Raw genomic sequence first — 261,118 nt, forward strand, 5'->3', positions numbered from 1 at the left:
AAAAAGGACAGGACATAGGCGGACATAGACGGACATGACACCCCCCCCTATAGTATAGTATACACTGTCACTATAAACTCCAAGTTATAAGCTCAAATTATTTCTACTTTATATTAAGTTACTAGTGTAACCCGGCCTTCGGCCGGGATTTCACTGCCGCAGTTAAAAAGGGTAGGAGTAATTACCCGCTGAGTCAAAACCCGCATTAGGTGAGCAATTCTATTCGGAGTTCCCTCACGTATCCAATAGTTTCTGTACCACGACTATTACACCTCATCACTCCCGTCTTAAACCGCTTTAAATCGTTTTAGAAATTAACCCTTATTAACTCCGCACCACACCCGCCTTATATTTGAAAACATGCATTACATTGTCGTATGAAAGTAAACAAACCGACCGCAATGAGTGCCTCCCCCCCCCCCCTAATAAACTTATAGTATTATATGCATAAACATTGTCGTATGAAAGTATGAACTCTCTCTACAGTTAAACAGACCACAATCAGTGCCCAAGTACACTCCTAATATCACTTGCGGAGCTAACCTAATTACCAACGCTACAAAGTGAAAGAGAGCGAATAGGAAGAAAAAGTGAGCCATTTTAGTGGCTCACTCCATAATGTTGCATTAATAGTACAAAACCATCAATTAATCCACTTACCACCGGCCGATTTTTATAAAATTTGCTTATTGGCTTCGTCAGAGTTTTGTCGGCACTATACCGAAAAAACCAGTCCCGTAACTCTTACCGTTTTTTTTGTATAACCGTTCGGAAATTTCAAACATACACACACACACACACACACACACACACACACGGATTTCTTGGTATTATTAAGGTGATATAACTTCAGGTAGTAGAGTGTATCGGCGAGTCTCTCTCAATCCTACAAACTCCTCCTACTGTCAAGGTAAGATTAACAGCTTAGTAAAGCTTAGTAAAGCTTAGTAAAGCTTAGTAAAGCTTAGTAAAGCTTAGTAAAGCTTAGTAAAGCTTAGTAAAGCTTAGTAAAGCTTGGTAAAATGCTCTGATGGACTCAAGAGTCAAGGTTTCTGTTTAGTTGTTTAGACCTCATTTGAGTAATACTCCAAGAGTAACTGATAAATCAGTTTCTGTAAGTCTAAACTCTAAACCAGAGATATCGTCTTCTTTTCCATACCGTAAATCAAAAGAATGAAACAAGTATTAATAAAATCACAACTTATTGCAAATGTTTATCTAAACGCTGCGGCTTGATGTTAAAATCAGTTATCTTTTAAAACTAATCAAGACAGTATCGTATATATATAAGACAGCATCGTCTGCCCTATTATATTGAATTATTGAATTATTTGACGACTTACTATTACATCAAATTGTAATGTCAACTTCATATTTAGTTAATATCATAGAATAAATTCTTTTATTATAGTCATTTGATTTTAATTAAGAGCCTATATCCACTAATTGAGAAACTAAACGATCAACTATACAAATTATCCAACAAAGAATCATAATTGTAACCCAATTATAAGCTAATTATTGTTACTATGGTAACTAATTATAAATTATAAGCTAATTATTGGTAACTAATTATAAGCTAATTATTGTTACTATGGTAACTGTTACTAACTGTAATCACATGTTAACTAGGCTGCCAGGTTGTTCCTCCTCAATGACTTGCTCTATAATAGTTGTGCTGAAGTACAGAACGCCTCCTCTTACAGAACCAAGTGAGTAACACTTAACTACACTGTTACTATGGTAACTACACTGTTACTATGGTAACTACACTGTTACTATGGTAACTACACTGTTACTATGGTAACTACACTGTTACTATGGTAACTACACTGTTACTATGGTAACTACACTGTTACTATGGTAACTACACTGTTACTATGGTAACTACACTGTTACTATGGTAACTACACTGTTACTATGGTAACTACACTGTTACTATGGTAACTACACTGTTACTATGGTAACTACACTGTTGCTATGGTAACTACACTGTTGCTATGGTAACTACACTGTTGCTATGGTAACTACACTGTTGCTATGGTAACTACACTGTTGCTATGGTAACTACACTGTTGCTATGGTAACTACACTGTTACTATGGTAACTACACTGTTACTATGGTAACTACACTGTTACCATGGTAACTACACTGTTACCATGGTAACTACACTGTTACCATGGTAACTACACTGTTACCATGGTAACTACACTGTTACTATGGTAACTACACTGTTACCATGGTAACTACACTGTTACCATGGTAACTACACTGTTACCATGGTAACTACACTGTTACTATGGTAACTACACTGTTACTATGGTAACTACACTGTTACTATGGTAACTACACTGTTACTATGGTAACTAAACTGTTACTATGGTAACTACACTGTTACTATGGTAACTAAACTGTTACTATGGTAACTAAACTGTTACTATGGTAACTAAACTGTTACTATGGTAACTAAACTGTTACTATGGTAACTACACACAGTGTTTAATAACATTGCAGGACCCTCTACTCTCATCAACAGGTAACATGTAATAGAAGTAATACTGTGTACTATACACATAGCAGTAATAGTAATACTAGTTATACTTTACAACAGTTGTAATACTATGCTGACAGCTGAATGGACAGTACTAGCTAGTAAATATTACTATCTAATATAATGAATATCTTATAAAACATGTTAGATTGCAGGCACTATCTAATGTAATGAATATCTCATTAAACATGTTAGATTGTAGGCACTATCTAATGTAATGAATATCTCATTAAACATGTTAGATTGCAGGCACTAACATGTTACTATCTAATATAATGAATATCTCATTAAACATGTTAGATTGCAGGCTATCTAATATAATGAATATCTCATTAAACATGTTAGATTACAGATAAAACATGTTAGATTACAGGCATGGTAACTACACTGTTACTATGGTAACTACAGGCACTAACACCAAATGTCACAGATTAGAAACTAAGCTAGCGGATATTGTAATAAACCTAAAGGCAACACTAGACGAGATAAAAACGCACACTGCGCGCGAGAAGTACAAGTCCCAGGTGCTGGGCTGCTTGCGCGCGTGGCGGGAATGGAACGTGTATAGTCCTGATTATCTCGCACAACTGGACATTATCTTCGCTGGAGGCAAGAGTAAAGAGGTAAATAGAAAGAGACATTTCTAAACAGGAATTAGGTCTGATTATAACGTCACTCCCCTTCTGGCTCCCCACTAAAGTTAACCTCTTTATATCTGCTGCACCCTTAACCCCCACCTCTTTATATCTGCTGCACCCTTAACCCCCACCTCTTTATATCTGCTGCACCCTTAACCCCCACCTCTTTATATCTGCTGCACCCTTAACCCCCACCTCTTTATATCTGCTGCACCCTTAACCCCCACCTCTTTATATCTGCTGCACCCTTAACCCCCACCTCTTTATATCTGCTGCACCCTTAACCCCCACCTCTTTATATCTGCTGCACCCTTAACCCCCACCTCTTTATATCTGCTGCACCCTTAACCCCCACCTCTTTATATCTGCTGCACCCTTAACCCCCACCTCTTTATATCTGCTGCACCCTTAACCCCCACCTCTTTATATCTGCTGCACCCTTAACCCCCACCTCTTTCTATCTGCTGCACCCTTAACCCCCACCTCTTTATATCTGCTGCACCCTTAACCCCCACCTCTTTCTATCTGCTGCACCCTTAACCCCCACCTCTTTATATCTGCTGCACCCTTAACCCCCACCTCTTTATATCTGCTGCACCCTTAACCCCCACCTCTTTACATCTGCTGCACCCTTAACCCCCACCTCTTTATATCTGCTGCACCCTTAACCCCCACCTCTTTATATCTGCTGCACCCTTAACCCCCACCTCTTTATATCTGCTGCACCCTTAACCCCCACCTCTTTCTATCTGCTGCACCCTTAACCCCCACCTCTTTATATCTGCTGCACCCTTAACCCCCACCTCTTTATATCTGCTGCACCCTTAACCCCCACCTCTTTATATCTGCTGCACCCTTAACCCCCACCTCTTTATATCTGCTGCACCCTTAACCCCCACCTCTTTATATCTGCTGCACCCTTAACCCCCACCTCTTTATATCTGCTGCACCCTTAACCCCCACCTCTTTATATCTGCTGCACCCTTAACCCCCACCTCTTTCTATCTGCTGCACCCTTAACCCCCACCTCTTTATATCTGCTGCACCCTTAACCCCCACCTCTTTATATCTGCTGCACCCTTAACCCCCACCTCTTTATATCTGCTGCACCCTTAACCCCCACCTCTTTATATCTGCTGCACCCTTAACCCCCACCTCTTTCTATCTGCTGCACCCTTAACCCCCACCTCTTTATATCTGCTGCACCCTTAACCCCCACCTCTTTATATCTGCTGCACCCTTAACCCCCACCTCTTTCTATCTGCTGCACCCTTAACCCCCACCTCTTTATATCTGCTGCACCCTTAACCCCCACCTCTTTCTATCTGCTGCACCCTTAACCCCCACCTCTTTATATCTGCTGCACCCTTAACCCCCACCTCTTTATATCTGCTGCACCCTTAACCCCCACCTCTTTCTATCTGCTGCACCCTTAACCCCCACCTCTTTATATCTGCTGCACCCTTAACCCCCACCTCTTTATATCTGCTGCACCCTTAACCCCCACCTTGCTACCAGGTAGATGTAGATGAGGTAGATGGGGTCCCACTAGATGTAGATGGTGTGCCCCTAGCTAAGTTAACCTCTTTATATCTGCTGCACCCTTAACCCCCACCTCTTTATATCTGCTGCACCCTTAACCCCCACCTCTTTATATCTGCTGCACCCTTAACCCCCACCTCTTTATATCTGCTGCACCCTTAACCCCCACCTCTTTCTATCTGCTGCACCCTTAACCCCCACCTCTTTATATCTGCTGCACCCTTAACCCCCACCTCTTTATATCTGCTGCACCCTTAACCCCCACCTCGCTACCAGGTAGATGTAGATGAGGTAGATGGGGTCCCGCTAGATGTAGATGGTGTGCCCCTAGCTAAGGATGTGGACGGGGAACCACTGGCTGATCCTGAGGAAGAAGATGAGGACATGTTTGATATGACTCCCAAGAAAAAGTAAGTTTTGTGTTTACTCGTGATGCCCATAATTTGTTATATACTGATTACATGTGACGCCCATATTTGGTAATATTTTGTTGGCACGTGATGCCCATATATGGTAACATTGTTGTGTTTAGTGTGTCGAAGGCGCCCCCGATAAAGTCTAAATGGGAAGATGCGGGCCCCTCGCTGGGTTCTAAATGGGAAGAAAGTAGCACAGCCCCTTCTCTGGGGTCCAAGTGGGAGAGCAATGAACCGGCTAAGAAGAACTTGGAGAGTAGCTCTAAATCTAGTGACGAGAAGAGGAAAAAGAAGAGGGAAATTGAGGTAAGAATATTTTATATGGGTAATCTTATTCATAATTTTAAAAGTGATAATTCTAAGTTATAAATGTAAGAAAGTTTAGCTTTTTATTTATCTGGTAAGTAATTAGGAGTTTGTAACTTACTGAATATGTACACAAACAGTTTGTGTGCATATTCAGTAAGTTAATAACAGTAAGGTAAGTGTACTGTTATTTGATACTATCAATTTATTCCCATGCTACATACTATATATATATAGTTTATATATAGTTTTAATACTTTCAACACTACTATATAACAAATAATTTGAGAATGAGACATGTAAAGATTACACAATCGATAGCTTAATGTGAATTTCGTGTTTTACTGTTTCACTGAATGTCTCAAATATATATATATAATACTATATAATAATACACTTGCACTATACTTAAAAACTATATAATACCCTTCTCCAGGTGAAAGTAGCAGAGTATATCGACAAGTTAGAATCAGGGAAATGCACCAGAATAAAACAGATAACAACAAATGAGCAGGCTGAAATATACAGATATCTCCTTTGTAAGGTAACCATAACAACACAGCATTATAGATTTTATATTCAATAAAATCATTAACACTCGATATTAAACGTTAGTTACGTTAGACTTGTTAATGTTTATACATGTTAAGTTACTTACTATTTATACATGTTAAGTTACTAACTATTTATACATGTTAAGTTACTTACTATTTATACATGTTAAGTTACTAACTATTTATACATGTTAAGTTACTAACTATTTATACATGTTAAGTTACTTACTATTTATACATGTTAAGTTACTTACTATTTATACATGTTAAGTTACTTACTATTTATACATGTTAAGTTACTTACTATTTGTACATGTTAAGATACTTACTATTTATACATGTTAAGTTACTTACTATTTATACATGTTAAGTTACTTACTATTTATACATGTTAAGTTACTTACTATTTATACATGTTAAGTTACTTACTATTTATACATGTTAAGTTACTAGTACTATTTATACATGTTAAGTTACTTACTATTTATACATGTTAAGTTACTTACTATTTACACATGTTAAGTTACTTACTATTTATACATGTTAAGTTACTTACTATTTATACATGTTAAGTTACTAACTATTTATACATGTTAAGTTACTCACTATTTATACATGTTAAGTTACTCACTATTTATACAATAATATATGTTAAGTTACTTACTATTTATACATGTTAAGTTACTTACTATTTATACATGTTAAGTTACTAACTATTTATACATGTTAAGTTACTTACTATTTATACACGTTAAGATATCAATCTTACTGTAAATCTAACATATCATGAAATGTTTGTGTGTTCAGGGAAAGGACGCTAAGAAGACGATAAAGCACATAGCAACAGGTAGAGAGAGTCTAACAGACCTACAAAGTGAGATGAAAAGTAAGCCTCTCAGTTCTCCTATTATCAGTGGTAAACTAGCCGGGTTAGGAGGTCTGGTTAGTTACGGCTCCTCCCCCACTTCCTCCCCCTCTCCTGAACTAAAGAGAAGACGAGAACATTCCGACAAGAAGAAACGATCAGCCAGCCCAAAACACGAGAGAAAGAAGAAGTCGAGACACTGAACTATTTAATTTCTTGTTTTATCACATTTTTACTGCCCACTCGCGCACGTGACAAAGTTACTAAGTTACTCGCACGTGACAAAGTTACTAAGTTACTCGCACGTGACTAAGTTACTAAGTTACTCGCACGTGACTAAGTTACTAAGTCAGAAATAATCAAAGTATTGAGAACTAAGTCCCTTTTTTACTTCCAATTTTAGAGTACAGCAGTCAGAAGACCTCATATTATTTAATGAACATCAACAGAGTTGTTACCATAGTAACAGAGTTGTTATGGTAGGAGTAAGAAAGTATCTAGTTATTGAAGAGCACCAGGTTTAATGTTTATACTGAACACAACTACTTGTTACCATAGTAACCAGGTTTAATGTTTTAAACACCACTACTCCTTTTATTTTTATCACCCAAGTACCAGGGTGTCTTTTCAACCCTTTTAGCTTCATACTTTACACTGTTACGGGAGAAGGAGACATTTTGTTAACGTGTATAATTTAAATTTACTAATTTTAACGAAACAATAGTATTACTGTCTGCTTCTGTTTAATATGCAAGAGCTGAGATTTTACTAAAAATTTGTTCAACCCTAAAACTGCATTAAATATTGAATCTTGTAACCGTCGTAATTCATATTATAGAATATTTAGTAATTCATTTTACTAATACTTTCTATATTAACTGATACCCTGTACATAGTGTAAGGAGATGGTGTCCCACAAGGCTGGGCCTCTCAAGCAGACTAAGAAGGCGCACAAACACGGTAAACACAGATCTAAAGGCTCCCTGTCAGCTAAAGGTAAAGCTGGTGTATTATCTGGTAATGGCAAGTCTGGGGTGTCTACTCTCAACAAGAAGGACAGGTTGGTTTTTAGTTAATTACAATTTACATTAGTTAATTAGTATTTACAGAAGTTAATTACTATTTACAGTAGTTAATTACTATTTACAGTATTTATATAGTTGATAGTATTTACACAAGTTTAAAACAATGTTCTACCCCGTGACTGTGCAACGGACAGATTAAAACAGTTTCTAGAATTTACCCATATAAGGTAATACTTAGTGCACACGTGATGCCCATATAAGGTAATACTTAGTGCACACGTGATGCCCATATAAGGTAATATTGTGTAGGAAGAACATGGAGAAGCAGCTAAAGAAAGTGAAAGTAGTGAGCAATGCAGCGGAGAAGAGAGGGTTAGGGGGGTCAGGACACCCTCCTATATGTGTAGTGTTGTTACCTGCCCACTCAGGGGTAGACCTGACAGAGGCACTACAGTTACTGAGACAACAGGGCGAGGTCCACTCTCAATCTAGTAACTCCTTCTACTTACTCAATACTAAACTAAAGAAACGGTTAGTTTTATAATGATGTTCGTGATTTGTAAAGCATCTTTTTGATCCACTATACCACAAATCCCACTTAAAAACAAGCCCAGTGTACAGTGTTACCATGACAACAGTGTGTTACCATGGCAACAGTGTACACTCTGTTACTAGAGAAAGTGTTTTTTTAATTAATTGTATTTTCAGGTTACAAGTTGTGTGTCCAGGAGAGGGTATATTAGATCAGTTAGACACTGTGAAATGTGCTGATCTGGTGGTGCTGGTGTGGGACTCCTCGTTTAGCATAGACCCTCTATTGCGCACCTGTCTGTTTGCACAAGGTAACGTTTAGCATAGACCCTCTATTGCGCACCTGGGGTTTGCGCAAGGTAACGTTTAGCATAGACCCTCTATTGCGCACCTGTCTGTTTGCGCAAGGTAACGTTTAGCATAGACCCTCTATTGCGCACCTGTCTGTTTGCGCAAGGTAACAGTTAGCATAGACCCTCTATTGCGCACCTGTCTGTTTGCGCAAGGTAACAGTTAGCATAGACCCTCTATTGCGCACTTGTCTGTTTGCGCAAGGTAACGTTTAGCATAGACCCTCTATTGCGCACCTGTCTGTTTGCGCAAGGTAACGTTTAACATAGACCCTCTATTGCGCACCTGTCTGTTTGCGCAAGGTAACGTTTAGCATAGACCCTCTATTGCGCACCTGTCTGTTTGCGCAAGGTAACGTTTAGCATAGACCCTCTATTGCGCACCTGTCTGTTTGCGCAAGGTAACGTTTAGCATAGACCCTCTATTGCGCACCTGTCTGTTTGCGCAAGGTAACGTTTAGCATAGACCCTCTATTGCGCACCTTCTGTTTGAGCAAGGTAACGTTTAGCATAGACCCTCTAATCTCTATTGCGCACCTGTCTGTTTGCGCAAGGTAACGTTTAACATAGACCCTCTATTGCGCACCTGTCTGTTTGCACAAGGTAACGTTTAGCATAGACCCTCTATTGCGCACCTGTCTGTTTGCGCAAGGTAACGTTTAACATAGACCCTCTATTGCGCACTTGTCTGTTTGCACAAGGTAACGTTTAGCATAGACCCTCTATTGCGCACCTGCCTGTTTGTGCAAGGTAACGTTTAGCATAGACCCTCTATTGCGCACCTGTCTGTTTGCGCAAGGTAACGTTTAACATAGACCCTCTATTGCGCACCTGTCTGTTTGCACAAGGTAACATTTAGCATAGACCCTCTATTGCGCACCTGTCTGTTTGCACAAGGTAACGTTTAGCATAGACCCTCTATTGCGCACCTGTCTGTTTGCGCAAGGTAACGTTTAACATAGACCCTCTATTGCGCACCTGTCTGTTTGCACAAGGTAACGTTTAGCATAGACCCTCTATTGCGCACCTGCCTGTTTGTGCAAGGTAACGTTTAGCATAGACCCTCTATTGCGCACCTGTCTGTTTGCGCAAGGTAACGTTTAACATAGACCCTCTATTGCGCACCTGTCTGTTTGCGCAAGGTAACGTTTAACATAGACCTCTATTGCGCACCTGTCTGTTTGCACAAGGTAACGTTTAGCATAGACCCTCTATTGCGCACCTGCCTGTTTGTGCAAGGTAACGTTTAGCATAGACCCTCTATTGCGCACCTGTCTGTTTTGCGCAAGGTAACGTTTAACATAGACCCTCTATTGCGCACCTGTCTGTTTGCACAAGGTAACATTTAGCATAGACCCTCTATTGCGCACCTGTCTGTTTGCACAAGGTAACGTTTAGCACATCTTTCACTCCACGGAAGGTTACTTCCCTCTCACGTTGATTCGTTTTGTTCCTTTTTATAACATACTTTTTCACTGTATTGTAATATTTCACAGGGTTACCACCAGTACAGCATATAGTTATGCAGCTCGGACAGAGTTTCAGTGATAAAGAGTTCAATATCCAGAAGAAACAGTTCAGTGAAATTCTACAAAAGAACAATTTTAGTATAAATAATTCTAAGGTAAGTAGTAGTAGTAGTAGTAAGGTAATTTCGCTAATTTTCATTAAACGTTTCAAGCTCAGTTACCTCTCATTGCTCAGTAATGATTTATAGCTTAAAACGAGGAGCATACCTTAACATCCTAGAAATGGTAGCTTGTATAATGGTTACGTTACTACGGTTACTATCGCGCAGGTACAGTACATGAGACAGGCCAGTGATTTTGACAATGTGCTCTGGGGACTAGTGAACTTTAAACACCACACTCTGGGATTCCTGAAGGACCGGGGTTATCTAATAACTAGCAGTGTGGAGATGCAGGATACTGGACCGGAGACAGGAACTCTAGTGGTCCGGGGGTTCCTCAGGGGTCAGGGCTTGGACCCAGATCAGCTTCTTCATATACCCGGACAAGGGCACTTCAGAATAAGCAGGATTGTTACCTCTCCTGACCCCTTCTCTGAGAACTCAAATACTGTGAGTACATATTGGGGCCGGGGGGGGGGGGGTTCTTTAACTGTTTTAACAATGAATGCTTATTCTCCTCTAATAATCCTCTTAATAAGATATGTTAAACTCATCTGTGTAATTACTATGTAGTACACTGTACAACACCTCGCAGGGAATAGTGTACGAGCCTAAGAACCCCGCCTCACTTGATATGGAGTGCGAAGTTAACGAGATGGACGCCGAGCAGACCTGGCCTACAGAGGAGGACTACGAGCAGGCAGAGGAGGCTAAAAAACACACTAAACGAGTACCTAAAGGTAAGTTATAAAGTAAAAACACACTAAACGAGTACCTAAAGGTAAGTTATAAAGTAAAAACACACTAAACGAGTACCTAAAGGTAAGTTATAAAGTAAAAACACACTAAACGAGTACCTAAAGGTAAGTTATAAAGTAAAAACACACTAAACGAGTACCTAAAGGTAAGTTATAAAGTAAAAACACACTAAACGAGTACCTAAAGGTAAGTTATAAAGTAAAAACACACTAAACGAGTACCTAAAGGTAAGTTATAAAGTAAAAACACACTAAACGAGTACCTAAAGGTAAGTTATAAAGTAAAAACACACTAAACGAGTACCTAAAGGTAAGTTATAAAGTAAAAACACACTAAACGAGTACCTAAAGGTAAGTTATAAAGTAAAAACACACTAAACGAGTACCTAAAGGTAAGTTATAAAGTAAAAACACACTAAACGAGTACCTAAAGGTAAGTTATAAAGTAAAAACACACTAAACGAGTACCTAAAGGTAAGTTATAAAGTAAAAACACACTAAACGAGTACCTAAAGGTAAGTTATAAAGTAAAAACACACTAAACGAGTACCTAAAGGTAAGTTATAAAGTAAAAACCTAACTGGTAAAGAGGTATAATATCATTTCTGTATATATATGTATTATGTGAGGTGTGAAGGAGTTAACCGTAGTGTTACTATTCAGGAACGTCAGCCTACCAAGCAGTGTGGATGTTATCAGATGACGAAGAAGAAGAAGAGAGTGGGATGGAAGATGAGGAAGACAGCGAGGAAGAGAGTGATGAGGAGGTAGAGGAGGAAGAAGAGACGGATTATTACAAGGTTTCTGTTGTTATTCACATTATTTTAAAAGATTTGGTTTGAAACTTTTTAAATTGTGGAAGAAGTATTATGGTGATACATCTGCTGGGTCCTCCAAATAAGTATGTTAGACTCCAACAGTAAGGGTTAATACATTTAACGCTACTTCAGGATAGTGATAACTACGACGTGCACTTTGATGCAGAGGAAGAAGCAGAAGAGATGAGGAAGTTCAGAGAGGCATGTGAAGACGAACAGTTTCCCTGATGAGATGGATACACCTATTGACATGGCTGCTAGAATCAGATTCCAAAAGTAAGTCATCCTCATTATCCACTTAATTACCCACTTAATTACCCACTTAATTACCTACTTATAAAAATCATGTACTTCGTATGAAAGTTCGGTCCGGCAAGCATAGAAAACACAGATGTCATTTCATATAATATTATGATACAAGAGAAACGCAACCTCAGAAGGAGGATTAGGACTCCTCGGACAACATATTATATAATATCTTTTGTATCGTCCTGGTTAAATATAATTACAAATAGAAATATCAAAAATATCTTTTCAAACGTTTTAGCTCCAGGTCCCACGACCCTAGTCACTGAAAATATTAATGTCCCATCCTATACATTTAAAATTCTCACATCATAGGACCGGGACCTGCCCCTCGGTACTATCCAAAGTTTCGTTGACTGTTGATTGTTAAAGTATGAATTTGAATTAGGATCTTTAACAGTGCAACTTGACCAGAGAAAGTGATCTGACTTAAAACGAAACCATGAAAACTCTACCTCTTGTGGGTCACACCTGTATCCTAAATGATAAAACCACTCAGGCATGTCTTCGTACTTGAAGGCGATTATGAGTGGTTCAGGTTCCTCCTGATCTCCCAATCTTTAAAGTTGTAGGTAAAGTTTAGCTGATTTCAAAGGACAGAAAAATATCGAAAGCATATGATGAGATACTAGTAGATAGCAGCAATAAACAGTGTGAAAACAACAGGGGAAATGCTGTTTTTACCTCAAGTTGGGTATTTGAAATCTGGTTCTTGATTTTAGGGTATAAGTAGAAGATACTCCTTTGGAATGTGTGGCTCCTTTATCAACACAGGCTGTATTCAGTCGTTACACATCTCCTGAGAAAAACAGTGCGCGGCGTGATTTAATTTGATGCCCCTATTCTACGGTCAACATGTAAAACGTTCGTTTATGTAACGCGCTGATACTTATTATTGATAAAACGAAATTGGCTTTTCACATCTTCACGACAGGAGCCAGGCGCTTCGTGTAGATTTTACAATTCTCAAAATCTTGTATTTTTATCAATGCCTATGCTACTGTAATCAAATATAATACAATGTCAGTGTTACTGGTAATACATTAATTAGTGCAGAATGACAAGTTTATTTTCCGAAGTTATATATTAGTTCAACCTTTAACTCACAACTACCACAGGTACCGTGGACTGGCTAGTTTCCGCACGTCAGCATGGGATCCCCAAGAGAATCTACCCAGAGACTACGCCCGCATCTCTCAGATCAGGAACTTTAGACATGTCAGAAAGTCCCTGCTACGTCAAAGCAACACCGAGAAACCAGTCCAAGCGGGCGCCCACGTGGACATCTACATCTCCGAGGTACCTCTCTCTCTACGGGACAGCACCAGCAGTACCTATAACTCTCTTCTCTCTCCTCCCCCACGAGCAGAGACTCAGTGTACAGCACGTAGCACAAGCTAGACACCCCCTCTCTACAGGTACAGTGAAAGGTAAAGAACAGCTGCTGGCTCAGGTGGGATTCAGGAGATATGTGGTGAAGCCCATCTTCTCTCAACACACTAAATCTAACAAGCATAAGATGGAGAGGTTTATGCCAGTAGCAGGGAACTTTGTGGCTAGTTTCTACGCTCCAATCACTCTGACAGAGAGCCCTGCCGTTCTCTTCAAAGTAGAAGAGGACGGCTCAGTTACCCTGCTTTCTACAGGCACGCTGTTGTCATGTGACCCAGACAGAGTGGTCTGTAAACGGGTTGTGTTATCTGGGCACCCTGCCAAAGTTAACAAAAGATCAGCAGTGGTTAGATATCTGTTTTACAACAGAGAGGATATTGCATATTTCAAACCTGTGCAAGTGAGGACTAAACATGGGAGACGAGGTCACATAAAGGAAGCCCTGGGGACCCACGGACACTGTAAAATCACATTTGACAAACCGATCCAACAATCTGATACAGTTTTAATTCCTCTTTATAAACGAGTCTTTCCTAAGTGGCATTTTGAATACTTTTAATCGTCTTTTTGTGGAGTTTTTAAGGCTATTTAACGTATGTTCACTCGAGTAACACTTTACAAATTGACTTCTGAGGAGCTTTAATAATTTGGATCTGAATTCTTTTAATTTATTAGAGTTTTACGATATCTTGTTTCAATGACTTATCCTAATTCCTAGGTAAAAGCAGTAACAACAATTGAACTTGATTCCAAAAGTCGAACATGATACAAAATTAACAAAAACTAGCATTATTAATGGTTAGAAAAACACAATATAAATACTTTTTCTATAAGCAATAAACCTAACTAAAGAAATAGATTGGTAAACAGAGCAGATATCATATAATATATAAATAAGGTAAAAAATGTCGTCAGATTTCCCAATAATGGCACAAATGAGGCCAGGCGTCCAGCGTGAGTTGGCAACATGTTTTGGTAGATAAAGAAGTGGACAAAATTTCAGTGGGTGCAGGTGGGGGGTTCTTTTAATTTACCCTGGCCCTGGATTCATTTCGTTCACTTTAGCAGTGATGCTCTCCAACAACAGTTACAATGTCCACGGCAATTAAATAGGCCAGATTTCGTCATCAGCCCCAATTATCATCTAGACTAGGTCTTCTTCAATAAAACCCTGGTTCAACAAAACGCTGCAGAGCTGTAGATCCTAACTAAAAGCAGGTGAAACTCAGGTCGCCACGACAGGGAGCTGCTTCTTAGCCGAGGTAGAGAAAGGGTTGTAAGCGTGCCGGTGGAAACACACTTTCTCCAGGATCCACTCGTGGTTCCCGTACAAGTCAATGTTCCTGTCTAATGTAATCCACTCCGCGTGCAGTGACTCCCCTTCAACGCTGGCTCTTAGAGGGAACTTGGAGAAGGAGGTGCCGAGTCCGTCGTGATAGTTTATAGCGTGACTCTCAACCCAGGCGTTATCTGTGTTCCTGGGGTCGTCTACGTAACCTTTGTATACCTGAGTGAGGGGCATTGTTTTGAACTCTTCAAACCAATATACAATGCTTGCAGCAAGCTCCATAGCTTGCGAAGGAGTGTGGTTTTTGGTCTGGTCTTAATCAGGATGTTTTTTATCTGAGGTTATTCAAATTAAGTTTAAACTTACTGCTATTCCTAAAGAGAGATGCTCCTTGAGCATGAGTCGGACATGTTCCCTCTCCTCCGATTCCATGTCCATACCTCCCAGAGCGTCCTCACTAAACTCCCTCTTCAGTGCTGTAGTTAACATCTCACCATGCCTTATAAAGCCCTGACAGGTAGTGTACCGGTTAAAAATACTGTAGGGGGGTGTAGCGACTGTAGGGGGGGGGGGGGGGGGGGGTGTAGCGACTGTAGGGGGGGGGGGTGTACCAACTGTAGGGGGGGGGTGTAGCGACTGTAGGGGGAGGGGGGTGTAGCGATCCCCCCACTGCAGCTATCAGTACCAGAGGGTCCCACTTTAAAATATAGTTATAATATCTGATAAACACTTCTTCCTGCTATAGACTGTAGGTTATCTTACCCCAGGTAAAGCCCATTTCCGGGACTCCTTTAGAAATACCCCCACGAACTCCATCACGGGATGCCCGTTCAGTTTAATCTCCTCGTTGTGAATGTCCCTAGCCCACCTTGTAACTATCGGCTCGGCTGAATGGTTAGGTCCCCACCTATTGAGTTGCCCCCTACCACTGATTCCTGTCCTGCCCCGCGGGTTCAGCGGCACTCCTTCCACTATCTGGTAGTTACCACAGAAACTAACTCGGTCCACCTTATCTCCGTCTATATCTATTATCTGGTTAAATGCTCCGATTATATTGTTACTGTTGCTGGGGTCCACAGAGAACTTGTCCACATTCTTCAGAACGTCAGGCTCGGTGAAGTCAGGTGGGTTGTAAGGGAAGGCTACCTCCCACGCCACGTTCCGGTCAGCTAATAGACTCCTCTGTATATCAGTACCAATGTAGGGAGACTTCCTGGAGTCTCTGTGGATTGAGTGGTGTTTTATATCTCTTATCTGGGCCTCTGATTGGTCCACTGACATGGACCTCATCATGCTCAGATCAGCCTGAGCTGTGTTCAGCTGACTGATCATCAACTGAAACAGGGAATATTAGGTTACTTGGTATCCACTAAAACAAGATATCAACATCTGTATTTTGTGTAGATGGTTTGTTTTGTCCCCCCCCTCCCAGTCCCCTCAGTCCCCTCCCCCGGCCCCCACTCACCTTATCCTTGATGAACTTGAGACTCCTCCTAATGTCCCCCTCCCAGTCCCCCGGCCCCCACTCACCTTATCCTTGATGAACTTGAGACTCCTCCTAATGTCCCCCTCCCAGTCCCCCGGCCCCCACTCACCTTATCCTTGATGAACTTAAGACTCCTCCTAATGTCCCCCTCCCAGTCCCCCGGCCCCCACTCACCTTATCCTTGATGAACTTGAGACTCCTCCTAATGTCCCCCTCCCAGTCCCCCGGCCCCCACTCACCTTATCCTTGATGAACTTGAGACTCCTCCTAATGTCCCCCTCCCAGTCCCCCGGCCCCCACTCACCTTATCCTTGATGAACTTAAGACTCCTCCTAATGTCCCCCTCCCAGTCCCCCGGCCCCCACTCACCTTATCCTTGATGAACTTGAGACTCCTCCTAATGTCCCCCTCCCAGTCCCCCGGCCCCCACTCACCTTATCCTTGATGAACTTGAGACTCCTCCTAATGTCCCCCTCCCAGTCCCCCGGCCCCCACTCACCTTATCCTTGATGAACTTGAGACTCCTCCTAATGTCCCCCTCCCAGTCCCCGGCCCCCACTCACCTTATCCTTGATGAACTTGAGACTCCTCCTAATGTCCCCCTCCCAGTCCCCGGCCCCCACTCACCTTATCCTTGATGAACTTGAGACTCCTCCTAATGTCCCCCTCCCAGTCCCCGGCCCCCACTCACCTTATCCTTGATGAACTTGAGACTCCTCCTAATGTCCCCCTCCCAGTCCCCGGCCCCCACTCACCTTATCCTTGATGAACTTGAGACTCCTCCTAATGTCCCCCTCCCAGTCCCCGGCCCCCACTCACCTTATCCTTGATGAACTTGAGACTCCTCCTAATGTCCCCCTCCCAGTCCCCCGGCCCCCACTCACCTTATCCTTGATGAACTTGAGACTCCTCCTAATGTCCCCCTCCCAGTCCCCCGGCCCCCACTCACCTTATCCTTGATGAACTTGAGACTCCTCCTAATGTCCCCCTCCCAGTCCCCGGCCCCCACTCACCTTATCCTTGATGAACTTGAGACTCCTCCTAATGTCCCCCTCCCAGTCCCCCGGCCCCCACTCACCTTATCCTTGATGAACTTGAGACTCCTCCTAATGCCCCCCTCCCAGTCCCCGGCCCCCACTCACCTTATCCTTGATGAACTTGAGACTCCTCCTAATGTCCCCCTCCCAGTCCCCGGCCCCCACTCACCTTATCCTTGATGAACTTGAGACTCCTCCTAATGTCCCCCTCCCAGTCCCCCGGCCCCCACTCACCTTATCCTTGATGAACTTGAGACTCCTCCTAGTGTCCCCCTCCCAGTCCCCGGCCCCCACTCACCTTATCCTTGATGAACTTGAGACTCCTCCTAATGTCCCCCTCCCAGTCCCCCGGCCCCCACTCACCTTATCCTTGATGAACTTGAGACTCCTCCTAATGTCCCCCTCCCAGTCCCCGGCCCCCACTCACCTTATCCTTGATGAACTTGAGACTCCTCCTAATGTCCCCCTCCCAGTCCCCCGGCCCCCACTCACCTTATCCTTGATGAACTTGAGACTCCTCCTAATGTCCCCCTCCCAGTCCCCCGGCCCCCACTCACCTTATCCTTGATGAACTTGAGACTCCTCCTAATGTCCCCCTCCCAGTCCCCCGGCCCCCACTCACCTTATCCTTGATGAACTTGAGACTCCTCCTAATGTCCCCCTCCCAGTCCCCCGGCCCCCACTCACCTTATCCTTGATGAACTTGAGACTCCTCCTAATGTCCCCCTCCCAGTCCCCCGGCCCCCACTCACCTTATCCTTGATGAACTTGAGACTCCTCCTAATGTCCCCCTCCCAGTCCCCCGGCCCCCACTCACCTTATCCTTGATGAACTTGAGACTCCTCCTAATGTCCCCCTCCCAGTCCCCCGGCCCCCACTCACCTTATCCTTGATGAACTTGAGACTCCTCCTAATGTCCCCCTCCCAGTCCCCGGCCCCCACTCACCTTATCCTTGATGAACTTGAGACTCCTCCTAATGTCCCCCTCCCAGTCCCCCGGCCCCCACTCACCTTATCCTTGATGAACTTGAGACTCCTCCTAATGTCCCAGTCCCCGGCCCCCACTCACCTTATCCTTGATGAACTTGAGACTCCTCCTAATGTCCCCCTCCCAGTCCCCCGGCCCCCACTCACCTTATCCTTGATGAACTTGAGACTCCTCCTAATGTCCCCCCTCCCAGTCCCCGGCCCCCACTCACCTTATCCTTGATGAACTTGAGACTCCTCCTAATGTCCCCCTCCCAGTCCCCCGGCCCCCACTCACCTTATCCTTGATGAACTTGAGACTCCTCCTAATGTCCCCCTCCCAGTCCCCCGGCCCCCACTCACCTTATCCTTGATGAACTTGAGACTCCTCCTAATGTCCCCCTCCCAGTCCCCCGGCCCCCACTCACCTTATCCTTGATGAACTTGAGACTCCTCCTAATGTCCCCCTCCCAGTCCCCCGGCCCCCACTCACCTTATCCTTGATGAACTTGAGACTCCTCCTAATGTCCCCCCTCCCAGTCCCCCGGCCCCCACTCACCTTATCCTTGATGAACTTGAGACTCCTCCTAATGCCCCCCTCCCAGTCCCCCGGCCCCCACTCACCTTATCCTTGATGAACTTGAGACTCCTCCTAATGTCCCCCTCCCAGTCCCCGGCCCCCACTCACCTTATCCTTGATGAACTTGAGACTCCTCCTAATGTCCCCCTCCCAGTCCCCCACTCACCTTATACTTGATGAACTTGAGACTCCTCCTAATGTCCCCCTCCCAGTCCCCCGGCCCCCACTCACCTTATCCTTGATGAACTTGAGACTCCTCCTAATGTCCCCCTCCCAGTCCCCCGGCCCCCACTCACCTTATCCTTGATGAACTTGAGACTCCTCCTAATGTCCCCCTCCCAGTCCCCCGGCCCCCACTCACCTTATCCTTGATGAACTTGAGACTCCTCCTAATGTCCCCCTCCCAGTCCCCCGGCCCCCCACTCACCTTATCCTTGATGAACTTGAGACTCCTCCTAATGTCCCCCTCCCAGTCCCCCGGCCCCCACTCACCTTATCCTTGATGAACTTGAGACTCCTCCTAATGTCCCCCTCCCAGTCCCCGGCCCCCACTCACCTTATCCTTGATGAACTTGAGACTCCTCCTAATGTCCCCCCTCCCAGTCCCCCGGCCCCCACTCACCTTATCCTTGATGAACTTGAGACTCCTCCTAATGTCCCCCTCCCAGTCCCCCGGCCCCCACTCACCTTATCCTTGATGAACTTGAGACTCCTCCTAATGTCCCCCCTCCCAGTCCCCCGGCCCCCACTCACCTTATCCTTGATGAACTTGAGACTCCTCCTAATGTCCCCCTCCAGTCCCCGGCCCCCACTCACCTTATCCTTGATGAACTTGAGACTCCTCCTAATGTCCCCCTCCCAGTCCCCCGGCCCCCACTCACCTTATCCTTGATGAACTTGAGACTCCTCCTAATGTCCCCCTCCCAGTCCCCGGCCCCCACTCACCTTATCCTTGATGAACTTGAGACTCCTCCTAATGTCCCCCCTCCCAGTCCCCCGGCCCCCACTCACCTTATCCTTGATGAACTTGAGACTCCTCCTAATGTCCCCCCTCCCAGTCCCCCGGCCCCCACTCACCTTATCCTTGATGAACTTGAGACTCCTCCTAATGTCCCCCTCCCAGTCCCCCGGCCCCCACTCACCTTATCCTTGATGAACTTGAGACTCCTCCTAATGTCCCCCTCCCAGTCCCCCGGCCCCCACTCACCTTATCCTTGATGAACTTGAGACTCCTCCTAATGTCCCCCTCCCAGTCCCCCGGCCCCCACTCACCTTATCCTTGATGAACTTGAGACTCCTCCTAATGTCCCCCTCCCAGTCCCCCGGCCCCCACTCACCTTATCCTTGATGAACTTGAGACTCCTCCTAATGTCCCCCTCCCAGTCCCCCGGCCCCCACTCACCTTATCCTTGATGAACTTGAGACTCCTCCTAATGTCCCCCTCCCAGTCCCCCGGCCCCCACTCACCTTATCCTTGATGAACTTGAGACTCCTCCTAATGTCCCCCTCCCAGTCCCCTGGCCCCCACTCACCTTATCCTTGATGAACTTGAGACTCCTCCTAATGTCCCCCCCTCCCAGTCCCCGGCCCCCACTCACCTTATCCTTGATGAACTTGAGACTCCTCCTAATGTCCCCCTCCCAGTCCCCCGGCCCCCACTCACCTTATCCTTGATGAACTTGAGACTCCTCCTAATGTCCCCCTCCCTAGTCCCCCGGCCCCCACTCACCTTATCCTTGATGAACTTGAGACTCCTCCTAATGTCCCCCTCCCAGTCCCCGGCCCCCACTCACCTTATCCTTGATGAACTTGAGACTCCTCCTAATGTCCCCCTCCTAGTCCCCCGGCCCCCACTCACCTTATCCTTGATGAACTTGAGACTCCTCCTAATGTCCCCCTCCCAGTCCCCGGCCCCCACTCACCTTATCCTTGATGAACTTGAGACTCCTCCTAATGTCCCCCTCCCAGTCCCCGGCCCCCACTCACCTTATCCTTGATGAACTTGAGACTCCTCCTAATGTCCCCCTCCCAGTCCCCCGGCCCCCACTCACCTTATCCTTGATGAACTTGAGACTCCTCCTAATGTCCCCCCTCCCAGTCCCCGGCCCCCACTCACCTTATCCTTGATGAACTTGAGACTCCTCCTAATGTCCCCCTCCCAGTCCCCGGCCCCCACTCACCTTATCCTTGATGAACTTGAGACTCCTCCTAATGTCCCCCTCCCAGTCCCCCGGCCCCCACTCACCTTATCCTTGATGAACTTGAGACTCCTCCTAATGTCCCCCTCCCAGTCCCCCGGCCCCCACTCACCTTATCCTTGATGAACTTGAGACTCCTCCTAATGTCCCCCTCCCAGTCCCCCGGCCCCCACTCACCTTATCCTTGATGAACTTGAGACTCCTCCTAATGTCCCCCTCCCAGTCCCCTCACCCCAGCCCCCACTCACCTTATCCTTGATGAACTTGAGACTCCTCCTAATGTCCCCCTCCCAGTCCCCCGGCCCCCACTCACCTTATCCTTGATGAACTTGAGACTCCTCCTAATGTCCCCCTCCTAGTCCCCCGGCCCCCACTCACCTTATCCTTGATGAACTTGAGACTCCTCCTAATGTCCCCTCCCAGTCCCCCGGCCCCCACTCACCTTATCCTTGATGAACTTGAGACTCCTCCTAATGTCCCCCTCCCAGTCCCCGGCCCCCACTCACCTTATCCTTGATGAACTTGAGACTCCTCCTAATGTCCCCCCTCCCAGTCCCCGGCCCCCACTCACCTTATCCTTGATGAACTTGAGACTCCTCCTAATGTCCCCCTCCCAGTCCCCGGCCCCCACTCACCTTATCCTTGATGAACTTGAGACTCCTCCTAATGTCCCCCTCCCAGTCCCCGGCCCCCACTCACCTTATCCTTGATGAACTTGAGACTCCTCCTAATGTCCCCCTCCCAGTCCCCGGCCCCCACTCACCTTATCCTTGATGAACTTGAGACTCCTCCTAATGTCCCCCTCCCAGTCCCCCGGCCCCCACTCACCTTATCCTTGATGAACTTGAGACTCCTCCTAATGTCCCCCCTCCCAGTCCCCCGGCCCCCACTCACCTTATCCTTGATGAACTTGAGACTCCTCCTAATGTCCCCCTCCCAGTCCCCCGGCCCCCACTCACCTTATCCTTGATGAACTTGAGACTCCTCCTAATGTCCCCCCTCCCAGTCCCCGGCCCCCACTCACCTTATCCTTGATGAACTTGAGACTCCTCCTAATGTCCCCCCTCCCAGTCCCCCGGCCCCCACTCACCTTATCCTTGATGAACTTGAGACTCCTCCTAATGTCCCCCTCCCAGTCCCCGGCCCCCCACTCACCTTATCCTTGATGAACTTGAGACTCCTCCTAATGTCCCCCTCCCAGTCCCCCGGCCCCCACTCACCTTATCCTTGATGAACTTGAGACTCCTCCTAATGTCCCCCTCCCAGTCCCCCGGCCCCCACTCACCTTATCCTTGATGAACTTGAGACTCCTCCTAATGTCCCCCTCCCAGTCCCCCGGCCCCCACTCACCTTATCCTTGATGAACTTGAGACTCCTCCTAATGTCCCCCTCCCAGTCCCCCGGCCCCCACTCACCTTATCCTTGATGAACTTGAGACTCCTCCTAATGTCCCCCCTCCCAGTCCCCGGCCCCCACTCACCTTATCCTTGATGAACTTGAGACTCCTCCTAATGTCCCCCTCCCAGTCCCCCGGCCCCCACTCACCTTATCCTTGATGAACTTGAGACTCCTCCTAATGTCCCCCTCCCAGTCCCCCGGCCCCCACTCACCTTATCCTTGATGAACTTGAGACTCCTCCTAATGTCCCCCTCCCAGTCCCCCGGCCCCCACTCACCTTATCCTTGATGAACTTGAGACTCCTCCTAATGTCCCCCTCCCAGTCCCCGCCCCCACTCACCTTATCCTTGATGAACTTGAGACTCCTCCTAATGTCCCCCTCCCAGTCCCCGGCCCCCACTCACCTTATCCTTGATGAACTTGAGACTCCTCCTAATGTCCCCCCTCCCAGTCCCCCGGCCCCCACTCACCTTATCCTTGATGAACTTGAGACTCCTCCTAATGTCCCCCTCCCAGTCCCCGGCCCCCACTCACCTTATCCTTGATGAACTTGAGACTCCTCCTAATGTCCCCCTCCCAGTCCCCCGGCCCCCACTCACCTTATCCTTGATGAACTTGAGACTCCTCCTAATGTCCCCCTCCCAGTCCCCCGGCCCCCACTCACCTTATCCTTGATGAACTTGAGACTCCTCCTAATGTCCCCCTCCCAGTCCCCCGGCCCCCCACTCACCTTATCCTTGATGAACTTGAGACTCCTCCTAATGTCCCCCCTCCCAGTCCCCGGCCCCCACTCACCTTATCCTTGATGAACTTGAGACTCCTCCTAATGTCCCCCTCCCAGTCCCCGGCCCCCACTCACCTTATCCTTGATGAACTTGAGACTCCTCCTAATGTCCCCCTCCCAGTCCCCCGGCCCCCACTCACCTTATCCTTGATGAACTTGAGACTCCTCCTAATGTCCCCCTCCTAGTCCCCGGCCCCCACTCACCTTATCCTTGATGAACTTGAGACTCCTCCTAATGTCCCCCCTCCCAGTCCCCGGCCCCCACTCACCTTATCCTTGATGAACTTGAGACTCCTCCTAATGTCCCCCTCCCAGTCCCCGGCCCCCACTCACCTTATCCTTGATGAACTTGAGACTCCTCCTAATGTCCCCCTCCCAGTCCCCCGGCCCCCACTCACCTTATCCTTGATGAACTTGAGACTCCTCCTAATGTCCCCCTCCCAGTCCCCGGCCCCCACTCACCTTATCCTTGATGAACTTGAGACTCCTCCTAATGTCCCCCTCCCAGTCCCCCGGCCCCCACTCACCTTATCCTTGATGAACTTGAGACTCCTCCTAATGTCCCCCTCCCAGTCCCCCGGCCCCCACTCACCTTATCCTTGATGAACTTGAGACTCCTCCTAATGTCCCCCTCCCAGTCCCCCGGCCCCCCACTCACCTTATCCTTGATGAACTTGAGACTCCTCCTAATGTCCCCCTCCCCAGTCCCCCGGCCCCCACTCACCTTATCCTTGATGAACTTGAGACTCCTCCTAATGTCCCCTTCCCAGTCCCCCGGCCCCCCCTCACCTTATCCTTGATGAACTTGAGACTCCTCCTAATGTCCCCCTCCCAGTCCCCCGGCCCCCACTCACCTTATCCTTGATGAACTTGAGACTCCTCCTAATGTCCCCCTCCCAGTCCCCCGGCCCCCACTCACCTTATCCTTGATGAACTTGAGACTCCTCCTAATGTCCCCCTCCCAGTCCCCCGGCCCCCACTCACCTTATCCTTGATGAACTTGAGACTCCTCCTAATGTCCCCCTCCCAGTCCCCCGGCCCCCACTCACCTTATCCTTGATGAACTTGAGACTCCTCCTAATGTCCCCCTCCCAGTCCCCCGGCCCCCACTCACCTTATCCTTGATGAACTTGAGACTCCTCCTAATGTCCCCCCCCCCCCAGTCCCCCGGCCCCCACTCACCTTATCCTTGATGAACTTGAGACTCCTCCTAATGCCCCCCTCCCAGTCCCCCGGCCCCCACTCACCTTATCCTTGATGAACTTGAGACTCCTCCTAATGTCCCCCTCCCAGTCCCCCGGCCCCCACTCACCTTATCCTTGATGAACTTGAGACTCCTCCTAATGTCCCCCTCCCAGTCCCCCGGCCCCCACTCACCTTATCCTTGATGAACTTGAGACTCCTCCTAATGTCCCCCCCCCAGTCCCCCGGCCCCCACTCACCTTATCCTTGATGAACTTGAGACTCCTCCTAATGTCCCCCTCCCAGTCCCCGGCCCCCACTCACCTTATCCTTGATGAACTTGAGACTCCTCCTAATGTCCCCCCCCCCAGTCCCCCGGCCCCCACTCACCTTATCCTTGATGAACTTGAGACTCCTCCTAATGCCCCCCTCCCAGTCCCCCGGCCCCCACTCACCTTATCCTTGATGAACTTGAGACTCCTCCTAATGCCCCCCTCCCAGTCCCCCGGCCCCCACTCACCTTATCCTTGATGAACTTGAGACTCCTCCTAATGTCCCCCCCCCCAGTCCCCCGGCCCCCACTCACCTTATCCTTGATGAACTTGAGACTCCTCCTAATGTCCCCCTCCCAGTCCCCGGCCCCCACTCACCTTATCCTTGATGAACTTGAGACTCCTCCTAATGTCCCCCCCCCAGTCCCCCGGCCCCCACTCACCTTATCCTTGATGAACTTGAGACTCCTCCTAATGCCCCCCTCCCAGTCCCCCGGCCCCCACTCACCTTATCCTTGATGAACTTGAGACTCCTCCTAATGTCCCCCTCCCAGTCCCCGGCCCCCACTCACCTTATCCTTGATGAACTTGAGACTCCTCCTAATGTCCCCCTCCTAGTCCCCCGGCCCCCCCTCACCTTATCCTTGATGAACTTGAGACTCCTCCTAATGTCCCCCTCCCAGTCCCCCGGCCCCCACTCACCTTATCCTTGATGAACTTGAGACTCCTCCTAATGTCCCCCTCCCAGTCCCCCGGCCCCCACTCACCTTATCCTTGATGAACTTGAGACTCCTCCTAATGTCCCCCTCCCAGTCCCCCGGCCCCCACTCACCTTATCCTTGATGAACTTGAGACTCCTCCTAATGTCCCCCTCCCAGTCCCCCGGCCCCCACTCACCTTATCCTTGATGAACTTGAGACTCCTCCTAATGTCCCCCCCCCCAGTCCCCCGGCCCCCACTCACCTTATCCTTGATGAACTTGAGACTCCTCCTAATGTCCCCCTCCCAGTCCCCCGGCCCCCACTCACCTTATCCTTGATGAACTTGAGACTCCTCCTAATGTCCCCCTCCCAGTCCCCGGCCCCCACTCACCTTATCCTTGATGAACTTGAGACTCCTCCTAATGTCCCCCTCCTCATCCTCCTCGTCTTTCTGTTGGGTGTAGTTCTCTCTCGCTTCTGACACCTTCATGTGCAGCTCGTAGAAGTCAATATCGGGAGCCGCTGGAGGAGGGAGGTAACACGTTATAGAGTATAATATAGATTATAGGGAGTATATAGTGTAATAGTGACTGTTCGGGGACTGTTCGGTTACTCTAGTCTTATTGATCTATAGGGAGTAGTTCACCATATAATTACTTAACTCATCCCATCAACACTACTCTTCGAGCGCTGTTGCCTACAAAACTACACTCATCGAGCAATGGTACCCTATGCAAATGGCGATATAACAAAGTTTATCAAATAAAAGATTTAATATAGTAAAATTCTATTTATATTTGTGAACATTAGTATTACCATTATGGAGAGGAGTGAGTTATAATACTTTTATATTTATTATCTTGAAAATTGCTGTTGTAACTTAAGATTTAAAATTTGTATTCCTTGTAATTCCCATCCCTCGGTCCCTATTCCCTAGAAAACTCCTTGTTCAGACTCACCTTCTTCCTCCTGGATACAAGGAGCACAAACTTTACACTGTAGCTGAGTAACCACCCATCTCACACTGAATATCATGTACCAAATCAGGGAGAAAGGGTTTGGTAGAGGTTGCTTGTGTTTAAACTCAACTACCACCGCGCACCACTGTACTTTCCAGATCTTAGCTGCCTCCGACTCTACCGTCTCATATCTGCAAAATATTACCTGGTTTAAAAATGTCCTTCAAAACAACAGTTTCTAGAAATAGTTAGTTCTAATAAACTGTGAGAGCAATAAGGAATACGCACGTGTAAGGAGTAAGGAATGTGTGAATACGCACGTGTAAGGAGTAAGGAATGTGTGAATACGCACGTGTAAGGAGTAAGGAATGTGTGAATACGCACGTGTAAGGAGTAAGGAATGTGTGAATACGCACGTGTAAGGAGTAAGGAATGTGTGAATACGCACGTGTAAGGAGTAAGGAATGTGTGAATACGCACGTGTAAGGAGTAAGGAATGTGTGAATACGCACGTGTAAGGAGTAAGGAATGTACTCACGTGCTAGAGAAGATAGCAATGAGTAGGTTGAGAAGAAGCACGTTAACAAAGAGGAGATAGCAGAACATGAGGAGCTGCAGGAAGTAGTAATGTGTAGAGGCGATACTGTCATGCTCCAGAAACTCTCCGATACCTACATCCTCACACCCGTCATCTTGTGTACAGTGTCCTGCACAAAGTTCACTTGTTATGTAACAGAAACCTGGGCTGTAGCTCAGTAGCTACAAAATATGTCCTCTATAACGTTTTTTTAATATCAACAATGCAACCAAACCCCCACAGTTGTACATAGCCTCCCCCTACAGTTGAACATAGTACGTACCATCAATAAGACTGGCCTGCATGTAAATAGTACGTACCATCAATAAGACTGGCCTGCATATAAATAGTACGTACCATCAATAAGACTGGCCTGCATGTAAATAGTACGTACCATCAATAAGACTGGCCTGCATGTACATAGTACGTACCATCAATAAGACTGGCCTGCATGTAAATAGTACGTACCATCAATAAGACTGGCCTGCATGTAAATAGTACGTACCATCAATAAGACTGGCCTGCATGTAAATAGTACGTACCATCAATAAGACTGGCCTGCATAGTACGTACCATCAATAAGACTGGCCTGCATGTAAATAGTACGTACCATCAATAAGACTGGCCTGCATGTAAATAGTACGTACCATCAATAAGACTGGCCTGCATGTCCTCCAGTCCGATCTCCCCAAACACGTTTAGGGCAGGTAGCAGTATTACATTGTATAACCTGAACCCGGTCAACACATCATCATTAGGAGCTTGAAGTGCCTGGGATTACATTATTATGCATTATTATAGAATATCATTTTTGTGTTTTATAGTATGTTACAGTTTTTAGTTTTAAAAAAATAGTATGTTACAGTGTTTTAGTGTTTTATAGTATCTTTACAGTATGTTAAAGTAAAATATTACATGTTAAAGTATATTCTTACACTTCATTATCAGGCACTTAAACAGTTCAATATTTACCTCCTGTATTACGTGAACAACACCTTGAGAGTCTACACTAAGATCACTATAGTTTGTCATAACAACTAAGTACCTGTAACCATAACAACTAAGTAAACTAAGATCACTATGGTTTGTCTGTTGTCATAACAACTAAGTACACTAAGAACACTATGGTTTGTCTGTTGTCATAACAACTAAGTACCTGTAACCATAACAACTAAGTAAACTAAGATCACTATGGTTTGTCTGTTGTCATAACAACTAAGTACACTAAGATCTCTATGGTTTGTCTGTTGTCATAACAACTAAGTACCTGTAACCATAACAACTAGGTACCTGAGAGCAGATGCCGTATGTGATGAGGAAGATGGCGATTAAGAAGAGGAAGAGAACAAAGTCCACCATCATCTTCCCTATCATAATGATCTTAGGTCCAGTCTTCATGCTCACCTCCAATACCTGAAGTAGTTATTTAGAAATACATGTGTATTCTCCTGAAAGAGCATAACACAAGGAATACTACGTGTAGTCTATTTTCTCATGTGATCTACAAAACTTTGTCTGCAAATTATTGTATTTATTATAAAATAAATTTGAGATTTTATTAAATTATTAACCTGAATTATTCTCAACCCGAGTAGCAAGAAAGCGATGATGCTGACGATGTGAGCCACGTTGTGGAGCGTCAGGTCACCAGTTACTGGCAGATCATCCTTCCTGTTAGCCACCGACTAAATGAAAACAGATGTTACCCAACAACAATCACCATGCTAACACTACACAATATATTTCATATAAATACTAGAATCATTAGATAAGCTGTAATCAGTACCTTGAGTATGAATGAAGCTAGATAGGTTGCTATTCCAACTATGTCCAACACATTGAACACGTCTCTAAAGTGAACTCTCAGTTTCTCACCTAGAGTAACTGGGTTTTGTTGCATCAGCTGAAATGGTTTGTTTTTATCATGTACACGTGACACAAATAGGATTTGCACTGCTGACAGTGCGCGCGCAAACTTGCGTCATCTTTTAAACATGCGGAGTTTGCGCGCGACAATGTAGCAATGTTTATCAGTTCTACTCGATGATATAGTAATTGTTTTGATAATTTCTAGAGCTAAGATGTGAGGTTTATGTCTTGGCTACTGTAGTTCAATTAGCAATATGATCTATGTAGATAGATAAATCGATAAAATATCAAGTTGTACGAACAATATATCTCCAACGTATTAGGATTACTTGTCAAGTAATTTGAGCTAATATATCCTAAATCTAGACTGACAGTCAAACTTGCAATTTTTAATCAAAATAAATCTCATATTTTGAACGTCCAAGTTAAGGTAAACAGTGACAGACGTGAAAGAGAAAGAGAAAGATCAAAGAAACCTGATGCCACTCTGAAGGGATTTGGCCGAGTATCCAAAGACACAGGATGATATCGTAGTAAGTAATATTACACCTGTTCGATACCAACCCCTGTTTTACGGGCCTAACTAACAATGTGTACCCGTAGAACGCCAGAAACACGAAATATGTGATCTGAAATGAGTCTGTGTTAATAGGGAATGAAGGTAGCTGCAATATTTACACATTAATTTGATTGAAGATGTTTAGTTATAACCGTCTGAGAAGATTAGCATAATTACTTAGTTACCTAATTACTTAGTTATATACCCTAGTATCCTAGTTATTAATCTAGTGTTAAAGGAGTTACAGACACGTGAACATAGGAAAAATAGAAAACACTGAACATATAGTGATAATAAAAGTAACCCACGAAGTGTAAAGTAAACTTGGTAGCAGGAGAAGTGTAGTAAGCTATAACTGCCTCGTTCCAGTACACCTTCCTTCTATTAGGAGCTGGAACTAGGGACAAATTGTCCATTTCTTCCGTATCCTCACCTCTATTTAGTTCAGTCTGTATTATTAGTGACTTTATACCTCCACCTAGAGGGTAAGGGGTTTAGTTCAGTCTGTATTATTAGTGACTTTATACCTCCACCTAGAGGGTAAGGAGTTTAGTTCAGTCTGTATTATTAGTGACTTTATACCTCCACCTAGAGGGTAAGGAGTTTAGTTCAGTCTGTATTATTAGTGACTTTATACCTCCACCTAGAGGGTAAGGAGTTTAGTTCAGTCTGTATTATTAGTGACTTTATACCTCCACCTAGAGGGTAAGGGGTTTAGTTCAGTCTGTATTATTAGTGACTTTATACCTCCACCTAGAGGGTAAGGAGTTTAGTTCAGTCTGTATTATTAGTGACTTTATACCTCCACCTAGAGGGTAAGGAGTTTAGTTCAGTCTGTATTATTAGTGACTTTATACCTCCACCAAGAGGGTAAGGAGTTTAGTTCAGTCTGTATTATTAGTGACTTTATACCTCCACCTAGAGGGTAAGGAGTTTAGTTCAGTCTGTATTATAAGTGACTTTATACCTCCACCTAGAGGGTAAGGAGTTTAGTTCAGTCTGTATTATAAGTGACTTTATACCTCCACCTAGAGGGTAAGGGGTTTAGTTCCGTCTGTATTATTAGTGACTTTATACCTCCACCTAGAGGGTAAGGAGTTTAGTTCAGTCTGTATTATTAGTGACTTTATACCTCCACCTAGAGGGTAAGGGGTTAGATAATATCTAGACTTTAAGAACAAATAATCAACAAAATGTGGGAGTGGTAACATTACATAAACAAAGCTTGTAACCATAGCAACTAACCTTTATTCATCATCTTCCTCTGTTGCACTGTTTCCCAAGCTTGTTTCTCCTCTGATGTCATGGTCCGTTTATTGTACCTCAGTAACAAGAAGAGAGGGGGTATGAAACACAGCAATATCTTCAACATACTCGTGCTGTGGTGTATCTGTCCCATCCAGGTGTGGTTCAAGTAACTCTGTATCGGACTCTGGAGGGGGTCACGCGTTAGAGGGGGGGGGGGGGGGTCACGCGTTAGAGGGGGGTCACGCGTTAGAGGGGGGTCACGCGTTAGAGGGGGGTCACGCGTTAGAGGGGGGTCACGCGTTAGAGGGGGGTCACGCGTTAGAGGGGGGTCACGCGTTAGAAACACATTATATATTACACAGACTCGAGAGAGAGTAGAACTAAATTAGAACCCACCTCTGCTATAAAGTTGTCAGCACTAATATTCTTAGCTAGCTGTATGAGGTTCATCTTGTTAACCATCGGTCTTGGAGCTGTGAGTATTTTAGTCCAATCCTTCCTGTCAAACCTCCTGAGGAATGTATTAACCAATCAGAGCACAGTATTTCAACCACCTGACATATATTAACCAATCAGAGCACAGTATTTCAACCACCTGACATATATTAACCAATCAGAGCACAGTATTCCAACCACCGGACATATATTAACCAATCAGAGCACAGTATTCCAACCACCTGACATATATTAACCAATCAGAGCACAGTATTTCAACCACCGGACATATATTAACCAATCAGAGCACAGTATTCCAACCACCTGACATATATTAACCAATCAGAGCACAGTATTTCAACCACCGGACATATATTAACCAATCAGAGCACAGTATTTCAACCACCGGACATATATTAACCAATCAGAGCACAGTATTCCAACCACCTGACATATATTAACCAATCAGAGCATAGTATATATAAAACTAACCGGTAACACTCGGACATGACGCTACAAGCCATCAGTTCGAACTGGAAGCCTTGTTTAGAGAGCATCTCAGCGTTATCTTCATCACACGCTAACTTGTTGGACTCAAACTCTGACAGGTGCCTGTAAAGTTTACAGTTAACAAAATATACTAAATCTATAATCTATATATATGTATATATAATACTCAATATTTTAGTAGGTTTTTAGATTTTAGTGATCTGTAGAATATAAAACTTGTAACCATAGCAACTAAAAAGTAACACTCACCAGTTGATCTTAGCAGCGATAAGTCCGGTAACTATCGGCTCTTTACACCTCCCCCAGAATAAGAGAGCCATGTCGTGGAACTGCATTATACAAGCAAACACGACCATTATGTCGTACGGACAGTCTATAACTTCGTCACATATTGACTCGTAGTCAAACTCTGCCTTAGCCCATGGGCTCCTGGCAATAACAATAGCGTAATTTCAACAAGTTGAATTAGATAAGTCCTTGTGTGAACCATTTATTTTTATTCAAAATGTTGTACAGTTCCGAGTCTCTCAACTTTCGGATTTTTCAACTGCCTGATGGAACAGTACTTGAACTGACCTGCAGAATATTTCCTTGTGTTTGAACTGACCTGCAGAATATTTCCTTGTGTTTGAACTGACCTGCAGAATATTTCCTTGTGTTTGAACTGACCTGTAGAAGCCCTCAATGATCTCTTCCAGGAAGCTGCCAATGAGTTGTAAGGTAATTACTCCGTCGTGTTTGGTTTCTGCTCGAGTTAACAGTACTTTACCTATAGTCTGAACCTTCAAGTCCATTGTATTGTATAGACTCTGTAGTTCTCTGAGGACAGAAGGTATATTATTATTATTAGATGCAGCCAACATACGGACTCTATACGGATCCTGTACACCGCAAGGCTCCCGTACAAGGCAAACTAGGTCATATACAAATTATGAAGACGAAAAACTACAATCATTGTAGCACTTATCATAAGTTTGTCCCCCCCCCCCCCCGCACTAATATTAACACTCACTTGTAAGTGAGGTAATGTTTCATGTCAGCCCCCCTCCCGAACTAACATAAACACTCACTTGTAAGTGAGGTAATGTTTCATGTCAGCCCCCCCCCCCGCACTAATATAAACACTCACTTGTAAGTGAGGTAATGTTTCATGTCAGCCCCCGCACTAATATAAACACTCACTTGTAAGTGAGATAATGTTTCATGTCAGCCCCCCCCGCACTAATATAAACACTCACTTGTAAGTGAGGTAATGTTTCATGTCAGCCTCTGTGTCCAACAGTTTCTTAACGAACCCAGTCCTATTCTGAATAATAGCCACTCTCAGGAACTGTTCTAACTCGTGGTCTTGGTACGAGTGCCGAGTTAGAATCATGTCTTTTGCTATCTGTAACCTGGGAGTGCCGAGTTAGAATCATGTCTTTTGCTATCTGTAACCTGGGAGTGCCGAGTTAGAATCATGTCTTTTGCTATCTGTAACCTGGGAGTGTCGAGTTAGAATCATGTCTTTTGCTATCTGTAACCTGGGAGTGCCGAGTTAGAATCATGTCTTTTGCTATCTGTAACCTGGGAGTGTCGAGTTAGAATCATGTCTTTTGCTATCTGTAACCTGGGAGTGCCGAGTTAGAATCATGTCTTTTGCTATCTGTAACCTGGGAGTGTCGAGTTAGAATCATGTCTTTTGCCATCTGTAACCTGGGAGTGCCGAGTTAGAATCATGTCTTTTGCTATCTGTAACCTGGGAGTGTCGAGTTAGAATCATGTCTTTTGCTATCTGTAACCTGGGAGTGCCGAGTTAGAATCATGTCTTTTGCTATCTGTAACCTGGGAGTGCCGAGTTAGAATCATGTCTTTTGCTATCTGTAACCTGGGAGTGTCGAGTTAGAATCATGTCTTTTGCTATCTGTAACCTGGGAGTGTCGAGTTAGAATCATGTCTTTTGCTATCTGTAACCTGGGAGTGTCGAGTTAGAATCATGTCTTTTGCTATCTGTAACCTGGGAGTGCCGAGTTAGAATCATGTCTTTTGCTATCTGTAACCTGGGAGTGTCGAGTTAGAATCATGTCTTTTGCTATCTGTAACCTGGGAGTGCCGAGTTAGAATCATGTCTTTTGCTATCTGTAACCTGGGAGTGCCGAGTTAGAATCATGTCTTTTGCTATCTGTAACCTTGGAGTGCCGAGTTAGAATCATGTCTTTTGCTATCTGTAACCTGGGAGTGCCGAGTTAGAATCATGTCTTTTGCTATCTGTAACCTGGGAGTGTCGAGTTAGAATCATGTCTTTTGCTATCTGTAACCTGGGAGTGCCGAGTTAGAATCATGTCTTTTGCTATCTGTAACCTGGGAGTGCCGAGTTAGAATCATGTCTTTTGCTATCTGTAACCTGGGAGTGCCGAGTTAGAATCATGTCTTTTGCTATCTGTAACCTGGGAGTGCCGAGTTAGAATCATGTCTTTTGCTATCTGTAACCTGGGAGTGCCGAGTTAGAATCATGTCTTTTGCTATCTGTAACCTGGGAGTGCCGAGTTAGAATCATGTCTTTTGCTATCTGTAACCTGGGAGTGCCGAGTTAGAATCATGTCTTTTGCTATCTGTAACCTGGGAGTGCCGAGTTAGAATCATGTCTTTTGCTATCTGTAACCTGGGAGTGCCGAGTTAGAATCATGTCTTTTGCTATCTGTAACCTGGGAGTGCCGAGTTAGAATCATGTCTTTTGCTATCTGTAACCTGGGAGTGTCGAGTTAGAATCATGTCTTTTGCTATCTGTAACCTGATGATAGCTTACATAAACAAATAAGAAAAATTTTCTAATTGTTATAAATAATACATTGTTATAAATAATACATTCCACTCCACTATTCGAATTCCCGGTTATTTCACATTCCTTATATGGGCATCACGTGGTTCTATTACCTGTCCCACGTGATAGCGAGCATCATCTGAGACATCTTAGCTCTGTGGTCGGACACTGACCGGATCATGGCTATCAGGATAGCGTTATCAAAGTCATTGTTCTTGTCTCCTTGTAGTCGGTACACTGTTAGCTGAGATAGCGTGTATGATTTTATAAGGTGGTTTCTACAAAATTATGCTAAATCATCATTGTCAAATACTAACTGTAATCTAATGATGATAATAATAATGTAAAGCTTTAAACTGTAATCTAATAATATAATGTCCCTTACCAGATTGTCGTACTTTAGTAGTTCCAGGAGACCTTTAAAGATGTTCTCTCTAGCCTCCTCCTTCATATTCAGGAAATGTTTGTTTATCTCCATTTTAACGTCGTCCTAGAAACACACTGTGTTAACACACATAACTTACCATGAACTTGTAATGCTATCTTTAATTACTATAACATGTGACGAGGTAAATAAGAATGTTAAATAAGAAAGTGAAAGAAGAAAGTGAGACTGACCCAGTACTCATCAGGAAGAGTACGCTGTTTAGTTTCTCTGTTTCCCTCGTATATTACAGCACATGTTGAGTAACTGTAAGCTTTAGCTATAATATCAGCACTCCTACCTGACCCTTGTAGCACTAACACAGGGTTACCTGAACACACAATATGTCAGCAATGTGGGGCAGAACGTAGAAAGGAAAGTGAAAGTGAAACATGATGAAAAGTAAACTCTTCCTGAACTTCTACAATTCTAACTTTCTAAATACCAGGCACAAGGACAGGGACCAGGCAGGAGGGTAGGGACCTTGGTTCAGGAGGTAGAGGGTGAGGCAGGGTGGGGCAGGAGGGTAGGGACCTTGGTTCAGGGGGTAGAGGGTGGGGCATGATACTTTAATTACCGTTTCTGATAGTAGCTACACAGGTAGAGATGGAGTTGGGACCTCCCTCAACAAGGATGCATATCATGGGTAGTCTGCACATGTCCCCATCTGGTATGTTGTAGTTATCTTGGTAGTGCTCGCATATAGCTGCCTCTATAGCCCCTCTCATTGATATCTCCGTACCGTACTTCTTCTGGGAACCTAGCACAAGGGAAAGTGAAACAATATATAACCTGGCACAAGGGAAAGTGAAAGTGAAACAAGATGTAAACTGGCACAAGGGAAAGTGAAACAAGATGTAAACTAATCCTGTTATTCCGTGATTCCGTTATTACGTTCTGAGCGCCTAGTAAAGGCGAATAGTAGAGAGTGGTATTTGTGAAGAAAGGAATATGAGAGGACCACCTGATGCCCATATAAGGAATGTTAGAGAACTTACCATCATCCACGAGGAGGAAGTGAGAGTGGTTAGGGTCCATGTAAGCTTCAAATGCAGCTGGACTAGCTTTAGTGGGGTAATCGAACACAAGCTTCTTTTTCTGCAGAGTTATATCATCATAACCAGGCAACCAGGTAACCAGGTAACCAGGTAACCAGGTAACCAGGTAACCAGGTAACCTGATAACCTGGTAACGTTCCCACGTGATGCTTATATAAGGTAGTAATACTACTTATTTACATATACTACTGTTTACTTACAATACTACCGTAGTATTGCAAGTAAACAGACAAATAATCACCTCTTTCCTCTTAGTAGGCTTGAGTAACTGCTCCTTGTTCTTTATAATCCCCCAGCTAGCAATACCAATAGAAGTAATGTTACTCCCTGAATAACCTCTCACAGCTTCACCCACCAGCTTCATAACTCCCTGAGGTCATGTTAGTACACTGAGTATCTTCCAAACATTTCACTGTTCTTCTCGGAGTGTTGCCGATATAATTAGGTAATATGTTCTGTGTAAAGTAACCACGTGGTACCCATATAAGGTAATAATAAAACTAACCGTGTTGGTGCCCATATTAGGTAATGATAAAACTAACCGTGTTGGTGCCCATATTAGGTAATGATAAAACTAACCGTGTTGGTGCCCATATTAGGTAATGATAAAACTAACCGTGTTGGTGCCCATATTAGGTAATGATAAAACTAACCGTGTTGGTGCCCATATTAGGTAATGATAAAACTAACCGTGTTGGTGCCCATATTAGGTAATGATAAAACTAACCGTGTTGGTGCCCATATTAGGTAATGACAAAACTAACCGTGTTGGTGCCCATATTAGGTAATGATAAAACTAACCGTGTTGGTGCCCATATTAGGTAATGTTAAAACTAACCGTGTTGGTGCCCATATTAGGTAATGTTAAAACTAACCGTGTTGGTGCCCATATTAGGTAATGATAAAACTAACCGTGTTGGTGCCCATATTAGGTAACGATAAAACTAACCGTGTTGGTGCCCATATTAGGTAATGACAAAACTAACCGTGTTGGTGCCCATATTAGGTAATGACAAAACTAACCGTGTTGGTGCCCATATTAGGTAATGATAAAACTAACCGTGTTGGTGCCCATATTAGGTAATGATAAAACTAACCGTGTTGGTGCCCATATTAGGTAATGATAAAACTAACCGTGTTGGTGCCCATATTAGGTAATAATAAAACTAACCGTGTTGGTGCCCATATTAGGTAATGATAAAACTAACCGTGTTGGTGCCCATATAAGGTAATGATAAAACTAACCGTGTTGGTGCCCATATAAGGTAATAATAAAACTAACCGTGTTGGTGCCCATATTAGGTAATGATAAAACTAACCGTGTTGGTGCCCATATTAGGTAATGATAAAACTAACCGTGTTGGTGCCCATATTAGGTAATGACAAAACTAACCGTGTTGGTGCCCATATTAGGTAATGATAAAACTAACCGTGTTGGTGCCCATATTAGGTAATGTTAAAACTAACCGTGTTGGTGCCCATATTAGGTAATGACAAAACTAACCGTGTTGGTTCCCATATAAGGTAATGATAAAACTAACCGTGTTGGTGCCCATAATAGGTAATGATAAAACTAACCGTGTTGGTGCCCATATTAGGTAATGATAAAACTAACCGTGTTGGTGCCCATATTAGGTAATGACAAAACTAACCGTGTTGGTGCCCATATTAGGTAATGATAAAACTAACCGTGTTGGTGCCCATATTAGGTAATGTTAAAACTAACCGTGTTGGTGCCCATATTAGGTAATGACAAAACTAACCGTGTTGGTTCCCATATAAGGTAATGATAAAACTAACCGTGTTGGTGCCCATAATAGGTAATGATAAAACTAACCGTGTTGGTGCCCATATTAGGTAATGATAAAACTAACCGTGTTGGTGCCCCCAGTGATCACCCAAGCATCAGTACTTTTAACTGCTTTCATGAGCCCCTTCTTAAACTCTGACAGTAGATCTGGTAACACGTGGAAATCTTTAGCTCCCCCGGTAACTGATATGAGGAGTTTAGGGGCAGGGAGGGACCACCTGCTCTCAAACAGCTTGATTACTGTCTTTACTTTCTCTGTGTCTTCGTACTCTGCACCTACTTTCACAAACTGGGGAGTTATTGTTTATATTACGAATCAGCTTCCATCAGTTAGATCACTGATCATTGTCACGTGTTAGAATAATGTGGTTACCTCCGCATTACCATGGTAACACATACCAGTGTCACGTGTTACCATGGTAACACATACCAGTGTCACGTGTAACCATGGTAACACATACCAGTGTCACGTGTTACCATGGTAACACATACCAGTGTCACGTGTTACCATGGTAACACATACCAGTGTCACGTGTTACCATGGTAACACATACCAGTGTCACGTGTTACCATGGTAACACATACCAGTGTCTTATCAGCACTATCCGTTAAAAAATTATCAAATTAATAAATTATTAAATTAATAAACGAACTGACTAATAAATAAATAAATTAATCAAAATGAACCTGAGGCTGCTGGTTTCCGTCCTCGTCTACGAAGTTCAGTCTCCCGTACGAGTTGCAGTCCACTATTTTAGTGTGATAGTTGTAGTCCCACTTTTTACTGGAGTCAGCGGGGGTGTCGGCTCCATGCTCTGACCTTGCATACCCGCAACCACACCTGTAGTATTGGATAATTAGTTAATCGGTTAATAATTGAGCTCTCGGTACCTACAGCATTTTGTTTCATCGGACCAAGCCTAGGTGGCCTAGAATAGCATCCGCCTTCTGCGTTTAATACTATTACTATTACTATTAAGCCTCCCGTGTTTACACGTGATGCCCATATAAGGTAATATTTTGCACTCACGTGGGATCCTCTGATTCCTGGTTGGCGGGTGTCTTTACGAACACATTACATTCTCTGCACTTCAGATGCTCTTCTATCCACGTCTTAACTGGTTTCTGAAGCAGTAGCTTAGTAAGCGATGAGATAGCTTAGTTAGTAATAATATAACTTAACACTACTAGATAACCTAAAAGCAGATACTGGGCTGAAGTCAGTAGATCAGAAATCAGTAGATGAGATAGCTAGACTGATGGAGGACAGAAAGCTGTGGAGAACTGTTGTCAATGGATCTTGGGAACACTACCCGTCTTAAGTAAGTAAGTCAAGTCATATTGAGAATTACATTGAGAAACTTAGCCAATGTATGGATGTGAGCTCTACCACACTTATAGACATATATTATATATAGTAGTGTTGAAAGTATCAACAATATAAGAGCGGGATTATTGTAGGTACTCCAGTCACAACGACAGTAGTTCGAGCCTGGAGGTACTGTTGATATTGAAACTACTGTTGATATTGAAACTACTGTTGATATGTATACTATTGCAAACTACTGATGTATTTATGTATAGTATACTATTGCAATTGAGTATTTAACAAAAGTGTGATTAACAACCCACACATTATCTTATCAACGTGCTGTGAAATAGCGCTGTACTCACAAGCATTGCTCCCTGAGCCATTCTCCCTCACACATTCAGTGATCACACCTTGATCACACCTTGATCACACCTTATTCACACCTTGATCACACCTTGGTCACACCTTGGTCACACCTTGGTCACACCTTGGTCACACTCTTCACACGCAGTCACTACACCACACTTAGTCACACACTAATACTTTAATACAGTAAACACGGTGTTGGTAGGTTGAAGGTTGAAGGTATTGTATAGCAGTATCTATAAGTACTGCTATACTGCTATAAGTATAGCAGAAGTTACAGGGAAATATTTGACGGATGTAAAGGGGCATGGTTATTAGGGGTAATACAGAGACTTATTTGTCATTTTAACTTTTATAAAAATCAATCGTTATATTAATAATATCCAAATTACTGAACGGAACGAAGGGGAAAAAAGTTCTCGTCCATGTATACACCGTGTTGTTATGGATACACTTTGAAAACTACAACTATAAACTGATAAAGCTCACTTGATATTACAACGAAACAACTTTTATAAAACTAGAAACTTAGAAAGCACGTAACTCAATTAGTACCGACAACTTAGCAGCGCACAATAACAGCACCTGTACAGTGCTGCACTACACATGTAAATGTAATAACGCTGCAATAATACAACTGGAAACTGGGGGAAACCAGCGAATTCTCTAATTAACTTTATTTGCTGATTTGTGAATATAATATCGGAGATGTAATAGTATTCATTACGCTGAGAATTATTAGCTGTATTATTGGTAACAGCGAGAAACTTGCAGAAACTACTAACGTTACCATGGTAACACTAACAGCTACTAACTACTAGATCGGGGTCACGTACACACTATCTAATGAGAAAGCGAAATTGTATTTATACAGTTTCGCTTTCGTTTATAAAAGAAAGCGAAACTGTATAAACTGTATAAAAGTTTAACAGTTTGACAGAGAAATAAAGAGAGTACTATACACACAAGCATTAGTTCAGCAGGTCACTACTAGTGTTGACGGGAATGTGAGCTCTATTAGTTAACAGGGAATACACAGGAATTAGTGAGCCGCTAGTTGGAGACAGGCAATGCACAAACCACTAGTCACACCACAGCGCATACATTGTCATACTTTAGTCTATAGTTATATCATACAGTGCATACTCGTCACTACTAACTACGTGTCAGTCTTATATTATACTTAGTAACCTTAGTAACCTTAGTAACCTTAGTAACCTTAGTAACCTTAGTAACCTTAGTAACCTTAGTAACATTGCACTTTCTGACAAAAGAGGTCAATACAGACTAATAAAAAGCACACGTTGCCATGGATACACGTGTTGTTATAGCAACACTCGTTAACAGCTAATAGAATTTTAGAATGTATTCTAAATTGTAGTATACATAATATATATATATATATTGTAGTCTGTAATCTGTATTGCAGTCTATATTTTTGTTTATATTGTTTATTATAGGTAACATGGTGCCTTATCATATCTTAATAAGATTTCCTTCATAGAAGTGCCCTAACCATTGTATAACCAGATAATAATAAGTGTATAATATTTTAACAATAATAACATGAACAGAAGTAGGATACTGTAGGATAATAACATGAACAGAAGTAGGATACTGTAGGATAAGTAGGATACCTGGTGAACTCTGTTTATTTTAGGTATCCTCATCTTGACATGCTCAGTTTTAGTAGTTTTAACAGGAGGGACCTTCTTTACTGTACTGGGAGCAACTTTAGCCATGACAGTATAACGATTAGAAGTTGTAGATAGCAGTAGTAAGGTTAACTACGTGGTGATGACGTCACGTGTGGTGATGGTGTCACGTGGTGTGACAGTATAACGATTAGAAGAAGTAGATAACAGTAGTAAGGTTAACTATCTCATCTCACCAGACAAACAGAGAAACAGTACATCAGGAACAAATAGACAACAGATAAAATGGACTATATTTTGTGAGCACAACAACGGTCCCTTTGAAAGGAGAGCGAGCTGTGATGCAAGTTACCATGGTTACGGGCTAGCTAATGATCCTATAATATATTGTGAAGGTAACCAGGTAGTGAGGTATAGAGTTTCAATTAAGCGTCATTTAGCACTGATACTTCGTAGCAATTACTAATAGGCACAGAGCAGAACGATAGTAAATAGCAAACAGGCTGATTTACATAAACTCTAACTATAAACTCTACTTTAACAAAACGTGAACTATTTGAACTGTACAATAAGAGAGCCTACTACAATAGAGTTGTGATCCTTATATACGCTGTACACAATATACGTTGTGCAATCTGCAATCAGTACATGCTACATGCTTGACAAATCTCTAGAGCTAAAATCACAGTGCAGTATACAAGGTGTATCTATTCTGATTACTATGCTATGTGCTGTTCCCCTGGCACAAGCAGGTCTAGACTATATATTATTATATATAGTGTATCTTTAGTATAACATTTAACTGAAACATTGTTCTAGGGGGAGGGGGCAACCCCATTGATTCCCCAATTATTTGTCAAATGGGCATCAATTAGGTTGCCCCCCCCCCCCCCCCACCAGTAGTTGTTGCCATAGCAACAGTCAACACCAGTATAAGTAGTTATAGCAACCTCGACACTACACTCAGCAACAACAGACAAGATTACAGAACTGCAGTTCACCTCATCACGGGTCACTGCGGCTTAAACAAACACCTTCACACCATTTGCAAATCAAACACCAGTGCTTGTCCTATGTGCGGCGACGGAGAGGAAACTGTCTCACACTTCCTTGGACAGTGTCCGGCTATTGCCCAAATTAGAGGTCAATATTTCCAGGACTACTACCTCTCAGTCAATGACATATTCGACAACCAACACATTACCACGATTGTCAATTTCGCAAACCGCACCAAACGCTTAATTGTGCGGGAAGAGCTGGATCAGACCGGGGTGACTTAAAGTATCAACTCATATGCTGTCTCGTCTCGTTTTACTTTTCCAAACCCAGCTGGCACCAGTATAAGGATTTATAGCAACACCAGTAGTTACAAGGTTACATAGCTACACCAGTAGTTACAAGGTTACATAGCTACACCAGTAGTTACAAGGTTACATAGCTACACCAGTAGTTACAAGGTTACATAGCTACACCAGTAGTTACAAGGTTACATAGCTACAAGAGTGAGCAACCCATCGGTGAGCAATTACAGCTGCCCTAATGCAATGGAAATTCTTCGCTGGACTGGAGTATGAATATTGCAGCAGCGATGCTGTAAGGACGGTCGAACTATTCGATGACCCAGTAGAGGTATCTACGAATCTCTCCAAAGTATTAAAAGTAAGTAAGTTGTTTTAGATTTGTGCACAAAATAGCTTACTCACGTGATGACTAAAGATCCTGCTCAGCAGATCCTCTGTAACCATGGTAACACTACTCTGATCTCACTCTTTCCATTTCTCTAGTCTTCACTCTCAATCTTACTCTCAATCATTAATCAAAACACGAAACTTACGTACGAAATCACAACAACTATTCGAGATTAAAGATACTCCGAAACTAAACTACAGTGGTTACTGGTTAATCAGAATTGAATTCCGGAGTTTGTGAGGAAAGGCTGAATCTGTTAACACCACTTTATACTTCATATCACGTGCTCGGCTACTGTAATAGTAGGCATTTCAATACTAAGATTACTTTAATGTAATCCTATATGAGTGTAAGGTAACAGCCGTGTCATGAGCTCTTACTTTCCCTTTCACTCTGATCAGGTAAACCTACCTTCGCTTTCACTTTCACTTTCACTACTCACACTGTGCCAAGGAGCGTGATGGTGGTTTTGTAGCGATATCCTCCCTTTCCTCCCTCCCTCACTCTTAGTAGAGAGTCTATCCCCCCCTCTACTGGGCACCCTCAGAGGTCCCAAACTGGAGCTCCTGTGTAACATACGGGAGGTAGCTTTGGTAGGAGGAGCAGGGTTCTCTGATAGATTAGAGAGACTGCCCCGATAAGGGGGCAGGGAGAACGATACAGTACTCTCCTCTCTCGTCATCAGCAGCTTCCCACGTTCTTACTAGGCAAAATAGAGGCCTCATTTTAGAAACTATAAATAGAGGCCTCATTTTACAAACTTTATCGTTCGGTTTCACAAACTATTGATAGGAAATATTATACACAATCTGATATCAAAGAAATAAAAGAAGGCAAATAGCAATGTCAATAAAGTAAACAAGGAAAAGTAAATGACTAAGTCATATCAGCAGATTCAGCAAGATTTCAGGATTAGCTGAGACACATTTAGAAAGTTAGAAAGTTGAAAAGTTACATAATTTCAAAACAATTCTCTATTTAAAGCTATTGAAGAGCTGTAAACTGATAGCTTATAATGCTGTAAACTATTAGCTGATAGTCCGGTAAACTATTAGCCGGTTGCATTATCTGTCATCATCTACAAGCGAGGGATGATATAATATCTACAAGCTCCTAAGTTAATGTCAGGGCCAGGCAGGTCCAGCATTGAAAACGGAATTCCAATCTTCTTACAAACTGAACAGATTCTACATAAAATAACAACGCAAGTTCAAACTGAACAACTTCTACACCGTCAAAATAAAAGATACATAGTAAAAGTCCGAGCCACTTTGCAGTATAATTACAGAATTGAATCGACTAATTGCGCGGCGTACTTCTCCAGTCTCACAGCTGATTCACTGTTAGTGTACTAGTAGGTTACTACAGTCTCTGACAGGCAAACACACGGATGTATTAAAATTCTCACAAGATAACAACAAAAGAAAGACTTATTGCAATTAAACAAAGCGGGTCTGGGAGGAGGAGGAGAATGTGCAGTATTTAAACCATAAAGATACCAATTACTTACCAGTACACACAAGTTCACCTCACATTAATTAGTGCATTTAAAATATCAGCTCTCCACATTTATTATTACTGCAGAATAACATTAACAATTAAATGTGGATGATTTTGTGTAATTAGGCTATTAGGGAGGGAAATCATGTGGTGCCGACCGAGAAAAGCTACTTGTATATGTCACTGAAAGAAGTTGGGGCTAACTCTGGAGAGTTTGCTAATATTGCCTAAATAAGAGGTCAATATTTCCAGGACTATTACCTCTCCGTCAATGACATATTCGACAACCAACACATCTCCACTATTGCCAACTTCGTAAACCGCACCAAACGCTTAATTGTGCCAGAGGAGCTGGACCAGACCGGTGTAACATAGCGACTACTCACAGTCACACGTCGTCTTAGTTCACCTTTCTCTTCCACACCCAGCTGCAACTTAAGCGTTCACTTATGACACATCTCACAACACTACCATCACCCTACACTACACATTCTGATTCCCCCGGCATCCTCCAACAGGACTGCCATACCCCAGAGGTAGGCAAAGCATCCACATGCTATCCTCTCGTGGCCCAGCCAGGCCTAGCCTCTCTTAAACAAAAGGGAAATATGGAGAGGGTTATCTGCAGTTAGTTTCTAGTAATAAAAATACGGAACTTACCCTTCTACTAACTCGTCTGAGACGTTGGTGCTGGTTTCCCTCCATCTCACTCCTTATACGGTAGTCACGTGTTGTTGTGATGACGTCACTACACTCCTTATACGGTAGTCACGTGTTGTTGTGATGACGTCACTACACTCCTTATACGGTCGTCACGTGTTGTTGTGATGACGTCACACCACTCCTTATACGGTCGTCACGTGTTGTTGTGATGACGTCACTACACTCCTTATACGGTCGTCACGTGTTGTTGTGATGACGTCACTACACTCCTTATACGGTCGTCACATGTTGTTGTGATGACGTCACACCACTCCTTATACGGTAGTCACGTGGTGTTGTGATGTTACTTTAAATCTGGATAGAATTTATTCACAGCGTCAATACCACTTAAACAGTAAACACTGAAGAAACAATATGTGCGGAGTAAGAAGAAATCCTAATATAACATAACAGATTTGAACAGTTAGCATTTCAATTAAAAATGCCTGCAGGTAAATGAACAATATCCGACCAGAATGTAGCTGTAAATCTGTTACACTAACTGCAACACTGCAACACGGCTAAACATGGTGATTCGGAAGATACAGCACAATATATACTTAATAATATTAACCATTTCGTCTGTGCGGAAATGACTGCCAAAATACTGGAAGCAGAATAATAGACTTAAAATGACAGTAAAATAAAGTCTAACCTGACAAACAGTGTAGTAGCTGGAGATCAGGTAGGAGTAGCCACTAGTTCAAGACCACGTGATGCCCTTATTAGGAAATATAGACAGTTTATTACTTGTTCTAATTAGCAGTTTCCAGTCAACCACGTGACAACCTTGCCTTGCTGCATGACCAGTATCCTGACCAGTATCCTGACCAGTATCCTGACCAGTATCCTGACCAGTATCCTGACCAGTATCCTGACCAGTATCCTGACCAGTATCCTGACCAGTATCCTGACCAGTATCCTGACCAGCATCCTGACCAGTATCCTGACCAGTATCCTGACCAGTATCCTGACCAGTATCCTGACCAGTATCCTGACCAGTATCCTGACCAGTATCCTGACCAGTATCCTGACCAGTATCCTGACCAGTATCCTGACCAGTATCCTGCCCAGTATCCTGACCAGTATCCTGACCAGTATCCTGACCAGTATCCTGACCAGTATCCTGACCAGTATCCTGACCAGTATCCTGACCAGTATCCTGACCAGTATCCTGACCAGTATCCTGCCCAGTATCCTGACCAGTATCCTGACCAGTATCCTGACCAGTATCCTGACCAGTATCCTGACCAGTATCCTGACCAGTATCCTGACCAGTATCCTGACCAGTATCCTGACCAGTATCCTGACCAGTATCCTGACCAGTATCCTGACCAGTATCCTGACCAGTATCCTGACCAGTATCCTGACCAGTATCCTGACCAGTATCCTGACCAGTATCCTGACCAGTATCCTGACCAGTATCCTGACCAGTATCCTGACCAGTATCCTGACCAGTATCCTGACCAGTATCCTGACCAGTATCCTGACCAGTATCCTGACCAGTATCCTGACCAGTATCCTGACCAGTATCCTGACCAGTATCCTGACCAGTATCCTGACCAGTATCCTGACCAGTATACTGACCAGTATCCTGACCAGTATCCTGACCAGTATCCTGACCAGTATCCTGACCAGTATCCTGACCAGTATCCTGACCAGTATCCTGACCAGTATCCTGACCAGTATCCTGACCAGTATCCTGACCAGTATCCTGACCAGTATCCTGACCAGTATCCTGACCAGTATCCAGACCAGTATCCTGACCAGTATCCTGACCAGTATCCTGACCAGTATCCTGACCAGTATCCTGACCAGTATCCTGACCAGTATCCTGACCAGTATCCTGACCAGTATCCTGACCAGTATCCTGACCAGTATCCTGACCAGTATCCTGACCAGTATCCTGACCAGTATCCTGACCAGTATCCTGCCCAGTATCCTGACCAGTATCCTGACCAGTATCCTGACCAGTATCCTGACCAGTATCCTGACCAGTATCCTGACCAGTATCCTGACCAGTATCCTGACCAGTATCCTGACCAGTATCCTGACCAGTATCCTGACCAGTATCCTGACCAGTATCCTGACCAGTTTCCTGACCAGTATCCTGACCAGTTTCCTGACCAGTATCCTGACCAGTATCCTGACCAGTATCCTGACCAGTATCCTGACCAGTATCCTGACCAGTATCCTGACCAGTATCCTGACCAGTATTCTGACCAGTATCCTGACCAGTATCCTGACCAGTATCCTGACCAGTATCCTGACCAGTATCCTGACCAGTATCCTGACCAGTATCCTGACCAGTATCCTGACCAGTATCCTGACCAGTATCCTGACCAGTATCCTGACCAGTATCCTGACCAGTATCCTGACCAGTATCCTGACCAGTATACTGACCAGTATCCTGACCAGTATCCTGACCAGTATCCTGACCAGTATCCTGACCAGTATCCTGACCAGTATCCTGACCAGTATCCTGACCAGCATCCTGACCAGTATCCTGACCAGTATCCTGACCAGTATCCTGACCAGTATCCTGACCAGTATCCTGACCAGTATCCTGACCAGTATCCTGACCAGTATCCTGACCAGTATCCTGACCAGTATCCTGACCAGTATCCTGACCAGCATCCTGACCAGTATCCTGACCAGTTTCCTGACCAGTATCCTGACCAGTATTCTGACCAGTATCCTGACCAGTATCCAGACCAGTATCCTGACCAGTATCCTGACCAGTATCCTGACCAGTATCCTGACCAGTATCCTGACCAGTATCCAGACCAGTATCCTGACCAGTATCCTGACCAGTATCCTGACCAGTATCCTGACCAGTATCCTGACCAGTATCCTGACCAGTATCCTGACCAGCATCCTGACCAGTATCCTGACCAGTATCCTGACCAGTATCCTGACCAGTATCCTGACCAGTATCCTGACCAGTATCCTGACCAGTATCCTGACCAGTATCCTGACCAGTATCCTGACCAGTATCCTGACCAGTATCCTGACCAGTATCCTGACCAGTATCCTGACCAGTATCCTGACCAGTATCCTGACCAGTATCCTGACCAGCATCCTGACCAGTATCCTGACCAGTATCCTGACCAGCATCCTGACCAGTATCCTGACCAGTTTCCTGACCAGTATCCTGACCAGTATTCTGACCAGTATCCTGACCAGCATCCTGACCAGTATCCTGACCAGTATCCAGACCAGTATCCTGACCAGTATCCTGACCAGTATCCTGACCAGTATCCTGACCAGTATCCTGACCAGTATCCTGACCAGCATCCTGACCAGTATCCTGACCAGTATCCAGACCAGTATCCTGACCAGTATCCTGACCAGTATCCTGACCAGTATCCTGACCAGTATCCTGACCAGTATCCTGACCAGTATCCTGACCAGTATACTGACCAGTATCCTGACCAGTATCCTGACCAGTATCCTGACCAGTATACTGACCAGTATTCTGACCAGTATCCTGACCAGTATCCTGACCAGTATCCTGACCAGTATCCTGACCAGCATCCTGACCAGTATCCTGGCCAGCATCCTGACCAGTACCCTGACCAGTATCCTGACCAGTATCCTGACCAGTATCCTGACCAGTATACTGACCAGTATCCTGACCAGTATCCTGACCAGCATCCTGACCAGTATCCTGACCAGTATCCTGACCAGCATCCTGACCAGTATCCTGACCAGTATCCTGACCAGTATCCTGACCAGTATCCTGACCAGTATCCTGACCAGTATCCTGACCAGTATCCTGACCAGTATCCTGACCAGTATCCTGACCAGTATCCTGACCAGTATCCTGACCAGTATCCTGACCAGTATCCTGACCAGTATCCTGACCAGTATCCTGACCAGTATCCTGACCAGTATCCTGACCAGTATCCTGACCAGTATCCTGACCAGTATCCTGACCAGTATACTGACCAGTATCCTGACCAGTATCCTGCCCAGTATCCTGCCCAGTATTCTGACCAGCATCCTGACCAGTATCCAGACCAGTATCCAGACCAGTATCCTGACCAGTATCCTGACCAGTATCCTGACCAGCATCCTGACCAGTATCCTGACCAGTATCCTGACCAGTATCCTGACCAGTATCCTGACCAGTATCCTGACCAGTATCCTGGTGATCGTATTTTTTGTTTTTTGTTTTCTGTCTGGTACAATAATTGAATCTTACCAAGATGTACCCTGTTTGTAATTTATATGTAAGCCGCGCATTGTCAAGGACCTTAACAGTGTTACATCTTGTTAAGGACCTTAACAGTGTTACATCTTGGTGACAGTTAAGTAACACGTGTACAAATAACCACACGTATATCTAGTTGACACGTGACACGTGACACGTGACAAAGTTAAACCAAAGTTGAGTCAGAAATCGAATACTATCCCATGATATACAATACAACAAGGTTTTAAAAACAGTAAAAACATTCAAAAATAAACTTTACTTCAGATTTATTTATTATTTCTCAAGCGATCTATATGTTGTATAAGAAGAGCACTAAAAAATCATCACATTTATTATTAACCTATTACAAACTTGCACAATGCACATCAATTAAAATTATAGTAAGTGAAATAATCATTCTAGGAACATAAGAAATCTGCTAATAATGATAATACAATGTCTTCAGTTAAGTTCACATATCACGGCTGAAATAAGATTTAGCTAATACAATTCTCAAAAGTAATTAACACTATAAACATTAATTGTCAGAGCTATAAGTATAAACCCTGTGTGTTTAGTGAGGCATGATCTTCCTGCACTTCACAGAGGACACTACACAGTGACACACTTGGTACCCTCTATCAGCGAGGCATGATCTTCCTGCACTTCACAGAGGACACTGTACACTTGGTGCCCTCTATTAGCGAGGCATGATCTTCCTGCACTTCACAGAGGACACTACACACTTGGTACCCTCTATCAGCGAGGCATGATCTTCCTGCACTTCACAGAGGACACTGCACACTTGGTGCCCTCTATCAGCGAGGCATGATCTTCCTGCACTTCACAGAGGACACTGTACACTTGGTACCCTCTATCAGTGAGGCATGATCTTCCTGCACTTCACAGAGGACACTACACACTTGGTGCCCTCTATCAGCGAGGCATGATCTTCCTGCACTTCACAGAGGACACTACACAGTGACACACTTGGTACCCTCTATCAGCGAGGCATGATCTTCCTGCACTTCACAGAGGACACTGTACACTTGGTGCCCTCTATTAGCGAGGCATGATCTTCCTGCACTTCACAGAGGACACTACACACTTGGTACCCTCTATCAGCGAGGCATGATCTTCCTGCACTTCACAGAGGACACTGCACACTTGGTGCCCTCTATCAGCGAGGCATGATCTTCCTGCACTTCACAGAGGACACTGTACACTTGGTACCCTCTATCAGTGAGGCATGATCTTCCTGCACTTCACAGAGGACACTACACACTTGGTGCCCTCTATCAGCGAGGCATGGTCTTCCTGCACTTCACAGAGGACACTACACACTTGGTGCCCTCTATCAGCGAGGCATGATCTTCCTGCACTTCACAGAGGACACTACACACTTGGTACCCTCTATCAGTGAGGCATGATCTTCCTGCACTTCACAGAGGACACTACACACTTGGTGCCCTCTATTAGCGAGGCATGATCTTCCTGCACTTCACAGAGGACACTACACACTTAGTGCCCTCTACCCCCTCCTCCTCCTTATAGTTAACCACTATGTTCTTCAGTGTCTCCCCCCAACTAGTACTCTTCTTCTTCTTTAGAGTGTAGTACTTGCACTGGAGCGCTACCTGGGCGATATCTTAGTGAGTACTTACTTATAATAACTATACTCATAACAAATATAAATAACTTATTATTATTAAGTAACTTATTATAACTTATTATACTCTGTTTAAGTGAAAGTGTAGTACTGACCAGTAAAGAGTATTGTAGCGGTATCTGTAGCGCTACTACGTCTCTCTTGGCTTTCTTTGTTTTGTCCACCTTGTCAGTACTGAACCTCCCCTCGTATACCTGAGCACGTGTTATATCACGTGTTAAATTAAACATTGTCACGTCGCACGTGTTATATCACGTGTTATATCACGTGTTATATCACGTGTTATATCACGTGCTAAATTAGAGTAACCTTGAGTGAAGGGTTTGAGTCTGGGGCAGGAGGTTTAGTCTAACCTTGAGTGAAGGGTCTGAGTCTGGGGCAGGAGGTTTAGTCTAACCTTGAGTGAAGGGTCTGAGTCTGGGGCGGGAGGTTTAGTCTAACCTTGAGTGAAGGGTCTGAGTCTGGGGCGGGAGGTTTAGTCCAACCTTGAGTGAAGGGTCTGAGTCTGGGGCGGGAGGTTTAGTCTAACCTTGAGTGAAGGGTCTGAGTCTGGGGCGGGAGGTTTAGTCTAACCTTGAGTGAAGGGTTTGAGTCTGGGGCAGGAGGTTTAGTCTAACCTTGAGTGAAGGGTCTGAGTCTGGGGCGGGAGGTTTAGTCTAACCTTGAGTGAAGGGTCTGAGTCTGGGGCGGGAGGTTTAGTCTAACCTTGAGTGAAGGGTCTGAGTCTGGGGCGGGAGGTTTAGTCCAACCTTGAGTGAAGGGTCTGAGTCTGGGGCGGGAGGTTTAGTCTAACCTTGAGTGAAGGGTCTGAGTCTGGGGCGGGAGGTTTAGTCTAACCTTGAGTGAAGGGTCTGAGTCTGGGGCGGGAGGTTTAGTCTAACCTTGAGTGAAGGGTCTGAGTCTGGGGCGGGAGGTTTAGTCTAACCTTGAGTGAAGGGTTTGAGTCTGGGGCAGGAGGTTTAGTCTAACCTTGAGTGAAGGGTCTGAGTCTGGGGCAGGAGGTTTAGTCTAACCTTGAGTGAAGGGTCTGAGTCTGGGGCGGGAGGTTTAGTCTAACCTTGAGTGAAGGGTCTGAGTCTGGGGCGGGAGGTTTAGTCTAACCTTGAGTGAAGGGTTTGAGTCTGGGGCGGGAGGTTTAGTCTAACCTTGAGTGAAGGGTCTGAGTCTGGGGCGGGAGGTTTAGTCTAACCTTGAGTGAAGGGTCTGAGTCTGGGGCGGGAGGTTTAGTCTAACCTTGAGTGAAGGGTCTGAGTCTGGGGCGGGAGGTTTAGTCTAACCTTGAGTGAAGGGTCTGAGTCTGGGGCGGGAGGTTTAGTCTAACCTTGAGTGAAGGGTCTGAGTCTGGGGCGGGAGGTTTAGTCTAACCTTGAGTGAAGGGTCTGAGTCTGGGGCAGGAGGTTTAGTCTAACCTTGAGTGAAGGGTCTGAGTCTGGGGCGGGAGGTTTAGTCTAACCTTGAGTGAAGGGTCTGAGTCTGGGGCGGGAGGTTTAGTTTCCATGTAGATAGCCTCTCCGTTAAGTAACATGTCCTGCGTCTTCAGCTCCTCTTTACTGAAACATTCTAGTGTTCATTTCCACTACAATACACAATACACCTGGCTAATCCACCAAACTAAAGTACCGATACAGTTATAGATACATCGGATCATCAAACTAGGACTGAGAATTTATAAACAATATCTAATAGAGGATCATTAGCTCTTGTAACTCTTAATATCTCGCTAACTGCTTGCAAAATATAGATTAAGTATAATAATTGTATATAATATATATTATATTATAACAGTTACCATGATATTCTGACAGAGTACTTAGTATCCACACTTAGTTTTATAGTCTGTGTTTCAGCGAACCTCCCTCCGTCCTCCTTGTAGCTGACTGCGGAGTTCCCTCCGTCCTCCTCTACTGATATCTCTATAAACAACACATTACTCATCCTATAAACAACACATTATAAACAACACATTACTCATCCTATAAACAACACTTTATAAACAACACATTATAAACAACACATTACTCATCCTATAAACAACACATTACTCATCCTATAAACAACATATTACTCATCCTATAAACAACACATTATGAACAACACATTACCCATCCTATAATGTAACTCAGCAACAAACTTGCGATTATAATGAAAATTTAAACAAACACTTTTCTAACTGCTACTATTTGATTACTGCTCAACATACAAATACAGTCCTATTAAAACACACTAACAGGTCACGCTAGGTTTTAATAACTGTGTAAATCGGAGAACTTCATTATATTATTATATACAATATACATGTATTATATACAATATACATTATACATGTATTATATACAATATACAATATACATGTATTATATACAATATACAATTTACATGTGTTATATACAATATACATGTATCATATTATATGAAAGTTATAACAGGGAAATTTAGTCATAGAATCGACACAGTACTGGGTATACGAGACAACGCTTGTATCACAATGCAGCTTAAAGACTGAAGAGCGTGCGTTAATCTTAATGAGGCGTAGTAACAATACCACACAACACACACAACACACAGTACACGTGGCAACTAAGCACCTAACTAGCAACTAATTAGCTAATTAACTCCAATTAGTAAGAGGTTATTAGCAGGAAATAAAAGTTAGAGCACTGTTAGATACCCGCTTCTAATCAAAGAAAGTCTTGACTCATCAGTTATACGGTAGACAGAAAGCATTCTAATTATCAATGTGCTAACATCAGTCACTACTTCGCACAGAATATGCACTATTTGTATTGGATTACCACTGACCAGTCATTCAGCACTTTCACATGGAAATACTGTGTAACTCATTACAGTATAGGTAGAACTTCTGCTCAGCTCAGCTGGATGCAGAGCAGCAATGAAGACGTGGCCCCGATACTTAATCGCGTGACACGTTATATTGTAATTATTCTGTTTTTGAGAGTAGTAGCAAGAAGGTATCGTATACATTTTAATTTGTTATCTTGATCATTTATTAATGATTTTATGTAGGGTCGGCACCAATGTAATTATGGTTTTACCACCGTGTTTTGGTTCAGCCGAAATAAATTTTACTATGATGTTTACATAATGTTTCTCACTCCAGCTGCAGTCTGGTAGTGTTGAGTCTAATGAATATTTTTCTAGCTTTCTTTTTCCATGTTTTTGCCTCACAGGAGATATTGTGGTCTTTTCTAAATATAACTGTAATACATTGATGTAAAGTTTATTTGGATTTTGAAATAATAAAAAAACACCCTGTACAACCTGTTTAAGTGTAGATCCAGTTTTTTGAAGACTTTTATCTAAAAAATAAAACACTCACCATCACAAAATACTGAAGAAAAAGACGTAAAATTCTATTTGTGAAAGTTTCAAATCAAATCAAAATCATCAAATTTAAAATTGGACCCAATTTAAGAAATATACCAAGTTGTCAATAAATCATAGAAAAAAGAAAAACGTTCTGAAATACTAATATGTAGTAAAAAGCAAAACCCGAGAATCACCACAAATCAAACTGAAGTAATAAATTATGTTAATTATGTAAATATGACTACCCAAACAACCCTTTCTCATTTTATCTTAACTTGGAACGGCTACTAGTGTCCCGAAATTGCACCGCAAAACCCCTGCCCGGCAACCAGCACCAGACACACGTGCTGTTGCCCGGCAACCAGCACCAGACACACGTGCTGTTGCCCGGCAACCAGCACCAGACACACGTGCTGTTGCCCGGCAACCAGCACCAGACACACGTGCTGTTGCCCGGCAACCAGCACCAGACTGTTGCCCGGCAACCAGCACCAGACACACGTGCTGTTGCCCGGCAACCAGCACCAGACTGTTGCCCGGCAACCAGCACCAGACTGTTGCCCGGCAACCAGCACCAGACACACGTGCTGTTGCCCGGTAACCAGCACCAGACACACGTGCTGTTGCCCGGCAACCAGCACCAGACACACGTGCAACAGTTTATCTGTCCATGATATTAGCTGGTATTTTGGAGAGATAAAAGTCAAAGTCCCTCATTGTGGCAAGTACTCCCGTCTTGTTGGGATACGGCACATCTGCGTGGTAGAGAAGATCTTTACCAAACACGTCCGTCATTTTACCGCCCAGAGACTTTATTATAGCGTCACCAGCGCAGGTGTCCCACTTCTTAGTTCCTGTTATAGTGGCATTATAGTGGCATTATAGTGACATTATAGTGGCATTATAGTGGCATTATAGTGGCATTTAGTGGCATTATAGTGGCATTTAGTGGCATTATGGCGGCATTATAGTGGCATTATAGTGGCAGTATAGTGGCATTATAGTGGAATTTAGTGGCATTATAGTGGCATTTAGTGGCATTTAGTGGCATTATAGTGGCATTATAGTGGCATTTAGTGGCATTATAGTGGCATTATAGTGGCATTATAATGGCATTTAGTGGCATTATAGTGGCATTTAGTGGCATTATAGTGGCATTATAGTGGCATTTAGTGGCATTATAGTGGCATTATGGTGGCATTATGGTGGCATTATGGTGACATTATAGTGGAATTATAGTGGCATAGAAAAAAAATAAAAAAAGTACTATACAAAACATTATCAAGTTGTTATAACTATTTTTATAACTAAATGTGCAACTAACCAGGTGAAGCGAAGAGGTACGCGTCAGCAGTCCCCTCAATAACGAGAATACACTTGCTACCCGCCCCCCCTATCTGTATCAGCTTGTCGGGCTTACAGCTGTCTATTGCATCCTGAGAGGGTATTAGTTACACATGTATAATAGTGACTTATCAGGATGTCAGTTTGTGAGGACTTTACAGGTAAACTACTATTCTAAATGTAGTTAGTTATTTGTTCTAACAAGCTAAAAAGAATGAACAATAAGGGGTCGTTCACATATTACGTAATCAAAATTGCTAAAATATTGATTACGTAATATGTGAACGACTCCTAGCAGTACTTTAACGGGAGATAAGCTCCGCTTTACAGATAACAATATAACAATTATTAGTAAGTAACCTGCACTGATTTCTGCATGTGACTGCGTGTAGTTGTTATTATCTTACGTCCCTCCGGTACTGGAACTCTCTTGAAACCAAATGCTCCTAAACCAACCACGCCCCACAACGTGCGTCCTGTTTCTTTACCTAGCAACAATGTTATCAATAGTAGTGTTATCTACTGTTACCTAGCAACAATGTTATCAGTAGTAGTGTTATCTACTGTTACCTAGCAACAATGTTATCAATAGTAGTGTTATCTACTGTTACCTAGCAACAATGTTATCAATAGTAGTGTTATCTACTGTTACCTAGCAACAATGTTATCAATAGTAGTGTTATCTACTGTTGCCTAGCAACAATGTTATCAATAGTAGTGTTATCTACTGTTACCTAGCAACAATGTTATCAATAGTAGTGTTATCTACTGTTACCTAGCAACAATGTTATCAATAGAAGTGTTATCTACTGTTACCTAGCAACAATGTTATCAATAGTAGTGTTATCTACTGTTACCTAGCAACAATGTTATCAATAGAAGTAGTAGTAGTAGTAGTACAATAGACACAATGTTATTAAGTCTTGAGTGAACCTCAGATTGTTTATAAGTTTGTATTTATTAATTATCTGTGACAACACTCTACATAAAACACGGTTGCTATAGTAACACTCTACATAAAACACGGTTGCTATAGTAACTATAAACCCGGTTGCTATAGTAACACTCTACATAAAACACGGTTGCTATAGTAACTATAAACACGGTTGCTATAGTAACTATAGACACGGTTGCTATAGTGACTATAAACAGTAACTTACCATCCACTTCATACCAGGGTTGCTATAGTAATATAACATGGTTGCTATAGTAACTATAAACAGTAACTTACCCTCCACTTCATACCAGGGCTGGTAGATAACTCCAGCTACCGCCTCCCCGTGAGCAGCTATCCCTATCAGCACTGTAACATCCTGCTTCCTTCCCTCAACATACTCCTTAGTGCCGTCTAGTGGGTCTACCTGTTATTGTACTTGTTATTTTGCAATACATACTGTGATGTTCAGCAAGCTAACATATTATAAGTTTGTGCTTTTTATAAAAGCAACGTTTGACCTGTAAACAGTATTCCTACGAGGGGAGTAGGAGACACTTACATTCCTCTATAAGATGGAATGTAAGTGCCCCCCCCCCCCCCCCCCCCTGTAGTGAACTAACCCAAATAACAAGATCCTCCTCATTAATACCGGCTAGTTTATCAGGACAGGAGTGTTCCATAACTTCACTGCTGGTATCCATGGTGATCAGACTCCTCGCCTCGTCTGTATCGTAGTCTATATCGTCCTCTTCTCCTATTATAGTAGCCTGAATGTACCGTCATTTCACATTTTAATCAATCTAGTTTGAAAACCAAACTGCTAGGAATCAGAGAATTATAGTGGCCGTATCGTGGCCGTATATTGGCTGTATAAAGGCCGTAAGTGTTGTTATGGTAACAGTAGTGTTGTCATGGTAATAGTAGTGTTGTCATGGTAACAGTAGTGTTGTCATGGTAACAGTAGTGTTGTCATGGGTATACTCACCTTAGGGGAGTGTTTCATAAGACTAGTAACGATCAGGAGCTGAGCCTTCTTATCTGCCAAGGTCTGCAGATTGTTAATACCTCCCTTATCTACTATACCTAGATTACCTGCAAATCAACACTTTCAGTACTTAAAGTAACACAACTTTAACACAACTTTACTCCTTATACTATCAGTAAGAAATGTGGTCGAGTTAAAAACGTTATAATGCTATTCAAATTCTAATTTGAATCTACACGATTTACCAACATAAATATCCATCTTACTGTTGCTGTTCCATACAAACAACAAACAAACAAGCTAAATAACACCACAGTATATATACAGCTGACAGTAGTGTTGTCATGGTAACAGTAGTGTTGTCATGGTAACAGTAGTATTATATACAGCTGACCTGAAGCCATGATGTCTCTAAGCACTACTCCTGCTTTCTCCGCTACAGACACACAAGCGCTCAGAGTTCTCATTAGCGCCATCTCTACCTGTTATCAGAACTTACTGTTATCTTTATCTTTACTGTGTACTTACTATAAGTTATATAATTATATAGTGGAGGTATTAGAGGAACAATAATATTATACTTTTACCATTAACTACTAACTATAACTTTTACAATACTTGTTCAGTGTATAATTAAGTTTTATGGAGTTCAGAGTTCAATTTTTACAAGGGTTAATAAGTAAACTAAAATCAGTTCACTTTTCTCTACGCAGTAATAGTAAAATATATAACAAAATGTTGGATACAAATATATATAAAATAAAGAATACAAACCACGGCTAAAAACTCACTCATAAAACTGTAATCTGCACAGTTTACCAAATTCAAATATAAAACGTATACAAAGTGTACCATATAATAGCCCCATGAAGAAGAATGTCTGAGCTACAAGAAGTATTTACATAAGTAACAATACAATACTGTGTGGGTTACTTCCTATCTACTTCCTAACAAAAACGCTAACTGACCACGCAAATTAAACAGTTTCTCTGCAGCAGGTACATACCAAATATTCAGATAACCCTTCACATATTTAGATATTTAATATAATATAAAACAGTAGTGTTTTCATGGTAACAATATAAAACCAGGTGATATATCTGAAACAACAGTTGTTCGCGAACAGGGCCAGGGGTCGGGCTATCTGGATACTGCCCGACCTTCCTCCTGATGATTTTATTAAAGTTTGATAAATACACTAGAGATAAACAGTGCTACATATCAGCAATGTTAGGTTTAGAAGAGACAGAGCTGGAACAAGGGAAGAGCCAGAACAACTTGTTTCCTCTCCCAAATATGCGGAGCAGAGTCACGTGCACTCCCTCCTCTGCTCTAGTGACGAACATCACCTGCAGATACAGAGATATTTATGTTGTCATGGTAACAGTAGTGTTATCATGGTAACAGTAGTGTTGTCATGGTAACAGTAGTGTTGTCATGGTAACAGTAGTGTTGTCATGGTAACATAGTATTTAGATTTAATTTGATTGATTGCTGGTTGGGGACCAGCTTTGCTTACTGGCCAATGTTTACTTCAAATATATACTATTATAGAAACAAAATTAATGTAAAAAAGTAGCACAAAATACTTAATAACTCCCAATCTCTATATGACTGATAAATGATAAATGTGATTATTAATTAGGCAATATGTTAAAAGATAAAATATAAGTTATATAGAAATATAGAGATATTTGCTATATGGGACATAGACTTTTAGTTTTATATAAAACTAGGAGTATGTTTGCTATAATATAACTTAAAATACTTAATGTTAAAGAGTAAACCTCTTTATAGAGAAAGTAAGCTAGGATAAGGAGAGAACTGAGACTCAGACCACAGCAGATAACACTGAAACAATTTAATTAGTTTACATAATATTATCATAATCTATCAATTTAATCTTATATTTGATCCTTCGAACAGCTGTTGAGCAATGAAACGCAAACATAATCTTAGCAAAATGAATATATTTCTTTTATCTTCAGCATTTAATCAGTCACATAATCTGAGAATATCAATGGTTAGTTTGAAAATGTCAAAAATTCTCATCAAAAATGTAGTAAAGTCTCAAAAAATTAATTTAGCATCTCGTAAAAATGGAATAGTTTAAAATCGGAACAAAATTAATCGCATATACTATAATAATGTGGAGTCTGCAGTAGTTCATTAACCCATTAGGGACGATAGGGTCGTTTTTATGACCCACCTTTTCTAGACGAAAAACCAAATTACTAAACGCTATAACGAATCTATAGCACATATACTCAAAATTTATTGGGCTTCATTATATGTAGCCCAATAAATTTTGAGCATATATGCTATAGATTCGTTATAGCGTTTAGTAATTTGGTTTTTCGTCTAGAAAAGGTGGGTCATAAAAACGACCCTATCGTCCCTAATGGGTTAAATCAAAAAGACGCAATTCAAAAATTGATAGACTGCATATATAAACAAAAAATGGACGATTTAAAAATAAAAATAAAAATAAAATTCGGGACACCATGAAAAATTAGCTTCCAGAAACGGAATTCACATTGTTCAGGCCAAACGGATAAAGTGTCTTCAATTTGTTAATATAAAACTGTTCTGACTTTCTAATATTATCTGGGGATGTAGAACACAAAATATCAAAATGGAAACTTTCATTGAAAACAGATCTCTCCCTCAAATTATGAACTGAAAAAAGATGTGCCCCTAAAACATTCTCGTCATCAAAATCTCTGTGGCTCTCAACATTCCCCTTACTACTCGCCTCTAAAATCTCATAATATTTACTGCGATGACCATTCACACGTTGGCTGAGGCTGGTGACTGTTTTTCCCACGTATACGTTATTAACAGTACAAAGTTTGCATGTCGCGCCGTACACAATGTTGCGTGTCTTACAGTTACCACCTTGAGTTCTGACTGAGTGTCCATTATTGGAGACCATGGACTTGCCACTAACAAGGTGACAAGTTTGGCAGGGTCTGCCTTTCTTCTTCTCACCAGGTTTGGTGCATGGGTCAGTTGTTCTTGACTCTGAACCTAAGGCAAGCTTCTTTCTCTTGAATAAAGTGTCCTTTAAGTTAGGGGCTCGCCTGGTCACCACTTGGAGTTTAGGGATCCTCTCAGGGTTCTCACTGCTCCATGTACGGCTATTTGAGATGATGTTACTGGCCTCTTTAGCCTTTTCCTTGGTTTCCTCATAGCCCGCACCGAATGTAACAATCCATGGTGTGAAAGAAGGGGGACCCTGATCCTTTGCCTTGTACTGTAAAGTTCTTGGTATCGATCTGACATCACTGATGACCTCTCTCACCATATCAGTAGGATATGAAGACCGTTCAAAAAACAACTGAAGCTCTGCCAATCTCTCATCCAGCAAGACGTCATCATTGATTATCCTTCTGTATCGAAGTGCCTGTGAGAAGACTATACTCCGGAAGGTATGTCGTGGATGGAAACTTGAGAATTCTAGATACCTGTTGGCGTCAGTAGGTTTCCTAAACAGATCTGTTGTGAGTCTCCCTCCAACAAACTTGTACTGAATGTCCAGGAACTGAGTGAACTCCGTGATTGGTTTCACTTCGTATGTAATATCTAAGCCATAGTTATCAACCATCTTACTGCGTAATGACCCTACCCATTCTTCAAAACCAATCATAGAACCTCTCCACATACCTTGGCCCGAAATATCATCCACAAACCGATCAAGGTTCTTGAGCTCCTCTGGACTAACAACCGGGTCGTAAACCAGACTCTTTAGGACAAAGAACAAAGCAATGTTACCGCAATCCACTGAATTGATACCTCCAGTGGGTACACCGTTAACGACCTCATACCAGTTGTCTGCATTCTTCAAGACTGCCGAATCAAAACTAAGCTGTATCAGTCCCTTCAGCCAAGTCCTGAACTCCTCAGACCAATCTGGTCTACACGACTCCATAGCATCATCTAAGGCTGACATCACAAAGCTATGTTGCAGAGAATCGTATAGAGAAACAATATCAATACTGAAGCTGATCCAAGTATCGACTACTTGTCCGGAAGCTGCCAATTCCTCGAGTTTTATGAGAGCTGCAGTTGAATCTTTAACAAGATCTATACAGTAATCCCTGGCAAGAGGTCCCAACCACTTCCAAACAACAAACTTATCTGATCTTGCAGTTACTCCTCTAGAGAGATCAGTCACGAATCGACTGGGTGGAATCTTTTTCTCTCTAATTTCAGTCTCAGTCAGCTTGTGAATTTTCAGTAATGGGTAACCATACGGAATATCGGGCTTGACTAGATCTGAAGTGCTCTGTGAAAGAGTGTCCCGATCAGACTTCTGAATCAAACCAACCACACACTTAGACTGTTCACCACTTACATACTTCCGCTCCAAACCAGATGACCACAGCTCTAACAACCTCCCTCTCAAAGATCCAGTATATCAATTTAATATATCATTATAATACTTAGTCGACCCCACAAAATCAAAAGTCATACCTCAAAATGGTTCAACAAGTCATGTAAATTAAAGATAGATAATATTTGGAACCTAGCACAGTTAGTAGTGAGTTTCAAGCCGACACACAGTGTGTAGGTAGAGAAGACCACGCCCCAGAATAGTAGCTGGATAAGGAACTTGTGGTTCAGTACCCCTACACAAGTACACATTGCAGACCAGTGTCCTCTAGAACGCACCAAACACCTGCAAACACATTGTTAGCTATCAGTAGTGTTGTCATGGTAACAGTAGTGTTGTCATTGTAACAGTAGTGTTGTCATGGTAACAGTAGTGTTGTCATGGTAACAGTAGTGTTGTCATGGTAACAGCAGTGTTGTCATGGTAACAGTAGTGTTGTCATGGTAACAGTAGTGTTGTCATAGTAACAGCAGTGTTGTCATGGTAACAGTAGTGTTGTCATGGTAACAGTAGTGTTGTCATGGTAACAGTAGTGTTGTCATAGTAACGGTAGTGTTGTCATGGTAACAGTAGTGTTGTCATGGTAACAGTAGTGTTGTCATGGTAACAGTAGTGTTGTCATGGTAACAGTAGTGTTGTCATGGTAACAGTAGTGTTGTCATGGTAACAGTAGTGTTGTCATGGTAACAGTAGTGTTGTCATGGTAACAGTAGTGTTGTCATGGTAACAGCAGTGTTGTCATGGTAACAGCAGTGTTGTCATGGTAACAGCAGTGTTGTCATGGTAACAGTAGTGTTGTTATGGTAACAGTAGTGTTGTTATGGTAACAGTAGTGTTGTCATGGTAACAGTAGTGCTGTTATGGTAACAGTAGTGTTATCATGGTAACAGTAGTGTTGTCATGGTAACCGCAGTGTTATCATGGTAACAGTAGTGTTGTCATGGTAACAGTAGTGTTGTCATGGTAACAGTAGTGTTGTCATGGTAACCGCAGTGTTATCATGGTATCAGTAGTGTTGTCATGGTATTAGTAGTGTTGTCATGGTAACCGCAGTGTTATCATGGTAACAGTAGTGTTGTCATGGTAACAGTAGTGTTGTCATGGTAACAGTAGTGTTGTCATGGTAACCGCAGTGTTATCATGGTATCAGTAGTGTTGTCATGGTAACAGTAGTGTTGTCATGGTAACCGCAGTGTTATCATGGTATCAGTAGTGTTGTCATGGTATTAGTAGTGTTGTCATGGTAACCGCAGTGTTATCATGGTAACAGTAGTGTTGTTATGGTAACAGTAGTGTTATCATGGTAACAGTAGTGTTCTCATGGTAACAGTAGTGTTGTCATGGTAACCGCAGTGTTATCATGGTAACAGTAGTGTTGTCATGGTAACCGCAGTGTTATCATGGTAACAGTAGTGTTGTTATGGTAACAGTAGTGTTATCATGGTAACAGTAGTGTTCTCATGGTAACAGTAGTGTTGTCATGGTAACCGCAGTGTTATCATGGTAACAGTAGTGTTGTCATGGTAACCGCAGTGTTGTCATGGTATTAGTAGTGTTGTCATGGTAACCGCAGTGTTATCATGGTAACAGTAGTGTTGTTATGGTAACAGTGGTGTTATCATGGTAACAGTAGTGTTCTCATGGTAACAGTAGTGTTGTCATGGTAACCGCAGTGTTATCATGGTAACAGTAGTGTTGTCATGGTAACCGCAGTGTTATCATGGTAACAGTAGTGTTGTCATGGTAACCGCAGTGTTATCATGGTAACAGTAGTGTTGTCATGGTAACCGCAGTGTTATCATGGTAACAGTAGTGTTGTCATGGTAACAGTAGTGTTGTCATGGTAACAGTAGTGTTGTCATGGTAACCGTAGTGTTGTCATGGTATTAGTAGAACGCACCAAACACCTGACAACACATTGTTAGTTACACTGAAATCTGCCATCAGGTATCATCAAACCTGGGCAACTTAAATCAGTATTCAGTACAAACTCACTCAAACTGTTTGGAATGTTTTATTTAACCTGATCATACATTATATGTATTGATAAAGTAGGTTTTACCCATTACAAGTTGTGCAGTGTCTCGCTGTCGGAGAAGTGAATATTGAGCAAGATTTGCACACAACCCATGAGGACTTTGTACTTAAATTCTTTGAGAGATCTGAAATGTAAGTTACATTAATTAACAGTGTAACCATGGTAACATAATGCTGCAAAACATCCTAAAACTCTTTTGAGCCTGAACAGTAAATAATGATATATATAACTTTCATGTTCATGCAATTGAAAACACTGTAACATTCAGATGGATTAATTCTATTAATTGTTTCACAAACTCTCTTCCTACCTGAAAAGTCAACTGAGATTGTGGGTTTGGGAAGAAAACCAGGTCTGATGGTAATTAATCGAAGGAAAGATGATGCAGTCAATAGAAGAAACACATTAACAAAACTGGCATGCAGTGATAATTCCAGTTCTTTTCCCTAAAAAAACCAGCATTGAAATATAAATCAGTTTTTACAACATTTCAATTTCAATAATTAATGTTTAATGTTATTTAATGTAAACCTCAATCTGACAAGGTTTTCACTGTCCCATTACTTTATTATTTGTGCATTATTTTAACTACAGTCTAGTTACACCAGTGTTTCCAATGTTTAATGAAACTGACAAAAAGGATTCATCTCAATTATGTACCATAGTTGTGTTATAATTATTCATAGGTAAAGCGAATTATGTTACCTGTTATTCAACTAAATATTTTTTGAAAATTTAAAATGAGCTCACATCCTAGCTAAGATCTGGAATTGTTACAGCAATTTTCAGTGTTCGAAATTAGAAACAACTTATGCTGAAATTAAGGCTCAGGTGTAAGATACTAAGATGAGCACCTCCAAAAGTTTAACTATAAAACTAGAACAATCTGTTAATCTTACCTCATTGTTAACAGCAGTTAGTAATAGCACATCGATTGATAAGAAGGCACTACACCAGTAGATTATGATAAGTAGAGCTCTTTTCATACTAAGACACAAACAAAATCATTAGATCATTGAAAGTCATAAATATGACCACATATAATGTGTATGATGCATTCCCTTGGTTAGGAAGCTTATTTTATTTAAATAATAACAATGCCAGCTGGTAAACTGAAAAGAACAATTGGGGTAGGTAGCCCTTTACGGTCTGCTCTCTCCAAGATCAGCCTGCTTCTCCATTTTACCGTGAAGCTTAATTTCTAGCTTTTGGAAATACGATGCAAGCACATGTTTACTAATCTTAATCTACTTTACAACTCAATAGTCCAAGTCACCATACCAATTGTACATTCCTGAGTGATGGAATAACTTTTAAGTATTTCAAATTGTTGCTATAATTCATTTGAATAAAAATTTGTTGTTTTCTTGAAAAAAAATTGTTGTTTTCTTTAACCAGGCCTTTTGGAGTTGAAAATGAGGCTGAGAATGTAGAGGAAGAGGTTTCAGAAGAGTGAGCTGAAAAGAAAACAAGTTTCTATTCTAATTTATTGATTATTATATTTATTGCAATAAACATATATTGCAAAGAACCATGACAAGGGTATCAGACCTATATTAATCTAAGAGACGAAACAAAACGAATCATCATACAACAAATTTTAAAAATCCTGCGGCACAGGATCCTGTTGTTTTCCTACTCTGCCTCTCCCAAACCCCTCTCTCCTTCTCCTTTCTTCAGGTTTATTCATCAATTTTTTAAATTAGATAGCAGATATATTTTCTTTCGAACGCGAATGTAGTAATGGCATTATACATTATTTGGTATCCTATGTATGTTGTGTTTAGTGTTTGCTAACTAGGTATGTGCTATATATTTTGGAGAATTTTGAGGCTCACGACGTCTCGTCCCATGGGTTGAGTTGTAAGCTGAGTATATGTTCAAATCGCCTTACTTCGTATGGTGAAACATCGACAGGTATGCCTTAACCTTTGGGACGAGTGTTTGCCCACCGGGGATCCAAAAATTTGATCACCATGAACATTACTTTGACACGTGAACTTATCAAACGACTGTAATGATTCCATTAAATTTTCTTAGTACATTTAGCTAGTTTATAGTAGATACACACGATCACAGAATAGAAGAGCACAATTGGGCTCTTTGTTCTGCGACCGTGTTTCCTCGGTGGGCCGACAGGTTTTTGTTGTGTAGTAGTGCTGGGGAAAAACACGCTTTAAATATCAATGAATGTAAATATTGTTAATTGACATTAGTGCCACAGTTTCTGTGGTAAAAACAAATTTATGGTTAAACATTATATATCGTAGAAGGGCATGATTTACGCACATCACCAAGCATCTGGATGGATAATTAACACACAAGGATAAACTGACCTTTAAACATGACCACCAGCAATATCATATAACCATAGCTCCGAAATAAATAAATTGCTCTACATAGAAACATCTGGCCTGATCTTATCACATTGTGGTCCCCAGGGGTTCGGTAAAGCCCTTACAGGCAACTGGGTCCTTTTACCAGCCACAATTAAACTAGTCATGCCAGTACTGTCATAAACTGTAACCAACTATTTAAAAATAAGATATCTTTTGCTAGAATTTTAAATTGTAAGCCATAGAGCAATCTTCTCAATTTTAAAATTTAAAAATAACATTTTACCCTAACTATGATGTGGTGGCATTTCATACTTAACTAAAATTCAACTTTGAAAGTCAATAGATTATTAGTCACAACAAAATTATAGTTTAAGACATCCATTTTGCATTGTGTTTCCAATATTAGAATTTATGATATGTATTGATTGAATAATTGGTAATAAATTTAACTTTTCTTTTATTAACTTTTGTTTTATTATCCATTACTCCAGGAGTGATGACAGGATGTTTAAAAAAAAGTTTAGTTGAATAAATTGTAACTATTGAAATACATCGCAAATTGAGGTGCTATAAACACTCGTATATAAAAATGTTTCACCTAACCATGTGTTTCCGCGCCACCGCGGGCGCGCTTGTTTCACAACAGTGAACAGCCTAGTGCGCGCGCGCGCCACTGCAAGCGCAAGCGCTCTGGATAGAGCATGTTGACATCTTTAATCAATATATCATAGATATGCAAAATAAAAAATTTTACTACGTTTTGAGTAGCATCATAATTTTAAATGAAAACACTGTCCATCAAAGCTTTAAAAATGCAAAAAAATGTGTCGTAACTAAATTTTTATATACGATACAAATAAATTTTTTTTGACGTGGCACGTGTTGCTCTAACCAAAGCCCTAATTTCGCTTGCAGTAGCGTGCGACCGCCGAAGGTGGCATGGGAAACTTGTGAAACAAGCGCGTTACGCAGTACGCGTATACACATGGCTATGTGAATGGCACGTGTATTGGCGCGTAAGGGATTAACGGGTGATACTCGTAAAATATCTGTTCCATATATTGGACCGTCGACGAGTCCAACTCGGCGCGCGTCCTGGTAGGTTGTAAACCTACAAGTAAGGGATAGCATGCAGATTAATTGACGATGTCAATTCATCGCAGCTCGGCGCGGCACAGTAGCTGTGAGAAGCCTCATTGAGTGCGCGGCGCGGCACAGTAATGCATCGCGCTACAACATGCAGATAGCACGTTGGGTAACGCCGCGCACTCCGCCATTAAAAAGAAGTTACGAATCGAGCGCTATCAAAATTTTATCCGCAGTAACGCTCTTGTTTAATACATTATTAATACACTTGCTTCTTATCTTTGGCCTTTCAAACATATATTATTCTTAGCAATGGCATATTTGACCGTATGTAAAAATAATGAGATAGCAAGTTTTAAGTTTTTTGGGAAAACAAACATGCATGTTAAAATTATAATATGTAATATACTTTACATATAGTATATTATATATATGCACAAAATGTAGGCAAACAATTGTATTTTTTACTATAATTTAGGAAGCTTATACCATTAGTTTTCTTAACGTCTTGTGGAATGGGTGGTGAAGCCGAAAGACTGGTGAAGAAGCTGGCCAGTAAGATATAATATCACACAGGTCAAAGATATTCAGATGCCGTTGGATAGAGAGATGAAAAGTGGTAGTGCAGTTAAAATAGCAGATTTAGATATAAATTTAGAGCCAGTCCATTGAATTGGCTACTTTTACTACTTAAAGGGTTTTTATATAATTTGCTCAGATTTTTTTATTTAATTTTTATTAGGGTCATTGTCACATTATGTGTATATTGTTTGAATTTCATTTTTCTCTTTCTGATGCTGTTCGATATATAAAATTGTATTTTACTTTGATTTGAAATCCTTAGAACAGCAGTGATTTCTCTCCGGGGAGACAGAAGGGCGAGAAAGAACTTTGTGGATGTAGAGAGTCTCTATTTGAACTTGGAGCCATAAGGCCAAGGGTGAATTTCAAATGTTTCTGCCATGTTTGTATAAAGAGAGAATACTTTAGTCAGAGGAAGGATCCTTTGTCCCTCTAGTCTTCACAACCTCCAGAGGTATGAGACTGCTCTGTACCGTGTTTGTGTCTTTGAGATGATAGCTGACCACAATAAAGAAGCTAAGAGCCAAGTCAACAAGAATTGTGCCGGTTAGCGGACGCTAGATTTCCATCAACCGTACTGGGCATTGCCTTTAAAATTTTAAAAATCACAATTAACGATCGTTTCATGTTGGTCAAAATATCAAATAATGGTTTCACTATTCTTGGGGCGCTACGGAGCGCAATTAATGGAGGGGTTGCCATTGTCGATTATTCAAATTCAAAATGTTAAATGACCGGACACCGTAGCCTGCGCCTGTGTGGTGATATGCAGTTAAAAGTTTGAAGAACTTGAAAAGCCATGTGAAGGAACGATTGTTTACAAGTTTACATAAGTTGTTCGATTAAATGAAATGGTAGTCGTGAAATTCGTAGTACTAGTAGGTAATGTAACTCATAATAACATTTATGGTCCATTTCGTATAAAAAATCAATCACTGAACAATCATGTCCAACATAATATCAGCATCATAATTTGTCAACAATATAACTAAACGGATTACTAATATCATTATTGGGAGCCAAGTCGGTGGTTGCACCAAGCACTCACAACAAAACAAGATGTTTGTATGATCAATGATCAAGTAAAGAAAAGCTTGAACTACTTAACAAATGTATAAGATCCGGGAAATCGCTTATTATTCAAATCAATTACCATAGAATTCAAATTGTATGATTGGCGCCGCGCATTTTAAAGTGTAATTCAATCAATCGTCAAATCGTGCAAACGTATGCGGAGGGTAACTATGGCAACTACACCATTACTGCTCTGCGCGCGGAGAAGATACATTAAAATGGCGTATGCGGTGGGTAATGCATGTTTTCCTTTGTGACACGACTCACGTGACACGAAAAACCTACCTACCTTCTATACCCACTCTCAATTTCTACCACTTCTAACCATCTTATACTTTTTTTAGAAAAAAAAAGTTGATGGAAAAAATCATATCAGGACACGGTTCAGATTTGTTCTGATCAGAAGATCAACGGCCCAACATCTTAAACTGCAAGACGTTTCCTTCAACCTCATCCCTCAGAATAAATTATACTAGATTTTTGAAGGTTTCATTTTATATAGGAGTACAAATTTTAGGAATACAAATTTGAATTTTGATCTTTATTACAGATTAAACATATCATATATAACCATAAAAGCTGCCCGTCGGCTGATTGCCTCAACTTTGATTAGTAGCAATTTCAGTTGACAGAAGCTGAAGGACGGCAGCTCAAAAGGCCCAGTGAACCATCGGAAAGATCAAGGACTCGAGTGCCAATAGTGGCTTTTCCGAACCTATTTTCGCCGATTTGCTGTGGCCCAGATGAGCCGCGCCCTGCTGCTCAACGGCACATGATGGTTTTTGTTTTGATACTTATTTAAATTTAAGCGATAATTCAGTTGGTGGTTTACAGTTTTTAAATTATAAATCATGTTTATCATTTATTTTTCGTTTAATAATCACGGGTTGACAATATAGGGCAACTAGATCTCCTTAGTGAAAAAGGAGCATCCATCTGGCTATCCACACTCCCTCTCAAAGCATGTGGGTATGTATTCAACAAACAAGAATTGTTTACCTTCTCACCTGCAAGCTGAGAGGTATGTCATGATGTGAAAGTTGAACCTCCGCTACTGAAGGTAAACAAGGGTGACTGTTTCAACCCCAAGACCATAACAGGTGACCAAGCTCGGCTTGATGTATCTGCTAGAGGAGTTTGGACTCCATTTGATAAAACCTTTTTTAACATTAGGGTATCACACCCAATTGCTTATCAAACAGGACAAAGACTCTTCAAGAAGTTTACAAAATGAATGAGAACGAGAAGAAGGATGAGTACATGGAGAGAGTGTTGAATGTGGAGAAGGCTACCTGGCTGTATTCCTCACATCTGGAGGAATATCTAAAGAGTGTAAGCAGTTCGTCAACAGAGTAGCAGACAGACCTCATAGCAAGAAAAAGGAAGGAGAGATATTGTGATGTAGTAAGGCATGTGAGAATGAAGATAAGATTTGCAATGTTGAGAACAACTTATTGCTCTACGAGGGTACGTGTACCGAGGAAAGAAGGTGGACACCAAACATGAGATCAACCTATCAGAAATCTCTGGGCGACTACAAATCGCAATGGGTATTTTTTTGTGAAACTTGGTTTCACAAAGAAAACCCAGGTTTTAGGTGCTCTACTTGTAGCTAGTGGTCTCCTGAACTAGTATATGAAATTTCATCAAGATTGGACAACAAATGACTGAGTTATGAGCCAAAAACCATATGTCCATATTTGGGCATATGGTTATGAGACTTTATACGAAAGGTAATCCTAAACTACATATTTTCTGTAAGTTATAGGTTTATATCTGTTTAAATGTGGATACTAAGGCAAAAATACCCCTTAAAATGAACAAAAGTGCCTGTATCTTTGTTCATGATATTCGCGGAATTGATCTCATTAAATTTAAAATAACTGAATCAGTTTTCAAAATTTTTGCATTTTTAGCCGGTATTGATTTAGGCCTCCACAAAAATGTCACTCTGTGCCGTATTTCATTCATGTCTTAATTTTAATTTTTTCATGTGTTAATTTTAATTTTTTTACAAATTTTGTGTCACTCTCACCTACTTCACTGATTGGTCACTGTTCAAAGTTTCAGTCAATTTCAGATTTAATTTGATTTATGTTCTGATGAGTTTCTGAAGTAGTAAAGTAGTAAGTACAATAAATTTGGTTCACAATAAATTTGGTTACCATAATTTTAGTAACAAATTTCGCAAATTTTTAGTCTACAACAATTTTAGTCACATTTTTCGACTTTTCGAGACCATTTTCTATTCCATTTATTTGATTTTTCCATTATTTAGCTAGTTTTTTTCCCGATTTCGCACACAAAGTCATACTAGAAGTATATAAAGGGGCCAGTTCATATAATTACTTCAATGAGTTAAACTAGATACAGATATAACTGCCTGATGGGAAAAGGAAGTAAGATAATGTGAAAGCAGAAAAGCAATGGATTACACATGTAATAGTCAAAGTAGTTCGGCAGTAGGAACGGTGATGTCATTATATTATTTATTTAATATTATTAATTATAAACAATGTAAGCTCAATAATATTCATGTCATATATATGCTCTACTGAAATTTTGGTGTGCTTTTAAATTAGTCGCTGAAAAATGTAGTCCCAATAAATTTGGTTTACAACAATTTTAGTCAAAATGTTGACTAAATTTATGGTAGACTAAATTTGTCGTTCTTAAGGTACCTCAATTGTGTCTTGTGCCATCCTCAGTGACCATGGAAGATGGTCATTTAAGAAAAAAGTCAAAACAGTGGAATTTGGGTTGCGGAAAGCTGAAATTCGAATAGCTTGATAAGTTGAAACATGAATTTAATATCAATGAAACAATAAGTTTAAACACACATTATATACATTATACATGGTTCACACACAAATTTTCAAAACGAATCATCTATCCCATTATAGGGGCTGGGATGAGGTTGTAGGAGACTTCTGATAGATGGGTCTCATGTTTGATGCTGAAATTCAAATATGTCCTACCGGTAGGATATATTCAAAATTTTCATTGCATCAAAGTTTTCTCAGAATATACTGTTTCCAGTACCTTGATGGCGACTTGTGTCACTCTCACCGACCTCACTGATTGGTCACTGGTCAAAATTTCAGTCAAAACCGCAAAATTTCGCCGAAATTTTGTGTAAAAACGACCATCAAAAACGCCATAGGCGACCATTTCAAACACATATTCTCAATTTTCCTTTTATCGAAGTTTTCTCCGGATATTTTGCCCCCAGTACTTCTCTGATATGCAGGAGTTAGTATAGTTAACAAATTAACAGTATTTGTTGTTATTGTTTCGTTGAGTATATACTATATGTGAGCAGTAATTATTTGTTCATATTTTACATCACTATACTTCTGTAGATTATGTTTCTCAACAAGAGACAGGTTTAGAGAGATTGTACACTATACTTTACACTTATCTGTAGATTATGTTCTCAACAAGAGACAGGTTTAGAGAGATTGTACACTATACTTTACACTTATCTGTAGATTATGTTCTCAACAAGAGACAGGTTTAGAGAGATTGTACACTATACTTTACACTTATCTGTAGATTATGTTCTCAACAAGAGACAGGTTTAGAGAGATTGTACACTATACTTTACACTTATCTGTAGATTATGTTCTCAACAAGAGACAGGTTTAGAGAGATTGTACACTATACTTTACACTTATCTGTAGATTATGTTCTCAACAAGAGACAGGTTTAGAGAGATTGTACACTATACTTTACACTTATCTGTAGATTATGTTCTCAACAAGAGACAGGTTTAGAGAGATTGTACACTATACTTTACACTCATCTGTAGATTATGTTCTCAACAAGAGACAGGTTTAGAGAGATTGTACACTATACTTTACACTTATCTGTAGATTATGTTCTCAACAAGAGACAGGTTTAGAGAGATTGTACACTATACTTTACACTTATCTGTAGATTATGTTCTCAACAAGAGACAGGTTTAGAGAGATTGTACACTTTACTTTACACTTATCTGTAGATTATGTTCTCAACAAGAGACAGGTTTAGAGAGATTGTACACTATACTTTACACTTATCTGTAGATTATGTTCTCAACAAGAGACAGGTTTAGAGAGATTGTACACTATACTTTACACTTATCTGTAGATTATGTTCTCAACAAGAGACAGGTTTAGAGAGATTGTACACTATACTTTACACTTATCTGTAGATTATGTTCTCAACAAGAGACAGGTTTAGAGAGATTGTACACTATACTTTACACTTATCTGTAGATTATGTTCTCAACAAGAGACAGGTTTAGAGAGATTGTACACTATACTTTACACTTATCTGTAGATTATGTTCTCAACAAGAGACAGGTTTAGAGAGATTGTACACTATACTTTACACTTATCTGTAGATTATGTTCTCAACAAGAGATAGGTTTAGAGAGATTGTAGCAGCCGCGCCCTCCGGGGCGGCTCGCAAGAAACACCCTGGCAAAGCAGTTATGGCTGGTTAGTATATTTAGCATGTTACCATGACAACAGTATATTGTTATTTATTTGTGATATCTTAATGATTTAGCTGGGTTTTGAGTTATTAGGTAATAATATTTGATTGATATACAAAGTTCTAGTTTTATTATACTTTATATAGGGTGTCCTGTACGTGTACATTTTCCAGTTAACTAATAATTTGTTGTAAACATTCTTAGGACTGATCCATTTAGTGGCCACACAGTAAATTGCCCACTACACAAGCTGGAGAATTTGATAAACTTTAGAAGGCCCTGTTCTGGACAACATTTACCGCTCCCCACACGCACACCTCTTAAAACCGTACTATATTAATAAAAATATGAATTGCTGTTTTTTGGGACATCTTGTAACTACTTAAGTAAACCTCTACTAATTAACTCAGGTGGATTTGCTGGAGGTTTAGAGATCCTGTGCACGTTCCCTACAGAATATGTAAAGACACAGTTACAGTTGGACTCCAGGGCGGTAACACCACGCTATACAGGGATTGGAGACTGCATTAAGAAGACGTTCGCTCAACACGGATTCTTTGGTTTCTATAGGGGATTATCCTCCTTGTTATATGGTTCAATTCCTAAAGCTTCTGTCAGGTGCGTTTATAATAGTTTTAAATGTCTTGTGTGTCCGGTGTGTTCTCAATATTTGTGGCAAGCCCCCATGTCATAACCCCCCAGAAGGGTCTACTTGGTGAGGTTAACGTAAAACGCGGACATTGTATTATAGAAACGTCCGCGCGCGCATGCACTGCAACGTGCGTACCTGATAATGCGATCATGAGATGTGGCGCGACGGAGAATCGAATGGCGTGATAAATCTCTAGAAAGTGACAAAACGGGTGAGCTGTTTGTCGCCAGATTACAAGCTCCTTTCGTGCAAACACCTTAGCAGTAGAGTTACTGTGGCCTAATTGAGGATCAGGCACGATTAGTAAACCTGGAACATGAACATGTAGATCAGTGGACTGAAGTATTACTTCCGGCTCTTGACATTACCTGTGCAATGCGTGCAGAAATCTGTTATCTCAACACTTCTTTTAGTAATTTGATTATCATGTCAGGTTTATGGGATACGAAGCACTGAGGAACAAGCTGGTAGATAAGGATGGGAAACTTACTCAGATTAGAACTGTGCTGTGTGGACTAGGTAACGATAATATTTCCTACACATCCTACATATCCTACATATTCTCTGATACATAAATTATCTCAGACTAAAATGGTTTTTCCTATTCCTGATATCACCATTATATCGAAATTGCAGTTCCGTTAACCTCAAATCACCCAGGTGCTGGTGTAACTGAGGCTATTGTTATCGTGTGTCCTATGGAAACTGTAAAAGTGAAGTTTATTCACGACCAGAACCAGGCTAAACCTAAGTATAAGGGATTTGTTCACGGAGTCAGAGAAATAGTGAAACAGGAAGGTTTGTAGTTTCAGCACTATTTGTAACAATAAAGGAGGGCTGTTATGCTGGCAATGTTGGAGGAATCTAATTTGTAGTTTCTTGCACAGTTTACAGTTTACCACGGTAGATTCGTTCGTTAGATTTGTTCTGCATGATCCTGCTAGTTATTATTATTATAACAATAATTATAATCATATCTCATTTAATCGATCTTAAACCTGGTCTCCTGACAACATACTACAAATAGCAATATTATAATTTCAAATCCTACCCAGGTTTCAGGGGTACATACCAAGGTCTCACAGCTACAATCCCCAGGTTTCAGGGGTACATACCAAGGTCTCACAGCTACAATCCCCAGGTTTCAGGGGTACATACCAAGGTCTCACAGCTACAATCCCCAGGTTTCAGGGGTACATACCAAGGTCTCACAGCTACAATCCCCAGGTTTCAGGGGTACATACCAAGGTCTCACAGCTACAATCCCCAGGTTTCAGGGGTACATACCAAGGTCTCACAGCTACAATCCCCAGGTTTCAGGGGTACATACCAAGGTCTCACAGCTACAATCCCCAGGTTTCAGGGGTACATACCAAGGTCTCACAGCTACAATCTCCAGGTTTCAGGGGTACATACCAAGGTCTCACAGCTACAATCCCCAGGTTTCAGGGGTACATACCAAGGTCTCACAGCTACAATCCTCAGGTTTCAGGGGTACATACCAAGGTCTCACAGCTACAATCCCCAGGTTTCAGGGGTACATACCAAGGTCTCACAGCTACAATCCCCAGGTTTCAGGGGTACATACCAAGGTCTCACAGCTACAATCCCCAGGTTTCAGGGGTACATACCAAGGTCTCACAGCTACAATCCCCAGGTTTCAGGGGTACATACCAAGGTCTCACAGCTACAATCCCCAGGTTTCAGGGGTACATACCAAGGTCTCACAGCTACAATCCCCAGGTTTCAGGGGTACATACCAAGGTCTCACAGCTACAATCCCCAGGTTTCAGGGGTACATACCAAGGTCTCACAGCTACAATCTCCAGGTTTCAGGGGTACATACCAAGGTCTCACAGCTACAATCCCCAGGTTTCAGGGGTACATACCAAGGTCTCACAGCTACAATCCCCAGGTTTCAGGGGTACATACCAAGGTCTCACAGCTACAATCCCCAGGTTTCAGGGGTACATACCAAGGTCTCACAGCTACAATCCCCAGGTTTCAGGGGTACATACCAAGGTCTCACAGCTACAATCCCCAGGTTTCAGGGGTACATACCAAGGTCTCACAGCTACAATCCCCAGGTTTCAGGGGTACATACCAAGGTCTCACAGCTACAATCCCCAGGTTTCAGGGGTACATACCAAGGTCTCACAGCTACAATCCCCAGGGTTCAGGGGTACATACCAAGGTCTCACAGCTACAATCCCCAGGTTTCAGGGGTACATACCAAGGTCTCACAGCTACAATCCCCAGGTTTCAGGGGTACATACCAAGGTCTCACAGCTACAATCCCCAGGTTTCAGGGGTACATACCAAGGTCTCACAGCTACAATCCCCAGGTTTCAGGGGTACATACCAAGGTCTCACAGCTACAATCCCCAGGTTTCAGGGGTACATACCAAGGTCTCACAGCTACAATCCCCAGGTTTCAGGGGTACATACCAAGGTCTCACAGCTACAATCCCCAGGTTTCAGGGGTACATACCAAGGTCTCACAGCTACAATCCCCAGGTTTCAGGGGTACATACCAAGGTCTCACAGCTACAATCCCCAGGTTTCAGGGGTACATACCAAGGTCTCACAGCTACAATCCCCAGGTTTCAGGGGTACATACCAAGGTCTCACAGCTACAATCCCCAGGTTTCAGGGGTACATACCAAGGTCTCACAGCTACAATCCCCAGGTTTCAGGGGTACATACCAAGGTCTCACAGCTACAATCCCCAGGTTTCAGGGGTACATACCAAGGTCTCACAGCTACAATCCCCAGGTTTCAGGGGTACATACCAAGGTCTCACAGCTACAATCCCCAGGTTTCAGGGGTACATACCAAGGTCTCACAGCTACAATCCCCAGGTTTCAGGGGTACATACCAAGGTCTCACAGCTACAATCCTGAAACAGGGTTCCAACCAAGCTATCAGATTCTTCGTCTTCAACAACTTAAAATCTTCTTTCCAGGTTATTATATTTGATATATTATTTTCACCTTCACCTGCCCTTACATTAATCTGTGTACCAAAGAAAACTCAATGAATACTTTTACTATAATTTACAGCTTTTTAATACCCTTCTACTACTTTATTACTAATTACTACGCTACTTAAAAGGGTGGAGATAACACGGTGGAAATAGGAATTGCGCGCACATTTTTGTGTGGTGGAATTGCTGGAGCAGCCAGTGTATTCGGTGAGATCACTTATTTCTCTGTTTCATCCAACAATATTTCATTTTCGTCATGTAAAACAACATTATTTTGGCATGTACAAAAAACTCATTTATTCAAGAAGAACTCTTAAATCATAGATTATATGGTTGTTGTGAGCCGTCAATTAAGTGATGAATAGTCCATCACAATCGAAAGAAAAGCAGCCGCAAATAACTATGGAAATATTTAACCTCGCAACCATAAACCTTACTAACAATTGCTATGGCAAAAAACAAATGTTTGCTAGGTTACAAGTCAACAAATAATTGCTATTTAACATGACAAATGGTTGCTAGGTAACAAATGATTGTTAATTGCTATTTAACATGACAAATGGTTGCAGGTAGCTGTTAATTGCTATTTAACATGACAAATGGTTGCTAGGTAGCAAATGATTGTTAATTGCTATTTAACATGACAAATGGTTGCTAGGTAGCAAATGATTGTTAATTGCTATTTAACATGACAAATGGTTGCCAGGTAACACCCCTCTGGACGTTGTAAAGACAAGAATGCAAGGTTTGGACAGGCACCTGTACAGAAACACACTCCACTGCGCGCAGGAGGTCCTCAAACACGACGGTCTCAAAGGGTGCGGTATTTTTAATTTGTAACATTGTGTTTCTAGATGTAACATTGTGTTTCTAGATGTAACATTGTGTTTCTAGATGTAACATTATGTTTCTAGATGTGACACTGTGTTTCTAGATGTAACACTCTGTTTCTAGATGTAACATTGTGTTTTTAGATGTGACACTGTGTTTCTAGACGTGACATTGTTTTTATAGATGTAACATTGTGTTTCTAGATGTAACACTGTGTTTCTAGATGTAGCAATGTGTTTCTAGATGTAACAATGTGTTTCTAGATGTAACACTGTGTTTCTAGATGTTACACTGTGTTTTCTAGATGTAAAACTGTGTTTCTAGATGTAACACTGTGTTTTATAGATGTAACACTGTGTTTCTAGATGTTACACTGTGCTTCTAGATGTAACACTATGTTTTCTAGATGTAACTCTGTGCTTCTAGTTGTAACACTGTTACACTGTGTTTCTAGATGTAACACTGTGTTTTTTAGATGTAACACTGTGTTTCTAGATGTTACACTGTGTTTTCTAGATGTAAAACTGTGTTTCTAGATGTAACACTGTGTTTTCTAGATGTAACACTGTGCTTCTAGATGTTACACTGTGTTTCTAGATGTTACACTGTTTTCTAGATGTGACACTGTGTTTTCTAGATGTAACACTGTGCTTCTAGATGTTACACTGTGTTTCTAGATGTTACACTGTTTTCTAGATGTAACACTCTGTTTCTAGATGTAACATTGTGTTTTTAGATGTGACACTGTGTTTCTAGACGTGACATTGTTTTTATAGATGTAACATTGTGTTTCTAGATGTAACACTGTGTTTCTAGATGTAACAATGTGTTTCTAGATGTAACAATGGTTTCTAGATGTAACACTGTGTTTCTAGATGTTACACTGTGTTTTCTAGATGTAAAACTGTGTTTCTAGATGTAACACTGTGTTTTATAGATGTAACACTGTTACACTGTGTTTCTAGATGTAACACTGTGTTTTATAGATGTAACACTGTTACACTGTGTTTCTAGATGTAACACTGTGTTTTATAGATGTAACACTGTTACACTGTGTTTCTAGATGTAACACTGTGTTTTATAGATGTAACACTGTTACACTGTGTTTCTAGATGTAACACTGTGTTTTATAGATGTAACACTGTTACACTGTGTTTCTAGATGTAACACTGTGTTTTATAGATGTAACACTGTTACACTGTGTTTCTAGATGTAACACTGTGTTTTATAGATGTAACACTGTTACACTGTGTTTCTAGATGTAACACTGTGTTTTATAGATGTAACACTGTTACACTGTGTTTCTAGATGTAAAACTGTGTTTCTAGATGTAACACTGTGTTTTATAGATGTAACACTGTTACACTGTTTTCTAGATGTTACACTGTGTTTCTAGATGTAAAACTGTGCTTCTAGATGTAACACTGTGTTTCTAGATGTAACACTGTTACAATGTGTTTCTAGATGTAACACTGTGTTTTCTAGATGTAACACTGTGTTTCTAGATGTTACACTGTGTTTCTAGATGTAACACTGTGTTTTCTAGATGTAACACTGTGTTTTCTAGATGTGACACTGTGTTTCTAGATGTTACACTGTGTTTTCTAGATGTTACACTGTATTTTTACACTATATATATTTAGATGTTACACTGTTACACTATAACACTGTAACACTGTGTTTTCTAGATGTTACACTGTGTTTCTAGATGTAACACTGTTACACTGTATATAGTGAGATAGTGTATAGTATATAATACAATATATTTTCAGGTTTTATAAAGGCACAGTGCCCAGGCTGGGGAGGGTTGTGTTCGACGTTGCGTTTGTTTTCACAATTTACGAGCAAACTATGAAAGTGCTGGATCTCGTCTGGAAAACTGACTAAACACTGAACCTGGTGGTGTGATGTTACTACTGTTACGTGACGTCATCATTGTGACGTCATCAATGTGACGTGACGTCATCATTGTGACGTGACGTCATCATTGTGACGTGACTTTGTAACAATAGCATGCGTACTTTTGATGAATAATTTACATGTTTTAGATTGAAATACTTAACCTAGAAATCTTAAAAAGCTATTTTTACGACATTAGTTTATAGTTTTAACAAGGATGTTTTTTTTCAATTAAATATAATTAAACGACTTTTGAATTATCTCACATTTATATTTAAAGTATTTCTCTATTCAACTGACTCAGTGTTATTAGAACAAAAAGTTTCATATTTTTTGACAAAATGTTTAGTCTTTTTAATGATCTGTGGAATCTTGTTGTTTATTAACCTAATTCTAATAATATGTGTGTGTTTTGGGATTTTACCATGTTAGGTATGTGACTATGTGGGTAATTTATTGACTATGTCAGATCAGTTCTCGTTATACTTACCAATAAATATGAATTATATGATATTGTTTGAAGTTTCCTATGCGACGATATTTATCATTTGTTTCTTAACTTTTTTGGATAAGGAGTAAGGACTGTATTCCTGAGCAATTTAACTTACTTCCTATATTTACATCTAAATTTAAGAGACGTCTCTAACCGCTGTGTCGAATATTTGCTTAAAGCGTAATGAGCCGTTACACTGGCATGCCAGGATTCAGTGTTCCTACATCTCCTTAGTCATTGAACTTGTCTCGTGATGAGCCCAGCGTGAGGCGCGCGCGCGCACCCAGCGTGAGGCTCGCGCGAAAATAATTGTACTTTCATTACATAAATATCGCCGCCGCGTACTGCATTACGACGCGCTTCAGCTCCTTAAATTCCTTAGAACCGGCCACGAAATACTTTTAACGAGGAATGTCATGTTAATTGTTACACAAACTTAGATCAAATAAAAATACCATGAGTGATGGTTGTCACACTGATCCCTTCAAACCATCACATCCTCAAATTACATGTTGTTATGTTTTGTAAGCGTAGGAAGCACTTTCTAAATGCGAAATTATACATTCTGACTAGCAAATAGTTGATTGAGTAGAATCTGTCACAGACAAAGCTACACACAATACGGCTTCTAGAAATTTCCTTTATCAATTGTATAGCGCCAACGAATTTGTGGAGAGCCTTGAGAGTCGAGGTAATTGGTGCTGTTACAATTATAAATATTGATAAACGATAATAGAATTTGAGAATCAATGCTAATTGCTTCCTAATTGCTTACTAATTGGAACAGATTTAAACATTTATATTGAATAACCCATAATTTCTCAAATGAGTGAACAGTAACTACAAATCACATTACTTTCAAATATTTTCACATTGTAAATAATATTTCGCCCCCACTTGGGGAATGCGCTACAGTTAAAAGTAACTTTCTAAATTAGAAACAATGCAACTTAATGTTAAAATCAGTTAAAACAATGATAATGTGCGCTGAATGGGGTTCAGAGTTTTAACAATGTCTTTAAATTTTACATTTCGACGATGAAAATATGAAAAATCGTTTGTTTTTCTTGAGACTTCAAAGCATTTTGTTCGTTTCTTAACTTAAAACATATCATTGCAATAATAAACCCTCGACATTTAAATCGTGTTATACCTATCATTACTCATTAATATTAACGTTATTAATATTAATAATAACATTAATATTAATGCAATTACTTATACTCATTAATATTAATGCAAAGGTCTATCAAAATTCTTGAAGTTGTCATACATTTTACAAAACGCTATCAATACCATAAACACTGGAGCTGTTTCTAAAATCTAAATTCTAAAATTCTCAATTTTCAAAATGTTGCGATTTTAAAATATCGTCATTACCACGGCAGGTAAAATCATTGGAAAGTGGAAATGAAGCGGGTCGTAAGTAAAAGTGGTATCAAATTATAAGATATTTAGAAATTAGAGTGGGACGATAAGAAATGTAAAATATTGGTGTTTTAACAGTGAGGCAGGTGTCATGTCCACTATTACTACTAGTACAGGTATTACTGGTGTATAATACTAGTACAGTATATACTATTAGTACAGTGTATACTATGTAGTATGTACTAGTATAGTGTATATATAAATACATCTCTTTTACTGAGGACAAGGTATTGTTATTGTTAAGTTACCCAGATCCTAGTGGGTTATTCTGCAAGTTCTACCAATCTAACAATTTGTATATTGTTCAGATAAACCACATCGCAGTAAACAATAACCCTGTCATATTGCTGTACCCTGTAACTGTTACAGGGTACAGCAATACCACACCTGCTTACATTGCACCACATTATTAGTTCCGGCATCTGCCCCTAACTTTACTAAACTAGTCACGGTAGTTCTACTACACTTACAGTTTAAATGCAAAAGTTAGAGCATATTTGTCGCAGGAATCCCTAATTTCGACCAGCAATAATTTGAAGAGTTATTCAGTAGTATATTATATAGGTATATATTATGTATATTATTCGCATATATCAGGAACCTTATACGAGGCACATAACATGATATTATCCAGTGAAATAATCGTGTGGGAAAGTTTTCTAAAAGTAACATTCTTACAGTTTACATTATATCATCTCAGTAATACAGATTAAAGGTACTTGCGGTATTTTGTACAAATAGAGATACAGTTTTACGTCATCAATAACCATGGTAACAATGGTAACCTTGATAACGTTCATTGATTAAGCTCGCAAAACTCATCATAACAATCACCGACACTGTGTACGCCAAATAGTGACGTCACAATTCGGACAATTGCTAGGATAGTTGCATCACTATTGCGTCACTACTAGGATAATGGTGCCACTATTCAAATAACGGCGTCAGTATATTCATTTCTTCAGGTTTTCTGAGAACTTTTCTGAAATTCTTCTCACTGCACCACGGGCACGGTTCACCTGAAACGAGTTGTTACGTGACAGTGTTGCTATTGTAACTGCAGAGTTGCTATGGTAACTGCAGTGTTGCTATGGTAACTGCAGTGTTGCTATGGTAACATAATGGTAACTGCAGTGTTGCTATGGTAACTGCAGTGTTGCTATGGTAACATAATGGGTGAGTCTATGAGTAAACTATTATAAAGGGAAATAATATGAGAAAAGCCTATTTTAATTCAAATTTGTCCATTTTAGAATAGTAGTTAACACTTAGTAGCATGAGATTGTAAAAACTACTGTTACTTTAGTTATTTAGTTATGTTACTTTAGTTTGACTTAACTAACTTCTTATTTGGGTTCCTTGTTGATGAGCTTGTCAATGAGGTCTTTAAGTGGAGCATACTGTTTCTCTTCGATCAGGCGGAACTCGTTACAAAAGTAAACAAAGTGCTTCAGTGAAGTGTTCAGATGAGGCTCTTCTCCCAAATCTAAAATATAATTTTATAAAATATCTGAAATTGAATGTTAATTATTATCAAATTTTAACTTTTTAAACAGAAACATTTCTGTCAAATAGATTACAATGCATCAGACAAGTAACGTTAGTGAAATGGCAGTGGTAAGTGTGACTCACCTATAACGTTATTGAAATGGCAGTGGTAAATGTGAGCATATACTCTGAAAAGCTTCTTCAGGATGTTCTTACAAATTGAGAGGAAATTCTGAAAATATTCACTGTAAGTTATGCGGAGTAAGCTCGAGTTGTAAACACTAAAGAAATTAATTTTGTGATCTGACACTGATAACAATAAATTTATCATTGACTAATTCTAACATTGCCCAGTTTATGAGATACACAAATGTAATGATGGCAGATATGTTACCATGATGTTACCATGACAACTAACCTTGGTGTTACCATGATGTTACCATGACAACTAACCTTGGTGTTACCATGATGTTACCATGACAACTTACCTTGGTGTTACCATGATGTTACCATGACAACTTACCTTGGTGTTACCATGATGTTACCATGACAACTTACCTTGGTGTTACCATGATGTTACCATGACAACTTACCTTGGTGTTACCATGATGTTACCATGACAACTAACCTTGGTGTTACCATGATGTTACCATGACAACTAACCTTGGTGTTACCATGATGTTACCATGCCAACTTACCTTGGTGTTACCATGATGTTACCATGACAACTTACCTTGGTGTTACCATGATGTTACCATGACAACTTACCTTGGTGTTACCATGATGTTACCATGACAACTTACCTTGGGAAAGGCGACACCGATCTTATCAGGGAACATTTTATCATCCTCCAACTGGTCTTGTACCCAGGTCATCAACAAATCTATATACTGGAAATTAAACCAGGTCATCAACAAATCTATATACTGGAAATTAAACCAGGTCATCAACAAATCTATATACTGAAAATTAAACCAGGTCATCAACAAATCTATATACTGGAAATTAAATGTTTTCTTATTTTGTGGAGTCACAAGAATACCAAGTTGTATACTAAACAATGTATAATACAATGTATAATGTACTGTTATACAATGTATAATGTAATATAATACAGTGTATAATACTGTTATACAATATACTGTTATACAATGTATAATGTACTGTACAATGTACTATAAAATGTATAATGTACTGTTATACAATGTACTATACGATGTATAATATAATGTATAATGTACTGTTATACAATGTATAATGTAATATAATACAGTGTATAATACTGTTATACAATATACTGTTATACAATGTATAATGTACTGTACAATGTACTATAGAATGTATAATGTACTGTTATATAATGTACTATACAATGTATAATGTACTGTTATATACAATGTACTATACAATGTACTGTTATACAATGTACAGTTATACAATGTATAATGTACTGTAATGATAATATCTCTCAGTGTAATGATAATATCTCTCAGTGTAATGATAATATCTCTCAGTGTAATGATAATATCTCTCAGTGTAATGATAATATCTCTCAGTGTAATGATAATATCTCTCAGTGTAATGATAATCTTTCTCAGTGTAATGATAATATATTATCTTTTTACCCTAGGAGCAGAACACTTGATAGGTTTTGAGGTACCGTCAGACCAATGGTACTCGTATTTAGGACCCGCTGTCATTATCGAGCAGGACTCCTCAGTACAGTAGTCTTGTATAGTTCCGTACAGCATACTGAAGTTATATCAGTACTAGAGTTGTATTTTTGTGTGTTATTTTGTTATATAAATATGGAAAATAGCAACATCACTTAATATTCTCAATTATTCAATCCACCTATATTGTGCCTCATATTTGTTGTAACCAGGAGATGCTACTATTACTGAAGTGTGTTATGTGTGAGAGAGATGACTAACTTGATTTGGTTGTAGAAATCTACAGTGTTAACTGCCACCCACTCGCACAGATCCTCTCCGTCAGGTAATTTAACTGCGAGTCCCAGGTTACCCGACCCTGCAAACACAGTTAGTTAGTTATAATACACATAAACATTGAACACAGTTAGTTAGTTATAATACACATAAACACAGTTAGTTAGTTATAATACACATAAACACAGTTAGTTAGTTATAATACACATAAACACAGTTAGTTAGTTATATTACACATAAACACAGTTAGTTAGTTATAATACACATTACCACAGTTAGTTAGTTATATTACACATAAACACAGTTAGTTAGTTATAATACACATAAACATTAAACACAGTTAGTTAGTTATAATACACATAAACACAGTTAGTTAGTTATAATACACATAAACACAGTTAGTTAGTTATAATACACATAAACACAGTTAGTTAGTTATAATACACATAAACACAGTTAGTTAGTTATAATACACATAAACACAGTTAGTTAGTTATATTACACATAAACACAGTTAGTTAGTTATAATACACATAAACACAGTTAGTTAGTTATAATACACATAAACACAGTTAGTTAGTTATAATACACATAAACACAGTTAGTTAGTTATATTACACATAAACACAGTTAGTTAGTTATAATACACATAAACACAGTTAGTTAGTTATAATACACATAAACACAGTTAGTCAGTTATATTACACATAAACACAGTTAGTTAGTTATAATACACATAAACACAGTTAGTTAGTTATAATACACATAAACATTAAACACAGTTAGTTAGTTATAATACACATAAACACAGTTAGTTAGTTATAATACACATAAACACAGTTAGTTAGTTATAATACACATAAACACAGTTAGTTAGTTATAATACACATAAACACAGTTAGTTAGTTATATTACACATAAACACAGTTAGTTAGTTATAATACACATAAACATTAAACACAGTTAGTTAGTTATAATACACATAAACATTAAACACAGTTAGTTAGTTATAATACACATAAACATTAAACACAGTTAGTTAGTTATAATACACATAAACATTAAACACAGTTAGTTAGTTATAATACACATAAACATTAAACACAGTTAGTTAGTTATAATACACATAAACACAGTTAGTTAGTTATAATACACATAAACACAGTTAGTTAGTTATAATACACATAAACATTAAACACACTCAGTTATAATACACATAAACACAGTTAGTTAGTTATAATACACATTAACACAGTTAGTTAGTTATATTACACATTACCACAGTTAGTTAGTTATAATACACATAAACACAGTTAGTTAGTTATAATACACATAAACACAGTTAGTTAGTTATAATACACATAAACATTAAACACAGTTAGTTAGTTATATTACACATAAACACAGTTAGTTAGTTATAATACACATAAACACAGTTAGTTAGTTATAATACACATAAACACAGTTAGTTAGTTATAATACACATAAACACAGTTAGTTAGTTATAATACACATAAACACAGTTAGTTAGTTATAATACACATAAACACAGTTAGTTAGTTATAATACACATAAACACAGTTAGTTAGTTATAATACACATAAACACAGTTAGTTAGTTATATTACACATAAACACAGTTAGTTAGTTATAATACACATAAACACAGTTAGTTAGTTATATTACACATAAACACAGTTAGTTAGTTATATTACACATAAACACAGTTAGTTAGTTATATTACACATAAACATTAAACACAGTTAGTTAGTTATAATACACATAAACACAGTTAATTAGTTATAATACACATAAACACAGTTAGTTAGTTATATTACACATAAACATTAAACACAGTTAGTTAGTTATATTACACATAAACACAGTTAGTTAGTTATAATACACATAAACACAGTTAGTTAGTTATAATACACATAAACACAGTCAGTTAGTTATATTACACATAAACACAGTTAGTTAGTTATAATACACATAAAACACAGTTAGTTAGTTATATTACACATAAACACAGTTAGTTAGTTATATTACACATAAACACAGTTAGTTAGTTATAATACACATAAACACAGTTAGTTAGTTATAATACACATAAACACAGTTAGTTAGTTATAATACACATAAACACAGTTAGTTAGTTATAATACACATAAACACAGTTAGTTAGTTATAATACACATAAACACAGTTAGTTAGTTATAATACACATAAACACAGTTAGTTAGTTATAATACACATAAACACAGTTAGTTAGTTATAATACACATAAACACAGTTAGTTAGTTATAATACACATAAACACAGTTAGTTAGTTATATTACACATAAACACAGTTAGTTAGTTATATTACACATAAACACAGTTAGTTAGTTATAATACACATAAACACAGTTAGTTAGTTATATTACACATAAACATTAAACACAGTTAGTTAGTTATAATACACATAAACACAGTTAATTAGTTATAATACACATAAACACAGTTAGTTAGTTATATTACACATAAACATTAAACACAGTTAGTTAGTTATATTACACATAAACACAGTTAGTTAGTTATAATACACATAAACACAGTTAGTTAGTTATAATACACATAAACACAGTCAGTTAGTTATATTACACATAAACACAGTTAGTTAGTTATAATACACATAAAACACAGTTAGTTAGTTATAATACACATAAACACAGTTAATTAGTTATAATACACATAAACACAGTTAGTTAGTTATATTACACATAAACACAGTTAGTTAGTTATAATACACATAAACATTAAACACAGTTAGTTAGTTATAATACACATAAACACAGTTAGTTAGTTATAATACACATAAACACAGTTAGTTAGTTATAATACACATAAACACAGTTAGTTAGTTATAATACACATAAACACAGTTAGTTAGTTATATTACACATAAACATTAAACACAGTTAGTTAGTTATAATACACATAAACACAGTTAATTAGTTATAATACACATAAACACAGTTAGTTAGTTATATTACACATAAACATTAAACACAGTTAGTTAGTTATATTACACATAAACACAGTTAGTTAGTTATAATACACATAAACACAGTTAGTTAGTTATAATACACATAAACACAGTTAGTTAGTTATATTACACATAAACACAGTTAGTTAGTTATAATACACATAAACACAGTTAGTTAGTTATAATACACATAAACACAGTTAGTTAGTTATAATACACATAAACACAGTTAGTTAGTTATAATACACATAAACACAGTTAGTTAGTTATAATACACATAAACACAGTTAGTTAGTTATATTACACATAAACATTAAACACAGTTAGTTAGTTATAATACACATAAACACAGTTAATTAGTTATAATACACATAAACACAGTTAGTTAGTTATATTACACATAAACATTAAACACAGTTAGTTAGTTATATTACACATAAACACAGTTAGTTAGTTATAATACACATAAACACAGTTAGTTAGTTATAATACACATAAACACAGTTAGTTAGTTATATTACACATAAACACAGTTAGTTAGTTATAATACACATAAACACAGTTAGTTAGTTATATTACACATAAACACAGTTAGTTAGTTATAATACACATAAACACAGTTAGTTAGTTATAATACACATAAACACAGTTAGTTAGTAATAATACACATAAACACAGTTAGTTAGTTATATTACACATAAACACAGTTAGTTAGTTATAATACACATAAACATTAAACACAGTTAGTTAGTTATAATACACATAAACACAGTTAGTTAGTTATATTACACATAAACATTAAACACAGTTAGTTAGTTATAATACACATAAACACAGTTAATTAGTTATAATACACATAAACACAGTTAGTTAGTTATATTACACATAAACATTAAACACAGTTAGTTAGTTATATTACACATAAACACAGTTAGCTATAACCAACATTTTACATTTTCAGGTAGTCCCCCAGCATAGCTGAACTGTGTTTTATTTGTTAATGTTCTAAGAAGTTCAGTATTTTAAGCTAAAGAAGATTCTGCAAAATGTTAATGTAGTTTTACTCGCCTAATGTAGCCTCAGCATAATCTTTTAGATGTTGGGCTCCGTCCGGTAGGTTCTTTTTGGGTTTAAATGTTTTCTGATAGGAGGACTTACCAAAAAGGAAATTCATGACTACCTGGAAATTGAAGATAATATCTGTTTTGAGTTTTTCTTCATTATAATATATAATAATAACAATAATATAACTAAAGATTTATAACAGTGGGGGTAGCAGGTCGTTTCAAAATTGTATTTTACTTAAATTGTATTTTACTTATATTTAGCTCAGCCACGATCTGTTGAGCTTGCAGGACTGAAAGTCCTTGCAAAGCAGGTCTGGCTTTAATTGTAAGGTGCAGGTCGACTTAACCCCAGGGATAGCACCAAACCAATATTCTAGCCATACAACATCTCTATACATATATATATAACTCCAGTTAGTCACTGTAACTGCCTGATTTCTAGCTATACAAAATCTCTATACATACCACAGTTACCTCGAGCTCTACAAGATAATGAAATTCCGTGCTCCAATATCCCTACATGAGGGTTACACATGTTCGTCAAGGAAACCCTGCCTTCTAATCTGTCAGGCAGACCCACCTGACAATCACAACACTAGATCAACCAATATTTTCAACATTTTAACCCCAAAGTTCAGAATGACTGACTTTACTACTAGTGTAATGTGCTTGCGAGGTAAGCTAAAACGTGCTCTATTAGCTAATCAACATAACCACGCCCTGCTTGATTGGACCATAAAAGATTTTGACTGCGCAAATGTTACTTTCCAAACATTATAACTGGCTGGTCACACACATCTCAATTAAATTACCCTAGGCTACTGTTTTCCAAGTCTTGTCCTATGAGTAAAGTATGTGTGAGAAAGTTTTAATAAAATGAATGTATATTTTTGAATTTTTTAAATTTAATTTGAGAATGAAGTATAAAGAAATTTTTAATTAGCACTGTATAGTTTAAGATATTTATAGCTTATTATAACCATTGATACAAAGGCCATAATCTCTCGCCAGCTCTCCAATATCCACATTGAAGCTGCATCTTATATCCTTGAACTACACAATCTTACTATATATAAAGCGAGACGATATATATATATTTATCTGTGCCATTTTACTGACACCACGGCATCAACTTTAACGCGAATTTCTTCAAAAACCGTCAAAGATATACAACTGAATCTTTTTTGACTGGGTCAAATGCTTTAATGGCCTCCAAATCAGCATGAAAAAATAAAAAATAGGCCAAGAAATAGGAGCTTTAGAGCCCAAAATTTGGTACCCAAAGTGGTGTCAAAAACGCGAATTAAATAGGTAATAATTGTTTTAGTCTCTTCAGTCTTGACACCATTTTAGGGTTAGACGGGTTCCTGCTAGTATAAACTAAAGCATGTTATAGTGTAGACTTTTTGTCACAACATTATTATTATTAAATCTAAAATAGCTAATAATTTAATAAATTATTAACAGGCCCCTTAACGTGGGCAATAATATACGCTTTATGTCACAACAAGACTGCAACCTATAGTAAAAACTATAAACTGAACCCCTAATGTCTGCTAACAATTTTTCTTCTAGTCCTAATGTGAGCCTTGTCTCTAAAGTAAAGTAAAGTAAAGTAAAATTTATGACATCACATCATCACACATGTCTACAAACTATCATCGCACTGTGTGAAAAAATATATAATAAATATTTCCCCACCAACATTAATTAATTATCAAATACAATATTTAAAAACAATTTCATCAAAAACATTATCCTATTTTAAAAACTTCCCAGTGGAATAAAGATTTATAAAACGCTTCTTTGCCACATAAGGATGGAACCAAAGATAATTGTTATGTTTCTCTTTATTACTGACATAACTGGCTCCCTCAATTCTTACTAAAACTTCATTAGAACACATTCTCTAGCGTTTCGGTGTGTGCAAAAGCTTCCAGGCATGCGCATTCCTTGCCCCGTTAGTTACCTGTCCTTCCAAAACCAAAGCAGTCAAGGACAAAAAGCCATACACCAAACAATATACACATAATATAACAATTACCCTATATAAAAATTCAATATAAATTCAATAGAAAACTAAATAAAATTTATAAACACCCTTTAAGTAGTATAAGTAAGCCAGTTTAAAGAATGGGCATTAGTGAAACAAATTTAGTAAAACAAATTTAAAATTTTATCCTTTATTTTACAATCATAATATAATAATATTTATAAGCCTCCGTTTTGAAAGTTTTAAATTTTAATATATTCACATTTCTATTTAAAATTCAATTTAATGTATAAGTCAATAACTGGCCGCCAAAGCCGCGCATTCTTAAAAACATGATTAAATTGTTTATGATTATACGACAAATAGAAATAAATTTAAAATTATCCGTGGTTTTTTTAAAAAAATAAATTATAATCTTACCTAAATCCAAAGCCAGCTTTGTAAAATTTACTTTTAGATCAAAATATATCGTCAATTCTAAATATTTACAATGCAACATTTCATTAATTTACATACAAGCGTACTCCAGCCCCTGCACGCATCCGTTCTTATGCGGCGCGGCTCAAGCCGCGCACGCACGTATTATTTTATACTTTTTGCTTTCTAATAAATATCGTGTCAATGTGTACGTCTAAATGTTCATGCTTTGTGTAAACCGAATCCAATTGAGATTAGTGACAAGGATAAGGACCCAAGTGCCTGTACGGCTTTTTCGGACCCCTGTGGACCACTACTCTTGAAGTCGCTCTACAACTATTGAACATTTATAACTGTTATATAATATATAACGACATTTGACAATTATTATCATTAATCTATAATCTAGCTGTCTTGCTGAGGGGGAGGAGTAAACGCTTCACAAACTAAAGTGCTTACAACATACAAAATTTAAAACCATCAACACGGTTATAGTTCATATCAAGGGCCAATTTGGTATACCTCTATTTCGTTGTAATATCTAGTATATCTTCACATCTTAATACTATAATGAAATACAATAGGATACATGTTTCGAGAAAGAAAGGCTGGTCCGATTATTAACAAAAGTAAACAAAAGTCCATCAGGGACTCCACGGAGTCGAAAAAGGTACACGGCTGCTGTCTGGTGCTGCTAGGCATTTATTGATCAAGATGTTTTATTGTATTGGTTTTTGATGATTCTATTGTTCGTGACTAATCAAGTTCTAAGTGGGGGTATAAAGTGCTGCTTAAGATACTTCGTCATCTCATGTCCAGTATAATGAATAAGATAGTAAACAATATAGTTTCAGTAGTTGACCCATACAGTTAAGTCCGTCATAACTCACAATTGTTTAGTCATCTGTCAATTGTCAAAGTCGTTGTGTGTTTAGTCGCTGAGATGTGACAATGAAAACGCTACAGAATTATTGTTTTCGCGCGTTACGTAGAATTTACTAGTGTGTAATACTGGTTAACACTGGGTGTACACTGAGTGTAAGTCGCTAAGTTTCATATACGAGCCGAATATTTCTAATTTTGAGTGTATCGTGAGCATGTTTTACAGTGCAATTGTTCGGTACTAGTGTGTTTGTGTGTATATATAAATATATCATCTGTGGAGTATGGTGTGTGGACTGTGGTAAATAATGTGTTTAGTTGGAGTGCAGTGGTTGCATGTATGAGGAAAGATAAGTGGTTATTTTAGTAACTCACATTAATCAAAACTTGAGCTTATTCGTGGCAAAATTAAGCTCACACCAATCAAGTGTATCATGCTTGAATTGCAATTCTTGTAAAGCAATTTTCAATGTATTCTTAAACCCGTTTGTCGGAGTATTGATGATGATGAAAATCTAAATATTATAGGCTACAATGAGCATTTTAGTAACAAATAGTATGAAAGATCTGAAATTTAAAAAATAAAAACCCTAAAAATATTTACACCCCAAGTTAAAAATATAGTGAAACAAATTTTAGTGAAACAAATTTAAAATTTTATCCTTTATTTTACAATCATAATATAATAATATTTATAAGCCTCCGTTTTGAAAGTTTTAAATTTTAATACATTCACATTTCTATTTAAAATTCAATTTTATGTACAAGTCAATAACTGGCCGCCAAAGCCGCGCATTCTTGAAAACAGGATTAACTTGATTATAGTTATACGACTATGTAAATTAAAAACTATCCGTGGTTTTTTCTTTTAAGTAAATAAATTATAATTTTACCTAAGTCCAAAGCCAGCTTTGAAAAATTTACTATTAAATCATAATATATCGTCAACTTTAAATATTCACAATGCAACAATTCATTAATCTGTAAACACGCGTACTCCAGCCCCTAAACGCATAAATTGTTATGCGGCGCGGCTCAAGCCGCGCACGCACGTATTATTTTATACTGTTTGCTTTCTAATAAATATCGTGCCAATGTGTACGTCTAAATTGTAAACGTTCATGTTTTGTGTAAAGTGAATCCAATTGGGACTAGTGACAAGGATAAGGACCCAAGTGCCTGTACGGCTTTTTCGGGCCCCTGTGGACCACTACTCTTGAAATCACTCTACAACATTGAACATCTATATCTACTACGTCATTTGGCAATTATTGTCATTAATCTAACTTTCTAATTAATTTCCGAGGGGGAAGAGTAAACGCTTCACATTAAAAAATAAAGTATAAATACTTTATTTTTAAAAACACTATCAAATAAGGTGGTTGATCAGTCACTTGTGTCATTACGACGACGTCGTTATATCAAGTCAAAATATTCCCCAAAATAATTTAAAGACGATTCCCGATCAAAAACGTTTTTGGTAGAAAAAGTTTTTCGAGTTACATAAATATCAATGGAGATGCAATTTTATAGATAAAATCAATAAAGCTTAAAAGTGAAGCCCAAAACAAAGTAACACACCCAAAAATGGTTGAGATGTGATACATCCAAGCAGTCTAAGTCGACAATAATATCATGTGAGTTAATATCATTCTCTCTTTGAATCACACCTAGGTTATGCTATTTCTGTCTGGGGAGGTATTCCCAATAATCAGTTAAAACCACTATTTATTACTCAAAAGAAGTGTATCAGGATTCTATTTGGAGACTATGAAACTTATGTAGACAAATTCAAGACATGTGCTAGAGCAAGACCAATTAATTCTCAACGTCTAGGATCTGAATTCTATGTTAAAGAGTCCACTAAGCCTCTATTCACAAAACATGAATTACTTGTTACAGAGAACCTGTACCGATACCGTTGTTTAATGGAACTTTTTAAGATCATTAAGTCACGAGTACCAATTTCGTTATACTACTTATTCAACATATCAAATAGGAAAGATAATCTGTTCATTACACCCTCTCCAACTAATCAATTTATTTATAAATCTGCATGGCTGTGGAACGAATTCCGTAAAGTTGGCCCGTTAAATTTCACCTCCACATGCGGATCTGTCAAGAATTTACTTAAACAGTCACTTCTAAGAGCTCAAAACCGGTATGGAACTGAGTGGTGTGACAGAAATTTCACTGAATTCTGATTATGAAGTGATATTCATTTGCCTGTTATTCCCACTTAAGCACTTACTGACTGACAAGCTTATCTATGAATACCATGCTTGAATTTAGGTAAACAACATACAACTCATTTCCAAGTTACGCTGAGCGCAACCGCCGAATGACTCAGCAATATTGAAACGCGCGCGCATAGCATTGCGCGCCGATGCTATGCGCGCGCGTTGTCGGCCGAAACTTGGGAAGTTCCCGCTCTAATATTCAGACGACAGTGATGACTCATTAAGAGCACTAATTTCGACCACTTTCCCGGTCGAACCATACCAAATCAAACTAATTGACCCACGTGTATAGCCAATGTCCTGGCGGTGCTGAGCCGATGTAAAACTCTTCTGTAAACTCTTTTGTCTCTTGTAACTTGTTTATATTTCATATTTTAGTTATACTGTGTACTGTGTACAATAGTTATAGCGTATAGTGTGTGTAGTGTGTAGTGGTTATTTTGTTGTGACGTGTCACTTTATACTTTGCTACCAACGTCAGCCTTGACTTACCATTTATTGTAATTGGTACAGCATATATCAAAACTAAAACACTGTTTTCGATCTGACGGGTGATGGGCTCTCTCTGATGGGACACAGTTCTAGGGGGTACCCGGGGTACGAGTTAACGAATAGTGTTCGTGTCCTTCCACAATCCCCTCTCATTGTGTTTTTGACGGAGGAGAAGCCTAGTTCATCCGTCTGCATCGCTTAATCGAGTTGAAAATTTAGCCAATAACAAACTAAATTACATGTTAGACTGATAGCAGGTGTAGAGTTTATAACATACAAATTCTAAATTTTTGACGGCTGACGATGGTAAGTCGCTACGTTTAATTCGGGACTTTTATAGTCTTAAGTCTTGGAGCTCAAAATGTCTCGTGCTGTGGCATGTGGGCCGTATAAACGGCGCACACCACCGCCCCGCCTTACTTCACGGTTGCGGGGCGGAGCTGGTGCCGTTTGTCTCGGCCTCAAGTGGCGAGTGCTTGCCCATCGAATACACGATTGAAACACTAATTATTTATTGGAATTCTACAGTTTCCAAAACGAAGTACGAAGATATATTAACTTTGAGCTTTGTTTTGGCGACTGCTTCATCGATGGGCGAGTAGGTATTTGTTGTTTAGCAGTGTTGAATATTGGAGCAATTATATAATGTATATCTCCATCATAATATAGGCTAGTGTAAAGATATATAATCAAGAATACAAACAAACGCGAACGGTACTAGTAACTCGCTAGATTATAGATGTTATTTAAACACATATGTTTACGTCAATTATTATTAAAATTAATATTCTTTTTGCTTTAATATAATTACATTGTACATGTCACATGGATTAATGGATTAGTTGAATGAAACGTGTGCTACAAATGTCTACGCCTTACGCAGAACTGCGTACCGCTCAGTACTAATTCATGCTTGAGCGGTACTGCTGTTCACAGTGGCGCGCACTCAATTTAATCACAATAAATAACGAGCGCGCGGTTTTTTGGAATCTCTCCATTATTATATTAATTAGATCGCAGTGCTCACGGCCTGTACTGAGTAAACGACAGAAATATCTTTTAAATTATTTTGCTTATGAAATTTTGGCTCTAGTAATTAAGAAATGTGACATGTAATTGTAAGTTAACAATTAAATAGATCCTGTGCGCGGCGCCTACAGCTGACCTACGAATTTCTGAACAATTTTAAATTGTGGCTGTGTGCGCGGCGTACTGTATATGTGTTTGAAATTGAAATTTGAATTTATTTATGAATATAACATTATGTATTGATTATTTGTGGTAAATAAAAATTTTTCTTTCCTAAAATTTTTCTTTCCTAATATAAAACTAACTGTGTCGGAGTATTAAAACTTATCTTACTTGATGTTTGTCGACAGCTGTTCCACATGTAGGATGATTGGTAGATGAATTGTGAGGATGGTTGTGATGTGATGAAATAATCCTCTCGTCGTGGTGACCTGTTAAATGATGAGTACAGTGATAATGGTTCCTCTAACTTATTAATTTTGAATAGTTCTAAGAGACAAGTGTACTTATACAGGTTGTGAACAGTTAACAATTTCTGATTCTTAAACAAGGGCTTAGAGTGTTCTTTTTTGTAAAAGTCCACACCTAGTCTTTGCTCACCAAATGGTCGTGTCCGGGCACAAGTTCTAAATTTTTCTAAGTAAGCTTAGCTCTGTTTTTGTGCGTGAACCACCTGGCCCTCTCCCTAAAACTGAGAATTTAAGACCTGACAATGAGAGTATTGATGATATTGATGATATGGAAGTCAACAGTTCTGATATAAAAAAGCAACTTTTAAAGCTTAACATTTTTAAGAGTTCTGGTCCGGATGGTGTTCATCCGAAGTTGTTGAAATCGCTAGCTTATGACAACAATTTTGTTGAAGCAATAACTAAATTATTTCAAAAGTGTTCAGATACAGGATCTTTACCTGCAGTGTGGAAATCTGCATCTGTTGTAGCATTGTTTAAAAAGGGTATTAAATCAGACCCCTTAAATTATAGACCAGTTTCATTAACTTGTATTTTGTGCAAAGTGTATGAAAAGTTGGTGAGAGCACATGTTTTAAATTTTCTAGAACATCGAATTTCGAAGCATCAGCATGGATTTGTTAAGGGTAAATCGTGTTTATCTAATCTTTTAGAGACATTTGATGACATTCTTGACATTTTAGATGAAGGTGCCCCGGTTGATCTTCTATACTTTGATTTTAGTAAGGCGTTCGACACAGTCCCCCACTTTAGACTTCTGTCTAAATTGGAAGGCTTTGGTGTCAAAGGAAAGGTTTTAGATGTTATTAAAGATTTTCTGACAGACAGGACTATGAGGGTTTCTGTAGAAGGACAATGGTCCGAGGTTAAACATGTTTTATCTGGTGTTCCTCAGGGGTCAGTTCTAGGCCCTCTCCTATTCATTCTGTATATTAATGATTTGCCTGACCTTGTAAAAAATAAGATAAAGTTATTTGCTGATGATACCAACAGCTATTGCTCTGTAGTTGTCCGGGCTGAAAGGGTTGCCAGACTTGTAAATAGGAGTAATGATGCTGGTGTGCCATGGATAGTAACCAGAGACCAGTGAGTGGTTGAAGTTTTTGAGGATGGCTTTGAGACAAAGCGGAGTTACGCTCTGAAGCATCTCGTTGGATATCAAGTCGTTTGAGCAACTTTTACCTTTTTTGAGATTTTTGATGGCAGAGGTCACTTCAGATTCTGACATGAGCTTATTTAGGATATCCAGATCTGGTGGTTCAGGGTAATGTTTGTGATTGTGGTGAGTGAGATCTGGCTCCTGGTCTGGTTTTTTATAAAGGGATGCAAAGAAGTCATGGAAGCTAGCTAAATCAAATTTGTCAAGTAAGGGGCTAGTGTCATGTTCTTGTTTAAGCCGTTTAAATTTTTTCCAGTCGAGTATGTGACCTTCTTCTATAGCTTCATTTAACTTCTTAAGGAAAGCTACTTTCTTACTGTTTACAAAATTGCTATGCTTGTTGCGTTGCTTAAAGTATTCTCGTCTGAGGATACAGTTACAGTGCTTACTACCAAGCCGGTTTGCTAGCCTATTTAGGTTCCGCCGTGAGGAGTTGACTTGTGGGTCGAACCATTTCTTACGGGCAGAATTTTTGGGAGGCTTTTTCACTTTTAAGGCTATATCAGCAGCACTGTGGAGACATTTTATGACTGCATCGTTCAGTTCGTGATTGCCCTCCAGAGTACTGCTAAATTCATTTGTCACAATGCTTTCCAGATTGTTGATAATTTCGGGCGAGGTAAGGGCTTTTTTAAATAGTGAATGGGAGGTGTTGCTATCCCACTTATAGCCACAAGGAAAGTTAGAAAAGTCTGGGAGCTGGAAGTTTGCGACAAATGGTTCAAATGTAGTGAGTTTCAAGACTAATGGACAATGATCAGAGTATGATGTAAACTCTTTTACTTGGAGAGAGTTTACATGATCTCTTGCCCATGAGGTGATTACAAAATAGTCAACCACACTGCTTCCATTGTATTTGTGACAGGTCATTTTTCCAGTGGTGTCCCCAAGGGTACGACCATTAAGAATTTTGAGTTGGTTATTGATAACCATGTCAAGAAAGTGTTGGCAGTGGGGTTCAGATATTGTAAGGTCAGAATTATTTCTTGGTTCTTCTATGTCGTGCTCGAGTCCAATGTCGTTATAGATGTCATGGATGGCAGGTGCATTACAGGAAAGGATATAGTCTGGGAGTTTTCCAGTTCTTGCATTTGCATCGCCACACATAATAACTTCTCCCTTTTGACGTAGTCTGATACAGATAGAGTCAAGAGCAGAGAAGGTATTAGCAGTATAATCTGGATTCTTCTTGACATAGGACGAGTATGCAGGGCTAATATAATAACATACCAAAAATAGGTCAAAATCAAGTTTAAAAAAGTTCTTGTCCCTTATTAAGTGCGCGGCGCGGCACAGTAACGCATCGCGCTACAATGCATTTTGATAATCTAGCGATGTCGTTGCGAGAAGCATAATTGTGTTGTATCACGTTGCGACCCCCACGGTCGTTTCACTATGTATCGTCCTGACGATACAGGGGAAGCCGCGCACTTCGTGCGCGGCGGGTCATACAACGTATGACAATAATTGTGTGCTTGGCGCGGGACAGTAACGCATCGCGCTACAACGGAATAACAGGCTAGGAGCGCCGCCTGACCTTACCTGGGGACCTCAGGCTATCATGTTCATTAATAGAAATTCGGCGGAATGACAGGTTGAGCGCGGCCCAGTAACGCCTGGCCCAGTAAACAGTAAACCTATTTTGCTCGCCCAAAAATTATTGCGTGTTTTGGGTTTTTACGGTTTTGCAGCCGAACAAAACGGTTTTTACATAAAACCTAATTTAATCCCAACCATAACCATAATACCCTCAGGGCTTTTTCACAAGAAAACAATCATGGAATATCGATTTATGAAATTTAAACATGACATTTAGAAAACAAGTCGGTTAATGAAATATTTTGAAAATAACGTTCACTTCTGTTTTAGAATTTTTATTTAATTGACGATGTCAATTCATCTCAGCTCGGCGCGGCACAGTAGCGCATCTCGCCGATCTAGAGAAGCCTCATTGAGTGCGCGGCGCGGCACAGTAACGCATCGCGCTACAAAATTTTATTTAATTTTGAATTACGCTGATAAAAATTTATGATTGAGACGAATTTTCGAGTAGTTTATAGTAAAAAGCGTATTTTACATCTCATGAGCATATCTAATATCCACGAGTTTACTATTATATCGGATGTTCAAGTTTAACTATGTTTATTTAGAAAACAAGTCGGTTAATGAAATATTTTGAAAATAACGTTCACTTCTGTTTTAGAATTTTTATTTAATTGACGATGTCAATTCATCTCAGCTTGGCGCGGCACAGTAGCGCATCTCGCCGATCTAGAGAAGCCTCATTGAGTGCGCGGCGCGGCACAGTAACGCATCGCGCTACAAAATTTTTATTTAATTTTGAATTACGCTGATAAAAATTTATGATTGAGACAAATTTATGATTGAGACGAATAATTTGAGTGTTCAGGAATGGTATGTTACAACTCCCCCGAAGGGGCGTACTAAGCTAAGGGTCATCTACACTCTATTAGGGTCATCTACACTTTACTAGGGTCATCAACTCTGAAGTCCTAATCCCCTCCAAAACAAAACACTTAACGGGAGCCGACCCCAAGTCGGATCTATTTGGTCAGTATTACTTATATTTGACTTGAGAATGGCGACAAATACTAGGAAGAATTCAGGTACTCCTAAAACATCTAATAGCTTGTCTCGCAACATTTTAGCTGAATCTACAGTGGACAATGAAGATCAGGAAAACAGGAAACATAGGGACAAGAAGAAATGTCCATGTCAACGCTCTTTTAACGGTAAAGTTTACCTCATTGACTGTTCTAAGTGTCATCAAGAGTGGCATGTGGACTGCCTGTCTATGAAGGGTATAACGAGGTCAGCTATCAACTCCATGGTAGAATGGCTGTGCCCATACTGCTTCGTGGCACCAGTATCAACACTGAAGAAACAGAGAGGTGAATTTTGTTACAGCTGCAGGAACACAAGGGCTTTGCAACAGGCCAACTCAGATTTTGAAGCATCTACAGCTGTTAAGAATCTTGAAACTGTCAGTGCACTCGTGGCATCAGCAAGCTCAGCAGGCTCAGCTCTTGAAAAATTTGACTTCGAACAGTTCTCTAGGAACCTTGACACTCTCTCCCAGTTCGACGTTCACCTTCAACACCTGCTTCTTAAAGAGAACTCCCTTAATGGGCTAAATAATGAAATAAAGCTTCATGACAAATCATTAGAATCAATCAATACTAATATTGCCGAACTTCAGAAGGACCTGAAACTTCTGTCATCCAGACCATCTACAGAACCATCCTCACCCTCAGCTTCATCTGAGCAGTTTCTGAAGGACATCTCTGAACAGCTCACTGTACTCTGTGCCAATGAGCACACTGCAGCTGCAGGCATAAGTGAATTGAAACAATCCTTAGACTCATTACAGCCATTGCATAATCCTGGCCCCTGCATTCCTCCCACCCCATTGCATCCAGGACCTCCTACTCAGCACCTTCGTTCTCCAGTCCCTACAGTCCCTGTGCAGCTACCCAATCATGAGCAGAAACCTGTGGAAATGTTCAAAGATGACTACATTGATCAGCAAACAGCAAATGATTTAGGAGAACTTTTTGTTAAGGACAGCAGTCACTTCAAAGTTGAGAACGACCGCTCCTGCCTAACATATGGGGAAAGGTATGATTACCCAGGTTCCAAGTCATCTGAAAAGCCACAGGCAATACCATCGGTTCTCAAGGAACTCATTGACAAAATCAATAATGAGTTCTGCCAGGGTGATCTACCTCAGATCAACAGCTGCTTAGTAAATCGGTTTGAAGGAACAGACAGCAAGCTACCTAGACACTCTGATGACGAGGCTACCATCCATCCAGAGTCTAAAATATTCACTGTCTCGCTTGGTTCTGCATGTCAGGTTTCTTTCTCTGACTCTCACACAGGCACTGATAAGCACAAGCAGCAATGTGACCCACGGTCCTTGTATGTTATGACACGTCATAGCCAAGCACTGTTCGACCATCGTATTGATGCAGGTGATATAGAAGGGCTACGTTACAGCATCACACTTAGATCCGTGAATTCGTTGAACAGAAATGCCACATGCATCATCAGGGATTCAAACACTGGAGGCTTGAAATTTGGTACTGATCCTGCTAAGTCATTCGGCAAGTGGTTACCTGGCAAACGCATCTTCGCTCCGGTCATTGATAATATAGATCCTTATGTCACGTTGGGGTATAGAAACTGTGTAATATTGTGCGGGGTCAACGACCTCAAAAACGAAGACGTCAAGAACCAACATGACATTGAAATTATTTATAACGCATTAGCTTCAAAGATTGCACAGATACAATCTGTCAATCCGTGTATACATGTTTTTGTTTGTCCAGCAATTCCCTCTAAACGTGCTGACTTAAATAGAAAACTTATATATTTTAACAGTTTGATTCGACGCAGGCTGCTCCCGTCCAATTTTGGTGTCAGTTATGTGGATGGATTTGATGAGTTCTGTGATAGAGATGGTCTACTTGACCGCTCTCTCTCTCGCGACCTCAACAAACACCAAAAACCAGACTTCCTTCACCTCAACTGGAGGGGACTAGCAAAGTTAGGTCAATTTATTCGTAACACTGTTCTTCTCAGGATTAACGGTGGTATCGACAGGGATGTGACTGCTGGAAGAGAAACTGGTCCTGTTGTTCCTGCTGCTGCTAGTCAGGGTCACGTGGATGGCTACCAACCACATGACTCCCCTCATTAAGGAGGTATGTCTTGTCTGTTCTAAGAACATAGTCATCGGCCAAACAATAGTTGAATGTTTCCACTGTGACTGCATAATGCACCATAAATGCTATCGCAAATCCAATACAAATAGCCAATCTAATGAGTTTTACTGTACTCGTTGTATCCATTTAGACAAGGTTAAATACAACCCATTTAAACTACTCACTGACAATGACAACGACGACAACAACCTAGACGAATACACAACCAAAATCTCGAATACTTTAAATAATTGTAACTCATACACTGCATCTGACCTTACCAATATTCTCTGCAACCAAGTAAAGAAACAATCATCTATTCTCTTTCAAAATATTGATGGAAATAAATCAAATTTTGACAACCTTGCCATTGAAACCTGTAGGTACAAAACAAAATTCTCCGTAATAGGCCTAGCTGAAACCAACACTGGGAAAGAATTAAGCAACCTATTTCAGCTCGACGGTTATAATAGTTACTATCAGGACACAGCACCTAACAAACAAAAGGGCACTGGAGTAGCCCTTTATGTTGACGATAGATTAAATGCTACAGTAATTGAAAATATATCACAAGTCACAGAACATCTAGAAATACTTGTCTTATCATTAAGTAACGAAGATCAACCTGTTAATGTAGGTGTTTTGTATCGTCCACCAAGTGGCTGTATTTCCCAAGCTCTAGTTGAACTTTCTAACCTTCTTGATCACATGCCGAAGTTTAGTTATCTAGCTGGAGACTTTAATATCGATCTTCATGATAAAGATAACAAAAATGTACAAAAATATGAAGAAATATTGTTCAGTAAAGGATTTTGTCCGTTAATATCTATTGCTACTCACGAAAAACCAGGCTGTAAAGCATCTTGCATAGACAACATAATTACCAACGACATTGAGAATGTTATTACTTCAGGCACCCTAAAAGAACGAATAACTCACCACTCGCCTATTTTTAACATATTTAACTGGAATGTTGAAGTCAACTCTGGAAAAACTTCTATGAAACAGTATTACGATTTCTGTCAATCAAATGTTAACGGCTTCCTAGTGGATCTTGAAGATGAGCTTAAAACTAAAATAATCCATAACTTTACTGAATTCCATGACACTTACAAAAACTGCATCGAAAAATCGTTTAAACTAGAAACCCCGAAAACCTCTAAGAGAACTGTTAAGGTTAACCCTTGGATAACTCCCGGTCTCATTTGCTCAATTAATAATCAGCATAAACTGTACGAAAATTGGGTTGAGATAAGAAATAGAAAATGTAAACTCGGGGAAACTGATAACAAGGGCGGGATTTGCCAGTGCCCTGAATGCTCACTAAAACGTAGTCGCTACCTTATCTACAAAGAATACAGAAAAGTCCTAAAGAAAACACGTCAAACAGTGAAAACAGATTACTTCTCTGGTAAATTTGCAGAAAATAGCGGGAATAGTAAAAAGACCTGGGAACTAATTAATAGTATAAGAGGAAAACGGCGGCGTGAAATAAAGCCGCTGTTCACCATAGACAACGTTAAGATAACGAACAGGAGGATCATAGCAAACGAATTCAATAAGTATTTCGTATCATTGGCCTCTGACCTAAATACTGCTTACAATGAACTTGGTCAAATGAACATAAACAATCTACCTAGTTTCTATGACTATTTACCGCTCTCAAACACCTCCAGCATTTACATGCATGACTGCACAACAGACGAGGTTAGCAAAATCATATCTGAACTTAAGAACGGTAAGGCAAGTGATATTCCTATTCATGTTGTAAAACAGTCCTCAAAAATAGTCACTCCTCTACTTACTGTACTGTACAATAAATGTATGAAAGATGGCATATTCCCTGATGACCTTAAGATTGGAAGGATTAGTCCAATTTACAAGAAAGATAACCAGGAACTCCTTGAAAATTATAGACCTGTGTCGACACTTGCAGTATTTGGTAAAATATTTGAAAAAATTATATTCAACAGATTATATAGCTTCTTTCATTCACAGAATTCCTTGTATGAAAACCAGTACGGATTCCGTAAAAATCATTCGACTAGTTATGCTTTAAATTACTCAGTTAACCACATAGAATCACGTCTCAAGAAAAAACAACACGTACTTGGAATATTTATTGATCTTAGCAAAGCTTTTGATACAATCTCACATGAAAAGTTACTGCATAAGTTAGAAAATTATGGGATCCGTGGAAATGCAAACAACCTTATAGCAAGTTACCTGTCGAATAGATACCAGTATGTCTCAGTATTAGGTGAAGACTCTGAGAAGCTGCCCGTTGTCTACGGAGTGCCCCAAGGGTCCTGTTTAGGTCCCCTGCTGTTTATCATCTACATAAATGACATCCGAAACTCATCAATTATAGGAACGTTTATACTATTTGCCGATGACACTAACATATTTATTGAAGAAACATGTGTCAGAAGACTGTACGAAAAGGGAAATGAAGTTTTAGCATCTGTTTATAAGTATATGAAACTAAACTTATTACATATTAACATTAAGAAATGCTGTTTTATCCACTTTAGACCGTCACGTGCCAAAGAGGAAGTAGAAAATGACGAGAACATATTAACTTTGAACAATGTTGTCATTAAAAAAGTCCAAGAAGCTAAATTTCTAGGTGTCATTATCGATGATCAACTTAATTGGAAAACTCACACACGGTCACTTAACTCAAAACTTAAATGTGAAGTAGGTAAGTTATGCAGAATACGACACATTGTCCCTAAACAGTATTATAAGGATTTATACCATACTTTATTCGAATCACATTTGGGATTTGGAATATCTGTATGGGGTGGTATTAGCAACAACCGACTCGAACCTCTCTTTAAAACACAGAAAAAGTGTATAAGAATTCTATTTGGGGATAAAGAAGCTTACTTAGAAAAATTTAGAACTTGTGCCCGGACACGACCATTTGGTGAGCAAAGACTAGGTGTGGACTTTTACAAAAAAGAACACTCTAAGCCCTTGTTTAAGAATCAGAAATTGTTAACTGTTCACAACCTGTATAAGTACACTTGTCTCTTAGAACTATTCAAAATTAATAAGTTAGAGGAACCATTATCACTGTACTCATCATTTAACAGGTCACCACGACGAGAGGATTATTTCATCACATCACAACCATCCTCACAATTCATCTACCAATCATCCTACATGTGGAACAGCTGTCGACAAACATCAAGTAAGATAAGTTTTAATACTCCGACAAACGGGTTTAAGAATACATTGAAAATTGCTTTACAAGAATTGCAATTCAAGCATGATACACTTGATTGGTGTGAGCTTAATTTTGCCACGAATAAGCTCAAGTTTTGATTAATGTGAGTTACTAAAATAACCACTTATCTTTCCTCATACATGCAACCACTGCACTCCAACTAAACACATTATTTACCACAGTCCACACACCATACTCCACAGATGATATATTTATATATACACACAAACACACTAGTACCGAACAATTGCACTGTAAAACATGCTCACGATACACTCAAAATTAGAAATATTCGGCTCGTATATGAAACTTAGCGACTTACACTCAGTGTACACCTTGTAGCGCGATGCACTACTGGGTCGCGCGCGCATCAAATAATGCTTCTCGCAACCACAGTAGTGTGCAAACCAACATTCGAACCACCAGCAGCTGGTGGTCAATTTCCTACGAACGCGACTTAATTTTGGTTCAGACTGGAGTCGAGCGCTACGTTATAGCTGTATATATAGCTCGTTTCACGACGAAATCTTCATTTATTGAGTTTGTCTGTCGATTATGTTGGAGTTTGTATTTTTAATTTTGTACTCGAATACTGTTAATTTATTTTTATTAAATAGTTGTTTTTCGTAACAGCACACTAGTACGTGATTCCTTTTGTTATTCTTACATAATTAGGAAGATTTTAAACTTCAATACTATAAATAATCAAATATTTACGAACACCGATCATCGGTATGTACCCATTATGCATTATTGGTATCGAAGTCTTATGTTGAGCTGGATATCGAAAAATTTCAAAATGTAAGGCTGTAATTTTGTACTTGTTTAGGTGTAGAACTAGGATTAACAACTTGATTGCTAGGAGCTAGGAAGAGATTTTAGTAATGATGACCCTTTAAACTTAAACTATATCTCTAGTGCACTTCGATCGGTTTTCTTTTCAATTTTGATAAAACCTAGTCGTGATCTTTGTTTCAGAACTTCACTAATTTATTAAGTTTTGTAGTTTATATAGACGGAACATGAGCAGATACCATTTGATTAATTATAATATATCCGATTTGAAATATTATTCTGTCGGAGTTTGAGTTCAACATGGACACATTTATTAACATCCCGCATGAATTTGTGTCGTCTTTACAATTTTTTGCGCTGAATTTGTATGCTTATTAATACTGCCGCATGATATCAGTAGCTGCTATAAAACTAGAGTGTATAGCATGTGTATTATACGATGTTTCCCACGTAAAAATCGCAGGTTGTTTTGGTGCGGCTGGGCACTCTACTGGTGATTGACACCAGAGACTGAGAAAAACTTTGACATAATTTTCAAGTTTGATATGACCTAATAACTACCACATTTACAGGAAGTATGGTAATACATTCTTGTCAGCTGTCTGGGCAAATCTTCTCTCGCAGAATTGGATTAAAATTTAATGTATTTTATTTCTCACTTCCAACGATGTCGCAATTATTAGGTAAAATTTGAAGTTATTTTGAGATTCAATTAATAAATTTTAGATTGCAGCTTGATATCACTTAGTATGTACATTGTACTCGGTTGCAAGGGTAGAACTTATGAGAATACTATCATAGTATTATTGCACTATACTATTATGGGTTCATCAAAGTTCGTATCATGATTTGTCACAATTAAACCATCGAGTCACTTGAGGAAACCCGTTAAAGCTCGCAATTGGCGACGAGATAAAGTTTGTGGTACCTCTAGATGTTAAGTTAACTCTTAGGCTCCAATCTTCCTTACTATACCTACCACTCCTTCTTACTTGATAAGAAGTAGATCCATCTGGAACAGTGAGCTGCTTCTTCCCTTCTATCCCGTACTAGCCTACTCAGCTCTCTCCAAACCGTGAACAACTACTCCCGGTGCTAGAACTTTAACCGCATAATTATAACAGCACAATTCTTTCGCTTGAATCTCAGTCTGCTGTAAGACTGCTGTACCGGTAGAGTTTTTACTTGTATGATTCAGCAATCTGCTCTTTAGATGGTACCGTTACCTCCCGCCATAAGACTGTGCCGTCTTGGTGACCTTGAGAATATCATAAGGTCCGATATATAAAAGCACTATCCAATATCGAGACCCACTCAGGATCCCAAACCACGACTCCTTTCGGTCGTCTGTACTTGCTTTTTTCCTCCCAGCATGGACTAAGTCAATGATACTGTCTTACATCGCTGGCCTTGTTCTTATAAGTGTTCACTCGGCGCTCACAAGATAACATGTTCAGAGATCTGTTGCAGAACCTTGTCGTGCCGTCATTTATATACTCCTTGACTAAGAGCTACTTTACACCTACAGCAAAAATGTGCTAAATGATACCCATCCTCTCCTCACATTACTGTACTTGCACTTACCATCCTCATCTTCGCCATAGAGGCGGTTAAGAGGGTGACGTACACAGCATCTAGCACGAATCCAATAAGTGAGTCTACAGTGCGTGTCGAAATACATTGCATGTACCCTTATATATTAATTGAGACAGAATTTTAATAAATCAACAAATTCTTAAAATTTAAAAAGGTAGAATTTAATTCTATGGCATTTATTGAAACCTGCTTTTTTAAAGTTGAGAATTGGTTTCAATTTCTAGAATATCACGATAATGTTGACTCAAAACTGTTTCAGGCAGCTATCAAGTCTCAAGATATGACATAATTTGATAGAATGTTAGTACCAACGCTATCAGTGCATTGAAGTCGAGTTCTCGATACAGGTATTATAATTAGGTTCTATCGACCGTTTTTGTAGTCTTAACTCATTTTTATTTGTTATTATACGACCAATTAAAACCTAGCAAACCAGACTTCTTTATGTGCTAAATGTTACTTTAACCTTAATAATAGCAGCATTGTGGCAGATATCCAGTTACATTTTTTCCAGCCGTATATTATAAATATACAGGGTGGGCCAAAAGTCAGTGTGCAAACGTTGGCATTAATAGCTCAGTCACTGAGTGCCCAATTGAAATAATTGGTTCTGGTATGACTTACTACCACCACTGGTTCGAGAAATTTGTCAAATCGAAACATATTTGTGTTCATTGTTTTCAAAAGAAGGTTCATTTTCGCATTTATTTGATAGTTTGGATAATCGGATCGAGCCAGATTTTATTGAATTGTGTTTAGCCATTTAAATTACGTTTGCTCTAAAAAAATGAGAGTATATATATATTACTCATGCAACTAAGATAAATTGAGTATAAATACTCAATTTATCTTAGTTTAAGTTCCAAGTTATATAACTCATTTTCTAAAGGTCTCGTAAACTTTAATCAATTACAGAGGGTGTGGCCTCTTTTTCACTGAAAAGACGCCATTAGATTTCATTGCATTCTGGGACCAATTTTGGTGTGATTTAAAGTATCCTACAAATTGGTGTTTACTGTTTCGACTTTTGTAAAATCACTGTAACAATATAATCTGTATTCTTATAGTTTCAACCATAATAGTGAAATAGAGGGGCTGGCCAATAGCCACACCCTCTGTAATTGATTTAATTCTACGAAACTTTCAGAAATTTGTGTGTAATTCGGAGATAAATTAAACAAGTTGTTATCGGCCACCATGTGTAAACGGAATGTTCTAGCAGACTGTATAATACTATAACATACATTTTCTTACACACACATAATCTAATCTCTGGAATGTTGCTATGATATCAATGGCAATGTTTTGATACTGTGTATTATCATGATTATGCCTTACAGGCCGATCTTCCGATGGAGTTTCGGTTGCCATGGCAACACATCAATATGATAAAGAATTTGTAAACGCAGTCACAACTCTGTCGTGTACACTGTACGGTGCGAGCGGTTATTTTATGATAGGTAACATCTACTTTTTCAGCATTTGCGGGATGACCAGTTCACACGTATATTTTCGCAGACACAACTTCGCATAAAATTATATCCAATTATTCTATAACCAATTATCTACACGGACTTCTGTCTAAATATGAATGAAATCGAGAAAACCAAATATTATATGTTTCATCCTGAAGTGCTGAGTTCTCAGGCAGTAAAATCATGATCCTGATAGATATCGAAGTCTCCTTAAATGATTGTCTCTGCTGCTTAATATATCTGGATTGTCGTTGGGAGGCGATGCAGATTTGTTTACTTTTAAGGGGGAGGTTCTGCTCAGCAGGAGAAAGAGGTGATGCACATTTTGTATTTGTCTGACATGTAGGACTTGAACCACGTTTCCGTAAGTGCAATAAACGGTAACGAGTGGTTTTTGGATTTCTCCTGAATAAGAGCTGAGATTTTTGGCACTTCCCATATACTCGCACTTGATGCACAGGATTCATGGACTGGACATTTAAGACGAGGCATGAGGAATAACGGGCACGTGCAGTGTATCCTCTGAGGCGGTAGGAACTGCTGGTAGTGGTATAGTGGGTAGTATATATATATTACTCATGCAACTAAGATAAATTGAGTATAAATACTCAATTTATCTTAGTTTAAGTTGCAAGTTATATAACTCATTTTCTAAAGGTCTCGTAAACTTTAATCAATTACAGAGAGTGTGGCCTCTTTTTCACTGAAAAGACGCCATCAGATTTCATTGCATTCTGGGACCAATTTTGGTGTGATTTAAAGTACCTATCCTACAAATTGGTGTTTACTGTTTCGACTTTTGTAAAATCACTGTACAACAATATAATCTGTATTCTTATAGTTTCAACCATAATAGTGAAATAGAGGGGCTGGCCAATAGCCACACCCTCTGTAATTGATTTAAGTCTACGAAACTTTCAGAAATTTGTGTGTAATTCGGAGATAAATTAAACAAGTTGTTATCGGCCACCATGTGTAAACGGAATGTTCTAGCAGACTGTATAATACTATAACATACATTTTCTTACACACACATAATCTAATCTCTGGAATGTTGCTATGATATCAATGGCAATGTTTTGATACTGTGTATTATCATGATTATGCCTTACAGGCCGATCTTCCAATGGAGTTTCGGTTGCCATGGCAACACATCAATATGATAAAGAATTTGTAAACGCAGTCACAACTCTGTCGTGTACACTGTACGGTGCGAGCGGTTATTTTATGATAGGTAACATCTACTTTTTCAGCATTTGCGGGATGACCAGTTCACACGTATATTTTCGCAGACACAACTTCGCATAAAATTATATCCAATTATTCTATAACCAATTATCTACACGGACTTCTGTCTAAATATGAATGAAATCGAGAAAACCAAATATTATATGTTTCATCCTGAAGTGCTGAGTTCTCAGGCAGTAAAATCATGATCCTGATAGATATCGAAGTCTCCTTAAATGATTGTCTCTGCTGCTTAATATATCTGGATTGTCGTTGGGAGGCGATGCAGATTTGTTTACTTTTAAGGGGGAGGTTCTGCTCAGCAGGAGAAAGAGGTGATGCACATTTTGTATTTGTCTGACATGTAGGACTTGAGCCACGTTTCCGTAAGTGCAATAAACGGTAACGAGTGGTTTTTGGATTTCTCCTGAATAAGAGCTGAGATTTTTGGCACTTCCCATATACTCGCACTTGATGCACTAGGATTCATGGACTGGACATTTAAGACGAGGCATGAGGAATAACGGGCACGTGCAGTGTATCCTCTGAGGCGGTAGGAACTGCTGGTAGTGGTATAGTGGGAGCGCTGTTCCTGGCTGAAGAGGTGGATGTGGTCTGGGGTAGTGGTAGGGCATTTGAGTTTGAGGGAGGCTGGACCGGTGGTCGACTATTTCTGATAGGAGTCCGATCCTGGTTTGCATCGTTTCCAACAGTCTCCGTAACTATAACAATCCTGTGATCTGGTATTGGTTACTTAAACTTATTTAATTGAACATGGTGTTTGACGTTGGAGCTTATCACTTTACAGTTTACATCACCTTAACTGAATAATTGAATAGGATGAATACTGAATAGCATTTATTAATGCTTTCTTTACCCGGAGAACTCTGTTTTACTTGTCCCTCGGTAACACAAGACCGTGAGCCGTGACACTTAGTCACAATAATTAAGTCATAAGTCAGAAAGAAGTCCATAATTCGTACACCCATGATTATGTTAGATATAGATTGACTCCAGTCTCCATTGTTCAATGACTTCGTCAAAATGTTTTAGGAAAATGTTCACAGATTTGTTAATTTTGGACTCAAATTAACGTTGAGAAAAACTGAATTTATTTTGGAAAAATCCCGGCTAAAACCAAAAATCCCGGCCGGTACCGGTACAAAATCGCCAAATACCAGCCGGTATTCCGGCTGCGCCGGTTATATCCCGGTCGAGTTCTGTCTGAGACCTAATTTTCTCTATTTCTCGTGCAATTTTAGATCAGACACAGTCATCTAAATTATTTAATAAGAAGGTTTAAATTATAAGCAATTAAAAACAGTTGGGACTATCATTGTTTGTGAGTACATATTATACGAATATAAGGTGGTTAATATAATTATAACACATTTAATATAAAACATTTAAGACACATTTTTTTATTCCTGCATTGTACTCATTAATTTAACTAGTAATATTATATAAAAACCACATTTCTATTTGTACAGGGAGCTGCTGGTAAACTACCGTCGCTATACATCGACTATGACTACAATCCTACTTTTAAAAACAAACTACATACATATCTCACATTTGCGAGGACTACTTCATCACAAGCAAAAAATCGACATTGGTAAATAAAGGTAGGTTCTTTTCACTGACTTCGTTAAATGAGTTACATATTTTCACACAAATTACGTGCGTGATCATTAAAGGGTTGCTTGTGTGCAGTTACTTCTGGGCCAGCGCCACCCTGTTGGGAGTTTTCACATAAGTAAATTTGCCGATAATACAATTTTACTCATTCTGGACATGTTACCTATATTATCATTATACTAGTATTTCTTCAGGTCTGTCTTCTATAACCACGATGAAAAGAAAAGCTGGGCGAAAACATTTGAGACTGCAGATTGCAGAACTGGAACACTCTATTTGAAGACAGTGGCTGCTGAGTGCTGAGCTGCATCAAATCTATCAGCATCATGTAACTTCGATCAGGAACAGACTCCATTTCATTTCCGACAACTAGCACCTGTTTTCCCTAGACTTACCAAGTATTAAGTAACTGCATTAGTATTAGGTTAAATTAAAGGCCCTACATCGAACAAGTCTAACAATTAAAACTTAAATGCAAGAGTGCACAATTTATCACTAAATATCTTCCTCTTTTAATTCTAATCAACACACGGTTTCGTCTTTGTTTCACCCAATCGTGCTGATAATCAGTAATCATGCACTCTGCACTCTAACTTCGAGATGTTTCAAAAGGGCTCCCGACGAGTTGAATTAGATCAATATTTTCTTTTGATACATAGATACTGATTGGGAGGTTCATCATACTATTCTTGTCACATGGTAACGATTAACGATTAGCTGATCAGCTTCCAGCATCGACAGGCCGAAATCCATAAATATAATCAGTTGTAATTTAATATTTATCATCGTCCGGATCATCATAATATTTTAATTTAAAGTTACAATTGAACGGTGTTAAGAAAGATAATTTAAGAGAAATGTTTTGAAAGTGCCTGATTTCGAGTATAAGATCTGTACTGATACATTAATTTTCAGATTGTTATTATAGTTTATTTGTATTTTTTATATTATCTTATCCGCACAAGTTCGGAAGCCATCTGAACGCTATTGCCAGACACAGGCATATATTTATTTTGGGGTATCATGCTCTCAGAAATTTCAACTCAGTCCGATATTATAGTTATACTAACCTGCATTGCATAAGGTTAATTGTCTCGCAGTCTAGTGCATAAACCTTTTATTTTGTATAAACCCTTTATTTTGATTGGGAAAACTTTAGTTTAATGTGGTTACCGTCTCTAAAGTTGGCATGATAGTTCATAAACTCTTATCTATTATGTCACTGAAGATGACGCCTTGCAACATGTTTGACGATAGCCTGTAGATTGATAGTTTGATCTAAGTATTTACAACAATTCATCTAGTTTGATTGATTCAAAGGGAAAGAAATTTCTCTCTTATCTATTATGACTATATTTAAATTCAATCCTGTAAAGTGATACTCCTTTTTTAGTAATTTAAACATGTGTTTTCTCCTTCTGATTTTTAAACGATTACCGGTCACGCTGAATAATAATGACATCAGTGAATTTAAAGCTATCGTTAACATCACTCAGAAAATGCGCGTCTTTAGCGCGTGTCTTGTTGTTATGCATCAATCCTTCGGTAGATCGGCGAGATGCACCACTGTGCCTCACCGAGCTGCGAAGGATTGACATCGTGAATCAATGTACACCCAGTGTTAACCAGTATTACACACTAGTAAATTCTACGTAACGCGCGAAAACAATAATTCTGTAGCGTTTTCATTGTCACATCTCACGTCGACGGGATTAAACGCGCGCGCGCGTAACAACTTATCTTACTGCTAACTCAGCGACTAAACACACAACGACTTTGACAATTGACAGATGACTAAACAATTGTGAGTTATGACGGACTTAACTGTATGGGTCAACTACTGAAACTATATTGTTTACTATCTTATTCATTATACTGGACATGAGATGACGAAGTATCTTAAGCAGTACTTTATACCCCCACTTAGAACTTGATTAGTCACGAACAATAGAATCATCAAAAACCAATACAATAAAACATCTTGATCAATAAATGCCTAGCAGCACCAGACAGCAGCCGTGTACCTTTTTCGACTCCGTGGAGTCCCTGATGGACTTTTGTTTACTTTTGTTAATAATCGGACCAACCTTTCTTTCTCGAAACATGTATCCTATTGTATTTCATTATAGTATTAAGATGTGAAGATATACTAGATATTACAACGAAATAGAGGTATACCAAATTGGCCCTTGATATGAACTATAACCGTGTTGATGGTTTTAAATTTTGTATGTTGTAAGCACTTTAGTTTGTGAAGCGTTTTACTCCTCCCCCTCAGCAAGACAGCTAGATTATAGATTAATGATAATAATTGTCAAATGTCGTTATATATTATATAACAGTTATAAATGTTCAATAGTTGTAGAGCGACTTCAAGAGTAGTGGTCCACAGGGGTCCGAAAAAGCCGTACAGGCACTTGGGTCCTTATCCTTGTCACTAATCTCAATTGGATTCGGTTTACACAAAGCATGAACATTTAGACGTACACATTGACACGATATTTATTAGAAAGCAAAAAGTATAAAATAATACGTGCGTGCGCGGCTTGAGCCGCGCCGCATAAGAACGGATGCGTGCAGGGGCTGGAGTACGCTTGTATGTAAATTAATGAAATGTTGCATTGTAAATATTTAGAATTGACGATATATTTTGATCTAAAAGTAAATTTTACAAAGCTGGCTTTGGATTTAGGTAAGATTATAATTTATTTTTTTTTTTAAAACCACGGATAATTTTAAATTTATTTCTATTTGTCGTATAATCATAAACAATTTAATCATGTTTTTAAGAATGCGCGGCTTTGGCGGCCAGTTATTGACTTATACATTAAATTGAATTTTAAATAGAAATGTGAATATATTAAAATTTAAAACTTTCAAAACGGAGGCTTATAAATATTATTATATTATGATTGTAAAATAAAGGATAAAATTTTAAATTTGTTTCACTAATAAAATTTGTTTCACTTATTATGATATTATTATTACATATTATCACTTCGAGATGGCAGGGCCTACTCTCAAGTAAAATACAATTTTTAAGTAAAATACAATTTTTATTTTCCACAGAAGAATCAATACATATTGATATTGAATTATAAATATCCGATAATTCCATTAATAATCATTAAAAGTTGCTTTGTCATTTGTAAAATCAAAAACGAAAAGCCGTACGCTGAACGCGCGCGGCATTTTTTCTGCAGCTGCCTAGCTTGATTCACGATGTCAATCCTTCGCATCTCGCCGATCTGCATACGGTTGCGAGAAGCATTATTGGATGCGCGCGCGCGACCCAGTCGTGCATCGCGCTACAACTGCCTAGCTTGTAGCCGCTAACATCAAAGCCGCCGCGCGCGCCTAGTGCTGGGGTGCATTATCATTGACAATTAAACTTGGTCAAAGATATTTATATACAATTCCTAAATTAAATCAATAATCATATTAATATGAGTATTCAACACTACTCGACAACAAATATTTGCCGGCCCATCGACGATTCAGTCGCCGAAACAAAAATCAAATGTTTGCTTTTTCGTTTCGGGAACTGTTTGAACTCAGTACTATATCTGACTAATCATACTTTTTAATGCTGTCTATAGGTGATGATTAATTCTGAAAAACTAGGGACAACTGGGGAATGATCCCAGAACCTCGACATTTCGCGTGCCTTGCTCTACCAATTGAGCTACTGACCCTGATTCTCAGAGCGAAATCACCACTCATATACAGCACAATTTCATGCTTTGTATGGAATATCATTTATCAGTTATTTAGAATATATATTCGCAATATATTTATTCGTAATGTAAATATAGTGTGGATACATGCGAATATATATTCTAAATAACTGATATCATTATTCATTGTAATATGGCAATAAAATTTAAATTTTTAAAACTTACATTTTGTTTTACTTAATAGATTCCAATCGTGGGTTTACTACTACTGTTTACTACTAACGAAAATGAGTATATTACAGCGAAGCTGTTAGGACTTTAGGAGATTGATCAATTCAGCTATTTGTATTCCTTAAACTAACGTTGTCCGTCATAGGAGCTTAGGAGGGAGAAACAGGAGTACCAACACTCAAACCATATGATGTATGACATCTTTTAACCTAATGTCCGGAACCTAGCTTTTGGGTGTCATGCCTTTGCTGTACCTCGTTGAATGAGACGTGACTACTGACCAGCACAAGCTGATTCGAGAACTACTCATTAGAATATACCCCCGTGCACGTGTTTCATCTTCATTTTTGAAAATTTTACAGGTACCCTGGGGATAGTTCGGATCTTTATCTGTACAAATAAAGTGCCTAGTTAAAATGTACTGCATTTGGATGCTGATTATCAGAAACCTATCAGGACATCCAGATTGCTTTTGTTTACAGTTTGACAAATTATTTTAAACCTGAAATGTTGTCTGTAAATTGCATTGAGATGATTAATTTCTATAGTGATTTTAAGACATGATTCCGAAGCCAGCGTATGTGGTAACTCCACCAAATCTCTCATCGCCTACTTACAAACACTTCAAGTCCTCACAACCCCTCACGGCACAGAACAGGAGGAAGAAGTTAGTGCAGTCTTTTTTAACCCAAAAAGAAGAAAAAGTAAAGTAAGTAAAGTACAAATTGTGACATCACACCATCACACATGTCTACAAAGTGCCATCACATGATAACCAAGTAAAAATCATTAAGATAATTATAAGATAGATAATATTGAAATTATAGCTCCAATAGTTTAATTCATTATTACTAATTTGCAAATTATACCCACCTAACACAGGTTATTTTCAGAAGAGTTCTATTATACGGTGAGATGCCGGCTAGAGAAGTCAGTTCTCACAGTCACCACTACCAACACAAATACCACTCCCCTCCTACGCCACCTGGCAAACGAGTATCACAAACAAGTGAGCATTTCAATAACTTACTAACTTAACAAGTTGTTAAATAACTTACTAACTTAACAAGTTGTTAAATAACTTACTAACTTAACAAGTTGTTAAATAACTTACTAACTTAACAAGTTGTTAAATAACTTACTAACTTAACAAGTTGTTAAATAACTTACTAACTTAAATGTGGTTAAATGTTATTGGTGGTTATTATAGTTATAGTGGTTCGTTCACCAAACTTATCATATATATTAAACCAATATTAAAGCAGATCATTATAGGATTTCTTAGAGTATTAACGAATGAAACACAAGTTTGCTATGCTGGGGGACTACAAACCCCCCTGGGGGACTACAAACCCCCTTCATGGAGCTCCAGCCAGTTTTAAGCTTGTGGCCCTGCTTATGTAGCGAGCTGTAAAATACATCAATTAAGAAATGTCATCAACTAGCCCTCTATTTTCACCATGTTCAAATAAAATATGTCAAATGTTTTGGCTCTCTCTTTTCGATTTGACTAAATTATTCGAGCTTTAAAAATTCGATGACGATATATACTTTTTTCACTCAACTAATACACCCCCCGCGCGTGAGGGCACGTTTTTGCTAGTAATTTGCGACATTACTTTATGGATATCGAATCTCGCGACTTCAACGAAGTGCCGGGGACAAGTTTTCAATAATTCATAAACTTTTCAGTTCCTATCGTTTTAAGCATCGTTAGGGCTTTCCCATAAACTAACTCTCATCATCCTAGGATAATCATGTGTCGCACAGCACTTGTTTCAGTAGAGAGTGTACTCGCCTTTACGAAAGAATGACGTGTACGTTTCGGTCACCTGCGGAAAAAGGAAGTGAGATATCGAAAATCTGAGATAAACCCGATCGATAAAATCCTTTCAGGTAGGTGCTAGTCAAGGTTTCATCTCTTTAGACATTAAGATGGCTTCAAACACCTCACAAAAAGTTTTCAAAAGTAAAATTTACTCGCGACTTTCAAAAACCACCATAAACGTGCCCTCATAGATTTTTGAGGGCAAGTTTTTGAGCGCGCTGCGTGACTTTGTCTGAGCAACAGCAAAACGTATAGTTACAATCTCGCAACTATGAACAGACAAGGAAAATATTGTATTAATATCTGTCAAAGGAATTTAATGTATTTTAACAACTTGTTCTAATAATGCTAATAACTAATCGATGAACCTCATAAATGGTCGGCCCGGTGTGAGTGTATAGTATGGATTGTGCTCTGAAATGGGGCGCTGTTATTGGTTAATACAGCGGCCAATCAGGATCGAGCTGGTTTGTGGCTGCAGTCCAAATTTAGGATCATATCTGATTAGGTACCTAATTAGTGATTATGCACTTTAAAGTAAGATTAACTCGGTATTCACAATCCACATTAACAATTGTCTGCAACCAACCAAGGTCAAGCTGACTACTTAACGAGAAAATCATATTATTATATACTATATAGTGTTTGTATCATTATAAGACGACTCATGTTTCTGACATGTCACTTGTCAGTTAAGAGGTGAAATGAAAAGACAGTTAGACTCTCATTTGATGTACACATTTTTCTGAATTGTACATGTAACAATCTTTATCAGTAATCTGTAATCAGCATATAAATCACATACCAATGTATCAGCAAGGGGCTTAAGCCTATTGAGGACGAAATTCATGTTCTAACTGACTGTTTACTCTACTCCTCAGTTAGAGAAAAATTTAACTTCCATCCCAAAAATATTACTGACCTAGCCGGTTTGCTATCCGATAAAACACTAGACCCTACAAAATTTACTGCCACAGCAAGAGCAATCCATTCAATTCTCTCTGTGAACGAAAATTTTACAGCCTACTATAAGAGCCCAGATTTCCACTCAAATACTGGCCAATGCATAATGCTATAGGACCTCAAAAATAGTATTATAAAACATTTCTATTTTATCCCTACACATTTGTAAATAACTAGAATTGTGTAACCTTAAATTATTTCAGAATTATAACTATTGTGAATTCAATAAAATAATTATCACTTTTGTATCCTTGTATCCTTGTATCCTCAAAGTGAAAACTGAAATCTTACCTGACAACACAAATTATAATAGTACCATTTTAACTCTCATGCAAGTTTACTCTTCTACTGCACTGGTTTTAATTGAACTTCCAAGAACTGTCCGGAAAATAAATCAGTCAAAAGCAAAGCCCCCGAATGCACTGTACACAATCTTCGTAATTACCCAATGTATTTTATCGTGTACACTGTACAGACAGTTCCAATTAAATGCAGAAGAGTTGTTTAATGTTCCCACTTCCCAATTACAATCATAACAAACTCAAAATTGAGGATTGTATACTGTACTAATTTCTGCCAAATAAGCACTATATATACATCACAATTTTGATTAGTGTATGTCCCGAGTGGCGTGACGGCTAGAGCGCCGATCTACTCGCGGAGTGGTCGCACGTTCGATTCCCCGTGATGTTCGCATTAATTTTTTGCCCAGATCACTCCGAGCACAATCATTTTTCATGATAAATAGAACATAAACAAAACTGACATGGGCCTGGCTATATCTAATTTTAAAACATAACCCAGGCTTGAATAACTGTTGAGTATCAGAAACCATTGCAGAAAAAGAAAAGATATTTATCTCACTCCACTCTTTCTGCTGTTCTTACTGTTCTCCACCTCTGTTTTAGTGTCATTAACCGCTGCTGGTTCTTCTATCCTGAATGCTTGTTAAACCGGGGACCTGTATAAATATATAAGTTACAACTATTTTTTAAAGTTACAAATATCAGCTGATTTGCAAAATGTAGCGATTTAATCATGTGGATTGTGAATACCGAGTTAATCTTACTTTAAAGTGCATAATCACTAATTAGGTACCTAATCAGATATGATCCTAAATTTGGACTGCAGCCACAAACCAGCTCGATCCTGATTGGCCGCTGTATTAACCAATAAGTATAACAGCGCCCCATTTCAGAGCACAATCCATACTATACACTCACACCGGGCCGACCATTTATGAGGTTCATCGATTAGTTATTAACATTATTAGAACAAGTTGTTAAAATACATTAAATTCCTTTGACAGATATTAATACAATATTTTCCTTGTCTGTTCATAGTTGCGAGATTGTAACTATACGTCTTGCTGTTGCTCAGACAAAGTCACGCAGCGCGCTCAAAAACTTGCCCTCAAAAATCTATGAGGGCACGTTTATGGTGGTTTTTGAAAGTCGCGAGTAAATTTTACTTTTGAAAACTTTTTGTGAGGTGTTTGAAGCCATCTTAATGTCTAAAGAGATGAAACCTTGACTAGCACCTACCTGAAAGGATTTTATCGATCGGGTTTATCTCAGATTTTCGATATCTCACTTCCTTTTTCCGCAGGTGACCGAAACGTACACGTCATTCTCTCGTAAAGGCGAGTACACTCTCTACTGAAACAAGTGCTGTGCGACACATGATTATCCTAGGATGATGAGAGTTAGTTTCTGGGAAAGCCCTAACGATGCTTAAAACGATAGGAACTGAAAAGTTTATGAATTATTGAAAACTTGTCCCCGGCACTTCGTTGAAGTCGCGAGATTCGATATCCATAAAGTAATGTCGCAAATTACTAGCAAAAACGTGCCCTCACGCGCGGGGGGTGTAATAGAGTCGCTGCGGTTGTAATTGATAATATTATTGTATTTTGTCGTGCAGGACTCAATCGTAATGTGTTTACTGTTTAGTTTTGAGTGGTTGGTCCTCCTGCTGACCAGACACCACCAATACGTGTATCAATTACTGTGTGCATAATATAGACACTTATGCAACTGCTGCATAGCTTGCCAATGTAATGCTAAACACTATAAAACTCATCGTAATAGATGTGGTAAACAATTAACTGTGGACATGCACGAACGCTAAATTATAGCTAAACAAACAGTGAGGACCTGTTCTATTATTTATAATTTCAGTTTACAGGTGCAGGCATGTGGGACATTTTCTCGGAGTATTTAAATTAAACTTATTAGTTATTTCTTACAATCTTCTGAGGACTAATGTTTTAAACTGCGACAGAGCATCGGTTCTAGATTCAAATTTTTCTCTGAAATAAATGTTCTAGATCTAAATAGAGTCTAGTTTGTATCAATGGTAAGGTTTTGTGAATGAGAATTTCGTTGTGGTTGCTGCTTTAAACTGCCAGCTATGACTAGATAACTGGAAATGTTAAATAATGTTAACCATCTCTCTGCTGCTTATCGGTATTCCAACAATTTGCATATGATAAAGTAAGTGGTCAGTTGATGGTGGTAAAATAAAGTGATCAGTTAATAGTGATAAAGTGTTGAAATGGATGGTGGTAGAGTGCATTTGTCAACTGGTGCAGATCATTCTGGTAGAGTGGGGCGAGGAGAGGGGGGGGGGGGGTTGTAGAGTGTAGAGTGTAGCTGAGTTATGCTTTTCAATAATAGCAAATCAAAACAACCTCGCACTACACAGTATCGACATTGTGCCCGCTGCTTGATAACCATTAACCACTGCTGATCAACAGTGTTAGAATATTTGTTAAATTTTTTTCCCTGCTCTTGCCGAAGGCAAAAAGATCGTAGGGAATAAGTAATCGGGTTTGGATATATGAGGTGGCCCGACGGTCCTACGTTGACGACAAAAGTCTGCTCCTTCGTAATATAGACCACTAACCTATAATTATGTGTATAGGAAGCATCTGTTATGCTGCGCGCGACGCTAGCCATGTGTTAATTAATTACAGTGAAGTTCCTCCTTCGCAAAGTTATTTTCCACAATTTTCTAGATTCATTTATTGTTGATGCGCGGCGCTACATTGGTCAAATAAATCGTCATTTTTTACCATGCACGAATCCCACTCAGTTATAAAAAACATAATGTGTAAATATGTTGCACTTTTTTTCCAGTCACACTTTTCACTCAAAAGAATTAATGGTACAAGTACATCGTAGGGCCGGGAAAATTGATCGTGCGTGGTTTAACCGCGGCGAAATTCTTGTTAAAACAGCCTGCACTACTACTAGTAACAGCCTGCATTCTGCAAGCAGTGCTCCTTTATAAAACATATTAATTAGGAATATTCTAGAACATGTTTAATTAGGAACTTCACATTGCGAATAAGCTTGTTAAATTCAAGATGCAAGATGGAGTGGACACCAGCAATTGTTGAACTAGACAGGGGCCGGGGGGGGGGGGGGGGGGGGCAGTGTATACCGAACCAAATTTAGACCTCTTCATTGTAAAGCAGCTATACTACTTCATAAGACACAGTATATCATAATATATACCGTGATGAACTGTCTACACAGCCAGAGATATTTTATGATATATAAATCTTCGATTGTAATTTTAAATCATGGAATTGAATTGTCTGAGTTTTTTGTTGTATGAATAACAATAAATGAATAAAGTTATTATTATTTTGGCTATACGTGTTTCTCTCTAATTCTTGTGCAGCACGCTAGCATAATATTATTATTTATGAGATGACAATAAGAACATCTGAAACACATTCGAAACTCATTATGACTATTAATTATGATATTTAAATATGACATTATAGTGATGATGATAAAAACGTTTAAACACCTGTGTACTACGATATGACGTATTGAGAGTAATGAGTATATCACTGCACAGCGAGGGTATTAAAATACACATAAGCTGAGTCAAGTGTGCTAACAAGGTAACAAGCAAGTAACAAGTTATATTATGAAGGAGCACACACAAGCAGTGTATTAAACGTGTTATAAGTAGATAAGCAGTGTTCAGTCACAGCTGCACGCTACAGAGCGAAATTAATAGGTTCGGAACTTATATAATAACACTATGCTAATTGTACCGTCAAAACTTTCAACTTTATTATTTCGGAACCAAAGTTTTACTAAATCATCTTTAATGAAACAAATTTTAAATTTTACAGCCATTTTCGAATATAACTGTACTTGGATCGAAATTTTGCCAGTTACCAATAAATGAGTTCAATGTGGATGGCACATGACACAATTGGGGTATAGAAAGTCAGAATCACGGAGAGAAATGGGAAATCACCAAAATTAGTGAGGCAGCTGTGGAGTGTGGAATGGGGGGGGGGGGGGGGGGGGGGGGGGGGGGCGGGGTTTACTGTTTAGCTGTGAGGAAAAAGTCTGATAATACTTAGTAGTATATAATTTATAAGAGAGCACCGGATTGTGCATGAGGAGGAGATCAAGATCCAGAGTTTTGAGAAGGGTGTGCACCTGGTGACCACACCTGCTTGGAGAAACACCCGACAAGCTGCTACTGGTGGAGTTGGGTTTATGCTGACCAAGCAGGCCTACAAAGCAGTGAGTCTCATGAAATCGTTTGGGAAGCGAATTTTTCTCATATCCTTTGATGGAAACCCACGGCTTACAGTAATAACGGTGTACAGTCCCACTGAAGCAGCATCAAATGAAGAGGCAGAGGACTTTCACGAGGGACTAAGATCTGCATTAGGAGAGGTACCAGCCCATCATCTGCTAATGGTTGTTGGTGATCTTAACGCCCATCTTAGCAGATTAAATGAGGAGGATTCAGGTTGGTACTGGCATCGAGTATCCAACAGAAACGGATCGCTTCTCAGGGATACTTTGTTGGAGGGAAACCTTGAGGCAACTAACCACCGATTCCAGAAACGTCCCGGTAAACTATGGACGTATCTCTCTGACGGAACACTGAGCAAGAGTCAGATTGATTACATCCTGATAAGGAAGAAGTGGCGTAACTCAGTCAAGGACACTGTTGTCTCCAATTCTTTTAACTCTCTTGGGTCGGACCACCGTCTAGTAGTTAGTTCAGTCAAACTCAGCCTGCGAAAGTGCCAGAATGCACCTAGAGTAGTAAGATATGACTACAGACTGCTCAAAGAGAATAAGGAGTTGCAAGCCTTGTATTCTGTGGAGGTGAAAAACAGATTCTCTATGCTACTGGAGGAAGAATCTAGTGAGCAGAACGATCCCACGATTCAGTACGGAAAGCTTATGGATGCCGTGAAAGCAACCAATCATAAGTTGCTTAAGCCCATCCCAAGAAGACAACGTAACAACCCCTCCCAAGATCCTAGGGTATCGGAGAGGAGGAGAACTCTGTTTCAGGCCAAAGACGCATATCATGAGAATCCTTCAGAGGAGAGTAGAGAGGTAGTTAAGGAGTGTAAGGATGCACTTGCAGTGAGCTACAAAGAGGTTGAGGAGGAGACTCTTGTTTCTCGGATCAGGCGGGCTGAGGATGCTGCTGACAGGTGCAAGAATAAGGAAAGTTGGGACCTTATTAATGACATAAATGGCAGGAAAAGCAAGCCATGCAGCCTGGTTGATGGAGGTAGTGCAGAGGGGAGATTGAAGAGCTGGAAAGACCACTTCACTAAGCTCCTGGGTCAACCACCATCTGTACCTGACCAGGAAATAGTTATCCAAACCATCCACCCCCAGCAGGATTGTATAGAGACTGGTCTGTTTTGCAGGGAGGAGTTAGCGGAGGCGAGGAAGCAGATCAAGGAGGGTAAGGCCTATGGTGATGATGGCATAGCTCCAGAGATTCTCAAAAGAGTGGACATGGACGACCTGATTCTAGAGTTCTGTAACAGCGCTTTGGTTGATGGAAAAATCCCTGATCAATGGCGGCAACTCAACATCGTGCCTGTGCCAAAGAAAGGAAATCTAACTAAAGTGGATAACTACAGAGGAATCGCTCTTACGTCCATTGTTAGTAAGACCCTGAATCGTATGATCCTTAACAGAATCAAACCAGCGATGGAGAAAATCCTGAGGATCAACCAAAACGGATTTCGGGAGGGACGCAGTACCACCAGCCACATTCTGTGTCTAAGGAGGATCTTGGAGGGGGCTAGAGACAAAAACCTGACCGCCCTTCTCTTGTTCATCGATTTTAAGAAGGCCTTTGATAGCATTCATAGGGGTATATTGATGAAGATACTCCTGGCATATGGGATACCAGAGCCCATTGTTAGGCTGATAGATGCTATGTACAAGGACACCATGGCACGAGTCATCACGGAGGATGGTCTGACTGAAGCTTTCCTTATACTTGCTGGAGTTATGCAGGGAGATACACTGGCGCCCTACCTCTTCGTGATTGTCATTGACTATGTGATGACAACAGCACTTAGAGGCAAAGATCTGGGCTTCACTGTCAACCCCAGAAGAAGCAGGAGATACCCAGCAGTTAAGATGACAGATGTCGACTTTGCTGACGATCTTGCACTGACAACAGACACCGCAGAGCAAGCGCAAGATCTTCTCCTCAGTGTGGAGCTGGCTGCTAACTCCGTTGGACTTCACCTCAACGAGAGTAAGACGAAGTACATCAGAGTCAATCTCTCTGAGTCTGACTCTACCGTCATTAAAGCAGCAAGTGGGCAGGAGATAGAGCAAGTAGATGACTTTGTCTACCTTGGAAGCAGAATAATGAGTGCGGAGAAGGACTTTGATGTTAGGAAAGCAAAGGCATGGGGGGCCTGTCATCAGTTAAAGACAACCTGGAAGTCTGGAATGCGCAGGGACTTAAAGATCCGTGTCTTTCGAGCAACGGTTGAGCCCGTACTCCTGTACGGCTCTGAAGCTTGGACGATAAGCCAATCCATGACTAAGCGGATCAATGGATGCTACACTAGAATGCTCCGGATGGCCTTGAACATACGTTGGCCGCAAATCATCAACAACAGTGATTTATACGGCAACATCCCCAAGCCATCAGCGATGATAGCCTCCAGAAGAATGAGACTGGCTGGACATGTAGCCAGGCATGACGACCTTCTGGCAAACCAACTTCTGTTCTGGGACCCTCAGCATGGATACAGGAGACCGGGGAGGCCCCACCTTACGTTTCTGGACATGCTAAAGAAGGACACCAGCCTTTCCTGTGTTGAAGAGATAAGATCTGTTATGCTTGACCGCGACGTGTGGCGAGGAATTGTAGTTGCTCGGACCAAGAAGCCGACTTAAGTCAGTAAGTCAATTTATATAATTTATATAATATAAGTGAATAAACAGGTTTTTGTAAATTCTAAGATATAATCCTTTATTATTTTGTAACCAATTTTTCTTTTCAGTAAAGGACCCCTCACCTCGTCCAGCCCCTGACCAGTATTTCTATTTCAGTAAACACGCCCCGGTTTACAGAAAGGACCCCCTCACCTCGTCCAGCCCCTGATCAGTATTTCTATTTCAGTAAACACGCCCCGGTTTGCAGAAAGGACCCCCTCACCTCGTCCAGCCCCTGACCAGTATTTCTATTTCAGTAAACACGCCCCGGTTTGCAGAAAGGACCCCCTCACCTCGTCCAGCCCCTGATCAGTATTTCTATTTCAGTAAACACGCCCCGGTTTGCAGAAAGGACCCCCTCACCTCGTCCAGCCCCTGACCAGTATTTCTATTTCAGTAAACACGCCCCGGTTTGCAGAAAGGACCCCCTCACCTCGTCCAGCCCCTGACCAGTATTTCTATTTCAGTAAACACGCCCCGGTTTGCAGAAAGGACCCCCTCACCTCGTCCAGCCCCTGACCAGTATTTCTATTTCAGTAAACACGCCCCGGTTTGCAGAAAGGACCCCCTCACCTCGTCCAGCCCCTGACCAGTATTTCTATTTCAGTAAACACGCCCCGGTTTGCAGAAAGGACCCCCTCACCTCGTCCAGCCCCTGACCAGTATTTCTATTTCAGTAAACACGCCCCGGTTTGCAGAAAGGACCCCCTCACCTCGTCCAGCCCCTGACCAGTATTTCTATTTCAGTAAACACGCCCCGGTTTGCAGAAAGGACCCCCTCACCTCGTCCAGCCCCTGACCAGTATTTCTATTTCAGTAAACACGCCCCGGTTTGCAGAAAGGACCCCCTCACCTCGTCCAGCCCCTGATCAGTATTTCTATTTCAGTAAACACGCCCCGGTTTGCAGAAAGGATCCCCTCACCTCGTCCAGCCCCTGACCAGTATTTCTATTTCAGTAAACACGCCCCGGTTTGCAGAAAGGACCCCCTCACCTCGTCCAGCCCCTGACCAGTATTTCTATTTCAGTAAACACGCCCCGGTTTGCAGAAAGGACCCCCTCACCTCGTCCAGCCCCTGACCAGTATTTCTATTTCAGTAAACACGCCCCGGTTTGCAGAAAGGACCCCCTCACCTCGTCCAGCCCCTGACCAGTATTTCTAATTCAGTAAACACGCCCCGGTTTGCAGAAAGGACCCCCTTACCTCGTCCAGCCCCTGACCAGTATTTCTATTTCAGTAAACACGCCCCGGTTTGCAGAAAGGACCCCCTCACCTCGTCCAGCCCCTGACCAGTATTTCTATTTCAGTAAACACGCCCCGGTTTACAGAAAGGACCCCCTCACCTCGTCCAGCCCCTGACCAGTATTTCTATTTCAGTAAACACGCCCCGGTTTGCAGAAAGGACCCCCTCACCTCGTCCAGCCCCTGACCAGTATTTCTATTTCAGTAAACACGCCCCGGTTTGCAGAAAGGACCCCCTTACCTCGTCCAGCCCCTGACCAGTATTTCTATTTCAGTAAACACGCCCCGGTTTGCAGAAAGGACCCCCTTACCTCGTCCAGCCCCTGACCAGTATTTCTATTTCAGTAAACACGCCCCGGTTTGCAGAAAGGACCCCCTCACCTCGTCCAGCCCCTGACCAGTATTTCTATTTCAGTAAACACGCCCCGGTTTGCAGAAAGGACCCCCTCACCTCGTCCAGCCCCTGACCAGTATTTCTATTTCAGTAAACACGCCCCGGTTTGCAGAAAGGACCCCTCACCTCGTCCAGCCCCTGACCAGTATTTCTATTTCAGTAAACACGCCCCGGTTTGCAGAAAGGACCCCCTCACCTCGTCCAGCCCCTGACCAGTATTTCTATTTCAGTAAACACGCCCCGGTTTGCAGAAAGACCCCCTCACCTCGTCCAGCCCCTGACCAGTATTTCTATTTCAGTAAACACGCCCCGGTTTGCAGAAAGGACCCCCTCACCTCGTCCAGCCCCTGACCAGTATTTCTATTTCAGTAAACACGCCCCGGTTTGCAGAAAGGACCCCCTCACCTCGTCCAGCCCCTGACCAGTATTTCTATTTCAGTAAACACGCCCCGGTTTGCAGAAAGGACCCCCTCACCTCGTCCAGCCCCTGACCAGTATTTCTATTTCAGTAAACACGCCCCGGTTTGCAGAAAGGACCCCCTCACCTCGTCCTGCCCCTGACCAGTATTTCTATTTCAGTAAACACGCCCCGGTTTGCAGAAAGGACCCCCTCACCTCGTCCAGCCCCTGACCAGTATTTCTATTTCAGTAAACACGCCCCGGTTTGCAGAAAGGACCCCCTCACCTCGTCCAGCCCCTGACCAGTATTTCTATTTCAGTAAACACGCCCCGGTTTGCAGAAAGGACCCCCTCACCTCGTCCAGCCCCTGACCAGTATTTCTATTTCAGTAAACACGCCCCGGTTTGCAGAAAGGACCCCCTCACCTCGTCCAGGCCCTGACCAGTATTTCTATTTCAGTAAACACGCCCCGGTTTGCAGAAAGGACCCCCTCACCTCGTCCAGCCCCTGACCAGTATTTCTATTTCAGTAAACACGCCCCGGTTTGCAGAAAGGACCCCCTCACCTCGTCCAGCCCCTGACCAGTATTTCTATTTCAGTAAACACGCCCCGGTTTGCAGAAAGGACCCCCTCACCTCGTCCAGCCCCTGACCAGTATTTCTATTTCAGTAAACACGCCCCGGTTTGCAGAAAGGACCCCCTCACCTCGTCCTGCCCCTGACCAGTATTTCTATTTCAGTAAACACGCCCCGGTTTGCAGAAAGGACCCCCTCACCTCGTCCAGGCCCTGACCAGTATTTCTATTTCAGTAAACACGCCCCGGTTTGCAGAAAGGACCCCCTCACCTCGTCCAGCCCCTGCCCAGTATTTCTATTTCAGTAAACACGCCCCGGTTTGCAGAAAGGACCCCCTCACCTCGTCCAGGCCCTGACCAGTATTTCTATTTCAGTAAACACGCCCCGGTTTGCAGAAAGGACCCCCTCACCTCGTCCTGCCCCTGACCAGTATTTCTATTTCAGTAAACACGCCCCGGTTTGCAGAAAGGACCCCCTCACCTCGTCCAGCCCCTGACCAGTATTTCTATTTCAGTAAACACGCCCCGGTTTGCAGAAAGGACCCCCTCACCTCGTCCAGCCCCTGACCAGTATTTCTATTTCAGTAAACACGCCCCGGTTTGCAGAAAGGACCCCCTCACCTCGTCCAGCCCCTGACCAGTATTTCTATTTCAGTAAACACGCCCCGGTTTGCAGAAAGGACCCCCTCACCTCGTCCAGCCCCTGACCAGTATTTCTATTTCAGTAAACACGCCCCGGTTTGCAGAAAGGACCCCCTCACCTCGTCCAGCCCCTGACCAGTATTTCTATTTCAGTAAACACGTCCCGGTTTGCAGAAAGGACCCCCTCACCTCGTCCAGCCCCTGACCAGTATTTCTATTTCAGTAAACACGTCCCGGTTTGCAGAAAGGACCCCTCACCTCGTCCAGCCCCTGACCAGTATTTCTATTTCAGTAAACACGCACCGGTTTGCAGAAAGGACCCCCTCACCTCGTCCAGCCCCTGACCAGTATTTCTATTTCAGTAAACACGCCCCGGTTTGCAGAAAGGACCCCCTCACCTCGTCCAGGCCCTGACCAGTATTTCTATTTCAGTAAACACGCCCCGGTTTGCAGAAAGGACCCCCTCACCTCGTCCAGCCCCTGACCAGTATTTCTATTTCAGTAAACACGCCCCGGTTTGCAGAAAGGACCCCCTCACCTCGTCCAGCCCCTGACCAGTATTTCTATTTCAGTAAACACGCCCCGGTTTGCAGAAAGGACCCCCTCACCTCGTCCAGCCCCTGACCAGTATTTATATTTCAGTAAACACGCCCCGGTTTGCAGAAAGGACCCCCTCACCTCGTCCAGCCCCTGATCAGTATTTCTATTTCAGTAAACACGCCCTGGTTTGCAGAAAGGACACCCTCACCTCGTCCTGCCCCTGACCAGTATTTCTAATTCAGTAAACACGCCCCAGTTTGCAGAAAGGACCCCCTCACCTCGTCCAGCCCCTGACCAGTATTTCTATTTCAGTAAACACGCTCCGGTGTAGTTTTGTAGTCCTCAGTATAGGTTTTATTTCACTTTGTAATATTTTAATTCATCGTTTTTTTGCCACTTTTATTTTAATGTTATCTCACGTTTCTATTTCATATTCGTACATTTACTTTCTTATCTTTAGTTCGTTCGGCCGTTTGTTTATTTATCACATTTTTACGAGCCCTTTTTTAGAGATAAGGGAGAGATTTTGGGAGATAGACACTTCTGTAAAGGTAACCGAACATTCGTCGGGTTTTGAGTTATAAAGTTTCGACCGTTATACGAGAGCGTTTTATTTGGTACAGTACACTAAATTTAAGTCTTGTTTAAAATACAGACTCCGGCAGCCTTCCACCTTTCTTGTTTTTAAACAGACTGAGTCATCGCATCGCAGTTCACCGGGGTTCACTGTCAGATCTACGTGCAGCCACTACCGCGAGTTGCTGAGTCCTCATCTCCTCGTTTACCGGGAGTTTAAATATTAGGTTTGTATCTTGTTTCAGACAGGTGCATCCGTAGCTCGTTTTATACAGTTGCGTTTATTTGACTCCTCGTTCATCGGGAGCAGTATATTTTAGCTTTTAGTGTTAATTCCTCGTTTACCGGGAGTTTAAATATTAGGTTTGTATCTTGTTTTAGACATGTGCATCCGTAGCTCGTTTTATACAGTTGCGTTTATTTAACTCCTCGTTCATCGGGAGCAGTACATTTTAGCTTTAGTTTTAATTCCTCGTTCATCGGGAATTGTCACTATATTACCAGCACATATCTCGTTTAAAACAGATATATCGTTCCTTACTCCTCGTTTATCGGGAGCAGTTTATTAGGTTTTAGACCTTGTTTAATACAGGTTCAGTTAGTTCTAGTCGCCCTATCCTTTGACCAGGGAGCGCCCCGTTAAGGCCAGTCAAGCCGGTTGCCGTGTAATAGCCGTTTCGTTTTTACACCATCTGGAGGCCGTAATAAGTGGTCGATATGGAAAGTCAGGGTAGTACGCTAGAGCTGCAGGCGGATATTACAAGCTTGAAGAAACAAAGAGCTGATGTGAAAGAACAAATCAGCAGGGCTGAGGCCAGTCTTAATGAACTGGAAACAGATGATATAGGTCCTATCAGAGAGAGGAAAATCGCGTTGTATGACATGGAAAAAGAGTTCAAACGAATAGGGAAATCCCTGGCTGAGAACACAGAAAGGTTGACTAATATGACGGTCAATGCTAAGGTTGAACTCAGTAGACCAGCTGTCAAAAAGGAAGCTGCTGATTGGTTACATGACGACTCTGAAGTTAGTGTGGGCTTACCAGAGCTGAGTTGGCCACAGGAGAGAGCTCCACGTCAGTTCCACGGGAGTAAAGCTCCTCGTTACAGAAAAGGGGATGATTTTAGTAACTTTCTGCTGCGCTTTGAGCATCATGTCAGACTCTCCGGTATATGTGACAACCTAGATCTCAGAATCAGCGGATTAGTGGAGGACAATTCTCTGTTCAAGAAGATCTCTAACTTTCAGTTTACTGGGGAGGAAAAAAGAGATATTAAGAGATTTATTTCTGCCGTTAAGACTAGGCTTTTCCCATCGACTGACACCCGGATAATGAGGACTAAGTTTGGTCGCATGAAACAGGAGACAGGAGAGTCAGTCGAACAGTTTTCGGAGCGAATACGTGACAGCGCGGAGATTATATTCTCGTCAAGACTAGAGCGAGAAGGAGCCGCTGTGACCGCCTTTATTTCTGGTTTATCTAACACAGCGATAAAACGTAGACTGTTGCAGATGGGAGACAGTGAAGATGAAAATCTGGATCACGTGACACAAATCGCAGTACAAGAGGAGCACATCTCACAGGCTCTGGAGGAGCAAGATGACAGTGTTTCACCGGTGGAGGAGTTCTCTGGAATGCCATTGTTCGGAGTTGGGAGCGAACCAGTGCCGGAAATTACAGGCTGTCAGAAATGTGGTAAATCGGGTCACGTGTCAGAAAACTGTTGGGCAGGAATCACTTGTCAGTTGTGTGACAAGACCGGGCATGTTGCCCGAGTTTGTAGAGAGATGGGTACAGCCAGCATTCCCAATAGAGGAAGAGGTGGATATAGGACGGGAAACTCCACTGCACCTCCAGCTCCAAGAGGGAGAGCTGTCGTATGTTATGGTTGTCAGCAAGTGGGACATTACAGGAGAGACTGTCCGTCAAATAGATCTGGTACTTGGGGAAGTCGGGTTGAACGCCAGGGTGAGATGTTACCGGGGCAACACCAACAGATGAACTACCAGAATGAGCATTTAAACGGGTACGCGACTGGTTCAAACCTGACCAATTACAGTCGCGGAGGAAGGTTCTAGAATTAGAGCCAGATAGTAGTCAGGTTAATGCAGTGTCGTGGAAACATATTTTGATTCAAGGCCTTTGCAAAGGTGCTGATGTCCTCTTTTTCGTAGATAGTGGGTCAGCTGTTAGCATTGTTTCTACGGGGCTGGTAAAAAAGCTTGGGTTGGAGGAGAACGTTGGTACTTGTAAGATGGTTCTGAAGTCGTTTTCTCAGGACACGATACCGATCAAGGGCCGTGTTCGGATGGACATTGTTATAGCTGGAGGTCACTTTTCTCATGATTTTATAGTTACAGACCTATTAGATACTGAATTTCTTATAGGGGATGATTTTCTCAGGACCAATAAGATAGTATTAGACTATAAGAAATGCCAACTAACCCTGGAAGACGGCAATAGTATCGGATTCAGAAAGAAGCCTACTAACGTAACTGTGAAGGATCGGCTCAAGATCAGATGTGCGAAGGTGACTGTGATTCCGCCAAACACAGCCCAATTTGTAGGAGGCCGAATCCAGGCAAAGGGCGGGAGTTATCAGGGCATCACGGAACCGCATTGTAGAAATGGGTTGCAGCGTACAGGCATTTTGATGGCTACAGCAGTAGTCCACTCCCGCGGTAAATTTGTCCCGGTGAAATGCATCAACGCCACCGACAGGCCCATTCAAATATTTAGAAACACTGTCATAGGACATTTAAAACCGCTAGGGGATCATCACATGATACACGGTGTTAAGATAGTAAAGCCTGAGGCTGAAGCGATACACAGGGACGTTTCCGGGATTCAGGACGCTACAGGTAGCGAGAGGGTACCTGATAGCAGCTGCACTGACCGGTGGACTAAGAAGGAACTGTTGAACAAGAGCTTGAAACTTGACGAGGTCGAAGCAGAGATGACAGCTAGTGACCGGGAGCGTCTTGAGCAGATAATCTGGGAGCATAGAGGGTGTTTCTCAAGAAACGAGTTTGATATCGGGTGTTGTACAGAGTTTGAGACTGAAATAAAACTGAAGGAGGGGACATCACCTGCCTGGACTACGCCCATCCCGACGGCCTACAAGCTCAGAGACGAAATGGACAGGCAGATAGACCAGATGGTCAAGGTTGGTGTAGTGGAACCAACGTTTGAGCCCAGTGAGTTTAACTCTCCCATTTTTCTGGTAAAGAAGAATACACCTGACCAATGGCGACTTGTAGCTGATCTTAGAAATCTTAACAAGGTATGTCTAGATGAGAAGTATCCCTTGCCTAACTTGAACCACGTGCTAGACACGATAGGAGCAGATACGTTGTTTTCAAGTTTCGACCTCAGTAAAAGCTTCTGGCAGGTTCCGTATTCTAAGGAGTCAAAGAAAATGACCGCATTTCTTTACAGGGGCAAGTCATATTGTTGGGCTAGAATGATTATGGGGCACAAAACTCTAGTAGTGCATTTTCGAGGATGATGTACAAGTTGCTGGCCACTATTCCCATCGATCAGCTAATTTTCTTTATAGATGATCTATTTTTGAGCTCTACATCGGTGGAGGATCATCTTAACAGGCTAGAAATACTACTAGGAAGGTTGATGAGTGCCAATTTAAAGCTCACCCCCAAAAAGTGCGAGTTACTAAAGAGGAAAGTGACATTCGTAGGTGTATCTGTTAGTGATGAAGGAATACAGATCACAGAAGACCGGATCAAGGACTTGCTTGAGTTACCTGTTCCTACTACTAGTAAGAGGGTCCAAGAGGTGCTAGGAGCCCTAAACTATGTTCGGAAGTGGATCCCGAACTATAGTAGGTTAGCGAGACCGCTTCACCAGCTTACTGCTAAGGATACCAAGTTTGAATGGAGCAGTGAGTGTCAGAGAGCATTCGAGGAGCTGAAAAACGCAGTAGCCCAGAGCACTATCTTAGCTATTCCAGATACCAGCGACCCTTACAAGTCATACCAGGTTCAGGTTGACGCTAGCAAACATGGGTACGGTGCCACACTCTCACAGGAACTTCCAGTTAACGGGGGAAGAGAGAGGAGAATAGTTGCGTTCTACAGCAAGGCGGTCCCACAGTTTAAGAGGGAACGTAGCCAGACTCAGCTTGAGTTTGATGCGATGGTATTGGCCATTCAACATTGGAAGATGTACCTGAGAAATACGGAGTTCAAAGTTTTGACAGATTGCAAAAGTTTACTATCGGCTACTGACTCGTTGTTTTCTAAATCTGATCCGTCTCTCATCAGAAAGTGCCAGGAACTAGCCAACTTCACCTTCTCAATAGAGCATGTAGAGGGCAAGAAAAACACGCTTTGTGACTTCTTGAGTAGATTCCCATTCAGGAGGAAGACAGTTGACATGGGATGTCAGACGGAAGTGGTAGATACTGATAAGGGAGGACACATAGGGCTTGATAAGTGTTCGCGAAATGATGAACGCAGGTCTACTGCACAAGAACTTACTGGAAGAGTTAGTGCTTGTGGTCGTGAAATTGAATCGCCCACGGTTAAAGCTGAGGAAAGATCTGGTTGCAAACCAGAGGGGACAATAAGCGAGGAATGTGAAATGAAAAGAGTTCCCAGTGAGTCAGAGATTATAATTGACAATGCTGACTATACGTTGACTTTGAGTGATGCGATAGAGGATGTCGCAGAGACAGTATCTCGAGAGGGTTCTGATTTGGAGCTGCAGGATGAAGTTACAGACCTGCAACTTTTGTTTGAAAGAGAGCATGATGGAACTGTCATACTAAGAAAGACTGAGCCGGAAACACAGAGAACTCCAGGATGTTACTGTAATCATTTGGAAGCACCCCGTGACAAAAAGAGTCACAAACCTAAAAAACAAGTAACCTTTGCCATTTCTCAGTCTGCAGCAGAACCAGTCACTCAAGTTCTTCCCGATTTGGACGATATTAGAAGGGAACAGGAAGCAGACTCCATTCTTAGTGTTGTTAAAGATTGGGTGGTTGCTAAGCAACGGGGAATGGTACAGGTTAACAGAACTCCTGAAAGATTATTATCATATTGGAAGCAATTTAATCTGATAATATTGGAAGACGGGCTCCTCAAGAGAAAATGGGTAAAAAGGAATGAAGATGAGACACGTTACCTTATCTTAGTGCCAGAAAGGTGTGAAGAAAATATCATGAGACTGTTTCATGAAAATATTACGTACTGTCACCCGGGTGCTAACGCTTGTGTTGCGAAATGCAGACAGTACTTCTACTGGCCAAAAATGGAAACAGAATTTGATCTGTTTGTCAAAGCGTGCGTCAAATGTGGGGAGATGAAACCACCTAGAGCTTACCTAAAAGCCCCCTTGAATCACATCATGTTCCACAATTTTAACGATGCAATCATAGTCGATCACATAGTGCCCAGTGCCACTAAAAGAACGCCTCGTGGGTATCGCTATATCCTGACTATCTCTGATGCATGGTCGAACTATGTGGTGGCAGTGCCGGTGCGCACTCAAACTGCAAAGGAGAACATTGCGGCTATCATGAAGAACTGGATCTGGAGATTTGGTGTCTGTCGAGAGATTATTGTGGATAATCACCCAGGATTCAGAGCTGAGTTTTTCGGCGAGGTTTTTAAGGCCCTCGAATGTAAAAAAACTCATGGGACCTCATACAAATCAGCGAGTACAGGACGTGCTGAGAATAACAACAAGCGGTTAAACACTGCCCTCCGCACTTGTCAGCCCGATAATAAGGAACATCTCTGGGATCTATACTTAGATAAGGTCACATTTGCCCTTAACTGTTCCAAGAATCGCAGAACTGGATTTTCTGCTCACAAAATGATGTTTGGAAGGGAGGTTAACCTACCATTGACTTTTGTGATGGGGACAGCGGAGAAGGTAGAATCCGAGGGAAACAGTACTGTTGCGGCAGCTGTTTACAAGAACCACATGGAGCTAAAGAGAATCATCTGAAAGGTTAGGAAGCAGTCCCAGATAGATTTTGGCTATGCAGCGAAACAGCACGATCGCAACCTACACGGACCCTACTTCAAGGAGGGTGATCATTGTTTTGTACTGGTGCAGTATCCCAGACATAAGTTCGAGCCAAGGTTTCGTGGACCATTCAGAATCACAAAAGTGATAAATGACCACCTGTACGTCGTCGACTTAGGACAGGGTGTGGAAAAGGTCGTTAATATTTGCAAAATGAAGAGATTTGAGACAAATAAGTATTCACGTCGGACCCCAGAAAAGCCTAAGGAACCTGATGAACCTCGTAAGAGCATGAAAGGAAACACATATATCGACATAGATAGCAGTAGTGATGACGACCAGGAAGAGGAATACTGGGGGACTCCGCGTCGAAAAGCACAAGACAAGCAGATAGTGATTCAGAGCGATGATGCTCAGTCAACGACACGATCTACACCAAGAAGGTTGCCCACACCTCCAACAAGCTTGTCGGGAGGAAGTGTATCTCATTCACCACGACCTAGGACATTATCGCCTACCACCTCGTCAGCGTCGACAGAAGGGGCTACATCGGTCGTGCAGGACTTCTTTACTCCACCACGAGAAAACGTGACGCCAGAACAGGAGACTCAACGAATAAGAGGATATAACCTGAGGCCACGTAACGATCTACGTCCGCCTGACTATTTCAGACTTTAGTAGTATAGGATTTCTGGGACGTTTTAATCTCGTTTTAGACAGACTGATATCAGCCCAGTCCTTGCTCTGTACCGTGTACTGTTGCACTTGTTATTTGACAGCTAAACTGTTTGTAAACATGATGGGGATATTATGTTGTATGCTGGATATATTGAAGGATATGCTTGTTGATATTAACTACATGCACTGGAGTCTGGGCTTTGTTACGGCCGAATTCTTCTGGGATCTTTACCTCATTCTCCGTCAGAGGAGAACCGCGAAAGAAACTGCTTATGAAGACGTCTAGAAACTTACGGAAGAAGAAACGTACAAGAAATCTCGTCTATACATCTTGGGAGTGCCTCTTGTTTGATACAGAGTGCCATCATCATGGGAGTGCCTCTTGTTTTAAACAGAGTGCCATTTTATTTATTTGTTTTGATAAGGGGACAGATAATGATATGGTATTTCATTGGTATTTTGAGACTTATTTTTTAAAAATTTTATTGGATATTTATTATTGATTGTATTGTAGTGGGGATTTAGTCAATTCGCATCCAATCTATCGAGTTTATTTGTTTTGATAAGGGGACAGATAATGATATGGTATTTCATTGGTATTTTGATATTTATATTTTTAAATCTTATTGGATATTTATTATTGATTGTATTGTAGTGGGGATTTAGTCAATTCGGATCCAATCTATCGAGTTTATTTGTTTTGATAAGGGGACAGATAATGATATGGTATTTCATTGGTATTTTGCTATTTATATTTTTTTAAATTTTATTGGATAAAAGTAAACACGCCCCAGTTTGCAGAAAGGACCCCCTCACCTCGTCCTGCCCCTGACCAGTATTTCTATTTCAGTAAACACGCCCCGGTTTGCAGAAAGGACCCCCTCACCTCGTCCAGCCCCTGACCAGTATTTCTATTTCAGTAAACACGCTCCGGTGTAGTTTTGTAGTCCTCAGTATAGGTTTTATTTCACTTTGTAATATTTTAATTCATCGTTTTTTTGCCACTTTTATTTTAATGTTATCTCACGTTTCTATTTCATATTCGTACATTTACTTTCTTATCTTTAGTTCGTTCGGCCGTTTGTTTATTTATCACATTTTTACGAGCCCTTTTTTAGAGATAAGGGAGAGATTTTGGGAGATAGACACTTCTGTAAAGGTAACCGAACATTCGTCGGGTTTTGAGTTATAAAGTTTCGACCGTTATACGAGAGCGTTTTATTTGGTACAGTACACTAAATTTAAGTCTTGTTTAAAATACAGACTCCGGCAGCCTTCCACCTTTCTTGTTTTTAAACAGACTGAGTCATCGCATCGCAGTTCACCGGGGTTCACTGTCAGATCTACGTGCAGCCACTACCGCGAGTTGCTGAGTCCTCATCTCCTCGTTTACCGGGAGTTTAAATATTAGGTTTGTATCTTGTTTCAGACAGGTGCATCCGTAGCTCGTTTTATACAGTTGCGTTTATTTGACTCCTCGTTCATCGGGAGCAGTATATTTTAGCTTTAGTGTTAATTCCTCGTTTACCGGGAGTTTAAATATTAGGTTTGTATCTTGTTTTAGACAGGTGCATCCGTAGCTCGTTTTATACAGTTGCGTTTATTTAACTCCTCGTTCATCGGGAGCAGTACATTTTAGCTTTAGTTTTAATTCCTCGTTCATCGGGAATTGTCACTATATTACCAGCACATATCTCGTTTAAAACAGATATATCGTTCCTTACTCCTCGTTTATCGGGAGCAGTTTATTAGGTTTTAGACCTTGTTTAATACAGGTTCAGTTAGTTCTAGTCGCCCTATCCTTTGACCAGGGAGCGCCCCGTTAAGGCCAGTCAAGCCGGTTGCCGTGTAATAGCCGTTTCGTTTTTACACCAGAAAGGACCCCCTCACCTCGTCCAGCCCCTGACCAGTATTTCTATTTCAGTAAACACGCCCCGGTTTGCAGAAAGGACCCCCTCACCTCGTCCAGCCCCTGACCAGTATTTCTAATTCAGTAAACACGCCCCGGTTTGCAGAAAGGACCCCCTCACCTCGTCCAGCTCCTGACCAGTATTTCTAATTCAGTAAACACGCCCCGGTTTGCAGAAAGGACCCCTCACCTCGTCCAGCCCCTGATCAGTATTTCTATTTCAGTAAACACGCCCCGGTTTGCAGAAAGGACCCCCTCACCTCGTCCTGCCCCTGACCAGTATTTCTATTTCAATAAACACGCCCCGGTTTGCAGAAAGGACCCCCTCACCTCGTCCAGCCCCTGACCAGTATTTCTAATTCAGTAAACACGCCCCGGTTTGCAGAAAGGACCCCCTCACCTCGTCCAGCTCCTGACCAGTATTTCTAATTCAGTAAACACGCCCCGGTTTGCAGAAAGGACCCCTCACCTCGTCCAGCCCCTGATCAGTATTTCTATTTCAGTAAACACGCCCCGGTTTGCAGAAAGGACCCCCTCACCTCGTCCTGCCCCTGACCAGTATTTCTATTTCAGTAAACACGCCCCGGTTTGCAGAAAGGACCCCCTCACCTCGTCCAGCCCCTGACCAGTATTTCTAATTCAGTAAACACGCCCCGGTTTGCAGAAAGGACCCCCTCACCTCGTCCAGCTCCTGACCAGTATTTCTAATTCAGTAAACACGCCCCGGTTTGCAGAAAGGACCCCTCACCTCGTCCAGCCCCTGATCAGTATTTCTATTTCAGTAAACACGCCCCGGTTTGCAGAAAGGACCCCCTCACCTCGTCCTGCCCCTGACCAGTATTTCTATTTCAATAAACACGCCCCGGTTTGCAGAAAGGACCCCCTCACCTCGTCCAGCCCCTGACCAGTATTTCTATTTCAGTAAACACGCCCCGGTTTGCAGAAAGGACCCCCTCACCTCGTCCAGCCCCTGACCAGTATTTCTAATTCAGTAAACACGCCCCGGTTTGCAGAAAGGACCCCCTCACCTCGTCCAGCTCCTGACCAGTATTTCTAATTCAGTAAACACGCCCCGGTTTGCAGAAAGGACCCCTCACCTCGTCCAGCCCCTGATCAGTATTTCTATTTCAGTAAACACGCCCCGGTTTGCAGAAAGGACCCCCTCACCTCGTCCTGCCCCTGACCAGTATTTCTATTTCAATAAACACGCCCCGGTTTGCAGAAAGGACCCCCTCACCTCGTCCAGCCCCTGACCAGTATTTCTATTTCAGTAAACACGCCCCGGTTTGCAGAAAGGACCCCCTCACCTCGTCCAGCCCCTGATCAGTATTTCTATTTCAGTAAACACGCCCCGGTTTGCAGAAAGGACCCCCTCACCTCGTCCAGCCCCTGACCAGTATTTCTATTTCAGTAAACACGCCCCGGTTTGCAGAAAGGACCCCCTCACCTCGTCCAGCCCCTGACCAGTATTTCTATTTCAGTAAACACGCCCCGGTTTGCAGAAAGGACCCCCTCACCTCGTCCAGCCCCTGACCAGTATTTCTATTTCAGTAAACACGCCCCGGTTTGCAGAAAGGACCCCCTCACCTCGTCCTGCCCCTGACCAGTATTTCTATTTCAGTAAACACGCCCCGGTTTGCAGAAAGGACCCCCTCACCTCGTCCAGCCCCTGACCAGTATTTCTATTTCAGTAAACACGCCCCGGTTTGCAGAAAGGACCCCCTCACCTCGTCCAGCCCCTGATCAGTATTTCTATTTCAGTAAACACGCCCCGGTTTGCAGAAAGGACCCCCTCACCTCGTCCAGCCCCTGTCCAGTATTTCTATTTCAGTAAACACGCCCCGGTTTGCAGAAAGGACCCCCTCACCTCGTCCAGCCCCTGACCAGTATTTCTATTTCAGTAAACACGCCCCAGTTTGCAGAAAGGACCCCCTCACCTCGTCCAGCCCCTGATCAGTATTTATATTTCAGTAAACACGCCCCGGTTTGCAGAAAGGACCCCCTCACCTCGTCCAGCCCCTGATCAGTATTTATATTTCAGTAAACACGCCCCGGTTTGCAGAAAGGACCCCCTCACCTCGTCCAGCCCCTGACCAGTATTTCTATTTCAGTAAACACGCCCCGGTTTGCAGAAAGGACCCCCTCACCTCGTCCAGCCCCTGATTAGTATTTCTATTTCAGTAAACACGCCCCGGTTTGCAGAAAGGACCCCCTCACCTCGTCCAGCCCCTGACCAGTATTTCTATTTCAGTAAACACGTCCCGGTTTGCAGAAAGGACCCCCTCACCTCGTCCAGCCCCTGACCAGTATTTCTATTTCAGTAAACACGCCCCGGTTTGCAGAAAGGACCCCCTCACCTCGTCCAGCCCCTGATTAGTATTTCTATTTCAGTAAACACGCCCCGGTTTGCAGAAAGGACCCCCTCACCTCGTCCAGCCCCTGATCAGTATTTATATTTCAGTAAACACGCCCCGGTTTGCAGAAAGGACCCCCTCACCTCGTCCAGCCCCTGATCAGTATTTATATTTCAGTAAACACGCCCCGGTTTGCAGAAAGGACCCCCTCACCTCGTCCAGCCCCTGACCAGTATTTCTATTTCAGTAAACACGCCCCGGTTTGCAGAAAGGACCCCCTCACCTCGTCCAGCCCCTGATTAGTATTTCTATTTCAGTAAACACGCCCCGGTTTGCAGAAAGGACCCCCTCACCTCGTCCAGCCCCTGACCAGTATTTCTATTTCAGTAAACACGCCCCGGTTTGCAGAAAGGACCCCCTCACCTCGTCCAGCCCCTGACCAGTATTTCTATTTCAGTAAACACGCCCCGGTTTGCAGAAAGGACCCCCTCACCTCGTCCAGCCCCTGACCAGTATTTCTATTTCAGTAAACACGCCCCGGTTTGCAGAAAGGACCCCCTCACCTCGTCCAGCCCCTGACCAGTATTTCTATTTCAGTAAACACGCCCCGGTTTGCAGAAAGGACCCCCTCACCTCGTCCAGCCCCTGACCAGTATTTCTATTTCAGTAAACACGCCCCGGTTTGCAGAAAGGACCCCCTCACCTCGTCCAGCCCCTGATTAGTATTTCTATTTCAGTAAACACGCCCCGGTTTGCAGAAAGGACCCCCTCACCTCGTCCAGCCCCTGACCAGTATTTCTATTTCAGTAAACACGCCCCGGTTTGCAGAAAGGACCCCCTCACCTCGTCCAGCCCCTGATCAGTATTTCTATTTCAGTAAACACGTCCCGGTTTGCAGAAAGGACCCCCTCACCTCGTCCAGCCCCTGACCAGTATTTCTATTTCAGTAAACACGCCCCGGTTTGCAGAAAGGACCCCCTCACCTCGTCCAGCCCCTGACCAGTATTTCTATTTCAGTAAACACGCCCCGGTTTGCAGAAAGGACCCCCTCACCTCGTCCAGCCCCTGATTAGTATTTCTATTTCAGTAAACACGCCCCGGTTTGCAGAAAGGACCCCCTCACCTCGTCCAGCCCCTGACCAGTATTTCTATTTCAGTAAACACGCCCCGGTTTGCAGAAAGGACCCCCTCACCTCGTCCAGCCCCTGATCAGTATTTCTATTTCAGTAAACACGTCCCGGTTTGCAGAAAGGACCCCCTCACCTCGTCCAGCCCCTGACCAGTATTTCTATTTCAGTAAACACGCCCCGGTTTGCAGAAAGGACCCCCTCACCTCGTCCAGCCCCTGACCAGTATTTCTATTTCAGTAAACACGCCCCGGTTTGCAGAAAGGACCCCCTCACCTCGTCCAGCCCCTGACCAGTATTTCTATTTCAGTAAACACGCCCCGGTTTGCAGAAAGGACCCCCTCACCTCGTCCTGCCCCTGACCAGTATTTCTATTTCAGTAAACGCGCCCCGGTTTGCAGAAAGGACCCCCTCACCTCGTCCAGCCCCTGACCAGTATTTCTATTTCAGTAAACACGCCCCGGTTTGCAGAAAGGACCCCCTCACCTCGTCCAGCCCCTGACCAGTATTTCTATTTCAGTAAACACGCCCCGGTTTGCAGAAAGGACCCCCTCACCTCGTCCAGCCCCTGATCAGTATTTCTATTTCAGTAAACACGTCCCGGTTTGCAGAAAGGACCCCCTCACCTCGTCCAGCCCCTGACCAGTATTTCTATTTCAGTAAACACGCCCCGGTTTGCAGAAAGGACCCCCTCACCTCGTCCAGCCCCTGACCAGTATTTCTATTTCAGTAAACACGCCCCGGTTTGCAGAAAGGACCCCCTCACCTCGTCCAGCCCCTGACCAGTATTTCTATTTCAGTAAACACGCCCCGGTTTGCAGAAAGGACCCCCTCACCTCGTCCTGCCCCTGACCAGTATTTCTATTTCAGTAAACGCGCCCCGGTTTGCAGAAAGGACCCCCTCACCTCGTCCAGCCCCTGACCAGTATTTCTATTTCAGTAAACACGCCCCGGTTTGCAGAAAGGACCCCCTCACCTCGTCCAGCCCCTGACCAGTATTTCTATTTCAGTAAACGCGCCCCGGTTTGCAGAAAGGACCCCCTCACCTTGTCCTGCCCCTGACCAGTATTACTATTTCAGTAAACACGCCCCGGTTTGCAGAAAGGACCCCCTCACCTCGTCCAGCCCCTGACCAGTATTTCTATTTCAGTAAACACGCCCCGGTTTGCAGAAAGGACCCCCTCACCTCGTCCTGCCCCTGATCAGTATTTCTATTTCAGTAAACACGCCCCGGTTTGCAGAAAGGACCCCCTCACCTCGTCCAGCCCCTGACCAGTATTTCTATTTCAATAAACACGCCCCGGTTTGCAGAAAGGACCCCTCACCTCGTCCAGCCCCTGATCAGTATTTCTATTTCAGTAAACACGCCCCGGTTTGCAGAAAGGACCCCCTCACCTCGGCCAGCCCCTGACCAGTATTTTCCAGCTGTTAAACCATCAGGACCATCTTTTTCTTTCGGACACAAGCTCGGGGAAGGAAGTGAGAATATTTAAAAAAACATTCCGTTAAAATTTATGTTATTATAGTAACCATAGTAACCATAGTAACTATAGTAACTATTATTATAGAGGTATCTGGTAAAATCTAATGTTGGGTTTCTAGAACAGCTTCCTTACTATAGTTACTATGGTTACTATAGTCACTATAGTTACTACAGTTACTATATAGTTACTAGCTTTCTGTATTTCTCAGTAAATGAAGTTGGTCCTGGTAGAACGAGTTGGGAAAAGACTTGGTTTGCTTCTTCTGATGTGTGGAAAATAAAAACAGACTTTGAAAAAAAAGTAAGATGTTTAATTATTATAATATTGTCACTTCAGTGCAATATATCGAGATTTTATTTGTCTGGCTCACTCAATGTCAAATCATGTGCTCGAAATGTTCAAGGTTATCATCCAGCATAAATAAGAAAATTATGAGCAAATTTAGTTAGGAATTGTAAAATTTCACACGATTTGTCATTTTCGTCGAATCTTGATCTTTGGCGTGATATTTTGTGATGACAATTTAAATTGCTTTCTATAAAATTAATTTCCTATCAGTGGCCAGAGATTGGAAGTCACGAGTGTGAACTAAACTTTATGGGGAAAAGACTTCCGTTTCTCAGAGCTGGACCTTCCCCCTCTTTCGGGGCCAAGTTGCTGGACATTGCCTTCAAGAAAAGTTAGTTGTTGCTACGGTAACTAAAAATCGCAAAATTTGTTAATAGTTTATATGATAGGGCATGGTTCGTGAAGAATGCAGAAGTATCACTAAAGAAATATGCGTGTAGAATGTAGATCTTACATGGTTACAACAATTTCTGTAGCGTCTTAAATAGATTACCTGAGAGCACGAGGAAAACAAAGCAGGGCCCATAAACTATTAAGTATGAACATTTTCCTAATATAATATAAATCGTGTCAGCTCTGTGTCATTGTTAATAATATAATAACGATGTGTTGGCCAAAACGTTCAGTGTAGTATTAAAGTACTAATCTTAGTATCAACAATAACATAAACTGCCTTTGAAGTGATGATTTCAATATCATAATGCATGCTATAAGATATCACCACCATAGTAGCGACCAGTTCTTTAATCTTTTATACCCGTGAATTTAATATACGGTGTGGGAATCAAAGTTTGATCCATGGAAACTCGTCGGTAAATAAAATGTTAATCTTGTTAAAATTCATACCGGAAATAGAGAGGAACGAACTTTCAATTTCAGCGTGCCATTTTCTAAGAATTGTGAATGCATCCACTGCATCTATTGCATTTTTGTAGAATTATCGTGTGGCGCGAAATAGATATTATTATACAAAATACAGCGCGCAGCATCCACCATAGCAACAATGATGATCGATAGGGCAAGGCATTCTCAGTTGACACATTAACCACACTTGACCCTATTGAAGTAGGGTGGAATATAAATAAAATTTCAACCAGTCTCGAATTTCAGTTCTTACTGAACTATCCTTGCAGAAGAAGCTGTGCCGAGTCCGATGGCCTACAATACAGGGGGCTCAGTGAAACATCTTTACAAAGCTTCTCCTAGCTTCACTATCGTCAGGAAGGATTACTCGCAAGAACGCTGGGTCAAGAACAGTAAGTTTAGCTAACATATAAACATATTATAAAGGAGCAGCTATATAGCTAACATATAAAGGTAGATAAATCATAGCTATAGACACTATTCTGCGTTAACACGATTGACTGTGGTTACCTTACATTTTAAATCTGAGCATAACAAGCACTTGATCTTGTTATATGCTCACTCCCTCCAGGAGAAGTGTATATATTTCACTATATTTCACTGTATTTCACTATATTTCACTGTATTTCACTATATTTTACTGCATTTCACTATATTTTACTGTATTTCACTGTATTTCACTATATTTTACTGCATTTCACTATATTTTACTGTATTTCATTGTATTCCACTGTATTTCACTGTATTTCACTATATTTTACTGTATTTCACTGTATTTCACTATATTTTACTGCATTTCACTATATTTTACTGTATTTCACTGTATTTCACTATATTTTACTGCATTTCACTATATTTTACTGTATTTCATTGTATTCCACTATATCTCACTATATTTCACTGTATTTCACTGTATTTCACTGTATTTCACTACCTCCACTCTCTTCAGAAGAAGTACCTGGACCGGGACAGTACGCTCCGAACGTAAAAGCTGTCAAACCTAAAACTCCAGCATTCTCCTTCGCCAGACCCTCTCCTACCTTCATCCAACCCTGCTCTTAGGTAATGGTTACTAAGGTTACCAAGATAATGGTTACCAAGAGAACGGAGTGATCAACATTACTTGGTGTTAAAATTTGTGTCAGACTTCCAATATCAGATTCAAACATTTAAGAGTTCCCTGTTTAAAAGATGTCATCACTGCCAAATAAAACCACAGATTTTCTTGAGATTTATGAAGACTTTTTACTTACAAATAATCTTTGTCAGCTTCAATGATTTTTCTCATTTGCTTGATTTCTGATAATGAATAAAGAGTGTTATTTTTTACTAATCAAAAATTAAGACATGTTTTAAAAGACATACAATAAAAGGTATACAGGTAATAAAAGACAAGTGCTTACCTAGATCTCCTACCTCCAAAACATCGGTTGTTGTCAAAATAGAAATTAGCACTATTACAGTGCACTTGCTGATGAGGCAGGGAAAAGTACGTGTGTTGCTATGGTAACTGTTGGTGTGTTGGTGTAGGCGGCGGGTTGATTAGTGCTAATTAATACTAATTTTAATGGGGAGTCAGCAGGAAGCTGCTGATTAGTTCTACTTTCTCTCCGGCCAGTCCTTGAGCGACTCACGGTTCTGCAATGTAGTGCTAGTGTTACTATGGATACAGTAGTGTTACTATGGATACCTGTATTTGTGCTACGGTTACTATGGATACCTGTTATATTTGTGCTACTGTCACTATGGATACCTATATTTGTGCTACTGTTACTATGGATACCTGTATTTTTGCTACTGTTACTATGGATACCTGTATTTTTGCTACTGTTACTATGGATACCTGTATTTGTGCTAGTGTTACTATGGATACCTGTATTTTTGCTACTATTACTATGGATACCTGTATTTGTGCTAGTATTACTATGGATACCTGTATTTTTGCTACTGTTACTATGGATACCTGTATTTTTGCTACTGTTACTATGGATACCTGTATTTTTGCTACTGTTACTATGGATACCTGTATTTTTGCTACTGTTACTATGGATACCTGTATTTGTGCTACTGTTACTATGGATACCTATATTTGTGCTACTGTTACTATGGATACCTGTATTTTTGCTACTGTTATTATGGATACTTGTATTTTTGCTACGGTTACTATGGATACCTGTATTTGTGCTAGTGTTACTATGGATACCTGTATTTTTGCTACTATTACTATGGATACCTGTATTTGTGCTAGTATTACTATGGATACCTGTATTTTTGCTACTGTTACTATGGATACCTGTATTTTTGCTACTGTTACTATGGATACCTGTATTTTTGCTACTGTTACCTTACCATGTATATTTGTATTTTTGCTACTGTTAAGTGTTACTATGGATACTTGTATTTTTGCTACTGTTAATATAGATACTTGTATTTTTGCTACTGTTACTATGGATACTTGTATTTTTTGCTACTGTTACTATGGATACCTGTATTTTTGCTACTGTTACTATGGATACTTGTATTTTGATGGTTTAAAGATTAACGAGAAACTAGTTGACGAAAAATCTTCGTTCAAATATTACCCTAAATTTTCATAACACCTTTGATTTTAAACAAAATTACATCGCAACTTCGTACTTTTGCTTCACGAAAACTCTCGGATATAGGAAATGTGATATACCGTGAAAAAGCAGATTTTATTCCCAATTTGTATATTTCTTCGATAAAAATATCTCTCTAAAATTCGGGGTTCCAGTTTTATTCCTATTTGCTCTAATGTTACTAATCAGAAAGTAACGGCACACTGCACACGAACTCTTCAGATCAACAGTTTTAAGTATTCCTGATCGTTTAGCTTTAGTTTGTACCCGTGCCACCATTACAATTGGTTGCTAGGTAACTGTTGCTAGGTAATTACAATTGGGCTAAACTGTAAATGTGAGCTGCGAGCTGCGTGCAGTAGGCATGGTAACAAGATAACCCGGGGTAGACGAGATTCACATTTCCTGGTCACGTGGTACAATTGTGTTGCTAGGTAACTAGTGATGCTGTCATCTTATTAGTTGCTAAACTGTCACGTGAGTAGTCATAGTACCGCGATTAGATTGTCGGATTTCTCACTGTTGTGTCTCCGCTATTTCGTTCGTGCTTATCCTGCTTCTGTTGCTAGGTAACTGTTGCTAGGTAACTGTTGCTAGGTAACGTGCGTATCCTGCTTGATTATCCAAACTATTCTACTCTTCAACTGTAGGTGATATTCCCGATCATTACCGTTTAGACAAAGTGCAATATTAAATATCATCGCCAGAATTATTCACTGACGGAATCCTGTGTAATATTGTGTAATCCTGTGTAATCCTGTGTTGGCTGAAACATGTCTGCAGAAGTATTAGTGTATTTTTACCGAAAAGAACTAGCATTTATACAATACACAGATTATATAAGATATTATAAAGATAAAACAGCTTGAGACTAGTCTAGGATGGGAAATTTTTCACCTGGTCATGGTTTTTGTCTGTACAAATTGAGGCTACATAGTTTGATATTTAAATATTTAGCTGCATCTCATTGCCTAATGTTTAAGAACAGAACAAACTTGTAGTTGTCAAACGCAAATTTTATTGCTTAATTTTAGCATTATTATAGTATTAGTAATAATAATATAAGGGTTTGGGCTGGATTACGTTTAACGACATAACAAGGAATACAAGGAATAAAAGGAATACAAGGAATACAAATTTAAAATCTTAAGTTACAATAGTAACTGTTAAGATAATGACAATATCATAAGATTTAAATTTATTATATTAATATAACTTAAACTAAAGTGAAAAATAAAGATTTTGACGACTGATCCTAATGGCCAGAATGTAGTAAAACTAAGTTACAATATTTAGTTAGTGGGTCCTCTACCTGCTACCTACCTCTCCCTATAGTCTACCAATGAGTTAGGATGAAACATCAAACATTCGTGAGGTTTACCCAATTCTAAAAGCCTATTCTTACCATTTTATTTTCTTCTTAATTAATTATTACAACAAAGAAACTTTTTCGACTCATTTAAAACGGATGATGAAATGACAAATTTAAAAGTTGAAATCATAAAATTGTAATTTTGCCAAACAAGACCGATTCAATTGAAAAATGAAAAACTTCTTTCACAGTAATGATTTCTGATGATCTCAGTATTACGTCACTGTCGACGTCACACCTACTATAGATTAGCGCAACACGTGACGTCACTGGTGATGTCACACTATAGATTAGCGTAACCATGGTAACACGTGATACCCCCATTAGGAGATCTAGTAAACGAGCACTGTAACGAGCGAGAATCCCCTCCAGTGGGATAACCAGCGAGCAGTTAATTAGTTAATTAGTTAATTAGCAATTAGCTAATGGTGGAGGTGATGAATTATCCCGCGTTCTGCTGGCGCGGTGTACACGGTATCCTAGCAACGGTGTGTACTAGTATTTTTAGAAATTAGATTGTGTCATTAACACAGAGTTACAGTAAAATACACGTTTCCATAGTAACACGCGCTTTTCACACGCTTCCTAAAAATAGTCTAATTAACAATAGTTCCTTACCCATTTTTACTGTACTACCACTTTTTACTGTGCCACCAATTTTACTGTGCCACCAATTTTACAGTGGTGCCATTTTCTTTGCCAAATTGTTTGATGACTTTCGTTTTTCGTCTGTGTTACCAGGGTTACTGTGTTCTAAACAGTAAATAATAATAACAGACGATAATTTGTTTTCTGACGGGAGATATGCATTAAATGGTCGTGTGGAATTACAGTTGTTCACTTGACTCGCTGTTAGTGTTGTACTACTACTAGTACTACTACTACTAGTACTCGCTGTTGTTTTTGTACTACTAACACTAGTGGCTTCAGTTTCAGAATAGTTTGATCTTATTTTTTGAAGGGCGTTGAGACTTTAATTTTAATTTTGGCGTTGGATTGTGGACAAAATAAGATTAAAATACAAAGCTTCATTCAGGAAACTTGTTTTCCATCCCAATTCCCATGTTTATACCCTAGTACTACTACCATGTTTAATGTTTATAAATGCAAGATGACACGTGTAAGACAGTAAGTAACTGTAAGTAACCCTCTCCCCCTCAGTGATGAGTAATGTGATGTTGAGAGTGCTCCCCCTCCTCCTCTCCCTGCTCCCCGGCTACCACGCTGTGTTCCCTGCCCGGTGTACACACCCCTCTGGTACACTGACAGGGGAGATCGAGTTAGAGTCACGTGACGGCAGTCAGGATAAAGTCACTAGAACTGTTATCAGTAGTAATATAGCACTGGATGAGACGTTGTGTTACAAGATTACTTATAACTTTACTAAGAGAGATGGGAGACAAGAAACTAAGAGAGTTCTGTACACGCTAGAGTATGATAATCTTAAACACGTGTACAACTATAAGAACTCTTACGAGTTCGCTATTCCCTCCACTGATATGACTTGTTGGTGTGACTGTCCTGGGGGCAGTAACCAGTGTGACAGTGATACTAACTCTTGTGGAAAGTAAGTATAATAACCAGTATCCTAGCAACCAGTATCCTAGCAACCAGTATCCTAGCAACCTCTTAGAAGTATCTTAGCAACCACTTAGAAGTATCTTAACAACCATTGAGTAAAATCCTAGCTAGCACTGAGTTGTATCCTAGCAACCACTTTCTGTTTTAGCAACTATCTAGTAGTATCCTAACAACCACTTTAAATAACAGTTGTCATGGTAACACTATATTACAGTAACAGTTGTCATGGTAACTCTATATTGCAGTAACAGTTGTCATGGTAACACTATATTTCAGTAACAGTTGTCATGGTAACACTATATTTCAGTTACAATAAGAACGAAGACACGTGTGTAAACTGGTATGAGGACGGACAGACTCTAGACGGTTGTGTGTGGATAACAGGCTCAGGACAGAGTTGCTGCAGTTTGAACATAGAGCGGTTCTCGGCAGACACTTTTAAAGCAGTGGAGATCTCCAGTCCTATAACACGTGCTCAACTGAGACTGAACGTTATCAACCTGGATACCAGCCAGAAACTGGTTAAAGATAAGATTTATAACGTGGATCTAGATACTGGCACCACTGCAGATGAGCTGGGTAAATAGTTGTTGTGGTAACAATAACAGTACTTTACATTTATAGTCTATTCAACCTTTACATTTTACAAAATAAAGATACAGTCTAAACTCCCTCACTCTTACTTACCCTCTAACTGACCCCCTCCCCCTTACTTACCCTCTAACTGACCCCCTCCCCCAGTGACGCTAAATATCGCCACGTCCAGTACATCCAGTCTCCTGCCAGCTGGATGGTATTTTGGCAGGAGGGGGTCCGGCGAGCTGAAAACTAACGTCAAGATCAACGGGTAAACATTTTAGTTTTAGGTGTATTACAATCATTACACTATAATATGTATCTAGTTAAGTTCTAAATAACAAATAGCTAACACAGCCCTAACGCCAAATCTCCCTCACTAGCAAATTTAAATAAGAGTAGATGTAATTCCTGAGTATAACAAGTGAAAGTGAAAGTGAAAGTGAAAGTGAAAGTGAAAGTGAAAGTGAAAGTGAAAGTGAAAGTGAAAGTGAAAGTGAAAGTGAAATTGAAAGTGAAAGTGAAAGTGAAAGTGAAAGTGAAAGTATATTTCAGGTTGAACGAGTGGAATATGAACAAGTTAGGCTGGTTTAAAATACAGCACGGCTTTGAGACGATCAGGAAGAGTACTGTCAGAGATGCTTTCTCGGCAACGACTCAGAGTTGCGGGGAGAACCAACTAAACACAAGTAAGTTTACAAAACCGGTTACTAAGATATCCTGGCTACCTGGTTACCTGGTTACCTGGTTACCTGGTTATCTGGTTACATGATTATTTTGTACTACAGCTGATTTGTGCCATAAAAATCGAATAGTTAATGTGAGAAATGTAATAACGACGAATTCTAAACCCAGATTTTGCTGCAAACTACTACGACAGGTACCCCACTGAAGCAGAGACAGTGGAATCCTTTCTTTTTAGTAAGGTAATCACTTTCATTTTCTCTTTAACATAATGATTATTTTCACATTCTTTTAAGTAAGAAATCATCTTCGCTTTCTCTTAGCGAGGAATCACTTTCTATTTGGCAAAATGAACACCATCACTTCTCATCTCATGTTCTGGTAAATGAGATGTAAAATTGAGCAGGTAGACCGAGTGATCAGAAACGACAGTTCGCGACAAGTTGTAGCTTATCACCGGACCTCTCCCCGACTTGACATCACCCTTACTTTCAACGAGCAGAGTGATGTGACCTTCCTATACGATGAGAGCTATTTGGAGGACTTTCACGGAGCAGTATTCCTGGACAAATATTCCAACAGATATCTCAATATTACATTGATAGGGGGGAGTGGCAGCATTGTGGGTACTATAAAGGTTAGTACAACAGATACCTCAATATTACATTAATAGGGGGGAGTGGCAGCATTGTGGGTACTATAAAGGTTAGTACCTTCACTCGCATCCTTTTTAAAACATTAATTTGTATAACAATTTAACTAAATATTTATAATATACACTAAATTTATCATAATATTGTCTATTTTATTAAATCCCCGCAGAACCACCAGACAGAGGGAGATAATATTGTCTATTAATTTATTAACCTCCGCAGAATCACCAGACAGAGGGAGATAATTTCTACGTTTATATTCCCAGCGTCAGTAAACTTCCTTATCAGAAGTTTGTTAGAATCAGCTCTACTTGTAGACAAACTGAAGAACTGATGAAGACTGAAGTGTGCGTCAAACCACTGGGCCCTGAAACTAAACGTCTTTGTAAACAGGTACTGTCACCATGGTAACATCACAAGTCACCATGGTAACATCACAAGTCACCATGGTAACACCACAAGTCACCATGGTAACACCACAAGTCACCATGGTAACACCACAAGTCACCATGGTAACATCACCATGGTAACACCACAAGTCACCATGGTAACATCACAAGTCACCATGGTAACACCACAAGTCACCATGGTAACATCACCATGGTAACACCACAAGTCACCATGGTAACATCACAAGTCACCATGGTAACACCACAAGTCACCATGGTAACACCACAAGTCACCATGGTAACACCACAAGTCACCATGGTAACACCACAAGTCACCATGGTAACACCACAAGTCACCATGGTAACATCACAAGTCACCATGGTAACACCACAAGTCACCATGGTAACATCACCATGGTAACACCACAAGTCACCATGGTAACACCGCAAGTCACCATGGTAACATCACCAGTCACCATGGTAGCATCACCATGGTAACACCACAAGTCACCATGGTAACACCACAAGTCACCATGGGAACACCACAAGTCACCATGGTAACATCACCATGGTAACACCACAAGTCACCATGGTAACACCACAAGTCACCATGGGAACACCACAAGTCACCATGGTAACATCACCATGGGAAAATCACCAGTCACCATGGTAACATCACCAAGCACCGAGTATCTTTATCACTACCAAGTAACCATAGTTACCGCTACTTAGTAACCATAGTTACCACTACACACTGCACAGGTTATCTGTTTGGAGGATGAGAACCGGAACTTTGTTTTACCAGAGGACGATATAAAGTACGAGAAAGCAGAGTATGACGATATCCTGTCTCTAACGACGTGGGGGAAGTACCTGAACCCAATACAATGGTTCAGCGGAGGGAAGCCGGGTTGGGTGGAGGGTGTGGTTATAGCTGTCTTCCTGCTTCTCCTCTCAATACTAGTGGGCATTATTGTTAAACTAGTCCGCGTCTTTAACTGCATCTTCAAGTGTCTGACGTGCTGTAGGAAGTCTAAAGACAAGTACGCTAAGGTGAGAGAGAGGGCCCTGCACCGGAGGGGGGCTGGGGACAAGGTTAAAAGTGTGGTGGCCTCTAAGAGACCCAACTCTAGGTCCCTCGTTAGGGAGGATAGTTTAACAGACGATTTACATTACATAGTTGTTAACGACAATACGCAGGAGAATGAATATGAGACGTTACCCGGACGTGTTAGATTTAATAGTAACCAGTTCTTCACTAGTAAGAAGTGGGCCTTTTAACAGTGAATAATGCTAGTTAGTTATTTAGTTAGTTAGTTAGTTAACAGTAACTAATGCTAGGCACTAGTTTAGTTATTAAGTTAGTTAGTTAACAGTAACTAATTCTAGTTAGTTATTTAGTTAGTTAGTTAACAGTAACTAATGCTAGTTTATAGTTGTCAAGTTACTACGAATTATCTAGAGATTAGGACAATTAGTTACAAATTTATCTGATGAATATTTGTTAAGCAGTAATGAACGTTATTGTTACCTGGTTACCTGGTTACCTGGTTACCTGGTTACCTGGTTACCTGGTTACCTTGTTACCTGGTTACCTGGTTACCTGGTTACCTGGTGACCTGGTGACCTGGTTACCTGGTTACCTGGTTACCTGGTTACCTGGTTACCTGGTTACCTGGTTACCTGGTTACCTGGTTACCTGGTTACCTGGTTACCTGGTTACCTGGTTACCTGGTTACCTGGTTACCTGGTTACCTGGTTACCTGGTTACCTGGTTACCTGGTTACCTGGTTACCTGGTTACCTGGTTACCTGGTTACCTGGTTACCTAGATCATGTCTAAACACAGGGAAACATTTTCAGAGACCAACTTGGTTAAACACAAAGATGTATGTGAAACGAAAAGGCTCGGAATGTTCTAACGATTCCTCTTAAGAAGATCATGACGCCCACACTAGCGCGTTGTCATGGTGACGCGTGATGTCACGTGATGTGTTGTCATGGCGACGTCATGTCACGTGACGTCACATTGCATGGTGTGTTGTGTGTGCATCTTATGAGCCTTTTCTAAGTTATTTTATTTTTACTTCTTCCCGTCCTAGCTAATTAGTTTATGCGGAAGAAATATTTACAGTTAATTTTACGTTTTCACTTTGTAGGTATAATTTAACGCTAATTTGCATATAGTTTTACCAGTCAATTAAACGTATCAATTTATTTATTGTCATAATTTGATTGGACTATTTTCTACATTTGCATAATTTGATATTAATTTAATCGCGGTTTCCAATCCCCAAGTGCATAATTACACAAATAATTGGACTTTCCTGGTAGTGCATATTTGTGAACTTAGATGAAATAACAACGGAAGTTCATTTGTGTATTCATTCTTTGTGGATCAGGATAGCATATCAAATTTAAAAAATCATTGAGAACGAAATGTTTGAGAGGTAAGTATTTTAAATTTTAATGTCAATAATCAACCATGGTTTGAAATTGTAAAGATGTTGATTGTTGTAATGGACAGTTGGAATGTGATGAGTATTTGGAATTCATTGATATTTGAAATAAAACGTTACAGATTTGTAAATACCATAAAATTACAGTTAGGATCGGTCACATATTTGTTAGGCCCCTTATGAACTGCCCTTTATTTGTTACCTGGTTACCTGGTTACCTGGTTACCTGGTTACCTGGTTACCTGGTTACCTGGTTACCTGGTTACCTGGTTACCTGGTTACCTGGTTACCTGGTTACCTGGTTACCTGGTTACCTGGTTACCTGGTTACCTGGTTACCTGCCCTTTATTGACCCCTCCCTCTCGTTACATTAGTTAAGCATGTTTTACACTTTACAGTGACGTACAAGGGTGGAGTTTTAATAAAATGTTATAAAATTCTAAAGTTTAATTCATTGAATTGCAAACAGTTTGATGGAATAAATAAACATTGTGAGCTATTGCATTTTATTTTATCACAAATTACAAAACATTTTTGAAATAACAGCTTTAAGAAAAGTAACTTTTAAAGGTTCGATTGCTCACTAGCACGTTGTCTTGGTGACGCGTGATGTCACGTGATGTGTTGTCATGGGAACGCGTGATGTGACGTGATGTGTTGTCATGGTGACGCGTGATGTGATTAATGATATCAGTATTATTAGAATTTAGAGAACAGTTTTAATATGAGATAATTTTATATTTATGCTGATGATAATGCGAATTAAATTTTCTTACCTTAATCTCAACTAGTTTTTTACTTAAAATAACTCGTTTTACTTTTAGTTCCTTATTAATTTCGAAAATGAAATAAGTAGTTTTATAAATCATAAGTTTGTAGTTTTTTTCGGTAAATGGTTAGTTAAATAACTACATATTTTAGTTTAGTTTAATTTAACTGGCATAGTTAGTAGTCATATTGATTAAGTTACTAACTGGCGTTCTAGGACCCTGGTTACCATGTTGCCCGGTTATCCCCAGTTACCCAGATTACCCGGTTACCTGGTTACCCGGTTACCCGGTTACCCGGTTACCCGGTTACCCGGTTACCTGGTAACCTGGTTACCCGGTTACCCGGTTACCTGGTTACCCGGTTACCCGGTTACCTGGTTACCCGGTTACCCGGTTACCTGGTTACCTGGTTACTCGGTTACCTGGTTACCCGGTTACCCGGTTACCTGGTTACCTGGTTACCCGGTTGGTTACCCTGGTTACCCGACGCGCAGCTCCGTTTCATAATGATCCATATTTATTATTTATTTATATAAATGTTTGCTGTGCATCAGTTTGTAGCTAGTATCTTAAACTTAAAACTTAGCCGTTGAAAGAAAAAATTCTAATTTCCGGTCGACTGTGGGACTATTTTAGCCGAAGTAAAAAATGTGGCTTAGATCTAGTTCTATTGCTGCAGAGAGAAAAGGCTCTGTTAACGTTGGTACTTTGAGTACGCCAGGTTCTGTAGTTAGTTTAGATTCTGTAGGCCGGGTGGTGTAGTGGTAACACGGCCGGGTGGTGTAGTGGTAACACGGCCGGGTGGTGTAGTGGTTACCTGGTTACTCGGTTACCTGGTTACCTGGTTACCTGGTTACCTGGTTACCCGGTTACCCGGTTACCCAGATTACCTGGTTACCTGGTTACCCTGGTTACCCTGGTTACCCGAAGCGCAGCTCCGTTTCATAATGATCCATATTTGTGAGAGAAACGACTCAAACAAGCCATAGATTAGCTTTTCAGATATATATTTTGCTGTGCATCAGTTATAAAATTCGTTATGTTGGTCTATACAATTTGTAGCTAGTACCTTAAACTTAAAGCTTAGCCGTTGAAAGAAAAAAATTATAATTTCCAGTCGACTGTGGGACTTTTTTAGCCGAAGTAAAAAGTGTGGCTTAGTTGCTGCAGAGAGAGAGGGCTCTGTTAGCGTTGGTACTTTGAGTACGCAAGGTTCTGTAGTTAGTTTAGGTTCTGTAGGCCGGGTGGTGTAGTGGTAACACGACCGGGTGGTGTAGTGGTAACACGGCCGGGTGGTGTAGTGGTAACACGATCGCCTCCCAAGCAGAAGGCCCGGGTTCTAATCCGGTCAGATGCAAGTCGGCCAGTTACCAAGCTGTGATTTGGTACAGCTTCTGCTGGTGATACGCACTCTCTGGCTCGTAGGACTAACCCCCCTACAGCTAGTATAGTGCCTCGGCACAGAGTGGCTTAGGGTTAATGAAAAGGAGATAAGCACCTCCGGCCATCCCAACTCTCGGGAGAGACCTGCCCTTGTATCTTGTTGTTGTAGGTATTGTAGGAACTGTAGGTATTGTAGGAACTGTAGGTATTGTAGGAACTGTAGGTATTGTAGGAACTGTAGGTATTGTAGGAACTGGACTGGAGTTCCAGGTACAAGATAACTCAGATGGGCGGAAGTAATGCTGGTTACCTGGTTACCAAGGGTGGAAGTAATGCTGGTAACCTGGTTACCAAGGGTGGAAGTAATGCTGGTTACCTAGTTACCAAGGGTGGAAGTAATGCTGGTTACCTAGTTACCAAGGGTGGAAGTAATGCTGGTTACCTAGTTACCAAGGGTGGAAGTAATGCTGGTTACCTAGTTACCAAGGGTGGAAGTAATGCTGGTTACCTAGTTACCAAGGGTGGAAGTAATGCTGGTTACCTAGTTACCAAGGGTGGAAGTAATGCTGGTTACCTAGTTACCAAGGGTGGAAGTAATGCTGGTTACCTAGTTACCAAGGGTGGAAGTAATGCTGGTTACCTAGTTACCAAGGGTGGAAGTAATGCTGGTTACCTAGTTACCAAGGGTGGAAGTAATGCTGGTTACCTAGTTACCAAGGGTGGAAGTAATGCTGGTTACCTGGTTACCAAGGGTGGAAGTAATGCTGGTTACCTGGTTACCAAGGGTGGAAGTAATGCTGGTTACCTAGTTACCAAGGGTGGAAGTAATGCTGGTTACCTGGTTACCAAGGGTGGAAGTAATGCTGGTTACCTGGTTACCAAGGGTGGAAGTAATGCTGGTTACCTGGTTACCAAGGGTGGAAGTAATGCTGGTTACCTGGTTACCAAGGGTGGAAGTAATGCTGGTTACCTGGTTACCAAGGGTGGAAGTAATGCTGGTTACCTGGTTACCAAGGGTGGAAGTAATGCTGGTTACCTGGTTACCAAGGGTGGTAGTAATGCTGGTTACCTGGTTACCAAGGGTGGAAGTAATGCTGGTTACCTGGTTACCAAGGGTGGAAGTAATGCTGGTTACCTGGTTACCAAGGGTGGAAGTAATGCTGGTTACCTGGTTACCAAGGGTGGAAGTAATGCTGGTTACCTGGTTACCAAGGGTGGAAGTAATACTGGTTACCTGGTTACCAAGGGTGGAAGTAATGCTGGTTACCTGGTTACCAAGGGTGGAAGTAATACTGGTTACCTGGTTACCAAGGGTGGAAGTAATACTGGTTACCTGGTTACCAAGGGTGGAAGTAATGCTGGTTACCTGGTTACCAAGGGTGGAAGTAATGCTGGTTACCTGGTTACCAAGGGTGGAAGTAATGCTGGTTACCTGGTTACCAAGGGTGGAAGTAATGCTGGTTACCTGGTTACCAAGGGTGGAAGTAATGCTGGTTACCTGGTTACCAAGGGTGGAAGTAATGCTGGTTACCTGGTTACCAAGGGTGGAAGTAATGCTGGTTACCTGGTTACCAAGGGTGGAAGTAATGCTGGTTACCTAGTTACCAAGGGTGGAAGTAATATTCTGCAGAGATAGGGAGGGACACATACCGAACATTCTAACGGACACTTGTCCGGTCTCCCAGCAGGAACCTGTCCTTACAGTGGGCCTAACCAATCAGAGAGCTCTATTCTGGTCAGCTGCCCCAACCTGACCAATCAGAGACCTGTATTTGACCTGGCTGAAGGTTCGTGGAGCAGAAAAGAGGGGTATAAGAGGAACTTGGAAACTACTACATGGGGGTAGACTGTAAAGATAACCCCACCCTCTACCCTTAGATAACGCACTAAAATAAACTCAAGAGATATATATATAGAGTACAGAAGCCAGGGAGAGAAGCCTCACTCTGATCACTAGCCAATAAGAAGCCTGCATTCTGGTAGTTGACCAATCAGGAGGCTGTTTTCTAGTCACGTGACTTAGTACGTGCACAGGACCCTGATCTCCTGTAAATTGTCAGATATAACTTCTAGTGTTGTCCTGGTAACAGTAGTGTTGTCATGGTAACTTCTAGTGTTGTCCTGGTCGCTCGTCTTCCTTTTGTCTGCTTCCGATGCACTTCCAGCCGTAGCCATGCAACCATGCAACCGGGCAAACAGGTAACCAGGCAACCAGGTAACCAGGTAACCAAATGATCGGGTAACCAGATGACCGGGTAACCAGGTAACCAGGTAACCAGGTAACCAGGTAACCAGATAACCAGGTAACCAGGTAACCAGGTAACCAGGTAACCAGGTAACCAGGTAACCAGGTAACCAGGTAACCAGGTTACCAGGTAACCAGGTTACCAGGTAACCAGGTAACCAAGTAACCAGGTAACCAGGTAACCAGGTAACCAGGTAACCAGGTAACCAGGTAACCAGGTAACCAGGTAACCAGGTAACCAGGTAACCAGGTAACCAGGTAACCAGATGATCGGGTAACCAGCCGTGGCCCGTGGAGAGACGACTCACTTTTCCACTGCTTAGTGCGAAATAAATCATTAAGTTTTAGTATTTCACAGAATAGTCTGCAACACGAAATGTATCTCCTGTTGACAACCGGGCAAACAGGTAACCAGGCAACCAGGTAACCAGGTAACCAAATGATCGGGTAACCAGATGACCGGGTAACCAGGTAACCAGGTAACCAGGTAACCAGGTAACCAAGTAACCAGGTAACCGGGTAACAAGGTAACCAGGTAACCAAATGATCGGGTAACCAGGTAACCGGGTAACCAGGTAACCAGGTAACCAGGTAACCAGGTAACCAGGTAACCAGGTAACCAGGTAACCAGGTAACCAGGTAACCAGGTAACCAGGTAACCAGGTAACCAGGTAACCAGGTAACCAGGTAACCAGGTAACCAGGTAACCAGGTAACCAGGTAACCAGGTAACCAGGTAACCAGGTAACCAGGTAACCAGGTAACCAGGTAACCAGGTAACCAGGTAACCAGGTAACCAGGTAACCAGGTAACCAGGTAACCAGGTAACCAGGTAACCAGGTAACCAGGTAACCAGGTAACCAGGTAACCAGGTAACCAGGTAACCAGGTAACCAGGTAACCAGGTAACCAGGTAACCAGGTAACCAGGTAACCAGGTAACCAGGTAACCAGGTAACCAGGTAACCAGGTAACCAGGTAACCAGGTAACCAGGTAACCAGGTAACCAGGTAACCAGGTAACCAGGTAACCAGGTAACCAGGTAACCAGGTAACCAGGTAACCAGGTAACCAGGTAACCAGGTAACCAGGTAACCAGGTAACCAGGTAACCAGGTAACCAGGTAACCAGGTAACCAGGTAACCAGGTAACCAGGTAACCAGGTAACCAGGTAACCAGGTAACCAGGTAACCAGGTAACCAGGTAACCAGGTAACCAGGTAACCAGGTAACCAGGTAACCAGGTAACCAGGTAACCAGGTAACCAGGTAACCAGGTAACCAGGTAACCAGGTAACCAGATGATCGGGTAACCAGCCGTGGCCCGTGGAGAGACGACTCACTTTTCCACTGCTTAGTGCAAAATAAATCATTAAGTTTTAGTATTTCACAGAATAGTCTGCAACACGAAATGTATCTCCTGTTGACTTCCACTCGGTCTAAACATTGTAAACTTTTTGTGAATTAAAAGAAGCCGAAAGAAGTTACTAGGCCAGCTAGGGTGGTTTAAACGGTTTCCCGTTCATCTGATTGAGTGGACCAAGCGGATAAATAAACCCAATAAAGTCCTAACCTTGTTTCTATATCACTGTAACACTGTAACACTATACCACTGTAACACTGTAACACTGTAACACTGTAACACTGTACCACTGTACCACTGTACCACTGTACCACTGTACCACTGTAACACTGTAACACTGTACCAAGGTAAGTGCACTGACAGATCTAAAAACGGATAGACTTTATCTAAAGGGACATAATTCTGAACGCTAGGGCCTCCAGCGTTCAATTAGTGTCCGTTCAAATTAAGTCCGGTAAGTTATGTGGTTGATTGAGAGGTCGGGGATTACACAGGATTTACACAGGATTTACACAGGATTTACACAGGATTTACACAGGATTTACACAGGATTTACACAGGATTTACACAGGATTTACACAGGATATACACAGGATTTACACAGGATTTACACAGGATTTACACAGGATTTACACAGGATTTACACAGGATTTACACAGGATTTACACAGGATTTACACAGGATTTACACAGGATTTACACAGGATTTACACAGGATTTACACAGGATTTACACAGGATTAACACAGGATTTACACTGGATTTACACAGGTTTTACACAGGATTTACACAGGATTTACACAGGATTTACACAGGATTTACACAGGATTTACACAGGATTTACACAGGATTTACACAGGATTTACACAGTATTAACACAGGATTTACACAGGATTGTGCACTGACAGGTCTAATAATAGATTCTAATTAGCAGGTGACAGTCTTGCTTGTGTAAATAACTGCAGACATGCACTCAGCACTGTGTTATTTAGTGTATTTAGTGTTGTGTTGTTTCTCTAAAACTAACACTGCAAAATGTTGGAATGTATTTCTTATCAGTGTACAATTTACAGGGAGGTATTTGCTCCTTTATAATATTTAATGTACAGGGAGGTATTTGCTCCTTTATAATATTTAATGTACAGGGAGGTATTTGCTCCTTTATAATATTTAATGTACAGGGAGGTATTTGTAGAGCTAGCACTTCTCCCGTATTTCATTGCTACCTACCTTAGGCCAGGGTTTTACCCCACAGTCATTAAGTCATTAGCCCTGTGCAATGCTTATCAGCTTCAGCTAATGATAATTAATAATTGTTCCCAAATCCTGCACCACACTGTATGAAACTGAACAAGTTTTCAAATTTATTATATTTCAACGCTCGTCACTGCTAACCGTGGCCTTTTATTTGCTCCTTTATAATATTTTTTGTTGTTTAACAGTTTGATCTTGTTTCTAATTTCGTTGAGGGTCCTTTGTTCTATTATCTAGATATCCTAGTATCTTTGACATACGAGTAGTAGTCTTGACATGAGTATTACCTACGTTAAATATTATAAAGGAGTATTACGTTTTACTTAATTGTTTCTTATCTGAGTCTGCAATTTTGGCAAAAGGAAGCTAAAACAGGGCACAGGGACAAAACTTCATGTGTTGGTTGTTAAACTACTCATATAATCTCATGTTGCGATATTACGTTAGGCTGCTTTTAACTGTTAAATTTTAGCGGGAATTAAGGACAGAAATTTGCCAAATTTTCCGGTCTTAAGTCCTTCCGGCCAAAGTTTTCCGGTCGTGAGTTCTTCCGGCTCTAACTGTTTCCTTTGAAGACCAAAACAATATCAGACAAATATGCGGATAAGGTAGACAGTGGCGTAACGTTACCATTGTTGCTCCTTTATAATATTTACCATTTGGTACGCCACTGTCTGACCAACTGATTACAAAAAAAATTCTGACGACTGTAATTGGGGAGGGAATTTTAAAAAGGAGGGTTGTATAAACCTTTGTTTGCTTGGCTTTGTCTCTCAATTTCTATGTGCGTTGCTATGTACGTTGCTATGTGCGTTGCTATGAGATAATAAATAACACCGATGATTTACTCTCAGTGTTCAGAATGATCAGAGGTCTTTTCCCCTTTCTACTCTTAATCCATTCAACAGCTACTTCTTATAAAGGGTAAATAAACTTGTAATTGTTTACTGAGTTTCAACGTGTAAATATTGATTTGATTCCTTGTTGAATTGCTAAATATTTGGGATTTATTTTTAATGGAGCGAAACTTTCAAAATGTTTACAATTTATTCTTGGAAATGATTGATATTACTTTTACCTTATACATTATTTGATCGGAAATTACGTGAGTGCATACTACTGCTCCTTTATAATATTTAATGTACTACTGCCCGCCCAAAATAAGGTCAAATGGTATCTAGTGTAGTCACAGGGGGACTATAGTGCACTATAGTCCACCTGTGTAGTCAGGTCTAACTCTTTAGCACTCCTGACAAATAGTGAAATATTACAAGAGATTTTAACACATTTGAGCCCAGGGAGAAAGTTTACAGACTAGCCCTGGCGACAGAGAGGGATGTTGAGGACGTTTTTAGTTTTATTGAACATACTCGAGATTATGTGAGTACCACTACCACAGGAAGATTATTATTTTAGTTTTTTATGACTAGGATTTTTGCTCACCGGTACGTTTTCCAATATACCGACCATTGAGGCAGAGCCCAACATTTTGTCATTTTTTAATGATTAATAAAACAAATATTTTAATAAAACAAATATTTATTTTTACGGCACAATCAAACAATATCAATAATAAATAAATCAGGGGAGGTTTGAAGAGGTTTCAAGTGCCGAAGGCCACTGCTTATCTTTAGGATTTGAGAGTGATCTGTGCTTAAAACCCCCTCAACCATCCACTACGTCAATATACTTATTATACAATTAATATAGAAAAATATGATTATTTAAGCTAAACTTGCTTATTGGTCTAATTTGGTGACATAGGAGAGCCCAGTTGAGTTTTAGTTTAGGTTTGTGTTTTAAATCATAGTTTGAAAGGTTAGCCATGTTTCATGGCAGAGAGAGATATCATGTGTGCAGAGCCGTACCGGATGTAGAATTTGAGATATAATATAGATTAGTTACCATCTATTATGGTTTTGGAGGGTGTAGGTCGCCCCCTGCCCCCTCTTCCTAAACCCCTGCCTAAGCTTGTTGAAGTAATATATTCAGTTAGCTGATTATCTGATTAGCTGATTAGCTGTTTAGCTGATTAGCTGATTATCTGATTAACTGATTAGCTGATGAGCTGATGAGCTGATGAGCTGATTAGCTGATTTGCTAATTTGACCCGATATAATATCCCAGTTAGATTATTGGTCTACGGAGTTGCATGTCGGAGGACATGTTGATGTTCGGTTATCAAAACAGCAAGCTCAGCTCCTGGAAACTCAGCAGCTGCATAACATCTCATATTCTGTTCAAATAGATGATATCCAGAAACTTCTCAGTCGGAGTGGAAGGTAACGGCTGTTTTTCTTCTAATATTAAAATCATCTAACTATCGTATATTTAGTATCCTTACTGATATACAAATACTTACTAATTTCACTCATTTTAACGAATTTTGTATTATTAGCAGCAGGACGAAACGCTCGAGCGATGTTGACTACGTTTATACGAAGTACAACAACGCAGCAGCTACCCACAGAGAGATGTACCGATTAGCAGCCCTGCACCCCAACATTACTAGACTTGTGGGCGTCGGGAGTACCCACCAGGGCAGACCTCTCCTAGTCATGGAAATAGTGGTAAATACCCTCCTCCCTCCTCCCTCCTCCCTCCTCCCTCCTCCCTCCTCCCTCCTCCCTCCTCCCTCCTCCCTCCTCCCTCCTCCTCCTCCCTCCTCCCTCCTCCCTCCTCCCTCCTCCCTCCTCCCTCCTCCCTCCTCCCTCCTCCCTCCTCCCTCCTCCCTCCTCCCTCCTCCCTCCTCCCTCCTCCCTCCTCCCTCCTCCCTCCTCCCTCCTCCCTCCTCCCTCCTCCCTCCTCCCTCCTCCCTCCTCCCTCCTCCCTCCTCCCTCCTCCCTCCTCCCTCCTCCCTCCTCCCTCCTCCCTCCTCCCTCCTCCCTCCTCCCTCCTCCCTCCTCCCTCCTCCCTCCTCCCTCCTCCCTCCTCCCTCCTCCCTCCTCCCTCCTCCCTCCTCCCTCCTCCCTCCTCCCTCCTCCCTCCTCCCTCCTCCCTCCTCCCTCCTCCCTCCTCCCTCCTCCCTCCTCCCTCCTCCCTCCTCCCTCCCTCCTCCCTCCTCCCTCCTCCCTCCTCCCTCCTCCCTCCTCCCTCCTCCCTCCTCCCTCCTCCCTCCTCCCTCCTCCCTCCTCCCTCCTCCCTCCTCCCTCCTCCCTCCTCCCTCCTCCCTCCTCCCTCCTCCCTCCTCCCTCCTCCCTCCTCCCTCCTCCCTCCTCCCTCCTCCCTCCTCCCTCCTCCCTCCTCCCCTCCTCCCTCCTCCCTCCTCCCTCCTCCCTCCTCCCTCCTCCCTCCTCCCTCCTCCCTCCTCCCTCCTCCCTCCTCCCTCCTCCCTCCTCCCTCCTCCCTCCTCCCTCCTCCCTCCTCCCTCCTCCCTCCTCCCTCCTCCCTCCTCCCTCCTCCCTCCTCCCTCCTCCCTCCTCCCTCCTCCCTCCTCCCTCCTCCCTCCTCCCTCCTCCCTCCTCCCTCCTCCCTCCTCTCTCCTCTCTCCTCCCTCCTCCCTCCTCCCTCCTCCCCCTAATAACTAATGATTTCAGGGAACAAATAAGGAGAGGAACTGCCCGATGGTGTGGGTGGATGGAGGTCTCCACGCCAGAGAATGGATCACTGTGGCTGCTTCAATGCTCTTCATTAAGAAGCTGTTAGATGGCTACGGGACTGATGACTACATAACTGACTTGCTTGATAAAACCAAGTTTGCGATTCAGCCGCTGGCGAACCCGGACGGTTACGCATACTCCTGGAATAGTGAGAGACTCTGGAGGAAAAATAGATCACCTACTTCTGTAGCCTGGTGCAAGGGAGTTGATCTGAACCGAAACTTCGACATTAACTTTGGAGGTGAGCCATGGTTTCAAATTTCCTACTTTCACTTCCACTTAAACTACTTTCACTTTCACTCTGATTGCTGGTTATAAATAAGATAAACTAACTGTTGGCATGGTAACAATAAGATAAACTAACTGTTGTCATGGTAACAGGACCAGGGGCTAGTGATTTCTCCTGCTCTGAGATCTACAACGGCCCCAACGCGTTTAGCGAGCACGAATCACAAGGAATAGCTCGTTACCTGTCCAGCGTGAGACACAAACTGCTGGCCTACTTCTCCTTGCACTCTTACGGGCAGATGTGGCTCACACCTCTCAGTTACACCAGGAGGAAGGTTGAGGACCGCTCCGCACATGTGAGATCCTCATTTCTACTTTCACTTTCACTTTCATTTCGAGTTTCGTTCACTCTCCTCGTTTACAATGCTGTGGTTTAATAAGTTTACTGTCTCACAGTTGGACGTTGCTGACCACGCTACACGGGCAATAAGAGAGCTGACCGGACATCGGTACTCTTACGGACCTGCCACAGTGCTCATGTGTGAGTTGCTTCGCTTTCACTTTCACTTTCGCTTCTACTATCCATATCAAATATTACATGTGTAGTGCTACCTTCAGCTAACTTAAACCCCTCTAGACGTGACGTCAGGAGACTCCTCTGACTGGGTGTACTCGGAGTTGGACTGTTCGCACACGTACGGGATAGAACTAGGAGATCTGGGACGGTACGGATTCCTCCTCCCTCCCTCTCATATCAAACCAGCGGGGAAGGTGGTGTCAGCCGGAATACTCTCCGCAGTGGAGTTCATCGCGACCAGCCCCACCAACCTTACCGGCAGGAAGCGTCTCCGCAAGTTTCGACGGAGGAAATGGAAAAGTTAAATGATATTGGTTGTTTTGCGGAGTGGTTGTGAGGCGTTGCTTGGCAACACTAACGAAGTGGGTGCTCGACTTTTGATCTCAGCTTTTCATGTCCTTTCGTTATTTTTAATCCTTAGTTGCAAAACGATGAACGCTGAATTAATTTATATATTTATTACATTGAAATATTTGATATTTTGATACATGTACAAATAAGATATTGAGTGTCGATGGCTAACCCCATGCTGCACGCAATAACAACATTAAACTCATTTTATTCTCTTGAGGTAAGTACCGTGATGTGAGTTGTTTAACTTTCACTTTCACTTTCACTATCCATTAACTAACTCATTTTATTCTTTTTAGGTAGGTACCGTGTTGTACTAAACCGTCCCCCGTAAATTCGAACTTTCCTTTTTCTTGACGACCCTGAAATTGATAATTTAGTCAGAAATTATTTAGTATACGAAAATAACATTTCCAAGACTTTATTATTATTCAAACCTGAGTTTGCAGTGGATCTATTCCGAAAAAAAACAGGCTCGAAGCGTGTTCCAATGAAACGATTCTTTTCTTCAATTGCAAGGAAACAGTCACCTACTTGAGGTTGCTTAGTTACCTGTTTGAGATTGCTAAGTTACCTGTTTGAGGTTGCTTAGTCACCTGTTTGAGGTTACTAAGGTACCTGTTTGAGGTTGCTAAGTTATTTTTTTGAGGTTGCTAAGCTCTAAGGTACCTGTTTGAGGTTGCTAAGGTACCTGTTTGAGGTTGCTTAGTTACCTGTTTGAGGTTGCTTAGTTACCTGTTTGAGGTTGCTTAGTATATTCCCCGAGGCAACAGCCCCAGCTAACCCCTCTATTAAGTCCCCAGTTTTTATTCTAACCAGATTACGTTTATGCTTCTTCGTTAAACTTCCTTTTCTATCCTGCAAGTCTGCAGACTCCTGGGTGGGGATATCTTTACAACAACAATAAGCAAGCTATATTATCTTTACAACAACAATAAGCAAGCTATTAAGCTATATTATCTATACAAACTGCTAATAATAACGTTAAAAAGAAGCAATACAAATTACTTAATCCTGCCCTGGTACTAGACATTTCTCTCAAACCTCAGGGATGTCCTGCAAGTTATCCTCCTTGTGTCTGACACTGTTAACATATCTCTTAACATTCTCCTTGACACTGTTAAGAGTGGAAGATAACACTCCGGGCGGGTCGGGAGGGTGAACTGAGGGGGCTAGAGTGGAGCCACTGTACGCTCTTACACCTCCTATAGTCGGCTTAGGGGGACTAGGCGCTGAAATATACAGAGTTTCCAGGGTTACCAGGGTTACCAGGGTTACCAGGTGGAGCCACTGTACGCTCTTACACCCCCTATAGTTGGCTTAGGGGGACTAGGCGCTGAAATATACAAAGTTACCAGGGTTACCAGGGTTACCAGGGTTACCAGGGTTACCAGGGTTACCAAGGTTACCAGGTGGAGCCACTGTACGCTCTTACACCCCCTATAGTTGGCTTAGGGGGACTAGGCGCTGAAATATACAGAGTGAAAGTGAATTCTTTGAAACTGCACTGGGGTTAAAACGAAATTAATAGCTTTCTAGTTTCTATTATCTTCTATAGAAACTCTTTTCAAATACTCACCTCGTGTCCTTTTGAAGGGCTCCCTTCTTGACGTCTGTAAAATAATAAAGTCAGGATTGTAAAAGATCCAAATTAATTAAATGAATAAAAGAACTAGTCGAGAGAAAAAGCAGATTTGGTCAAAATTGTAAATTGGCATGAAGGGCGTTGATTTTTAGATTTTTAGCCGCTTTTCTATTAAGACAGAGACAAATATTTTGGTGTAATCATATTCGAATTCAAAAATTATAAACAATCTACAAAAATGTAACTTAACAAACGGATCTTCTAGCTACTAAAATCAACAAACATTAATCAATAAATCTAAATCCACAAATAGATAAAACGATAAAAGGATGGTAGTTAGCCGAGATTCTCTAAAGACCTCTTAATAAAGCCAGGATTGTACTTGTCCAGCAGCTGATGCAGGTTCATGTCCCTAATGTCATGCTCGTACGTGCCAGGGTTACCAGGGTTACCAGGGTTACCAGGGTTACCAGGGTTCATGCCCCTAATGTCATGCTCGTACGTGCCAGGTTCTGAAACCTTGCTTCTATTTGAGGCACGGTCTGACCCAAACAAGGACCGGAGAGAGCCTGACCTGTTGAGTGAACCTGATAAGGACTTCTTAAGCTTCTTGAAGAGAGGGTGACCTGTTAAGTAACCAGTAGCAGTCTGTCCGGGTTTCTTGGAGAGGTCGAAGTCGAGGGAGTTAGCTCTGACTAGGTCGTTAGCGTGCTCAAGCTCCCTGTTCAGGTCTCTGATGTCTTGTAGAGATTGGAAACCTCTGTGTTTCAGCAGAGCTAGCTCTGGAACTCTTTCCACGGAGTGTTTTCTTCTTTTATTGAACGAGTTTTCTCTGCTGGGAATGTAAGACAAGGTTGTCACCTCTTCATTTTCTTCTTCTTCCTCGTGTTCATCTTGTTTTAGCTGTGCGAACCTTGGGAAACTGTACTTCGGACGTTTCTTAAGGATTCGGGAGAAGAAACCAGGTTTTCTAGCAGAAATATTAGGGTGCTCGTTTTCTTTTCCGTCAGCCTCCTCTTCACTGAGATGGTGTTTAAGCATTTCTATCTCTGATCTGAACTGGTTCTCCTCCTCCTCCTCCTTGAACTTATCTTCCCATTGATCGTCTAGCTTTGTTTTGGTTAGTTGATCCCACACATTGTGTTTACCATCAGGAGAGTTTAAGTGTAGCCGGGGTAATATCACCTTTTCCATCACCCTCTCCTCTGCTAATGAGTCAGCCACACTCCTCTTCAGACGGGTGCTCCCTTTTCTGAAGTGTTTAGCCAGTGTGTTCATTAAACCCTCCTCATCTGACAATATTCCCCCTGATCTCTTGGGTCTGGTGGAGATGTTCTCCTCGTCCGACTCAGTAGAGTCTGAGGAATGAGAGTAATACTCCTCAACTCTTTTCTGCTTGTTCTTCTTCCTCCTGGCTAGGTATTCTTTAACTTTCTTCATGATGAACTCTTCAGATAGAGACACAGAGGAGCCGCTAGTCAAGCTGCTATCTGACGAACTGTCAGAACTGTCAGAGCTGTCTGAACTGTCTGAACTGGAGTCAGAAGAGCTGGATTCGGTAGAGCTGGTTGGATAGTTAGCTGACTGGTTAGTATAAGACTGGTGTTTGAGAGCAGGACCCCGGCTTCGTCCTTTCCTGGTCCACCAGTCATCGTCTGAGTGGGGACCACTATCAGTGGGGAAGTGAGGTCTCCTAGCCCTGTTCTCACTCATAGAGCGCTGCAGGAGGGGGCGCCTCTTCCTCAGGTCCCCCCTTAACAACTTCTTCTGTTGTATAGCTTCCTCTATCTCCAGAGCAAGCTGCCGCTTCAGATCTGCAGTGGTTGGTTTTGTGGGAGAGTGAGAACTCATTATCTCCTGGGTGAGTAAACGAGTATACTGAGCTACCTCCTCATCAGTGTCTCCTCCTTCTTTCTCCTCTTTCCTCCTTAGAGACGATCTCAGTTTCCTACGTGGCTGTATCTCGTGCAGATTAGGGTAGAAGTTACTGGTGTCTCCGGTGGGAAGGATAGCCTCGCTCATGCTCCTCAGGTTAGGATACCTGGTGTCCTCCATCCTCTCCAGAGGAGGACTGTCTGCTCGCTCTATTGCATCACTAATCCTCTCACTATTGTTGAGGGAGGTGAGGAGTGTGGATATATGGTCTCCTTTGCTGAGGGGAGGGGTGTTTTCTGCAGGGAGGGACATGTCAGGAGGGTAGTGAGACTCTGTCTCCGGTACTGAGGTTCTGGGAGTAATGATAGACTCAGCATTATCAGCCTCCTTCACCAAAGTGTTGATATCCCTGCCTATCTGCACCGGTATCTGCTCCCTCCTACTCTCCAGGAACCTAACAGACCTGTTGCTAGCTCTGTTCCTCATACTACCCCCTACTGATCTAATACTGCTGCGTTTAAAGGACCGTCTCATACCCGGGTCCTCACTTCTGGAATCAGGGACTGAGTCCTCTAGTTTAGGATAAAGCTGACTAACCTGCTCTACTGGGAGGGACTCCTCCTCTCTGGGTCTGCTAGGAGGGGGAGGAGCAAGACGAGATTTGCCGTGTGAGGAGACAGGTTTGAGGGGCTGCCCAGGAAGAGGGTCAGCAGGGTTGGAACCACAGCTACTTGCACCAGTCACAGCACATCCTTGTTGAGGAGGGGTCTCTTCTTGAGGTCGGGGAGCAGGGGGTACAGGATGACCGGGGGCCGCAGTGTTGGAGTGTTGGGGAGGGTAGGGTGCAGGGTAACCACTGTACATGGGAGAGTATGGATAGTAAGGGGAGGGGTGTCTGTTGCCCCACATGTCCACCATTGGAGCCTGGTACATCCCTCCGAACATCTGGTTGGGGGGATACCCCGGGTACTGGGTAGTAGGTCCTCCTGGGTATGGGGCTGGGTTTGTTCCTGAGGGGTGGTTAGGAGGTAGACCTGGATGGTTGGCTGCAGGAGGAGGCTGGTAGGTTGTTTGAGGTTCTACTTTAGGTGGGGTCAGCGATGCAGGTTCTGGCATTTCAGGATAGAGTTGTTTGTTACCATGGTTACCAGAGAGAGGGTTCCTGTGCTGCGCATACATTGCCTTAGCTTTTTCAAACTCAATGTCCTGAATAGTGTCACGGCGGGGAGGGGTCCATTGTTTCCTCATTTTAGAGAAGTCCCCAGCTGAATCAGGTATATCTCCTCCAGACAAGGGCCCAGGGTTGGGATACAACTTGTTCTTCTTCAGAGACCTGACATGTTCTTTTATCCGCCCTATAGTGTCTCTTAAAGGACTCTTATTTGGCTCTGGGTCTGAATCCTCTGTTTTCTCCCTGATATAGGGAGAACCTTTAGAGACAATGTCTCCTCTGGATCTAGAGACGTTGTCTCCCCTGGAGACGAGGTCCTCATCAGGAGGGATCCTCTCTGCGTGCCTCTGCTTGTACCAATCTCTAGTATAGGGCAGCCCCTCGAACCCACAGTCCCCACAATCTGCCCAATCCTTCTCATCACTCCAAAACTCGTGCGCTTTTACTGAAAATCGGAACTTTTGTTAAACAGGGTTTTACACTTTCAACACTACTATATATATTAAGTAGTTTGAGTTATATAGATCTCTGATGATAATTATTTGAAGACTTCAAGATCATACCTGTGTAGTCGCATTCCCCCATCAAAATTAGATAAATGCAGAAAGCCCGATTTTAGGCGTCTAATGTAAAACTTTTAAAACAATTGTATTAACAATAATTTAAATAATAATTGTTAATACAATTGTATTAACTACATATTACAATACAATTATACTAACCAGGGTACTTCTGCCGAATAATAACGAACTCGGAGACTTGTGATCCTATAACTGTAATTGTCATGTCCAGCAGCTGGGTCTTGTTATTCCGACTGGGAGGGTAGGTCACAGGTTAGTTACCATGGTAACAGGTTAGAGTACAACTCTTATCTACAAGATGCAACTTATTATGGGGCACCGAGTAAGTCACCAGGTCACTTTAAAGTTCAATACCTGATGTTTCTATTACTCTATTAGCTAGACTATAATGTTAGTTAAAGTGTAAACGTTGAAGGAGAACTACCTTACTATGGTTACAGTTAGTGATGGTTACCATGGTTACAGTTAGTGATGGTTACCATGGTTACAGTTAGTGATGGTTACTATGGTTACAGTTAGTGATGGTTACCATGGTTACATACCTTACTATGCTGTGCATCATCTTATCCAGCTTGTATTTGTCACAAAGGTAGATAAACATTTCTTTTATAGTGATGTGAGGACTCATCTCCATGACAACCTTGTTACCAACCGGCAGGTGACACGTCACTTTTATAGCCTGGTTAAAATATATCTGTTGTATAACTATCAATAACGTGAAATATCTACAAAATTTACAAAAATCTATATACTTTTTAACAAACAATAACTTGAAATATATAGCTAGGATACAGTTAAATTATTTATTACATAGTTGTGTGGAAAGTAAATTAAAACTAGAATACTAACTGGTGGGATAGGAGGCCCCTTGTTGTGAACTAGAATACTAACTGGTGGGATAGGAGGCCCCTTGTTGTGAACTAGAATACTAACTGGTGGGATAGGAGGCCCCTTGTTGTGAACTAGAATACTAACTGGTGGGATAGGAGGCCCCTTGTTGTGAACTAGAATACTAACTGGTGGGATAGGAGGCCCCTTGTTGTGAACTAGAATACTAACTGGTGGGATAGGAGGCCCCTTGTTGTGAACTAGAATACTAACTGGTGGGATAGGAGGCCCCTTGTTGTGAACTAGAATACTAACTGGTGGGATAGGAGGCCCCTTGTTGTGAACTAGAATACTAACTGGTGGGATAGGAGGCCCCTTGTTGTGAACTAGAATACTAACTGGTGGGATAGGAGGCCCCTTGTTGTGAACTAGAATACTAACTGGTGGGATAGGAGGCCCCTTGTTGTGAACTAGAATACTAACTGGTGGGATAGGAGGCCCCTTGTTGTGAACTAGAATACTAACTGGTGGGATAGGAGGCCCCTTGTTGTGAACTAGAATACTAACTGGTGGGATAGGAGGCCCCTTGTTGTGAACTAGAATACTAACTGGTGGGATAGGAGGCCCCTTGTTGTGAACTAGAATACTAACTGGTGGGATAGGAGGCCCCTTGTTGTGAACTAGAATACTAACTGGTGGGATAGGAGGCCCCTTGTTGTGAACTAGAATACTAACTGGTGGGATAGGAGGCCCCTTGTTGTGAACTAGAATACTAACTGGTGGGATAGGAGGCCCCTTGTTGTGAACTAGAATACTAACTGGTGGGATAGGAGGCCCCTTGTTGTGAACTAGAATACTAACTGGTGGGATAGGAGGCCCCTTGTTGTGAACTAGAATACTAACTGGTGGGATAGGAGGCCCCTTGTTGTGAACTAGAATACTAACTGGTGGGATAGGAGGCCCCTTGTTGTGAACTAGAATACTAACTGGTGGGATAGGAGGCCCCTTGTTGTGAACTAGAATACTAACTGGTGGGATAGGAGGCCCCTTGTTGTGAACTAGAATACTAACTGGTGGGATAGGAGGCCCCTTGTTGTGAACTAGAATACTAACTGGTGGGATAGGAGGCCCCTTGTTGTGAACTAGAATACTAACTGGTGGGATAGGAGGCCCCTTGTTGTGAACTAGAATACTAACTGGTGGGATAGGAGGCCCCTTGTTGTGAACTAGAATACTAACTGGTGGGATAGGAGGCCCCTTGTTGTGAACTAGAATACTAACTGGTGGGATAGGAGGCCCCTTGTTGTGAACTAGAATACTAACTGGTGGGATAGGAGGCCCCTTGTTGTGAACTAGAATACTAACTGGTGGGATAGGAGGCCCCTTGTTGTGAACTAGAATACTAACTGGTGGGATAGGAGGCCCCTTGTTGTGAACTAGAATACTAACTGGTGGGATAGGAGGCCCCTTGTTGTGAACTAGAATACTAACTGGTGGGATAGGAGGCCCCTTGTTGTGAACTAGAATACTAACTGGTGGGATAGGAGGCCCCTTGTTGTGAACTAGAATACTAACTGGTGGGATAGGAGGCCCCTTGTTGTGAACTAGAATACTAACTGGTGGGATAGGAGGCCCCTTGTTGTGAACTAGAATACTAACTGGTGGGATAGGAGGCCCCTTGTTGTGAACTAGAATACTAACTGGTGGGATAGGAGGCCCCTTGTTGTGAACTAGAATACTAACTGGTGGGATAGGAGGCCCCTTGTTGTGAACTAGAATACTAACTGGTGGGATAGGAGGCCCCTTGTTGTGAACTAGAATACTAACTGGTGGGATAGGAGGCCCCTTGTTGTGAACTAGAATACTAACTGGTGGGATAGGAGGCCCCTTGTTGTGAACTAGAATACTAACTGGTGGGATAGGAGGCCCCTTGTTGTGAACTAGAATACTAACTGGTGGGATAGGAGGCCCCTTGTTGTGAACTAGAATACTAACTGGTGGGATAGGAGGCCCCTTGTTGTGAACTAGAATACTAACTGGTGGGATAGGAGGCCCCTTGTTGTGAACTAGAATACTAACTGGTGGGATAGGAGGCCCCTTGTTGTGAACTAGAATACTAACTGGTGGGATAGGAGGCCCCTTGTTGTGAACTAGAATACTAACTGGTGGGATAGGAGGCCCCTTGTTGTGAACTAGAATACTAACTGGTGGGATAGGAGGTCCCTTGTTGTGAACTAGAATACTAACTGGTGGGATAGGAGGCCCCTTGTTGTGAACTAGAATACTAACTGGTGGGATAGGAGGCCCCTTGTTGTGAACTAGAATACTAACTGGTGGGATAGGAGGCCCCTTGTTGTGAACTAGAATACTAACTGGTGGGATAGGAGGCCCCTTGTTGTGAACTAGAATACTAACTGGTGGGATAGGAGGCCCCTTGTTGTGAACTAGAATACTAACTGGTGGGATAGGAGGCCCCTTGTTGTGAACTAGAATACTAACTGGTGGGATAGGAGGCCCCTTGTTGTGAACTAGAATACTAACTGGTGGGATAGGAGGCCCCTTGTTGTGAACTAGAATACTAACTGGTGGGATAGGAGGCCCCTTGTTGTGAACTAGAATACTAACTGGTGGGATAGGAGGCCCCTTGTTGTGAACTAGAATACTAACTGGTGGGATAGGAGGCCCCTTGTTGTGAACTAGAATACTAACTGGTGGGATAGGAGGCCCCTTGTTGTGAACTAGAATACTAACTGGTGGGATAGGAGGCCCCTTGTTGTGAACTAGAATACTAACTGGTGGGATAGGAGGCCCCTTGTTGTGAACTAGAATACTAACTGGTGGGATAGGAGGCCCCTTGTTGTGAACTAGAATACTAACTGGTGGGATAGGAGGCCCCTTGTTGTGAACTAGAATACTAACTGGTGGGATAGGAGGCCCCTTGTTGTGAACTAGAATACTAACTGGTGGGATAGGAGGCCCCTTGTTGTGAACTAGAATACTAACTGGTGGGATAGGAGGCCCCTTGTTGTGAACTAGAATACTAACTGGTGGGATAGGAGGCCCCTTGTTGTGAACTAGAATACTAACTGGTGGGATAGGAGGCCCCTTGTTGTGAACTAGAATACTAACTGGTGGGATAGGAGGTCCCTTGTTGTGAACTAGAATACTAACTGGTGGGATAGGAGGCCCCTTGTTGTTAACTAGAATACTAACTGGTGGGATAGGAGGCCCCTTGTTGTGAACTAGAATACTAACTGGTGGGATAGGAGGCCCCTTGTTGTGAACTAGAATACTAACTGGTGGGATAGGAGGCCCCTTGTTGTGAACTAGAATACTAACTGGTGGGATAGGAGGCCCCTTGTTGTGAACTAGAATACTAACTGGTGGGATAGGAGGCCCCTTGTTGTGAACTAGAATACTAACTGGTGGGATAGGAGGCCCCTTGTTGTGAACTAGAATACTAACTGGTGGGATAGGAGGCCCCTTGTTGTGAACTAGAATACTAACTGGTGGGATAGGAGGCCCCTTGTTGTGAACTAGAATACTAACTGGTGGGATAGGAGGCCCCTTGTTGTGAACTAGAATACTAACTGGTGGGATAGGAGGCCCCTTGTTGTGAACTAGAATACTAACTGGTGGGATAGGAGGCCCCTTGTTGTGAACTAGAATACTAACTGGTGGGATAGGAGGCCCCTTGTTGTGAACTAGAATACTAACTGGTGGGATAGGAGGCCCCTTGTTGTGAACTAGAATACTAACTGGTGGGATAGGAGGCCCCTTGTTGTGAACTAGAATACTAACTGGTGGGATAGGAGGCCCCTTGTTGTGAACGACCCAGATCTCCCTGATATTAAGATTCCCCACACTACTGCTGACTGTGAAGTGGGGAGGCAGTGGGTTGTATCTGTTAGGTCTGATCTCTATCCAGGCTGCAGGGTTGTCTACTTTGTTACTCTTCCTTATGGCAGCTAGTAGTTGCCCCATTGTCGTCCTAGTGATAGTTACCATGGTTACAAAGTTACTTTGTTACTCTTCCTTATGGCAGCGAGTAGTTGCCCCATTGTCGTCCTAGTGAGGGAACCACTTTATTTGATTTACTTAACTTACTAGTTTACTAGTTACGTAAGGACTAAACATTATCGAGTAGGAGACAAAACAACGACCTGGTATCCGTGCAAACAAAAGTGCTCTTTTAATACTAACCTCCTATCAACCTTAACATAACACTTCCTTTCTTTTCCTTTAGCGTCAGCAGGTAAATGTACCTTCAACTTTACTGTCTCCTCAGGAACACCTGTAACCATGGTTACATTTAATGATAGTTATCATGGTTACAGTTAGTGATAGTTACCATGGTTACAGTTAGTGGTGGTTACCATGGTTACAGTTACTGATGGTTATCTTGGTTACAGTTAGTGATGGTTACCATGGTTACAGTTAGTGATGGTTACCATGGTTACAGTTAGTCATGGTTACCATGGACCATGGTTACAGTTAGTGTATAGTGATGGTTACCATGGTTACATACCTTGCTTTGCGTGGTGTCCTTCAGGCAAATCAACCAGTTCTTTAGCAGGAGCCTTTCGTATCACGTCTCTTACGTCGTCAAAAAACTGCAACACAAATTTAATATTATATAATTATATATCACAATAAAAACCCTAACAGATTTAAAACAAATCCAGGCCTAACAGTAATTGTCAGGTCTGAAGTACATTGTAACGAAATAAATTATGCTGATTAACTCTCCTGGTTAGCCATGTTAGTGATGGTTACCATGGTTACCATTAGCTCACCTGGTTAGCCATGTCCTTGGTTTTGAATCTAATTCCCATAGTTTCGCTGAAGGCCTCATCTACCATACGAACGAAGGTTTCTTGTCGGGACACCTTTAGAGAAGCTAATATCCTCATCTCTATCTTCAGCTTCTCATCTGGAGGGAGATATTACAACATAATACTAACTGTAACCATGGTATCATCATAGCAGTTTCTAACACTATTACAAAAGTATTATAAAAGCACACAAATATCTAACCCTGGCATGTAACCATGGTAACTAACCCTGATAAGCCCAGACCCTGTAGACGAGTTCGTGTTTGTTCTGCACCTTGACCAGCTGTAAGAAGAGGAAGGTTAGTGTCTTAACGTGTAAGGGAATATGGTTACTAGGTTACTAACTGGTTACTAGGTTACAAGCTGGTTACTAGATTACTAGCTGGTTACTAGATTACTAGCTGGTTACTAGGTTACTAGCTGGTTACTAGTTTACTAGCTGGTTACTAGGTTACTAGCTGGTTACTAGGTTACTAGCTGGTTACTAGGTTACTAGCTGGTTACTAGGTTACTAGCTGGTTACTAGGTTACTAGCTGGTTACTAGGTTACTAGCTGGTTACTAGGTTACTAGCTGGTTACTAGGTTACTAGCTGGTTACTAGGTTACTAGCTGGTTACTAGGTTACTAGCTGGTTACTAGGTTACTAGCTGGTTACTAGGTTACTAGCTGGTTACTAGGTTACTAGCTGGTTACTAGGTTACTAGCTGGTTACTAGGTTACTAGCTGGTTACTAGGTTACTAGCTGGTTACTAGGTTACTAGCTGGTTACTAAGTTACTAGCTGGTTACTATGTTACTAGCTGGTTACTAGGTAACTAGCTGGTTACTAGGTTACTAGCTGGTTACTAGGTTACTAGATGGTTACTAGGTTACTAACTGGTTACTAACTGGTTACTAGGTTACTAACGTGTAGTAGAGACGTGGTTGTCAGGGCAGAATGTGGTTACTAGGTTACTAGCTGGTTACTAGGTTACTAACCTGTACGGAGAGGAAGGTCCGAGCTAGAGGCAGCCACTTCTTCTCCTCTCTCTCAAACACTACCCCGGTGTAGAGACCTAGCACGTGTGTCATGTCTTATAACAGGTGAGTCATGTCCCTTTACTTACTGTTTATAATATGGTTAGGAGGATTTAGTAAATAAGGGTACGAGCAAATCCGTACAGTTTCTACTTAAAAGAGATATTGTGTAAAGAATAAATTACACTCATAGGTTCAAATGAAATGTTTAATTTTTGAATAACGATAAAAGAGGATTTTAACTATTACTGAAACCAGTTTAGTACATCACAATATCAAAGTACTTAACGAGAGCCTGAAGCTCCAACAAGAGTAGACAATATAACGAGCCGGTTTGTTTACTTCCTCGAAAAAGTCTTCTTTGAGCTGGGTAGGTAGGACTACATACTATATACTGTATACTATATACTGTATACTATATTATATACTATATACTAGTAGCAGTACTGTATACTATACTACATGCTGCACACTGTATACTAGTAGCAGTACTGTATACTATACTACATGCTGGGTAGTTATATAAAGGACCGTACTGCAATATAATACATTTCCATGCAACTATTAAATGTTATTGTACCACCCCACAGGGCACTGAATATAATCAACTTTCATAATAAAGAGACAACAACGCCTCAGGGTCTCAGAGCACTGAATACGCTGGCACACGCCCTGTATATGCTTGAAGATGATTGTGTGACTCGTACGCAGTGGTCACGTGAACCTACCAGTTCGACGAATTACTGTCACGTGACACCCCGTATTACTGATTTCGAGGAATAACTGTCACACTGATAAGGACATTAGCCCCCGACACCGTGAGAAATCTGCCCTTGCCTAGCGGCCTCATGATCTTCAGGGTACTGATTTCATAGTTTAGGCAAAATTTAATTTTAAGTTGTGTTATGTCGGCATTCCCAATTCTTTTTGCTTGGGCTTAGTGACCGGTGGGCTCAGTACAGTGGCCGGTGGGCTCAGTACAGTGGCCGGTGGGCTCAGTACAGTGGCCGGTGGGCTCAGTACAGTGGCCGGTGGGCTCTATACAGTGGCCGGTGGGCTCAGGACAGTGGCTGGTGGGCTCAGTACAGTGGCCGGTGGGCTCAGTACAGTGGCCGGTGGGCTCAGTACAGTGGCCGGTGGGCTCAGTACAGTGGCCGGTGGGCTCAGTACAGTGGCTGGTGGGCTCAGTACAGTGGCCGGTGGGCTCAGTACAGTGGCCGGTGGGCTCAGTACAGTGGCCGGTGGGCTCAGTACAGTGGCCGGTGGGCTCAGTACAGTGGCCGGTGGGCTCAGTACAGTGGCCGGTGGGCTCAGTACAGTGGCCGGTGGGCTCAGTACAGTGGCCGGTGGGTTCAGTACAGTGGCCGGTGGCGTAACGTTGCTTGTTATAGCCATGGGTTTTAACCAGAATAAACGTTAACTGACTAAAAGTCACGTGTGTAACTTATAATGCTCTTACATTAAAACATTAAGCACACTAACCTGCTCTACTTAATGCACCCTCCGTGCTCACTGTTAATTACTTAATAGCAGCTCACATCTGTATTTAATCTGTATTTAAGTGCTTATTCATGACTTCCTAATCGTTATAGAGAGTAAAAATAAGCGAGGTGCCGGAAAAGCCTGAGTAGCAGCTCACATCTGTAGTTATTAGCTAGAGTTATTAAGTTATTAATCACTCAGGGTGTGTAAAACATTAGTAGGACTATAGTGTGTGTAAAACAGAGGTGTACAAGATAAAGAGACAGACGGACAGACGGACAGACAGAAGGACGGAAGGACGGACAGAAAGAAAGACGGAATGACGGACAGAAAGAAAGACGGACAGAAAGAAAGACGGATAGACGATTAGACGGACAGACGGACAGACGGAAAGAACAAAATGACGGAATGACGGACAGATATACGAAAAGACTGATAGACGGACAGACATTCAGACGGACAGACATTCAGACGGATAGACGGAAGGAGCAAAAGGACAGAAGAACGGACAGACGGAAGGACGGATAGGCGGATAGACGGAAAGAGCCACAATTTTGATTTTGCAACAGCTGTGAAATTGACTTAGCGTATTATACTATTAGTATTATCCACCTACTTAGTACTTAATTTTGAATTGAAAAGTAAAATACTACTGTTAAACCCAGAATATTCAAATATATCATATCATTCAAATATATTATTGTCATAATGCGTCATGAAATATAATTGAAAATAGTCGTCAAATTATCAATGACGAGCATAAAGATTAAATTATAACTAAACACTAAAAACACATGAATTAAAAATAAAATCGTATTAACCTTTATGAAGGTTCGATACTATAAAAATGGTTAACTTTTAAAATATTAACTCTTTCGATTTGATCAGCGAAAGCTAAGTTAATAATTTGCTTTCTTCAATAACTTAATTAAGTTAATAATTTGCTTTCTTCAATAACTTAATAAAAATAACTGATTTAAAAACATTTCCTTGCGGACTATTCGATCAGAATAGCAAAGCTATTGTCCTATTGTTTTATTAGAGTCTGTTTAATTTAATATAAATCAACTAAAAGTATTCAGTCTAAAGATTAGCGTTATCGTCCTTTTTAGCGGGGAACTCTGCTGCGTTAGAGTACGTGTGGTCAGCTTCCTGTTTGCTGGTGGAAGCGTTCGCGTACACATTAGTAGCAGTACTCGCTCCACCGCCTGATTTGGGAGCAGCTGCTGTGTTCATTCCTAACTTCTCTAGCCAGAAGCTCTTTACTCCGTCGTTTAGAAGCACGTAGAATACGAATACGAATATTCCCTGAAGTTAGTTGTCATAGTAACCGTGGTAGTTTCAGTGTTTTTAAAAAGCAAGTCAAGCTTAACTTAAATTAATAAAATAATGTCTAATTTATAATATTGAAAAAGTACTACAGACAGGGGATTTACCTGAGAAGCGTTGAATACGATGAAGAGATACTGGAGTGTTATCTGGAGACCGGGAGCGGGAATGTTCATGAAAACTCCTAACACCCACCCTGTACCCAGCAGCACCATCACTCCCACTGCTGCTTTCATCTGTCTCTGTAGGAGGGAGCGTTAATATCACCATGGTAATAGTTAATATTGTTATTTAGTTACTATAGTAACTACAGGGGGGAGCGTTAATATCACCATGGCAATAGTTAATATTGTTATTTAGTTACTATAGTAACTACAGGGGGGAGGGTTAGAATCACCATGACAATAGGAAATATTGTTATTTAGTAACTATAGTAACTACAGGGAGGGGGGTTAGAATCACCATAGCAATAGTTAATATTGTTATTTTAGTAACTATAGTAACTAAATAACCACTTATACTTTATCAATGTGAGCATGAGAACGTCTGATTTATAAAAAATCCTTAGAATGAGTGACTAACTAACCATTAATTGTTCTTTATCACTGAGATTGGCGTTCTTTGAGTTTCTGATGACTTTGAGGACGAGCCCGAAGAAGACGAGGTTCACTATTATTGCAAGGATGAGAGGGCCGAAGAAGAGCGCATAGAAGTTTATTGTTCCTGGCTTAAGGAAACACCTGAAATAGTAGTTCAGTTAGTTTATATGGAAATAGATTTAAAACTTTCATAGTTAGGTTGATCAAGAAGACAATTAATTTTGATGAAATTAACACTCAGATATGTAAGAAGCTTCAGTATAAGTAATGTAAGTTATGTAAGTTATGTAAGATACAAGTTATTTGAATTATTTAAGTTATTTAAGTTATTTAAGTTATTTAAGTTATTAAGTTAGTTAAGTTATTTAAGTTATTTAAGTTATTTAAGTTATTTAAGTTATTTAAGTTATTTAAGTTATGTAAGATACAAGTAAGTCTCTAAGATTACTCACATGGTCTCAGCCATGTACTGGTGATCAACTACCTCCACCCCTCCCACTGTGATCTTCTTGGTGAAAGCGAAGTAGCCGGCTAATGGAAACACTATTGGTACTCCTGAAGAGAGAGAACTGGTTAAGAATATCACATACTACTTTACTACTACAAATATGGGATTAAGATAATTAGATATATCCACTGGACATTCTCAGCCAAGCTCATAGAGGAAAACATAAAGCGAACTATTGTATTGATTCCACAAACTTACCGTAAGCAACGAGGTTGAATTTGAGCATGTAGTTAGAGATGTGAGATCCGAATACCTGTACCAGAGAGAGGTACATGAGGAATCCTTCAATCATAGTCCACATAAAGACGACTAGCCACATGTAGTGTTGTAGCATCGTGTACACTGCGCAACCTATACTCTTCTGAAAACAACACCTTTATAGCAACTTTACTACACCGTTACTACACCTTACTACACCTTACACGGCGCAACCTATACTCTTCTGAAAACAACACCTTTATAGCAACTTTACTACACCTTTACTACACCTTACACTGCGCAAACTATACTCTTCTGAAAACAACACCTTTATAGCAACTTTACTACACCTTTACTACACCTTACACTGTGCAACCTATACTCTTCTGAAAACAACACATTTTTAACACCTTTACAACACCTTACACTGCGCAACCTATACTCTTCTGAAAACAACACCTTTTTAACACCTTTACAACACCTTACACTGCGCAACCTATACTCTTCTGAAAACAACACCTTTTTAACACCTTTACTACACCTTACACTGCGCAACCTATACTCTTCTGAAAACAACACCTTTTTAACACCTTTACTACACCTACACTGCGCAACCTATACTCTTCTGAAAACAACACATTTTTAACACCTTTACTACACCTTACACTGCGCAACCTATAATTTTCTGAAAACAACACCTTTTTAACAACTTTACTACACCTTACACTGCGCAACCTATACTCTTCTGAAAACAACACCTTTTTAACACCTTTACTACACCTTACACTGCACAACCTATACTCTTCTGAAAACAACACCTTTTTAACACCTTTACTACACCTTTTTAAACCGGTATATATTTAGATTGAATAACTCTGCTTGAACGTTACAAAAACTAACAACACTCGCTGTATTTTCTATTAAAGTAATGTTAATTAATAGTAAGTAACTATAAGTTATTAAGAAAAGTAATGCTAGTTAATAGTAGTTACTATACTAGTTATTATTAGTTTACAGTAAGAATAAGTAGTTTACCAGTTGTATGAGACCAGTGTTATCTGCCTTGATGAAGATGTCCTGAAGGAGGAAGAGAAGAGAGGCTAATAACAGAGCTATAGAGAAGCAGATGTTAACTTTAGCTGAGCGGGTAGTCACTATCGCTGAAGCTGGGGAGGGAGTGTTAGTTACTATGACAACTGTTACTATAGTTACTTATCTTGCTCACGCTCTCTTAATGAGACCGAAAGTTGTTATGTCTCTATATAGCCAGGGAAGAGAGTATAATATGGAAGAATATGAAGGAGCATAAAACTACCTGGTAAAATGAGACCAATAGTTGCTATGAGGCCCAGGACGGACCCTCCTAGGAGAATCTGTGACATCAGAGACTGAACCTCTAAATATCCTGGGTCTATCTCTTCTGCAGCCTGAAATATAGCAGTATTAGTATTAGTAGTAACCTGAGATATAGCTTCTTGTAAATCATCAGTGTAATAGTGTAAGGGTCTCTCCAAAGTGATCAGAAGAATTATATTCTGAGTGAGCCATGTAACTATAGCAATTGTTATAGTTACTATAACAACTATATCAACTATAGCGATTGTGATAGTAACTATAATAACTATAGTAACTATAACAGTTGTCATAGTAACTATAGTAACTATAGTAACTATAATAACTATAGTAACTATAGGAGTTGTCATAGTAACTATAATAACTATAGTGACTATAGCAGTTGTCATAGTAACTATAATAACTATAGTAACTATAGTAACTATAATAACTATAGTAACTATAGCAGTTGTCATAGTAACTATAATAACTATAGTGACTATAGCAGTTGTCATAGTAACTATAATAACTATAGTAACTATAGTAACTATAGTAACTATAGTAACTATAGTAACTATAGTAACTATAGTAACTATAGTAACTATAGTAACTATAGTAACTATAGTAACTATAGTAACTATAGTAACTATAGTAACTATAGTAACTATAGTAACTATAGTAACTATAGTAACTATAGCAGTTGTCATAGTAACTATAGTAAGATTACTCACCATGAGTACAGCAAAGCTAGTGTTATGAGAACAGGAGCACACTACGCCGGCCTCCACAGCACTGCTATCGTATATAGTCTCACATCCATCTGTCTTCCACTCCGCCTGGGTTATTTATTGTTAATATTAGTAATAATATAAACGTTATTTGTACAGTTACACGAATTACCAGGTATGTTAACGGGTGATAAAATATTTGTCGACGAGTCCAACTCGGCGCGCGTCCTGGTAGGTTATAAACCTACTACCAGGTATGAGATGATTATAGTAAGATAACATTGTTGTTGTTTATTTACTGTTGCAGCCTTGTTATTGTTTACTTACCGTTTCAGCCTTGTTGTTGTTTACTTACCGTTTCAGTCTTGTTATTGTTTATTTACCGTTTCAGCCTTGTTGTTGTTTACTTACCGTTTCAGCCTTGTTATTGTTTACTTACCGTTTCAGCCTTGTTGTCGTACCAAGCACATATGTACTTTATTTGAACTCTCCTATTCCCCATCTTCTTCATATTGTTAGCTGTGTCTCCCTGAGTAAGTGATGGTTATCTATACTGGTAACCATGGTTACAGTTAATTATACTGTGTCTCCCTGGCGAGCATATTCTGTGTTAACAGAATAATATTATCACTCAAATGAACTTATTGATGAATAACGAGGCAGTTAACTATACTCCCAATCTGAAAGTTAGGCTTGATAACTAAACTCACAATCTGAAAGTTAGGCTTGATAACTAAACTCACAATCTGAAAGTTGGGCTTGATGTAGAGGTTGAGCACGAAGCCGGCCTCCTGCTCTCCTACGTCTATCTCAAGAACCACAGAGTTTACAAACTTCAAGCTCTCTGCAGCTTCAGCCCCCTCTGCAGGGTCGAACTCGTCTTTAAGATCGCTCCACAGGGTGTCCCTCACTTCACTGGTAGAGTTCCCGGCTGGTAGTGGGCCGGTACTTTTAGTGGGGAAGAAAGCGTCCCCGGAGATTAGAACCACTGACATTTCTTTTATCCCCGTCGCGGAACCGATCTGAGATAAGGTTAATTTCAGGGACTAATTGGTTACTTAGTGACTAATTGGTTACTTAGGGACTAATTGGTTACTTAGTGACTAATTGGTTACTTAGTGACTAATTGGTTACTTAGGGACTAATTGGTTACTTAGTGTCTAATTGGTTACTTAGGGACTAATTGGTTACTTAGTGACTAATAATTGGTTACTTAGTGACTAATAATTGGTTACTTAGTGACGTGAACTAGTTCACTGACTTCTAAATCCACCAACTTACTCACAACTACTTAGTAGACAGTACTTACCGCAATAGAGGGCTGTCTTGGTTTACCCCCCTCCTCGCCCCCACCACCAGGTTGTCCCAACTGAGTCAGATCCTTAGCGTCCGGTAGGAAGAAGGAAATATCTTTAGCTCCGTCCTCGTTCTGCACTTTCATTATCGCTACGTTAACTGACTTTATCAGCTTGTTAGATACTGCTGTCCGCTTAGCAATCTCTTTTATGTTAGCAACCATCCTGGGGTACAATTGTTACTCAAAATTACTGCACAAATAGTACTAAGAAAGTTGTAATTTGAAGAATTAAAAGTATTAAAAACGAAAAATCCCTTACTTTTTGGATATTTCTTGTTTTTGAGCAATGTCGTCGGTAACCAGATCTCCAGCTGCCATGGAACTTACTGCTGACACTATGTTTTCTGTTGCTGCCTCACTCACTGTCAGAATAGCACAATTTTATAATTATAACATTAATACAAGTTTTATTTGATACAAGTTTTATTTGATTATATCATATCTAAAACATTATGTCTCCACAAGGAAGTGAAAGTGAAAGTGAAAGTGAAAGTGAAAGTGAAAGTGAAAGTGAAAGTGAAAGACAAACTAACCCTCAGTAGCAGATTGTGCTATCTTCTCCAGAACGTCCGCAGCAGCTGCAATGTCCCCGATCCCAGCGGCTCCCTCGCTGGCAAAATCGTTCAGTTGACTGGAGGCGTCGTCTGTATTTTCAGCTGTTATTTCCTGAAGTTAATACATGTTAGGTGCCGTGTTAGCTGCCGTGTTAGGTGCCGTGTTAGCTGCCGTGTTAGGTGTTATATTAGGTGCCGTGTTAGGTGTTGTATTAGGTGCCGTGTTAGGTGTTATATTAGGTGCCGTGTTAGGTTTTATATTAGGTGCCGTGTTAGGTGCCGTGTTAGGTGTTATATTAGGTGCCGTGTTAGGTGCCGTGTTAGGTGCCGTGTTAGGTGCCGTGTTAGGTGTTATATTAGGTGCCGTGTTAGGTGCCGTGTTAGGTGTTATATTAGGTGCCGTGTTAGGTGTTATATTAGGTGCCGTGTTAGGTGCCGTGTTAGGTGCCGTGTTAGGTGCCGTGTTAGGTGCCGTGTTAGCTGTCGTGTTAGGTGTTAAATTAGCTGTCGTGTTAGGTGCCGTGTTAGCTGCCGTGTTAGGTGTTATATTAGGTGCCGTGTTAGGTGTTATATTAGGTGCCGTGTTAGGTGTTATATTAGGTGCCGTGTTAGGTGCCGTGTTAGGTGTTATATTAGGTGCCGTGTTAGGTGTTATATTAGGTGCCGTGTTAGGTGCCGTGTTAGCTGCCGTGTTAGGTGTTATATTAGGTGCCGTGTTAGGTGCCGTGTTAGGTGTTATATTAGGTGCCGTGTTAGGTGCCGTGTTAGGTGCCGTGTTAGGGGCCGTGTTAGGTGCCGTGTTAGGTGCCGTGTTATATTAGGTGCCGTGTTAGGTGTTATATTAGGTGTTATATTAGGTGCCGTGTTATGTGTTGTATTAGGTGCCGTGTTAGGTGCCGTGTTAGGTGCCGTGTTAGGTGTTATATTAGGTGCCGTGTTAGGTGTTATATTAGGTGCCGTGTTAGGTGTTATATTAGGTGCCGTGTTAGGTGCCGTGTTAGCTGCCGTGTTAGGTGTTATATTAGGTGCCGTGTTAGGTGTTATATTAGGTGCCGTGTTAGGTGTTATAGTAGGTGCCGTGTTAGGTGCCGTGTCAGAGGTAAGGGGAAGTTTCATTTGGAATCAAACAGAAAAGGAATTACTTTAATTTAAAGTAAAGAAGAAGTATATCACATTAAATACCTCAGTAAGTGCCTCAATCTTGGCAGTATTAGGTGTCTTGATGCAGTTGTAGGTGGGTTTTATAGCAGCATCCGTCTCAGATATCAGCTCACAGGAGAACTTAGCTTTAGGTTTCAGGTTCGTCGTAGGATCAGCTTCGTCGTAGAGACAATCCTTCTCCTCGCTCTTCCCTGCTCTCATAAAGCTAACGTCCTGGAACAATCCGTACACACTGTCCACATCCTGTTTCGTGCACGCTACTCCTTCATCAGCTGGGGTGGTTACTAGGTTACTAAGTGGTTACTAGGTGGTTACTAGGTTACTAACGCTACTCCTTCGTCGGCTGGGGTGGTTACTAGGTTACTAGCTGGTTACTAGGTTACTAACGCTACTCCTTAATAAGCTGGGGTGGGAGGTTAGTTAGTTGTTAAACTTAGTGATCCACCATATCTATCAGTATTGAAACATAGGAGGATGAGTGAGGAAGAGAAGTGAAAGGGAAAGTTCCTAAGATCAACGAGGACTTACCGACACACTTCTGCCATTGTAGCTCGTTGACCCCCGCCTCCTTCATCGTCCCCTCTTCTTCACACGGTAAACAAATTGTAGCTTTCTCATCAGAGTGATCCCCATTCGGACACAGCGTACACTCTGTCAAACCATCTGAAAGAGGGGCGTTTATTACTAGCTGGTTACTAGGTTACTAGCTGGTTATTAGGTTACTAACACAGCGTACACTCTGTCAAACCAGCTGAAAGAGGGGGCGTTTATTACAGGTGCTAGATTAAAGTAGAGCTACTAACTAATACTTAAAACTATCATAATAAGCAGGTTGCTACAGTGTAAGGTTATCATAGTGATCATGTTACTGTCCTAACGTGTAGTGGTTGTGAGGGCAGAATATGGTTACTAGGTTACTAGCCGGTTACTAGGTTACTAGGTGGTTACTAGGTGACTAACCTGTAGTAGAGACGTGGTTGTGAGGGCAGAATAAGGTTACTAGGTTACTAGGTGGTTACTAGGTTACTAGGTGGTTACTAGGTTACTTGCTGGTTACTAGGTTACTAGCTGGTTACTAGGTGACTAACCTGTAGTAGAGACGTGGTTGTGAGGGCAGGATTTGGTTACTAGGTTACTAGGTGGTTACTAGGTTACTAGGTGGTTACTAGGTGACTAACCTGTAGTAGAGACGTGGTTGTGAGGGCAGGATTTACAGAGCCCCTCGTCACTGTACTCCCCAGCTACACAGATTCTGCACGTGCTGGGTGTCTCCCACCCGTTCCCCTTCTCGCACAGCACACACTCGCTCTGCTTCTCCGTTAACGTGACTAACGGACTCTCACACGCCTTACAGACTCCGTCATCTTTATCTTGATCCTCATTATACTCTCCTACCGGACAAGTCTTGCAGGTTTTGGAGTCCACGTACACCGTCCCTAGCTCACAGAGCACACACTCATGCTGCTTCTCTGTCAAGGTTACCTTGGGACTAGCACATATTGAGCACGTGGCGGTCCCGTCCGCGGCGCTGTAAGACCCGGGCAGACAGTCTACACACTGTATACCCGTCTGGGAAGGGATTGTTTCTGTCTTTTGTCCCTGGTGAGTGGGGAAATTAGTGAACTAGCTGGTTACTAGGTTACTAGCTGGTTACTAGGTTACTAACGTGTAGTAGAGAATATGGTTACTAGATGAGTGGGGAACTAAGTGAACGTGCTCTTTTAAAATAAATATAATATCCTTACTAAATCATATAGTTTTAAATAAGATTCAACAAAAGCAGAACAATGCTAAGAAATGTAATGAGCACGAACCTTAGAACACATGATGCACTCACTCTGCCCTGTTTCGCCGTCAGTGTGGTACCCTCCTGCACACACTACACACCCCGCATCCCCGGACCCTCTATACATCCCCACTGCACACTCATCACAACCGTCTTTATCAGTGTTGGGGACTTCACCCTGAGTGGGGGTAGTATCAGTAATATAGAGTATATTATACAGCTGTTACTAGCTGGTTACTAGGTTACTAGCTGGTTACTAGGTTACTAGTAATAAAGAGTATATTATACAGCTGTGGGTTTCTCTTTTAGATTATACATATATATAGTAATATAATAATATATAGAATGGAAGTTTCATTAACCAAGCGCGGTCCTAACAGTTAATTTTTCGTTTTTGAAAACAAATAACCACAAACCACTGGACAGTCTTCACATGCTGCACTTCCGGCGTTTTCAGAGAATTGCACTCCTGCGCAGGGCTTGCACGTGGTATCACCTGCTCCTCTGTACTTTCCAGCAGGGCACGCTACGCACACTGTTCTAGCTGCGTTGGGTGCTGTACCCTGGGGTATATTGTGGTTACTAGGTTACTAGCTGGTTACTAGGTTACTAGCTGGTTACTAGGTTACTAGCTGGTTACTACGCACACTGTTCTAGCTGCGTTGGGTGCTGTACCCTGGGGTATATTTGTGAGAAATACTATATTATAGTGTATTATTATTGTGAGAAGAAACGAACAGGTGGTAAATATTATCCTAACACTAACAATATCATGGAACTGTAAAAATTAATCATAATTAAGATAATTACCATTGGAACTGTAATAATTAATTATAATTAAGATAATTACCTCTACACACTCATTGCAAGCTGCTAGACCGGTGGTAGCAGCTATCTTAGGAGCCGGACAATCTGCACAAGCGTTCAGAGAGCTGTCTCGGTACCTCCCAGCTTCACAATCCTCGCAATCAGTCCTGTCAGTATTAGGCACTTTTCCCTGGGGTAGTTCACGCGTTACAATTAGTGAAACACGCGTTACAATTAGTGAAACACGCGCTACAATTAGTGAAACACGCGTTACAATTAGTGAAACACGCGAGCTGAAGACGAACACGCAAAACTTATTTATTCAATTCGCTGTTTTCCTTTAAAAAGTATAATAGTCGCTAATCTGTAAAACTGAACATGTGTAACGATAGCTAAAGGGTAGAAGGGATAGTACTAGGTATGTAACCATAACAACTATAAAGGTTTGTAACCATAGCAACTAGGTGATATTAACTCACGACTTCACACGTTTCACAATCACTCTGGTCGGAGTTAGCGTAGGACAGGAGACCTTCTTCGACACAAACAGTGCACACGGTCAGTCCTTCCTGCTTCGTAACCTTTCCATCTGCACATAATGTGCACTCTTTTAGACCAACCTCGTAGGTTCCCTGTTTTAAGAGTGGTTATATATTTCACTTTCACTTTCACTTTCACTAACTGACGTGAATAATCTACAGGATTAATTTTCACTATTTAGAATAGCACTGATTTCCACTATTTCGGATACATCTGATTTCCACTATATAGACTATATGATAGCACTGATTTCAAGGCATTTAATTACGATGTTGTAATATTATATGTTATATGCAGTATTGTGATAGTGTTACTCCTCACATATCAACATGGAAACTAACCTTGGGACAGATGGTACAGATAGCGAGTCCATCTGACTCTGTCACGTGACCAGATGTACAGTCCTTACACTTCCCATCGTAACCATCCTCTCTGTACTGTCCTGAATTGATATTTACTTACTTTACTACTATTACTGCTTCTACTTCTGCTGTTACCATCCTCTCTGTACTGTCCTGAATTGATATTTACTTACTTTACTACTATTACTGCTTCTACTTCTGCTGTTACTAGTACTAGTTACTACTGTTACTAGTACTGTTACTACTACAAACTACTATGTACTAGTTACTACTACAAACTACTATCTACTAGTTACTTCTACAAACTACTATCTACTGTTACTTCTACAAACTACTATCTACTAGTTACTACTGTTACTAGTACTGTTACTACTACAAACTACTACTTGACCTAGTAGACAGTGAGATACTGCTACATAAGCTGGAGCACTATGGTGTAAGAGGCCTTAGCTTATCCTGGTTTGAGTCTTATCTAACTAACCGGAAACAGTATGTTCACGTCAACGGTTGCAGTTCAGAAAAAATGGGATTGGAACATGGAGTTCCTCAAGGGTCCATTCTTGGTCCTATATTGTTCATTATTTACATAAACGACCTTGCAAATGTAAGCGATATAGCCCATTATATTTTCTTCGCTGATGATGCAAACATCATCGTTTCTGCCGACACGTACACTGAACTGAACATGCGTGCAAACAGAGTTTTAAATACTGTACAGACATGGGTTAAAAACAACGGTCTTAAACTTAATGTAGGAAAAACTAAATACATGATATTCACTAACAGATTACCAGAGGATATAAATATTAGTATAGAAGGACAGCGACTAGTGAAAAGTGAACATGAACGATTTTTAGGTGTCATTATTGACTCAAAACTTAGCTGGAGCCAGCACATTAAACAGTTAAAAACTAAAATATCCAGAAATGCAGGCGTAATGATGAAACTTAAAAGTTCCATTCCGAATAAAGCTCAAAAAATGCTATACAATAGTTTAATTCAATCTCACCTGTATTACTGCGCTACTGTTTGGGGTACTAAATCTTTAAATTCCATTCAGTCTTTATTCTCTGCTCAAAAGAAAGCTATTCGCGCCACTGATTCAGAATATCATAACTATTTTTACGACAAAGAAAAACGTAAACTACCATCTCACACAAAATCCATCTTCAACAAAATAGGAATTTTAGCTCTTCCTAATCTCATTGCTAAAAGCTGTCTAACTTTGATGCACAAGGTTTATATGGGAGTAGCACCATCGAGTATCTGTAGTATATTTGAAAAATCACCGCTTAGACAAACGGAAAGGAGAAATCCAAAGTATTTTGAAATTAAGTTCAACAGATTACGGATCACCGATTATAGCATCTCTAACGTAGGACCGCGATTATATAACAACACGATAAACGAAATAAATAAAATCCTTCCCTTCAACGTACCTAAGTTACAAGATAAGTTTATTAATTCATACAAGGACAACATTGTACGTTACTTACAGGACAAACAAAAACTTGACCTAGAAAACCTTTCGTGGACGGACAAGAACTTTGTCCTTTACAACTTCTAAACAAAATATTAGCAAAATATAACAGCTGTAAGAATCCTAAACGTTAGTGCAGTCAAATAAATGAACTGCGATAATGCATTTGACAGTCAGTCACTGCAATTTATTCTGCAACTTATTTTTCAATTTTCACTGCCACACTTAGGCTTATCTTGCCTACACATTTTTAAAAAACGAAATTCCTTGCGCACCGCGTACTAAAATTACTTGGATTTCTACCGCTTTGATAAATGACTACAAGAAGATGGGGAGTTAATATTGTTGATTTATATAATATAGATTATTTATTCTTTAGTGTAGATTAACTTTATTTTTATATATTTTACCAAGTGTGAAGGATCAACCATACGTTATTGATATTTTTGAAATATTTAACGATAAATTGATATAATAATAAATGATTGTAATATTTTTATTGAGGCACATGCCACCCCATCGCGGGTTTACTACTACTACTACTACTACTACTACTGTACTAGTTACTACTGTTACTTTGCTGGATATTATGTCTAGGTGCACACATTTATTGAATGTTAGAAAGTTGTTTTAATCAACAGATACTACCCACTAGCTATCAACTATGTAACCTTGGTAACCAACTATTAAGCAACACATGTAACCTTGGTTACCAACTACTGAGGAACACATGTAACCTTGGTAACCAACTACTGAGCAACACATGTAACCTTGGTAACCAACTATTAAGCAACACATGTAACCTTGGTCACCAACTACTGAGGAACACATGTAACCTTGGTAACCAACTATTAAGCAACACATGTAACCTTGGTAACCAACTATTAAGCAACACATGTAACCTTGGTTACTAACTATTAAGCAACACATGTAACCTTGGTTACCAACTACTGAGCAACACATGTAACCTTGGTAACCAACTACTGAGCAACACATGTAACCTTGGTAACCAACTATTAAGCAACACATGTAACCTTGGTTACCAACTACTGAGCAACACATGTAACCTTGGTAACCAACTATTAAGCAACACGTGTAACCTTGGTCACCAACTATTGAGCAACACATGTAACCTTGGTCACCAACTATTAAGCAACACATGTAACCTTGGTAACCAACTATTAAGCAACACTTACCAGCCACACACGGCTCGCAGGTAAACACGGACATTTTAATCTTGCTATCAAAGAACTCTTTATCTACATCAATCGTCTTTTCAGCACCCTGGAAATAATTTGCTTTTAAAACAGCGAAATATTGGTATGCTGGTATCAGCAATTGTGGAAATAAATCAGGATTAACGTTAATCATACTGTAATCAGCTCTAACACATAAGAACAGTACACTATCGTGTTACCATGGTTACTAAACAGTACACTATCGTGTTACCATGGTTACTAAACAGTACACTATCGTGTTACCATGGTTACTAAACAGTACACTATCGTGTTACCATGGTTACTAAACAGTACACTAACATGCTATTATAGTTACTAAACAGTACACTATCGTGTTACCATGGTTACTAAACAGTACACTATCGTGTTACCATGGTTACTAAACAGTACACTAACATGCTATTATAGTTACTAAACAGTACACTATCGTGTTACCATGGTTACTAAACAGTACACTAACATGCTACTATGGTAACTAACCGCTGGGCACAGAACACAGGATGTCAAATCTGTTTTTGCAGAAATCTTCTCACTTAATCCCACCTTCGTATTTGGTCCTAATTCCTCACTACAGAGCAGGGCTTCTGTAGCCCCTGTTCCGTCGTTGTAGCGGAGGTAATAGTCACTGGTTGGTGCTGAAAAGAGGAGTTTCTGTTTCTCATTCTATTGATACTAAATAATTAGCATTATCACCTTTATTTCATGCTCACAAAGTCATTATCTTTCTGATAAGAACCAATTTCTCTTTTTTCAGCATGTTTCAAATAATTGAACCTAACTATACACTATACACTATACTGAGTACATACACTATACATTATACACTATACACTATACTGAGTATACATTATACAAGTGATTATTTCCATTCTCACCTACGTACACGTCCAGTTCCGCCAGAAGAAAGGACTTGGAGAATTCTATTCTTTTCACATTTTCAACCGGACTGGACGGTTTGAAAACATAAGTCTGACTCCTGACACTAGTTCCCGTATTGTCCTGGTCCGTAAGAGCAGGGCTGACCGAGTCAGAGTCACCTATAAGGGTTACTGTAGCGCCCTTCACTTTTAACACGCACGTACTATCCTCGTACCTGAACAGAAGTAATTACTTAATGTCTCGTGTCGTAGTACCTACTTTTTGAGACTAATAAAATTTAACTAACTAAGTGAGATTAACTTAGTGAGAATAACTAAATTTAACTAACTAAATTTAACTAACTAAGATCAGCTAACTAAGTGTAACTAACCCGGAGAGTGTAGCTGCACATGCTCCTTTTTCCGCCGTCTCATCAGTATCAGAACCACTTGCTTTTGAGGAGTACTCGTCAAAGTTGATGTTCTTGATCACCACGTCATGCACTTCAACTCCAGTTCCCCAGGTGAAGGGAGCTGTTATACTGTCTCGATAGGTAGATATCACACCGTCTGTTAGTGTCATCTTTTCAAACCGGGAGGGACGGCAGAACTTCTGTCCGAGGAGGTCCTGGTAGGTACCTGGGGAGGGGTAATCAGACTGTTGTTAAGTGAAATAATATTATTAAATAGAATATATTATTTTTAGTAAAGTGAAGTACCCTACGAGACATATTTAAAATGTACGAAAGTCGGTGGTTTTGCGAAGAAAGAAAAAGAAAACGTCTGAACCAGAAGATCAAGAAGAAATTGACTTGTAATTTTTCAAATTTCATATTTTATTTTATTGATTTTCTCAAATATTGGGTTTTATTTTTGTAACATACAGACAACATGCAATATTCCGTACCTGTTGCTATGGTTACATACCTGTTGCTATGGTTACGTACCTGTTGCTATGGTTACATACCTGTTGCTATGGTTACATACCTGTTGCTATGGTTACGTACCTGTTGCTATGGTTACGTACCTGTTGCTATGGTTACATACCTGTTGCTATGGTTACATACCTGTTGCTATGGTTACGTACCTGTTGCTATGGTTACGTACCTGTTGCTATGGTTACGTACCTGTTGCTATGGTTACATACCTGTTGCTATGGTTACATACCTGTTGCTATGGTTACGTACCTGTTGCTATGGTTACATACCTGTTGCTATGGTTACATACCTGTTGCTATGGTTACATACCTGTTGCTATGGTTACGTACCTGTTGCTATGGTTACGTACCTGTTGCTATGGTTACATACCTGTTTCACAAGGTTTGCAGGTGGTGCTAGTGTCCAAGGTGTACGTTCCGGAGACACTGTACTCGCCAGGCGGACACGGAAACTCAGCTGAAAATAAAAACAAGGTTATAAAAACAATATACTATATACTATATTTAGTTATTTAGTAGTTTAAAAGGTGCCCGGGAATATTAAAGTAAGTAAGATAATAACTTGTAGTAATATAAAAGTAAGTAAGATAATAACTTGTAGGAATATAAAAGTAAGTAAGATAATAACTTGTAGTAATGTAAAAGTAAGTAAGATAATAACTTGTAGTAATATAAAAGTAAGTAATATAATAACTAATAAGCTAACTTACTCCACAAATGGCCAGCCACTATAACTTCCGCCAGATCCTTGTAGGAGGTCGTAGTAAGAACGACTGAAGTGGCTGCCGTTCTCAGATCACAAGTAAAAGTGAAGGAGTCTGTGCCGCTACTAGTTGTTGTGTCAGCGGAGCAGGGTTGCCCATCAGAGTTCCTGCTGCCGGGGGCTTCTTCGAGCAGCTTTATCTCGGCCTGAAATGAATTAGTTGCTATCGTTACTGAGTTGTGTGGATGTGTAGGTTAGAATTATTGGAAGACAGATTAACGAAATTAACTATTTCAAAATTGTCAACTAAAAACTACGCAAAAATTATTTGCTATTTTACACGTAGTAACCATAGCAACAGGTAGTAGTTGTAGTAGTTACTATTTTACAAAGCCTCACCTCCCAGCCCGCGACATCACTCGTCTCAGTTGGTCCGTACAAGATAATCTTGTAGACTCCGTATGGTGAGTCAGGCTCTGGCAGAGCTATCCTTAGTTCACAAGAGGCTCCAACAGTGCAGACTGCAGTGTCTAACTTCGTCTCCAGGTTCAGGTCAGTCAGCTCCGTGATCAATGGGCTGCCCCCTACCTTGAAGACCATAGTGTCGTCGAGCTTGGCTAGGTTGTCGTAACCATCCAACACTGTGCACAGAGGGAGTTTTGTAGAGTTAACATTTCAAGAACACGTTTTTTTATTGAAATACAGTTTATAAGTTATAAATTAGTTACAGCAATAAGAAGAGAAATGTCACTTACTTTTTTAAAGTAGCCACCAATTTGTCAACTTTTAAATTTCAGGGAAAGATTAGGGAGAGTATTGGGGGGAGGGGGGGGAGGGCGGGGAGGGTGTTGGGGTTTATTCAAAGGATACAAGTCTTTTACAGTCGTCTTGTGATTTGAACCAAATATGTGAGCTTCATCTTCCATCCATTAGTATTTAGTACTGAACTAGGAAATATAAAATTGCTAAAATGAATCTAAATTCAAACAAAAACATCCAATCAGAGTAAAAGGCAATAACGGTCCGAATATTTGGATAGTCAGTACCGAAAAGATGGCACCAAAACGCCATGAGTCCCTAACCGCTGCTGCAAACTGAACTGTGAGCAACTTGTCCGATTCTGTCTGTTATATAGACTCCTGGGATGGTCTGCAGACCACCTTTACTGAGACCCCTGTGCTCCGCCTGACCTGTGGATGTGCGGACCCCTGTGGATGAGGCGCACACCTTATCGCGTGAGTGTGTGGAGGATGCGGAGGGGTGTGTGAGTGAGGCGGGAGTAGCAGGAGCTCTCCCAGGAAGAGGTTAACTCTGAACGGGGTAATGGAGGCTGCTACTATTGTAATGGAGGTCAGGAGGCGCCGTTTTCAGCTCTCTAACTGCTCCTTGTCCTGCCAGAACTGTTACTAACCTGAGTGTTTCTGACGCTTAGCTCAGGTAAAAGGACTGTCTAGGAGGAAGCATTGTCCAGGGGCTTTGTACTGCAGGGTTATTTTGGAGATCTTGGTTAACTCATAGAACGCTCTGTATTTAAATGAGCACTGCGCGTGTAACCATAGCAACTATTAAGCACTGGATTGAGCCCCGTTGTAAAAAGACAATAGCTCTCCGCAGAACCCTGGATCAGGTGAGATAGAGAGAAGGGAGAGGAGGAGGAGAGAGGAGAGAGAGAGGAGAGAGGAGGGTTCCTTAGTCTGCTGGTTTTAGCCCTGCTCGTTACAACTAATGTCCATAACAAAGTAGCTCGTTCCCAAGTGCACGTGTGGCTTTAAAGAAGAGCTACCCCGAGCACCCAGGGCCATGTGCAATGTGCATATGCATAGAGTAGCTTGCTAGCTTCCCTTCCAGCTAAATCAGATCATTTACAATTTACATATTAATAAGCTGCTAGCTTCCTTGTATGCGGTACTACTAATTATGTAATAACCAGTATAGTACACATAACAGCTCAGGGTATTAGTTTAATTGATGGTGATCAGAGCGGAGCATTCTACCACTACTACTACTAAGCTACTACTACCACTACTACTACTACTAGTACTAATACTACTATTACTACTAGTACTACTAGTACTACTAGTACTACTACTAGTACTACTACCACTACTACCACTACTACTAAGCTACTACTAGTACTACCACTACTACTAGTACTACTAGTACCACTACTACTACTACTAGTACTAATACTACTATTACTACTACTAGTACTACTAGTACTACTAGTAACAGAGGAATTTGTTTCCCTTTGAATCAATCAAACTAGATGAATTGTTGTAAATACTGAGATCAAACTATCAATCTACAGGCTATCGTCAAACATGTTGCAAGGCGTCATCTTCAGTGACATAAGCCCTAGAAATTGTAAAAAGTTAGTAAAACCCAAAATTCCTTTAAAAATCTGGACACTCTTAAAACGGTTATAAAGTTAAAATTAAGAAGTTAGGAGTAATGGAAGGCCAAAAGGATTTATAGTGTTAATTCCCAAAGGTTTTAAAGTCTTGAGTAGTTGAATATATTTATGTTCACGGACATCCAAAGTTTTAGGACTAGAATTATCAATAATTGACACATTAAAAATTTTGTTAAAATCTTCCCTTTGTCTAAAACCATGATCCAACAAATGTAAACCCAAACTATATTCATCACTTGTTTCATCTACCTTATCACCATTTAAAAGTTTGTAATATTTGACCCTATGTTCTCCAGTCCTAACCCGTAGAGATCGAGTTGTGCGACCGACGTAAGCCTTTCCACAGACACTACATTGGAACAGATAAATGATGTTGTAGCTCTGGCAGTTTCCAGGGGAAGCTTTAACCTTCTTGCCGTTCACTTTGAATTCACGGGTGCCTTTGACAAGTTCACAACATTTGCATCTTGGCACATTGCATTTGCTGGTTGGGCCATGTTGAGCTCCTAAAGCAAGTTCTTTCAATTTGACGAGGCGAGATTTTAGGCTTGGCCCTGTTTTCTTTGTGTAACTGAAAATTGTCTTTCTAGGCGTGGTGGATGTTGAGGAGGTCTCTTGGGATGTTTCAGCAGTGTCACTTTCACTGAAACTCCTCGTTCTTGAGAGGTGTTCTTCATACTTCTTAGTCACAGACACCAGATCATCATCACTACCATAAGTAGATATGACCCTGATTGGAAGATGTAATGATGTCTGGTCATCAGGAGCCTGAACTTTGCGTGACAGTGATCTTGCTGTGTTAAGGACCTTATTACTGATGTTCTCTCTTACTACTAGTACTACCACTACTACTAGTACTACTAGTACTAATACTACTATTACTACTAGTACTACTAGTACTATTAGTACTACTACTAGTACTACTAGTACTACTAGTACTACCACTACTACTAGTACTACTAGTACTAATACTACTATTACTACTAGTACTACTAGTACTACTAGTACTACTACTAGTACTACTAGTACTACTAGTACTACCACTACTACTAGTACTACTAGTACTACTACTACTACCACTACTACTACTACTAGTATATAGTACTACTGCTGGAGCGTGTGCTTCAAGTGAGACCACAAAATACTGTTTTACCTATAGTCATAAGCGGGACATGCTACTAGTACTCTCGGCACTACTATACCACCACTACTACATTAAAAGACTAAAGGATTTTAGTATTTAAAAGAGCGATGATAGCTGATAAGGTATCAGTAGTCAATGACTAGATATAGGTATGTAACCATAGCAACACTGATTAGAATAAATGTAGCCAGCTTTTACAACTTTTATTACTCGCAAGGTTCAATTAAAGAAGAAATCTCTTTGCAACCATAGCAACAGGTATGTAACCATAGCAACAGAGAGCAATGATTCAATTAGAGATTGTAACCTAATATTCCCTTGTAAGCAGTTTATGATAAAGTTAATGATAAAGTTAACATTTTCCCCATTGTATAAATTAAAATTAAACTGCGGCCAACATATCTCAATCCAGGGATTACATACCAATCCAGCAAAATCAATAACAATCTTCAGGTGGGGTATTGGTCAGTGGTCGCGTTGCTAATAGCACGTGACAGCAACAATTGTTGCGGGCAACAATTTGGCCCGAACCTGCAATGCTAAATTATTTTAGGTCCGGTATTTTTGGTATCTTGGTTTTATGGTATGAAATTGAATGAATTGCAAGAAACATCTCTTTCGCCAACCCTTTTGTGGATCAGGAAAGCGTACATCTTGCAAAGGCCGATTAAGACCGAGCATCTAAAAATCAGGCTCGCTAGACTATGTATCGCATTGGGAGCATTCCTGCACGATAGTTATATTATTAACCAAATATCAAAAGTTAATTGATCAGCAGTTATTCGTTAACCTTGGTTATTCTGAAAATCTACAATCGAAAAGTTTTGAAAGTAAGCTGTTCAGATGAAATCCGTGAATTTTGAATTTCGACATTGAATTTTGTTTCTAGATGTTTCTACTCAAAACCGAAAAAATAACTCTAAGACAAATGATATAAACTTATTTGTCAGGTCTCGTAATTGCAGTTATCGATTGACCCTCTGTGAGGCAAGTAAAGGGTATCGACTATCTGTAACACGGTTGCTAGGTAACAAGTTTATTATATTTCATTCAAAGAACGTATCGAGTATCAATTGTTTGTCATTATTAGAGGCGGTAAAACTCCTGGGCTGTGATGAATAGAGACAATGCGGCCACCCCATGGTAACATTAAAATACAATGACTCAGTTACATCGCCATCGCTTCCTCAAACTATTTGTTATATATTTGAAGTACAAATATATAACAAAATCTGGTATATCAGACGAGATGATAGTAGACATGGTCAAGCTTTTCAACGTCAACAGAAATAGTTGGACTGCTGCTAGGAGGGCACGTTTGGAGAAAAAAATACTTGATTTTGCTGGATATTGGTATGTAATGCAGGGACTAGTGTTTTTTCTACTAGTTGGGGCCTCACAACCCCCCATACCTAGAGTGCTTCCCATTCCATTTTTGAGAGTTCGACTTCTTTTTACCTGGCATCCTTTAGTTTTAATTATAACTTTCTGATATAATTGGAGTATTAACCCTTATCTTTATTAGGTACTGAAGATGTCCGAAAATGTTTTACCAATGATGTTATAAAGATTTTGTTGGAATTTTTAAACTCATTCGTTGTCTGACTGTGGGAACTATTGATTTTTGATATTGGTATGTAATTCCTGGTCCGGTATTCTTGGTATCATGGTTTTATGGTATGAATGAATTAAACTTTTGATGCTGAATTTTGTTTTCACAAATCATGCAGTAGTTGTTTACTAATCACTCCTAAGTCCTAAACTGAGCGTTTCGAACATATAATGTGCACGAGTCGGCAATTGCTAACAATTTGATGAGAGCAAGAAACTCTTCTACCTTATGAAACCAACCTTTTGTAGTTTTATTTTGCAGCTGAAGTTTTATAGAATGTAGTTTTATAGAATGTAGTTTTATAGAATGTAGGGTACAGTATGAGTCTATTAAATCTGTGTTTAATTGTTATATCCCCGTGCAGAAAAACTAGGTAATCACTGAGCGTATAACCATAGCAACTAATAAATACTGGATCTGTGTATTAATTATCTTATATGTTTAATTGACAGTGCGCGGCTGCAATGGGGGTCACGACTTGATACAATACTCGAGTATATGCACGTGGGCGCTTTTCACTGATGAAATTAAGTAATACAAGTAATACAAGTTAATTTAATCAACTGAACAAAGCAAAATATTGATAGGACACGATTTATATAACATAACAGTAATATTAGCCACATTTATTTAATTTCACCGACAATTTATTTAAAAAATATATGTCTTCGAAGACGAAAGAACATAAACAACAGCTAATTATGGTTATTTCTACTTTACTTAGTTTTATTCAATATCCAGTTATCTTCGTCCAGTTTTTCTGGTTGACTTGTATAAATTTAGATCAAAAGATTTTAACTGTCCTTTTTCAACTGAGCTTGGAACTTTTTTACAATTTTTAACAAAATATACAGCATAAAAACGAAACAATAAATAAATCTAAAGGAGTAAAATAGGTCCCCCAAAATTGCACACCGCAAATATTTTACCATGAATTAAAGACACGTTAACACATTTCCCAGTCTTGCAAAATAAATACTTTTTAGTAATCAGTTCATTCAATCTAAATAAAATCAGCATAATTACCCTAGTAGTAATAGTACTACTACTCTAGTAAATAGCCTCTATCATTTTCTAAATAACTAGCTATAAATTAACAAATTTATTCATCAGTTCATTTGTTAGCCAAGAAATCAGTATAAAGCACAAATAAAAACCTCTGAATTCAAGGGACTAATGAATATTACATATTAATGTAATATTACAGGTGAATATTACATTTTAATGTAATATTACAGGTGAATATTACATATTAATGTAATAATATGCCTCATAATCTGCGCCACGTGACTTGTGACATAACACGAAGTTTGGCCAAGTGCCAAGTGCGACAAAACAACATACGCGCGGGACTATATAAAATTAAGATCTATGTTTCTATGTCGGACCTCTCTATGATAAAATCAGTTTGTGATCTACAGCAAAGCTTTCTGCACAGCACACGTTACATGTAACCACTAAACCCGCTCCAACCAATTTCTCTGTAGGATTCAAAATGTCCTATGGTTAATAATAGTTATAAATGTGCTTTTCTCAGCACTTGACATGACATCACACCACATGACATGACGTCATACCACGTGACATGACGTCACACCACGTGTCTATATTTCGATGTGGTCGAGACTATTGCCGGGGGGTAGTTCCTCCACGAAGCCGACAATGCGTCCCTCCCACCCTGGCAACAGGGCTCCATCCTCTGCTAGTTCCTGCTTTACTGGTCCCACATCTCTATCAAACGTTCTGAAGTTGTACCTGAGAGGGGGGTGTTATGAAGAGGTAATTAACAGGTAATTAGCCAACTAACACATTACCGCCTGTTATAAAGAGGTAATTAACCAACTAACACATTTAAATAATGTACCGAATTAAAGTTAAAAGTGCCGAACGTGAGGAGACTTAGTAGTGAGTACTAACCTGTATCTACCGGCCCTATTAACCACGTGACATGACGTCACACCACGTGACATGACGTCACACCACGTGACATGACGTCACACCACGTGACATGACGTCACACCACGTGTGAGCGTGAGGAGACTAACCTGTATCTACCGGCCCTATAAACCACGTGACATGACGTCACACCACGTGACATGACGTCACACCACGTGACATGACGTCACACCACGTGTGAGCGTGAGGAGACTAACCTGTATCTACCGGCCCTGTTAACCACGTTCTTAAAGTCGCGTAGTGATATCTCCCCCAGAGGTTTAGGACAGGAAGAGAGATAAGGAGTAGTAGAGGTGCCCAGATAGTACAGGATTTTAGTGTTCTCTCTTGCTTCCTTCTTGTCGCGCGGCTTTGAGGAGTCTGATACTGCCTGGGAGAGAGTTAATCTTAGAGAGGAGGACTTTATCACGTGAGGTGTGACGTCGCGCTAGGGAGTTTGTGACGTCACACGAGGGAGCGTGTGACGTCACGCGAGGGAGAGTGTGGCGTCACGCTAGGGAGAGTGTGACGTCACGCGAGGGAGCGTGTGACGTCACGCGAGGGAGAGTGTGACGTCACGCGAGGGAGAGTGTGACGTCACGCGAGTGAGAGTGTGATGTCACGCGAGGGAGAGTGTGACGTCACGCGAGGGAGCGTGTGACGTCACGCGAGGGAGAGTGAGACGTCACGTGAGGGAGCGTGTGTGTGAGTAGAAGCTTTTAGTAAATGACCCACCTGTTTTCGCTCGAGCAGTAGTTTAAGTTTAGTGATCTGCACGTTCCTCTCGTCCAACTCATTGGTCATATACTTGTCACGTGTCTTCAAGTGCAGCACCTCCGCCTTTAGCTCCATCAGCTGCAATATTACAGTTATTTTAGTGTCACGAGGCACAGGATTACTAATACTCCGCAAGCAATCGGGAACGTTTTTAGCAGGGATTGTGCCGGAATACTGTTCAATATGCCACAAAAGTGCACTATTTAGCGATGAAACTCACCTGTTATTTTACTGTGTATTATAAATGTAAAAGCTCGCGAATATCGGGGATAATGAAACGAATATCCTAAGGCCCTGGCAAGTGCCCAGTACCTGCTGGTCTCGTTGCGTGACTAGATGCTCCAGTTACTATGGTTACTATGGTTACTATGGTTACTATGGTTACCTGCTGGTCTCGTTGCGTGACGAGATGCTCCAGTTACTATGGTTACTATGGTTACTATGGTTACTATGGTTACTATGGTTACCTGCTGGTCTCGTTGCGTGACGAGATGCTCCAGTTACTATGGTTACTATGGTTACTTGTGTCTATATAGTACCTGCTGGTCTCGTTGCGTGACGAGATGCTCCAGTGATCTCATCTTCTCTGAAGTATCCTGACAGCTATTACAAACAGGCTCACTCACTTCAACTCCCACCTCGTCCAGTAACACCTGAACACGTGGTTAACTAGAACACGTGGTTAACTAGAACACGTGGTTAACTAGAACACGTGGTTAACTAGAACACGTGGTTAACTAGAACACGTGGTTAACTAGAACACGTGGTTAACTAGAACACGTGGTTAACTAGAACACGTGGTTAACTAGAACACGTGGTTAAATAGAACACGTGGTTAAATAGAACACGTGGTTAACTAGAACACGTGGTTAAATAGAACACGTGGTTAAATAGAACACGTGGTTAACTAGAACACGTGGTTAACTAGAACACGTGGTTAACTAGAACACGTGGTTAAATAGAACACGTGGTTAACTAGAACACGTGGTTAACTAGAACACGTGGTTAAATAGAACACGTGGTTAACTAGAACACGTGGTTAACTAGAACACGTGGTTAAATAGAACACGTGGTTAAATAGAACACGTGGTTAACTAGAACACGTGGTTAACTAGAACACGTGGTTAACTAGAACACGTGGTTAACTAGAACACGTGGTTAAATAGAACACGTGGTTAACTAGAACACGTGGTTAACTAGAACACGTGGTTAACTAGAACACGTGGTTAACTAGAACACGTGGTTAACTAGAACACGTGGTTAAATAGAACACCTGGTTAACTAGAACACGTGGTTAACTAGAACACGTGGTTAACTAGAACACGTGGTTAACTAGAACACGTGGTTAAATAGAACACCTGGTTAACTAGAACACGTGGTTAACTAGAACACGTGGTTAACTAGAACACGTGGTTAACTAGAACACGTGGTTAAATAGAACACGTGGTTAACTAGAACACGTGGTTAACTAGAACACGTGGTTAAATAGAACACGTGGTTAACTAGAACACGTGGTTAACTAGAACACGTGGTTAACTAGAACACGTGGTTAACTAGAACACGTGGTTAACTAGAACACGTGGTTAACTAGAACACGTGGTTAACTAGAACACGTGGTTAACTAGAACACGTGGTTAACTATAACACGTGGTTAACTATAATAACACGTGGTTAACTAGAACACGTGGTTAACTAGAACATGTGGTTAACTAGAACACGTGGTTAACTAGAACACGTGGTTAACTAGAACATGTGGTTAACTAGAACACGTGGTTAACTAGAACACGTGGTTAACTAGAACATGTGGTTAACTAGAACACGTGGTTAACTAGAACACGTGGTTAACTAGAACACGTGGTTAACTAGAACACGTGGTTAACTAGAACACGTGGTTAACTAGAACACGTGGTTAACTAGAACACGTGGTTAACTAGAACACGTGGTTAACTAGAACACGTGGTTAACTAGAACACGTGGTTAACTAGAACACGTGGTTAACTAGAACACGTGGTTAACTAGAACACGTGGTTAACTAGAACACGTGGTTAACTAGAACACGTGGTTAAATAGAACACGTGGTTAACTAGAACACGTGGTTAACTAGAACACGTGGTTAACTAGAACACGTGGTTAACTAGAACACGTGGTTAACTAGAACACGTGGTTAAATAGAACACGTGGTTAAATAGAACACGTGGTTAACTAGAACACGTGGTTAACTAGAACACGTGGTTAACTAGAACACGTGGTTAACTAGAACACGTGGTTAACTAGAACACGTGGTTAACTAGAACACGTGGTTAACTAGAACACGTGGTTAAATAGAACACGTGGTTAAATAGAACACGTGGTTAACTAGAACACGTGGTTAACTAGAACACGTGGTTAACTAGAACACGTGGTTAACTAGAACACGTGGTTAAATAGAACACGTGGTTAACTAGAACACGTGGTTAACTAGAACACGTGGTTAAATAGAACACGTGGTTAACTAGAACACGTGGTTAAATAGAACACGTGGTTAACTAGAACACGTGGTTAACTAGAACACGTGGTTAAATAGAACACGTGGTTAAATAGAACACGTGGTTAACTAGAACACGTGGTTAACTAGAACACGTGGTTAACTAGAACACGTGGTTAACTAGAACACGTGGTTAACTAGAACACGTGGTTAACTAGAACACGTGGTTAACTAGAACACGTGGTTAACTAGAACACGTGGTTAACTAGAACACGTGGTTAACTAGAACACGTGGTTAACTAGAACACGTGGTTAACTAGAACACGTGGTTAACTAGAACACGTGGTTAACTAGAACACGTGGTTAACTAGAACACGTGGTTAACTAGAACACGTGGTTAACTAGAACACGTGGTTAACTAGAACACGTGGTTAAATAGAACACGTGGTTAACTAGAACACGTGGTTAACTAGAACACGTGGTTAACTAGAACACGTGGTTAACTAGAACACGTGGTTAACTAGAACACGTGGTTAACTAGAACACGTGGTTAACTAGAACACGTGGTTAACTATAACACGTGGTTAACTATAATAACACGTGGTTAACTAGAACACGTGGTTAACTAGAACACGTGGTTAACTATAATAACACGTGGTTAACTAGAACACGTGGTTAACTAGAACACGTGGTTAACTAGAACACGTGGTTAACTAGAACACGTGGTTAACTAGAACACGTGGTTAACTATAATAACACGTGGTTAACTAGAACACGTGGTTAACTAGAACACGTGGTTAACTAGAACACGTGGTTAACTAGAACACGTGGTTAACTAGAACACGTGGTTAACTATAATACCACTGTCACGTGATGCCCACATGACGAGCAATAAATGAAATAGGCTGCTCATTTGAGAGCCTTATTTTCACAGAAATTATTGTTTACGCTCGACGAAACCGATGTTGTCGGTTATATCTTAGATAAATTAAAAAGTATCTATTTTATCTTCTAAAGAACATAACGCAAAAAGCAAGTTCTTGTTTGAAATCGGATAAAGTATAGTACATCACTACATCTAGTCATAAGTAACCTTCTCGTCATCTGTAATATCCTTGAGTAACAGGTGTTTTAGACTTTCTAGCTGCTTCCTTGTGTCTATTACTTGGTCATACATCCATCCCATATCATCAGTATCACCTGTACGGTTACTATGGTTACTATGGTTACCATGGTTACTATGGTTACTAAGTTACTAGTAATGGTTACAATGGCTACTGAGGTAACTTTGGTTAGAATATAATATAGAAATAGTAACATATCCTGATAGTGCATTCCATTCTTCTACTGGCTTTATGCACCGAGCTCTCATTAATACCCATACCACGTACAGAATACAGATATCCACTAAGAATAGGTTGCCTAGACAAATCAGACAGCGATATTGCAAATATTCACAGAATCCGTCCTTAGGCGAAACTTTAAAAGGAGATTTCGTGACGTCAGCATATCACGTGTTGTGACGTCATATCATCCAATCAACAAATACAAATTTTGGCTCTAAGTTTGATGACCCTCAATTTTGTGCCGTCTTTGACAAGTTTCCTTTTGTCTGCCTTCAAGAAATAAGACAACCGGTTAAACACTCGGGCTTCAGGTCCTTCAATAAAACCCGCCGGGACAAAAAACATGGTGGCGTATGCATCATGGTCCAAAACGAAATAGCCAAAGGCGTAAAACTTGAAAAATCCACAATTGAAGATGTTGTTGCCTGTAAACTTGAAAAAAATTACTTTGGCGTAGATAATGATATATTCATTGTTAACTCATACATTAAGCCAGCTAACACTTCCTCTAAAAACTCAGATATTTCGGGCTTTGACACCATCCGTGAACTGGACCAATTTCTTAATGTTCTTCTAAGTAAAGGCGATGTTATTACCTGTGGTGACTTCAACTCGCGTATCGGCCATGACATTGACTTCATCAAAGGAGAGAAATGTGGCTACGAGAGCTTCATTCCCCTGCCAGAAGACTACACCCCCCAAGAACTCCCAACCAGGAACTCAAAGGACAAAAAGTCGAACAATTACAAAAGACCCTTTCTAGAAATGCTTGTCAATAATGAACTCCATATTCTCAATGGGAGAACTTTAGGAGACTCATATGGTGACTTCACTTGTATCCAGACCAGCGGTGCCAGCGTTGTTGACTACTTTATTATATCACCAAACTGCAGTAAGTATGTATGTCATATGACAATCCAGCCGTTCACTTGCTTTTCTGATCATAAACCACTACTCCTGGCACTCAACTTCTCTCCTTCCAACATTCTTGTAAACACAAAGGCACTCCATGAAACTTACGCTCGAGCCCCACTTCGTTACAAAATAAATCCTGATAGCCTTTCAAGCTTACGGGATACAATGTTGGACCCACTTGTGGAAGAATGTTCCAAAACCCTCTTAGAAACAAATTATCCCGAAGATCTCCTAGGTACATACAAATTGAACGAAGATATCACAGTTCATTTGAACAAAATAGCAGACAAATGTCTCCAAAAGACCAAACATCCCAAAATAACCAAAAAGGGATCCATAAATAAACAACCCTGGTTCACACAAGCCACTAGAGAAGCTAAAATATCCTGTATTCGTGCAGCTCAAATTGTTTCTGATTTCCCCAATAGCGATTATCTTCTAAAAAATTTTTACCAAGTAAAAAATACGTACAAAAGTTTAATTGACCGTACCAAAAACAAATATCTTGACAAACTGAATACAGATATCGAATCTGGTAAAATTCTAAACTGGAAACAATTCAAAAAACTGAAAAAATTTAAAGGAAGAGTTGACAAATTTGATTGCCATGACATGGACAACTTTCAAAAATTCTTTGGTAAACTTTATGCCAATGCACATAGCACCATAACTGTAGAGAATAAGGAAGAAATGCTTCAAAATGCAGAGGCTATTAACAATAATTGCCAACCATCCCCTGCACAATCAATACTCAATGGCCAGATCTCTGTGGACGAAATATCTACTGCGCTCTCTTCACTCAAAAACGGCAAAAGTTCCTCGGAGGATATGATATGCAATGAAATACTGAAGACCTTGTCCACAACAAATACACAACTCCTTTGCAAAGTATTTAACCGCTGTTTGGACACTGGAACTTACCCGTGGAACAACAGCATTATAACACCCCTACACAAAAAAGGCGACAAAGATAATCCCGACAATTACAGAGCAATTGCTGTGAGTAGTACAATCGGGAAACTATTCTCGACCATTATGCTAAACAGGATAATCAAGTTCAAAAATGAATACAACCCGGACCCCATAAATCAACTTGGCTTCGCTAAAGGAGCTCAAACATATGACCACATACTCACACTCAACACCATTACGTCTAAATACAAAAAGCTCAAGGTTCCCGTCTATGCTGTTTTCGTGGACTTCCGGAAAGCTTTCGACTCTGTTTGTCGTGAAGCTCTTTTCTTAAAGTTAGCTAAACTAGGTATCACTGGCAAATCATTTAATGTTCTTAAACATATGTATAAAAATTCCACTGGCCAGATAAAACTATCTGGATTTGTCAGCGAAAAATTTGATATCAATAAAGGAACTGAACAGGGTCATCCACTTTCCCCTGATCTTTTTAAAATATACATTAGAGATCTTTCCCCTCGACTAGAATTTGATAACTGTCCAAAACTAATGAACCAACTTATCAGTCACTTACTATGGGCAGATGATCTGATACTCTTGGCACTGGACCCCAAAACCCTCCAAAAGCAACTCGATGCTTTGAACAATTTCTGCTTGGAATGGGGCGTCGAAATTAATGCAGATAAAACTAAACTCATGAAATTTAATTCCCGCTTCGATAATTATCAGCCGGTTCCCCTCAAAATAGGTAATCACTTGTTAGAAGAAGTCGAGTCATACTGTTATCTAGGAATCGAAATACACAAATCCGGCACATTCACAAATGCCCGAACTGAGCTCAAAAAGAAAGCCATGCGTGCACTTTATGGCATGAAAAGCTCAGTAAACAAATCCAAATTATCATTCCGTTCTCTAACAACACTCTTTGACGCTCTTATTAAACCTATCGTTCTTTACGGAGCGCCTATTTACACACCTAATATGGCTATCATAAAACACATAACAAAACAAGTCGATCTCAATATGGATCCCGACACAAAAACAAAATTTCAAACTAGTATCCTCAAGAAAATTAGTCTTCTGAACAGCGAAAAAGTTCACCTTCACTTTCTTAAATGGTCACTGGGTGTAAATCGTAAAACCAGTAACGCAGGCGTCTGGGGTGAGTCAGGCCGCTACCCATTAATCTATGAATGTATTAACCTCACTCTCAAATATACCCAACGCTTGAAAAATCTCAAAGATAACTCCCTTGTATCCTTAGCTTTCAAAGAACAGATGAACATGAAATTGGACTGGTACAGAGGTTTGGAGCCTGTCCTCGCGCTAGACCCATGTTTCTCTACCGATCATGTCACAGCCTACCGCACACTCAAAAACAATCACTCCAAGTCAATTTTCGAAAGTAACCCGAGTATCGCAAAACCACCAAAAGAGGACTTTCTTATTCACAACGGTTTCAAGAAACGAATTCCTCCGCAATCAACACAACCCATCGGGAGTAAAATATTCACACCACACGTCATTACTAAAACTTTGAAAAGTAGCTTTAGAGAATATTGGGGGTCCTGTATCAACACTTCTCGGAAATTAGAATTCTATCGTGACCTAAAATCCAAATTTAACAAAGAGTATTACCTAGACAGTGTCATTAAATATGCAGACCGTGCTAATATCACAAGACTGCGGATCAGTGCACATCGACTCGAAATTGAACTTGGCCGATATAATCAAACTCCTCGCGATGAGCGAATATGCTCCTGGTGCAATATAGTCTTAGGTTCTGGTATTATTGAGAATGAAGATCACTTCCTTAACCATTGTGATCTTAACGCTGCATCGAGGCGAAAAGTCCGAGACAAGATCCAATCAATCATATCAAATTCAATCAAACCATCTGCGTCATCTTGTTCTGTTTACACTGTCATCCCTGGAGCAAACGTGATCAAATTCATCAGCAACAACAGTGAAATCATTGAATTAATCACGAATGAAAGTCAAGTCCACCTCACGAGAGTCGTTGCTAGATTTGCCACTACGTGTTTTAACAACCGCAAGAAATTCGTCGACTCTCTGGCCAGTACATGAACACTGAAAATCACTGTACCAGCGCTTTTGTTTCTTTTCGCGCAACAACGAGTGCAAAGTGGCCTGGCTCAAGCATTACAGCATTACCAAGGCGATTGTAAACAAAATATTTCTTGTCAAAATCTTTATGTTTCACTTTAGTTTAAGTTATATTAATATAATAAATTCAAATCTTATGATATTGTTATTATCTTAACAGTTACTATTGTAGCTTAAGATTTTAAATTTGTATTCCTTGTATTCCTTGTGTATTCCTATCAGCTGTAGCAGTGGCTGCACGTGGAAATGCGCGCAATGTAAAACTGCACGTGCAAGTTATGCGCAAAGTAAAACTACACGTGTGTAGTGGCTGCACGTGCAAATGCGCGGTGACAATATCCAGTATAGGGCAACTTTATGATCTCAATCCTTACAAGCCGTTAGAATCTGGCTGAGCTGATACTCTGTTAGTATGTCAAGAATCCCACTATGTGTCACGTGGTGTAGCATTGCCTGCGGAGGGTTACAATGTTACAACGTTACTAGACCCTCCGCAGGCAATGCTATGTGTCACGTGGTGTAGTTACAATGTTACAACGTTACTAGACCCTCCGCAGGCAATGCAAATAGTTTCCTTTCATCGTGCTACTCTACCAACTTTCTACCTACCGGAATAACTTTCAAATCTACTTTTAAAACTTGTACGAAGACGAGGAAATAAAGTGTCGGAATAATAATTTTATAATAATTTTATAATTGTTTGTCGATACTCATCAACAGAAGATTTAAAGTATAAAACAGAAAGTAAGAAGCTATTAATAGAATTAAGAACCAATGTATAAATGGAGTTGAACACTATGAAAATAAGCTCAATAAATATAAACATATACATTTCTATACCACAGAGAAACAAAGTTATTATGGTTACTTAGTTCATATGGTTACTTAGTTACTATGGTTATTGGTAACATACCTATGTTACTGTCGTGCGATACCATGTTTCCGTTACTGGGGTGTTCTGAGTTCTTACAGACGTAGCCAATAGCCCTGAGGAATAATCCTATTAATTAATTGTAAACGTAACCAATATTAATTAATTAGGGAGACTAATTATTTACCATTTAATGACCATGATTAATTATTTATTAATTGTAAACGTAAACGTAAATCAACAACTGAAGATATTAATAAGTATCTATTAATATTATTATTGTTAGTAACCGGCCAGTAATTAGGGAGACTAATTAATTACCAAATTTAATGACCATAATTTACTCGCTGTTTTTAGTTACTAGCAGGAACCCGTATAACCCTAAAATGGTTGCAAGACTCAAGAGACTAAAATAATTATTACCTATTTAATTCACGTTTTTGACACCACTTGGGGGTCCAAATGTTGTGCTTACAGAGTTTGCAATAAAACAACAAGTGTTACAAGTGTTACAAGTGTTACAAGTGTTACAGGTGCTTACAGAGTTTGCAATGAAACAACAAGTGTTACAAGTGTTACAGACCTGGAGTCTGGCCGATAAGTCTTGAAGTTGGCTGCGAGCGCTAACATTAGCCTCATTATACACTTCACGTTACCGTTAGATACGTCTGAAAAAGGAGGTTACTATAGTTACTACATTTGGTTACTATAGTTACTATATTTGGTTACTATTGTTACTAAATTTGGTTACTATAGTTACTATATTTGGTTACTATTGTTACTAAATTTGGTTACTATAGTGAATTTGAGGAACAAATAATTACAGCAACACCGTTACATTGACTTAATTGTGGAAATATGTGTTGAGTAAATTATAATCAATTAACTAATTGTTAATTACCCCACATGATCATGACTACAGACAGGGGTGCAACAAGCCACGCCATCAATTTCTCCATGTCGAATCACTATGACAACCCCACTAATCACTATAGCAACAATCACTGTAGCAATCCAACTTTAGCAACGATCACTATAGCAATATAACTAGAGTAACTTCACTAAAGTGAGAGTGGCGTTAAAGCAACAGATACTTCACAACAGGAACAAATCACAACAACATATCAGGAGCACATACCAGTGACAGTTAGTAACCCTGTGAGTAAAAACACCGTAACATAAAACCCAACTGAGGACTTAAAACTAGAAGTGTTTTTCCGACAGTAGATCTGCATTGTGACGTTACCATGGCAACATCACGTTACTAAATGCTGATATGTACTTTATCAGGGTTATGTACTGTGGCACAGTTAGACAAGCTTGAAACAGCGTGACGACAGCTCACTGTGTATAGTGTGTAGTGCTCGGTTACTCTTTAAGTCTTTATCTGCCTGTATTTTGCAGGGCTGTTTTTAGAACCTGCCCACACTGTGCAGGTTGCAGCACTACTAGAACAGGTTGCAGCACGCGTTAAAGCAACTAACAGGAACCCGTTTAACCAATATTAACTAGACATTAAATCACACCCTCCAGATATCTGCTAGGGACAACTTGAACACTTAGAAGTGTAGTTAGTAGATTTAAACTTTATGTAAACTAATGTGTATAACGACTTGACTGGTATTTGAACCTGGGTCTCCAGATTGGGAGCCGTGCAATGTCGCCACTACACTACCAGGTTACTATAGTTACTACATCTGGTTACTATAGTTACTACATCTGGTTACTATAGTTACTACATCTGGTTACTATAGTTACTACATCTGGTTACTATAGTAACTACATCTGGTTACTATAGTTACTACATCTGGTTACTATAGTAACTACATCTGGTTACTATTGTTACTACATCTGGTTACTATAGTAACTACATCTGGTTACTATTGTTACTACATCTGGTTACTATAGTTACTACACTACCAGGTTACTATAGTAACTACATCTGGTTACTATAGTAACTACATCTGGTTACTATTGTTACTACATCTGGTTACTATAGTTACTACACTACCAGGTTACTATAGTTACTACATCTGGTTACTGTAGTTACTACATCTGGTTACTATAGTTACTACATCTGGTTACTATAGTTACTACATCTGGTTACTATAGTTACTAAATCTGGTTACTATAGTAACTACATCTGGTTACTATTGTTACTACATCTGGTTACTATAGTTACTACACTACCAGGTTACTATAGTAACTACATCTGGTTACTATAGTAACTACATCTGGTTACTATTGTTACTACATCTGGTTACTATAGTTACTACACTACCAGGTTACTATAGTTACTACATCTGGTTACTGTAGTTACTACATCTGGTTACTATAGTTACTACATCTGGTTACTATAGTAACTACATCTGGTTACTATTGTTACTACATCTGGTTACTATAGTAACTACATCTGGTTACTATAGTAACTACATCTGGTTACTATAGTTACTACATCTGGTTACTATAGTTACTACACTACCAGGTTACTATAGTAACTACATCTGGTTACTATAGTAACTACATCTGGTTACTATTGTTACTACATCTGGTTACTATAGTTACTACACTACCAGGTTACTATAGTTACTACATCTGGTTACTGTAGTTACTACATCTGGTTACTATAGTTACTACATCTGGTTACTATAGTTACTACATCTGGTTACTATAGTTACTACATCTGGTTACTATAGTTACTACATCTGGTTACTATAGTTACTACATCTGGTTACTATAGTTACTACATCTGGTTACTATAGTTACTACACTACCAGGTTACTATAGTTACTACACTACCAGGTTACTATAGTTACTACATCTGGTTACTATAGTTACTACACTACCAGGTTACTATAGTTACTACATCTGGTTACTGTAGTTACTACATCTGGTTACTATAGTTACTACATCTGGTTACTATAGTTACTACACTACCAGGTTACTATAGTTACTACACTACCAGGTTACTATAGTTACTACATCTGGTTACTATAGTTACTACACTACCAGGTTACTATAGTTACTACATCTGGACATCTGGTTACTATAGTTACTACATCTGGTTACTATAGTTACTACACTACCAGGTTACTATAGTTACTACATCTGGTTACTGTAGTTACTACATCTGGTTACTATAGTTACTACATCTGGTTACTATAGTTACTACACTACCAGGTTATTATAGTTACTACACTACCAGGTTACTATAGTTACTACATCTGGTTACTATAGTTATTACACTACCAGGTTACTATAGTTACTACATCTGGACATCTGGTTACTATAGTTACTACATCTGGTTACTATAGTTACTACATCTGGTTACTATAGTTACTACATTTGGTTACTGTAGTTACTACATCTGGTTACTATAGTTACTACATCTGGTTACTATAGTTACTACATCTGGTTACTATAGTTACTACATCTGGTTACTATAGTTACTACATTTGGTTACTGTAGTTACTACATCTGGTTACTATAGTTACTACATCTGGTTATTATAGTTACTACATCTGGTTACTATAGTTACTACATCTGGTTACTATAGTTACTACATCTGGTTACTATAGTTGCTACATCTGGTTACTATAGTTACTACATCTGGTTATTATAGTTACTACATCTGGTTACTATAGTTATTACATCAGGTTACTATAGTTACTACACAACCAACCTAATACTAAAAAGTAAAGATATGTAACCTGGTGCAGTGCTGTTTCTGGGGTGGATGTGTCGCTGTTGTAGGTACTGGAAACATAGCCTGATGTTCTGTTTTCTCAGAGCCTCAGTTTTAGGAGGGATCACAACCTCCGGGACTGCTTCCTCTCCTGACAGAATAGTAAACTTATAGAGCAACATTGACATGTTAAGTAGATACCTAGTATCCCATAGTTCTTGTAGGTTCTGGGGGGACAGGTTATAGTTTGTTAAGTAGATACCTAGTATCCCGTAGTTCTTGTAGGTTCTGGGACAGGTTTGTTATCAGGATTAGGGACGGTAAGTTCAGAAAATCACGTGATTTGTTTCAACTCTTCTACTCTTCTACTACTACTAATAATATAATACATAAAACAATAGCGATGTTACTTGACAACATTCATCTGTCAAACGTTATAAGTCACATACATGATAAGAATGTATAAGAAAGAAGAACTCCGAAACTAACCGAGTATTTGTAGTGAGTTATTACTAACCGAGTATTTGTAGTGAGTTATTACTAACAGAGTATTTGTAGTGAGGTATTACTAACCGAGTATTTGTAGTGAGTTATTACTAACCGAGTATTTGTAGTGAGTTATTACTAACAGAGTATTTGTAGTGAGGTATTACTAACCGAGTATTTGTAGTGAGTTATTACTAACCGAGTATTTGTAGTGAGTTATTACTAACCGAGTATTTGTAGTGAGTTATTACTAACCGAGTATTTGTAGTGAGGTATTACTAACCGAGTATTTGAACTAACCGAGTATCTGAAGCAAGTGAGGCAGAGTTACTCCGTCACTTATTCCCCTCTCCAGGTTAGATATGGGCTGAGTGTTCACACCTCGTGCTAGCTGGTTGTTTACCCACGTGATATACGTAGAAACCTGAAATATATTGATTATTGACCAATCAGCACACAGTATTTCAACCACCTGAAATATATTAACCAATCAGAGCACAGTATTCCAACCACCTGAAATATATTAACCAATCAGAGCACAGTATTCCAACCACCTGAAATATATTAACCAATCAGAGCACAGTATTTCAACCACCTGACATATATTAACCAATCAGAGCACAGTATTTCAACCACCTGACATATTTTAACCAATCGGTGCACAGTATTTCAACCACCTAAGTGATAAAGTTACCCAACGGTAGATTAACATACCTACCAACAGTGTAAGTACGTACTAACAGTACGTATCTACTTATAGTTTATGTAAGACCACGTTTACGTTTGGAAATATTTACAATTTTAAAAGTTAATAATATTACCCATAATGGAGAGGTAACTTTTATTTTAAATTCATATTTTCAACTCAGTTTAATTGTAAGTATTACAGTATTGGAACCTCCCGAGCAGGCACACTACGAGATAGGAGCAGGTACACAGTGGGTACAGTTGCAGTGGGTACACACTGTGTACTACACGGTGGGTACAGTTGCAGTGGGTACATACTGTGTACTACACAGTGGGTAAACAGTGGGTACATACTGTGTACTACACGGTGGGTACAGTTGCAGTGGGTACACACTGTGTACTACACAGTGGGTATAGTTGCAGTGGGTACACACTGTGTAGTACACAGTGTGTACTACACACTGTGTACTACACAGTGGGTACATACTGTGTACTACACAGTGGGTACAGTTGCAGTGTGTACTACACAGTGTGTACTACACAGTGTGTACCCACTGTTTACACACTGTGTACTACACAGTGGGTACATACTGTGTACTACACAGTGGGTACAGTTGCAGTGGGTACACACTGCTACACTGTGTGCTACACAGTACCTGGTACACAGTGGGTACCTGTTCCTGGTACACTCGGTACAAACAACCAGCCATTAACATGCTCAAGTACCAGTTGACAGTATCTTCAGTTTAAACAAGGTGTTTATCTGACAATTCCACTGACCCGGGAATTAGCGTGCGTTTCCCGGGTTACTACTTGTGTTTACTGGGTAACTATGGTAACATTCCTTTTGCAACATACTTACGTAAATTCCACTGTCTGTGAAGTGTTAGGTAGCAAGCACTCTGTTTCAGCCAATCAGAGCACAGTATTTTCAGTTCAATTCACAAATTGTTATTTTTGTAAATATTACAGATTACATTCCAGGAATAAATGTCGTCAAGTTTAATGTTCTGATACAGAACACGTACTATTAGCTCTGGTCAAGTTTAATGTTCTGATACAGGAGATAGAACACGCAGTCACGTACTGTTTACAGTACGTACAGCTAGCTGTACTACTACTGTTAGCTCAGGTGAAGTTTAATGTGTAGTCCAGAGATAGAACACGCAGGTACGTACTGTTTACAGTACGTACAGCTAGCTGTACTACTACTGTTAGCTCCGGCCTCGGGTCAGCTGATTCTGTAGCACTTTTATTATTTAGCACTTTTATCACTCTGGTTTCTATTTCAGAACAAAATGTGTAGAACTAAACACGACCCGTGATTAGTTCTACACATTTAACAGATAGTGGAAACTACTCCCCCAGGAGCCCATTAATGAAATGTACTATGAGCTGGTCCCAAGTCCAGACGCCATTTTATTCTTTGTAATTTTCAATAACCCTGTCTAGTCATTGACTACTGATTAAACAGTGACAGGTAATGGAAACTACTCCCCCGGGGGTGGGGGGTTACTTTACAGTTAAACCACACCTCACTGTGGAGTTACTTACGGTGTGGTTACTCGGTCGATTGTCCAACATATCTCCAGTCGTATCACGTGAAGCAAAGCGACCAATCAGTGCACAGTATTCGTATCACGTGACGCAAAGCGACCAATCAGAGCACAGTATTCGTATCACGTGACGCAAAGCGACCAATCAGATATCAGTACCAAGTTTTTTTTGGGTACTACACAGTGGGTAAACAGTGGGTACACACAGTGTACTACACAGTGGGTAAACAGTGGGTACACACAGTGGGTACACACTGTGTACTACACAGTGGGTAAACAGTGGGTACACACACTGGGTACTACACAGTGGGTACTACACAGTGTACTACACAGTGGGTAAACAGTGGGTACACACAGTGGGTACACACTGTGTACTACACAGTGTGTACCTGTACCTGGTACACTCGGTACAAACAACCAACCATTAACATGCTCAAGTACCAGTTGACAGTATCTTCAGTTTAAACAAGGTGTTTATCTGACAATTCCACTGACCCGGGAATTAGCGTGCGTTTCCCGGGTTACTACTTGTGTTTACTGGGTGACTATGGTAACATTCCTTTTGCAACATACTTACGTAAATTCCACTGTCTGTGAAGTGCAAGAACTCTGTTTCAGCCAATCAGAGCACAGCATTTTCAGTTCAATTCACAAATTGTTATTTTTGTAAATATTACAAATTACATTCCAGGAATAAATGTCGTCAAGTTTAATATTCTGATACAGAACACGTACTATTAGCTCAGGTCAAGTTTAATGTGTAGTCCAGAGATAAAACACGCAGTCACGTACTGTTTACAGTACGTACAGCTAACTGTACTACTACTGTTAGCTCCGGCCTCGGGTCAGCTGATTCTGTAGCACTTTTATTATTTAGCACTTTTATCACTCTGGTTTCTATTTCAGAACAAAATGTGTAGAACTAAACACGACCCGTGATAAGTTCTAAACATTAAAGAGGGCATTAATGAAATGTACTATGAGCTGGTCCCAAGTCCAGACGCCATTTTATTCTTTGTAATTTTCAATAACCCTGTCTAGTCATTGACTACTGATTAAACAGTGACAGGTAGTGGAAACTACTCCCCCGGGGGGGGGGTTACTTTACAGTTAAACCACACCTCACTGTGGAGTTACTTACGGTGTGGTTACTCGGTCGATTGTCCAACATATCTCCAGCACAAAGCGACCAATCAGAGCACAGTATTCGTATCACGTGACTCAAAGCGACCAATCAGAGCACAGTATTCGTATCACGTGACTCAAAGCGACCAATCAGAGCACAGTATTCGTATCACGTGACGCAAAGCGACCAATCAGAGCACAGTATTCGTATCACGTGACGCAAAGCAACCAATCAGTGCACAGTATTCGTATCACGTGACGCAAAGCGACCAATCAGATATCAGTGCCAAGTTTTACGGTTTTGTCATCGACAGGCTGCTTATTTCGGATTAGAACGAGAATTTAACGATTTAACAAAACAAATTACACTTTAATGATGAATTGAGTTGGGGTTCACGAACATTGTTTTTGAAGCGTCCAAATAACCGAAATTTCCCAATTTCCAACAACTTTCCCACACTAATTAACTCCCACATTAAGAGATACACTATCTAACTAAGAGATACAAGATATTATCAAAGAGAAGCTCTCAACTTATAACAGTTACTACAACTTATTACAAAGCAAACATTTACAGTGCAGAGTGCCGTGTGTATCAATAGACAACTAACTGTACTAATACAAGAGACACGTTTCATCACACCACGTGACATGACGTCACACCACGTGACATGACGTCACTACTACAAGAGACACACAACACTTCAACAGAATGGAATTGTACTCGTTTGAAAGAAGTGCAAAGACAGCTGTTAAAAACAAGCACTACATATGAAATAGAGTATGTCAAGTGGCACGTCACACCACGTGACGTCACTCCACGTGACATCGCACCACGTGACGTCACACCTCGTGACATGACGTCACAAAACGTCACTTGCAGCTACTAAAACTCTAACATGTAGAACATAAGTGCCTCAATAAAAATATTTCTAGGTAATTAGGCTGTCAATATGAACCAATCAGAGAGCTCAGATTTGGCAGGCAGCCAATCAAAGAGCAGATGTTAGATCACGATATGGCAGGCAGCCAATAAGAAAGCAGATGTTTATCACGATATGGCAGGCAGCCAATAAGAAAGCAGATGTTAGATCACGATACGGCAGGCAGCCAATAAGAAAGCAGATGTTAGATCACGATATGGCAGGCAGCCAATAAGAAAGCAGATGTTTATCACGTGACAAAACTGCACTGACGAAGGAGGGGCTGACAGCTTGCTTAACTTCAGATCCAGACTGCAAACCACAACCTAGACTGTGCTCCAGATCACGTTTATCAAGTATGATTAGTTTCTAAAGCACTTCCACAGTTAAGATTTTAGAATTATATTTTGTAGCATAAAACGATAACCCGTGCGTTACTATGGAACCTCCTTGATAAGGGCAAACATCAGTCAATATGAGGTCGAGTAGGATCACATAGTTATAGACCGCATTGTACGTTGCCATGGCCACCACAGGACCTGCCCCTTCTACCTCTACATGGCCACCACAGGACCTGCCCCTTTCTACCTCTACATGGCCACCATAGGACCTGCCCCTTCTACCTCTACAATACGTTGCCATGGCCACCACAGGACCTGCCCCCTTCTACCTCTACAATCTACATCCCGTATATTAGGCAGAGAACAGGGAAGGTTGTCCTTCTAAATTAGTAGTACTAAAACAACAGTAGAACTGGTGTAAAACCGAGGTAATACTATAATTGAGAGATTCAAGCTCAGCAGAAATGTGCGACAAACACCAAGAAAGGATTAAGACAAGGAAAGGAATTGTGACTAGAGTGGAAGGAAAGAGCGTACAATATAACGACGGGAGGTTTGCAAAACCAGAACTGTCAAAGTAACACTTCAATACATCGTCACTTGTGGTAGCAAGATTCAGTGCTCGCTCAGTACAAACTATACAGGGTAACCAGGTAACCAGGTAACCAGGTAACCAGGTAACCAGGTAACCAGGTAACCAGGTAACAAGGTAACCAGGTAACCAGGTAACCAGGTAACCAGGTAACCAGGTAACCAGGTAACCAGGTAACCAGGTAACCAGGTAACCAGGTAACCAGGTAACCAGGTAACCAGGTAGCAAGATTCAGTGCTCGCTTAGTACAAACTATACAGGGTATACATCAGGAGGGTAGTGAGTAAAGGGGGTGACTACTGGTTATACAGGGCACTATACAATATCACAATATCCTAACAGAGAGAGAGAGGGAGAGAGAGAGAGAGAGAGAGAGAGAGAGGGCTCCAGACAACACAAAGATATTCCGCTTAGGATCAGTACTAGAGTAGTACAAAGAGAGCGGAGTCAGAAGAGGGAATATGGTAACTGTGTAGTGTTGCTATGGTCACTATACAGTGTTGCTATGGTAACAGAAGAGTGGATATGGCTGCTGAAGCCGTACTGAGAGCAGCTTACTTAGTGTTACTTCTGCTGAGATCTGAGATCATTGTGATCTGGCAATCTTGTGTTTTTTTGATACTTTACAGTAGAATGATGTACCCCCCCCCCCCCTCAGTACTCTAGTAGCAAGGAGGGGTTCAGTAATTGCATTACTATAAGAATGCTACAAAATCAGTCAACATGCAATAATAAGCACACTGCAAGATAAAAGAGGAGTAACCAAGAAGGTGCTAAGTGCTAACTGCGGTATTGCTATGGTAACTGTAGTATTGCTACGGTAACTGTAGTGTTCCTACGGTAACTGTAGTATTGCTACGGTAACTGTAGTGTTCCTATGGTAAAGAAGGTGCTTTCATTAACCGTTCGTGTGTCGTGTGATACAAAATAGAGGAGTTGCTATGGTAACTGTGTAGTGTTGCTATGGTAACTGTGTAGTGTTGCTATGGTAACTATGTAGTGTTGATATGGTAACTGTGTAGTGTTGCTATGGTAACTGTGTAGTGTTGCTATGGTAACTGTGTAGTGTTGCTATGGTAACTGTGTAGTGTTGATATGGTAACTGTGTAGTGTTGCTATGGTAACTGTGTAGTGTTGCTATGGTAACTGTGTAGTGTTGCTATGGTAACTGTGTAGTGTTGATATGGTAACTATGTAGTGTTGATATGGTAACTGTGTAGTGTTGATATGGTAACTGTGTAGTGTTGCTATGGTAACTGTGTAGTGTTGCTATGGTAACTATGTAGTGTTGATATGGTAACTGTGTAGTGTTGCTATGGTAACTGTGTAGTGTTGCTATGGTAACTGTGTAGTGTTGCTATGGTAACTGTGTATCTAACCTTGTCCTCTTCAGTAGCGTCGTGTTCACAGAAGTACTTTTCTCTCACTAGATAGGGTCTGAAAGAGAAGCCTAACTTTCTGATAGGACTAAAACAGCTGTTAGGAGAATAGAGGGAGGAGAAGGAGGGAGAGGAGGGAGAGGAGGGGGAGGAGGGGGCTGTCTTCATGTTCTGTTTAGCAGCTGAGTCACTGTGTCTCCGTGATAAGGGGGAGTGGTGGGGTGTAGTCCTCATTCTGGACATATCTCCTCAGCGCGTGTGTTACTATGGTAATTCCTTATCAGCTCCTTATCAGCGCGTGTGTTACTATGGTAACTCCTTATCAGCTCCTTATCAGCGCGTGTGTTACTATGGTAACTCCTTATCAGCGCGTGTTACTATGGTAACTCCTTATCAGCTCCTTATCAGCGCGTGTGTTACTATGGTAACTCCTTATCAGCGCGTGTTACTATGGTAACTCCTTATCAGCTCCTTATCAGCGCGTGTGTTACTATGGTAACTCCTTATCAGCTCCTTATCAGCGCGTGTGTTACTATGGTAACTCCTTATCAGCTCCTTATCAGCGCGTGTGTTACTATGGTAACTCCTTATCAGCTCGCTTTCGCCTCACTACAAACAGTTGTTCTGACCCTCAGATAACGTTACCATGACAACATATATTGTGAGATGTGCTGTCATGGACTCATTGCTAGAAAGCGATACAATGAGACTCGGAAAAGAGGGTAATGTTTGAACATTTTATATTTTGACAGTAAAATTGTTGGAAACAAGCTAAGCTAGTGTTGCTATGGTAACTAAGCTAGCGATGAGAGTGGAGTCAACAAATAAAAACAAAAATAAAAGAGCGGAATTAAGAAAAACAAAGCTAACGATTTAAACAAAGCTACTGCCAGTAGTTCTATGATGTGAAGGTGTGAGGAGGATTACAGAGTAACACACCAGGACTATGTACCTGATAATATACCTCTTAGTATTAGTGCTCGCTAATACACTGTGTTAGAATGCAGTACGATCTATAACACTCAGCGCTCGGTGTTAGGTTTGTACTGCTCGGTACTGACCATGCTGCTCGGTAGTCTGTACTGCTCGGTACTGACCATACTGCTCGGTACTGCTCGGTATTCGGTACTACTACTGACCATACTGACCATACTGCTCGGTATTCGGTACTACTACTGACCATACTGACCATACTGCTAGGTATTCGGTACTACTACTGCCCATACTGCTAGGTATTCGGTACTGCTCGGTACTGACCATACTGCTAGGTATTCGGTACTGCTCGGTACTGACCATACTGCTCGGTAGTCGGTACTGCTCGGTACTGACCATACTGACCATACTGTTCGGTAGTCGGTACTACTCGGTACTGATCATACTGACCATACTGCTCGGTAGTCGGTACTACTCGGTACTGACCATACTGCTCGGTAGTCGGTACTACTACTGACCATACTGTTCGGTAGTCGGTACTACTCGGTACTGACCATACTGCTCGGTAGTCGGTACTACTACTGACCATACTGCTCGGTAGTCGGTACTGACTATACTGACCATACTGTTCGGTAGTCGGTACTACTCGGTACTGACCATACTGCTCGGTATTCGGTACTGCTCGGTACTACTACTGACCATACTGCTCGGTAGTCGGTACTACTCGGTACTGACCATACTGACCATACTGTTCGGTAGTCGGTACTGCCCATACTGCCCATATGCCAATCGAAGAAAGAAGATTCCTCAGTGCAAGTAGATCTGTACTGTTGGGTTATTGTAATTCTGTAAGGTAAGGTGCTACAAACCACTAGCAGGGTAGTGCATTTTCTAACTGTGCTGTTATAGACAGATACAAATATGATGAAGAGTCCATTATCAGATAAATTGTAGCTTACGAATGGAAACTGGAGTGTTGCTATGGTAACCGGGGTGTTGTTATGGTAACTGGAGTGTTGCTATGGTAACTGAAATATTTCTATGGTAACTGGAGCGTTGATATGGTAACTGGTGTGTTGCTATGGTAAATGGGGTGTTGCTATGGTAACTGGCATGTAGCTATGGTAACTAAGGTGTTGCTATGTTAACTGGAGTGGTGCTATGGTAACTGGTGTGTTGCTATGGTAACTGGTGTGTTGCTATGGTAACTGGAGTGTTGCTATGGTAACTGGAGTGTTGCTAAAGACAGCATTCCGAAACAGTTCACAGCAAATTAAGGAGAGCAGCAAATTTAAAGGAGCCGAATAATGTAAAAGGTTCGAGAAATTAACAAAGGAAATGGTGAGAGTAACAAAAGAAAATGTGGGTAAAACAAATGTGGGTCAAACTTAGTCTCAACACGCGAGTGAAGGGAGGAAGAGTTAATGTAGGATAATAACAACTAGGGAGCAGTATATATGTGTGTGTGAGTTAGCCGGTCTGAATTCCAGAGTGTATCCTGCGACATATTCAAAAACGCGCTGACATGGTCAGTATGGGCAGCAAATACATTGTCTCGTGATACGCTGTGAGCCCAGCGAGACATATCTTACTGTTACCATAACAACCACTAACTGTTTCCATAGCAACCATAGTACTTGTCGCACATACTACGGTAGTTTCCATGACGACCACGGTAGTTTCCATGACGACGGTACGACTAAGTTAGGTAACCACATGTTAAACATGCAGGGCGGAGAATGTGCAGTAGAGTTGAAGCCGGAGGAGTTGTCATGGTAACATGTTGCAAAGAAAGGAACACGTACAGTACACTGTACATTTTTAGACGATGACGTCACGTGATAGTATCAGACCCCTGTACTGCTTACTGAGACATCTTGTTCTAGCTTGAGACAAGCTGAAGACGAGGTTCAAGTAGTAGAGAAGAGGAAATGTTTGTCAGAAGGGGAGAAGAAGAGGAGAGCAACTGAATCCCTTGAGACATGCGGGCTAGTACGTGACAGAGATGATAATTAGCACTCCCAGCCACCCGCCTTATTCCTCTCTACTACCCCTCTACTTGGGCAGAACTACTAAAAAATAGTTTATTTTAGTACCGCAGCGCGGAGCCTGGCAGTTTAACTTATTACGAAGTGATGAAATACTCAGTAACTAACACAGGTCACCATGGATACCAGACACTGTACACGCGCGTTACTATGGTAACATCACCCAACTCAACATATTTACAGTAAGCTAAAATACCAGAGGGAATCTTGATTCGAGAAACAAGCCATATCAACGAGAAAACAGTATTAAAGCAGTAAGATAACATACAGTGTTGAATAATTAGCGCAGGCACACGGTGCCGGGATGCAGGCGACTTACACACCACGTGACATAGCATCTCCTTATATGGGCATGTCACGTGTCCTGAACTGTCCTTATTTGGGCATTCCGAGAGATGTTATGTATTTGGGTAGTTGACATTTGAAACCAGTTGTTCAAATAATACTCGGTGATCACAATTCTAAAGGATTCTTGGAGTGTTTCTAAGCAAAGAAACGTGCCCAAATTTAGTAAATACTTCAGCAAATTGAAAGTAATAAAGTATTCAATATAGTCCATGGCAGAATTTAAATATTCGTTTTTTTATAATAAACAACTTTATACTTTGAAATATTTGCCATATTTAAACAATAATTATCGTGGAGAAGTTATCTGCACATTTTTCTAAATATTGTTGATAAACTTAGAGGCTACGATTTAAAGATTCCTTTATTTAATTTTAGAGTAGCGTTAATCAAGGATCTGAAAACTGAGAATGTTCTTGCAAAACAGAAGTGAGAATCTGTAGAGGTATTACTACTGTAGGTACTACTACTATATTGCTATACTACTACTGTAGGTACTACTACTATATTGCTATACTACTACTGTAGGTACTACTACTATATTACTATACTACTACTGTAGGTACTACTACTATATTGCTATACTACTACTGTAGGTACTACTACTATATTGCTATACTACTACTGTAGGTACTACTACTATATTGCTATACTACTACTGTAGGTACTACTACTATATTACTATACTACTACTGTAGGTACTACTACTATATTGCTATACTACTACTGTAGGTACTACTACTATATTACTATACTACTACTGTAGGTACTACTACTATATTGCTATACTACTACTGTAGGTACTACTACTATATTGCTATACTACTACTGTAGGTACTACTACTATATTGCTATACTACTACTGTAGGTACTACTACTATATTGCTATACTACTACTGTAGGTACTACTACTATATTGCTATACTACTACTGTAGGTACTACTACTATTTTGCTATACTACTACTGTAGGTACTACTACTATATTGCTATACTACTACTATATTACTATACTACTACTATATTACTATACTACTACTGTATTACTATACTACTACTATATCACTGTATAACATACGTGACTAAACAGTGCTCCTCTACAGTTGCTATGGTAACTGCAGTGTTGCTATGGTAACTGCAGTGTTGCTATGGTAACTGCAGTGTTGCTATGGTAACTGCAGTGTTGCTATGGTAACTGCAGTGTTGCTATGGTAACTGCAGTGTTGCTATGGTAACTGCAGTGTTGCTATGGTAACTGCAGTGTTGCTATGGTAACTGCAGTGTTGCTATGGTAACTGCAGTGTTGCTATGGTAACTGCAGTGTTGCTATGGTAACTGAAAGTATAGTGTTTTGAGACAATAAACAACTTACTAGATATTGTAACTAAGTATTATAAAAGTACTGGGAAAATAGAAATATCCCCCGAAACCTTAAGATCACTAGATTGGCTTCTCAAGGATATATAAAATGGCTTTACTAATGAATAACACGAACTAGTGAACCCTTAATATTGCTCATACTACCCTACAAAACCCTCACATGCCCATATTTGGGTATAAGAAATGACGTCACACAATGTCCAAACAAGGAGCAGGGAAATATGCCCACAACAGAGAAGGTAACCAAGGCAACCACTGAACACTGAAAATAAGGAGCACAATACATAAGTTATATTATGAAGGAGCACAAGACACAAGTTATATTATGAAGGAGCACAAGACACAAGTTATATTATGATGTTTTAATTATACCTCTTATAGTGCGGCAGGGAGATTAGGATAACGCTTCTTTAATAATATCATTTAGCTGATTTAATATATAAATTTAAATGGTATAAGTGAGGAAGCGAGGTATAAGCTTGCTTTATATCTTGATAGTAGTAGTAGTATTAGGTAATATTTTCTATTCTAATCTATATAATTGCCGGATATTGTTAGATATTGTTAAATTAAGATGTTTCTATGGTAACAGCCTCCAAATAACAGCACTATACGCTAACAGCCTGTAAATCTGGTAATCTGACTTCTGAGGTCTCCATGATTTAAAATCATTTTGTCAGTCCCAAAATTCAAACGTTCGCGTTGCAAACTCCTGTGAAAAAATACGAGGTTTAAAAAAATCATATTTAAAACTTTTAGTAATATTCCCTTGTTGTTACCCGAGTTGCCATAGCAACCTTGTGTTTGTTCGGACGACACCCGAGAAGCTACAAAAATACACACCTTATTCATTCTAGCCTGTTTCTGTTTATAAATAGAACTGTGAGCCTCATTGAGGTGTTTTGTTGACAAATAACTGGTTTTAGTGTGGCTCAGTGTTGTTGTTGTAGTGTCACTGTCCTTCATTGCTCAAAGAAATATCTTTGTGTTTATTATTATTATTATAAAACAGGATCTTACCAACAAAAATGATTCATAAAAATACCTTAATGCGGTAAACTGTACCCTTGTGTTTAAATTATTAATTTATTTTAATTGCGTCAATTGCTGGGTAGATCTTTATCTTTATCTTCCCAAGCCAATACCCCCCCCCCCCCCCAATACCCCCCCCAATAACTCGCGAGTAGTTATACTCGTAGTTAAACTTATAGTAACACAATATACATCATCTTCACAGTAGTCTCAGTGCTTAGAAATCGTACAAATGTTTAAACTGAAGTTGATAAATTTGGAGTAAATAAATATTTAGATATTTTGGGAAAGTACTCCAGTAATAACAAATCTGCACTGATTGAGACAGATCCTAACATTGATTGAGCTTATTTTATTTTAGTCTTCTTCTGTGAAGCCTCTTTCTCCATCCAATAACCACAGTGTACTTCAGTCAGCCGGGTGGTGTAGTGGTAACACTTCCGCCTCCCATGCAGTACGCCCCGGGTTCAAATCCGGCTTGATGAAAGTCGGCCAGATGCTAATTGGTACAGCTTAGGCTGGTAATACACACTCCCTGGCTCGTAGAACTAACCCCCCTACAGCTAGTATACTAGTATAGTGCCTTAGCACAGAGTGTAGTAACCATGGTAACAGAGTGGCTTAGAGCTACTGAAAAGGAGAAAAGCACCGCAAGCCATCCGAATACCGGGAGAGACCTGCCCTTATCAACATAGAGGAAGGAGGTACAGAATATCGTGGTACGTGTGAGTTTGCAGATGCCAGAGAGAGTTAGTATATAGTGTTAATTTGCTGTCAAAAACGTTTCAACAAATATCAAAGTTTTCTGAATTTTGCTAAGTTGTGAACCCCAACTCATTGTATTTTTCGTTATATCCACCAGTTACTATAGTTACTATAGTAACTGTAGTTACTATGACAATATATTTTTAGTTCCAACTTTCAAATTATAACAAAGTGTGACCTCCTCGTGTTGTCAAATATAAAATGTAATTTTTAACAAATAAAATACATAAATTTAACGAGAATATCGGAGAATATATCAACTTTTGTTATACTAAATATAAAGTGCAACAACGTTAACATGGCTGAAGTTAACAACCAGCGGCAAGCTGAAGTTAACAGCCAGCCTGAAGTTGTTTTTCAGGGCTTCGTTCTGCGCACAAACCAACGATAATGATAATATTTAAAGATATATGATATGTCACCCCCCCCCCTCTAATCTATATGCATCGCTTTGTAGTCGATAAAAACTAAAAATCTATTCAGATTATTGTATTAGTATTATTACTATTTGACTATTGACACACATACAAACTTGACAAACAAGGGGCGACAATCGACATGTACACAAGCGTGACTACCAAGGTTGCAAGCATTACTGGAAAGAAAGAGCAAGGTAATGATTATCCCTCTCTCAGGATATCGGAATCCTGTTGTCATGGTTACTAATAACATTTACTGCTCATTACAGCATTAGGTAGAGTGTCCTAAATCTAATACCGCAGTCAACAGCCAGCTCCAAAATGCAATCCGCCACAATGCACTGAGTCCAAACATTCGAAACTTTGGAAACTTTCACCCAAAAGGCCAGAACTATTTCTTATCAGCTATTTAGCACGTTGACAATTAATTCCGCCTAGAAAATTAAACAGTAAATCTAGAATTTTGACTTAGTGATCAGTCATAAAAATTAAAAAATGGAACATCAAAATTGTCTAGATCGTCTAAAGAACATCAGAACATAGAAACGGAAACGGAAGACCTACCTACTGAGACGGACATATAAGAACCGTTTTACTGGTGTATTCGATCATACCCTGCATACAGTGTACCGTTTGAAGGACATAAACGGGCCATGATTGCGGAGTATCGGGTTTCAAACTCTCCAAAAACGTGAGTTTTTGAACGAGTTCTGCAGAAAGCTGTTTTAATGAGAAGTAGTCATGTTACCATAGCAACACTACCTGTTGTATTGGACTCTTATCAGTAGAGTGTTGTTGTTATCAGGTTCTTATAATAGAACTGAGGGTAACTAGTAGTAACTATTAGTAACCAGTAGTAACCAGTAGTAACCAGTAGTAACCAGTAGTAATTAGTAGTAACTAGTAGTAACTAGGGGCTAGCACGATATTTTACCTTTAATGTTATTATATTCATCCAGCGTGTAGAGCTGAGAAGTATAAAATAAAATGATAAATATTAAATATTGAACAGTTGCCACAATACTTTCCTTGCAGAAGTAACAGTTGCCACAAGCAAATACTTTCCTTGCAGAAGACGCGGACGGTCATATGCGACATTGTACCGGTTGACAGGAATGTAAACTTCGTGACTTTTAATAAGGATACAGCAAGAGTCAGTTGTTGTAATGAACTTATTGACACATGTTTTAAGGAACGGGTAGCAAAACTGAATTATTCGTTTTTCTAGATTTAAGAAATGTAATAATTATTGAAGTAAGTTATTCCTTCCTGCTGAAACACACGGTCAAGATACAATATCATTACAAAACCTCAGCCTTGTAATTCATACTATTATTTCAGACTGTATTGGTGGGGAAGTAGCCCTAATCTAGTAACCATCCCAACCATGGTAACTAATCCTCGTCCAGAGTGGAATATCTCTTGTTTCTAATATTACTTTCGACACGTGACATGGATACGTGAAATTTATTGATTATTCAATCGCTCTCACATGTGATGGGTCACCTCAAGTCTATTAGTCAAGGATCGAACAGAATCCCGATTTAATACTATAACTTTGATTTGTGGTATTGAAATGAGACATTTATTTAACAAATGTTTAATTTAAGGTGAAGTTGGTAAATATCTGATTTTAGATTCATGAAATGACCGACTTAATTTCAGAACTTTGCAGCGAAAGCTAGGTTTCGAATCAGGGAAGGTATGGCCCTTAAGCCGTATAAAATAACTATCAACTGTTCTAGTTCATAGCACAACTTACCAGTATATATCACATTAAACAGGTTTCACAGCGAGATATCGTATAAATCGCGCGTTATTCAGCCAGTCAAATGTGATTTATACTTCGCGATGCTCAAAACAAGTCTTCCCAGTCATCTTAATGACTGTATTAATCAGAGTTACTTGACTGAACATTGTAAGCCACCCTAAAGTCTTATCTATCAGCAATATGCTGCTAGATCGCATGCAATAGTCGAGTGATTTCGGTCACGTGACTTTTAACTAATCATAAAATGAGCAATGCGCGCGGCTCTTTGCGCATAGATACAAAGAAATAATACTTCGCGCGTTCCATAGAGCACTTTGCAGATTCTGCCTGATTTACTCGTCCTAACCATTAATAGCCGGACAGCCCAATAGGGGCTTAATTAACATTACATAAATTTATTAAGGGTCATAAAGTTTCGTAACAAAAGATTTGTTGGATAGCTCAAGTACCTCAATGCCCGACCTCCCATTAATTATTTCGCAATCTGTTTAAATTTGCATCACCGCTGCTGCAGTGGGTAAACTGTGGGCGTGTTTTACAGGGTTATAATAGTGAATTATAATATAGTAGTAGTGATGCACTAGCAGCATATAACATACGGCCCGAGGAGACTGCTGAAGTAGCACAATCTTTAGAGTTTAACCGATCATATCAAGGAATGTTGACTGTAGCAGTAGTATAATGTTAACCGGAATGTTAACCAAGTCTACACCCCATCTATAATAGTGTAACTTTGTAACAAGATTATTACACGAGTATAATTAGTTCTTTTCACATTCTTGTGTAGATCCTACCAGGAATATGATACAATCATCACTCAGTGTGACTTAATAAAACTTAAGTAATAAATGTAAAACCTAATGTTAAGTAGGTTACGTAATAAGACTTATTGAAGAGAAAGTATTATTTACATGCTAGATTACACGACATATACAATATATGCGCATATTATGCGCATACTATGTAAATACTAGAGGTTATCAGTAACAGTGAGTAAGTGTCGGGGAGTCTAATAATTACATGTGGGGGTAGACTTTCAGACTACAGTACATGTAGTAACCATGGTAACTACAACCTACAGTACATTTAACAGATAAACTTTTAACACAGTCACACACTCAGAAGAGAGCTGCAAGAATAATAAGACATGTTTGAAGTGAAGACTCGTATATAATATATTTGTTTGTTGTGACTAGTTTTAAACATTACTTGTTATACGGCGCACATACTAATCTACAAGTCAGCTGTAGTTATTAGACCATGTACTATTAGTGGTCTATAATACTGTATAATACTGTATAATACTGGTGCATCTCTAGTTATTAGACCATGTACTATTAGTGGTCTATAACACTGTATAACACTGTATAATACTGGTGCACTTTATTAGACCATGTACTATTAGTGGTCTATAACACTGTATAACACTGTATAATACTGGTGCACTTTTCTCTAGTTATTAGACCATGTACTATTAGTGGTCTATAACACTGTATAACACTGTATAATACTGGTGCACTTTATTAGACCATGTACTATTAGTGGTCTATAACACTGTATAACACTGTATAATACTGGTGCACTTTATTCTCTATACAGTTATTACACACTGACCAGATTTGATACTAATTTGTAGTATTAGACATAACAGTAAACAGAGGTCCTAGACAATAGTGAATATCGTGTAACCATGGTAACACTAGTGTATATCGTTTTGTTGGATATTTAACAACTGAAAACTCGAGAAACGGTAAATTTTAATGAAACTGGAAATGTGGGAGAACCTAGTTAACCTAGTATTTCCAGTTACTAGGTTCTCCTAGTAGTTCTACTAGTAGTAACCATGGCAACTAGTAGTATAGGTCATGTAATGAACAAGATGAGTTGTAGATGTTGCCAGGATAGGTTTTATTGTGCGATTAATTAGTGTAATGAACAGTAACAGTTTAATTGTAGAAGTTCAAGGCATAAAAACTAAAAAGCTTTCAAGGCGGGATCAAGTATTATAGCTAAAGTGCATATAATACTGTCCGGTTAAGGAATAATTTGTTTTTCAACACACCTATTGTAACCATGTTAACAGTATGTACTATTGTAAGCTGCATATTGTGGTGATCTCACTGCATATAGTAGTGTAATGAACCGTAACAATGTGTCGCAACACACTGCACTATCAAACCACTGACACGTGACTTTCTTTCAACACTTTGATCTTGTGTAGACCAAGTACATGTAGTAACCATGGTAACTTGTAGTGGTAACCATGGTAACGTGTAGTGGTAACCATGGAACGTGTAGTGGTAACCATGGTAACGTGTAGTGGTAACCATGGTAACGTGTAGTGGTAACCATGGTAACGTGTAGTGGTAACCATGGTAACTTGTAGTGGTAACCATGGTAACGTGTAGTGGTAACCATGGTAACGTGTAGTGGTAACCATGGTAACGTGTAGTGGTAACCATGGTAACGTGTAGTGGTAACCATGGTAACGTGTAGTGGTAACCATGGTAACGTGTAGTGGTAACCATGGTAACGTGTAGTGGTAACCATGGTAACGTGTAGTGGTAACCAAGGTAACGTGTAGTGGTAACCATGGTAACGTGTAGTGGTAACCATGGTAACGTGTAGTGGTAACCATGGTAACGTGTAGTGGTAACCATGGTAACGTGTAGTACCTAGTGTATATTGTATACAGGTATATTTGTGTGTTATTCTTATCATGAAAAGTATTTATGAATATCTTATTTGAGTGCGTTGTTCGAGAGAAACTGAAATTGTCATAACATTTATGAACAACTTTTCTGAACAAATTTTCATTTCAATTCAAGTTAAAGTAACCCCAATTTCAAATCTTCCAATGATAATCATTACTGGAGAATCCAATGTAAATCGAACTCCCGATTTACCGGGGTTATTTCCTTTCCCCCGACAACCCCGCTAAATCGGGGGTTTTATACCATAACAGTAAGTGGTAACCATGGTAACCTATATAACAATAAGTGAGGCACCACGTACTCAGTAAGTCACGTGGTATCAATAACACATTGCACTGTTGTCAGCTGTAATATCAAATAAAGCAACATATTTGCAGTTCAGCCGGAGAACAATACTTCTTTTGTTAGTATTAATTGATTCTGTGTCAGTGGTTAGATAAAGAGAATATATTACAATGAAGCTTTATTACACTAGGATATACTGATGTGGAGTGGACTGTTGATAAAGGAATTTTTAACACAAATTTTTGTGATAAGATATATACTACGTGCACTGTACTACAAAGGTTTGTTATATTATTGTCATCTAAACTAAATAAGTAAACTGATATTTGAACACTATATAGCTATATACACTGTGCACTTTAATACGTGCACCACTACACGATATACACTGTACACTAATGTAAATGTGAACTCTGAGACCGAACAAAGATTACAATAATTTCATTTTACAGGTACTACCCGTATTAAATATAAACCTATTGTAATTCTCCTCAGGGTCTATATAGATAACTGTAAGAGATAACAAATGTGTAATATGGTGACAGTACTGATAACAACTAACTGGTGTAATCTGTAGCTGCTGATTAGTCTGTATTATTACTGTTACCTAGCAACGTAGCACGTGTATTATTACTGTTACCTAGCAACGTAGCACGTGTATTATTACTGTTACCTAGCAACGTAGCACGTGTATTTTATTGGCAGCTAAGTGTTGAGGGAGGAGACTGTCACGTGCTCTACAGCTCTGTTTTTAGTAACAGGTGTAGTGTGTAAAGTGATTGTAGTGCTCACTGACTGTGATGCCCGAATAAGGAGTGTATACTACACGTGATGCCCATATAAGGAGCTAGTTAAGATGCCCAATTTATTCGAGTCCCCTAAAACAGTCCACACTTGATATTTGCAACAATTAACACTGCATTAAAGTCTAATAATAAGTTAACTAAAACCATCAGAGCTACATTATTGCCAGTATCCACAAAATCAGTTAATATTCTCATCAACTCGGAGAAATAAAAATAAACAAACCTTTTCTCTGGAGGAGGTTTTGAAGAACTTGGACCGGAGCCAGCCGTCAGCACTGCGTCGTGCAGGAATGTAGAGAGAGGTGACATCGTTACTGCAGCACGGCGTGCCGCGCAGACACGACATTTTCTAGAATAAACAGTATTTAATTAAGTCACGCTTGTTAATGTTAAATTACTCTAAGATTTCATCTTAAGAAATGTGATAGAAACATTATATAAGTCACATCTGAGTGACTATCATAGACACATCTCTCACTTTTTCACTGTCACCAGTTTTCAATCATCTTACAAACGGACAAGTGACAGTAACAATAAAATAAAATAATAAATCCCACTCCACAGAAGTGTCACAGAGATGAGCCACGTGATTCCCATATAAGGAGTAGGATGAGTTGGCATCTTGATAAAGAAAGCTGACAGAAACTGATTACTGAAGTGTTTCGGGGCTCCACTCAAATGGTTTGCAGAGGTTACGTCTTCGTGTACAGTAAGCAAGATGGAAGGTATATCTTTGTGAAAACAAGTGTAGAGGTAATATTAGATACAATAGAACCACGTGATGCACATATAAGGAGTTACCTATACAATAGGTGAGAAAGTGTTTGAATAAGATCTACACAAGTACGTATATACACAAAACAATTATACTAACTCACAGCTTCACGATAAAGAAACTTATCATTGTGGAAGAACACAATAAAGACAGCACTAATAGCTTAACTGTAGTCAGTACTAGTAACCATGGTAACTGCAGTACTAGTATATAGTAGCTCTGTATACAGAAGATGATGTCATATTATCATGAGGACACAACAACTAACCATTATATTATCATGAGGACACAACAACTAACCATTAGCCAATAATTGTAGTAAACTTGTAGACCCATTATAAGGGACACAACAACTAAACATTAGCCAATAATTGTAGTAAACTTGGGACCCATTATAAGGGTTCGTGTATATTGTGACGTGTTTCCTACACAGGACTGTTCCGCATACTGAGACACAGGAGTCAGGACTGCATACTGAGCTGTGCCTTGTCTTCACGCTGCTGCATGTTAATATATTGCTTAGTGTGTTTTCTAGACTTTTCAACCTCTCTCACAGTATTATATATTACATGTAGACTGTAGTAACTGTATCCGTTAGATCACATTTGTTCTGTGTTAGCGATTAGTGGTCAGCCAACATAATGAGATCATACCCTTAAAGCTGCCTGTAATTAGTGGTAAACACAGCGACGCAGGTTCACACTCTGTCCAAATCTCATCGGGGAGATATCTGTTTTCTTACCCTGTTTACTTAATACTAAGGAGCTATGTGGCAAGTTTACACTTTACTCCTTGAACAAAACAAACACAGTGAATACTCTGTCAACATTCCTCAATTTTATCTTTAGTTTTGTCTCCTAAAATCGCATATCCTATTGGTTATAACTCTGTCCGATTGTCTTTTCATTTTTCTTGCTATGATTTGGGACAGAATCGTAACCAGCCATATTTTTACAATCATATGATAAAGTTGATTGTTTATTATATTTTGTTTTTCGCAAATTAGTTTTAATTTTTTCAAAATAATGTGAATAAAATTCTGTGTGGCTGAAATGTAACGCTTGATTCTCACATGTATAAAAATTAATCGGACTTTAAAATAAAAACATTTCTCAATAAAGTACCTACCGCAACTTCTTTTCTGAGACCCTCTGGTCTAGTCACACTTGTACTTGAAACGTAACAATGAACAATGAGCACGATTGCACAAGTGAAGTTATAAGGCCTTGCTGTCTGAGTACATGCTAATGACTGGACTGGATCTGCAGCAGTTTATACATATGATACTTGGCCCCCGGCCAAGTGAATCACAACACCTTCATAAATATTGTCATTATCACTACTAGATCTCGTAAGGCTGAGTTTCTATTGCTTTATTTTTGATCTAATTTTGGAATTAACGAGGTCCCTGGCACATAAATAGATATCAATACTGATTGAGTGGGGCCTAATACTATCATTATTACTTTAACGTCTTTATTATATCCAACGTCTGACAATAACTTAATAATGTAGCTTGATTAAATTACTGGATTTTTGATAGTTGTCATTTTCTGGCTCAGTTTCTTTACACCAGTTTTGGTTTGGATACCTCTGGTTCTGTAACCTGTCACTGCTTAATCACTGTTAATGAGATAAACTTATTGCACTCATATTCGTCGTATTTTTAATTTTGAGTAATTTTAAAATTCAGGGCGTATGATTAGCCCAGAATGTTAGATAATGATAATAAATCCATTGGTTTGTGCATATTACTATTAGTTCCCTGTTACTCAATACTATTTGCTGAATATTCGGTTAGAAGCACAGTATCCTGCTGCTTCACTCTTACCAGTTACCTGCATAACACCCCCTGTGTAAACAAGGAAGCTAGTAGTGTTTTTACAGCTGACGGTGGCTTGGTATTCTCCAATAGTGTTTTTACAGCTGACGGTGGCTTGGTATTCTCCAGTAGTGTTTTTACAGCTGACGGTGGCTTGGTATATTGGTGGCTTGGTATATTGGTTTTCTCATAAACCTTCTTAACCGCACTTCTTGTGAATGTTTTTATAGTAACTCAGTATTTTAAAATCTCCCTTTAGTGTTGGTGTGTTCCAATAGAATTATGATTTTCTATACCGAGCCCGGTTATGCGCTTTCCCAGGTGGTGCCCACTGCACAGTGTGCCCACTGTGTGATGGTGCCCACTGCACAGTGTGCCCACTGTGCAGTGGTTAGTTAATCACTTGAATAGACGAAGTGTGATATTTGGCATTGCTCATGAGTCTTGATATCGATTGTAATGATTTGCTCACATAAATTAACTTCACGACTATTTATTTGTTTATTAGGGTTATTATATATGACCTATGTGTAACCCGTGTTCACTTGATTAACTACTGGGTTTGCACCATGATCAAACAGGCTCAGCAATATAAAGTGATCATATAAGGAAATTCAATGCCTCTGATGACATTGATTGTTGAATTTGATTCCTGTTTTGTTTTCATTAACTTTTGTTTAATTTCCTTTGTAGGAGATAGAGTTACTTGAATATGGGCTGGAAAACAACATCCTTGTTGGTATGTCCTTTCAAACATGACATTACTTTAAGTCTTTTAAATAACGAAGACTTTCGATTGTATTTATTAACAAGAAAGCTCAATTTGAATTAACATACTCGTATACTACAGTACTATATAATTTACTATACTTCTTTTAAAATATGTGTTTCAGGTTCTAGTGGTTGTTGCTGTGTCCTCACAGTATGATCTAGAGAAAAGGAGCACTTTTGGAGGTGTGCCGATAGAAATGGAGGCAGTGGAAAGATGCCACCAGAGCAGGAGAAATGGCTTAAAAAAGTAAGTAACAAAACTAGTCTCAGAGGACAAGTTAAAATCAATAAATTGATGATTAGATCGTTTTATTTTTATATCTAATTAACTTCAGGTGCGATGAGTATTCAAACCTGTCCCTAAGAGCAATCAGAGAAGCAAGAGAAGTAAGAGAAACAAGACGCCAAAAGAGACAAGTACCTCAGGATGAAACAGTAAGATATTTAATAACAACACATATATTTCGTTACTGTACATTTTAATAACAAGCTAGTGGATTACACCGGCTACACACAAAATAATGTAATAATGTTCAGGGTGGAGATAGTGAAAAACCAAAACCTGATTGCAATTTGTATAAAGATACAGATTGGTATGCTATCTGCACAGAATGTGAAGCTGGAACTAAAACTGGAGAGGAATGCAAAACTCTTCCAAAGCCTGAGGATCTAATCGATTTCCCTGAAATTGACAAGACAAAGTGTTTAGATATCGAGTGGGGCACTGGTCGTGAGCACACTGCAGATGATAACTTTGGTGAGAAAATGAGATTCATTTCTCAATGATATATTAGCAGGTTTCTAATTACCGAGATCGGTTAAACAGGACCAGTGAAATATAATCTAAATTATAATTATTTTTAAAGTATTAGCATTTAGCAAACTTATATTTAATAATTTCAGGCAACTGCATCGAAACGAAAACTGATGATACCCACAGATACATAACCTCAAACAATGTCCCTGATTTCTATGTAAATTCTTACTGTCCTATCGGCCTTGGAAAGGGTTATTGTGTTCAACAGGAAATTGATGCTGGAACTTGCTACTTCACAGGTTTGTTTCTCACTAGGCATAATAAACATGGACCATAGAATAAGTAGTCTTTCAACAATGAGGGAACATGGACAATGTTAATACATAAATGTAGGTGCAGAGTACTCAGTTTTTCTGTATTCCATCAATTTGTCTCAATCTGTGCAGTTATCTTAACTTCTCATTGGCGATTACAATAATATTCTAAATAAAACTTTATTTCTGGAGATCAACAAAGTGCTATGTATTTCATAGTTATTTTGTTGGAATCCTAATAATGTTTACCCTAGGCCTAACCTGCGGAGCAAAGGACAATGGAGCAGGAACTAACGATTATGGTGATGTCTGGGTCCCACAAGAAGACAGTTACAAGATAAAACTTGAGGGAGACCCGACACTAGCTGATAGGCCAGGTGACATGTATGATGCAACTAAAGTAGGTGGTGCAAAAACAAATGGAGCAGCTCAAGGTGTAGCAATCAATGGTATTGCAATTCAAGGACCCAATGATGCAGGGGATGTCAGCATTGATGAGGCTGGCTTTCAATTGCCTTGTGGTGGTCATGTCACACCCCCAATGGGAAATAGTGAAACAACAGGTAAGGTTCCTGCAGGGCCCCCCAAATACCACTTCCACAAATCACCTGAGTGCTTGTCACCTTTCACAGATGCTTCCAAAGGTCTAGCTGCAGGTGGAGAACCCCTTAAGCATGGTAAGTTGATGGGATGGGCTATGGATGGATTTGGAATCTATACCTACCAAGATGTAGCAGGAGTAGCTCCAGTGGTAGATGAATGTGGCGGACATTTTGGCCCCACAGACACCGGTGAGGTCAAATATCATTACCACAGCAGAGCAATCGTTCCATATCACATGGCATGTCAAGGACCAGCATTAGGGCAGTGTGACGGAACACAGAGTGGTACAAACTACTGCCACCCTGGATGTGGAGCCCAAGTTTGTGTACAACCAGGAACAAGTGAAACGAAGCTGAAGGAATATATTGGCAAGTTCAACGATACATGGCTTGAAAAGTATACTACCAACCCCTACAATGGAGACTCTGCTTTGCACTTGGAAGCTATGACAGTGATTTTAGCTATTACTCTGAATTTAGTTGTGTAATCGAATTTAAAAGACGTTAACATGAAATAAAAAGTGGTCCTGTTTTTAATTTTTTATGATATTGTATCTACCTATATTATAAAATCATTATTAAGGGAAGGTTTGAGTCATGAATACCCAGTTGAAATGATATTAACCTTTTGTCATCGTATAGTTTTGAATTAGTTGTAGTCAGATCATATTTATTCTTACATTTATTAAAAAACAAATCGTGTATAATTCTTGACGGCCATGCCACAACTTTAATTTTAACGGGTGATACTCATAAAACATTTGTAGCGCGATGCACTACTGGGCCGCGCCGCGCATCTTCTCGCAACCACATATGCACCACGTTTGGAGGACTTCGCCGCTTCGACGCGCCGCGCGAACTAGCATTCTTGCTTCGCAACCCATCGTCGATAGTTGCTCTGCTTCGCAGAACAACGATCTCGATGGGTTGACATCATCAACCAAGCACCACGTATGCAGATCGGCAAAATGCGAAGGATTGACATCAATGAAACAAGAAATTTCAATGAAACAAGAAATCGTGAATCAAATAAAACATTTAAGTCAAATATCAGCAATAAGACCGTCGACGAGTCCAACTCAGCGCTCATTTTGATAAACTATAAACTTATAACTTTATTGTGGCTCCTGGATGTAATTTTTGGTTCAACCGTTAAATTGACGATGTCAATCCTTTACAGCTTGGAAAGCCCCAATGGTGCAATTAGCCAATCTAACGTGTAACGGTGGTTGCGAGAAGCAATATTGGATGCATGCAGCATGGCGCGGCCCAGTAACGCATTGCGGTACAATGAGCGCCACCCATGGTAATTGTGTATTTAATAAATTGATTAAGATTATTATGTTTGTATAAAAGTAAAACAAAATGCTTTTAATTAGATGAAAAGACAAAATTTGAAATAATTTGTTTTATGAATGACAATAATTTCAAAAATGCGCGGCGCTTTAAAAATTTAACTTTTTTAACTGACAAAATTACAAATCAAATACCATTTATAATTTAAACGTTCAATGAAACATTTTTTAACAAATTGACCGGTCCGACTCAGTGCTTGATGAATAGTAAAAAAATTTAAACAAGCAAATAGCATAGTTATTAACTCCGCCGCGCACTATTTACTATGTTTCCCTCCACGAACTTTCATTTCATTGCTTAACTTTTTATTTTCGATCGTTATTTATTCTATTGTAGGAACTGTTTTCAGGATTTCATTGCATCTTTGCAATATTACACATTAGTGGAAAATTTCTTCTGTTCGGTCGACTTAGTTGAATAATCGAAAAAATGTGTTCGAGGGTTGAATGAGGTTCCCTGTCAAAAAATTTAGTACCTCGTAAAGGTATTCTTCGGTACATCTTCATACATTGTAATAGTCTATGTAATAAGCGCCATGAGTTGGCACAGAATTTTTTGTCTCTGATTTTGATAAATTTGGTACCAAAAGTTGCCTCTAAGTGTGAATAATGCAAATTCACCGTGTAGCAAAATAACGTCGAGCTATATATATGTGGGCCTCCTGTGCATTACAAGAATGTACAAAGGACGAAAAATGGATAATTTATTGCTTAAAATGCCTATAACTCCTAAAATATTAAATATTTTGAAATAATTATTACAGTATCGTAATGAACTTAGTCAGACGCAACTTTTGGTACAAAAATTATAATATTTGAAGCACCAAATTTTTCAAAAATTTGTTCAAAATTTCACACAGTGTTCAGATTGAAAAATTTTGAAAATAATTTTTCTTTAAATCTTTAAAAATTAGTACTAAAAGTTTCGTCTCGATGAGCTGATTACGATGCCATAATAATTATGTGATAATAACTGAAAATGTGAAAGTTATAGGCCAAAAACTAAAAATTTGCGCGAAAAAAGCACGCGCGGCGAACAAGCGCCGTGTAGCATTTTTAGCGAAAATTGCTACACGGTGGATTTATTTTATTCACATTTTTAGACAACTTTTGGTACCAAATTTATCGAAATCGGAGGAAAAAAGTTCTGTGCTCGCGCTTGGCGCTTATTACACTGACTATAATGTGCTAGGGAGACGGAGCTTGGTGTGATAAAAAACTTTGTTCATATAGATAGTCTAGATTTAATCTTGGAACCATAAGGCCAAGGGTGATTTTCAAATGTTCTCCCAATATTGGAGATATGGAATATATTGAGTTTTTATATAGGGTCATTGTGACATTATGTTTATATTGTTTGAATAATTTTTATATACTGTAGTATGCTAGTAAAATGTAATATTATAAAGTAAAACAAATATTTTATTCTATACCCACAATTTCAAATTTGCAATTTAATTACACAGTAAGTAAGTTTAAATATTCATGGTCAATATTAACATTTCACAGTAGTGATTTTATAAGTACTGCAGCTGTAGTATTATACTATTTTCTATAGGAATGAAAAAAATGTGTTATTAGAGTAGAGTAGAGGGTTTCTACTCAGATTTTATTTTATAAGTATATTGCTGAGGATGTATAATCTTATTTTTTAATTTTTTTATTTCAAAATTATTATTTTTAAATTATTTTGCTTCTGAAATTTTGGCTCTAGTAATTAAGAAATGTGACATGTAATTGTAAGTTAACAATTAAATAGATCCTGTGCGCGGCGCCTACAGCTGACCTACGAATTTCTGAACAATTTTAAACTGTGGCTGTGTGCGCGGCGTACTGTATATGTGTTTGAAATTGAAATTTGAATTTATTTATGAATATAACATTATGTATTGATTATTTGTGGTAAATAAAAATTTTTCTTTCCTAAAAAATTTTTCTTTCCTAAAATTCAAATAAACTTTACATCAATGTATTACAGTTATATTCAATAAAAAAGGCCACAATATCTCCTGTGAAGCAAAAACATGGAAAAAGAGAGCTAGAAAAATATTCATGATACTCAACACTACCAGACTCAGCTGGAGTGAGAAACAATATGTAAAAACATCAAAGTAAAATTTATTTCGGCTGAACCAAAACACGGTGGTAAGACCATAATTACATTGGTGCTGACCCTACATAAAATCATTAATAAATAATCAAGAGAACAGATTTAAATGTATACGATACCTTCTTGCTACTACTCCACAAACTTACACGACATAACAACAAAATAACATAATTAAATAATATTATAATAAAACAATCTATAATCTAGCCACTCACGTACTGCGTGACGCGCTTGTTTTGGGTTGTTTCATAAAAGAAAAAACGGCGTGTTCTACTGCAGGTGCAAGGGGCAAATTATAGAGAGTATGACATTCATAAAGTAAAATATATATATAATATTCCATGATGGGCCGTCTAATCAGGCCAGCGTACGTCAGAAGACCAGAGAAATTCAGTTAGCTTTGTTTTGAAAATAGAAATTTTCTCAGTCTGTCTAACATAGGCTGGCAGTGCATTCCACAGAAGCATTGTTCTATAAAAGAAGCTGTTTCTGAAACTATCGCAGCTTGGTACAATAGAGCAGGTATATGTGCTGGTGTCAAGTCCTTCAATGACTGATGCCGTGCTCCTTGTGTACCTCATTGTTCCAGCTTCAACAACAGTAATATATTCAGGTAGAGATATACTTACCAAATCATTTACTATTTTATAGAAGAGCGTAATTGAATTATGGATGAACTTAGATCTAATGGGTAGAATTTTAAGCTCCTTCTGCTTCTCATAGAATACAATATCACTATAATGATCAAACTGTTGTCCATTGATCCATTTGATCGCTCTTTTCTGGATTGCCTCAAACTTCGACATGTGTGTCGATCGCTGAGGACACCATATAACTGAGCAATGTTCAAAGATTGATCTTACAATGGTAAGGTAGAAAGCCCTCTTTTGGCGTTTATCCATGGTAAAATGACAGGTTCTCTTTAAGAGCCCAAGCTTCGAGCTTGCTTTAGATATCAATTGATCACAATGTGCACCCCATAGAAACCTGTTGTTCATTATTACACCAAGATCTGTATGGGATGCCACATAATCAATTATGACTTCATTAAGATTATACCAATAAATATTAAAAGGAAGATTGTCTAATACATTTCTTTGCAGAGTTACAGATAACACCTTACACTTTGAAGGGTGAAAAGTCATTTTGTTATCGATTGACCAGGCAAACAACCTGTCTATATCTCCTTGGAGAATATAGTGGTCTTCAAAGCATTCGATGACCCTCCAAATTTTGGTGTCATCTGCATACAATGCTACATTTGTATCCTCCGAAACACACGAGAACATGTCGTTGATGAATAGAACAAACAGAAGTGGTCCCAGAATAGATCCCTGGGGCACTCCTGATTGCACGGGAAGCATGCTTGAGACAGCTCCGCCTACAACAACCTGCTGTCGTCTGTCTTGTAAATACGACTTTAAAAATCTAAGCATCAGACCATCAATACCATATAAATTTTTTAGCTTGCGAAGGATTAAGTCATGTGATACACTGTCAAATGCCTTAGCAAAATCAAAATAAACAATGTCGGATCTTGACTTATTGTTCAGGGCCAGTGCAAGGTTGTCTGTGAATGGGACCATCTGGGTAGTGCAAGACTTCCCATTCACAAAACCGTGTTGTCTACAGTCGATTAACCCTTCACAAGCTGCGAGCAACTCTTTCGAAATAGCTGAGAAAGACCATTACTGAAAATATCAGTGTATATTGTTTAAATTACTTTTAAAATTGTGATATCATCCCCTGTTCTAACTTATTATTAACTGTTTTGACTAAATTAAATTTGACCCTACAACAATATAATGTTGTAGGTTTGCTACTAAGTTTGCCTCACGAATATCTTTATTTAGATAAAATTCAATTATTAAGTTTGTGTTTACACAGGAATGGTTGATGGGTGGGTGGCTTTGCTCTTGTCTAAAGCAAGAAACACTTATTATAAATGGATTTTATTTGAAACTGTTACAACGGATTGGTGAAGGGTAAGTTTGGAACGTACTGCAAATTATCAATTATATTGCCAATTATGGCTGATACGGCACATGTTTTGTAACATACTGATGATATTTCTTAGACTGCTACATATTCAACGATGAGCACTATATTTTCATTGTTATAATTTTGTTGATTCTGTAAAATGTGCTAAAATGAAACTTCTTGTGTCGAATTACTTGTTTTATTGAGTAGATTTATGACAACAATTTTGTTTGATATAACTGAGGTTTCAGGGGATTTAGTTACATTCAGTTAGCTGAAGATCTCAAAACAAAACAATACTATGCCATCAAAAGACTACTGGCACAGGAAGACGATCAAGTGACTCTCATAAAAGATGAGGTGACTGAATATTTAAATATAAAAAAGTAAGATTGAACCAACTTTGAGCAACATAGAACTTTAGAACAAATGGACCACATGATCTGAATCAAAATATGATTATTGTTTTCTTTTGAAATTAACTGTTCTTGTGTTGCCCCAGGCCTATGTTAGTCAGCTGCAGACACTGCTCAAAATTAAAGCTATTCTGCAAGGTCTTGGTAAAAAAGACAATGGTATAAATAAATCAAATAAAGCTTTAAAACTAATTGATATTTCCTAGATAAAGTGTTACAAGTTGTTTGCATCGCCGCACATCATACCTCTCTTAGACTACAGTATTGTGAGACACAAGGATGTGACTGAGATCAACTTACTACTTCCATATTACAAGGTAAATACTGTTGGTAACTTACTACTTCCATATTACAAGGTAAATACTGTTGGTATATTTGGAATATGTTTCCAACTTACCAAACCTTACTACATATTCCGTACTCAAGGAATCGTGTTGTATTATAAGTAAGAAAGAATGTTTAAAAACATATTATATGTATATTGTATGATGCTATTAATGAATGTACGAAAGGAAGTTCGACTTTTAAACCTTCCACAGAGAGGATCCCTGCATGACCTGATGAGCAGAAGTAACCATGGTAACCATAGTAACTAATAGTAACCATAGTAACCATATAAACCTCCCTCAGAGAGGATCCCTGCATGACATGATAAGCAGAAGTAACCATGGTAACCATAAGGGTGGTGCCACCATAATTGTTGACCCTGATGTTTTGAGAAAGAGATCAGTTGACAAACTAAGCAACCCTTCCTTGTACAAAAAACTTGACTACGACCCTACTAAAGCCTTGCACAAAGAACTGGTCAACCTATGGATTGACGGAAAGACAAGAGGGTTGATTCCTGCAAAGACAGCTAAGAGTATCATGGGTATATCGAATGAACTCAAAGCTGACCAATCAGGACCAACAAACGCTCAAAGCACTTTACCGCATTTCAAACCAGGAAAGCCTTACTTCTACCCTTGCTTGAAAATTCACAAGCTTAAGAAAGATGATTTGAAACCTGGTGTTGAGCCACCCGCAAGGCTTATTACAGCACTCCAAGAGGGAGTTACAAGACGTTCAGATGTTTACCTTGCTGACACATTTTTACGCTCATTGGAACGTGAATTTTGTGGGGATCTACTTATCGACTCTGGAGATGCACTCAACTGGTTAGACGGCATCAACAGTTCATTTGATCACAATACTAAACGCCGGCTCAGAAGCTTTGCTTTTGACTACAAGGCATTATATGATTCTCTTAAACCCGATTTGGCAATGGAAGCCCTAACTGTTGCTATGACTGAATGTCGAACGGAATGGAGTGAGGAGTTCAAACAATGGATCCTTGCCCTCGTAGACCTCAGCTTCAGAGCTTCTATTGGCCAATTTGAAGGTGATTGGTACCAACAACTAGTCGGAATACCAACGGGAGGAAGCCTCTGTGTACAAATTGCGAATATAGCAGTTTACTACTACATGAGAAAAGTAGTATATTCTGATGAACACTTGATGAAAAACGTGTCAACAGTAAAGAGATACATAGACGATGGAGCGGGTTTTTTTGATGGAACAAAAAGACAGTTTTCAGAATTTATCTCTAATGTCAACTCGAGACTCAGTAGTGTAGGTCTTAATATAGATGAGTTCAGCATCGAAGACCCTGGAGGATTTACTTGTTTCCTCGACATACAATTTACATTTGACGTCGATGGAAACCTCCAGACTGACCTGTATGTAAAGGAAACTGATTCTAGGTCTTATCTATACTTTGGATCCACCCACCCTAACCATGTCTACAGCAGCATCATCTATTCCCAATGTCTCCGTCTCCGCCGTATCATCAATGACAATGATAGGTTAGCCCTAAGAATCGACGAGCTGAAAGAGTGCTTTTCGAACTCAAACTATCCGAAAAAGATGATCAACAACATCTCTTCGAAGGTGAAAACATTCGAACGCAGGCTCCCCACCTGCAGGGACACCTCGAACAGTTCTATATTGCTCCCTGTGTCCCCTGATAACACAATACGTGTTATCTCCACCTTCGGAGGTGACGCGGCACTGATAGACGTAATTGAAAAGTTTGAGTCCACCATAGAGACTTCTCCGAGTTTGTCGTCTACATCTAACACCGACACGACAAGTACAACGGAGACCTCCAACCAGGATAGAAACACCGGCAAAAGACTATTCAGTTATGTTAAAAGATCAGGCGCATCTTTGCGGAGGAGACTCCTCAACCCACAATTGCACGCAGAGGATAACACTGTAACAAAAACAGAACCTTGCCATCAAAGAAATTGTAAGTGTTGTGCAATGATAGGAAGTGAAAAGTGTTATTGTATTAATGGAGTCAAGATAAGACAAGCTCCAGGGACCTGTTCTAGCTACAACATAGTCTATATATTCATTTGTAAATTATGTCCATCTCCTTTCTGCTATGTTGGACGTACCATTAGGACTTTGCATGAAAGAGTAACCGAACATAGAGCTAACTATTATAAATTATTGAAAGACCCTTCCTTAAAACATAGTGATGATTTTTTATCTGATGATAGTGACACTTACAGTTTAGCAGCTCACCTAATAGACTCACATAACCTTTCCAATAGACCTGATTTTGATGCTTCTTATAATGTTTTTATCCTAAAGAATTCTAGTCCTAGTAATTTAGAAGTTAACGAACATCTACTTATACAAAAACTCAGAACTTTGAAACCATATGGTATTAATTCATGTGATCCTTTTGGTATGCCACTTTTATTTGAAAATAAAACTTTTGATAATGGTCCTTAAATTATTTCACCCTTAATGCAGGGACTAGTATATTTTTTCCGACTAGTTGGGGCCTCACAACCCCCCATACCCGAGTGCTTCCCATTCCATTTTTGAGAGTTTGGCTTCTTTTTACAGCTAACATCCTTAAGTTCAAATTAAAACTTTCTGATATAATTGGAGTATTAACCCTTATCTTTATTAGGTACTGAAGATGTCCGAAAATGTTTTACCAATGATGTTATAAAGATTTTGTTGGAATTTTTAAACTCATTCGTTGTCTGACTGTGGGAACTATTGATTCTTGAAGTAACCATGGTAACCATGGTAACCATAGTAACTAATAGTAACCATAGTAACCATATAAACCTCCCTCAGAGAGGATCCCTGCATGACATGATAAGCAGAAGTAACCATAGTAACCATGGTAACCATGGTAACTAATAGTAACCATAGTAATCATATAAACCTCCCTCAGAGAGGATCCCTGCATGACCTGATGAGCAGAAGTAACCATGGTAACCATGGTAACCATAGTAACTAATAGTAACCATAGTAACCATATAAACCTCCCTCAGAGAGGATCCCTGCATGACCTGATAAGCAGAAGATTGCAGCTCAACAGTCCCCTTCAAGAGAGAATGATATACGGACTGTTCCGCGGTATCTGCAGAGCATTGCATGTTATGCACAATTACCCTAGTGGTCCTCTGACTCATAGAGATGTTAAACCAGGTATTACTTAAAGTTCCACAGTTTTATTGTACATTAAAACCCAGATTTGCCACAGACTTTAGGAGAAAGGAAAAAGCTGTGTTAAATCGGGTTTTACTGTACTCGGAATTAGAATTACGGTACAACCCTGTTTACAACTTTAGAATCAGAACTAATTTTCTGACCGACAAGTCAAAATCATCTCAAATTTAGTGTTATAAAATAGTGTTTAAAATATAAAATCTTTTTATAATTAGGTTATACCACAGCTATACAGAGCATTTCAATATTTAATAAATGAGTCTTTTAAAGAGCATATCTGGTTTTATCCTCAGCTTCATTTAAGTAATAATAATATTCACAGGAAACGTACTGATAAGTAATAATAATATTCACAGGAAACGTACTGATAAGTGATGATGGTAATACTGTGCTTATGGATTTTGGATCAGTAATACAGGGACAGTGCAAAATATCTTCCCGTAAAGAAGCTATAGCCATGCAGGTACCCTCGTACTCCTTTATTAATACCTTCGTTTATAGAACATGAGGATTCAAGGGAGGGGAGGAGGTTAAATTGAAAGGAATTTACAGACTACATCAACTAATTAAATAGAATTGAAAACATAATAAATCATAAATATATCATGGTTACAAAACCTTTCTTCAGGACATTGCAGCAGAACGCAGCACTCTTCCTTACCGGGCACCTGAACTATTCGAGGTTCCCAGTGACTGCGTCATTGACGAGAAAGTGGACATTTGGGTACGTTACCATGGTTACTATGGTTACTATGGTTACTATTAGTTTCTGCACGAGAGACACTACTGACAAAATACGACACATTTTGTGTTAAGTTGCAAATAATCATAACTATTGTTACTTGAGTGAAAGCTTAGGTACAACTGGTACATGTGTACATATTGTTTTCTCCTTGATTGAGTCTCGATTGAGTCGCTAGGATGTGTTACCATAGTTACTATAACTTTATTTCAGTCGCTAGGATGTGTTACCAAAGTTACTATAACTTTATTTCAGTCGCTAGGGTGTGTGCTGTACGAGATGGTGTTCCTGCGGTCCCCCTTTGTGTGGACTAGTAGTGAACAGGGGGGCAGCATTGCACTGTGGCCGTGGGGGGGGGGGGGGTTGTCGAGTGTGGGTGGTATGAGCTAGTGGGGGGGGGGGGGGGGGGGGGGGGGGGGGGGGGTATCTGTTTTAACCGAAAGTAACCGGGGGGGATAGGGGAGCTTGTGTGTAAATTTCAGTGGGGGGGGGGGGGGGGGGTCCCCCGGGCTAGGGGTGTGGTGGGGGGTGTGGGGGCGGTGTTGGGGGGGGGGGGGACGAGATAGTGAGGGGGTGAGTCCTGGGGGGGGGGGGGGTGGGGGGGGGGGGGGGGGGGGGGGTGTTGATGGTGTAAATTGTCTCCTATGGCGTACGGGGGGGGGGGGGGCCGGGGGGTACAGCATTGTGGGGCATGGTGTTTGGACGGGGGGGGGGGTCGACGGGGTGCGAGGGATATAGGGGCCTGGGTGAGGGGCTGTCCGCATAGGCGCGGGTCGTGGGTCAGTACCATGGGCAGACCTGGCGGTCGCGGCGGAATGGGGGGGCCTGGAGCGAGGGGAGGGGGGGCATACCTTTACACGATGGGACCGGTCCACACGCCTACAAAGGGGGAGGGCCTAACCAGAATGCCCGGTACCCCAGAACAAGTCCGGAAAACTATGTTGTATGGGACGGTGGTACCGGTACAACACTACAACCACGCGAACCTTAAGCTTACCCCAACCAACCAATACCAACACCTATGCCACTTACGCGCATATAGAGTAGTCTACCTATAGTGACGAGAACCTGAAGCCCGGATAACCACTTCCTATTACACCCCGGGCCAACTACCCAACCAACGCCTAACGCAGTAATCCTGACCCCAACACCAAACACGACTCTTGCCACGATCTCCAACCACTCTAATCCAAAGTCCGGTAACCATATTCCTATCTCGTCATGGCCACTCGCCAACCTACGCGAACCAGATGCAGGACACACATCATCCATACTCCTCTTAGGGTACTAGTAGACTAGTGTCATAGAGTTCAATGTTGCAGGTAAACTTAAATCCTTTCTCTCAGGGACTAGTAGACTTCATAGAGTTCATGTTGCAGGTAAACTATTCCTTTCTCTCAGGGACTAGTAGACTTCATAGAGTTCATGTTGCAGGTAAACTATTCCTTTCTCTCAGGGACTAGTAGACTTCATAGAGTTCATGTTGCAGGTAAACTATTCCTTTCTCTCAGGGACTAGTAGACTTCATAGAGTTCATGTTGCAGGTAAACTTATTCCTTTCTCTCAGGGACTAGTAGACTTCATAGAGTTCATGTTGCAGGTAAACTATTCCTTTCTCTCAGGGACTAGTAGACTTCATAGAGTTCATGTTGCAGGTAAACTATTCCTTTCTCTCAGGGACTAGTAGACTTCATAGAGTTCATGTTGCAGGTAAACTTATTCCTTTCTCTCAGGGACTAGTAGACTTCATAGAGTTCATGTTGCAGGTAAACTTATTCCTTTCTCTCAGGGACTAGTAGACTTCATAGAGTTCATGTTGCAGGTAAACTATTCCTTTCTCTCAGGGACTAGTAGACTTCATAGAGTTCATGTTGCAGGTAAACTTATTCCTTTCTCTCAGGGACTAGTAGACTTCATAGAGTTCATGTTGCAGGTAAACTATTCCTTTCTCTCAGGGACTAGTAGACTTCATAGAGTTCATGTTGCAGGTAAACTATTCCTTTCTCTCAGGGACTAGTAGACTTCATAGAGTTCATGTTGCAGGTAAACTTATTCCTTTCTCTCAGGGACTAGTAGACTTCATAGAGTTCATGTTGCAGGTAAACTATTCCTTTCTCTCAGGGACTAGTAGACTTCATAGAGTTCATGTTGCAGGTAAACTATTCCTTTCTCTCAGGGACTAGTAGACTTCATAGAGTTCATGTTGCAGGTAAACTTATTCCTTTCTCTCAGGGACTAGTAGACTTCATAGAGTTCATGTTGCAGGTAAACTTATTCCTTTCTCTCAGGGACTAGTAGACTTCATAGAGTTCATGTTGCAGGTAAACTTATTCCTTTCTCTCAGGGACTAGTAGACTTCATAGAGTTCATGTTGCAGGTAAACTTATTCCTTTCTCTCAGGGACTAGTAGACTTCATAGAGTTCATGTTGCAGGTAAACTATTCCTTTCTCTCAGGGACTAGTAGACTTCATAGAGTTCATGTTGCAGGTAAACTTATTCCTTTCTCTCAGGGACTAGTAGACTTCATAGAGTTCATGTTGCAGGTAAACTATTCCTTTCTCTCAGGGACTAGTAGACTTCATAGAGTTCATGTTGCAGGTAAACTTATTCCTTTCTCTCAGGGACTAGTAGACTTCATAGAGTTCATGTTGCAGGTAAACTATTCCTTTCTCTCAGGGACTAGTAGACTTCATAGAGTTCATGTTGCAGGTAAACTTATTCCTTTCTCTCAGGGACTAGTAGACTTCATAGAGTTCATGTTGCAGGTAAACTATTCCTTTCTCTCAGGGACTAGTAGACTTCATAGAGTTCATGTTGCAGGTAAACTATTCCTTTCTCTCAGGGACTAGTAGACTTCATAGAGTTCATGTTGCAGGTAAACTATTCCTTTCTCTCAGGGACTAGTAGACTTCATAGAGTTCATGTTGCAGGTAAACTATTCCTTTCTCTCAGGGACTAGTAGACTTCATAGAGTTCATGTTGCAGGTAAACTATTCCTTTCTCTCAGGGACTAGTAGACTTCATAGAGTTCATGTTGCAGGTAAACTATTCCTTTCTCTCAGGGACTAGTAGACTTCATAGAGTTCATGTTGCAGGTAAACTTATTCCTTTCTCTCAGGGACTAGTAGACTTCATAGAGTTCATGTTGCAGGTAAACTATTCCTTTCTCTCAGGGACTAGTAGACTTCATAGAGTTCATGTTGCAGGTAAACTTATTCCTTTCTCTCAGGGACTAGTAGACTTCATAGAGTTCATGTTGCAGGTAAACTATTCCTTTCTCTCAGGGACTAGTAGACTTCATAGAGTTCATGTTGCAGGTAAACTTATTCCTTTCTCTCAGGGACTAGTAGACTTCATAGAGTTCATGTTGCAGGTAAACTATTCCTTTCTCTCAGGGACTAGTAGACTTCATAGAGTTCATGTTGCAGGTAAACTTATTCCTTTCTCTCAGGGACTAGTAGACTTCATAGAGTTCATGTTGCAGGTAAACTTATTCCTTTCTCTCAGGGACTAGTAGACTTCATAGAGTTCATGTTGCAGGTAAACTTATTCCTTTCTCTCAGGGACTAGTAGACTTCATAGAGTTCATGTTGCAGGTAAACTTATTCCTTTCTCTCAGGGACTAGTAGACTTCATAGAGTTCATGTTGCAGGTAAACTTATTCCTTTCTCTCAGGGACTAGTAGACTTCATAGAGTTCATGTTGCAGGTAAACTATTCCTTTCTCTCAGGGACTAGTAGACTTCATAGAGTTCATGTTGCAGGTAAACTATTCCTTTCTCTCAGGGACTAGTAGACTTCATAGAGTTCATGTTGCAGGTAAACTTATTCCTTTCTCTCAGGGACTAGTAGACTTCATAGAGTTCATGTTGCAGGTAAACTTATTCCTTTCTCTCAGGGACTAGTAGACTTCATAGAGTTCATGTTGCAGGTAAACTTATTCCTTTCTCTCAGGGACTAGTAGACTTCATAGAGTTCATGTTGCAGGTAAACTTATTCCTTTCTCTCAGGGACTAGTAGACTTCATAGAGTTCATGTTGCAGGTAAACTTATTCCTTTCTCTCAGGGACTAGTAGACTTCATAGAGTTCATGTTGCAGGTAAACTTATTCCTTTCTCTCAGGGACTAGTAGACTTCATAGAGTTCATGTTGCAGGTAAACTTATTCCTTTCTCTCAGGGACTAGTAGACTTCATAGAGTTCATGTTGCAGGTAAACTATTCCTTTCTCTCAGGGACTAGTAGACTTCATAGAGTTCATGTTGCAGGTAAACTTATTCCTTTCTCTCAGGGACTAGTAGACTTCATAGAGTTCATGTTGCAGGTAAACTTATTCCTTTCTCTCAGGGACTAGTAGACTTCATAGAGTTCATGTTGCAGGTAAACTATTCCTTTCTCTCAGGGACTAGTAGACTTCATAGAGTTCATGTTGCAGGTAAACTTATTCCTTTCTCTCAGGGACTAGTAGACTTCATAGAGTTCATGTTGCAGGTAAACTTATTCCTTTCTCTCAGGGACTAGTAGACTTCATAGAGTTCATGTTGCAGGTAAACTTATTCCTTTCTCTCAGGGACTAGTAGACTTCATAGAGTTCATGTTGCAGGTAAACTTATTCCTTTCTCTCAGGGACTAGTAGACTTCATAGAGTTCATGTTGCAGGTAAACTATTCCTTTCTCTCAGGGACTAGTAGACTTCATAGAGTTCATGTTGCAGGTAAACTTATTCCTTTCTCTCAGGGACTAGTAGACTTCATAGAGTTCATGTTGCAGGTAAACTATTCCTTTCTCTCAGGGACTAGTAGACTTCATAGAGTTCATGTTGCAGGTAAACTTATTCCTTTCTCTCAGGGACTAGTAGACTTCATAGAGTTCATGTTGCAGGTAAACTTATTCCTTTCTCTCAGGGACTAGTAGACTTCATAGAGTTCATGTTGCAGGTAAACTATTCCTTTCTCTCAGGGACTAGTAGACTTCATAGAGTTCATGTTGCAGGTAAACTATTCCTTTCTCTCAGGGACTAGTAGACTTCATAGAGTTCATGTTGCAGGTAAACTATTCCTTTCTCTCAGGGACTAGTAGACTTCATAGAGTTCATGTTGCAGGTAAACTTATTCCTTTCTCTCAGGGACTAGTAGACTTCATAGAGTTCATGTTGCAGGTAAACTATTCCTTTCTCTCAGGGACTAGTAGACTTCATAGAGTTCATGTTGCAGGTAAACTATTCCTTTCTCTCAGGGACTAGTAGACTTCATAGAGTTCATGTTGCAGGTAAACTTATTCCTTTCTCTCAGGGACTAGTAGACTTCATAGAGTTCATGTTGCAGGTAAACTATTCCTTTCTCTCAGGGACTAGTAGACTTCATAGAGTTCATGTTGCAGGTAAACTATTCCTTTCTCTCAGGGACTAGTAGACTTCATAGAGTTCATGTTGCAGGTAAACTTATTCCTTTCTCTCAGGGACTAGTAGACTTCATAGAGTTCATGTTGCAGGTAAACTATTCCTTTCTCTCAGGGACTAGTAGACTTCATAGAGTTCATGTTGCAGGTAAACTTATTCCTTTCTCTCAGGGACTAGTAGACTTCATAGAGTTCATGTTGCAGGTAAACTATTCCTTTCTCTCAGGGACTAGTAGACTTCATAGAGTTCATGTTGCAGGTAAACTTATTCCTTTCTCTCAGGGACTAGTAGACTTCATAGAGTTCATGTTGCAGGTAAACTTATTCCTTTCTCTCAGGGACTAGTAGACTTCATAGAGTTCATGTTGCAGGTAAACTATTCCTTTCTCTCAGGGACTAGTAGACTTCATAGAGTTCATGTTGCAGGTAAACTATTCCTTTCTCTCAGGGACTAGTAGACTTCATAGAGTTCATGTTGCAGGTAAACTATTCCTTTCTCTCAGGGACTAGTAGACTTCATAGAGTTCATGTTGCAGGTAAACTTATTCCTTTCTCTCAGGGACTAGTAGACTTCATAGAGTTCATGTTGCAGGTAAACTATTCCTTTCTCTCAGGGACTAGTAGACTTCATAGAGTTCATGTTGCAGGTAAACTATTCCTTTCTCTCAGGGACTAGTAGACTTCATAGAGTTCATGTTGCAGGTAAACTTATTCCTTTCTCTCAGGGACTAGTAGACTTCATAGAGTTCATGTTGCAGGTAAACTATTCCTTTCTCTCAGGGACTAGTAGACTTCATAGAGTTCATGTTGCAGGTAAACTTATTCCTTTCTCTCAGGGACTAGTAGACTTCATAGAGTTCATGTTGCAGGTAAACTATTCCTTTCTCTCAGGGACTAGTAGACTTCATAGAGTTCATGTTGCAGGTAAACTTATTCCTTTCTCTCAGGGACTAGTAGACTTCATAGAGTTCATGTTGCAGGTAAACTTATTCCTTTCTCTCAGGGACTAGTAGACTTCATAGAGTTCATGTTGCAGGTAAACTATTCCTTTCTCTCAGGGACTAGTAGACTTCATAGAGTTCATGTTGCAGGTAAACTATTCCTTTCTCTCAGGGACTAGTAGACTTCATAGAGTTCATGTTGCAGGTAAACTATTCCTTTCTCTCAGGGACTAGTAGACTTCATAGAGTTCATGTTGCAGGTAAACTTATTCCTTTCTCTCAGGGACTAGTAGACTTCATAGAGTTCATGTTGCAGGTAAACTATTCCTTTCTCTCAGGGACTAGTAGACTTCATAGAGTTCATGTTGCAGGTAAACTATTCCTTTCTCTCAGGGACTAGTAGACTTCATAGAGTTCATGTTGCAGGTAAACTATTCCTTTCTCTCAGGGACTAGTAGACTTCATAGAGTTCATGTTGCAGGTAAACTATTCCTTTCTCTCAGGGACTAGTAGACTTCATAGAGTTCATGTTGCAGGTAAACTATTCCTTTCTCTCAGGGACTAGTAGACTTCATAGAGTTCATGTTGCAGGTAAACTTATTCCTTTCTCTCAGGGACTAGTAGACTTCATAGAGTTCATGTTGCAGGTAAACTATTCCTTTCTCTCAGGGACTAGTAGACTTCATAGAGTTCATGTTGCAGGTAAACTATTCCTTTCTCTCAGGGACTAGTAGACTTCATAGAGTTCATGTTGCAGGTAAACTATTCCTTTCTCTCAGGGACTAGTAGACTTCATAGAGTTCATGTTGCAGGTAAACTTATTCCTTTCTCTCAGGGACTAGTAGACTTCATAGAGTTCATGTTGCAGGTAAACTTATTCCTTTCTCTCAGGGACTAGTAGACTTCATAGAGTTCATGTTGCAGGTAAACTATTCCTTTCTCTCAGGGACTAGTAGACTTCATAGAGTTCATGTTGCAGGTAAACTATTCCTTTCTCTCAGGGACTAGTAGACTTCATAGAGTTCATGTTGCAGGTAAACTTATTCCTTTCTCTCAGGGACTAGTAGACTTCATAGAGTTCATGTTGCAGGTAAACTATTCCTTTCTCTCAGGGACTAGTAGACTTCATAGAGTTCATGTTGCAGGTAAACTATTCCTTTCTCTCAGGGACTAGTAGACTTCATAGAGTTCATGTTGCAGGTAAACTATTCCTTTCCTCTTTTTTTTTTTTTTTTTTTTTTTTTTTTTTTTTTTTTTTTTTTTTTTTTTTTTTTTTTTTTTTTTTTTTTTTTTTTTTTTTTTTTTTTTTTTTTTTTTTTTTTTTTTTTTTTTTTTTTTTTTTTTTTTTTTTTTTTTTTTTTTTTTTTTTTTTTTTTTTTTTTTTTTTTTTTTTTTTTTTTTTTTTTTTTTTTTTTTTTTTTTTTTTTTTTTTTTTTTTTTTTTTTTTTTTTTTTTTTTTTTTTTTTTTTTTTTTTTTTTTTTTTTTTTTTTTTTTTTTTTTTTTTTTTTTTTTTTTTTTTTTTTTTTTTTTTTTTTTTTTTTTTTTTTTTTTTTTTTTTTTTTTTTTTTTTTTTTTTTTTTTTTTTTTTTTTTTTTTTTTTTTTTTTTTTTTTTTTTTTTTTTTTTTTTTTTTTTTTTTTTTTTTTTTTTTTTTTTTTTTTTTTTTTTTTTTTTTTTTTTTTTTTTTTTTTTTTTTTTTTTTTTTTTTTTTTTTTTTTTTTTTTTTTTTTTTTTTTTTTTTTTTTTTTTTTTTTTTTTTTTTTTTTTTTTTTTTTTTTTTTTTTTTTTTTTTTTTTTTTTTTTTTTTTTTTTTTTTTTTTTTTTTTTTTTTTTTTTTTTTTTTTTTTTTTTTTTTTTTTTTTTTTTTTTTTTTTTTTTTTTTTTTTTTTTAAAGACTTTTTAACTTTCCTTTTTTTCAGGCAAAAAACTTATTTTTTTTTGGGGAAACTTTTTCCTTTTTCGGGGACTATCCCTTATAGAGTTCAGGTTCAAAAAATTTCCTTTCTTCCTAGGAATTTAAGTTCATTTGCAGGAAAAAATTTTCCTTTCTTCAGGACTTAGACTTCATTTTTTTTCATGTTGCGGGAAAATTTTTTCCTTTGGACTTTAGACTTTGGGGAAAATT

At 40.3% G+C, this 261,118-nt stretch overlaps 16 protein-coding genes and 1 long non-coding RNA gene across 23 annotated transcripts in view; 10 read left to right on the plus strand and 7 right to left on the minus strand.

Moving 5' to 3' along the window:
• The window catches only part of LOC134824863 (U2 snRNP-associated SURP motif-containing protein-like), a 114,216-nt gene extending 106,555 nt beyond the window's left edge, over positions 1-7,661 (plus strand). The window contains exons 12-18 of one of the 2 annotated variants that reach the window (XM_063836844.1): positions 854-910; positions 1,633-1,712; positions 2,983-3,175; positions 5,009-5,142; positions 5,265-5,454; positions 5,891-5,998; positions 6,816-7,661. In XM_063836844.1, the coding sequence (XP_063692914.1) occupies positions 854-910; positions 1,633-1,712; positions 2,983-3,175; positions 5,009-5,142; positions 5,265-5,454; positions 5,891-5,998; positions 6,816-7,076 (1,023 nt within the window). In that variant the 3' untranslated portion in view covers positions 7,077-7,661. The remainder of the gene's footprint in view (positions 1-853; positions 911-1,632; positions 1,713-2,982; positions 3,176-5,008; positions 5,143-5,264; positions 5,455-5,890; positions 5,999-6,815) is intronic. The other variant, XM_063836843.1, reaches the window with a different exon arrangement.
• On the plus strand, positions 5,720-14,365 carry LOC134824865 (pre-rRNA-processing protein TSR1 homolog). The gene is given in 12 exon segments (XM_063836846.1): positions 5,720-5,741; positions 7,768-7,933; positions 8,208-8,429; positions 8,607-8,740; positions 10,276-10,403; positions 10,578-10,859; positions 11,005-11,149; positions 11,831-11,967; positions 12,118-12,204; positions 12,206-12,261; positions 13,410-13,622; positions 13,624-14,365. Coding segments are annotated over 11 exon segments (2,178 nt in total). The 5' UTR covers positions 5,720-5,741; positions 7,768-7,778; the 3' UTR covers positions 14,243-14,365.
• Positions 14,366-14,427: 62 nt separating this feature from the next.
• Positions 14,428-43,545, minus strand: LOC134824862 (transient receptor potential cation channel subfamily M member-like 2). Of its 2 annotated transcripts, none has more exons than XM_063836842.1 (28): positions 41,140-41,477; positions 38,855-38,949; positions 38,512-38,665; positions 37,889-38,113; positions 36,256-36,384; positions 35,955-36,054; positions 35,534-35,716; positions 35,151-35,287; positions 34,918-35,022; positions 34,646-34,776; positions 32,971-33,126; positions 32,402-32,551; positions 31,982-32,161; positions 31,715-31,834; positions 31,184-31,298; positions 30,785-30,971; positions 29,848-30,017; positions 29,457-29,609; positions 28,898-29,014; positions 28,683-28,796; positions 28,402-28,524; positions 27,759-27,882; positions 27,073-27,241; positions 26,535-26,725; positions 25,967-26,097; positions 15,734-16,306; positions 15,338-15,481; positions 14,428-15,190 (listed from the first exon to the last, which is right to left on the minus strand). In XM_063836842.1, the coding sequence occupies exons 1-28, from the start codon at positions 41,242-41,244 to the stop codon at positions 14,909-14,911; spliced, it is 4,563 nt and encodes a 1,520-aa protein (XP_063692912.1). In that variant the 5' UTR covers positions 41,245-41,477; the 3' UTR covers positions 14,428-14,908. The 2 variants fall into 2 exon arrangements, with proteins under 2 accessions (XP_063692912.1, XP_063692911.1); XM_063836841.1 differs by lacking the exon at positions 41,140-41,477 and adding an exon at positions 43,289-43,545 and having other exon boundaries at positions 14,429-15,190.
• Positions 43,546-50,529: 6,984 nt separating this feature from the next.
• Positions 50,530-52,940, minus strand: LOC134825566 (uncharacterized). Its single transcript, XM_063837794.1, has 4 exons — positions 52,705-52,940; positions 52,369-52,465; positions 51,011-51,109; positions 50,530-50,883 (listed from the first exon to the last, which is right to left on the minus strand). Exons 1-4 carry the CDS (start codon positions 52,848-52,850, stop codon positions 50,722-50,724), a joined length of 504 nt encoding a protein of 167 aa, XP_063693864.1. The 5' UTR covers positions 52,851-52,940; the 3' UTR covers positions 50,530-50,721.
• Positions 52,941-54,776: 1,836 nt separating this feature from the next.
• On the minus strand, positions 54,777-58,031 carry LOC134825151 (3'(2'),5'-bisphosphate nucleotidase 1-like). Its single transcript, XM_063837295.1, has 7 exons — positions 57,903-58,031; positions 57,509-57,615; positions 57,144-57,290; positions 56,818-56,947; positions 55,947-56,074; positions 55,567-55,678; positions 54,777-55,096 (listed from the first exon to the last, which is right to left on the minus strand). The coding sequence occupies exons 1-7, from the start codon at positions 57,982-57,984 to the stop codon at positions 54,903-54,905; spliced, it is 900 nt and encodes a 299-aa protein (XP_063693365.1). The 5' UTR covers positions 57,985-58,031; the 3' UTR covers positions 54,777-54,902.
• A 205-nt stretch (positions 58,032-58,236) lies between these two features.
• On the minus strand, positions 58,237-64,928 carry LOC134825455 (uncharacterized). Its single transcript, XM_063837630.1, has 6 exons — positions 64,842-64,928; positions 64,253-64,388; positions 63,967-64,066; positions 62,037-62,189; positions 59,296-59,359; positions 58,237-58,857 (listed from the first exon to the last, which is right to left on the minus strand). The coding sequence occupies exons 1-6, from the start codon at positions 64,926-64,928 to the stop codon at positions 58,723-58,725; spliced, it is 675 nt and encodes a 224-aa protein (XP_063693700.1). The 3' UTR covers positions 58,237-58,722.
• An 8,497-nt stretch (positions 64,929-73,425) lies between these two features.
• On the plus strand, positions 73,426-80,074 carry LOC134824866 (tricarboxylate transport protein, mitochondrial-like). The gene is made up of 9 exons (XM_063836847.1): positions 73,426-73,507; positions 73,914-74,121; positions 74,589-74,674; positions 74,816-74,953; positions 77,017-77,120; positions 77,270-77,348; positions 77,848-77,959; positions 79,745-79,909; positions 79,967-80,074. The coding sequence occupies exons 1-8, from the start codon at positions 73,501-73,503 to the stop codon at positions 79,857-79,859; spliced, it is 849 nt and encodes a 282-aa protein (XP_063692917.1). The 5' UTR covers positions 73,426-73,500; the 3' UTR covers positions 79,860-79,909; positions 79,967-80,074.
• Positions 80,075-81,711: 1,637 nt separating this feature from the next.
• LOC134824870 (MOB kinase activator 1B-like) lies at positions 81,712-89,493 on the minus strand. Its single transcript, XM_063836850.1, has 7 exons — positions 89,325-89,493; positions 85,215-85,311; positions 84,906-85,032; positions 84,084-84,170; positions 83,425-83,512; positions 83,136-83,278; positions 81,712-82,811 (listed from the first exon to the last, which is right to left on the minus strand). The coding sequence occupies exons 1-6, from the start codon at positions 89,428-89,430 to the stop codon at positions 83,139-83,141; spliced, it is 645 nt and encodes a 214-aa protein (XP_063692920.1). The 5' UTR covers positions 89,431-89,493; the 3' UTR covers positions 81,712-82,811; positions 83,136-83,138.
• A 17,186-nt stretch (positions 89,494-106,679) lies between these two features.
• On the plus strand, positions 106,680-113,818 carry LOC134825294 (uncharacterized). Its single transcript, XR_010161530.1, has 4 exons — positions 106,680-107,445; positions 108,618-108,705; positions 112,551-112,685; positions 112,893-113,818. It is a non-coding gene; the product is annotated as an uncharacterized LOC134825294 (long non-coding RNA).
• Positions 113,819-117,042: 3,224 nt separating this feature from the next.
• Positions 117,043-147,623, plus strand: LOC134825101 (uncharacterized). Of its 2 annotated transcripts, none has more exons than XM_063837240.1 (7): positions 117,043-117,273; positions 117,500-117,615; positions 144,447-144,566; positions 144,780-144,871; positions 145,130-145,250; positions 146,053-146,175; positions 146,733-147,623. In XM_063837240.1, the coding sequence occupies exons 1-7, from the start codon at positions 117,167-117,169 to the stop codon at positions 146,843-146,845; spliced, it is 792 nt and encodes a 263-aa protein (XP_063693310.1). In that variant the 5' UTR covers positions 117,043-117,166; the 3' UTR covers positions 146,846-147,623. The 2 variants fall into 2 exon arrangements, with proteins under 2 accessions (XP_063693310.1, XP_063693309.1); XM_063837239.1 differs by having other exon boundaries at positions 117,043-117,315; positions 146,733-147,140.
• Positions 147,624-150,920: 3,297 nt separating this feature from the next.
• Positions 150,921-156,897, plus strand: LOC134825236 (cell fusion protein aff-1-like). The gene is made up of 9 exons (XM_063837384.1): positions 150,921-151,322; positions 151,644-151,915; positions 152,078-152,183; positions 152,468-152,601; positions 152,768-152,838; positions 153,003-153,233; positions 153,472-153,642; positions 154,401-154,691; positions 155,501-156,897. The coding sequence occupies exons 1-9, from the start codon at positions 150,931-150,933 to the stop codon at positions 155,570-155,572; spliced, it is 1,740 nt and encodes a 579-aa protein (XP_063693454.1). The 5' UTR covers positions 150,921-150,930; the 3' UTR covers positions 155,573-156,897.
• Positions 156,898-158,535: 1,638 nt separating this feature from the next.
• On the plus strand, positions 158,536-159,885 carry LOC134824841 (uncharacterized transmembrane protein DDB_G0289901-like). The gene has a single exon (XM_063836816.1). The coding sequence runs from the start codon at positions 158,536-158,538 to the stop codon at positions 159,883-159,885; it is 1,350 nt and encodes a 449-aa protein (XP_063692886.1).
• A 3,998-nt stretch (positions 159,886-163,883) lies between these two features.
• Positions 163,884-168,291, plus strand: LOC134824916 (carboxypeptidase B-like). Its single transcript, XM_063836924.1, has 8 exons — positions 163,884-164,027; positions 164,402-164,483; positions 165,231-165,385; positions 165,502-165,673; positions 166,640-166,943; positions 167,084-167,286; positions 167,387-167,471; positions 167,568-168,291. The coding sequence occupies exons 1-8, from the start codon at positions 163,966-163,968 to the stop codon at positions 167,810-167,812; spliced, it is 1,308 nt and encodes a 435-aa protein (XP_063692994.1). The 5' UTR covers positions 163,884-163,965; the 3' UTR covers positions 167,813-168,291.
• A 13,596-nt stretch (positions 168,292-181,887) lies between these two features.
• On the minus strand, positions 181,888-198,657 carry LOC134825280 (uncharacterized). Its single transcript, XM_063837437.1, has 29 exons — positions 198,464-198,657; positions 198,108-198,349; positions 197,716-197,914; positions 197,376-197,462; positions 196,461-196,707; positions 196,087-196,304; positions 195,692-195,846; positions 195,170-195,257; positions 192,473-192,573; positions 192,071-192,223; positions 191,635-191,781; positions 191,201-191,347; positions 190,813-190,962; positions 190,177-190,597; positions 189,527-189,661; positions 189,020-189,270; positions 187,817-187,949; positions 187,543-187,645; positions 187,236-187,446; positions 186,670-186,948; positions 186,366-186,455; positions 185,930-186,034; positions 185,182-185,293; positions 184,902-185,032; positions 183,867-184,029; positions 183,613-183,715; positions 183,148-183,301; positions 182,669-182,803; positions 181,888-182,540 (listed from the first exon to the last, which is right to left on the minus strand). Coding segments are annotated over exons 1-29 (4,686 nt in total). The 5' UTR covers positions 198,465-198,657; the 3' UTR covers positions 181,888-182,315.
• A 4,774-nt stretch (positions 198,658-203,431) lies between these two features.
• LOC134825284 (dixin-like) lies at positions 203,432-237,865 on the minus strand. Of its 4 annotated transcripts, none has more exons than XM_063837441.1 (10): positions 237,718-237,865; positions 218,696-218,819; positions 217,935-218,060; positions 214,808-214,892; positions 214,267-214,340; positions 209,147-209,253; positions 206,129-206,242; positions 205,548-205,667; positions 205,031-205,203; positions 203,432-204,632 (listed from the first exon to the last, which is right to left on the minus strand). In XM_063837441.1, the coding sequence occupies exons 1-10, from the start codon at positions 237,838-237,840 to the stop codon at positions 204,482-204,484; spliced, it is 1,197 nt and encodes a 398-aa protein (XP_063693511.1). In that variant the 5' UTR covers positions 237,841-237,865; the 3' UTR covers positions 203,432-204,481. The 4 variants fall into 4 exon arrangements, with proteins under 4 accessions (XP_063693511.1, XP_063693510.1, XP_063693513.1 ...); XM_063837440.1 differs by lacking the exon at positions 237,718-237,865 and adding an exon at positions 224,999-225,850; XM_063837443.1 differs by lacking the exon at positions 237,718-237,865 and adding an exon at positions 221,780-222,212.
• Positions 237,866-240,777: 2,912 nt separating this feature from the next.
• On the plus strand, positions 240,778-243,074 carry LOC134825283 (uncharacterized). The gene is made up of 6 exons (XM_063837439.1): positions 240,778-240,830; positions 240,985-241,109; positions 241,198-241,297; positions 241,400-241,619; positions 241,766-241,918; positions 242,188-243,074. Exons 1-6 carry the CDS (start codon positions 240,804-240,806, stop codon positions 243,021-243,023), a joined length of 1,461 nt encoding a protein of 486 aa, XP_063693509.1. The 5' UTR covers positions 240,778-240,803; the 3' UTR covers positions 243,024-243,074.
• A 4,802-nt stretch (positions 243,075-247,876) lies between these two features.
• Positions 247,877-261,118, plus strand: part of LOC134825286 (serine/threonine-protein kinase 16-like) — a 76,948-nt gene continuing 63,706 nt past the window's right edge. The window contains exons 1-7 of the mRNA XM_063837450.1: positions 247,877-247,985; positions 248,232-248,340; positions 248,603-248,713; positions 251,738-251,894; positions 252,272-252,378; positions 252,544-252,639; positions 252,913-253,004. Coding sequence (XP_063693520.1) covers positions 247,897-247,985; positions 248,232-248,340; positions 248,603-248,713; positions 251,738-251,894; positions 252,272-252,378; positions 252,544-252,639; positions 252,913-253,004 — 761 coding nt within the window. The 5' untranslated portion in view covers positions 247,877-247,896. The remainder of the gene's footprint in view (positions 247,986-248,231; positions 248,341-248,602; positions 248,714-251,737; positions 251,895-252,271; positions 252,379-252,543; positions 252,640-252,912; positions 253,005-261,118) is intronic.

The sequence above is a fragment of the Bolinopsis microptera genome, chromosome 13, assembly GCF_026151205.1.
Source record: "Bolinopsis microptera isolate Bmic1 chromosome 13, MBARI_Bmic_1.0, whole genome shotgun sequence".
In the NCBI taxonomy this organism is placed as follows: Eukaryota; Metazoa; Ctenophora; class Tentaculata; order Lobata; family Bolinopsidae; genus Bolinopsis; species Bolinopsis microptera.

Excerpts from the sequence above, each read along its gene's own strand:
- LOC134824862 (XM_063836841.1), bottom strand. The coding sequence starts at position 43,528 with ATGACGAGAGAGGAGAGTACTGTATCGTTCTCCCTGCCCCCTTATCGG. Across the intron at positions 31,835-31,981 it reads ATCGCTGCTAAGATCAACTG|GCACCTGTCAGAGTTTGAGT; the intron begins GTGAGTGTTACT and ends TAAACTTTACAG. Across the intron at positions 30,972-31,183 it reads CTGACAACTTTATAGCAGAG|AGTCCGATACAGAGTTACTT; the intron begins GTGGGTTCTAAT and ends GACCCCCTCCAG.
- LOC134825566 (XM_063837794.1), bottom strand. The coding sequence starts at position 52,850 with ATGAGTAATGTGTTGTTTATAGAGATATCAGTAGAGGAGGACGGAGGG. Across the intron at positions 51,110-52,368 it reads ACTCAGACCCTTCACTCAAG|GTATACGAGGGGAGGTTCAG; the intron begins GTTAGACTAAAC and ends ACACGTGCTCAG. Across the intron at positions 50,884-51,010 it reads CGCTACAATACTCTTTACTG|GTAGCGCTCCAGTGCAAGTA; the intron begins GTCAGTACTACA and ends GATATCGCCCAG.
- LOC134825151 (XM_063837295.1), bottom strand. The coding sequence starts at position 57,984 with ATGGCGCTAATGAGAACTCTGAGCGCTTGTGTGTCTGTAGCGGAGAAA. Across the intron at positions 56,948-57,143 it reads AGGAGGATCTTGTTATTTGG|GTAGACCCACTAGACGGCAC; the intron begins GTTAGTTCACTA and ends GTACAATAACAG. Across the intron at positions 55,679-55,946 it reads ACATGCAGAAATCAGTGCAG|GATGCAATAGACAGCTGTAA; the intron begins GTTACTTACTAA and ends ATACCCTCTCAG.
- LOC134825455 (XM_063837630.1), bottom strand. The coding sequence starts at position 64,928 with ATGAAAAGAGCTCTACTTATCATAATCTACTGGTGTAGTGCCTTCTTA. Across the intron at positions 64,389-64,841 it reads TAACTGCTGTTAACAATGAG|GGAAAAGAACTGGAATTATC; the intron begins GTAAGATTAACA and ends TGGTTTTTTTAG. Across the intron at positions 64,067-64,252 it reads AATCTCAGTTGACTTTTCAG|ATCTCTCAAAGAATTTAAGT; the intron begins GTAGGAAGAGAG and ends CTTACATTTCAG.
- LOC134824866 (XM_063836847.1), top strand. Across the intron at positions 74,122-74,588 it reads ATTCCTAAAGCTTCTGTCAG|GTTTATGGGATACGAAGCAC; the intron begins GTGCGTTTATAA and ends TTATCATGTCAG. Across the intron at positions 77,121-77,269 it reads ACTTAAAATCTTCTTTCCAG|GGTGGAGATAACACGGTGGA; the intron begins GTTATTATATTT and ends GCTACTTAAAAG.
- LOC134824870 (XM_063836850.1), bottom strand. The coding sequence starts at position 89,430 with ATGAATTTCCTTTTTGGTAAGTCCTCCTATCAGAAAACATTTAAACCC. Across the intron at positions 85,033-85,214 it reads GATTTCTACAACCAAATCAA|TATGCTGTACGGAACTATAC; the intron begins GTTAGTCATCTC and ends ATATAACTTCAG. Across the intron at positions 83,279-83,424 it reads CCATTTCAATAACGTTATAG|ATTTGGGAGAAGAGCCTCAT; the intron begins GTGAGTCACACT and ends ATTATATTTTAG.
- LOC134825101 (XM_063837239.1), top strand. The coding sequence starts at position 117,167 with ATGATTCCGAAGCCAGCGTATGTGGTAACTCCACCAAATCTCTCATCG. Across the intron at positions 117,316-117,499 it reads CAAAAAGAAGAAAAAGTAAA|AAGAGTTCTATTATACGGTG; the intron begins GTAAGTAAAGTA and ends GGTTATTTTCAG. Across the intron at positions 146,176-146,732 it reads AGAACGCTGGGTCAAGAACA|AAGAAGTACCTGGACCGGGA; the intron begins GTAAGTTTAGCT and ends CACTCTCTTCAG.
- LOC134825236 (XM_063837384.1), top strand. The coding sequence starts at position 150,931 with ATGTTGAGAGTGCTCCCCCTCCTCCTCTCCCTGCTCCCCGGCTACCAC. Across the intron at positions 152,602-152,767 it reads GGAGAACCAACTAAACACAA|ATTTTGCTGCAAACTACTAC; the intron begins GTAAGTTTACAA and ends TTCTAAACCCAG. Across the intron at positions 152,839-153,002 it reads AATCCTTTCTTTTTAGTAAG|GTAGACCGAGTGATCAGAAA; the intron begins GTAATCACTTTC and ends AAAATTGAGCAG.
- LOC134824841 (XM_063836816.1), top strand. The coding sequence starts at position 158,536 with ATGGGCGGAAGTAATGCTGGTTACCTGGTTACCAAGGGTGGAAGTAAT.
- LOC134824916 (XM_063836924.1), top strand. The coding sequence starts at position 163,966 with ATGATCAGAGGTCTTTTCCCCTTTCTACTCTTAATCCATTCAACAGCT. Across the intron at positions 165,674-166,639 it reads TCCTAGTCATGGAAATAGTG|GGAACAAATAAGGAGAGGAA; the intron begins GTAAATACCCTC and ends TAATGATTTCAG. Across the intron at positions 167,472-167,567 it reads ACCTGCCACAGTGCTCATGT|ACGTGACGTCAGGAGACTCC; the intron begins GTGAGTTGCTTC and ends AAACCCCTCTAG.
- LOC134825280 (XM_063837437.1), bottom strand. Across the intron at positions 197,463-197,715 it reads AGTGGCTGGCCATTTGTGGA|CTGAGTTTCCGTGTCCGCCT; the intron begins GTAAGTTAGCTT and ends TTTTATTTTCAG. Across the intron at positions 190,963-191,200 it reads CATGTGAAGACTGTCCAGTG|GGTGAAGTCCCCAACACTGA; the intron begins GTTTGTGGTTAT and ends ACCCCCACTCAG.
- LOC134825284 (XM_063837440.1), bottom strand. The coding sequence starts at position 225,241 with ATGTCCAGAATGAGGACTACACCCCACCACTCCCCCTTATCACGGAGA. Across the intron at positions 205,204-205,547 it reads TACTGCTCGAGCGAAAACAG|GCAGTATCAGACTCCTCAAA; the intron begins GTGGGTCATTTA and ends ACTCTCTCCCAG. Across the intron at positions 204,633-205,030 it reads AACAGGGCCGGTAGATACAG|GTACAACTTCAGAACGTTTG; the intron begins GTTAGTCTCCTC and ends CCCCCCTCTCAG.
- LOC134825283 (XM_063837439.1), top strand. The coding sequence starts at position 240,804 with ATGGGCTGGAAAACAACATCCTTGTTG. Across the intron at positions 240,831-240,984 it reads GGAAAACAACATCCTTGTTG|GTTCTAGTGGTTGTTGCTGT; the intron begins GTATGTCCTTTC and ends TATGTGTTTCAG. Across the intron at positions 241,298-241,399 it reads AAGTACCTCAGGATGAAACA|GGTGGAGATAGTGAAAAACC; the intron begins GTAAGATATTTA and ends AATAATGTTCAG.